Below are 285,437 nucleotides of genomic sequence, written 5' to 3'. Positions count from 1 at the left end.
TGCTTTACTTACTAGGCTATTTTATTTATTTTAATTTGGTTAAATTTCATTATGCTTAAAATGCCAATGATGGGCCGGGTGTGTGGGGATTGTGTGTACCTGTCAATAAATGGATATTTTGCGAAACATAAACAGTAAAAACAAGTACAATACAAATCCCTCACAAATAAAATACTGGTACCTTGGCTAAATTTCACGTTATTCATCATGCTTAAAAACATTGTTCAAGCTAACGGGTGTGGCTACCTGTCATGATCAGGCCAGGTGCTGGTTCAACAATAGATGTATTACATAACATTAACAACAGTAAAAACAAGTACAATACAAATCCCTCACAAATAAAATACTGGTACCTTGGCTAAATTTTACGTTATTCATCATGCTTAAAAACATTGTTCAAGCTATCGGGTGTGGCTATCTGTCATGATCAGGCCAGGTGCTGGTTCAACAATAGATGTATTACATAACATTCACAGTAAAAACAAGTGCAATACAAATCACTCACAAATAAAATACTGGTAACTGAATTTTGCCGACCAGAAACGAGAGACATTGTGTGCCCTGCGCCATTTTGAATAAAAAGCAGATAAAATAAAGTAAAAAGAGAAATAAAATTGAATAAAGTTCATTAATAAAATGTTTGCTGTTTTTTTTTAAATTTGTTCAGAACTAATAATAAGCTAAGGAAATCTTCTGAATACCTACTAGTAGGCCTACTGTATTATTCTTACACTACACTATTATAAATGAATTTGACAGAGTTTACGTAAATTAGTGGTATTTTGTAATCGTCATAATTAACTATGATAACCACCTCGGATTTTGATGAAATTTTCAGGAATATCAGAAAACACTATATTGAACAGGTGTGCCAAATTTCAGAATGATTGTTTATCAAGAAGGTAGTGTTGCTAAGGTGTTAATTGTTCAATCTGTAACAGCATGGGGCAACTTCCTGTCTGATTTGTCATTAAACTTTGACTGTTAATTACTCAGTAATTAAAAGTAAATTGTTGTATAAATGCTATATACATTTATTGCTATAACTCTGGGAATATTTGCTTGATTTAAATGATCCAAACACCATTTTGAAGGATATATTGTGAGTAATATAATTATAGTAATAACTAAAAAAAAAATATTTCACCAAGTGCCTGGTTTTGATGTGGCTGTACACATATGTGTGAAGTATTAAATAATTTATTGGTACAGTATATTTTTGTAATTGAAATACAAAGCATTATAGAGATTTACAGCATTTACTATTATCAGTGGTTTTTAAATACACTTATATAACGCCAACCAAGCTTAGATTAGAAAGAGATACAGAAAAGTGTGAGTCAACAAGGCCATATAGATGGCTGCAGTCGCGTGCTCAAGTTAGTGTTTACCGACCGACATAGTGAGCTGTAGAGTCGCGTTGCACGCGACTAAAAATAGAAGCAACTTTGATACATAAAAGTGTCGGAACTTTATCGGTGAGGTCAGAAATAGAAATAAACTACTTTCTTTTGATCCAACAAGGTATCAGTAGGGCGGCTAAGTGAGAACAGTATGTTATTCTGATATTTGACAGAAATAGTTCTTGTATAAGTTGTCGTACACCCTTCTATATCAAAAAGTATCAACTTATGGAGTATAAACGATGAATTGTTCTTCAAACTCATCAGAAGGACTTGATATATTTACTATTGTCACCGGCGCTGTTGTAAGTAGTATTGGTATCGTTGCAAACTTGTTAGTCATTTTTGTGTTTGTTTACTACAGAAGTTTTAAGAAGTCTTTTTCAATCAAGTTGTTACTTCATCAGTCTGTCATTGATCTGGTAGGTTCTATAGCGCTCACTGTTTTTATTGGTTGTAATCCTCGTTATAACTCTGAAACTGAAAGTCTATTAACAATTACATTCTGGTATATAACAGTAACATCTTCATACAATCTGGTTGTAATAACAATAGAGCGATATATTGCCGTCGTACATCCGTATGTTTATCGTCGACACAAATCATTAAAGAAAACGATGTTGTATATTTCTTTTATAATTCCATATCTACCGGGATTAATCGGTGTCATTGTGGATATTATCGAAATTGTAAAAGTCACTAAAGTGGACACATTGTCTCTTCTGATTTCATCAGTTCTCGGTTGGTTCTTACCTACCACAACTATGACATACTGTTACGGACGTATATTATGGAAGCTATTCAGAAGATCAGCAGTTGGTAGGCCATCATCACAACCACACCACAACGATGGTAGAAAAACACATCTTTTATCAACTCTTCTTGTGGTTATCGCAGTGTATTATATAACAGTTACGCCATGCTATATATGTTTTCTAATTGATCACTTGTGTTCATGTATTGATCATATTATTTCTGAAATACTGTTTCTATTATTCGCTTTGAATTTAACAATCAATCCATTTATTTACGCCATGGCTTTCAGTGAATTTCAGCAAGGATTTTTGAAGATCGTTCACTGTATTGAAACTAAACCAACCAGGTTTGAAAAAAAAAACAAGGAACCAACTGAAATTCATGAGAAAATTTAAATATTCAATCTATAATAGGAGTAAAATCAAAACATATTTTCATTTTTAAAAAGTTGTTTTTTATTCTAAAAGATGTACATTATATCTACTGTTGATTTATAACTAAATCATAAAGAAAATTAAATTAAAATTATTTTGTTTGAAATAGGTGTCATCTGAATCAATATGGCATGGGCATTAATATACATGAACCTAATGGAAACAGGCCTAAGTCTAGTTTGTAATGGGTTTCTATATTCATATAAGTATGTATTCATAACTTAAATACATAAGAATAGAAGAAATTCTACACCGCAAACTGAGATTCGAACCTGGAACAATTACAGCTGTCCACTGGGGTTTTCGTGATTTTTTATTCAAATTCGAGTGGATAGCGACTCTCGGCAGAACAACACTAAGTTCTCGATTGTACTATTGCGCAACAGAAATCAAATTAATTATCACCTTTGTATTCATATTATTATATATGTTATACTGTACCAGGTTATAAACAGTTTTGTGCTTTTTTTGTCTCATTACTTTTATTGCAAATACTTCATTTCAACATAAACAATTAAACAATTTGTACATTATTATGTTAATTTGCTTATAATCTGGTAGGCTTACCTTGATTATTATCATCATTATAAGAAAGATTTTGTGGTTGTTTTTTTATTTTTTATTCATCCAACAGCGAGTAACTCGCCAATTACAGGACGGATAAACTATTAATTATAATTTATCGTGCTTATAAACTAAGTCTCATCTGAGGCTTAGGGAGTGGAGTTGAAAGAGTCGTGCGTTACAACCTGGCACTAGGTCAGGATTGAACCCTGGACCTTGGGGTTGGAAGGCAAGCATGTTAACCACCAAGCTAAGGCTCCAGTAATTAGTATAAAATGAAGTTTAAAAGGTTATCTTAAGCTCTGTCTACACTATGAAACTAGTTTGACAAAAAAAGTGTGATGTACCCAAATATGGTGGTGATATGCCCAAATATGGTAGTGTTATGAAATCATCATGTTTATATTTGGGCACATCACATAAAGTTTGATAGTGTAGACAGAGTTTTATACAATTGTGTTGATAAAAAATGTTTTTATTTTTGTTCTCATTAATCAAGAATTTAATAAATTAAAATCAATAGTATATAATATTCTTAACGATGTTGTTGTTTAAAAATAATCGTGTTAAATTTTAGTTTTTGTCATTTTCAAGTGACAATAATGCATTTATGAAATATTATATCTTTCTTATACGAAATATAATCTTCACTTTCCATAATTGAAAAATAATTATGACTAAACTGTGCATAGTGTGTGTGCTGATTCTGACAGGCTGCAAGGACTTTTATCACTACGATATATCACATTTATAACATTTAAAAGAGATCATCTGCATGCTACACTTGGTCAGATATGCATTGCTTAACCATCTAGCTTAAACATAGCAGAATATTGGGAATACAAATGAATGCGTCTATCGTCATCGTGTATACTGAATTATAGAAATAAATTTCATCGCAACAAAACCTAAATAATAGGAAGACAATTAAACAGCATCCAAGGGTTGTGATTTAGTTTTCCAACGGTAACATTGTGTGCGTAGAATAATAACACATCGACAACAAATGATTCATTGTTCTGGCCACATCAATGTTTGTTATCAAAAACTTAAACCTAAAATACATTTCAGATATATTGATACCATTTTGTTTGGCTGTAATATCTGAGTTCACTTGATTGGCTTGTAGCCATAGCTGCTTTGTTTCATGGTATTGCAGTGCTCTGTTTTGATTGGCTGAAAGCTTCATATACGTTTGCGGCAAAGTCCTTCACGCATTCCATTAACAATAGTTCCTACAAAAATTATTTTTATAACTAAAACTATGTCCATTTATGTTGTATTATGTACATACTTGCACAAAGTGATTAGGGCTGTCCCCACAGATGAAATGGATCTGTCCATTTATGTTCCATTATGTACATACAAAGTGATTAGGGCTGTCCCTCAGATAAAATGGATCTGTCCATTTGTGTTGCATTATGGACTTACCTGCACAAAGTGATTAGGGCTGTCCCCACAAATGAAATGGATCTGTCCATTCATGATCGGTATCAATTTGGCAAGTGGTAGATTCGTATCACAAGGACTAAAATAATAATGTAGAAAACAAAAATCAGAATCAAATTTTCATATAAATTTAATCTATGACAATGATCTTTAAACTATGTAAAAGCTCTGCAGAGTCTTGTATGATGCTTATAGTGTTAATAATGTTTAGTATCATATAAATGTATATACAATCAATTTTTTTCTGCATTTCTGTCCTGCATGGCATTTGTATATTATCTTACAAACCATAACTACTTTACTTTTGCTTCACTAAAACATAAAAATAAGGTTTGAAATGATTGTAAGTATTTGAAAACTTATGAATATATTGTAACTATAATTTGACTAGTACCTTATTGATAATACGTCAAAAGGTTTTTGCTCTGGTTTAGGTTTGAAACTACAGGCAATGTTATCCATAAGACGTGTGAAAGCGATGTCCAAACATGCATTCAATACGAGGCAAAAATCAGCACTGAACACAAAGAGAAAATATAAATTAATTTTGCTATTTCATTAATTTGTTTTCTAACTGAAGAAATTACAAGTAAGATATATACATACGTACAGTAAGCATCATAAAATAATGAAAAAACACAGATACAAGAAAATATTGTAAGCAAGAACATGAAAAGAAACAACCAAACAGATAATTAATTATCATGAAACTACTTCATAGCAAGTTAAGTCCTTGATTCACTCAACATTTTGTATTTTTTGCTTTTCTAAAACCAGAAAATTTAAATTAAATATCACTAAAGCATGGTTTCCACTAGAACGCAACACAGAGGCATATCCACGCAAAGTGCTGTATTGCATAATCACAAGTGGGAACCGACGACAGAACAGTGCTTTAAACATCGCAGATTTGATTTCACGCAGATGGGGGCAAACACAATGATTGGAAGGGCATTTTCTTACGTTGCGTAGGTTGCGTTATGTTGCGTCGCTAGTGAAAACCAAACTTTAGTACTTAATGGTAACAACATGAACTACGCTGCGCATATATTTTTTGGACACAATAAATATTTTGTGACAAACTGCTTACCTTTCAATCATATCTCTTGTTTCTTGTGATAACCTGTGAAGCATGGATTCATTCTGTGGTAAACAACATGCGTCTTCTATATTCTCTATTTGGTCATCTAGTGTTACATCATCTAACTTAAGTTCATTATCTGTTAAACCATGCTCATCCTCAGGAGGAAGAAAATATTTTGTCAAACTTGTAGTACCGTTACCAAAATCTGGGAGAAAAGAACCAATTTGTGAACACCTTTAATCTTGATTAATGTCATTTAAACGAATTACAAGGCTATGATCACATACAATTAAGCTACATACCATCTGTATCCCAAATTTCAAGCTTCCTTCGAATTTTACCCACAATGCACTCAACATCCTGCAACTGTAGATTCTCTTTTAATGACATTCTGTACAAAAAAGAAAGCAATATGATTACTGAAGAACAAAGAACACACAGATTTTGAGTAAGCATACTTTTTAAATAAATTCTAAAAAAATTTAAATGTTGAATTTTTTTATTGTTTCTTTTGCAAATCTGGATATTGAGGTGTTTCTTCAACATAACAGACTAAACATTTTGGCAAATTTCAGCCTAATGCAGGTCAAATTAGCAATTGAAATGACGGGTACCTATCTCTTGTATGTTAACAACAGTGAAAACTGATGAGGTAGATTTTGCTAAGCACACTTAACGATGGCTGTACAGCGAGCGCGCGTTACGATATCGTAAATCTCGCAATTGTTCTGAAATCATATAATATCAATATACGTTGTCAAAATATGGTTCTCGGTAAAGTTGTCCTTTAAGTGTAGTAATCAACGTGTACATTTAGAGGGGCATGAACTCACTTTCTTAATTCATTGGTTTCTCATTCAATTGGTGGAAAGGGAGGACGTATAATTCTGTGAACCCCAAACACAGTAGCTTGCATAGCTTTAACTCTATTCCACCAGCGTGTTCATGTTATTACTTAATTCTAAGCTTACTTTGCAATACATTGCTCAACTGCTTGCTGAGTGGCAGCAACAATATCTTGTATACCTGAAAATGTAAAGTGTAAAGCTCTGTCCACACTATCAAACTAGTTTAACAACAAAAGTGTGCCCAAATATGGTAGTGATATGACATCATCCATATATGGGCACATAACATTTTTTTGTCACATAAAGTTTGATAGTGTAGACAGAGCTTTAGGAAGCATCAATATATATATAACAACATACAGTAAATAATTAGTTTAGCAGAGAAACCTCATTATTTATTCATAAGTTATCAATAATTTAGTTGAGGATGTCTATTAATTTTTATAATAATTTGCATTACAGACTTGTTGACTATTCTACTTACCCTTTCCCATCAAATATTGAATGGTTGCCAGGTATTGTTTTTGGATTTCAGGAGTTGCCTGTGATTGGCTCGCTGTCTGTGGTTATAAAAACAAAGATTCCCTTTTAACAATGTAATACAAAATGCATTTACATGGACTTTTTTTTCTCATTTGAGTTAATCGTGTTATCTTTAAAGATATATTTTCCACCTAAAAAACATTTTTTTTAATATGCCATTCTAATGTCAGGTAATAGTTATTCACTTTAACCAAAAACTGGATCGAAAAAAAATTTTACCTAAAAAAATGTAATTTAAAGCCAAAAATACTTAAATTGTCTGTCAGACAATGGTTTTTGGTTAAAATTAACTGTTTCTTTTGTCTTTTTATAAGTGAAATAATTTTGTTTGTTTGTTTTTTTTTCATAGAAGTGAATAACTTATAAAACTACAAAGATGACCTATTTAAATCTGACATAATTGATCTTAATTGTTCATGTTTTTGGGGGACAATACATCTTTTTAACTAATTATTTCTGGTAAATTCTTCAATTTAGACAAATAATAAATTGGAATAATAATTTTCTCTAAATGATATATCATTTTTAGGGTGACGAGAATAATAATCATATCTTAAAATTTTAGTCAAATATAATTTTATATCTCCCATTAGGACTTACAGTGCCATTGTTACCATGGAAACTATCCAAGTACATATATCCACCTAGAACATTCAATTGAACTCTTAGAAATACAATCACCATGCACAAACTATACACAGCAGCGACTGGACGACTGAAGCCTACAAAGACAAATAGGTTACAAAGTAAAATACATTTATATGTACAGTACACTGCCCTCTTTGGTATAACATAACATTCAGAAACATGTTGGATACATTTTTTATTTGAAATGGTAAATTGAAAAATCTTTTATCTCATCAATACTCAATAATACAATTTCCAACACAATCTCTCGATCTATAGGTATAATAAACAAACTCAAATTCACTTTCCCACAAAACATTTTACTTTCCCTTTATAATACCCTTATCCTGCCACATCTTAATTATTGCAACATTGCTTGGGCTGTCACACATTCTAAACACCAAACACTTTGTCCATGGACTAGCACAGAAACAACAAGACTTGACAAACTTTTTAAACTACAAAAAAAGGCGATCCGCATCTGTACCCATTCCCAACACCTCACTCATTCCAAACCCCTTTTCTACAAAGTAAAAACTCTTAACATCTTCGACATAAATAATTTACAGACTGCTTTGTTCATGCACAAATTTAGTAATCAGAAACTTCCGATCACATTTAACCGATTCTTTACAAAAAACAACGAAGTTCACAATTATAACACCCGCAACTCTAATAAATATATCCCAATCAATAACCATTCCACAGCAAGAAACTCAATTAAATCCACTGGCCCTATTTTATGGAATTCTTTTCACACCTCCCTAACTAACCGCTCTTTCGAATCCTTCAAGTTTAGCTACAAATCATCGTTGGTATCAAAGTATTCAATCGATCTCCCCTAAGAATTCAGTCGTTATCCTCTAACCCAGTTTTTTAACTCTTGTCCAGCGTCTTCGTCCCTTCTGTCCTCGTTCTGTCACGTGTTTTTGTCCTGTGTCTTGTTGTGCTTGTGTATGTAGCTTAAATTGTTTATTATTTTTTCTTTATTCTTGTTATTTATTTATTCATATTTTATTTTCATTTATTTATTTATTGACTACTTTTGAAACATTTATTATATATACTTTTTGAATTTTTTTTTTTTCTGGTGGAACTAGCCTTAAAGCCCTCCGGGCTTATTTATGTTTCTCCAGCATAAGTGCATTCTAATTATAAAAAAAAAAAAAAACACACTGTAATATTATTTCACAATGATGTATCTTATGAAAATAAATTGAATTGAATTGAATTGAATCAATCAATTTGAAATGCAAATTTATCTTTGAATCCTCGAAATACTGTTTAAATATATTCAATCTTGAAGTACAAAGTGAAAACAGTACACCCATTATCTTATCTATCAAGCCATATAGCATTTATTTTAATTTAAAGATGTATTGTCCCCCAAAATCATGAAAAATGAAGAATAATAAAATCAGACTTTGAATAGCAGCTTTAATCAAGTTAATCACTTTCATGCAAAAATAAACAGTTCAATTTAACAAAAAAACATTTCGTGCTTTAAATTATAGTTTTTTAAGGTAACATTTTGTTTGGTAAAAGTGAATAACTCTTGTGTAACATAAAAGTACATATTCAACAAAAAAATTGTTTTTTCAGGAGGACAATACATCTTTAATTATTTTAACAGTCTTATAAATCTCTTTAGACTTTTATTTTACTTACTTATTATCTTTAATTGTTCCCATATTTCAAGTTTATTAGCCGGTCTAAAAAAGAAAATATTAAAAATACAATATGGGTAGGTAATTAAAATGTTGTAAGTATCATTTAGTACATTCGATCTATTGATTCAACAAAAACATTCTCTTCTAAAAACAAACCTGTTTTTCAGTTGTTGTGTTAGATCATCTGAATCAAGCATCTTATGTAATGTTTGCCTTATTGTAGGCAGCATCGACAGAACTAAAAACGAAATATGAAAATAAATGTATTTAAAACAAAACAAATTTAGTGAAATAATGATTTGATGACGTTTTTGTCATTTTCCACAAAAAAAGTGTCCAGGAGTGTAAAAATAAATAAAATATTATTATTATGGGGCTTTTATTTATTTGAGTCAAAACAATTCTATGGGCAGGTATTTATTCGAGGGTGGGGTGGGGGGGATTTATTCAAATATATGGTATGTAGACAGTATCTTGATTAATTTAATTTTAACGATAAAAAAACGTAATACGTAATAAATACCTGTCATATTGCAGGTGCGTTGATTACTGTCAAAGTGATGTTGTCTCCTGGCAAATGCCAAACACTCTGCAGCCTCACGTTCTTGCCATTCCTTTAATCGCTGTTGACCATACTTCCACAAAAATACGGATGCTTATTTAAATAGAAAAACAAAATTAGAATAATAAATTATAAATATTATTGATGCAAAAAATGACCGGGTAATACTACTAGGCCTCTACGCCTAGTTAGGCCCACTACTGAGACCTACCTAAAAAGTAAGCCTAAAAACCACCACCACACTGACCGACTGACTCTACTACTACTACTGCATGCAGTGCATGAACTAAAAATAAGTCAGTAGGCCTAGCAGCTAGATCTCTAGTCTCTAGCCTAGAGACTAGGCCTAGCAAGCTAAATACCTGCTGACAAAACACCAACAAACACAAATTTTCGTCTGTGCCTTCTAAAGAAATCTTTTAAGTAAGTGAACATTTTGAACCATCTTTTTAAAGTTTATAATGCAAGTTATAACAGGAAATTTATAGCAAATTTGGACACATTATACACGCTGTTTTTCTTATTTGACCTTTCACCTGTCAGCAGAGAGAGGTCATTCAAGTGTCAGTCATGTGATGATTTATTTTTCACAAAAACACACACACACGTACACCAGCAGCAGCGGATTGGTTCTGTTTGTGAGACTGAGAGTAGCCTAGCATCTACCAGGTAGGGCCTAGGTACACTGAATTGATGATATAAAGTTTCGAACTAAACCGATAATTGTATAAGTTCTGTAGGTAAATATTAAGTAGGCTAGCTGTAAGCTACCACACGACCAGCCAACCTAGTGAGTAGGCCACGGCGTACTACTACTAGGCCTAGGCCTACCTATACGGGCGCCACCGCCACCACGACGGCTAGCCAAGAGGAGGCCTACTAGCCCAGGCCAGAGGTATCCTAGAGAGAGGCCTATTTACTTTATACAATCAAGTTTTTGTATATAGAATAGGCATCCGTCTATTAGTATTAGGTCTAGTTTCATTTTTTTCCCTGATGAAAATAAATAGCCTAATAGGCCCTGATTCTGCTTCCAGGTTCTCTCCGATCTCTTACGAGCATTGCATGCATTGTGGCCCGTTTAATTCCACATAATCAATTCATATTGCGCAGCAAGGTCTTATTAAACAAAAGATATAAACCTTCATGAATGATTTAAACAACTTTTCTTGCACAATATTATGTAAGGAAATTCTTCAAAATGTTGAAGTAACTTGCACAACTTCAAATCACGCAAATCTTTCAAATCTGGCCAAACACATACACCAGCCATGGAATATAAACATTTTTTTTACTGTCATGCATAAACACTTGCCTCAATCAGACTCCTACAAAGCAAAATAGTTGAATAAAAGAGAATTGTAATTTTATAGAATTATTCAAGTAAATAAATACAAAGAAAGGTAGTAAAACATTTACTAATTATATTTGGAAAAATTCATGCTTTAAGGATTTTCAGAGATTGTTTGACAGCGTAGACTGTGTAGGAGTAATATAAATGCTTCCTTTTTTCAGGAATGTCGAGGCAAGGGGATTTTGGGTATGGTGCTTTTGGGGGAAGTAGAAACCAGTTTAGTGATGATGGTATAGTACAGTTAACCTTTTTGAAATATGTACAGGATTTTGATGAATTATAATAATGAATTATATAATTATTTAATTATTATGATTGTAAATTTTTCTCTTGCCTTGAGTTGGTTTCATGTTTTAAAAAAAAGTACAATAGTACAGTAAATCAACAAAAAATAAGTTAGTCTTTTATATGTTTTTTGTTTTTGTAATGAAATTTTTACTTATTATAATTATTTAGGTGGAAGCGAATTTTCATCAATTGTAAAACAAGTCAGCGATGGGATTTTCAAAATTAATAATAGTGGTAAGTAGTTTTAAATAAAAACAATTTTAAAATATAAATAAATAATTTTTATTTTAAATATTATTTTTTCTGCTTTGCATGACATCATAGACCCAAGTCTCTAGTTATTTCGAGACTTATCAATGTTTGTCTGAAATACAAGCTCAAGTAGTATACATATGAAACGCCATATGTGCCAAGAAATTCAGGAAAATTCAGGGTCCGTTATTGGATGACAGTTGACTGTACCATACTTCTACATTTTTGCGCACAGATCGGTAATGACAGCATTCATAAAACCACTGGAGCACTGTAGTGGAATTTTACTACAACATATATTTCATGCATTAAATATATATAAAACATAAATTAGTGAAGAATATTTTCTTTTTTATTGGACACCATTCCATTTTTTATACAATTATTTATCTTACTATATAAAATCCTAAACTATATAATCGAAAACTGATTCTATTATATACAGATCTATATTATTATTATTAATATAGAAGACAAAGAATGCCACACACTGTTGGGCAATAATATTTATAGTGTAAATAATACATAGCAGACTGGTCTTTAATCTACCAGCATAGTTTAGCAAAATATGGTTTGCAACTGTACCAATGCAATATGTGCTGACAAATACTGTGTTATATTATCACTGGTATTTATCACTACACAGTGGTGAATCCAGGATTTTGAAATAGGGAGGGGGGTAAGCTAAAATGGGGAAATGAAGAGCTGAGCTTGATTTGATATCCTATCTTTTACATTACAATTTACGAAATTTTGGGGCGGGTGGCGTGTCGGCTACATAGAATTATTTAAGTTTTGAACAGGAATAAATATTTTGTTTAAACTTTAAAGTTAGTTTTGATATCATTTGATGGTTAAAATGATTTTTCATTACATTTCTTTTTGCCTCAAATACATAAAAATATAATATAATACATGAACAAGGAACAAGACAAAAATTACAAGCAGGCAGAAACAGGATGCTCAAAAAGCTAATTACTATCTAGTAGGTCTCCTATTGCACTCATTTTTAATTTCATCTTTTTTTCAGTATCACAACTTGAAAAATCAGTTCGTCAAATTGGAACTCCTGATGATTCTTTGGCAGTCAGAGATCGAATGTAAACATTTTTTTAAACTTTATATTATAATACTGACTTGTGTATGCCCACCATACACCCATTATTATTTTGAATATTTTATTTAAAGAACATCTTACATGTGGGAAAATCGCTAACATCATCTAAAGATGATTTTCCACTAGACGAATTTGTTCACGTGATTCGAAAGCGCCAGCTTATACGCTTCATGTTTCAATCTTCCAACTTCCTCTCTACACATGCATTATTATAAGCTGGCTCTTTCGATTCGTGCAAACAAATTCGCCTAGTGGAAAATCGGCTCTAGCCCACCTTTAATTAAGATGGGACCTTCAACATCTTGCATCAAAGTTATTAAACACAACACCTCCAATCCACCACCCCCTCCCCTCCTCCACCCAAGAAACTCTAACACATAATTAATTTAATTAAAGTACTTAAATTGCAATAATTATGCTTTTTAAAGAGAATACGTATGTAAACTGTCTATAATGAAAGTTGTTTATGTTTTACAGACAGAATACTCTTGTAGGGACAAAGACTGTTGTAACAAAAACAACTGTAAATCTTAGTAATCTTAAGAAAATAGCAACAGCAGCTTCAAGGGTAAGAACAATTAATGCACTACCAGATCTACCAACTCTCCCATTAAATGCAGGAATCTGCCGATATATTTTGTCAACTCCTGCCCTCTCAATAAAATACAATTTTGATAAACAAAAAGAACATCCCAATAATGTATACAAAATTTTCTACTACAACTACTAGGCTCTAAATAGAGCCTTTATTCCAATATTTTTGTTTGTTTAATAGCACCCTCTATGGTTTGATATATTTTTCAAAATGTTATAGCACCCTCTATAGTTTGGAAGTGCTTTCATACGTCCTCTCAATATTTAATTTTTCCAAGTTTGGAGGTCTGCACTACATAATTTAAATATTTCAAAACTTAAAGTATTTCAATTGATGAAAAAGAAAATAATAATGTTTGATACTTTTTTTTCTTTCAATTTACCATAAAAGGATGCGAAGGTATCATTTATAATACTTTTAAGTATTTTTTAAATGTGTTTATTGAGTGTTTCCTAAATTGAAACTAAAACTCTGTCTACACTACAAAAAAATGTGATGTTCCCAAACATGGTAGTGATATGCTCAAATATGGTAGTGATATGACATCATCATGTCCATATATGGGCACATCACATAAAGTTTGATAGTGGAGACAGAGCTATGCTGCATGTTAACAATTTCATATGCACAAAACAATATATCTCACTGGATTTACTTTCAATTGAGATGTCTTATTTTTGATTTAGTAAATTTAATTTAACCCTCCATTGTGTTTTATTTAATATATATATTTTGTTGTTTTTGACGCTAAAAACAAATAATGACTTTACCATTTCATTTAATGGTTCAAACATTATTAATTTTTATCTAATTTATATTTATCCATATATGAATTACTAATTACAGATAACAATGTCTCTGTATATGTAGTATTTAATTCAATTATTTTGTTGATTTTAATGTATTTTTCCTAGTGGTTGGTTTTAATTAATGTCAATTTACCATGTTTTAATAATTGAGTGAAATTTTCAGTAGGCAAACTTTGTTCTGTATACAGTATTTATTGCTTAGAAGCATTATAGATTTCTTACATATTTTTACAGTTTTTACACAAAGTTTTAAAAATGTACAATGATAAATAAAAAGTGCCATAATTACTTAATGTTGAAAATTAAGCATTGAAGCTTTAACTGTTACACACACTAAACTTTAACTTGGAGGAATTACATATTTTTGTTTTACTTTGCTAATTTCAGGTTGTAAAGCTTTGTCTACAATATCAAACTAGTTTGACAAAAAAAGTATGATTTGCCCAAATATGGTAGTAATATGCCCAAATATAGTAGTAATATGCCCAAATATAGTAATGATATGCCCAAATATAGTAGTGATATGACATCATCATGTCCATATATGGGCACATCACATTTTTTGTCTCATAAAGTTTGATAGTGTAGACAGAGCTTTATAGTATGGGCTTCATTCATATTATTATTATTATTATATTATTACCGGTATTATTATTTTATACTTTTTATTAACTCATCAATACAATCATCCAAGCCACTATGCCTCATTTTCAGTTGTTACAACAAGCTTTTATCGTTTCTTTCAGCCTCAACGATTACAATGTGACAGACTTGCAAATGATTTTTCCGAAACAGTTAAACGATATGGAGAAGTTCAAAAGGTTAGTACAGTAAATAGTGAATGTAAATAAATATATTCAAACAAAAAAGTAAACAAATTCTCAAAAAGAGAAAATTATTTTTGCTTAAAAATGTAGATATCAAAATATAAAAAATAACATTTATATTATCAATCAAATTATATTTTAAAAAATAAATATAATATGTGAACAGCACTGAATCTTAAAAATAAAATATGAATGTGTGATCTATTATAGATAAAATTATCTTAAATAAATAAAAAAAACTGACTAACATGCCTTAATTTGGCATATGTAGTCAGTACATTGAGAACACTTACAAATTTAATTCTCAGGTGGGACTCGAACCTACATCCTCGAGAACACTAGCCTGGTGTTCATACCACCGAGCTTGCGCTTTTAATTTGATCCCAATGCAGCCGTTTTCTACCAATGCATGATACAATGACATTTCTGCCGTGACAATTAATGAACAAAAAATAATTATACACTGGATATTAAAAACTGATTGTTAAATATGGAATTATAAGCAAGGTTATCTTTGTTTTATGATTATGGTATGACTCATTTAAAATAAATTTTCATATAAATATTCACACTTTTTTTTATTATTGTAATAATAGAGGAATTTAAAATGTGTAGTAAAAAGCTTTATTTGAAATTTAAAATGCACATAAATTTGAATACAAAAATGATCTTGAGAATGGAATATTGTTGGTGAATAGATGGAAAAGCAAGATTAAAATTGTTAGGTTTAATTGGTTCAATAAATGAAAAAGAAATTCTTAATATGATATCATAATACTATGATATGAAATTATGATATAAAATTTGAATAACCATGATAAAACTAATAGGTAAAATGGAGAACATGGTTATGATATTTATTCAACATTATAAAGCTCTGTCTACACTATCAAACTAGTTTGACAACAAAAAGTGGGATCTGCCCAAATATGGTAGTGATATGCCCAAATATGGTAGTGATATGACATCATCATGTCCATATATGGGCACATCACATTCTTTTGTCACATAAAATTTGATAGTGGAAACAGAGCTTTACACAACCAAATGTGTCCTTGCCATTTGATTGGCTGATTCCGCGTGTCATGCATTATTTTCTCCCATACAACAAAGAAGGTACTATTGTATGCTCAGTTTTTTGTAAGCAATTTGAGAATTTTGTTTGACGTGGTCGGCTGGTGAATAATGAGTGATCCAAATCCAACTTGTAGCGTGTGCCGTCTGTAACTGCTCATCAGCCAAAACTAGGCCGCATCCTTTTATCAGGCCTAGCCTTTGACATATGATTCAAGATGTAAACAGTGGGTAAATTTACTTTAGACAGTAGGTGTGTTATAAAACAAATAATGAATGTTTTGTTTTCATTCAATTGAGAAAATTAGTATTTTTTTAATATTCCTAATGAACCGACAATGTTTTAACAAATATTTTGCCCATTCCGCTCAAAAATATTCATTATTTGTGTAACTATGATACGATTGTAGGTGTTTAATTAATTATTAGTTATATAATTCATGTTTGTTTTTTTTTCTCTTCAGAAAATCATGGCCAAAATGAGGTCCTGTCCAACACTTCCTAAACCTAACATTGTAAGTCATAGAAATACTTCTTTTTTTTTCATTTAATTATTCACTATCCTTCTTAAAGCTTGAAATCCTGACAAACATTTATTAATTGATGATGATATAGTTTAAAAAAATATACACAAATTAAACTAAATGGTTGTTCTATAAAATATTTATAATTTATGCCTTAATTAATAAGCTCCAGTAACACTGTTGATTTTTTTGTACATATTTGTCAACTAACTATTAAAATAATATTGCTAATTTAAACTCTGACCTGTTCTCGGCAGGAATAAAATGGTGCCACTACCAAAAGCTCCATAGATTTAAGTATAACATTTTGGGGCATATAAAATGATAGGTTATATTAAATATGGTATTTTTATTATATATTTTTGGTATATTTATTTAGCCTGAGGAATATTCAGATGAGAATTCATCATTAATGGTCGATAACCGACGACAGGAACAACATGCACAGCTTCAACAACAAGAAGCAATCATAGATTTTGACAACGCAATAATTGAAGAAAGAGAAGAACGTATCCGCCAAATTGAGGTATGTAGCTGAGCATTTAAATTTAGGCCAATTAAATTTATATTTATATGAACTAGGTGTGAATATTCATGGTGGAAAAGTCTTCTCTAAAACTATAAATCAGAGGCCTAGTATTCAAAAAGAACACCGAAAATGATCAAAATGCATCCAAAACCCAGTAAATTGGATTAAACTTTGACCCTAATTCACAAGACCTATGGTAGTGTACAAATATTTTTCGACTGAGCGCATCAAAACATATTTATCTGCTACATAAAATCTAAAGCTCTGTCTAACTAGTTTGACAAAAACAGTGTGATATGCCCACATACAGTATGGTAGTGATATGACATCATCATGTCCATATATAGGCACATCACATTTTTTTTGACACATAAAGTTTGATAGTGTAAACAGAGCTTAGGACTTTTAAACACTTTTTAACCTTGGAAATAATCATTACATTTTTTAATTTGTTTTCCAGGGTGCAATGCTAGATGTGAATGAAATTTTCCGAGATTTAAGTGCTATTGTGTCCGAACAAGGAGAAATGATTGGTACGTACCTTTTGTAAATTTACATAAATAAATTAGGATTTATTTTAGGAATATATATATTATGTTATTCACACACAGGCCTATACACATACTTGCTAAGAATTGCACAGAGTGGTGCGACAGTGTGATATGCGTGATGTCTAAACATAACTAAGGTTCAATTAAAAGAAAAGATTTTTATAGTATTATTTTGTTTTCTACCTAGACTCCATAGAAGCAAATGTTGACCGTGCTGATACCAATGTAGAGTCTGGAAATGAACAACTAATCACTGCTAGTAAATACCAGGTATGTATAGAGTAGTTTCTTTTCATCCCTATAGGAACATACTGTAGGGCCACTGCTGTTGTTTCTGTAACAAAGTTACTCAACTGGTAAGGTGGTTTGCCCAACTCAGTGGTAAACGACAAGGGCTGAAATGCATGAGAACACTGAGGTAACCCACTACTCTTTCCAAAAGATGCACTGGGTTCCAGCCAGTTGTGTACATTAGACCTTCATTTCTTAAACGGGCTAAAGGTATAACCAGGTCAAGGTCATACAATGTCACACAGGGTCAAAAGGTCAATTTAGAATGAATGATTCTGTATTACTGTATATTGTTTCCAGCACACCATACTGTTTAATTCAAATCTCTTCTCTTTTTTTTTACAGAAAAAAGCCAGGAAGAAAATGTGTTGTATATTCATTATCTTAATCGTGGTTGCTGGTATCTTGGCGTTGATACTTTATTTAACTTTAAAATAATATTATTTGAATGTTATTTGAAGATCAAGTCCAGGTGTAAAATTGTTACTATTTAGTACAATTACGACCACATTCCTCCAATTTGTACACATTTATAAATTGAAATCTCTTAAACACTAGTTTAATTATTTAATATTATTCCGGTGTGACTGTGTTAATGATGGCCACTCTTACCAATGCCAAATATGTTTATTTTTATGAAAATTTCTCAAATTCGTATACAGTTCTAGACAAAATTATAAACATATAAATTTTATCAATACAAATCTATTGTTACGATCCATGTTCTGCTTCACTGCACATCGGATAAAAACTGTTGTGTTGTTATTAATGTGGTTAAGATTACTATATTTTATATTAACAATATTAAACCTGGAATTTCTCTTTAGTGAGAAGCTGTTAATAATAATTAATATACGAACTAAGTCAATAGGTGTATTATATATGCTTGCGGGGTTATGCAAACATGATTTGAAGAGGGCGCTTTATTACGTTTCATCACTTAGGGAGATATATTTAAGATTTTATGTTTTGTAATTTTGTATCGAGATAAATTTATTATATTAAGCAAAGTGGGATACTTTTATTAAGGATTTAGTATTAGGAAAAATAATGAATAAAAATCATTTAAATATTGATTTTTTTGTTGGTTCTTGAAGGAATCTCACATCAGGCATAATAATGATACTGTGATTGATAAAATAAATGAATTTTAAAGCACAAAACAAATTTTACATTGAAAAAAATAAAATTGCTCTGAATAGATTTAACGTCCGATTGTTTTGTTTCTCACTACAAACTATGTAGCTTTCATTTTTTCAGAGTAAAGAGATATTTTAAATATGTATCGTAGATAATTGTAATAAACCATATGTGGCAATGAAAATTGTAAAACAAATAATTGAATATTTGTGAATTTTCAGTATATGATGTACTATTCCAATTTTGATGTATTTTAACTGTACTCTAGTTGCTAACTCCCTGTTTAAATGCATTTGAATTGATTTTCCTTGGACTAATGAGGCATACAGTACAACCTGGTCAAAAGCATGGTTATTGTATATTGTCAGTATACAGTACATTAGTCTAATGTACACATTTTCAAAGTATTCATCATATTTTGGCAGTGATTGCACCCCATAGATGATCAGTATGAAACATAATATGAGGAAAAAATTGTTGTGGAAATAGAAGAAAACAAGAAAGCATCTACTGCATTGTTAATATCTACCACTCATTTTTTTTAACTGTATCAGTATGGTTTAAATTATTTAAATAATGATTTCAAACTTTACCTCAATTTTTACATTGGTCATGTGATCTTTGATGAATAACATAAACCTTGCAATAAGTGTTTTTTTGTTCAAAATGTGTTTATATAATGTGAAAACAATTAGACTGAAACAAATATTTATAAAATATTTTTCTGTTGCAAATTCAATCAGTATAATTTTATAGTATAAGAAAGTGTTTATGTGTAAATTGTGTAAAAATGTGTAATGGACAAAACTACAGTATACTACCTTAAGGCCAATTTACACAGATGAGCGGTAAAGGTAATAAAAATATAGAATCTATGTTATTCCTTATGACCATTTACACAAAGGGTGGAGCTGACAGGCAGTTTCCTCTGAGGATAGATAGAGATTCTACGTGGCTCAAGGTAGTACGTGGTTACCGCTTACCATTACGGCTCGTCTGTGTAAATTTTCCTTAACACTTTCCCCAATGTTTTAAATATATTTAATTGTATGCCTTACAATACTTTTATAATTTTAATTCTTCAAGGAATAAAATAAAGCCAACAATCATCAATTTTGTTTTTTTATTCATTAAAATAGTTCATTGTATGTTCTGACAGTACAGTATTAGGCCTAGCTACAGCTTGGACTGTACAAGATTTTCGGATTAATAAAAAAAAAACATTCGTTTTTGGTGCAATATTCTGTACTACCACGTTTATTTTTTTTTTTACAAAAGAACAGATTCGTTTGTTGAAATGGAAGAAATTAATGCATGACATGTGAAATGAAATTAACCAATCAAATGGCAATACTCTTTAGTTTCATGTACTAATGGTCCATGTTGACAGCAGCATCACAAATTAAATGAACTCTTTGTACATATTACATAATATTAGTATACAACTGTATATAAAATTATTAGAATAAAATTCATCAATTATTGTTAAAATAATAAAACACTGTATTAAAATTATTCCTGGAATATTTGAGGGAACCATCCTAGCCTACAAATCCCAGTTTGTGAATTCTTTGCATAAAAAGCACCTATAACCTGGTAAGATTAGTTTTCACTTAATAAACAGCACAAAGTATGTGTCCAGTTATATTCCAGTTCACTGCATAAAGCTCTGTCCACACTATCAAACTTGATTTGACAAAAAAACGTGATCATATATGGACATGATGTCATATCACTACCATATTTTGGCATATTACTACCATATTTGGGCAAATCACATTTTTTGTCACATAAAGTTTGATAGTGTGGACAGAGCTTAAGGCATGCTTACACAGAGCAGCGTCCAAGCCATTTACAATCTGATATTCCTATGGTTAGAACTAAACCTGATCACTTTTTATACACATCTTGCTTTTATTAACATGTCTTCTCATCACTGTGAAGTCAACATTGTGCACAGCCTAGACTGAATCGCATTCATACATACGTAAGTATGGCTGTATGGCCCTCAGCAGGTTTACCCACTCATCTATGGCCACATTTATTCTGATGCCCATCACCATCTTTGGAAATTCATCCTGTTCCGCTTCGCTTGCCTCCTCTTTTTTTCACGAGTCCGCTCGCTGACCGCCTTATTTTCCTCCTTTCAGCATGATGGGCTTCCGAATCCAGTCTATGTTGTTTATTTACCTTCTGAAAAAGTGAAAATAGAAAAATAGTGAATTTTCTGTCTACCATATCATATTTGAGATATTACCAGCTCACTTCAGAGCAAAGGCCTTCCCAAGCTGAACTCATTGCAGCTCTCAAAATCTCATGGTCTTCCTCAGTGTTGTGTGACTTTTCTTAAGCTCTGTCTACACTATCAAACTTTATGTGATGTGCCCATATATGGTCACGATGATGTCATATCACTACCATATTTGGGTAGATCACTTCGATATTTGGGCACATCACACTTTTTTTGTCAAACTAGTTTGATAGTGTAGACAGAGCTATAGAGTTTCTTGCGTGATGAGTTTGTCCCTCTGTTTATTCTGGTGCTCAGCTCATCTTCACAAATCTCACTCTCTCTCTCATAATTCTATTTATATGATCCATTTTCATTCATATATTTTACCTTTTTTAAATGAAAGGTGACCTGCTTAGTGCCTAGAGCATTGCCTGTTGAAACGACCACACCTTGTCGTTTTTCTTCTTCTATTCTCTCAGCAAGACTTGTTCTGTAGTTGACAAAATTGTACACAATTAATTTCATCAATTTTAACCATTATACCTGTCAATCTATGGTATGTAAAATAAAATGTGAACACTCTATTTACCTTTGTATATTATTCTATAGGCTAAAATAAATTTACCAACTTAAATGTTACATAATATAAAGTTTATATATATCTCTGATCCACTTTTAAAATCAGTTATGTGATGTTAAAACTGATATCGCACACATAAAGCTCTGTCTACAATATCAAACTTTATGTGACAAAAAAATGTGCTCATATATGGACATGATGATGTCATATCACTACCATGTTAGGGCATGTCACTACCATATTTGGGCACATCACACTTGTCACTAGTTTGTAGACTGAGCTTAAAAGTAAATAATATCAACATCTAATACAAACAACTTCATAATCTGACACTCATTACCATGTTTTCATTTAAATAATGTACACAATATTATACTGTTAAAATATATGCCATTGTTGAACAAATAAATGTTTTTTGAACTTGAACTTGAACGTAGAAGGAGAGGTTAACAACTTTTAAAATATCAATTTTACTTACTTTGCCTTTAGTTTTCTCTGTCTGTCCACGCCTTTTGCTTGGAATTCTTCTCCTTGTTTGATTTCATAAAATGTTGGTTCTGATTTTTCTTTGGCCGCCATTTTTCTTTCCATCTGAATTAATTTATGTTGTTTTCTGACCTCTTGTTGCCAACTGCGATCGTCGTCATCAGAACTTGAATCTTCGTAATCATCCTCCTCGTCACTGGGACGACCTTCTTGTTCCTGAAAGAAAAAACGTTTTATCTAAATTAGAATAAAAGTTTGGAATAAACAGGTTATAACAATATATATATATTGATGCAGGTTTTTCAAATTCTATCTTATCGAGTGAGTGTAGAATCTGTTTTGGCTTTAGCCTATCCTCCCTCCTGGTTATTTTTCATTGGTGATTAAATATTATTATTAATAATCAATACGTCTCACAATAAGATTTCCATCATGTTTTTTTATGAACGCGTGTTGTGTATGTAATTTTAAGTCAAAACACACTCAAATTGCCTTTTTATTGACAAGATCAATTTGAAATTATTTTTAGCAAACTTGTAAGGCAATACTTTTTGACACAGCATATCTTAAGCTCTGTCTACACTATTAAACTAAAAAAATGTGTAATGTGCCCAAATATGGTAGTGATATGTCCATATATGGGCACATAACATTTTTTTGTCACATAAAATTTGATAGTGTAGACAGAGCCTCATGATGTACTCCTAACATACCTGTGATTGTACTTCTTGAAATTGTTGTTCCAATTCCATTTTGCGAGCTTTCTTTATTCGTTGTTTATCTTGATGAGCCAGCAGCGGATTGAGAAGCCTGAATTCTTCGCTTTCTTTGTCAACTTGGAAGTTTGAATCTTTGAACATTGCGGAGAAACGATCGTCTGTTAGAAGGTTCTTCTGTGCGTCAACCTGCAAATGTAAAAAAAACATTTAATTGTAAATTTTACTTTTTTTTTCTTATTAAGGTGGCCAAACTATGTTCGAATTTTGCTCTATTTTGGTCATTCTTTCCATTTAAATTATATTTTATTATATATATATATATATTATAAAAAGAGAGATGGAAAAATAAAACTGAACAACAAATACTACAAATGATCAACCAAGACTTATTGATCGAAGGTTAATCTAAACCTATTCTTTCTTCAAATTGTTCTAACCATGAGCCATCATATTCAACACAGGTAAAACTTGCTATTAATATTATACACACATTACATTCTTAGAAACAAATAAAATACCTACCTTTGCCTTGGCTTTCTTATTATTTGGAATAATTTCTTCTTGTTCTAAAATCTTTGCTGCAAGGTCACGATTCACTTTCGGTAATTTCTGAAAATTAATGAAAATAAATCATAAAAAATTAAAAAACAAAACATTATTATTAAATTATATTAAATTAAAAAATATAACAGATTATACATTTCAACATTCAGATTAAATTCATACAGAGCTCTCCTCAGATTAGCAATTATACTATTAAATTTAGACAACTCAGAGCTCCTCTCTCGCAATGTTTATATATAGTTTTTCATTTTATGATTATTACCAAAAAATCTAGAAACTAAAAAAAACTAAACTCACATTTATTCTCACTCTGTTCTTGCGTGCCTCATCGATCTTTGCACGTATCTTGTTACGTCTATATTCCTCGTAAGCGAACGGATCAGCTATTGCACGTGCCTTGTGGTATAATCGAATATCCATAAAGTAACCGTGCATGTATGCACGTAAAAGGTTAGAACCAATGAGATGTGACAAGCCTACAACAAAGAAACAGTTATACATCTTTACATATGATGTTATCTGCTATATAAACACAATACATGCTTCATTAAAAGCAGTAATAGAGGGAAATGGCAAACAGATATGGGTAAAAAATCATAACAAAACATTGAGGGCACTATTGTCTTGCTAAATTCCCAGCATATTATAAGTTTAATTCATCAAAAAAATGTTGTTAAATATTTCAAAATTTACCCCACTTTATGACAGATTGAATTTTAGGAGTGAGGGAAACAATATTTCCCCTTTAAAATGACACCATCTTACCTAAACTCTCAAGGTCATTGCGGGTCACAAACTTGTAATCATCATAAACTGTGTTCATTGTGGTTTCTTCAAGTTCTTCCGTTAGGTTATCGAGGAAGGAACACCATCGAGGGGCTGGGCCAAGAGACTAAAGTAAGCAAAAACAAACAAAATTTGAATGCTAAAAAAACCAAATTGAAAAAAAAACAATTGGCAGGACTTTTATCAAGAAAATCATTGGTTTTGAGAATTGGTATTAATAATAGTAATTAGAAATAATTCTTACTGGTACAAAGTATGTAAGCATGGTTGGGGCCTCATTGGCCATCAAAACTAATCCAGAGTTAGGGACCAAACACATGTCATTAATGTCATTCTCTGTTTCTATAGATGTGAATGGTTTACCCTGCAACAAAACAAACAATATAGAGTTATTTATAAGTAGTAGTTTATTGTAGAAAGTGTGTTCAGTATGGTATTGGAGCATCAATGCAACATGTTTGTAAAGGTGAAAGAGCAGCATTGTGTGGTTTTTTATAGAATTTGCAATAATACTATTATTCATTCTGAAGCTCTGCCTACCTTATGTGACAAAAAAAAATTGACGTGCCCATTTATAGACATGATGATGTTGTATCAAGATTCAATAAATTTGATTGCTCCACTTTCAAATGGAAATTTGTTTTGCTTGGCATAATTAAGACAATAAAACAACAAAGAAAATACACTATATCACTAACTTATTTAGGAATATATCATTACCATATTTGGGCACATCACACTTTTTCATCATGTTTGTTTTCCTTAGGTGTTTTGTTTTGTCAATTAATACATTCTGAAAATGTCTTCTTTCCTTAGCAAGGTACGATAATTTTTAAAATTCTAAAACATGATTGTAAATGTCTGCCTGGTTTTAAATTAATAAATTAATCAAACAAATTTAAGAAATTGAACTTGAAATTATGAATTGCATTCAAATAATATATTTATCTCCAAAGACCATTACCGTGTTACGATTCCACATTTTGACGACCTTCTTATCAGCTGATAGCACCAACTCCATTGAGTCTTGGAATGTTATGGATTTGATTGGTAGCCCATATTGATGGTCCTTGATGTACAGTGGTTTAGTTGCCCTTATGTCATACATTAATACTTGCCCAGTGCTTGTACCCACTGCCATGTGCAAACCATCTTGAAACTTGAGACATGTAACTGAGGGTATCCGATGAACACTAGAAAATTAAAATGAGTATTGACCAGACATAGCATTGATCATTAAAGTAATCTGTAATCAAAACTTAAGCTCTGTCCACACTGTTAAACTTTATGTGACAAATGTGATGTGCCCACATACAGTATGGACATAATGATGTCACATCACTACCATATTTGGGCACATCACACTTTTTTTGTCAAACTAGTTTGATAGTGTAGACAGACCTTATAAATAAAATCTAAATTGAAACACCTACTCAGAATCAGATTCTGTAACACTGCTGAGGGCGCAGTCAAGAATACCAACACGACCTCTGACCCTAGGATCCCAGCATTCAACTCGTCCTTCAGCTGTACCAACTGCCAATAGATGGTGGGCTGGATTGACTTCACAAGCGTTTATCCCACTAAAATAAAATACAAGTTTTTTAATAGTGCTGGTAGGCCTTATTTTATTTGGTGTCGCTTAATGTGCAATTTATAATGACATATTCATATAGACATTGTAACTCACCTCGCTTCTGTGACCCAGGAACTTAAAAAACGGCCTTGCTCTAGGTTGATTCTGAAAATTTCTGAGCTAATCAGATAAATAAAAGAATATATATATTATATAATTATTATAAAGCATAACACATGTATATAAGATATTGCGATATGATTCCATATTTCAACATATTCAAATTCTTATTGATCCCGCATAAGGCCATTTAAAAAAGGACTGAAATAATAAATTTTTAAAAATACATAGTAATAATCCATTTAAAATACTAAAATTAAATAAAATTTAAATGTAACATCTTAAATCTACAATATCCTTATTCATCATATTTTCATTCATAATACTATACATATATTATGCTATGATCACATTTCTAAAGCTCTGTCTACACTATCAAACTTTAATATGTGACAAAAAAATGTGATGTGCCCATATATGGATATTATGATGTCATATCACTACCATATTTGGGCATATCACTACCATATTTGGGCACATCACACTATTTTGTCGGAATACATACATCTGATTAGATGAGAACATCTTATTAAAAATATTCAATGAATATTCATAAAATCTTAATGTTACCTCGCTCCAACAAGAAACAAATCACAAGACGGTTTGTGGTACACCATATCTCGTCCAAACTTTGGTATACGTAGTTGATGATATTTGCCATAACGTGCATGAAATTCTACGCAACGATTGCACTGTAGAAAAACCATCTAGTTGAAGAGAAATATTAACCAATTGGATAGGATTAACAAAAATCACAATATTATATTAAATAATCAAAAATCAATCTGGAACTAAATAAACTTGATTAAGATTTTTTTAGATTTAATAAAATATCTTTACCTTTGAGTAATCTTCAGAAAAAGTAACAAACTTGATCACTATATATTAAAAATAATAATAAATCAAATAATGTAGCAAACAAAATGATCTTTTCTAAAAATCATCAGTAAAAACAAAAAAGACTGGCAACAAATGCAAATAGGTATGACACTCCAGTTAAGCTCTGTCTACACTATCAAACTTTATGTGACAAAAAAATGTGATGTGCCCATATATAGACATGATGATGTCATATCACTACCATATTTGAGCAAATCACTACCATATTTGGGCATAAATATTTTTTATATCAAACTAGCTTGATAGTGTAGACAGAGATTTAGAACATAAAATATACAAAAATAAATTTAGAATTAGACTCTACCTTCTGCATCCATACAACGTTCAAATTTCATGGACAGTTGTGACATGTCGTAGCACCGCACACGTGGCTTATACGTTCCAGTTACAAGTACGTACTGGCCATCCGGCGTCATCTGTATACCTGTACTTACGGTAGGCATCGTAAAGTCCTGTATTAACTCAATGCGTTTTCTAATATCTAAAAATAAAATTTAATGATTAATAAAACCATTTGAATGTTCTTGTTGTGTCAATTTAAAACAATGTTAAAGAAATTCATGAATCATATCTTTAAAGCATTATTCCCACTTTGATGCAATGCAATGATCTAGATACAAAGCAAGTGAGTTGACCAATCACAAATGACAGTTTGGAAATTACACCATGTCGTGTCAAATTACTTATTTCGTACTTACGTCCTTGTGTTGCATCAAAGTGGAAAGCAAGCTTTAGGCCATATTTCATTCACATGAAAGAATTGATCGATAACCATTTTTTGTGGACAATTTTTAGTGTGTAATGGTATAGATACACAGCTTATATTATTACTATAAAAATACCACTCTTTAGATTTTGTTTTATTGTGACACAGGGGTATACATTTAATTTGAAATACTTCTTAGTTAGGGAACTTGGTGCATTTACTCACCTCCATCAGACTTCAGGAGAGCCCTTTTCTTTCTATCTGAAAGCCACTAAAAACAAATCCAAAATTACATACAATTTATAGGCCTCTCTAGACTCTAGTCTCTAGTGAGTCTAGTCATATTTATGTGTCACTTGCTTGTGACTTGGCAGTCTGAAATAATTATTTTATTTACATTATACATACATTATAGGCCTACATGATTTAGTTCCAAACTCCTTCAACAACAAAAAAAGCTGGCCCAAACCTGGGCCGAATCGTCCAGGATTCCGCTGTATGTAGTAACTAGCTAACTAGCGTACTACCACTGCCAGTACTTACTCTAGTCTAGTGTAGTAGCGGGCCTGGCCCTCAGTACTAGGCCTAGACTAGTCGATTTCTTTTGTATTAGTATTTCATTAAAATATACAGGCTTTTACATACCTCTGGTAAAGATTTACCAACACTTAGATTGTAAATTTTAACATCATTTGCATTTGAAACCTGCATTTTCAACCAAAAACACGACCGAACATGTGTGTCTTGTTTCTTGAGGTATATTCAGAGCGTCATTTCGACGATCGAGCATTCTCTACTTCTACGGAGCGCCATTTATGCCTTTATTTACTTCCGAAATAGAAATAGTACTACGGTAACTGGTTCAGTGGACCAAATTTAGCACCAGTGGAGCACAGTGATATAAAATAGAAATAAGTCACTAATTTTAATATCTTTTCGTATGTTAAAACACTGTGCTCAAGTGGACCCAATTTGGAGCCAGTGGAGCACAGTGATATATAAATAGAAACAAGTCATTGAATGTTAATATCTTTTCGTATGCTAATACACTGTGCTCAAGTGGACCCCACTTGGAGCCAGTGGAGCACAGTGATATAAAATAGAAATAAGTCACTGAAATTTAATATCTTTTCGTATTAAGCATATTTGAATACCTACCAGTATGGTACCATACATGTTCGACAATACAGTGTCACATATCTCTATTAAAAAAAAAAAACAATATTAAAAAAAAAAAAAAATATCTGTCGAGGTTCGAACCTCAGCCGATAGCACTCAAAACTGAGCATTACCCGTTACGCCACCAAGTACATGACTGAAAAGCTGATAATAGTCTATTTATACGTGTATTACGTAATTGATCATTACGTCATAAATATCCTATTAAACTTGCTAAAACCAAAATGATCAGTTAGCTCAGTCGTCTGAGCGTCGTGTTAACAACACGTATGTCGTGGGTTCGATTCCCACGCTGGTCGGTGGAATAGAGTTAAAGGCATGCGGCCACTGTGTTTGGGGTTCACAGATCATACGTCCCCCTTTCCACCACACATCATGAGGCGACAACATCAATGCATCTGGTGATGTGGTGGAAACGACCCCAAAAGGCTGTGGCAGGGCCTTAGTGCTGAGGCAGGGAGAGCACATTTACCATCTTTTTTTTTTTTGGCTCTCGCAAACTGCTTTGGTGGTTTAAATTTTATGTTTAGCGCCCTCAATTTATTTTAATATTAAAAAAAGGGAACTAATTCTCTTCGTTACGTGTTTAGACGAGAATTAATTTTATCTCATCGTAGTTTGGTATGCCGTGCGTTTGTTATGCAAATGAGTGTGCACATGTGCTGTGGGAAAGACGGTATTGTTAGTCATTCGCGATCAACACACAACACTGTTCAATTTTAATTTTGTTAATCTTTTACATTAGAATTGTAATTCTACCGTTACACATTATAGTGTAGGCCTACTTTTAAATATCCGTTTCATGCAAGATATTGTATTGTAGGCCTACTAATATGTTGTGAATAAAAGTTTATGGTAGAATAAATAAATAAATATGTTTTAAGCAAATCTTCGAAATTGAAGCATAATTATGAAGTCGAGTTTTTTAAAACCCAACCTAAAATTCGCATCTGGATAGTTGAAATTTAACATTATAATTATCAAAGATGATATGATAATTCTAATTGTTTTCTAAATTATAGAAATATTAAAATTAGTAAGTAGGTTTCTGTGTGCTAGCTCTGTTTGTATTTCATAATTTTGTTTTGTTGAATTACCGTCACGGCCGCGTGCATTGCATGTCTCACACTTGGGAAACAATCACCATTGTATGGCTGGTTCTGAAAACTTGTATATTTCGTTTCATAATTTCCGGGGACTAAGCTTTCATTCTTAGCTCTGCCCCAACCACGGTGAGCTTAACTGGAGACTTAATATTTAATTTCATATTTCAATAAATATTTTTTCAGCCCCAATCATGGTGGGGAAGTGAAGACTCTTATATATCATGTTTCAAAATACTATAGGTGTCATTTCTGGGGACCTTGTACCTATTTTAAACAGTTTGGTAAGCCCTGCGTTGTTATGCAAATGAGTTTGTGCAGGTGTAATGGGAAAGATAGTATTGTTAGTCCTACGCGGTGAACACGCCACAAAATAAAATTTAAATATTAAATTTTGATTTTGTTAAACTTTATTAGAAATTCAAATCATGTAAAGATACAATTTTCCGGGCGGGAATCTAGAAACTCCCCTCCTTTAGTTTAGTGATATAAAATAGAAATAAGTCACTGAATTTTAATATCTTTTCGTATGTTAATACACACTGTGCTCAAGTGGATTCAATTTGGAGCCAGGGGAGCACAGTGATATAAAATAGAAATAAGTCACTGAATTTTAATATCTTTTCGTATTAAGCATATTTGAATACCTACCGGTATGGTACCATACATGTTCGACAATACAGTGTCACATATCTCTATTAACAAAAAAACAATATTAAAAAAAAAAAATATCTGTCGAGGTTCGAACCTCAGCCGATAGCACTCAAAACTGAGCATTACCCGTTACACCACCAAGTACATGACTGAAAAGCTGATAATAGTCTATTTATACGTGTATTACGTAATTGATCATTACGTCATAAATATCCTATTAAACTTGCTAAAACCAAAATGATCAGTTAGCTCAGTTGTCTGAGCGTCGTGTTAACAACACGTATGTCGTGGGTTCGATTCCCACGCTGGTCGGTGGAATAGAGTTAAAGGCATGCGGCCACTGTGTTTGGGGTTCACAGATCATACGTCCCCCTTTCCACCACACATCATGAGGCGACAACATCAATGCATCTGGTGATGTGGTGGAAACGACCCCAAAAGGCTGTGGCAGGGCCTTAGTGCTGAGGCAGGGAGAGCACATTTACCATCTTTTTTTTTTTTTTTTTGGTTCTCGCAAACTGCTTTGGTGGTTTAAATTTTATGTTTAGCCCCCTCAATTTATTTTAATGTAAAAAAAAGGGAATTAATTCTCTTCCTTACGTGTTTAGAAGAGAATTAATTTTATCTCATCGTAGTTTGGTATGCCGTGCGTTTGTTATGCAAATGAGTGTGCACATGTGCTGTGGGAAAGATGGTATTGTTAGTCATTCGCGATCAACACACAACACTGTTCAATTTTTATTTTGTTAATCTTACATTAGAATTGTAATTCTACCGTTACACATTATAGTGTACTTTTAAATATCCGTTTCATGCAAGATATTGTATTGTAGGCCTACTAATATGTTGTGAATAGAAGTTTATGGTAGAATAAATAAATAAATATGTTTTAAGCAGATCTTCGAAATTGAAGCATAATAAATTATGAAGTCGAGTTTTTTAAAACCCAACCTAAACATTATAATTATCAAAGGTGATATGATAATTCTAATTGTTTTCTAAATTATAGAAATATTAAAATTAGTAAGTAGCCTTTTGGTCCTGAAGACTTTTATATTTCATTTCATAATTTCCGAGGACTAAGCTTTCATTCTTAGCTCTGCCCCAACCATGGTGAGCTTAACTGGAGACTTAATATTTTAATTTCATATTTCAATAAATGTTTTTTCAAAATTGTCTTTGCTCAGCCCCAATCATGGTGGGGTAGTGAAGACCCTTATATCATGTTTCAAAATACTATAGGTGTCATTTCTGGGGACCTTGTAGCTATTTTAAACAGTTTGGTAAGCCCTGCGTTGTTATGCAAATGAGTTTTTGAATTTTTACTCTTTTTTTTTTTGGCTTTCGCTACATGTATTTGATCTCGTAAATTTTATGTTTAGCGGCTTCAATTTTAATGTAAAAAAGGAATTAATTATCTTCGTTACGCGTTACGTGTTGAGAAGAGAATGTATCTCTCATCATAGTTTGGTATGCCGTTCGTTTTTATACAAATGAGTCTGTGCAGGTGTAATAGGAAAGATGGTATTGTTAGTCATTCGCGGTCAACGCGCCCCACCGTTAAATGTTGATTTTGTTAATCAATGTTGCAACATTGGTAGCGAAATGTCCGATTCTTCATAGTAGTTGGTGTGTATGGCCGCGCCGTCCCAGAATAAACATGTTTTAAACAGATAGTCTCCGATGGTTTTTATATGAGGTTAATGGAGAGTGAAATAAGATCAAATATAGAACATTTGCAAAGATGCCTATTTCCAGACCAATTTCGAAGCTTAGACTAATTCCGCCGCCGGGCTAGGCCATAGAAGTAGAAAACCCCACCTAAAATGCTGAAGTCGCATCTGGATATTGAAATTTTAACATTATCATAATTATCATAGGTGACTATGTATAGTAATAAGTATAAGTAAGTGCATTTCTGGTCTCTATTTTCATTGCTCTGCCTCAACTATGGATGGGCTAGTACTGGAGACTTAATATTTAATTTTATATTTCAATGAATAGGTGCACTTTACGGGGACAAGCTCATATATTGTCCTGGTGAGTCTTATATAGTTTGTTTCATTCAAATCATGTAACGCCAACGCGGGAACCTACTGTATACAGCTCTTTTTTTCAAAATTGTCTTTGCTCAGCCCCAAGCATGGTGGGGTACTGAAGATTCTTATGCTTGTTGTTTGAAAACATAATAGATGTCATTTTCGGGTATTTTAAACAGTTTGGTATGTGCGTGCGTTGTTATGCAAATGAGTCTGTGCAGGTGTATTATGGTAAATATGGTATTGTTAGTCATTCGCGGTCAACACGCCACACTGTTAAATTTTGATGCTGTTAATTATTTACATTAGAAGATGTTTCAAATCATGTAAATAAAATATTTTCCGGGCGGGAAGCTAGCAATAATCTCGAAAAGAACTCCATGTGGAAAAGAAGCCCACTCAAGAGTACTAAAAATGAAGGAGCACATGGGCTTCTTTTCGAGGTTTTATGGCAGTTTGGAAAATGGAAAATAATGCCATGCAACTTTGTTTCTGATTTAAAAAAAGTTCCACTTGACATTTACAATCCTCAAAATATCTCTCTTTCAAAATAAAAGAAAAACAATATTCATTATTTTCCATTAATGGTGCCAAATTGGGTCCACTTGAGCACAGTGTATTAACATACGAAAAGATTGAAACTTTATTTCTATTTTATATCACTGCTCCCCTGGTACCAAATTGTCTTTAAAGATAATGCGAAGTGCTCTGGAACGGAGATTATTTACAAGAAAAGAAAAAGATAAATTTGAATCAATGTGAATGCCAAGATGTTTCTGTTGATCAGTTTGTAATATGGGTATATACGAAACGATATTAAAAGTAGTGACTTTTATTTCTATTTATATCACTGTGCTACCCTGGTGCTAAATTGGGTCCACTTGAGTAGTTACCGTAGTACTATTTCTATTATTGAAGTTAATAAAGGCATAAATGGCGCTCCGTAGAGAAGTAGAGAATGCTCCAGTCGTCAGAATGACGCTCTGAATATACCTCGTTTCTTGAAACATAATACGGTAGAGGGCGCTGTGTAAGAATTTCTTGTACAAAATCAATCAGCCGTGAAAAACAGTCCTCAAAACCAATCAACCGTAGCCGTATGTCACCGGCCGCCGTCAATTTTGTAATGGTCCTGAAACACAACTTGGTCCCTTGGATTGGTTGCAATTTGGTGGTGGTACCTGGTAACAAATAATTATTCCTTAAAAATCACATTTGCTGGGGTAAAGTGTCTGAAATGCTTCAAGCTTTCTTAGATATAGCCTAGTAGGCCTCTAGGTTTCTAGCTACAGTTTAGTCGAGAAAGTTGCCTAGCCTACTAGGCTAGCCTAACTAGGCCCTAACCTCTTTTTATATAACATTAGTTAGGGCTATCCATATCGGTCGTAGGCCTAGGCTAGGCCTAAGCCTAGTTTTAGGCCAGAGAACAGGCCAGCTACACAGAGAGTACTGTAGTATTAAAGTGTGCGTGTGCGTGTATGCCAAACTAGATTTCAGTCCCTCCACCTTAGGCCTAAAGCATCATTTATTAATATTACTATTATTTTTTTTTTTAGATTTACCACTTATTACATGTTTATAAAAGATGTTACGGGTCCTAACGAAGGCTAGCAAAGCAGGTAAAATTGTTTTAAAATCTTTTTTCATAATAAAAAATAAACTCACATGTAACACTAACAGTGAGTCTTGTATATAATATTAACCTGTGTGAGATTGTATTAGTTTTTTTGTTGAGTTACAGTGTTTTATTTATTGCGTTTGAGGCCCAGGAATATTCTGGCAACAATAAAAAAAATCCCAGTGATTGGAAAACATTCCCAGAATCTAAAGATCGTAGAGTTCTTATTTTTCTATGGTGGACTGAGGGAAAGGTACTCTCATAATTATCTTTACACCAATTTTGAGATGAACGTAGATGATGCTCTGTTTCCTGTTTCGTCAAAGGGCCATAAGGTCAAGTGCATCCTGTGCAAGATACTGATGGCTTTAGGGTCAATTAACTATTTTAGCTACAATACTCTAATGCTCTGTCTACACTATAAAACTAGTTTAACAAAAAAAAACTGTGATGTGCCCAAATATGGTAGTGATATACTCAAATATGGGAGTGATATGACATCATCATATCCATATATGGGCACATCACATGTTTTGTCACATAAAGTTTGATAGTGTAGACAGAGTATTAGTGTACATTATCTTCCAGTTCAGACCTACAGTGTTATGGCGAATTCTGTAGGTCTGAAAAAAAGATTAGTGGAAGCCTCTTACAACAATACCTTTAGTTCATTTCTTTTATATTTATGCAAATTGCCAAGGATAACCATAAGCTATTAATTCACTGTCTTAAATTTGGAATCTTGTTTTAAAATATATATATATAATGAACACAAGAACTAGAAAAAGATAATGATAAAAAAGGTATAATGAGCACAAGATTTACATACTGTAAACAAAGTCTTATAGAAAGTGGAGTGGAGTTTTTTTAACACCCCGGTTAGTGACTTGTAATAAAAGCATACAGTATATCAAGTTTTTTCTAAGTGCTACTATGACACTAAGTCTGTAAATGTGAGCTTGTTTATTATCCAAACCAAAACTCTTTGATTTGCATGTCCACTATGTCGACTGTATGACATCATTTTGTTGATCACGCATCATCATCATATATAAATGTCTTGTATCAAAACATTCATCTGTGAACTGCTCAGATTCCAAATGGAAAAGTCCCTATAATCTTCAGCCAGCATAATTAAACTGTTGCAATAAAGTCTTATTTCTAGTTCATTTAATTTGATTGACTAATTTACTAAGCTATACTACTACTGTAGCACTAAACACCATATAATTTTATGTTTGGACACCGTTTCAAAAATGATGTTCAAAGAACTACAGTTAGGTACTCTATATGAACTAATTTATTGAGATATTATTTACTGTATATCATGGAGTACTCCATGCTGTATATTAAACAAATTGATTTGGTGTTTATTATAACATTTTTAATTATAGTAAATAAACTACATTTTTATATATCTCAATTAGACGTTTTTCCACTGCACAACAATTTCAAGAATAAATCAAAAATAAAAAGTTAGGCTTTTTTAAACAGAATTTTTAGTGTATTGTATTATTGTTCAGTAAGGAAGGACACCAAAAAATTGTCCTAATTATTTTATTGATTCCCTGGAAATCTATATTCCTGGGTAGGTCTAGGCCAAGCATATTTCTTACTGTACACTGTATTAAGTGCAAATTGCAAGGTGTGGCCAGCCCCATGAGTCTTGTTTGCTGATTTTAATAAAACGGATTTTGCACTAATGTCCTGATCATCATCATCATCAACAGTGACAAATGAAAAAAGTAATCTTTTATAATCTAATGTTGGCATATTGTTACTACAAGAGTGTGATTACACTTAAAATATACAATGACAATGCACATTTGTATTGATATGAATGTAACCTTTAGAAAGTTTACACTGTTTCAATGATTTCAAAATAATTGTTAAATATTAATATATTTCTGTCAAAGGTCTGAAAGCAACATGTTTACCCAGCCTAAGGTCATGTCATAGGTCAAGATGTCGTCTGCTGCTTCAACAGACTGCTATCAGATGTCTGAGTACAAGGCAGCCTAACCAAGAAAAACCCAAACTGATCATATTTGACAAGGATGGCACTCTCATCTGTTGTCACTCTATCTGGACACCGTGGGTCAAAGACACAACAGACAGGTACTGTGTGTATTTATATCTTATCTATCTTTTTTTTGCAAACAGGATACTCGGTATGGTGACTAGATCTTTCAAGTATCTTGATAGTAAGAGTTATATGTATCTGTACAAATCTATGATCAGACCTATATTGGAATATGGTGGTAGTTCGTGGACACCTCTGTATCAGAAAGATTACAATCGTTTAGAAAAAGTCCAACAGAGATCCACAAGGTTAGTGTCTGAATTGAGGAGTAAGCCATATGCAGAGAGATTGAAGTTATTGGATTTGCCTACCTTAGCCTTTAGAAAGAAAAGGATGGATTTAATTTAAACTTTTAAAATCTTTCATAAATTTGATAATATCGAGGCAGGAAAATTATTTCAAAGATCTAAATACCAGAAAACCAGGAGGAATGTTTTTAAAGTATCGAAATCCAAATATAATAAAAACATTAGAAAAGGAGCATATGCAGTTAGAGTTATAAATGATTGGAACTCGCTACCAAACCATATTGTGACGGAACCAACGATTAACAAGTTCAAAACTGGCATTGCAAAGTTATGGTCTGACCACCATCTCAAGTTTCGCCCATATGTTACTGAGGAGTTCTCATTGATGACAATGGAGGGACAAATGAGCTAAGTTCTCAAAGTCCTACGGTTCAAGGTATAATTCACCCCGCACATCCTAAACCGTATTGCCTTAATGCACCTTTAGTGCATTTTCCAATGCATACTGTACTTTATACTATAATGCTTGACTCGCAATCGCATTACATTGTGCACCCAAGACCCATATCTCTATACACTGACTAGTACATCTGACTTCAAGAGTAGTTGGGGTTTCAGTTGTAATTATATTGTAAATCTTCAGGGTTTAGAGAGGTTTCCAATGACATAAAATAAGCACTTCATTCAAAGAATCAACTGCGCTTTACAAATTCAAAAGCATTTATAACCCACCTTACTGACACAAAATTATAATTGTTTATTTATTGAGATAATGCTAATTATTATTTATTTTCATTAATATTTAATTTCTTAAAACAAACACATGTGCATTTAATAATTTCTGTATTTCTGTCAGACTGATTTTATTTAATATTCATCATCAAATATCAATATGACATTTTAATGCATAAATACAGATGTTTTGCTTTCAGATATTTTTTTGATAGTTTATTTTAGCATATTGTCTCCTATTTCAGATAATTTGAAAGAAACAAGATATTAAAGCATTTGATTTATTATTTTTTGAACTTGTTATTTTGGAGAATGAAAATTTCTTTTCTTGCACTTCCATTTTTCCTTCCTCAATTTAACTTTTATTTTAAATGTACAGTTCATATTCTAATGTTTATTTCTTGTGTTCTAGATTTATAAAGAAAACAGGCCTTAATCTGGAAGAAAAAATACATCATTTGCTAAGTTATGATCCAAAAGAGGACAGACTCCTGCCAGGTCTTTTGGCGGAATGTACGTCGCAGATCATCAAAAGACAACTCTGCCAGCTTCTCCAAGACGAAGGCATCAGCGTCGATCGTAGCTTAGAAATTGTTGAAGATTGCTACAAAGAGATGGGCACAATAGACGCAAATGTGTTAGTCTCGCACGGAGATGTAAACAAGTTAATGACCGAGATTAAGGAACAAGAGATCAAAATAGCAGTGTGTACGGCAGATACAAGAGCAGGGACCATAAACACTCTCAAAGTGATAGATGTTGAACATCTGGTTGACATGGTTGTTTGTTCAGATGATCCTGGACTGCTCCCCAAGCCTAATGCGGATGCTGCCTTTGCTATTTGTGAGAAGTTAGGCGTGGAACCAGAGAGGACCGTTATGGTTGGAGACACAATGACGGACATCAACTTTGGCATCAATGCTGGCCTCGGAAATATTGTTGGTAAGAAACAATTTTTTTTTTTTGTGAATATTTAAATTTATAAGATAAGATATAATTGACACTCTCTATACATACAGTACAAATAGATTACAAAAGGAAAAATATCTTTTAAAAAATAATATTGATAACGTCCATTTGTATAGCGCCATTCCAACGATCATTGCTCGTCACGCTGTGGAAATTTACACTCTTCAACTACATGCTTCTCCCGTCATATATGGGCCACGTCACGTTCTCTCATCTGTCCATGGTAGTGGCTGTGTGTACAATTTTTACACATGTGTAACCTTACTTGTTTTGGAAGATGTACATAGTCCGTTTTATAGTCCTTATCTGAGAAAACTTGTTCTGCACCACCAGAACCATGAGTGAGTGAGCCTTAAACCCTTGCCGATATTATAGCTATAGATTACTGTTCTTGTCTTAACCGCTCAGCCGCTCATTCATTCAATTTTTAATAATAAATTCTTCCTTTCTGTTATAGGTGTTCTGAGCGGAGTTTCAACGAAGAAAGATTTGCACGAATCGGCAGATTATGTGATTGATGATATTCAAGGTCTTACAAGCTTGTTCCTCAACCGCAGTTCTCAATTACCAAATAAGCCACAACGGCATGGCGTTTTCAATACGCCCGCTCGTTCATTTTCAACAACTTCAAGTCGTTCTCAGGAATACTCTCATGTGATTGTAGGAGCAGGGTCAGCAGGTTGTATCCTTGCGAACCGTCTAACCGAAGATCAATCTAACAATGTCATGTTGCTAGAGGCTGGGCCTAAAGACTACACTTGGAAGATTCACATGCCTGCTGCGTTAGTTTACCCTCTGTGTGATGATAAGTATAACTGGTTTTACCACACTGTCCCTCAAACACATATGAATAGTAGAAAGATGTACCAACCACGTGGTAGAGTCTGGGGTGGGTCATCGTCCCTGAATGCAATGTGTTATGTCAGAGGTCATGCTTTAGACTACGATGGCTGGGAAAAGGCCGGAGCTGAAGGTTGGTCCTACGCCGATTGTTTGCCGTACTTTAAGAAAGCTCAGTGCCATGAGTCAGGTGAAAGTGAATATCGAGGGGGAAGCGGACCGCTGAATGTGTCGCGCGGTAAAACAAATAATCCACTATTTAACGTTTTTATAGAGGCAGGGCAACAAGCAGGGTACCCTCGTACTCAGGATTATAATGGATATCAATTTGAAGGATTTGACTTTATGGATTTAACAATTCACAAAGGCATTCGTTGGAGTACAGCAAATGCGTATTTGCGACCTGCTCTTAAAAGGTCGAACTTAAAGGTCACTAGTAAAACACTTACGACAAGGGTTCTATTCGACGGAACTAAAGCTGTTGGTGTGGAGTACAAACAGGGTGGGGAGATTAAAACTGTACGAGCAGATAAAGTTATTTTAAGTTGTGGGTCGATAAACACGCCACAGCTGTTGATGTTGTCTGGAGTGGGAAATGCAGATGAATTGAAGAAACATGACATTCCAGTTGTTAACCATCTACCAGGAGTTGGACAAAACCTGCAAGACCATTTAGAAGTTTATGTTCAGATGGCTTGCTCACAGCCAGTCTCCCTTTATAAAGCACAGTGGAAATTTCCTCACAACATGATTAAGATTGGTCTCCAGTGGTTTCTCCTCCAAACTGGTTTAGGAGCGACTTCTCATCTAGAAGCGGTTGCATTCATCCGAAGCCGTGCTGGTGTAGAATATCCAGATATCCAGTTCCACTTCCTGCCATCCTCTGTCAAAGATCATGGCCGGGTAAATCCTGAACAACATTCTTTTCAAGTACACGTTGGAGCGCAAAGACCAGAAAGTCGCGGGACAATCACGCTCCAATCCAAAAACCCTGAAGACCATCCGCTAATAGATCCAAATTATCTGTCAACGGAAAATGATCGATGGGAAATGAGAGAATGTGTAAAACTTGCACGAGAAATTTTTGAACAAGATGCGTTCACAGCATATCGTGGGAAAGAGATTTTACCCGGGGTAGATATGCAATCTGATGAACAACTGGATGCGTTTGTAAGAGAACATGGAGAGACTGCATACCATCCGTCTTGCTCAGCCAAAATGGGCAGTGAAAAAGATCCAATGGCTGTTGTTAATAATAGAACTGAAGTATTTGGAATGGAGAACCTGCACATTGTAGACGCCTCAATAATGCCAAATGTCACAACTGGCAATTTGAATGCACCTGTTACCATGATGGCCGAGAAGGCAGCTGATATTATTCGTGGTCGAGAAAAACTCGCTCCATCAGATGCCCCAGTTTATAAACCATCGAGTATAGAAACGCAACGTTGATCCAAACACCATTTAAATCCGCATATCTCAGTATATTCCAATTGGACACTTGTATGTGTCTGATGCTGCAAGTTCGGGGCACTATAAAGCCCTGTCTACACTATCAAACTTTATGTGACAAAAAAATGTGATGTGCCCATTTATGGACATGATGATATCATATCACTACCATATTTGGTCTTTGGTCACTTTTTTTTTAAAGTTTTACTTGATTGATACTGATGTCATTATTTTTCTTCAATTGAAATACAGAATGTATTTATTTTTAAGTTAATTAAGTAATTGAAAAAAATAACAATGCTGTGTGTATCAGTTGATAATTTAAACATTCATTACAACTGTAAGATTATATAATATATTTTATAATAACAATATAATATTTAAGAAAGATAATATAAAGCAATATAATAGTTTGGCAAGTAAACTAATAGGTGCATGCATTTATTTTTTCTCATTAAAGATTGTCCCCCTGAAAAATATTTTTTTCAAAATTTTTGGTTGAATATGCCATTTTAATGTCACATAATAGTTATCCATTTTAACCAAAAATTGGATCAAAAAGAAATTTTTTTATCATTAAAAAACTAATTTAAAGCAAAAAAATAGTCAAATTGGCTGCCAGCCAATGGATTTTTGGTTGAATTTAACCATTTATTCTGTCATTTTACAAGTGAAAACATTATTTGTTTTCGTTTTTTTCTATGGAAGTGATTAACTTTATTAAAACTACAAAATAACATATTCAAAGTCTGATTTTATTAATCTTCATTTTTCATGTTTTTGGGGGACAATACATCTTTAAGTGAATCATTGATTTGCTTATCATAATTTTTTCGCTTTTTTTTTCTACGGAAGTGATTAACTTTATTAAAATGACAAAATAATCTATTCAAAGTCTGATTTAATTAATCTTCATTTTTCATGTTTTTGGGGGACAATACATCTTTAAGTGCATCATTGATTTGCTTATCATTAATACTTAAATCAATTAACCAACATTTTTGTTATTATTTTTTAATTCAGCAAAATTTAACAATAAAATTTATCAATTTGCCAAATAGTGTTATTTTATAGATTAAAGTACTCTGTTTGTTAATTATATTAAACTTTTCGTTTTTTTTATATTATGTACTATATTAGTACGTTATGTGATTTTGTTTATAATACAATATTATTTTAAATGAGAACTGTATAAATAAATACTGGATCACTTAATTTTTGGTTCAGTCAGTGTTTTTGTGGATTCGATCTCGTAAATTTTATGCTTAGCGCCCTCAATTTTAAGAACATGAAGACGTGTCAGCAAATTAAGGAACAAATGTAGAACATTGTAAAGATGATGCCGATGTTTAGACCAACTTCAAAGGTGGACTTCGGCATATGAGTTTTTTAAATAGGAAAAAACCCCATCAGTACTGTTGGGTGGGGTTCTTTTCCAGATGGACTTCTTTTCGAGATTATTGCAAACTAAAAGAGCGGAGCTGCAACTGTATGCATACGCCCGGAAAATTGTTTCTTACATGATTAGGATAATCTTCTAATGTCTAATGTAACGATTACCAAAATCAAATTTAAACAGTGTGGCGTGTTGACCGCGAATGACTAACATACCATCTTCCCCTTACACCTGCACAGACTGATTTGCATAACAACGTATGGCCCTATACCAAAACTGTAGTGTTTAAAATAGAGCTGCAAGATCCCCGGAAATGATACATATATTTGAGATATTGAGATAGTTCAGTTAATTTAGGAAATAGGTAAGCTATCTTTGCAATTTCTACATAGTCAATTGTCATGATGCATAATCACTATCTTTATAATAGTAATCGCTATCTATTTGTATTAATGGGGCCATAGGCATTTTACCACCCGCAGCCTGTTGCCAGCACATAAAAAATGCACATTTCAGCCCTGGTTAGCATTTTGACGTAATTTTACATTTTAACATATTTTTTAGGTTAATGCATATTTATGACGTAACGATGAATGTTTACGTAATATAATATTCATTGATTGATTGATCACTTTATTTCAGAATAAAAATTCCATCCAGTATATATATACAACAAACAAATAGAAAAAAAAATCACAAGGAAAATCACACTAAAATAGGATTTTCTCCCAATTATAAGAGATTTGAAGATGATAACAGATTGATAGTTCGTAGTACACACCTAACAAGCTCATTTTCACTATTCAAGACTCTTATTCTAAAACCATAGACGCCCTATTATCTGCTGATCAGTCATTTACTTGTGTGACTCTGTTTTGATACTCATAACTCTAGCTTAGGTTCGAATATTAGGTTCCAATATTGTTTTTTTAGAGAGTTAAGTTAATTTAGGAAATAGGTAAGATTTTGTCAAATTTTAACTTTTTCTTGAAAGAAGTTAATGCCATACAATGCACAAATTAGCCTCAAATCGTAGAAAACAAATCAAAGTAGGTTAAAATAAAAGCTTCATATTACGTAATTCTAATCGTTATTCATAAACGTTATTTTGAGGGAATAGTATAGGTCTAATGCAAATACAACTGACATTATATAATTCCTTCAATAAATATTAATAAGTGCAATTTCCCGCAACCTATATAATAGCAGCTCTAGTTAAAAGGAGGGGGAGGGAGGTTAGTTCCGCATTTACATTGTTTGCACCCACATCCCCACCCCCTCCACCCCTCGGTCTCAGACAGACCAGCCTATGTCTGGTAATATCTATACAAATCGTATTTTAATTGTTTAAATTTATATAGTATATAGTATAGTTGAACAAGGCAATTGGTTCTTTCCTAGAAAGATATACAGCGCGCTCTTGTGGAATCGAACGTGTCTCGAGTGGTCCTCGCCATGTATTGTATGATGCCCTAGTCCTCTTCTTTCTCGGAGCTTTTGATGCTGGAGGAGAGAATAAATCAAATTAAAATAATGAAATACATTAATTTATTTATATTCGTATATCGCTTAGAAATCAATATATTCAGGTCACAAACAAAAAGGTGAGAAGTACGTAACCTCTTGGGAAATTTGTCACGTAAACCGATGAGGGAGAACACTGAAAACACGTATATAGTATTACAAACAATCAAATACACTGTAAAGTGTCAAACATACTCTGTTCAAAAAACAAACCGTAAATGATGACGTGGTTCTCGCGCGTATAAGTTGATAGAGGCGCGCCTACGCACAATTATTTAGTCATGTTGTGAGTAAAAAACATTTTGAGTTCAATCGTGAAGGAATCGATTTATACCTCGATGGTGCAATGTTAAAAAGAATCGACAAAAAAACAGCCAGAGTTGGTCTTCGTTAAACCGGTGGTCCAGCGTTTGCATAAGTTGCCTATTAAAAAGGAGGGGGTATCTCCCAAGTTATGGTAGACATTGTCATCACTGATTTTGTTTGTATAATTAGTAAATTTTCAACAAAAAAACATGAAAACATATATTTTCTTGGTGTAGAAACTTGAATGATGCCTCTCTGACAAATGCGTAACACTAAACCCGTGACATCACTGCTATTGTTTCAAAGCACATCTCTCACCTTTTCCTTCAAATAGGTCCTCTAATAATAAATATAAAAACAAAGCATGTTTAAACTAGGTATGATGATGATGATGATGATAAAGTCTTTCATACAACCGTTTGTTCGGAGACCGTTGAACTGTGAAAAATTGTAGAATTCAGATTTACGACAAGTTTTTTTGATCTGTCATCCTAGATATTTGCCTCTAACCATTATTATACAAATTCCATTCCTTGTACTTTAGATTGCTGAATTTTAAAACTTCACACAATTTAATTAGGAATAACCACTCACCTTATTTTAAATGATTTAGACTAAAGTGTTGAAATAAAAAAGTGTTTCAAGTTCATTGCCTGCCGTTATATTATGCAAATACGAATCATTTTAAAATGCTCATATGTCATATTCTTAATTTTAGCATTTTATTTTGAGTATTCATGATGGCATTGACAACGTTGTTATCTGTCTGCAGGCACTACTAATCATCGCCGTTAATTTTTAATCTATTTGCACTTAAAACTCGTCATTTGTGTTAATATGGAGCTTTGTATTTCAGGACCCGCCATTCGTCTAAACGAAGCTGTTGAGTACAAACGTCATTCTGAATGACTTATTCGCGTAGACTAGTAGTTAACTGCGCGTCTCTGCCACGTCAATTCAGATCGCACACCTACTATTCTGTCACTGTGAAAGAAGAGCTGTTACACCTACTTACAAATAGCCTTGTAGTACACAGTCTAGTAAGAATCTCCAGAGATAGACACGCCCCACTCTTTCTTGTTCTGCTTCTTCAGGATTTGACAGTCCACTGCAGGACATATCCCTCCTCCAAAGCTCTCCATTTGTTTCTCTCTTTTGCTATACAGATCAACCAGTTGATTTTATATTTCCTCATGTCATCTCCCCATCTCATTCTTTGTTTGCCTCTTTTCCTTGTCCCTATTCTTGGCTGTCAACCCGTAGCCTTCTTGCCCAGCTACATCATTCTCTTGAAGTCTTGCACTCTTTTATTGCACGTAATAAAACCTCCTAACTCAAGAATTCGCACGTATAAAACTTCAATCTCAAAAGAAAATTAAAATCCCGTGACGTGAAACTAACGTTTTTATTTGGCCTAATCATCTGGGATTATGTATCTGTTTTATCCCCAACGGTTCTAGTAATATCATTTCGAAAATCCTAATTAATGACAAAGATCTCATCACGACAAAATATTCATCATAATAAGTCATAACTATCATTTAGTAACTTTATCCGTAATGTATACAATCTAATGTTAGGTGATCTGTTAAGATTAACTCTTTCGTTTCTCACGATAGGTCTATTTACTACGGACTTAACATAAATGTATAAGTAATTAATATACACGTTTGTATGTATTTGATTAAGTTCAGTTACAAGGCACAGACAAGAAGAACAGTGACGTGTCAATGAGGGGAGAAGGCAACATGTGAATAGATAGAAGGCCTACCTAAAACAGCTTCTCCCCATTCTGCTAACAGTAATATAAAGGATTGTTTAACTTTGGTTAATTTCTTTTTCTTAAATATTGTTTTACTGGGCCGCATCGAATGCTGATAGTTACAGCACAATACCTCTACAGTAAAAGGTCATGTGACCTACACAATGAACATAAAGAAAGGATGACAATTAAATTAGAAACATTATCTTCCATTCGATTACCGTCAACGACATTTTTATTTCATTTCATAACATTTATAGACCTGCTATGATCCGTTATTGAGATATGAGAGGCGAGCGAACAGGAGATCAGGGAATTAAAAATATTTACGCTTATCATCTTTTTGAGACAGGGTCTCGTTGCATCCGCTTACAGAACCAAAAGGTTAGAATAGAATAAAATCAATCAGTCTAAAACATCGAATTGTACTACTACATCTAGGAACAAATTATGCTTAATTGAATAATCTATTGAACCAATAACATAAAGAGTGAAGTCGCCTAATGCAAGTAAAACAAACATCGAGTCAGAAATCTTCACTCTTAGTCTCTACTACTAACCTACTAGATGAGTGTAATTTCCTTCGTTTGGTTGTTGTTACTTGTACAAGAATAATGTGTCTATCAGACAAACCTAAATAGGTGATGGTGTGCTACTAAAATTAGTGTGGACACTAGCCGTCATTTGTGTGTCTACTTATCAAAGCATGTCGTCGTATATCAAATACATTCTGTAAATGAATCAGACCATGATGCTGTAAAATAAGACCATAAACAACGCAATCATTTCTACCGTAAATGTCAGACGTGCGCTTGTATTTCTGTAGGTTTCTGTACGGCACTAAAGCTCTGTCTACACTATCAAACTAGTTTGACAAAAAAGTGTGATGTGCACAAATATGGTAGTGATATGACATCATCATGACCATATTTGGGCATGTTGGGCTGATGTTGTTCCTCCTAATGATTGGTCAAATGTCAATGAATGAAGCAAGTCACAAGTGTCAATTGGAGAAATACAATTTATGAACTTCTTGTGTTCTAGCCTCTTTCTTTTAGCATAATTATTTTTAAAATTTGTTTTTTTTAATCAAAAGTATATTAATAATTTATTTTAATACTTATTTGTCAAAAATATTAACGTTATATTTGAAAGAAGAAATAAATATTCCTTACTTACTTACTATATTCAGTATGTCTACACTGAGAATAATTAAAACACAATTCGTAAGTAAATCTCTCGGATGAGATTCGAACCCATGACCTCTAGATCACGGCGTTCATATGCCTATACCTCTGACCATTATCATATCATATCATATCATTTATTTCGCCAATATACAGTACAGTACAAAGTAAGACATCAAAAAAACATTACAAAAGTAAATCAATGAGGCCGGATTACCTAAAAGTTATAAATAAAAATAACCGTCGAGAGGCTCTCCACATCGAAATACTTACATAAAACGAATAACACACAAAAAAACATTAATTCCTATAAAATTGAGATAAAACTATAAATTCTGCAATTGATTTATATAAAATATTGTTAATTTAAATAGATAGAATTAAGAAAATATCCTTAAAATACACATATACATTGGTCTGATCTAATTACCTTAACACTAAACCTTCCCAGTAGTTACATTATTAACTATAAATTAGTTGTATTGTTTTTTCACATAACGAACTCCTTCATATGAAGCACCGGGCGAAGTTTCAATGTAACTAATTAATTTGCTTGCGAATATCATAATTATGACCTTGTACAAGAACGAACAGTTTTTCTGCCTCAAAAAACATTTTGAGTATGTGTGATTGATAGTCTAAAACTGAAATATTTATGATTTAAAGATGTATTATCCTCCACAAACATGAAACATGACGATTAATTAAATTAGACTTTGAATTTGAATAGGCCATTTTGTAGTTTTAACCCAGTGAATCACTTCCGTAGAAAAAACCCCGAAAAAGTAATGTTTTCACTTATAAAATGACAAAATAAACGGCTAAATTCAACCAAAAACTTTTAATTACAGTTTTTTCAGGTAAATACATTTTTTAAATCCAATTTGTGGTCAAAGTAAATAACTATTATGTGACATTCAAATGGCATATTCAAAAATATGGGGACAATATATCTTTAAATAAACAAAAGCTATAATTAATGTTTAGATTATATTTAATAATAATCTAATATACAAATAATAAATGTACTATTGACTCACAATCATCCAATCAAATGACAGGAATTTGTTTAGGTGTTATATAATATGCAATATTGAATGTTCAAAACGACAGTTTCATTTATATTTCGTATTAATAATATTTTTTTTCTTTTCTTACTTATGTAATTCTTATAGGCCTATAATTAGTTAATAGATATATTCATACTAATGCGCATCGGGCGCCAACATATTTTAACTTGAATACTTGTATGAGATACCAAAAATATTGTGTATATCTGTATAATGTATACATATAATAACAGTTTAGGTGGGGTCTATAAGTCTACCGCCTTGGAACAAACATTCTTAAAAAGCTGAGCGTTCAATTATACTACTTTCAACGTTAGATTGGGAAAAAATACCGTACGGCACTCATGACAAAACGAAATCAACTAATTTGTAAGAACACACTTTGCCTAGTATGCACAGACTAATGAATACATTTACTATAATATAATAATATAATAATAATTCTACAAACAATAAATGCAAGTTTAGGTAAACATGGGATAAAGAATATTAGAAGATACATCAATGTTTGACTATCTACTATTACTCTTAAACACTATTTCATTTAATTATCCTTTTCGTTACGAGTACTTAATACGAATAAATGAACGCTTGATTGATTCCAAATTGATTGTTAAGCTATTTACATTTGATATTGGCGAGTCTAATTGGGTTCTGCGCCGTTAAGTATTGCAGCAATCCGAGAAATTCGACACCACTTTGCAAGAAAAAGTCGTTGAAAGCTTGTAATACGCGTACAAATGACACAGTCAGGACAATCCTCATGAATAAACAACAACTTCTGTTACTGTTTTGCAACAAATTCAAAGTCAAAATGTAGAGAAACTATCGTGGGAATATTGTAAATATTTGTTAAGTGTATTGTTTTGTTAGCTATCTATTTGATAATAGGATGTTCACACTTGGTGTATTCGATTAGCACCATCGCTACAATTAAAGTAGTATTACGGTTTAATTATACAATAATAGAAAACAAAACAGCAATCTATTTAATTACACACATACATGTCAACAACGTGCTAAGAACCATTAAGGAACAAATCAACTCAAAAAATAAAAGCGAAAAAGTGTTATCATTCCAGTGAACTTTAAAAAAAAAGACATACAAAAGTTCGAAAAGCTCTCGAAAAAATCCGTAAAAGCAGCAGCTCATATAAAATACTTCAACAATTTCTTTAAAAAATGGTTTTTTTTATTCAGTTTAAATATATTTTAGCAAAATTGTTATTATTCCATTGAACTTTAAAAAAAAAAGTTGGAAAAGCTCTCGAAAAAATCCGTAAAAGCAGCAGCTCATATAAAATACTTCAAAAATTTCTAAAAAAATGTTTTTTTTTTATTCAGTTTAAATATATTTTAGCAAAATTGTTATTATTCCATTGAACTTTAACAAAAAAGTTGGAAAAGCTCTCGAAAAAATCCGTAAAAGCAGCAGCTCATATAAAACACTTCAACAATTTCTTTTAAAAAAATGGTTTTTTTATTCAGTTTAAATATATTTTAGCAAAATTGTTATTATTCCATTGAACTTTAACAAAAAAAGTTGGAAAAGCTCTCGAAAAAATCCGTAAAAGCAGCAGCTGATATAAACTACTTAAAACATTTAAAAAAAATGTTTTTTTTTTCTAGTTGAAATTTATTTTAGCATAAAATTAGTTAGATAAATAATTGTCTATTTAGAGTGTACGCCTAATAACGTAGTTTTAAAATCAAACTGAATACTCATAGGGCCTACAACTATCTAATAATGAAGGTAGCAATATTTATTATTTAGCAACATTGAGGAATTCAGAAATGTTTTTACATCCGCCAAAGATGTGAAACTTGGAATTACATTCATTTTGATTCATTTTAAGTTAATACTATTATTTATTTTTGTATGCCTTTTATGTTGTGTATTTCACACACATTTTTTTTCTTGTTGATGAGACGTTTTGATCCTGTAATTTGGCCTACATGCTCTTAATGCTAACCTACACTTTTATTTTATTATTTAAATATAAGATTACATTTATAAATGTGTAAAATAAAGGACATTCAATGGTGATATGTGATGCAAGCACTTGTAATACTATTCAATCAAACAATTTCAGCAAAAGTCAAAATTAAGCATTGAATAGACACTGTTCACACATTATAGTTATTAAAGTACAATCATCACCGCTTTTGCAGTATCGCATAAGGAAACATATATTTAAATGACAGAACATACCTCCAATCCTTATTAGCTGCGTTATTCTATTTAATTACAGATATGGTCATCGCAATGTTGCCGCTATTCGTCGTGTTCGTGCGAGTATAGCCAACCATTCCTATTCGCTGATACTTTGTACCGCCTACAAATCCATGGTACACACGCCATCACTACCCGGCGGATCATTCTTAAACTGTAAGACGGCAAAACAGACTCTTGGAGCTAGTTAACAAACAGTATTGTAATTAATGGTACTTTTAATAGGATAATTAGGCCCTATCCGAGTTCTAAACATTGATTAGAGTAAATCTAAACCTTTGGTTTTCATTTCTGGTTCAACAAAATCAAATCATGGATAGCGGTAAGTTTTATTTTTATTTTCTTTTTATATTTGAAATTTATAAGAATATATCACATTTGTGCATGTTCATAACCCGTATCGACTTGATGTCGCAGGTATCTTATTCAACTGTAACTGTTTCGTTTCACTGAAGTCCCATTTGTCATTTCATTTTTTTAAATTATTATATTGTGTCATCTGTGAATAGGATGACATTTTTATCATTGGACAAAATGTATTTACGTATAATATCAATATTATGTTACTTCAATTTTCCTAGAAGGAGTTTTATAAACCACCGTTCGAGACGATAGTGACGTGAGCATAAAGCTAACTAAAGAATAATGTATCAAAATAATTTTTAATTCTTTTTTGTTGTTTATTTTGTATATTTTTTAGGCCTATTGTTCACTTTCTCAGATTGCCTCACCTTATTTGTAGATATTCAATTAAATGGCTTGCGTTAAATGTACCTGTTTCTCCGTTCAAAGTTAAGAACCTTGCAGTTTCTGTTGGGGAAACTCTTCTCTCAAATATTGCTATTACTTTCCAGTATCGTTGGGATGTTAACAAATTAATGTCATCTCCTTTAGTTTACAATATATGTTAAAATAATATGTCTATACACTGTAAAAATAGTGTTTAGATCTTAAACATGTATTTTGTACTCACCTTTTCCACACATTTAGCCTTAAACGTGTTTAGATATGAACATGTTCAGGAATACATTAGCGTGTTTTAGTTTTTACTTTAACAAGCAAGGAATTAATGTAGGTAAATATAAACTTAGGCAGGCAATTTTTTTCAAAGCTAATTCCTTAAAGGCTGGAAATTATTCAGAAATTAATATAGGTAAATATAAAATTAGGCAATTTTTCTCAAGGCTAATTCCTCAAAGGCTGGAAATTATTCAGAAATGTTTCAAATGCAATAGGAATCAGTGTGCTATTATTACAGTATTAATTCCGTTTGTTACGATATGATAAACAAGTTGGTATTTGCATTAAATGACGTGTAATTGATCAGGAGGGTATTAACATGCTCGCCTCATCCAATCTGTCACATTTTCTATTCATGTTGGCTTTCTTATAATCCGGTTTTAGAAAACAATTTCGGTAATAGAAAACACGTTTCATTGTAATTAAACAATAATATATATATTTAATGAATATAGCAGTGGTATTGAATGAGAGGAGATTGTTATCATGACGACACAGTTTTTATAAAGATAAGAAGACGATGAATCATGCTAAAAAAGAGAAATTCAAACAATGTTTACACAAAATAGGAGTACTAAGAAAAAGACTTACTTAATTTCAACGAAAGATGTCAATGTCACTATTACGGAATGACATTCCGTGAAAGGGAACACCGAAGATGTCGACAATTGGGGAGGACGAAAGCAAAAGAAGAAGAAGAAAGGAGGAGGTGTATAATGACAACGTCGATGCTACGGGTTAGACCATATTATCAGAGGAATAATGATAAGAATAAGAAAAATGCATTGATGACGATAAATATAGTGAAAGCTTGGATGATCATCAAATAATACGAATAATGATGACGACGACACTGAGTACAAAATGATAATTACGATGCATGTCAAAAAGACAACAATATTTATTTGCTCTCAAGTGCTCAAATTAGACACACACGAACCACGGTCCCGAGCTAATAGCCAATTACTCCTTTACACAGTGAACAGTGATAGATTCTTCCCTGGTTTACCGGAGTATTCATGTTATACACTATAACTACCGAAAAAAACGACAGATTTTTCGCTGGTTTACCGGAGTATTCGTGTTATACACTATAACTACCGAAAAGACGACAGATTCTTCGCTGGTTTACCGGAGTATTCGTGTTATACACTATAACTACCGAAAAGACGACAGATTCTTCGCTGGTTTACCGGAGTATTCGTGTTATACACTATAACTACCAAAAAGACGACAGATTCTTCACTGGTTTACCGGAGTATTCGTGTTATACACTATAACTACCCAAAAGATGACAGATTCTTCGCTGGTTTACCGGATTATTCGTGTTCTACACTATAACTACCGAAAAGAGTTATCTGGCGACCATGCCGATTATCCAACACAAGTATTTTATATATACGCATTATAATTATAAACGATGTTACCAATTCCGGGTCTCATACAGAAGACAGTGCATTGATAACTTAATTTCAATTAATTATACCTAATATTCAACATTTCTTTTTACGTCATTTGTTAAAAATCACCTTGATTTTGGAGTTACACGCGCAAAAATGATAGACACGACCTTACTTACACTATACTTTCATAGTGTAAGTCGAAGCAAAATTAATCCATTTAAATAGGCATCTACGTTCGTCCATTATACAGTATTCTATAACTAAAGCTTACAATCCATCGGGTATTAATACAATAATTTATCATCATAGACAAGCACAACTTCAATACCACGTTAATATATATGTATCAAGTGTTAACAGGATTTGTCTTTATTTCAGATGCAGTTTTTTAAAATATATCAAAACGTGCTATCAGCCAAAATTGAATATTGCGCATGGGTGATATTGTATAAAATATGTTTTTGCTTCATCTTTTGTATATTATACTGGACATAATACACTCATAAATAAATATATTAAATATTAATAAACTGATTTGCTGATATAATCCATTAGAAAACTTGTTAGGCCTTACTCGATCTACACTAATCGACTTATAATATAGACAACTGCTTCTTTCTATTATAAAACATTTTGAATGTAAGCCTAGACTAATCTTCAAAACGAACTCCAAATTCTCTCTATACTAGTAATGCTATTAAATTATGTAATTAATGTTTATTCTGCTTAAAAGGCGGTTAACTCGCGTTTATTTTATATTGAAACTTACTTTCACAGTAAACATGCGGGGTCCATATATGCAAATAGTTTTTCCCTTTTTAAAAACTTCCAGCATCCACATATTAGGCCTATAACAATTTCTAGATAACGTTGTTTTTAGCTGTGTGTATGCTGCTCTTTTTATTTTAAAGAATGTATTGTCCCTAAAAACATGAAAAATGCGGATTTTAAAAATCTTGTTAAAAACTTTTAATAGGCCATTTTGGCCATCACTTGTTAATTAAATTACACGAAGATGAAAATGCTACATGTGTCGTTCATCAGTTACACAATTCAGTCCAGTAATGCATGGTTCTCCTACATTATATTACGGTTGTTTGTGGTGGTGTAGAGTATTATATTTATTTATTCGCACTAACCACTCAATTTGTTTTTATTTTACTAACAAAAGTACAATTACATAAAGGTGGTTGACAATAAAGTAAATTTGTTGTAACAGTGACCAAAAGGAAACTTCGTTTAAGTTCTTACTATGCTTTTAATTTTGCTTTAAAATTACGTTAACACAACAAAATAATGGACGCGTCACAGCTCTATGAAGACATCTAGTACACTAATTGCAAAATGTGAATAAAACTAGAAGAATAGCCTAAACTGTCCGTGTCACGTAGAGCGAAGGAGACAACTGGCTTTTTGAATCACAGTCGTAAATTGAGCCGACCATGCGTTTGGGATTGCATCTTTTACTATTAAAAATATGTCACATGGCGACATAACGCTTTTCTTATTATAGTAAAAAAAAGCAACAATTTCTATTAAATATTGATGTTTATATCAAAATGAACATTAAATGAATATAGTTGAATAATCCAAAAGGTCAAACTAGGGCTAGGGACTTATTTCACAGAATGATATTGAAATTTTATATTCAATATCCAACTAATGTTAATAATATCAATAATAATTCAACTGATTGTATTTAAAGCTCTGTGTACACTATCAAACTAGTTTGACAAAAAAAAGTGTGATATGGCCAAATATGGTAGTGATATGACATCATCATGTCCATATATGGGCACACTACATTTTTTTGTCACATAAAGTTTGATAGTGTAGACAGAGCTTTAAAGGTCAATTTAAGGATGTAGGACGTTGACACAATTAATATTAATTTAACAAGCAAGATTAAAGGAACGCCCTTTATTATTGGTGTATACTATATTGAGAAGACTTACAATAATCTTTTTTTTATTAATATATAATATATTAAATGCGAAATCAGCAATCAGTTTCCGAACATTGATTTTTTAAATTAAACTTTAAACTAGATTTTTTAAGTTTTTGTTCCTATTAATTATAGATATCAATAGTAAATCTAATCCTATAGTTCTATACATGTTTGTATTAGTGAACAAATAACAAGTCGACAGTGAAAACATTAGTATCGCGTCAGGTTTTAGACACTCACTGTTAAACGAGTCTTTTTGTAGTCTTTTAAATATCATAAACCAAGAAAGATTACAAATATTCGACTATTTTGATCATTTAAAGATAAAATAGGCCTAGTATTGCTTAATTCTCAGTGTGTGGGCTTATTTAAATCCATAGATCTTGCTTATGAGTAACTTTTGTACAATTTTGAATATAAAATAAAATATGTCAACCGGTATCATACGTCTATTAAATCGGCCTACACCAATATTTAAATTGTATACGAACTGTTAGACGAGCATGCAAGGCAGGCCTTATGTTGTGCTCCTACTGTATAGTATAAGCCCTCTCTTCTCCAGCCTATTCCCAGGCCTGATACAGGGGCTATTTTGTGAACCAATTCGTCTCAAATGATGAAATGGGTTCTTTAAAGTGCACACGGATAAACTGTGTACACTGGGCCTACTGTTTATAGTCCTTATCTGAGAAGACTTGTTGTTGATGTTATTAGATTGAATATTAATGATTCTGTATAGTCAAAAAGTTCAGGATTAATAGCAAAGTTAGCTGAAAGGAATTAGGTAAATGGGCAGTTTGCTATCTCTTAAATTCACTATAATGTAGTTAATTCTACACACCATTAACTGAATTTGAGTAAAACAAGTTTTAGCATGCTATGAATAAAGTTCACCATCAAGTCCCTGATTGCCTATCCGTGTTATCACTTGACGCGCGCGTGCAAATGCCGTGCCATTTTAAGCTTGGGACGCAACGCAGGAACATTAAACGCAATGCAAGTAATGGATTATTCGAACTGTCGCTTGTCATTGGTCAACTCGTCTTGTGTTGCGCTTACGTCCATTTGCGTTGTGTCCTGGGAACTTTTATATTGGGGAACTACATTTTTTTTTTTATTTCAACTCTAAAGTAAAATGTAATAAATAGTAATTTTTGATCTTGACATACCTTCAAAAACACTTTAGATTGTAAATTTCATTTCCTTTTAAAAGACGTATTTACGGATTAGGAATATGCATTTAAGGATCAAGGCAAAATGCTAAGACGCCTAACATGATTAACGAGTGAAATTGTGTTTAAATCAAACATTATAATGTATTCCGATCCTGTCAATCCATATTTAATTGATTAATCAAAAGGTGTAATCACCGAAATTAAGATACAAATAAAAGAAAAATGAATAGGTCCAGGTTCGCGGTATCACCTAAACAGTGTAATGAGCATGAACACGCAATGTTACGTCACCACTTAGTCATCAGTTATAATTGTATGCAAAATTAAATTCTGACTTCTGCGTCTGTAAGTGCATGCCCTGTGTGTTGATTATTGACACTGAGCAATGTGTAATAAGTATCTATACTGTACGCATGCGTATGAACCAATTGGAGTTGTGATAACTTCACTAACTAAGAAATATGTGTCGTGCAACCGATAATTATTTATTAGCAAAGACACAAGGTAGGAACCAACAATCGAACGTAGACGTTCGGAATATCCATCGCTTGTGATTGGTAAAATCACTAAGCATGGTTCCCACTAACGCAGCGCAAGACGTAAGCCGCAACGCAATCAAACTGACCAATCAAAAGCGATGAATTATTCGAACTGTCGCTTTTGATTGGTCGTTGCGTCTGATGGGACCCAATCATTACAAACTTGCCACAATCGTATCACAACCTTCATTAAGTTTCCTTAATATGCAAGAAGAAAGTATTTTTTTAATTGTCGAGACATTACACTATTAAATTCACGTTATAACAGCTGAATAGGCCTAGGACTAAGATATAACACAAGCAAGAAGTTCAAATTCAATTTTCCATGCATTTACATATTACATGGTCCTCCTGTTATTACGTAATGCCGTGCTATTGTTCGTACTGGCGTTGTTCACAGCTGGCGTTTTGGATTGAGTCGCGTGTTTGAAACTTGAACAATTCATGTTTCTCTATAAGATATAGTTGTTGTCTGGTCGTGTACACTTTATGTTGTCTCTGTCTAATACCATAATAACGTGCGTATCATAGTTTTTATTCACATTTTCCTAATCATTATTATTAGTATAATAATTATAGATAGATTTATATAGCGCAAATAAACGATGTCTCTATGCGCTCGACAATAAAGAGAAAGAGTATTGGTATATTTAAACTATTTGGGGCATTAACGGGTGTTCATTGAAATTAAAGATAAAATTAGGGAACATTTGAATTTATCATTACATTACATTAATCCAGAGGTATGAACTCTCAAAACATCATATTAGCAATAAGTAATTGACATGGCGACGATTATACAGACAGGGTTGGAATAAATTGCCAATTACACATCATGATTAATCTTTGGTGCGGGAATTAAAAAATAACATTTAAAACGTCGATTAATTCCAAATTGATTGATAAATATAAGAGTATCAATAGATTAATCTTTTTGAAATAATTTATATTTGTAATTTGTTCTGCAACAATTGGTTAATACTTGTTCTGCATCAACAGTATGATGACGTGTTACTCATCAGTCGTGCAATTTATATTATTCCCAGATCAACCTAACATTATGTTTATTATTAATCATGACGTCACGGTTGATGATGATGATGATGAGATATTAGAGGAGGATTCTAAGGTAAAAAAAATGATGGGAGGTGAAGGGAAGGGGGTTAAGAATGTGACTGAAATTCAATTAACAACGCGTCTCTTTAGAATTTGTAAATTTGACTGAAAGGTGTAATGGTCGTCAAACTTGTCATTTTAATAGAGAAAGAGAGTTATACTTTATATAAAAGTTCACAAACGTCATTAAACTCAACAATTAAACTCCAGGTTTGCATTCAGTTTTCCATTAGTGTGTCATTTTTAGAGAACATATATTTGTTTCATTAATATTCATACAGTTACAGAAACGTCACCACTAATTTAGAGTATTTTAGCATTTAGCTTTTAAAGTACGCGTGATTTATTTTGTTAGCAGGCTGGTAAACACCGTTCGAATTGACTTCATTATTTTGATGTTAAATATATTCATTCATTTAAAGATGCAAAAACTTGCAAACTGAAGTTTAATCAAATCGAACTTTGAATAGGCCATTTTATAGTTTTAATAAAGTTAATCACTTCCCATAGAAAAAAAATATGTTTTTATAAAAATAATGACAAATTAACGGTTAAATTCAACAAAACCTCATTGGCTGGCAGCCAATTCGACTATTTTTTTGCTTTCAATTACAGTTTTTTCAGGTAAATAATTTGTTTTTTTTAATCTAATTTTTGGTCAAAGTGAATAACTAATTTTGTGGCATTAAAATGGCATATTCAGCCAAAAAGTGTTTAAGAATATTTTTTTCAGGGGGACAATACATCTTTAATTTAAAAGAATATTTGCACTATAGGCTACAAATGGAATTATGTTATAATATCATTTTATAGGCCCTTTATAGCGGCAAAATATTTATACGGTCTTTAAATGTATTCTATTATGGCGCCTCAGAACATCTCTATTGTGTGAATGGGGATCAATAGTGCTATACTAAGATTGATGGCATTAAATTTACAGCAATAAACTTAACATCTGTATCCGTATCTTAGTCTGAACTATATTCATAAAGATGTTTCATTTTTGTGTGACGTCATCGGTTATTGTCTTTGCCAGACATGTCGCCAAATTTGAATGTAAAACCGAAGTTGGTATTTTAGTAACAGTAGACCATGGTATAATAAGTTCAACATTCCGTGTGTGTATTCTGTATTGTTTTCTGAAATGTTCCAGAAACAGTCTCATTATGTACCTATATTAACTTGACATAGGACTTGTGGCTACAATAGGCTAGTAATTATTGTACAGTAGGCTAGTCCATAACAATAGAAATAATAATTGTACAATAAGCTAGTCCATAACAATAGTAATTATTACTAAAAACTGCCGTAGTAGATAATAGGGAATAAAGATTTAAAAATTGTGAGATAAAAAAAAAACAATTGAAAACACAAATCACTGTGTATTTATTTACAAGAAAAACTCTAAGTCACGTAAGAATGATATTTTGAGAAAAAGTCGCCCAATTAAGATATCCGATTATCATTGATGTATCTCGTGCACATACTACAGTATTTTCCCAGTATCAAGGAATATTTGGTAATACAGCATATCATCTCTATACCGTAAATCTTCTAATAGTAACCCACACTCTAATAGTAACCCCCCTTCTAATAGTAACCCACCTTCTTAAGTCAATCTATAATAATAACCCACTACTCTAATAGTAACCCATGTGGGTTACTGTTAGAGTCACAAAAACGTATATTATGATGCAGCCGTATTTTGAAAGTACTGGAGATAATGCATGTTGATCTCGGAAGTAGGGGAGGATTGAGTGTTTTTGAGTTTATAAAATGTGTTTATTCGTACTGTTCTATTATTTTGTTATGAGTTGCTGACCGGAAAAGTTAGGGGGTGGGTTACTATTTTCATGTGCCTAATTTAAGATTAGTAATAGTAACCCACTACTCTAATAGTAACTCCACTTCTAATAGTAACCCACCCTAAAAAAATAATCAAAGAATAATAACCCAGGGTTACGATTAGAAGATTTACGATATGCCATTAACTACGTATCCGGATATTCACCCCCTGGACATTTACCCCCCGGACAACCACCACCTGGACAACTACCCCCTTAGGACAACTACCCCTTTAGGACAACTACCCCCCGGACAAATACCCCCCGGACAACTACCCCCTTAGGACAACAACCCCCTTAGGACAACTACCCCCCGGACAATTACCCCCTAGGAACAACCTGACTCTGCAACAGTGTATAATAGGTAGTTGACCGGGGGGTAGTTGTCCTAAAGGGGTAGTTGTCCGGGGGGGTTGTTATCCTAAGGGGGTAGTTGTCCTAAGGGGGTAGTTGTCCGGGGAGTAGTTGTCCGGGGGGTAGTTGTCCTAAGGGGGTAGTTGTCCGGGTGGTAAACATCCGGGGGGTAACTGTTTAGGGGGTAGGTGTCCTAGAACCCATTAACTATTATGAATTGATAACAACTGTGAGAAAAGAAAAAAAAGTAAAATAGGTATCATAGATAAACTAATAATTATTCTGCATTAAAAAATCAACAAAAGTAACAAAATGTGGAATCATGATTTATTCTCAAGGTTTTTTTTGTGCGTTATTTTGTCATTTTATAAACATAATACATCGTTAATGTAATTACTGTATTCGCTTTTAAGACGTTTGTCTTTATTATATGTCGTGTCATCTCTAAACACTTACCACTGAAGCACCGAAAGGTACATCATCACAATTAATTTAAGAAACGAATGAATGATACGTTAAGTAAAAGAAATCAACACCATTACGTTATATGATATGATTGGTGTACTTCGGCATAATGTAACAGTTCGACTTCAATTATTGAAATTATTAAGCCTAGAAGTGAAGCTACGCCTAAATGGAGTGCGTACATCACAGTTTAGTTCTGAAATTATATGGTAGGTTTACTTTAAAGTCCCATTCCCTACGTTTTTTAGATCTAATTTAAGGTCACCAACTACATTTAATGTAAAAATAAATACTATATGGTCCTATTGAGATAACTTTTTTCGTCTTTAAACGGTTAAAAAATGTGAAAAACAAGTCGATTCTAATAATTTAAGCGGCCCGCGCTATAAATCCCAACATGCATTGCGCGCGGATTGATATTTTCTTTTTTCTTCTGTAATTCACCCACGTTTCGATCGATCGTGAAGCGAAAACGGAAGACTCGGCCTAAATTTTCAGCAAAAATACAGGGTTTCTCCCAATTTGTATCAACGGATTCTGGCAAAAATAGAAAGACAACTAATGCAGCATCTACACAACGTCAGGCTAGGTATATAGCTAGTGTACGATGTTCGTACGACCGATGTTTACCAGCTAGGCCTACAAAACTAAGCCTAGCTAGGCTAGACCTAAAGACCGTCCCTGAGAGGACATTCACCGCGAGCTAATTAGGTAGGCTTGGTGCATTGTTTCTCTCTTTTTATAATAATTTATCATAAAACGCACATTTAAGACAAGAAATTACCTGGTTTAATGTTTTTAAAGTAATATATATGCATTATTTTTACAAAATTTAGGGAATGGGTTTAAATTTAGTCCTTTCAAAGTTCCTGTCGTATCAAGTTAGTTCGGAATTTGTAAACTCAAACTGGGCATGCGCAAACTCTGGAGCACGTCTGGTAGAAGAGAGTCTATGAGATGTATGCAAACAGTAGTCTGTAAGACCTGTAAAATAAACAATGTTTTCGTGTTGGCTGTCAACATAGGCCGGGTAAAATACCACAAATGTATCATTGAATAATGGTCAAAACAATCCTTCCTCTATGGCAAAAATGTTTGGCGAATGGTGTGTATAGATGAAGATGTGTTTGATTAGTGACTATAATACCTCTGTCAAAATTTAAAATTGAAGCATCATTTAATCAGGGAGTTGTACAACTCCCTGATTTAATGAAAACAGAGCAATAACTAACACTGTTACGTTGTGAGAAATAGTTTTTTAGTTTGTTATTTATTTACTTCAGTTATATTAGAAAATACCAGGTGTCTTGCAATCTCACACATTTTCATAAAAAGAATTTTTGGGAAAATGTACGCGCTCTGCACATTGACAATACTGACCCAACAGACACTCGTGACATGTCAAAGTTCACAATAAAACATTGACTTACCCAAGTAATAATATTTATAGAATAATACACAATTTCACCTTAATGTAACCTTTTCAAAGCAATAGTCAGTCTTAGTGACGTCATTGGGCCTTTTGAGATTTTCTATTGCATGCATCAATTATTAAAAACATTTCGAACTTCAACGATAATTTAAAATACGATTTGTTTTCTGACAGAAAGTAATAAAATGTTGGTTCATTTTGTTTAATGTTGAATTGGATCGATACATTATTTATTAGAAATAAATTAAAAGTTATTTTATTGTCTGCGCCATGACGTTAATATGAAAAGATTATCGTTATACAAGTGCCTTCACGACGAAGGGTTAATCTTCTAAGGTAATAAGTTACTGCAGTACTTGCTTGTAGTTAGAGTAATGATTGGCCTCATCTCCGTTAATTTTGTCGGAAATTCAATAACGTGTTTGTTTCATGATCCAAAAACAAACTTTGTAATATCTTGTTTACTCTTTAATCATATATAATAATATGAAGTAATACTTTGATTACGTCATGAGCGCAGCGTTGTATATTTGTGAAGGAACACTTTAAGTTTGATGTTATAATGATTATATTATATTGTGTGCAGCCCTTCACATTTGACTACGTCATGTACTTTCGTATTTAATTACACTTTTACCAATTAGTGGACATTCAGTTACAATTATCACATCGACATGAGTCTAGGTTAAGTCGATCTTCAATGTACTGTTTACAAAATGTAGATTTTATTGGCGGTGCTGTCCACCAAGCAATACAATAGGCCTAAGTATTAGAATAAAGTAATGAAAAACTTGGCTTCCCAACGCAACGACGTAAGCGCACTACGGCACGATAGATCACCCAAACTGTCGCGTGTGATTGGTCAACGCACTTACGTTGCGTTTATGTCGTTGCGTTGCGTTCAAGTGTGAACTACAGAAGAAATACCTATTGTAACATGCATTATTGAATTGAAAGTTTGTTTCCATCTGCATAGAATAATTATGTAACATAGCTGGTACAAAGACATTAAACATTATAATCAATATAACATTCATCTTTTTTTTTCTATTCCATATCCAATCGAAGCTTAATCGAAACATTATAAATCGTTTCAAGATTGATTTCAAGTATTTTATACAATTGCTTCTTATAGGCCTACAGTATATAATAGATAAATTATGATTGATATGATTAAAGCTCTGTTTACACTAGCAAACGTTATGTGAAAAAAAAATATTGGGCCCAAATATTGGTATTGATATGCCCAATTGTTAGTGATATGACATCATCATGTCCATATATGGGCATATCATTCATTTTTTTGTCAAACTAGTTTGAGTATAGACATGGTGTAATGTCTGATTCATTTAATTTAGTCAACGAATTGGTATTTTTGATAAATGAAACATTACCTATATTCTAGGTTCAGTGTCTAGAATTTGTAGGATAGGAAATTATGTGACGTGTATTCGGCCTGTAATGCCTGTATCAAAGCCTTTAACATACTACAGTACCATCGTATGTGGTGTATCCTATGATACTGGACATATAATGCTAAAATCTGGAGACAAATGAATTACGGAACAAGCAAGTCTTAGAATGAGTTATAACAGGGAACTCTTCCCTGGTAATAATTAGCACTTTGTTGACATTTATGGCTTAAAGCGATAAGACTTGAATTTATGGATGATAAAATGAATTTGTCATAGGCCTACTACCCTTTCACACTGTTAAATGATTATATTTATACGTAGAATGTTAATGTTTAAGTTGTATAGGCCTACTGTTATTACAAATCGAACTGCTTCTATAATCAACGGTTAGGCCACAGTCTGAAGTGGTGGATCATATTCCCACTTTTCCCCCGCCGCACACAATGATTTGGGGTCTGTGATCAACTCAAATCATTGGAACTCATCGAAGTAACCACGAACGATTAGATAATGTTTGCATCTAGTAAGGATGTTTGTTGATGAAATAGTTCACTCTGCCCTAAATTGAAAGCGTTTATTTTGACAGGAAATAAACCAAGTGATGCACACGCGTGAGTTGTCTTCTTAACGCATCTCGTATAATGTTAGCAAAACAGTAAGCAACTATCAGTCAGCAGTGTCATCTATTTAAACGTCTACACTTTTAAACACAGTCGTGTCTACTGATGGACACAGGCTGATTCTAGAAATAACGTTTATAATAACATTAAAATAATATGAACATTTCGAGGTTCTCTTTAACAAAAGGTCTCCACAGCCCTTACAATAAAAAAGAATGTTTTTAAAGCTTATTTTCCACGAATTTGTTTGCGCGAATCGAAAGCGTCAGTTTATACGCATGCGCAGAGAGAGATTTGGAAGATGGAAACGTGAATACGATTCGCGGGAACAAATTGTCTAGTAGAAAATCAGCTTTTAAACTGTTTCAACGTGACGAGTTTAACCAAGTTTAAGATCAAAATGGTTGTTACGAGTCTGTCAAGTCGAACTCGGTATTCCGACGTGTATATAAACGTACCTGTAAATAATAATTATACAACAATTAATAAAATGAAACAAAATAATGGACATTCTTTTTTCTACAGAATATTCTTATTCTTATGATAATTACTCATTGATCAGTGATGAGTACTTGGCTATCATCATGGACACTGTGAGACAGAAAGTACATCCTGGACCTTTCGAATGGATGATAATCTTCTCATACATCATCGTGTTTCTGTTTTCAATCATTGGTAACAGTTTAGTGTGCATCACCGTATTGCAAAATGAACAAATGCGTACAGTAACCAATATGTACATTGTGAACCTGAGTATTGCCGATATACTCGTTACTGTGTTATGCGTACCCTGGACAGTTACATATGAGGTTACTCATACTTGGTTCTTTGGAGCTACCGCTTGTTCGATTATATCGTATATTCAGGTGGGTGGTTGCTGATATTTAAAATAATAATATATAGGAAGAAATTTGAAATCACATCTAAAGATAGAAAACATAAAATATGTCACTCTCAACACCACCACATTGAGATCATTCACTCTCAACACCACAACATCGAGATCATTTATTCTCAACGCCACAACATTGAGATCATTCACTCTCAACACCACAAAATTGAGATCATTCACTCTCAACACCACAACATCGAGATCATTTAGTCTCAACGCCACAACATTGAGATCATTCACTCTCAACACCACAAAATTGAGATCATTCACTCTCAACACCACAACATTGAGATCATTCACTCTCAACACCACAACATTGAGATCATTCACTCCCAACGCCACAACATCAAGATCATTCACTCTCAACGCCACAACATCGAGATCATTCACTTTCAACACCAAAACATGCATGGAGATTCACCCTTACCTCTAACTCTAAATGTATTTTCAACCGCTCGGAAACATACATATAATTAGGAGCTCATGACTTAGCTTATATCAACCCCTTTCAACACCATGACATATGTAACCTTATTTATTATTAAATGTCACTATCTTTAATTATATTTACAGCTTGTTTGTGTTGGTGTGTCTATCTTTACGCTAACGTTCATCGCTCTAGACCGATATCTTGCTATCTGCTGCCCATTCAAGTACAAGATCAATCGGTCTAGGACCGTGGTCCTTATCGCTATAGCCTGGATGTTGGCAATCATTATTGCCTTGCCCGTCTACTTTGTTCATGAAATTGAAGAAGATTCTTTAAAAAGAATCCACAAGAAGGTTTGGTTGACTACTTGTGGTGAGGTAATTATATAGTTTACGATATCATCTCTATCCAAAAAATGACAACTTTGCCTCAAAATGAAATGTGGGATACACCTAAGGAGAAAAAAAAATAATGACTAGCACACCATGTTTTTATACGCCAGGCATCATACATAGTCATTCATTTTTTACTGGTCTGATATTATGCTTATTATTTACTCTTATTCTAAAAAACAATCTTACTGATTGTAAAACATTAACAATTTTTAAGAAATGTATAAAGTATTTTTATTTGTCAAATTATCATGGGTAAAGATATACATTTTCTCTGCATATATTTTTTTTTCATACTTATATAATTTGAAGTTTAGATATGGCGTTTACCTTTTTCCTTATTAAACTAATTTTAAATTTGTGTAGGGGTCTGATTGAGAAAGTTTATTACTTCTAAACCAGATCCTAACCAAAAAAATGGAAAATGTTATGTTAAATAAAATATGTACTATTTGTTGGTAGAATAAATATCACGAAACGAAACGAACTAATTTAACTAGGTGTATAACCCTTTTGTTATGGTTTCATAGAAAACAAATCTAAAAAACCTGGTACATAATTTAAACCAATGTTCATCTTTGTTTTATCTAGCAGTATTTATCAAATACAATATCTTTTAATTTATTTTATTTTATACAAATCCACCACTTACAGCTTTGTTTAACAGAAACAAAGACAATTACAACAACTTAAAAACACTTGACTGGAATTAAAAATGTCGATAAAGATAAACTTAATCTACTAATGTAACCATCTTTAAGAACATTGACTCTACTAATGGGAACACAAAGGATTTTTTTTTTCTTAAATTACAGGCGGGAACATGATCTATTATATAAAATTGTACTAATTTTATTTATTGTTTCGGCGATATAAAATTTGCCATATGCCTAATGTATACTATATCATTAATATTTATTACAGAAATGGAGTAACGAAACACTACAGAAGCTGTATCACATTGGACTAGTACTGGAATTATATATAGTTCCATTGTTTATCATCACATTAGCGTACACCAAGGTGTGTCGTACGCTGTGGTCAGGGATACCGACAGAGGAGAAAACATCCGGTAAAATGTAAGTATTGCAGTAGTATTGCAGTGCAGTACAGGTTGTAATTGTCACGATCTAATCTCTACATTTCATCAGAGTGTTTAATGCTGAGTCTGAAATTATTATTCTGAAAGTATTATTTCCTTGGGTTATCTTTTTTTTACATTTTTTTACATAACCATGACGTAAGCCCAGGGCCTGCCATGTCACCATTGAGACTGAACATGCACGTCAGTCAAACCGTAATCGATAATATATAGCATGCCTATCATGACCCCCAACCCACCCTGATCTAATGGTAGGGCTTCTGAATATCAAGAAGGAGTTAGAATCTTGGCTTGGCAGCTTTTCCTAATTTTTTTTCTGTTTAAAGATGAATTCATTAATTTTTATTGTAGAATGTTTTCTATCCCTATCAATTTCAATAAGTTTAGATATATTTTGTTCATTGTTCTTAAAACATTTGTGTTTTGTTCACTTTCTTTAACTTTACATTATTTTCTTGTAGGCCTGACAAAAAAATACGTACCTCTTCTACCAGTGCGGCCCAAACACAGACAGAGAATCGAAAGAAAGTGGCCCGGATGTTGATAGTCGTTGTTGTCCTTTTCGCATTGTGTTATTTTATGACACATGTTATGAACCTTCTTAAGTAAGTATGGATTTATATTTCCGGCGACTACAGTAACAACTACGACCATATGCATTTATTGTGTTGCGACTGGACCTAGAAGTCTAAGACTGTATCGAGGAATCGAATGAGGAAGCACATCCCGATGTTCCCGTGCGCGTGCGCACAATAAGTTAATTACCATTACCGAAATCGAAAGCTAATAATGAATCTAAATCTCATCTTTAGTGATAACAGTTATCATTGGCAATAATTTAACGGTCTAAAAAAGAAATTCTCAAAGCTAATTCACACCATACTGTAGGTCCATAATGACACTCATTCACACGTGGAGTTTTGTTATATAATTCGATTTCACTCTATATATCATTATAAACCAAACGTGGTGTAAAATAGTATTGTGATGGCGCTAGTTACAATCCGTCATGCGTGATTGATTAATGAATGACGTAATGCATAAACGGGCATAAATAGAGAAAAGCACTGTACGGGAGAATTATATTTCTTTCATCATTAAAGATGTATTGTCCCCCAAAAACATGAAAAATAAAGATGAATAAAATCAGACTTTGAATATATTATTTTGTAAGTTAATCACTTCCGTAGGAAAAAAAACCGGAAAAACTTTATGTTTTCACTTATAAAATGACAAAATAAATGGCAACCAAAAACACATTGGCTGGCAGCCAATTTGACTATTTTTTGCTTTAAATTACAGTTTTTTAGGTAAATGCATTTTTTTTAGATCAAATTTTTGGATAACTATGAGGTAACATTAAAATGGCATATTCAACAAAAAAATAACAACAATAGTTTTTTCAGGGGACAATACATCTTTAAACAGTATTATTCCTTTTCATTTTGATATTAGACTCTTTGGCGTTTTTGATGACTTTAACCTGTTCGACAAGAGTGACATCCAAGTGATGCTATTACTGAACACAGTCACCCACTGGTTTATGTATTTTAACAGTGCCGTCAACCCAATTATCTACAATTTCTTAAGCGGTAAGCAGGATCATTAATTATAATACTTGTACATATCTAATTTAGAGTCTAATTTTGTCAGTATCAACATGATGACGATATCAGCAGTTATATAGGGTATTGAAAAGAGGTTATACTGCACCAACGACTGCACAGACTATTAAGGCGCTTTAACCAATTTCTCGAAAGAAGTGCCCTTTCCCGTAGTTTGATACGCGCGCGCGTAAACCAATAAATGAAATTATTCAGATAATAGTTTACTTTTTTATTGTGTGAACACATTCTAATATTTTGTTATTGTAAACACAACAGAGAAATGAAGCAACAAATAAAATGCCAAAGTTCAAAAAGTTCATTTTTATGAAATATATGATCAATGATTATAAAAAGAAGGAATTTATGGTACAACTTTAATTGTATTGTCGATCGTTGATTTCCCTTTGAACTCTATCTAATTAATCGTATACAAATGATTCGATCTGTACACGTGTATCGGTCCACTTATTTCATCTCCGGATTAAATATTCGTCTTGCATAACCGGAAGTCATTACCTGTAACTAATGGCGAATGTAATTTTCTTTTTTTGTCAAAATAATGTTGATGTATCATATGATGTTAATTTGTGTTTAAGAAAGCAAAACAACTATCTTCCCAAAACGAATGATGAAAAAAGAAATGCACGTCAGAGTCAAATCATATTTTTGGTCAGATGTTTTGCTTACTCTGACTTTTGCTAAGTACATTCCGAGAATACTGGCGAAAAGTCTCGGGTGGGACCACCGTAGCATAAAGTACAATTACGTCATAGTAGACCAAAACATCTGACCAATAAGCTCTTATGAAGTTATTTATTTTATTAAATATTTTACAGCCAAGTTCAGGGAAGAGTTCAAAGCACTATGTTTATGCTGTTGTAGACGAAGTCAAAAGAAACGACAGGACATGTTATCTGATCCGGGCAGAACTACAGAATACATGGGTATGTCCTGCAAGAAATCTAGCGCACTTGAAAGTCGACGAACACACAATTCGTATACGGCCGTACAGACAGTTTAAATTTGTTTTTCCAAATCAAATCATGTAAACGGTTGGTATCGAACGTCCAATGCATACCAATCCATCTATTGAGGAAAACAATTATTTGATGGTTAACTGCTGGGAATATGTGAAAAAAAGTTTTTACATATTAGATTTTAGTTTACAGATAATTATGACGTGCGCGCGTATGACGTGCGCACCCGGCTACTCCTCCGTGGACAATTCCACCCGACATCACATAAAGACAGTAACATTCATGTGTTATTATTTTAGTTTAAATGACCCAAGCATTTATAATAATCTTGTAAATACGGGTAGCCATCATTCAGACTAAATTGTGAGTGTGTGTACCGGAGGGGAAATATTTGCATCAAGTTCTTAATTCCTTGTTCTATAACATTAGGAATACGCTTGACTATGACCGTTATATTTGCAATTATGCCCTGTATTTATATATGTATACCTCATTTTATAACGCTGTAGACACGAAGAATAAGAATGAAACATCATTCATATACATTTATTTGTCACAAATGTTTGTCTTTTTTAATGTGGTTTACAAAATGTCGGTCAATATTGCACAAATTCGAGAACAAGAAACAACACTTTTAAACAGTAATCAACCAATATTTTAATGTACAAACGGGGAATGCAAATTGGTTTCTTGGTATTCGATGCGGTAATCACTTTGCAGTTCAACTGACGCTTTAATACTAGATCATGGAGAATTCTCTACGCTAGGATGATCGAAGCGCCAAAGTAAACAAATTTGCAAATTAAAGGGTATCTTATTAAAAAAATGTTTATTTTAGAATAAAAACCTTTGCAACAACATTGATAATAAACCTAACAGAACACAATAATGCATGTTTGTCGGTTAAATAAGGAGACTATTAAATAGGACAGGCTTCTTTCAACGAATTAAAATATTCCCCCATTCAACAAATACAAAATCTTTAATTTTTGAATAAATTAAAAGGGTGATCTGGATAATCAAAAAAAAAAAATCCTAAAAAAATACCAAAAAAAACCAGTCATTTAATTATTAATTCTTCCAGCTCCGATTTTGGCCGCACGTTCATGGTTTTTGGACGCAGTCTCCAAACCTACCCATTTCTAAAAATCTGCAGTGCAATAGAAGTAGTAATTAGCTTATTCCGTTATTAACCAATACAACGTTTATCCCCGTGCAATAGATAACTATTATATACTGAAATTGTAATTATAAACGATGACTAAATAAATGGAAATGAATTGAATTGAATTATAAAACATACCCTATATCTATTTATCGATATTTGTTACGATTGGGATCTATATATAGTAAGCTTAATTGACGTTCATTTATACAATATCGATTCCTGCAAACGTGTCGTGTATTTACTTTTACCTCCAATTGCTTTTTAGATTTTAAATGAAAATTACAATCGAAATAAACTTAATGGCAATATATTTTTGTAAGGATTTTTTATTATTTCTTTATTAGCAAACACTGAATATGTATAACGGCAAAAACCAGTCATTTATAATAATCTCTATAGTTGTAAATAAGTTATGTAACAGTAAGTGCTATATTTATTGAAGCGTGTTTTATTTTGTAAATAACAGAAATAAAATTGTAAACGATAAATAATAAATTTTTCGTTTCTGCTAAATGTATATTGATTGTGAACATTTAATGTGTTTAAAGTGTTTTTAATCATTGAAACATTTTTATCATAAGGTGTATGTGTTGACTTTGTTGAATAAGAGCCGCGGGACGGGTATATACACATATTTACTTTCTGCAGATAAACCTCTGACAGAGATAACGTACTTAGACAAGGTTTTAATTGACTGTCAATAGTCAGTTAGAATCAATCTAATGCCAGATGCAGAATCAGGTGGGATTATTACGAGATTTAAGCTGAACAAACTTGCAATTGCAGTAGGTTGTTCAGTTATAGTGTTATGATACTAAAGCTCTGTCTACACTATCAAACTAGTTTCACAAAAATTAAAGTGTGATGTGCCCAAATATGGTAGTGATATGCCCAAATGTGCTAGTGATATGACATAAATGGGCACATCCCATTTTGTTGTCACATAAAGTTTGAAAGTGTAGACAGAGCTTTAAGTTGTTTTAAAATGGGAAAGTGGTGCGATAAGTTTGTTGAGAGTATATATATATAATTGATATTGTGTGTTTCATCATGAATTTGTATAGTTAGTGTAAAATGTTGTAATGTTATACGAATGTTTGTTATTTTGAAAATAACATGAATAAAGATGCTTTTTGCAGATAAAGTATGTTTTTTACGAATTTTGAAAAGAAACTTGTCTTTATTTTGGTATTGGTATAGTCGAAGGGTGGACTAAAACCATTCTCGTGGGCCTATATTTTATATTTAAGCAGTAAATAATTTTGATCACAGGGCCTAATGATTGATGTGGACGACGACGAGGACGGCGGCGACGTGGACGGCGGCGACGACGACGATTATGATGATGATTGATTATTATGATCACACGACCTCTTTGATTCAATTCTATTGTGATCATACATTGAACTTCGTTACACATTCTCCGCATATAAAACATTTAAGTTCAATAATAAATTTATTTTCAAATGGTAGAGTCTAGTCCTCCACTTGATAGGAAGTCTATACGTGCTATATGAGACCAATCAATGAGGTTGACCTCAACCCCACCCACTCTAAAAAAATGAATTCACTCAGCATTATCCCTGGATTCTCAAACCTTTCATCACATCATCATTTTTAACTTCTAAAGCTCTCTGGGCACATCACACTAGTTTGATAATGTAGACAGAGTATAACTCACAGTCGTTCCAGCTTGATGGTGATAATGGCAGTAAGGACTAAACTGAAGATGAAAACTTAAAAATATGATTATGATAGTCTCCGAAACAATGTATAATATAATATCTTGCAAAAGTAATGAACTACTTATATTATATTCAATACACTTTAATGTTTTTTTTTATTTATAGCACGTACAAACACAGTTGTTTTCAAACCGGATTAGATTTCAAACAGCAGATGCATTTTATCACTTGGATTGTTTATATCTTAATAAAATTGAGTTACAGATTTTAAACATTCACTAGGTGCAACAGTCGGTTTCATTTGTCTCCTAAAATGACAATATAATCTAATTTACAATCACGAATGAGCTAAGCATTATTTATATGGTAACCGGTTTTACGTCAGAGCCTAACTTTGAGGATCTACTTTGTAACAAATAAAATTATAAGATGAATGTAAATTACAGTAATCGAAATGTGTAGTAGTAAAAAAGGAACACATCATTAATAACAAGCGTTTTAACGAAGAAACTTGACAACACGACCGAACTCACACCCTTAACATTATCTAAATACATACATAGGGGGCCTACACGCTCTGTCTACACTACCAAACTAGTTTGACCAAAAAAAATGGTGATGCGCCCAAATATGGTAGTTGTATGCCCAAATATGGTAGTGATATGACATCATCATGTCCATATATATGTATTTCGTCACATAAAGTTTGATAGTGTAGACAGAGCTTAACACCGACAGCCATCAAACAATACCTTAAGAGCTTTAAAACACGTCCCAATTATCCATCCGCGAACATAGCACCGACGACAACTTCCTATATATACGTTTGCATTTTTTTTCGATATTATTCATACCTCTGTGTGAAATATACAAAATATTAATGACATCTGAATAGCGTCGTGTTTACTGCGTTCGAAAATGCAATCAACTTCTACTAATTTAATACTATTTTGTAGCTGGCTTTAATACACATGTCACTCTGTCAAATCCCATGGTATCAACATCGATATCAATGATACTTATTAGCATCTTTAATGAATTTGTCTCCAATTTTCTTTTTGAAAATCTAGCTTCGTCGTACATAGCCTACCACTAAGTATTAGCTTTGTTCCCACTAGGAGATCAGGGGCGAAATATGTCCTTAACAATGACCATCTTACGTTCCGCAAAACTGAATAAAAGGTAGCTTTAAGCTTGATTCCAACTCTAGGACGCAACGCAAGGACTAAACGCAACGCAAACTTGTTGACCAATGACAAGCGACAGTTTGAATAATCCATCGCTTGTGATTATTCAACTCACTTACGTTGCGTCTATGTCCTTGCGTTGCATCCTAGTGGTACCAAGTTTAGAATATGATCGTAATACCCGGAGCTACCCGGCTTTAACTCTAAAGGTGCGTGTAGTATGAACTCGGGTTTGTCTGTCTTGTCCATTTATGTATATTAAAAGAACTGCAATATTTTGTTGAATTTTCTGCAAGTTTTGAATGGCTGTTTTACCCTAAAACTGCAATAACTTTAAATGTGTATTTTAAACTGATCTTTCAATAGGGAGGGGACATTTGAAGGAAAATGTTGTGTCCACCACCCAGACCATGGTCCCTAATTAGAAGAAGTCTTCATGGAAGAGAAGCTAGTGGTAAAAGATAGGCGGTCACCGAAGCTGTGGTGGTACATCGGTCCTTAATTGGAGGGAATCCAACACCAATTCCAGAATTAGAAATATCATCAACTAGTGTTAACATCAGGATATTAAATATTTTTTTGGCACAAATTTATTTAATCTAAATTATTCAAATCTGAAAACGTTCAAATCCGGCTCAGAATATTTTGCCAGCGGCATTCTTTTTAAATATTTCCAAAGATTTGTTTTATTTAAATAATTGATGGCGATTTATGATGTAAGATGAAGTTTAATTTCATTCTCAAATTATTTTCAATTAATATAAATTGTAGGATTAATATTTAGTTTTGTCAAGGTGAACGTGATTTGGCTATATGGCATCACACTTCGACTGTTTTGGGGATCGAAGACGTTATATGCCTAAATAATATTAATAATACTTCGTTCTTTGCAATATTACCCAGGTCACTTTTTGGATCAAAAACGTATGGAAACATACGTACTCCCGTAACTAGTAATCAGCAGTGGAGTGAGGCAAACGTAAGTAAAGTGTCTTGCCTAAGTATAAGGATACAAGTAATGCGATAAGCATTTGGATTCGAACTCACGATTTCTCTAAACGACAGCAGGAGGTCAAAGTTTAACTTTAAGTCATGGCCACTAATTTGAAAGAGTAAAAATAAATAAAAATAAAGAAAATCAAATAATAAAGAAGGTATTAGTATGAAGTTATTGTTGAACGTGCAGCTGTACATTGAAATACTCTTTGAAAGTTAAAACACATTTTTTAAATTATCTGCGTCATCCCTTCATGTTCAAACTAAAATTGGATTTGATGACGTCACCAACAATAAACTAGCTTTGATTGCTTTATTATCATTAGTGTTTGAAATTCTGTATCACACAATAATAGTTATAAGACCGTAAACAAAGAATACGTAGGCCTACATGCTGAACTTACCGCTTAAAACAGCCAAAAAACGTTCTCGCGCGTACAATAGTCGTTTGATGTTTGCACGCGCGCGTAAACTAATCATGAAAAGCACTAATAAGAAGCTACACTATACTGTACATGAAATGCTTCCATTGAAATCTAGGCGGTTTTAACCATTTAATTATTTTTTTGATATGTTTAGTTTTCTTTTTTGCTTATGTCTTGTTTACCGTCATGTCCCTTAATAACAATAAAAATGAAGGTTTCGCCACGTGGTATCGACGACGTACTCAACAAAATACATACAACTGGGAGTGGTTATATTCAGAAATTTCGAATTTGTTAATTTGAACTAATTTGAAATTTGCTCTTTTATAAACAAAATACAATTAAGTTATTATTTTGTTTTATATAATCAATGATCAAGGATTACAACTGAAAATCTAGACCTTTTTTTTATAATGATGATGTTTGTTTTTTTATATACTTAGGAATAATTCTGACGTGTGGTAAACCTGCCAAAAAATGGTGAAGCACTTAGACATATATTTACTGCTCGCAAAAGTTTTAAATACACAGATTTATCTGCTAAGTTGACAACTCGGTTAGTTCAAATTGATAAGTATGAACTTTTATTAAATTTAGACTCATTTAAAGACATGTTATTGTATTTATGTACTATCTTGTTATGATTTCTCATATTCATCATCGTTACACTAAAGCGCGCGTTCTATTTCGCGCCATTTATTCTTGTCTGGGACGGGTGTATCTCTAGTGAGCATGTGTTGTTTACTACCGCTATAATTATTAAGATGTATTGCGTTCATTAATTGTGTGTATTTCTTTTATGATTATCTATAGGTATAGTTATTGTTATTCAATTTAACCAAAAATTGAATCGAAAAAAATCCACTTTATCTTATTTAATAAAAGTGTGATTGTATCCATTATTTTTTTTTGGCGCAATCTTTTAGAACAATGACTGTAATTAGTATTTTGTAGATATCTGAAACGTAAAGATATATGACAATCATCTCTTGAGCATTCAACAGTCGTAGTTCAGTATCAATGTAATTAAAGACTAATTAGACAGATTATTATCAAACTGAGTAGCTGTCGTGTTTGTCAGTAGTTCGGGCAAAATGTGTAAGCGTTGGTCAAAGTGTTACTTAGGAAATCACAACGGTAGCTATGTTCAAATATGTTATTAGGTCTACAGAACCTTAAAGAAATCAAGGCTTCTGAATTCATTGCAGCATGGAGGGGAGGGGAGAGTTATATAAGAATACGTAAAGCTCTGTATCAAATTTTTATGCGACAAAAAAAACGTGATGTGCCCATAAATGGACATGATGTTATATCACTACCATTATTTAAACATATCACTACCATATATGGGCACATCACATTTTTGTTGTCACATAAAGTTTGATAGTGTAAACAGAGCTTTAACGAGACTCAAATTATCAGCAGATTTCTGTCCTTTGAACAATAGTCTAGCAGTGACTATACGATTTGTATATACGTTTTTAGAACACTGATATACGCAATATTTCAATGTTCTTATTTTTGGTCAAAATTAATAATTATTATGTGACATTAAACAAATGTTTAAAAATTGTTTTGCGGACCTTTGTGGCTTATTTAAATCTCTATACATAACATTACAATGCCGATTCCATGAACATTACAGGGATATTTGTGGCTTAATTCATAAAATTACAAAGATTCCACGAACATAACAGAAAAACGCATAATTAGGCAAAAAAGAATTAAATATTGTTAAATGTCATTAAGCTCATTAGGAGGAAGAGGAGATCATCAAGAGTCAATTCAATAATGACTATGACAAATTATGTCTTATTTTAAAATATGAAGGATTCACAGTTCTTTTGTTATGTAAATGTATTATTCAAAGCCAAAGAATGTGTTAATTTTGTTTTATTTCAACGTTATTATATAAGGTAAACTTACAGCTGGACAATATGTAGACTTGTCCCAAGTCTTTTTTATGCTAACCGATTTTTGTCTGAAAATACGAGCTCAAATATGAAAAGCCATATGTGCCAAAATATGTATTTGTTTACTAATATTAAGTCAAAACTCCGTATAGAACCTAGACTAGACAAAATGATGCCAGTTGATATTCAGCGCCCTTTTACTAAAATTCCAATAAAATGAACTTTAAGAAAACTACACATGAAAACATTACATTAAAAATAGAACTGCAATTCGAATGTTTCATACATATGCCTGGTAATGTGTATGAAATTGTACACTTTAAAGCACCCATTACATCTTTCGGAAGAGTAGGGGGTTACCCCGGTGTACTGGTCAATGTAGCTCCTGCCGTGTGGTGGCGCTGGCAGAACTCGACACGAAAGGACCTTGGGGGAGTAGAAAGTTGTGGTAAGCTTCGTCCACACCTGTGCGCGATTCAGCCCAATAGGCTGCAAGTCACAGGTCATTCCATTATTTACCGCACTTACACTAATCGGTATCAATTTACATGATGATAGTAATTTACGTAATACCAAGAAGAGTGAAATTAATGTTAGAGTATGTAATTTCACTTTTTCCTGGTAAACAGATTACTTTATTAATGTACTCATCTATACGATGCTATTCTGTTCTGTTATATCTACAAAATAATAATAATTATTATAATAATAATTACTTAGTTTATATGCATGCTTACTTTTTCACCCGGTATATTTTGGTATGTTCTTTTGATAGGCATACTATTTATGCTACTGTATATTGTATTTAGAATATATTTTGTTGTTTTGGTTTATAAATAATAGCGATTGGTTTGTGCACTGGTCCAAAATAAATAAAAACTCCGAATAAGTTGTTAAATTAGTATTATATCTGAAGGTTACAAGTTTATGACTGCCTATAAACATTTCTAATCCAGATCTCATCAACAGCCTACGCAAAATAAAAACAATAAATGACAGAAAATATTATTTTCCAAGCGTGAAATGAAGCTCATAAATAATAGGGCTTATAGGTCTGGTCGTCGTATACACTTTTCTAAATATGGAATTGCATCAATAAATGCTATTACTAATTTATAATACGATTATAGAGGTAATACAAATTCTAAATAGATGTTGGTGGATTGTAATAAAAACAACTTCAGTTCGCATACTTATAAGAGCATTTGTTGGAGGAGCACATGTTGTCAGAGTCAATTTTGGTGGAGTGCTATTTTGTCTGAGCAAACTTTGTTAAAGTGTACTTTGTTGGAGCACACTCTTTGTTAGAGTGTACTTTGTTAGAGTGTACTTTGTTTGAGTGTACTTTGTTAGAGTGTACTTTGTTGGAGTGTACTTTGTTGGAGTGTACTTTGTTGGAGTGTACTTTGTTGGAGTGTACTTTGTTTGAGCACACTTTGTTGGAGTGTACTTTGTTTGAGTGTACTTTGTTGGAGTGTACTTTGTTAGAGTGTACTTTGTTTGAGTGTACTTTGTTAGAGTGTACTTTGTTGGAGTGTACTTTGTTGGAGTGTACTTTGTTGGAGTGTACTTTGTTGGAGTGTACTTTGTTGGAGCACACTTTGTTGGAGTGTACTTTGTTTGAGTGTACTTTGTTGGAGTGTACTTTGTTAGAGTGTACTTTGTTGGAGTGTACTTTGTTTGAGTGTACTTTGTTGGAGTGTACTTTGTTAGAGTGTACTTTGTTGGAATGCACATTGTTAGAGTGTACATTGTTGGAGTGTACTTTGTTAAAGTGTACTTTGTTGGAGTGTACTTTGTTGGAGTGTATTTTGTTAGAGTGTACTTTGTTTGAGTGTACTTTGTTGGAGTGTACATTGTTTGAATGCACTTTGTTAGTGTACATTGTTTGAGTGCACTTTGTTAGTGTACATTGTTGGAGTGCACTTTGTTAGTGTACTTTGTTAGAGTGTACATTGTTGGAGTGCACTTTGTTAGTGTACTTTGTTAGAGTGTACATTGTTGGAGTGTACCCTACTTGGTTGGAGTGAACTTTGTTAGAGCACACTTGTAAAAGCATGACACCTTTGTTAAGACATATTTTTAGTCGCGTGGACGCGACTCTATAGTTTACTATGTATGTCGGTCGGTCGGTCTGGTATCACTATGCGTTTTAGCACGCGACTTATGGCTGTTGGCCTTGTTTAAACCTATTTCGATAACACATGTTATACAGTATCACGGATATGTCTAGGATATGTCTATGATATACTGACATTATTGTTACGGTGGGGAATGGGTCAAGCAACTCTCCTATACATGTGAAACAAATCGACATAGATTTGCCTACATCGTACCAGGGGCGTGCCGTGGAGTGAGGACGGAGAATGGGTTATGTAACTCTCTTATAAATGTGAAACAAACTCGACATAGATTGGCCTACATCGTGTCACATTGAATATTCTTGTCGAGTGTTTAAACTTCGTTTGCAATGTAAAATATAAACTAATAAAATGCATAGATTAATTAAGTTTACCCATAATTTTCTCAACCTTCTTAAAAAAGTTACCGTATGACTTGACATACATTGTTGGTTCAATCAATCACCATCATATCGAGTAAAAAAAGAATTTTATTTCTAAGCCAACTTATCGATTGTACTTGCCGTGGGCCTGGTAGTTTTACACAACTTGGCTACGGCTTATGATGTTTTTAATATAAAAATTATTATTTTATATTCTGAACTCGAATAAATGATCATTAACGATCAAAAAAGTAGGTCAATATGTATTTACAGTTATAACAACAAATCATATATAAAAAATATACAATAATAATAAAAACTCGTATTTTCAACTCCAATTTGTATTTTTATTTGAAACCTGTCGGATAATTACAGATTAATGTATACATATATTGACTGTAAATTTATTGAAATAAACAGTTTATTGGTTCAAATATTAACTTCACAGTAATAAAACATGTGAAACAAGCATTTTATTAAGGGACAATGTCAATACAGTATTCTGCTGCAGTTACTGCAGTAATATGTTCTTTTTACAAATATTATGTAATTATTCAGTAAGCTTTTTTTCATACATCATGTAATACACACTGTTTATATACAGTGACTGCCTCATAAACCTCTATGTTGAAAAAAATAAAAGAATACATTATATCAGTAGAAAATGTGGTTACTGCAGCAACTGCAGTAGAATCATTGTTACATGATATATTACCCTTCAGTATATTTTATTTGCAACAAACACTTAAAAAGATTATCATAACTAAACTTTGAAAACATCATGTTAATTTATTGTTTAAACCACTATGTCATACAAAATAAACCAACACGGTTTTTTGTCCTTTATAAACAATACTATTTCTCGACTTCTCCAGATGTGTTCATTGTACAGGTGTCTAACAGTTGTAACATTGTTGAAATTGTATTGTTTTGTTTGTGCACAGCCCCAGGGAAGAACAACCATGTGTTGATCCGGGCCTCCATGGTTAAATAAAGTTAAATTTAATTGAATTGATAATGAAATAATCCATTGATCTGAGGTTTTTTTTAAATAGACTCATATAATAAACTCATATCTGAATTGTGACAGTCCATTTCTTTTAACTAATCTCCAAATCTGTTCAATATTGGATCAAATTAATGAATAGGAAATTGAACACTGGAACATGTAATACTTTAAACAATGCACTATGTTCCCACTAGGATTCGATGACGAACAAGCAACAATTTGACCAATCACAAGCCACAATTTGAATGACCCTTTGCTTGTGATTGGTCAAATTTTTCCTTGCACAGATAAAACAACGCTTAGTAAATTTGCAATGGATGGCAAATGTGTGAAAGATTCGCAATAGTTTTATAATCACTAAATAAAAAATGTACATTTACTACATGGGCTATAAAAATATAGATTAATAATATTTGATCAATAATACTAATAAATTATAATTATAAAATTATAAAGAAATTGCCTCTCCTTATTTAGAGTCAGTTTTATACTATGTTAAAGAAATTATTGAATTGGCCTACATATAGTATAAATAAATATATGAAACATTCTTAATAAAAAATATGTAAAAATAATTTGAATAACTATACAATTCTGTGCAATTAAAAGAGTCAGCCAATGCAATTCTGTGAAATTATTTCTTTAATGTGAATAATCTGTTGCAAATAATGTTTCAGATTTGAGAGAGTGGTTAACAAACAGTAAATGTGTGCTGGCCCCGTCGTAATTTTTGTCCAAAGACTTTCTCTAAAAATCTGATTGTAAAGATTGTATTTCCTAAATGTAGCTAAACCCTCTAAATAATCTCTGTCAACTATTAAATGTTTCGAACTGAGGGCTCCAGTGTCACAAGTACAGTATACCATTCAGCCAATACTTGCAGAAAACCTATTTGATCTGTGTCCATGTCTGCATTATGCATATACATAATGTTCTCCCGGTCCCTCTCAGATTTTTAAAGAAAGTTTTTGGGAAAATAAACCATGCGTGCTGGTCATAATACACCTTGTATCACTAGACACGTCCAATGAGAAGAACGGTTTTAGAAAGAAAATCGCATCTAAAAACAGAATTAATATTTCCTTCACTGTTTACTGTCTTTTGTTTTTGTTAATCAAGAATAAACTTTATTATCAGGCTCAATCTTCGCTGTCGCTGTCCCGATCATCGGTACTTGACTCGTCATCATCGTCTTCTACTACCACCAGTGTTTTGTTGTACACTTGTGACGTTTTATTTGCCCCATCCTTACGCGCTGGTTTTGGCATTTTGTGAGTCAGTACTAGTGGGTAAATCTCTTCAATAGCTCTCTGTATGTTGGCAACTGCTGGCGCTAAAAAGTGACGTTTTATAATAAATTAATATCAGAAAATGTATTACAAAGAGGACAGGCTTACTTTAAAAAAAATGTGATGTGCCCATATATGGACAAGATGATGTCATATCACTACCATATTTGGGCACATCACACTTGTCAAACTAGTTTGATAGTGTAGACAGAGCTTTAAAGAGTGGTATAAAAGTGGAAAATTGTATTGAAGCAGTGTAAACATTTAATTTATTTACCAGATGTCAATACTATAATTAATTTACTGTTTTGATGGTTTTTGAATAGATTAAATTGAAATAACCTAAAACTTCCACATAGGGGTGGGTCAAACTTAAAGTCTTTCTGACTTATATGACTCTCCCCCCACATGATTACTTCATTGCTTTTATTATCCTGTATGTATGTTATTATATTGTGGAAACAAAAATTAAATTGAAATATAGGTGCAAAATGTTGTCAAACATTCTTTCTAGCTTGTGTTGGCATTGTTACAAACAATGTTTCAATATCTCATGGACAAAAACAGTTTAAAATGTGGGAATATCTTCTTGTACAGACACTGTATAATGTATGTAGACAAACGAAGAAAGTATTAAATGACAAAATAATTAAACATACTTGATAGACACATGTAATAGAAATAATATAATGTTACAGTTTTCATATTGTTAGTAGCAAAATATAGGAAAACATAATTATGTCACCTACAGATAAGTATCAACAACCACGTTATTTAATTTAAACTTTTTCAAGATTATTATTCCCAAAGTGTCATCCAACTGGATATCAAAGCACATTATTGTAGATGATTTCCAGTATTAATTTTCACATTAAATGTGAATCCAAACCAAGTCTGATAGTTATTGAACATACTTAATGAAAACAGGCGCTTGAGTGTCACTACTAAAATGATTTAAAAGTAAAATGTGACTGAACTTGTCTTATTACTAGCGTAAAAAAAAACAAAGTACATTAGTACAAAAAGAATATTTATGAACTAGATTTAATTGCTTTGCCCGTAAAAACAAAAAGCAGTCACAGATTTCAGATAAAATCTGGGTGTACTTACTACTAGTAATTGACACATTTATTTAAAGAAGCTTTTTTATATTAAAATGAATGTTTTTGGCTCTGTTGTACACAGCATAAAGCGCTGTGAAAATGATTGTTTATCGGCACTATACAAAAAAGAGTTATTATTAAATAATATTATTAATTAAATTGTATTGAAAATTAAAGGATAAACTGTTTTATAGGAGAGATGATGGCCATTAAAATCAATACAATCCAATCCGGGGCTATACGGACATATATTTTTTTAATACAGAGATTACTGTATGCATTAGCAACCTATCAAAATTAAACGAGGCTAAAATTAGTAAAATAATAAATAGAACGGTATACAATTATTATTACTTAGCATCTATATATAGATTATTTTTAGAATTAAACAACTTAAACACATGGTACTATTAGAATGTTTGGAAATGATTTTGAAATTTAAACAATTTGACAAATTCACTAATATTATTATTAGCTGAAACTTTAGTATATATAAAAAGATATGAAACACAGTCTAATTATTACAAAAAAACCATGTCCAATCTAAAGCTCTGTCTACACTATCAAACTTTATGTGACAAAAAAAATGTGATGTGCCCATATAGGGACATGATATCACTACCATATTTGGGCATATCACATTTTTTTGTCACATAAAGTTTGATAGTGTAGACAGAGCTTTAAAAACTCCCTCCTAGCCTACAGTAGGCTCAAAACAATGACTAAAAAATATTATTAAATATATTCAGCATTCAGTTCGTTTTAAATTGACTGACTGAACTACATAATATATTCCATTTAAAATCTGTTTTTAAATCCGTTTTTCAAGCCAGTACGTAAAACGTCAATTCTGTGATTTATCCCATTTTTTGTTTATGCTGTGATTTATAACAGTATTAACCATATTCTTTGCTTTGATTAAAATCTATGCATCTAGTAAATGTATTGATGGAAATACCAGTATTTAAGTGTATGGCATTTTGATCTTTAGTTTTAAATCAAGATACAATAGAAGATAACATTAATGTCAGGTATAAATAATTAAGATTTTGACCTTCATGGTAAAGTGTAGTTATAAATAAAATATATAAAAAAAAACCAATAAACAAACACAAATAAAAGATGAAAATGACATACAAGCTAAAAACAAGCAAATTGAAATACTGAATGTATTTGCTCATCTAAAACTGTACAGTTGTATAAGAATTTAACATTTGTATGTAACATTTTTAATTTAAAAATGGCTGTCATGTTTTTTTTCTCAATATTAAAAAGGCTGTCTTAGCAGACATAATACAGTAGATGAACCTCTAATAGAGGGACATCTTTAGGACCCAGTGTAGTATATCCACTGAATATGTAGGAGTGTTAATTTCCCTCATTTGTTTCAAAATAGACTCAAAGTGACTTTGATAACTCCAGAGGGAGCCATATTTAGAAGGTCAATCGGGACAAAAAAGTTCCATCTAGGCGCAAGGCTAGTGCGATGGATGTAAATTTACATCATCACGCTAGCCTAGATAAAAATGTGTGTCCCGATTGACTTTTTAAATATGGCGCCCTCTGGAGTTATCGAAGTCTCTTATTATTATAGTATCTCTAAATGGGGGTGTCCCAAACAAGGAGGACACCCCCGATTGACCTTTTAAATTATTTATACCTTATCAAAATGCCAGAGGAATTATTTTATATTTCTATACTATTCAGAAACTAAAAGAAAAAAAATTAAATTAGGGTGCAAGATGATGTTTACGTGAATGAACAAGCAACAATAAAAGGCAATAAAAAAAACACAAATAGAAGTGTGTACAAGATGAACAGCAATAAACAGAATTTAATGAACATTTGAAATTCTATATTCTTAAACAATAAAACAAGCTATATTATCTTATAAACATATCACGCACATGGGTATGTGAAACATAAATAAGGTAATCAAAGATTATAAAAAAAATAAATTATTATTCATTATGATGAAACCTCAGGACAATTGACAGCAAGATATATTACAAATGACATTTCAAAACAGCACCTCCATTATAATATCTACTGGACTTTTAACTTAAGAATAAGGTTAAATCTAAATAAAAAATATATATTTAGACGTTTTAGAGTGTTCGATCATTTTATAAGAATCTGAGGATTTTAGTTTTATAAGATAAGAATCAACAATTTCTAGTACTTTAAATAATTCAGGGCAGTATTTATTTATTTATGTATTTATTCAACTTTGTTTTACAAGGCTACGGCAGTTCTGCTGACTTGAAGAGGCCCTCAGTATACTAACTGCGGAGGTACAGGTAATACCCGAGACCTGTATTTATTCTGAACGTAGGGGAATGAGCTGTTTTAGGAGCTCATTGTACTAAGCCTTGGCATTATGTGGTAGGGTAACCAGTTTCTTTCCATGCTAGAAAGTGGTGTCCCCTTAATAGCAGCTCGGGTTTGCCATAGTACAGTAGTAAATTAAAACATACATGTAATTTATTTCCTTTGTTTTGTGAGAAAGTGCCCCACCACCCCTCCTTAGTTAGGGGTGTCCTTAAATAGCAGTGTCCCGCCTTAGTTAGGGGCATCCTTGAATAGTGTTCAAAATGAGGATTTAAACAGTAACATATTTTCAATTTAATAATTTAATCTTCAAATGTAATTGGTACATTGAGTCATGTTGATTTTATTTTTAATAAAGTTATAAATTGAAAATGGATGGGAAAAGCGCTGGAGGAAAGAAATACATCCGACGCAGGAAATGTTTAACATTGAGCAGGTGGGCAGATGAAAGAAGATGGAGAAAAAGAATAATAGTGTATGGTATCAAGGAGTTATCAGCAATAACCTTTGTTTTGTCTGAAAATGTTAAGGAGAAATTAAGCATTGAAACTGACGAACCTGCGAAATATAACATATTGATAACTCATACAAAAAGTCATCTGACCAAGTAGAATCAAGCCATACAATGCTAGATGAATGTTATCAAGAGGACTGTATTGCTTGTCAGATGCTAGTCTACTCACTGTAAAAATAGTGTTTAGATCTTAAACATGTATTTTGTACCCACTTTTTCCACAAATTTAGCCTTCATGTTTAGATATGAACATGTTTAGGTTCAATACATTATAAACATGTAGTCTGTATCCAACTCAACACATCAGTGACACATTGATTGTTAAACATGTGGAGCAATATAAAGACACGTTTAGGTTTTAAACATGTTTAATTTGCCATGTGTGGAGTTTTCTTCCGCCACAGTAAAATCATATGCACGCAACGCTAAACACGTACCTAAACATGTTGACTGAACATAATAGTGACATGTTGACTGCTAAACGGGTGGAGGAAAAAGCAACATGTAGCTATAAACATGTTTAGGTTTTAAACACGTTAAACATGTAACTACATGTTTTACTCTTAAATGTTAAAGTATGAGTACAAAAAGAACAGTAAATTTATGCAAAAGAATTGAAAACAGATCATTAAAATACTTAAACTGACAGTAATTTAGCCTGGATCAGTTAGTGGGTCATTTACTATTCATGAGTGTATTTAACTACATCGATAGTGCATTGTAAGTTCATGACTTTCAAAATAAAATTCTTTTTGTACGATTACTAAACTAAATCGACAGCGCAATTTGGTTTTTGCACCAATTACAACTTGGAACAGGAACGCAAGCTATCAGAACATTAATTAAGCTAGTAAGGACGGGAGAGAATTGATTAGAAGAGAATGTGCAGATGTTTGTCGCACTCTATTGGTTACGAAGTAGTCAAGGTGTCGTGTGTACTATCAACAGTTCATAACAACAAAAAACATTAAATAAAATTACAAACAAAGCATGTGCATGTTGTCAAAATAAGTATAATATTCAATACGAATTCTGAGAAGATAATATTATTACTGTCATTGTCAATTTGTAGAAATAAACATAAAACATCTCAAACGCCACAGTCAGGTGGGCACACATGTATTTTTTGTTCACATTTTATACTGTACATGATAATTGTTATCCAATTTTATTTGTTTATATACACGGCCCCATAGGTAAAATACAAGATACATGAGTTTGTCTTGGCTTCCATGAAATTCAATTCTTTTGTAACACTGGCTAGCAAAACTCGTTTACACACTGGGGCACAAACCAAACAAAGCACGTTATGTGAGAGCTGTGTGTTTGGCTACAGTAGACAGGGGCAGTTTCAAGGGGGAGGGGGAGTAAGCCCACCCAGCCAGGGCCCCCTCTAAATTTCAAAAATTGTAATGCAAAAGATAGGTCAGCAATTTATTTCACTACTTTTAGGCCCTGCCACCACTCCTACAGTATTCCAAATCCTGGATCTGCCACTGGTTAGTGATATGAAAGGGGTATAATTTGTATTATATGAATGAAAACGCTATCTTCACTTTCCTAGTACCTTAACTTATCATTTTCTGGTGCCTATTGTAATTTGTTTTAACCATAAATTCAGCAAATGTGTTCATTACACTTACAGCAAATAACATTTTGATATACTGAAATACAAGTACTGCTCAATCAAATCCAAGTATTAAAATGTACATTTTTATAGCTTTCTCATAAAATAAATTTCTAACTAGCACATCTTGGTCGAGATTTGCGTTGATAACCCAGTTTATTACGAAGCTAAGGAATGTGTAAATGAAATTCAGTACGTACTGTACTACTTGCATACTTACTTCATTTGGTAAAAGTACACACAATATCAGTACACTAATAACCTATTATTAATACAGTTTTGTTACATTTTTATTCACGAAAGTATACTGCAGTTTAATACTCGAACAAGTGCCATTGTTATGGTTAAAATGAGTTTGTTTATTACAAACCTATTTGTGCTTATTCTATTTATTCTTTATTCCAACTGAAGTTCATTTTCCTACAATGAGATTGATTTAAAATGTATGTTACATTACATTAATAGGCACCACTAGCTCTTTTTTTTTTTTTTTTTCGTTAATCTATGGGCCCTGTTTGGTTCCTTGTTGTAATTTAGTACCCCAGTATTTTTTAGATATGTAATAGGCGAATGTTTTGAGGTTTTTTATTCATGTATGTTTTTTAATTTCATGGTACGATATTTAATTTTAATTAACTAATTTTTATATATTTGTAATACAATTCATTTCAGTCCTTGACTGTCGTTTTGTAATATATTTTTAAATACCGAATAAATAAAAAATTACCAATTTGATATAGTGCTCTGAATGAAACCATTATCAAAACTGTTGACCGTGTAAACAGAAGTGCATTACAATGTGTTTATTTTCTTTGATATTAATAGATCAATAGGAGTTTTTATCACCTCATCTCAAATGAGTATGCAAATATTCAGAGAAAATTAAGAAGCAGTTAAAACTTGTCAACGCCTATCATATTACCTGAATGATAATTCAGGTAGAAACAGTGGAAATTATATTAAAACAAGTATATTATATTTTCCTTTGGTATATTTTATTTGCAGTTAAATCAGTGTTTTAGATTGAAAACATAGTGAAAACAATTACCACAGTATTTAATTATTAGCCTAAGTTATGAACAGATTTTGGGTTAGTGATTATAAAATAATATATTCTATAAGTTTTTGTTAATTCCCAGTATTTTTACTTTATGTTATTTTTGAACAATTATGGGCATGATCACATCTCACTGATGATAGGTTTGGAAGGTGAAAAAAATAATTAAATTAAGAATTGATACCAAACTGGAAAATATACATCTTTGATCATTTTAGCAGCTAATTACTTCACAAGATAATCACCAAATTATTAAACAACCAAACTACTTTAAAATCCAAGAAAAAGTGGTTTTTATTAACTGAAAGACTTTTTTAGTGGAAGATTGCAATTTGGAGCGCAAGAAACTTTTCCCTAATACACATGGAATAGAAATCTAAAGTAAGCCATGGAGAGAGAATGAGAAAACATGACATGATTAATAGTAAAAGTAGACTATGTGCGTTTAGTACATCACAAACTAATACAAGTATATAACCAGCAAGACATCTATAAAGCCATCTAATATCTTGTGTGATTGAGAAGTAGCACTAAGATTATTTTATTTGCAATTAATCTTGTGAAATTGTAACATTACAAAAAAGGATCACAGTCCATAGTAACAAAAACCGAGTACGGATTTCACTATACCGTAACCAAGACTTAGTACGCATCGATATCACGAACGATAGCGCCGACGGACGCAAGGTGTAAAAATATATTACATTTAATACTTGTAAAATCAATAATGTATATCTTCGTTTCGCTGTACTGTTTATTTATTTATGACTATCTTGTTTGATGATTTTTCAAGTATAACTAATCTATGATTGAATTGAAAGAAAGTGAACATTTTACGGGCCGTTATCTTGCGGAAATCATTCGCATGTTGCATGACAGCCCTTACAAGTATTCAGTTTTCCAAAATTCTAGCATTAAGCTACTTATTTCTATCCAAAAATAGAATCATAAAATCTACCTTTAAATCATGTGTTAGGATTGTCAATCAACACAGAAATTTTGCAAGAGAAATTAGAAAAAAATTTGATGACTTAGGCCTACTTTCAAGTTAACTTTTCAGTTACGAAATACTTCATATTTTATTCACTACTTTCTTAAAAATTCATTTCATAATCATATAAGCCACTTGATACACTTTTCTCCGAATTGACTGATACAATAATATTTTAATTTGATATCAAAAGCTCACGAGGGCACTGTTAATTTTGTGTAGTATGTATGTGTCGCTGAACCGTCGATAAACAATGTATAAAATATTTATTGTTTAATCTTTATTCTGCTCACATTGTTTTATCTATTTACTGTATGTTCTCAAAAATAGTTCAAAATACCACTTTATAAATAACCTTTAAAATACATATGACTATTTTAATTCTTTTCCTAAATAAATTAAGAGTTTCAATTAGTCATAACCGGAACTGGTGAACATGTACTGATGAAACATTAAACAATTTTTCATATTTAAAAAGCTCTGTCTACCAAATACGGTAGTGATAAGCCCAAATATGGTAGTGATAAGCCCAAAGATGGTAGTGATATGCCCAAAGATGGTAGTGATATGACATCATCATGTTTATATATGGGCACATCACATTTTTTAGTCACATAAAGTTTGATAGTGTAGACAGAGCTTTAGATTTCTAAAATTGGCTGACACATCAATACACAAGTATTCAAATGCAATTGATATTTTAGGAAAGGATAATAAAAATTATTTGAGAGGAAAGACAGTATTGATAAAATATACATTTGTAAATAGTGAGCTTTTGATTTGCGACGATCAAAATATAAGGTACAAGTTTATAGTCATGTTAATTCATTGTAAGCATACAGGGACGCTGGGACTGGTTCCCTCTATTTACAAGTTTATAGTCATGTTAATTCATTGTAAGCATACAGGGACGCTGGGACTGGTTCACTCTATTTACAAGTTTATAGTCATGTTAATTCCTTGTAAGCATACAGGGACGCTGGGACTGGTTCACTCTATTTACAAGTTTATAGTCATGTTAATTCCTTGTAAGCATACAGGGACGCTGGGACTGGTTCACTCTATTTACAAGTTTATAGTCATGTTAATTCATTGTAAGCACAGTACAGGGACGCTGGGACTGGTTCACTCTATTTACACGTTTATAGTCATGTTAATTCATTGTAAGCATACAGGGACGCTGGGACTGGTTCACTCTATTTACAAGTTTATAGTCATGTTAATTCATTGTAATCATACAGGGACGCTGGGACTGGTTCACTCTATTTACAAGTTTATAGTCATGTTAATTCATTGTAAGCATACAGGGACGCTGGGACTGGTTCACTCTATTTACAAGTTTATAGTCATGTTAATTCTTTGTAAGCATACAGGGACGCTGGGACTGGTTCACTCTATTTACAAGTTTATAGTCATGTTAATTCCTTGTAAGCATACAGGGACGCTGGGACTGGTTCACTCTATTTACAAGTTTACAGTCATGTTAATTCATTGTAAGCATACAGGGACGCTGGGACTGGTTCACTCTATTTACAAGTTTATAGTCATGTTAATTCATTGTAAGCATACAGGGACGCTGGGACTGGTTCACTCTAAGGTACAAGTTTATAGTCATGTTAATTCATTGTAAGCATACAGGGACGCTGGGACTGGTTCACTCTATTTACAAGTTTATAGTCATGTTAATTCATTGTAAGCATACAGGGACGCTGGGACTGGTTCACTCTATTTACAAGTTTATAGTCATGTTAATTCATTGTAAGCATACAGGGACGCTGGGACTGGTTCACTCTATTTACAAGTTTATAGTCATGTTAATTCCTTGTAAGCATACAGAGACGCTGGGACTGGTTCACTCTATTTACAAGTTTATAGTCATGTTAATTCATTGTAAGCATACAGGGACGCTGGGACTGGTTCACTCTATTTACAAGTTTATAGTCATGTTAATTCATTGTAAGCATACAGGGACGCTGGGACTGGTTCACTCTATTTACAAGTTTATAGTCATGTTAATTCATTGTAAGCATACAGGGACGCTGGGACTGGTTCACTCTATTTACAAGTTTATAGTCATGTTAATTCATTGTAAGCATACAGGGACGCTGTGACTGGTTCACTCTATTTACAAGTTTATAGTCATGTTAATTCATTGTAATCATACAGGGACGCTGGGACTGGTTCACTCTATTTACAAGTTTATAGTCATGTTAATTCATTGTAAGCATACAGGGACGCTGGGACTGGTTCACTCTATTTACAAGTTTATAGTCATGTTAATTCTTTGTAAGCATACAGGGACGCTGGGACTGGTTCACTCTATTTACAAGTTTATAGTCATGTTAAATCTTTGTAAGCATACAGGGACGCTGGGACTGGTTCACTCTATTTACAAGTTTATAGTCATGTTAATTCATTGTAAGCATACAGGGACGCTGGGACTGGTTCACTCTATTTACAAGTTTATAGTCATGTTAATTCTTTGTAAGCATACAGGGACGCTGGGACTGGTTCACTCTATTTACAAGTTTATAGTCATGTTAATTCATTGTAAGCATACAGGGACGCTGGGACTGGTTCACTCTATTTACAAGTTTATAGTCATGTTAATTCCTTGTAAGCATACAGGGACGCTTGGACTGGTTCACTCTATTTACAAGTTTATAGTCATGTTAATTCTTTGTAAGCATACAGGGACGCTGGGACTGGTTCACTCTATTTACAAGTTTATAGTCATGTTAATTCTTTGTAAGCATACAGGGACGCTGGGACTGGTTCACTCTATTTACAAGTTTATAGTCATGTTAATTCTTTGTAAGCATACAGGGACGCTGGGACTGGTTCACTCTATTCCTTGCAACAGTTTTGGTGGTTCTAGGTTCAAGTGACGATAACACACCGATGCATAGACTAAACTCCACTGAAATCCACCCAATCGAATGTATTGCTTATGCTTTTTTTTCATACGGATCCAACAGCTAGCATCTCGCCAATTACAGGATGGATATACTATATTATAATTTACAATGCTTATAAACTTAAGCTCTGTCTACACTATTTAATTGTATGTGACAAAAAATGTGATGTGCCCATTAGTATATAGACAAGATGATGTCATCTCCACCATATATGAACATCACACTTTTTTTGTCTAGTTTGACATTTGAGGCTTGGAATAGAGTTGAAAGAGTCGTGAGTTACAACCATGGCACTAGGGCAGGATTGAACCCTAGACTCTGAGATTGGAAGGCAAGCATGTTAACCACCAAGCTACAGCTCCACCGTTATCGTGTAAAGAGTGGAAAATGATATATAAAAAAAGAAAACCTACCTGTTACAGTAACACTTCCTGTTGAAAATACTTTGAGTGTAGCTTTTATTGATTTAATTTTGTACGTTACTGCTGGGTGTAATTCTGGTTCATAACTATGAAATAATAGATTAGAAAAAATTATTGAAAATAATCATAAAATGAACTGTAATGCGTTGAGTTTGATTCACATTAGGATGCAGCCTATGTAGGTGCAAGAAAAGCATAATGACTGAATAATGTAATCCAATATTATACAAATAATGAATGTTTGGAATGCGATGGTACACATAATTTCATGATTTGAAAGATGAAATGTTCACCCAATCCAATATTATACAAATAATGAATGTTTAAGAGTGCGATGGTACAAATAATTTCATGTGAAAAATGAAATGTTCACCCAATCCATTATTAGACAAATAATGAATGTTTATGAGTGCGATGGTACAAATAATTTCATGATGTGAAAAATGAAATGTTCACCCAATCCATTATTATACAAATAATGAATGTTTATGAGTGCGATGGTACAAATAATGAACAATTTGACATGGCCTTAATTCTGGTTAATATAATAGCGGACTAACCTTGCTTCTTTTGGATGCGACATGGAAAATTCCGGTAGACGCACACCAAATGGCAGTATACACGTACCCAAGACATTCACTACCCTGTAATTGCATAATCGAACCTAAGGATATAGAAATATTAAAAATCAATCACTGAATGTCATAGTCAGCATAGTATAGAGAAAAAATGAAAGAGTTTAATGGGGATATTGCCACGAGTTGAATATAATAGAAGAGAAATTTTTTTTTTTTGCTGATCCAATAGATCGAACAACGTTTCGCAAACAATCAGTTGTAAGTACCATTTTTAGTACTTTTGATCTATTGGATCAACAAAAAAGATAAATTCTCTTCCATAACACAAGGATCCAAATGAAATTATTTCCTGATTTTTGTTTTATTGTAAAGTAAAGATATACAATTAATCCATTGCTTCTATATTGAAACAAATGTTGAGGGCTAGGTCATGCAAAAAGGTTAGATTGTAGAAGTGGCGCAGAGCAGTTATAGACTGTGGGTTTTCATTAATGCAATATTCAACGCATCACACAAACATTCTTAATAATCTAATAACCTTTCTTTAATCTTTCAAAGAATGAAATATTGTTACCATTCAACTAAAGCTCTGTCTTTATGTGACAAACAATTTGCCCAAATATGGTAGTGCTATGCCAAAATATAATAGTAATATGACATCATCATGTCCATATATGAGCACATCACATTTTTTTTTCACATAAAGTGTAGAGAGCTTAATACAGAACATGTATTACTTGAATGGAAACAAATATGAAATAGATTGTAAAGTTTAATTGACAGTATTCACCTTAAAACCTAACCTCTGTAATTTCCTGGCACACCTTCTTGCTGATACCTTAGCATTAGCCTCACTGAAAAAAAAAAATTTAATAATGGCAAATTTGATACTTAATACAGGATTATAACATAACATATTAAGGAGAAACTTTCATAACATAATGTCCTAAATAGGAGTCGGTCATGTAATATTTCACTCTTTCCTGGTTGAACTATCGTAGGTATCTGTACTGTACCTGTCAGAACCAGCAATGGTAACTTTACCAGATGACCAAATGGTTGCTGTAGACCGGGGCCTTCTCATTCTCATCACAACATGCTACAAATAAACAAATAATACATTTTTTCTTGATTAAACTAATCAGTTTTATTCAAAACTTTTATCTTACAAGTAAAATAATTAAGATATTCATTTTTTGTGGGTATTTTTTATGGGCTCATACCACTTTTATTTCATTTGTGGATACATTATTTTTAAATATAATTACTTTTAAAAACATAATGCTAAAGGACACATATTTTTTTATTGGTTATCCGCACTTGGCGGATAACCCCTTGTTATTGTCAGGATCTTTTTTTTTTTTTTTTTTTTTTTTTTTTTTTTCCCCCTGAATTTTGTTGGCAGCGTATCTCTAATTCTGGCCAACATAAGATTGTGTAACTTTGTCATAAGATTGACCTGTAGCTGTAGATGTGCAGGACGTTTCGTTTTTTGACTATAGAGTTGCGCCGCGTAAGTTACGCGTGATTTTGTGAATTTCGCGTATTTACCATAGATTGAAAACCAAAAAACAATTGAAATTGAAACTTGGCAAAAGTGTAATTTATATCATGCGCTAACTTTCTATGGATTAAAAATGGCACTTTTTACAGAAAGTTACGGGCGCATGCGCGTTTAAAATTTAAAAATGCGAAAAATCAATTTCTAATCAACTTTCTACGCGTTTCATGTCATTTTGAGCATTTCAAAAATTCCCACGCGTGCGCAATTTTTTACGCGCGCGTGCGCACGTAGCGCAAAAACAATTTTTTTTTTGCTTGATTTTTGTTTTTCCAGCCTTTTCTAGTAATTTTACTAATTTTTATACAATTTCGACTTAATATCACGTCATACGAGCATGTAGAATTGAACAATTTGCGCGCGTTTTTGACTAACAATTTCAAAAATTTGTCAAAATTATACCTTTTTTTAAACAGTCATAGATTTTAAACTACATGGTCAATTTTATTTTTTTTTACATATTCTGAAAGTAGATGAGTTGTAGATATAGAATCATGCATCCATTTGGCTAACCGGACATTGTGACGTCATCGTATGGCCACTCCAATATCAAATATAGGATTTTTGTCTCTTTCGTCATAGCTCATCACATTTAATAGAGCGCATCTCTACTTATCCGTATTCCATTTTCCTCAATTTTGTAATATTGTCTAGGTAAATCAATTATCTTTTACATGATTTACCATTTTTAAAATTGTGATGACGTCATCATGTTCAAAAGCGTCAATAACTTTGGTCATTTATTTTCACCTATTCTGCACTGTATGTAGTACGTATACAGTATATAGTGTATACCGTATATACTTAGACGTGAAGCAAAATAGAGGGCGCACTAACACTTTTTCAATGGCATAATCGTTTTTCTGCGCGCAATATTCTAACTTATGTCGTGCGCGTGGCTTTTGCGCTGCGGATAACCTAACTCGTCCGTAGTGACGAGTTCAAATCTAGTTATATTCTATAATTCTTTTTCTGATCTTTAATGGTATATACTATTAAAACATTAATAATATATTCAAACATCATTAGTTTGATAGTTCTATACCTAGCCGAAAACATATAATCGAATATATATCATTGACATTTTTATAATGCTGTAATCTGCAGTGTCTGGTCATATTGTATAACAGTGTGGGGCGGTAATGTCGGGGAAGGGAGATAAAAGTAGAATTGACAGAATGGGAAGGAAGGTAGAGAGGATGGTCGGTCAGGGCCGGAGGTCGGTTGATGATGTCTATCACGGCTGCGTAAATTTGTGTCTGTCACGAAGGATGAAAGTCATCCTCTTTTCGAGAGGATAAACTGTCACCTGAATGTGACAAGTGGTAGATATCGTCTGCCGGCCTCCCGTACTGAACGGTATCTTCTCTCCTTCCTTCCACAAGCCATTAAACTTTTACAAAAATTACAAACGATGAAAATTATAAGTGAAATATTCTGTAAATAGCATTAATTTATTGTTTTTATATATATATATCAAATATGTTTTATTGTTATGTAATTTCAATTGTTGTTCTGTAATTTTTAATGCAAGCAATGGAATTTCCAGAAATGGATAAGAATAAAGTTTGAATCTTTGAATCTATATAAAATACTTACACCCATCTCACGTTTATATTCTACATTTTCACCTGTAGTAGCTATTCTACGTAGATTAAGATGGCATCGTAAACCAAACGAACACACCACGTTGTTGATAGCGATCACCAAATCTTGTTGTACTCCACCAGTGTTGTCAGTCGTACCACTTGTCTTTTCTACACCGTTCTGGTGGTCATTTGATACACTACTGTCTGTCTGTCTGTCCGTCTCCTGACTGTTTGTGAGGATTACTGACATACTCCTGTTTGTTATTCAAAATTATGATCATGAAATAAATTTGATATTATAACATATATTTTTTATTACATCAAATTAATTTAATTCAATTTTGTAATAATTTCTAAGAAGCATACAGAAATAATATTAGCCGCAGCAGTACATACTATACACATACACACACAGGGAGGGCAGGTTCAACTAACTTGGCTAGGCCTAGTTAGGTCTAAAGTAATAATCCACCGTATACTAGCTTTGTAGTGACTGGCACAACTAGCTAACCTCCTAGCCTAGGCCCTATAGGCTAGCTGGATGCTAGTCAAGTCGCCCCATCGCAAAGTCGCCCCATACAAAGTCGCCCCTTACACAGTCGCCCCATCGCAAAGTCGCCCCAAAACAAAGTCGCCCCGACACAGTCGCCCCATCGCAAAGTCGCCCCATCGCAAAGTCGCCCCAACGCAAAGTCGCCCCATCGCAAAGTCGCCCCATCACAAAGTCGCCCTATCGCAAAGTCGCCCCAAAACGTTAAAAAATAGTTTACAAGTGCGTAAAATGTCGCAATGATACACAAAATAACACGGAACGTGTATGCATAAAAGGGGAAGCCCCGCCATGTAGTCTCAGGTTACACAATCGGCACGCACCCCCATCATATTATATTATCCTAAAAATGAGCTGGTATCCACGCGTAGGTTGAAGAAAGATTCGTAATAGTGGCTCTGGTAACTAATTTTAAAATCATATTAAATTAACATTTTCGAAACTATAAATCAGGGATAATCTTTTTAGAACTTTCAAACAAGGGACTATTTCTTTAATGATTTTTAAAAAGCACATCACTCCATTAAAACCTGTAAAATAAAAATTAAAACACAAATTATGTATATAATAGGATAAACATTATAATGTATATACGACATTTACTTTAGCGCGACCAAAGTAACAACGCAATCGATATCAAACGCAATCGATATCAAACGCAACCGACTACAGCGTACTACAAGCGGCGGCGCTTCATAATCATACCGAAATAAAACCGTGGGCGACTTTGCGATGGGGCGACTTTGCGTTGGGGCGACTTTGCGTTGGGGCGACTTTGTAATGGGGCGACTTTGCGATGGGGCGACTGTGCCGGGGCGACTTTGTTTTGGGGCGACTTTGCGATGGGGCGACTTTGTATTGGGCGACTTTGTATGAGGCGACTTTGCGATGGGGCGACTTGACTGGATCCCGGCTAGCTCAGCCAGACTCTCAGTAGTCAGAGAGAGAGACCCAGCAGCAGGCCTACGCTAGACTAGCTAGCTAGGTCTAGCCTATAATAGGCCTATCTCATTTTATAGCCATTTAACTAATATGAATTGTTGTATATTTACTGGGGTGATTTATATTAATGATATGCATATAATATTAGCTTTTTTACATGCTAATTACATGTTATTTACCCCGTATATTGTATGACAACAAAAGACCGTGACCAAGAATAAGATTGATCCGAAGAAGAATTGAACTTCTGCTGTGTGTGTGGTGGGTGATGAATCTTGAATCTTTCTATCAAAATAATTACCTGAATAAAATTAATAATAATTGATTAATGAAATATATATTAATTCGTCTAGTTTTATCGGAATTTTAAATCAGTTAAATTTAAATCAATGATTATAATTATATCATTTTAAAGCAAAACTGTTTTTGAATTTTGCAAAGTTCAGCAGCATAGTCTAGATCTATAGAGGGAGGTCTTCATCGTGTCGTATATCTCGTCGTCACAATTTTGCCGGGGTATTTAAATTGAATTTTTGAACAACTTCTCTCCTTCCTTGCTTCTTTTCTCACGATTTTGTTGTTCTTAAATTCAATTGATTTTCTTTAAATATTCGGCCATTACAATGGAGGCAATTCAACAAAACTCATTTTCAAAACCTCAATTCAAAGTGTTAACAAAGAATAAACTAGTAAGATGTTTTAAAACTATATATTTCTGGGTGTAAAAAATGGTCGAGAAGTTGGCTGGCTAGTAGCTAGGCGTAAGCCTCGTTAGTCTTCTATGTCTAGGTCTGCCTATTAGCCTCATCTTCAAGCGGCTAGTCTACTACATCTCGAGGGCTAGGCTAGAGCTTCTCGAACTTGGTCAAGTGGTACCATATACCAGTCGACCTAGCCATTACACGTTTTACATTTTTAATTATATTTTTTAAATACTAGGCCTATTAATATTATTTTTATGAAATGATTTGATCCTTTTTTTATATATCATTTTTTAATATTTTTTTTATAACATTTTTGTATAATACAAATAGGCCTAGGCCTAACTATTTTCTTTTCTTTAACAGATTTTCCAAAAAATGTTCAGTTTTTTTCCAACTATGGCGAAAGAAAATAATAAATAATTACACATCATACCACGCAATTGTCATATTATATTAACAACTAATGTTTTTTTTTCAATTATTCTCATCAGAAACCAGCTGGTCAAGGATTTATTTCAAACTGCATGACAACCATGAATGGTTCAAATAAGATGTTTACCCCACGACCAGAAACTGAAATAAGTAGCACTCTGCTAGACAGGAAACGAAAAACATTCAATGTAAAGTTATGCACTTGTTAATTGTATGACCCACTATATGACCCCCGGGTAAAGGTACAGTTGAAACCTAAGCCAATGCTAACGGCCGTGGTGCCCATCTGCATTTCCTTAGCGTTTGGGCCAGACTCCACTAAGTGTGCATGTTACGCCACTCCTCCCTCACAAACAAGTCTGATTTACCTTCCCAGTACTTTTTACACACCGGGAGAGGTGTGTCATTTACAAATAATTATTGACCCAGGGTGCGTCAAAAACCTAGATGGTACATCACATCAATGAACAATGGTGTGTCAATGTCCTTCACTTTATCACCCACCGTATCATAAACAACATGCTCACAGTGCATCAAAATGAGTGCGTCACCTCACCACTAAAGGAAAGTAATATTTTTTGTCATGGTATTCATAAGGTATGACACACATCAGACAAATGACGCACCTCTCCCGGGGGTTGTATAGTGGGTCAATGCAAATATCTTTCAGGTGTTTAATTACTGGTGTTTATTTATAGTTATTATTTCGAAATATCCACTTAAAATGAAAATCATTTTATTCCATTGATATCAACAATATTAAACCAATCGAGTATAAACTTATAAAATAAATAAATATAAACTGGAATTGGATGAACAAAAAACAAATGATACGAATTAACGTATTATATCAAAATTTATATTGTGATTTCTGGAATATGTTGGTTAGCACTCATGAGAACATCTATATCTTTTGTTTTTAGTCAATAGGAGAGGGTTCACCATTGCTCGTAAATAAACGTCAGTCATTGAAAGTGTTACAACCCATTGCTGGTAACCAAGATGGTCTTATTGGCAGGAGTCCGCAGAATGATCAGGTTCGTGTACATTTTATGTATGAAACCCAGGCCCTAAGTCCACATAGGATGTTGGCTTGCTTGTTAATGTCATTCAATCCATGTGTTATAAACTAACTTATACATTTGAAACGAGCTACCGTAAAGCTCTGTCTACACTATCAAACTTTATGTGACAAAAAAATGTGATGTGCCCATATATGGACATGATGATGTCATATCACTACCATATTTGGCCATATCTATACCATATTTAGGCACATCACACTTTTTTTTATCAAACTAGTTTGATAGTGTTTGTAGACAGAGCTTAATATTATATTAAGGCCTGGAATTCTGATTTTCATTTTAGGATATCAAAAATCTGAAAAACAATTTAGTTGGTAATTCTAATTTGGACAAAAATGAAAGGAAGGCAATGAAGGAACAAAAGTCTTCAAGATCATCAAAAAGCAGTAATAAGAAAACAACAAAGTCAAATAGTAAGACATCTGGCGGCATAAGTATCTTTGTTGATCCCACAAACCCTAGCAGTTCAGATGATAGCAGCAATGAAACTGAGGTCAGTCTTTATCTCGTATTTCTCTATTTTCGTTTCAGTTTTTTTGTATACCGTAATTAACTGTAAATTATACGCAACAATGTCTGTATCAGTAATGTCAAACCTTCAGTTTTAGATTTTATGCACGCATCAATCGGTTACAATATTCATATTTTTCTGTGGCTGTGGGAAGAAATTCATTATTTATTTGCTTGTTTCTTCAAATTTTATTTGTCAAAAAAAATGTGATGTGCCCAAAAATACACATATGGACATAATGATGTTATAGCACTACCATATTTGGGAATATCACTACCATATTTGGGCACATCACACTTTTTTTGTCAAACTTGTTTGATAATGATAGTGTAGATTGAGCTTTATAGATAATTTCCAACATTTGAATGTGGTAACTTAAAATAAGAAACCTCTTAATTTAATTGTGCATTTTTCTAAATATTACTATGTTGACAGTTTTTGTGTTTGTTTGATGTTTGTGATGAATGAATGAATGAATTCAAGATTTTATATTTGAATTTCTATATTTTTATCTTCATTTGCTACTAATTCATTTTTATTTTTTATAGAAAAAAACTACCACTGACAATGACGATGTCTATGCAATGATGACTAAAGGTAACCTTTTACTAGATATTGTATTGTTTAATTATAAGACATCTTTATCAATAGACTAATGCCCCATTAAAACATTGTATTCATTAATTTATAGGGAATCATTTTGAGTTAAAAGATTTGTTTCATGATGTATTTTGGTGTATATACATTTTCTGAAAATTATATTACTTTATTTGGTATATAATGTTGTGAACTCAGCTGGTCTTTTAATAGCGGCCACAAACAGCAGATAAAAATGACAACATGTTAATTCCTAATTTCTCTGCAGATGAAGCGCCAGAGAGCTATTGGAAAGAAATTGCAGAGGAGAGAAGAACAGCGCTTGCAGCCACTCTAGAAGAAAACAAAAATGTGAGGCTTTTTCCTGCCGTTGATTTTGAGTTTATTCATAAACTTTTTTACATAGTACACAGCAATGTAACCCCCTACTCTTCTGAAAGATGTACTGGGTTCTTTAAAGTGCACATGTACACCGGACCTCCAGTTTTAAGTCCTTATCCGAGAAGACTTGTTCTACCACCAGAACAATGGTTGAGGAGTGACTTGAACCTATGTTGATTGTATTAGCTATGGTTTGCGGTGAACCTGCCTTAACCAATCGGCCCTCGACTCAACAAATTTGAAAGTCTAACTTGTGGATACGACGTTTTGAATTGTTAGGCCTACTAATTTATTGGAACTGTAGCACCCAGCTTAATTAATGCCATAATACAAAATATTATTAGTTTCAGATATTTAATATATTATTTTAAATTTCAGTTACATAATGAATTGAATAATTTAAAGTGTGATTATGACCGACTGAAGAAAGTAGCCGATCAAGCTGAATACTTTGCAGGTATCATTGAGGTGAGATTAATTTATCCGTTTATCACATTTTTGTCGATTCATTTGAACACCAGGGAATAGAGACAAATGTACCTACATTCCCACAATTAATGCAGAATGGATGAGACCATTTGATGATCGAGCTTGACACAAAATAATGAAGCTCTGTCTACACTATCAAACTTTATGTGACAACAAAATGTGATGTGCCCATATATGGACATGGTGTCATATCATTACCATATTTGCACATATCACTACCATATTTGGGCACATCACACTTTTTCGTCAAACTAGTTTAATGTGCAGACAGAGCTTAATACATTTCTTTCCTGAGCATGTAACTTCTTCAGAAAAGTTCTTGGAATTCCAAATATCACAGTTTGTATATTATAAATTATAATGAATGAGATATATTATACAAATAATGAATGAGATATATTATACAAATAATGAATGAGATATATTATACAAATAATGAATGAGATATATTATACAAATAATGAATGAGATATATTATACAAATAATGAATGAGATATATTATACAAATAATGAATGAGATTAATGTATAGAATATTTTATAATTTGAATGTTAAATGTAGCAAAAATTACTTCAAAAAGTTTAATTTGAAGCAAATGTCGCCCAATTGAACAATTTTTTAACTTCAGTAATTACTGTATTTATATCTCTTTACATAATAATAACACAACATGTCTGTTCTTTCAGGATCTTCTTGGAAAAAAAGTTGATGATAGTGCCGATGACGAGTCGGAAACCAAAAGCACAGAACCAGCAAATGAAAGTCGTAAACGAAAACGAAGTGATGAGGATGATGATGAAACTGGTCTACAACATAAAGAAGCAAAGTTATACAGCTCAGATGAAGAAGAAACTGTGGAAGATGTAGATGATGAGGAGGATGAGGAAGAAAATAGTCTGTTTGGAAGTTATGTCTAAAATTCAACATCATTTATCATAATCGGTGGTTATATACAAGCCTTGCCTTCAATTGCAATATTTACCACAAAAATGAATTCCTTCATAAGATCATTGATGTGTTTTTACATTTTTTCGTTTCACAAATTGTTTACTACTAGTGTAGGTTGATTATATAAAGCTCTGTCTACACTAGCAAACTTTATGTGACAAAATAATGTGCTGTGCCCATATATGGATGATGTTGTCATATTACTACCATATTTGGGCACATCACACTTTTTTGTCAAACTATAGTTAATTGATAGTGTAGACAGAGCTTTAGACTAATTTTTGTTTGTGAAACAGTCATTCTTTTTTTTTAATGTATTAAGAAATTTTGTGTTGTTATATTTAGAAATGTTTTTTTTTATGTTTATATTTAATAATCTACAATAAATAAAATATTTATGGATCAGAACATGCTCCGATGTAAAAATATACTACGGATCACCTTTTAATAATTTTGATTTGTTCAATTTGCACTTCTTTAAAAGTAAAAGAGTAGATAACTAAAAATTCTGTAGAAAGCGTATACTATGAATTATCAGCATAATTATTACTTGAATGTTTTTGTAACTGAGCAATTTTCATCATCTGGTCTGATTTTACAAATTGTTTAATGATGTATTTTGGTGTATATACATGTACAGTAATGTTTAATAAATTGTTAATGTTTGAAATTTATTGTAGTTTTATTCTTTGTCAACCAGTCCACAAAGTTTTCTTGAACAACTTTGTTTTTGGAATGCCAAGTATTTCTTGTGAGCAACATTTCAAACTTAGGCATATCTATATTAAATTGACGAAATTATTTGTGTTGTTGTAAAAAGCCGACAATTTAGACAGTTTATTTGAAACTTAAAGATATGGAATTTTAATTTCGGTCTGCTTATAAAACCATGGAGGTAAAAAAAATAAATATTTTGTTACCTCCATGTTAAAACTGTAACTAGTGTTTGTGTGCTACTAAAATAGAGGGCGCTGGTATACTTTTTTATGGGGGTCATCGGGGACCGGAAGTCGAAAAAACGTGCATCCGAGAGTGGAGAGTGACGAGACGGTGGACGAACACCGGCGGTGTTTTTGGGGATTTCAAAGGTTTTCATTCAATAAAATTGCTTTTGGTTAAATTGTATAACCATTCTAGTCCAATAGTAAACATATTGTGAAACATCTAATCTATAAATATGTGAGTTTTCTAGCCTAGGCCTAGCTCTATAGACTATAGTCTATTCTAGGGCCTAGCTAGCTAGGTAGGCGTAAGTAAGCCAGCCAGGTAACCTGCAGCCTGACTGAGTAGAGAGAGTAGCTAATGATTATAAATTAGGCCTACCAGCACTAGCAGACCCTAAATTGGCTATGCTACTTTAATATGTCCTTAACTTAGGCGATATAAAGCCGGCCGTATATATTATCATGTAAAACGACTCGACTGTGATATTGATTAATACTATTTTGATATAATTTTATAACTCCCTGGTATAAAAATGTATTTTTATAGGAGGGCAGTCATATAAATAAATTGCTACAGAGTGTTGAATGTCCAACTGATGTCCAAAATGGATGATGAGGGTGAGCAGATCACAACCGGTATGCAACTTCATTTACTTTAATTTAATAAAATGATGATATGAAATGCAAAATGTATTATGTTATTGTATTCTGTTAAATCTAGCCTGCTGTATTTGAAAGAGCTAACAATACAGTAGTTTACTGTATATGAAAACACAGTGGTATGGTAGCTATAAGCTATTTAAAGAGTAAAGCTCTGTCTACATTATCAAACTAGTTTGACAAAAAAAGTGTGATGTGCCCAAATATGGTAGTGATATGACATCATGTCCATATATAGGCACATCACATTTTTTTGTCACATAAAGTTTGATAGTGTAGACAGATTTTAACATAAATTATTTGATATAATTTAAATAATTTGTAAAAACAAAATTTAATATATCTCAAAACAATCATAACTTTTTCTTTTTTAAATCTCAGTAATTGATGTTGCTAAATTTGCCTCAAGCCGTGCAGATGAAATAAATACTATGATGCAAGCACTAGAGGGTCGTCGCAAAGGAAAGAGGATGTTCCAGAGATTGCCACGCCATATGCGCAGGAGAGCAGTTAGTCATAACGTGAAAAGACTTCCTCGTAGTATGAGAAGTCAAGGAGAGAAAGAGGTATATTAAAGCAACATTGTTTTTAATAACTTACTTTATAACCATTGTACTATATTTAATTTTCCGAAAAACTATTTTCTCTTCATTTTAATTTAAAAGATGAAACAAAGTAAACCAACACAGAAACGTAAAGAAGGCGCTGATACCGAAGACAGTGAACCGGCCAAGAAAAGATCACGGCGTCACCGTAGAAGGCCAAGCAACTTGCGCAGTGAGTTTAATCGACGCCAGAGGAGGTTCATTTGGTTAGAAACGCATTTGTGGCATGCAAAACGGTTTAAAATGGAAGATAAGTGGGGCCACAGAATTCCACTGCATTCAAACGAGAAAGGGGTTCGAGCTGCATATAGATCAGTTATGAAACATTGCCTTATGCAGGTAATTTTGTTGGTTTTATTTTTGTTGTATAATTTTTACTTTTAATTGCTTTTTGCTACTTTTGATTTTTAAATTCTTGCAGGATGTATCATACAATGGTGTAGTGGAATTAGTTGGAAGAAAGGAGAACATTTTAAAAGTCATGAATTGTATCACTAATAAAGAAACAGGTTAGATATTTAATATCATACATGTATTGTCTACAAAGTAAAAAAAGTAATCAAAGTTGGAATACTTTTTTGTTTATTTCATACGCATCCAACAGCGAGTAACTCGCCAATTACAAGATGGATAAACTATTTTATAATTTATTGTGCTTATAAACTAAGTCTCATTTGAGGCTTAGGGAGGGAGTTGAAATTGTTGTGAGTTCCAACCCTGGCACTAGGTCAGGATTGAACCCTGGACCTTTGGTTTGGAAGGCAAGCATGTTAACCACCAAGCTACAGCTCCACAACGGATACGCCTTTGAAAGAAGAGTCTTAGATAGTTGGCATAGTTGACCATAATAACCAGGGTGTTTGGATTGATAAACCACTAAAACTAAATTACATTTACCACTAATAATATTTCTGTATTTCTATAATGTTCTTATTTGCAGGTATCAATATATCAGATGAAAGGTATTTGAATGGATCTCATCACGGCAGAACTATATTATACAAGAAAAATGCATACCCTTATAAAGCTATTGGACCTACAGACTTCATGTGGAATGCTCTTACAACAGATGGCACTACCCCCTCTGATGGTAGTACAAGACAGCTATGGTTATGGTTACATCCAGCTTGTTTTGATGAAACAATTGCAGAGATAAAGGGGATGTGTTCAGAGGGTAGCATAGATGGTAAAGTATCAAATGGAATTGTTCTTTAAGCTCTGTCTACACTATCAAACTTTATGTGACAACAAAATGTGATGTGGCCATATATGGACATGATGATGTCATATCACTACCATATTTGGGCACATCACACTTTTTTTGTCAAACTAGTTTGATATTATAGACAGAGCTTTAGATTAGCAATATATCATGTAATTAAATTCTTTTGCAGCCAGTATACCAATATTGCCATAAATAAATGTTTCTTTGTATGAAAATAAAAAAAAAATATTAATTTTCAGTTTCAATAAATGATCTTCGTGCCGATCTGGTACGATTTCATTTAGAAGGTCCCCTCTCACGTTCGGTTTTGATTGATGCTTTGAAAGTAGCCGATGTCGCATGCTCATCAGAGACAATAGAGGGCCGTCATTGGTGGGAGGAACATTATTTGGTATGTAAAATAAATTTCATTTTTTTTATAATTTTATACATATTCATTAACTTATGCCATTTTTTGAAATAGTTTTTAAATATTAAATAATACAAAAAGTATATAATTAACAGGGAAAAATTTCAAGAAAAATAGTTTTGTATTGTATTTTTTCCTACACAATTTCAGAAATGTATAGCAATAAGGTTGTTGTATAGCTTTTTGCTGCTATGCTACACTGACGAAATTATTCCCTGATTAATACATTTAATTAGACGGTAATCATAATATACATTTTTTACATTCTCAATTTTAATCTTTTAAATTTTGTTTTTGAAATTAAGAATAAAATAAATACTAATTAATTAATATTAATAATTAAATGTTAAATAAATATTAAATATTAATAATTAAATATTTAGCCCCTTCAACAGAGTATGAAGGCTGGGTTCGATTCCCAGTAAGGGGAATGATATTACACCCCTACCTGGAGGCAAATACTCTGCTGCTGTGGGATAACACTAATTTACATAAATTTACAGGTGCATGAATACAGCTATCACACCATTTATCATCCAATATATAACAGTTTACATAAAGTTAATATAGCTCCTGGACTATCAGCTTTCACTGCTTGTGATATTTTTGTTTAATTTTTAGTTAAAATTTGTAATGAATTATAATATATCACAGAACTTAAATTTCTATTGTAATTTCAACACGTTTTTTTTGTTAAATGTAAAAATAAGATATTTTTTATTAGGCTAAATTATTTGCTGCTACCCTTTAATATTCAACTTTGGAAGATGGTTTACACAATTAAAATAATTCATCAGCAGAATTTTGAGCTGATAATTGACACCATACCACTGTTTATGTTGCACCTCCCTACACCACAGTAATCAGTTAATTTGTCATAATCCTCAATAAATTTGCATATACAGGGGTGTGTTTTTAAGAGAGATACGCAGAGACTATTAATTTGGATCTAGGCCAGGGCTAGAGGCTTTTGTACCAGTCTCTACAGGCCTTTTTTATCTTGACCCAAACAAATTCCTGATGTTTAAACCTTCTAATTGGTAGTGATATTTAACCAAGTACTTGGTGGTAATTTTACATTCGTTTTTCGCTTCCAAAAAACAGGCCCAATTATACATTATCACCAACATTTATCCATAAACCTTAAAATGTTTGATTTACTGTATATTAATTTAGGATCCTGATAAATTGGCAGCTTACAAGGAACAATCCATTTTATGGGAGGGTATGTCTAATGTTGATATTGCAAGTAAATTAGAATCCAGTTGCATGATGGGATTAACTGTGAGAGATCCACGTCACTTGTTGCCAAGAAAGAGAATGCAGGCAATGATTGACTCTACAAAGATAATTGAAGGTATATTTTAATATTGTGTGGTGTTACACTTATTTGTTTATACAAATTGTGTGGTATTACACTAGTTTGTCAAAAAAAGTCTGATGTCCCAAATATAGTAGTGATATGCCCAAATATAGTAGTGATATGCCCAAATATGGTAGTGATATGCCCAAATAGAGTAGTGATATGACATCATCGTTTCCATATATGGGCACATCACATTTTTTTGTCACATAAAGTTTGATAGTGTAGACAGAGCTTTAAAATAAAACATTTATTTGTTAATAATTATGCATTATGTTTTCTCTTTATAGAATCAACAAAACAGAATCTGTTAGAGAAAGACAAACTTTTCTGGTCACCTATCTGGGATCATAATGTCAGGAAGCAGGTTAAGGACACCCAGGTTTCCCAGCATAAGATCAACCAGATGAGATCCGAGCAGTTAGTGCCTGGGACACCGTTAGATCTTGGCCGACAAGAATCAAGGATTCCTGTGCTTATTCTCCAAAATCCTGGTTCTCAGACATTGTGCAAAGACAAGCGAGGTAGTCCTACTTTTGGCACACTAGGATACGGAGCTGGCTTTGATGTTATTATTCCTAGTGGATGGGGAATGGAATTCTGGGTTGCATTCTACTTCAGAGGCGCCCGTGCTGGCGCCAGACGCGAAGCAAGCAGCTCACACCTGCATCAGGGAAGACCAGAATTTCCGCTGGATTATCCAGACACCCAAGGTGGTAAATTGTATGCTAAGAGTCTTCAGGAAGAACTGGTAACAAGCTACATGAAGAAACCTCCGGCTAAACGTCTAAATTATTCAAAGGTTGGAACAGAGAATCCATTTAGTCATCCATGGAATGAACTTGTAGTGTATTGGAGAACAAATGTAGAACAGAAAGACGCCAGTAGTGCTGAAAAGAATGAGCAGTTGATAGAGTTGAACCCAGAATCAGAAAATACCGATATATTTATTCTCAGAAGTAACCAGCATTTGTATCAACTACAAAATCAGTGTATTGGTAAATGTTTTAAGCCATCTAAAAAGTCTGTAAATGTGAAACAGCCTAAAACTGAAGATTTATATACTAAAGAAAATATTGCTTCAATTTTCACCAATGAGACATTTTTAAAGTTAAAATCTTCGCTTGTATTTGTGACAATGCGTATGTTGAATAGAGGTGCGCCCTCAATGTTTGCCATGATTTGCCTGATGAATAAAGAAGATTTGGAGGCGTTGGAATCGAACCCATCTTCTCCCGGACCAATTGAACCCAAACACACAGGATCACCAACGCCACGGGTTGGAAAGAAAAGTGAATCCGTAAAACATAAGAAAGAACTGAATGTCAAAGGTCAACAATCTGAACTTGATAAAGCTGTAAAGTTACAGACATCAACAGATGAAATATCTACAAACATTGACTGTTGTAGTCGAGCCATCATTGGTTATGTTACGAATGGAGCCCAGGCTTTCTCGGTTGGGGTCGGTTGCTCTGTTGGTCTTTGCAGCTTCGGAGGCCTAGTAAGGCTTTTGCAGCAAAAGGTACCAGGGAGAAATGCTGTTGTCTTAATTCGTGATTCTAAAAGTCTTCAATACAGATACGCATACATAAAGATCACAACCATCACATAGTGACAATTTTTACTAAAGCTCTGTCTACACTATCAAACTAGTTTGACAAAAAAAAGTGTGATGTGCCCAAATGTGGTAGTGATATGCCCAAAAATGGTAGTGATATGACATCATCATATCCATATATGGCCACATCACATTTTTTTGTCACATAAAGTTTGATAGTGTAGACAGAGCTTTATAAGTAATTTTGATGAAACTTATGACGTTTAGCATTCCACCCTTTGGTCAAAAATACGATTTATTCCAAATTTATAAATTTGAAAAAGAAGGATTTTAATTATGATTTAAATTTATTTTTGAGAGAAAAAAGAAATAAATGTTAACAGTAAAAATGAATTAAACCCAGAGGAAATTAATTAATTTATATTTTGGCTGAATGGTATCAAATTATTATTATACTTACATTTGATTAATTAAGGAATGAATTTATCTGATATGATCTGTGTTTTAAGAAATAAATGCAAAACTGAGATTTTATGATTGATAATCTTTATTAAGGAATGCTTATTCCAGATTAATACCAGTTTATCACTGATTTCCTTGACATAAATTGCAGATTCTATGTCCAGATGACCAACCAAATAATATGTACATCATACACATTCATGTAAACTACAGTACAGACGTCAAACATGATACAGTGCAGTTTTTATATGATGTATTATATTACTATATACCTATAAATTAGATACTAATTTATAGGTCCATGATATTGCAATATGATATGATTTTTCTGGCTTCTTTTGTATTCAAAACTACCTATAATTCCGTTACCTGCAGTATTTTCATAAATAATATACTTCGTTTACATTTCTCATATGTACAACACCAAATAATTATGTTAGTTTATTTACAGCATTTAATTCATCAAAAATATTTAAATCTTGAATTCGTGAATACTTTTACTAGTCGGATTTTAAATAAGTTAACAAATATGTTTATTGCAGAAATATCGGCAAATGCACCTCACGGGGCAGCTCACAACAGTTGTAATATTGCTCAACTTGATCTCACGATGGTCATGCTATTCTAAAGCCTGGTTTTACCATGGTGCTCAATCATAGCTCCATGTTCACACCCAGGACGCAACAACATGACATGCGCGTAATTTGACCAATCACGGACAAATTCGACTTGCCGCTTGTGATTGGTCAAATATCTTGTGTTGAGTCCTTGCGTTTTGTCATAGAACAAGTACTCTTTTGCACTACACAAGAAATCTAAATAAAATACGCATGATCTCCTTGAAAAGTAAATGTTTTAGCGTGAGAGATCCAGCTCTATCTGAAAATAATAATCGAGTAGTACATTTTGCCTAGTGCCAAGGCAGAACCAATCATTGTGCATGCAATGGCCATACAAAAAAGTCCATACGACATTCCAACTTTAGCAGTTGACGGAAGTAGAAAAGATGTTCCTCCGATGACTGGCATATCAAATCCCGCGGGAAACAGTACAATCGCCAAACAGAAGAGAATTCCCGCTGCAACTCCAAAATACTTGGGATACACTATCAAAGATGGCTGCTTTCGTGTTAAAACGACCAGTATTGCGCCTACCGAAACAAGCATCATGCCAGCTATAATTAGCAGAGTTGTTATAGTCCATGCAATAGGACTTTCGGTGGTTCTACATTGTTCTTCGCGTCCAAAGATCTTCTGACATTGTACAAATAGGCCTAGATTGATGTCTCCAAGATCAGTGGACACAACCCACTCTGGAATGGCCAAACTAATGACACAGAGTACGGAAGCCATTGTATAAGATATACCAGCAGCTATCAAAAACGAATCCATTTTTTCTGTCCATGTGGGGAACGATCTTTTGTAAAATCGTTGAGTCGCGGTGCACCTGGAATTTCGGATCGTTTTTCAGATTTTGCACAATATTCATAACTGTAAAGGAATTGAAAATGTGATTTAAGATTGGAAAATATGCAATGGTTAAAACATAGTTTGACAAAACAGTGTGATCTGCCAAATATGGTAGCGATATGTCCAAATGTGGTAGTGGTATGACATCATGTCCATAGGCACATCACTTTGTCACATAAAGTTTGATAGTGTAGACAGAGCTGTAGACTTAAATAATTATACTTGAATAATTAAAAGTCTTCTACTTCTAATTTCAATCCCTGAACAGTTTCATATCATGTTAATTAATTGGTAAATAATTGCTTTGTTGGACTGTTTTGAAATAAATGTAAATTTGTTTAAATCATGACATTCGGTTTCGGGTAACCAGAAGGGAAATCATCTTTCAGCGCACTACGATCATTTTGTAAAGCTCTGCTTTACACTATCAAACTTTATGGGACAAAAACAAAAGTGATGTGCCCATATATGGACATAATGATGAAATATCACTATAAGCACATCACACTTCTTGTCAAATAAAGTTTGATAGTGACAGAGCTTAATCAAAACTGTCACCCTGAAGATATCGATATTTGTGTCGGTCCTATCGAATTTAACCTTCATAAGAGGAAAAATAATATCCTAAACAGAAACCACGGAATTGTTAAAGGGAATTCTTCGGGAAATTTACATACGGCGTGATTGCGTAGTAGTGTTATCCGTCATCATTCGAGTTTTGAAATCCGTAGAACAATCGGCAGATCACTATTATGACGATTTATTGTTCCTAAAATATAATAGGTAGCCACGTATAATGATATAATATTACGCCACCGTTGATATATCAACATGTAGAGCATAACCCACGTAAGCCTAATCTGCAGCACAGTAACTATATACTATGATCTCAAAAGGAAGTACCTACTTACCATGATTTGGTCTAGTTATTGGGATCTAGCCCTTATGGCCAATGAACAAATATTATACAACATATTCTTGGATATATATATACAATAATCACACACAATGAAACAATAGAATAATGACCGTAAATATAACTAAGCTAAATGATTTTTTCCGTTTCTGACGTAATTAAAACCAATACATTCTGTGCAATACCATCGAATCATGTTGCTAGGCAACCTCCACTGATAGTTAGTTCAAGGCCAGAGGACACTAATAGAACACCGCCACCAAGGCATCATAGCATTGGACTGTATCTCTCGATTTATCATAGGCCTATAAAGTATAATATTCCATATTGTAAAAGATTTAGGAATAGATCCAGATCCAGATATAAAGTCCTATCTGTTGTGGGTAATCCGACTTATCTATATAGGCCTACTTGTTTTCAGGAATAAGAATTTATATTAAATATGGTTTATTTTCCTCTACACTTTGTCGGAAAATAAGCGACTTATTAGGGAAGATTACATTAGGAAAAGATAAGATAAGTGTTTTCAGGTAAATTATGATTTGGGACGGTGCCAAGAATGTGCTTCTACCAGCAGCAGGAGTTCAATTTCATGTGGTTTGGTTGATCCGGTAGATTATATCTCAAGTACCCACGACACAGAAGCACTACGATATTTATCTTGGAAGCTGTTGTCTTATCATGGAGTTTTATCTCACATTATGAATATAGAATTGTCTATAGAGATCCGTTTTAATATTTATAGTGTGTGCTAGTAGTATAACTACTGAATTAGTCGTAAGTATTTGATTTTCTACTTCTCTTTTCATTGGTACCAACCATGGTTGATTTCATCGGGTGTTCGTATCACACACAGTACTTTTACGTTTTGCAGTGATATCATTATTTTATTATTTAATCATAGGATGATGCTACAAACAATTTTGCTTTTAATAATGAACCCGTCTTCAATTTTTCGGATCATCATAGATATGATGGAATTTTCCAGTTGTTGTTGCCATATGAATGATATTTCAGGGAATTTTTTTAGCTGAGCTCTACCTATTATCGATTTCTATCTATAACTCTATTTTTCAAAATTGTCTTAGCTCAACCCCAACCACGGTAGAGTGTTGACAATGTACGAGCCAGCGAGGCATGCAATTCATGCATTTCATGCGGTCCATGATGACAGTAATTGAACAAAACAGGTATTATATAATCAACTGGCGAGCTAACCGGTCATGCATCTTGTTTATAGCTATAGATTAATACTAGTTTCGTTCTCAAATGACGTTCATGAATATGCAGATTATGACGTAACGATTAAAATGATGTAATGAAGCTTCGTTTTAACCTACTTTGAGTTGTTTTTTCTATGATTTGAGTCTAATTAGTGCATTTTTATGTTTTTTAACTTCTTTTTCTAGAAAATGTAAAAATATATGTCAAAATGGTAATCGAGGCTGAAATGAACCCAAACCCGATTTGAGGCTAATTTGGCAACAGGCCGGAGGTTTGCTACCCTCTAAATATCTCTCTTTCAAAATAAAAGAAAAAATAATAATATAATACAATAATTATTTTCCATTCAAAAAAGAAAAAAAAATATCCGTATAGAGGTTAGAACCCAATCTAGTGCTGAGAGCACTCAAAGCAGTGCACCAGGGCTATCCGTTACGCCACAAAGGCGTACATGACTGAACAGCTGACAATAGTATTGTACGTACTTCCTACGTATTTCATCATTACGTCATAAATATGCATATTAACCTTGTTAACAGCAAGATGACCGGTTAGCTCAGGCAACTGAGCGTCGTGTTGATACACGAATGTCGTGGGTTCGATTCCCACGCTGGTCGGTGGAATAGAGTTAAAGCTATGCTGTGTGTGGCTCGCGCTGATTGTATTTTATAATTATTTTGTTCTGTTTAAATTGAAAATAATTTTCCCAAAAGTGCGAATCAGTGTTGTACCTATTGGCGTCTTGTCAATACCCAAGGAGTGAATAGATATGGATGCCTAATAACGCCATGATTGTTAGATGTATTGGTATAGAGATTTATTAGTATAGATATATTCGTATAGAGACAAGGATGAAAGGAAATCAACCCAGGTAGCAAGTATGACGTCTCGACCTCACGTATGCATCATGAATATTCATGAAATATGCACGCCTTCTATATATAGTTTCTGCCTTAACTTAATAAATAGGGAAAAATCGAACTGTAGGCTACATCACATTTTTATAATAATATAATAATGATTTGAATTGAATTTATTTTATTTTAGATTCGGTAAACTACTCATGATTTAAGAAGAAGGAGTAAGCTGTCAAGAAAAAGAAACGTTATTAGAAATAATAAAACTGATTAACAACGGTTACCACCAGTTTTTGATATCGATGTTGTAAGACATGGTATTGTTACGTCATGGGGCTGGTGTTGCTGACTGTTGTGGGCCTTTCATACACAATTTCAATACTGACAACAATTATATCGTTGTTTGTTCCTTCCGTCTCTCACGCCTGGATCGTCAGCTCGCTGTCAAGTAAATCGACTATTTCAATTGGAATATTTCAAACCTGTGAGCAGATATTTGGTCGCAGATTCGTGTGTTCGATTCCGCAAGATCTACCCAACGAATGGCTATTCACTTTTCTGTTTGTCTTCTTCGGGTTAATCAACCAGATCGTAGTAACTGCTATAATATATTATGATATTTACAATTGGCATTGGAGACGTCATCGAACGAAAGTGGCAAGGAAGCTAGCGTTTAATTCTTGTTTATTGTACAGCCTTGCTTCCCTTTTATTCCCAATCAGTTTCGGGACACCACTTATAGGAGGAGCGGCTTTTAAGTTACCATCACATCTTCATATTGGCCCTGGCTATTACACTTTTGGTGCAGCTTGGTTTTTTCTCGTCATTGGAACAGCTTTTGCGTTTACTGGAAGACTTTTCTGGAAAGTTCTTGTAATATTATTCGGGTCGTGACATTTCGGTGAACCGTGCATAATAATAGTTCATTCTAAAGCTCTATCTACACTATCAAACTAGTTTGACAACAAAAAGTGTGATGTGCCCAAATATGGTAGTGATATGACATCATCATGTCCATATATGGGCACATCATATTTTTTTGTCACATAAAGTTTGATTAGACAAGGCTTAGTACAGTAATATTATTTAAAACTCGTTTCTTGTTTTTAAAAACGTTCGTTCGGTGGGATGTTTAGTATGTCTAAGGGTCCCCACCTGACAGTGATTTAGTTCACTCTTGGGGTGCCCTGTCTCATGTTCTGGCTGTTATTTATATATTAAGTTTGTGTATTTTATTGTTTTGTGACGAATAAATTAAATGAAATGTCGACACAATATTATATAGTGCATCTAACGGCCGGATGGACGTGTATTCGTCACGGATTTGATTAAATCGATTTAAATTAAATGACAACGCTTGCAAGTTTCAAGACAATACAATAAACGATTTTCTTTTTTTTATTAACATAATTTGGCAATACAAATTCGTTTTCTATATCATATTAAGCGAAGTACGTTTCGCGTGACAAAATCCATCAATTCGCATGTTCTTCTGCGCAGAAGTTTAGCGTGCAAATATCATACGTTACACAAAACGCCTTGAACTTAACATTGACATAGAAAAGATGTCAATACTTACTACACAAATTAAAATTTTTATTTACATATTTTATTTCAAAGACATTATTATTTTATTAATACTGATGTTACGTATATAAATCACATGTTAATATTAACACTTGGTTCCTACTAGGACGTAACGCAAGCGAGTTGACCAATGACAAAGCGACAGTTCGGATAAACCATTGCTTGTTATTGGTCAAATTACTTGCTTTGCGCTTTGCCTCTAGTGGGAACCAACCTTTAAACTGATAATAGAGATACAGTCTTTTTAACACGATTGATAGAAAGACTTTGGCGACGTATTTACTTGAAGAGAAAATTGTTTTGCTATGCAAAAAGTTAAAGCTTGGTTACCACTAAGACGCAACGCAAGGACGTAACGCAACGCAAAGTGATTTGACCAATCACAAGCGATAGATTATTCGAACAGTCGCGTGTGATTGGTCAACTCGCTTGCGTTGCGTTTACGTCCTTGCGTTGCGTCCTAGTGGCAACCAAGCTTTACTGTACGGATTACTATATTTACTTAACCTTAAAGTGTAGCTCCGGGTTTAAAATTATATATTGTTTATTATAAATATAAACCTCTGAAACAACATTAGTTATGGTTATTTGGTGTCATGGAATTATATATTGGCAAGGTGTAAACCAATCCAATGTTAGTTCACATTGTGACAGTGGTGTTGCTGTGACCTTATTAAAACAATAATGATAAAATCAACACAATTATCAGAAAAAGCATGTAACAAGATTAACCACACGATCATCGAAGTTATAATTATAGCGTTTAGATTAACATTAAGGTCTGTCTACACTATCAAACTAGTTTGACAAAAATAGTGTGATGTGCCTAAATATGGTAGTGATATGACAACAGTGTCCATATATGGAAATATATATTTTTGTCACAAAAGTTTAATAGTGTAGACAGAGCATTACAGTATTAGTATAAAAGTAGCATGCTACATATCACTACAGTGCACAAACGTCTTCGCTACACTCCACCTTGGCCTCTTTCTTTTCTGTACCACTAGTGCCTTCTGGAAAACAATCACCCCCTTCACATGCTGGCTGATCACCTCCATCTGATGGTTGCACGGGTGGCTTGCCTTTGATGTCAAGGGCATCTAGTATAACCTGAAGGGCAACATGATCTCCAGGCCCAGACTGCTTGAAGTCTAGAAGTACTTTCTCTCCCTCTGAAGAACAGATAAATAAGTATGATATTTATGATGATTTTAATGCTAAATCAACCCCATAATTTTAATTGCTTTTTATTACCTTTTTGTTGTTCCATGTATTAATGTACTGTTCAGTGAAAGTCAATAAAAAGAACTTATTATTTTGGCTATGAATTGTAAATATCTAATCATATATTTTTATATACTGACTGCAATATAAATATTATTTGATTGATTGAATGGATTATAGTTATAGAAATACAACCCCTATGGTTTATGGTGGCCATAGGGGTGAAAATATGACCCCTTACACCTCAGTATCTGAAATACTCACTTGCACTGACAATCAGTGTTCCACCAATTTGTAATTTTTCGCCTTTCACATCACCTTCAATCTTCGCTTCTTTTGCCTAGAAAAATATAATTAATTATTTTGAAAAGTCTGTCTATAAGCCATCCTTGATTAAAGTTTACCAGGTATGAATAAAATCAAACAAGGCAATCTAACAACAGGATGGTGAGCTTCGGAGATCAAAGGGTTTATCTGTGGCTGTGACACGATCAGTTCCACACCTCTTAAGAGACACTGTGCATCGCGGAGAATATGTACATAGTACAGTACTGTTTATATTTGTCGCAGCAGCCAGACATAAGATCAAAAGACTGTTTACAAGTTCCTATCTCGGCGAGCTCATTGTCCTGTTGTTAGATAGTTTTGATGTAATCAACAAGCAGAATAACAATAATATTTACTCTTTGAAGTTCCGCCCTGAGTTTACTGCTAAAGAGAGCTTTTAAGATCTTCCACCAGGAGAACCTATGGTAACCGAGTGCTTGATATGTTTCATGCTTTGCGTCTATATACAATTCTAAATAAACAATTTGAAAATATAAAAGTATGCAATTATGTGGGTTTTGTTCTGGTTTTGGTAGCTTTTTAGTGTCATGAATCAGTTTCCCAAACGGCAAACCAACACACTATTGATTGATCGATATATGTTTGGTTTCTTTTTATTTCAGTTACAGTACCTGCAAAGTTAACTTTAGCCTATAGATAACCATCATAAGTTTGTATATTACAATTTTAAAACACCTATGTATGTATTTAAAACCGCAATTAAAATTCTTAATATATTAACTGTATTTATTAATCATTTTCTAGCATTTTCAAAATATTTTTGCATAGCTTGGAAAAATAAAATATCTCAGGAGCATTTATGAAAGTGTTTTTAAACAAGTGAAGTTAAAGTATTTTTTTGCTTAAAAAAAGTCTTTTCAAAACATACCACCATCAAAGTATTTGCCTGCAACAAAATCATCTACTCCAAGCTCCTCTAGACCCACTCCAATAAGACGAACGTTGTGCTCGTCAAGCTGGGGTTTAAGAGAACTTAGTTCTCTGGCACCCAGCCTACACAAAGATCATCCAAATCTTCGCATGAAGTGAAAAATACATGGCTGTGTCTCCCACAACGATCCCATGGTCACAGTCTAAAAAAAAACATAGCGTCTATCCTTACAACGATCAATATCGTATATATATTTTTTCATACATATCTTTATTTTTTTATATATTTTTTTTTTTTTTTTTGGTCACTCCTAAGCCAGTCAGATGGCTGAACAATCAGTGCTCAGCACTTTCGTAGCGTTGGTAGTCCATTTTTATTTATTTTTTTTCATATTTTTTATTGACCATCGTCATATCTCACCACAATTTCAAATTGCGCAAGAAAATCCATATAGTTATAGGCCTAGGCTAGGCTTGTTGATAACATTTTATTATGTAAAGTTATTTATAAATAATATTTATATAAATTTATACTAGGATATTAAAATTAAAAAAAGGTTATCGATCAGGCTTTGTTTGTAACCTATTATACTAAAAATACTTTCCTGCAAAATTTGGAATTTCCTGTGCAATTTGAAATAAGTATTTTGATTCAAGGGAATACTTGCGCAATTTCAAATTGCGCAAAACATCCAATCACAGCTCGCAGGAAATCCGGTCTAGCTAGCCCAGCTGCCCTACCTAGTAGCTAGCTGGTTCTAGGAGGAAGGCCTACTCTATCTAGGCCTCTTCTCTAGCTAGGCCTAGGCCTATTTAATAGATAGCCCTTCACTGCATGCTGCTTGCAGTTAGCCAGCAGAGCAGCAATACATACCTCTTTTGTAGCTACACTTTTCAGAAGGTTACTAGCAACCTTTGAGAGATCCATTATGACCTCTAATACGTCAATATGATACACACAATTAAGTCTTATTCTCTCTTTCTGATAATAATGATGAAGGAAATTCTTCTCCAGTTACATAACCCCGTTTTGGTCATGTGCTGTAACAGAATCCGCCGCTTATCACGCATGAATGCACAATCTTGTCAACCATCGATCTAGGTCAGCAATATTGCGCCCCCTAAATATCAACTACCGAAACTCTCTTTGCTGCGCGTTTTATTTTTTTATTTTAGCAGGGGGAGAAGGCTGCGGATGCTACCCCTAAAAAGGTAAAAAAGTCCACTTTTCAAAGTATATTAAAGATATATTGTCACTCTGAATTTAACCGGTTTTTTTTTTATTTTATAAGTGAAAACATTATTTGTCATTTGTTCGGGGTTTATTTTCTTCGGAAAAATTTACTTTGTTAAAACTACAATATAGCCTATTGCAAGTCTGATTTTTTTTTACTTTCTTAGCTCAGGCGCAGCCATGGTAGAGTAGGTCCTAAAGTGCGAGGCATTCATGAATTATGACGTCAGATAGGTCTCAAAACAAAATTATAAAATATAAACAGCGTGAGCAACACACACGATTCAAAAGCCTTATTTTAATATTTTCACAATTCATAAAACAATTACAATAGTGAGAATCAGTCGAGAGCTAACAGGACATCTTGTTTATAGTTAAGTTAGATTAATAGTTTCGTTACCCTCAAAATGACGTACATTCATATGCATATTTATGAGACTATTACGCGATATGAAGCTTTCATTTTAATAATTTGATTTGCTTTTCTACGATTTAGGGCTAATTAGTCCATTTTTATGTTACTGAACTTCTATGAAGAAAATGTGTTAGGCCTATTATAATATATTACATTTATATAATATAGTGATTACTGTAAATAGATAGTGAATGAATAGGCCTATGCATCATGACAGTTGACTGTCGCATTTATGACGGTAAGAAGATAGATTACATATTTCCCTAGGTTAACTTAACCCTCTAATAATATCTCGCTTTCAAAATAAAAGAAAAACCATTCTTTTTTTTCCTATACACACAAAAAAAATATAAAAAATCGAGATTCAAACCGATATCGTACGTGCTTATTACGTAATTCATCGTTACGTCATAAATATGCATATTCATGAACGTCATCTAATGAGGGAACGAAGCTTGTGTTAACCTAATACAAGATGACCGTTAAATTTTGATTTTGTTAATACATTAGAAGATTGTTCAAATATCATGTAAAAAATAAACAATTTTAATCAGAAAATAAGGGAATTTAAATACTGTAATTCTCTTCTTTAGGTGTTTAGAAGAGAATTTATATCTCATCATCGTAGTTTGGTAAGAGGTGCGTTGTTATGCAAATGAGTTTATGCGGGTGTAGTAGGGAAGATGGTATTGTTAGTAATTCGCGGTCAAACGCCACACAGCTAAATTTTGATTTTGTTAATCTATTTATACGTGTATTACGTAATTCATCATTACGTCATAAGTATCATATTAACCTTGCTAACACCAAAATGATCAGTTAGCTCAGTCGTCTGAGCGTCGTATGTCGTGGGTTCGATTCCCATTTAATATCTTTTGTTCTTTCAACCTGTATTTTTGATGTTGTAAATTTTATGTTTAGCGCCCTCTATTTTCAGAAAATTGGGAACAAATAAAAATAATTATAGAATAGGTTTACATATGAGGAGGCCTAGCCTAGAACATTTATAAAGATGCCAATGTCTGACCAATTTCGAAATTTGACTAATTCAGCGCCTTGTTTACGTTAAATCAAAAACATGAGAAATTTTTATTTTTATTAAGAAATGACATTTCAAAACTTTCTTCCTATGTCATTCCATTCAACCGCAAGAAGAAGGAGAAGTATCACACGCTCTTTAAGCCCGTCACCTACAGACAAGAGAACACATCTCCATCCACCGGGTATCCACTGGTAAGTCTGGCTATAAATCTGCAATACGGATAGGATAGGAGGCCTAGCCGAGGCTAGGCCTATACCGTACTACCAGAGTATGGATTATTCTAGCCTAGTAGCCTGTACTATAACCATCATCACGAAGCTGCATATTAGGGTAAGATTGTTTGTAAGCATAGTTCTGTGTAACGTACAGTAGATTTTAATTAATACAAAATTAAAATGTTCTTTTTGTGTTGTTTTGTTGTGCATGAAAAATGCATAGGCCAGTTAGGCCTATAGTACAGGCCTCCTAGGCCTAGTATAGCCTAGGCATATTAGTATACAGGCCTATAATTAATAATAATAACATGTCTATATAGGCCTAGTACTAACTAGCCTATGTTTATGTACAGTAACTCCACAATGTGTGTAATTTTAATGTCTTGTTTTTCTCTTAATTCTCTTTCTCCACCTCCCCCAATACAATAAATTTAGATAACATGATTACAACAACTTTGAACACTATTTAGTTTTATTGTGTTTTTTTTTAGTTAACAACTGTAATTGTTTTATGATCTTATGATTAGGCTCTGTCTACACTATTAAACTTTATGTGACAAAAAATGTGATGTATACTGTACCCATATATGGACATGATAATGTCATCACTATCATATTTTGGGCACATCACACTTTTTTGTCAAACTAGTTTGATAGTGTAGATAGAGCTTTAAAAATTAAGTTGGTGTTTTTGTTTCACAGTTTTGTTTCTATTTTCAGAAAGAATAAACCAATTTGAAGATGGCTGATTTACAGGCCACTATTGAGTTGTCTGTGGAATTGTCCAAATTTCATAATATTGACCTGTTTCAAAGAGGGTAAGTCCCTTTTATAATTAATGTACTGTATTTTATTTATTTTAATACCATACAGAAAAACAAATACAGATAAGCAATAGAAAATAATTTGTAAGGTACCAGCGGTAGCCTTCTAAATCATATTTAATGAGGGTGATCCATCCAGCAATTGCTGATCATTAGGGACCCTCAGAGGTTCACAAGACAAACAAGATGCTCTACATAAACAAAGTCTTATTACAAGTCTTTGGGAGTGACTGACTTACATGTGACTTTTGATTGGTTAATTTCACCTGCCTTTCAGAATTACTTTATTGCGCCGTAAACCATTTTTATGGACCTTTTCATATTTTTTTTTCTAAATGATTTCTGTGCAATGTAAGGTGGGTGACATTTTGCATGTACAATATAGTCTGCACCTCTTTTGTGTCATGTTTAACTGTTTACTTTGTGGCAAATTGTTCGAGAGTAGAACAAAAGAACAGTCTAACCTTTCAACTCATAAAAATATAAATACTCATAAATAATAATATACTTATTTGAATAAATCCAAAGGCAAATTACTGAAAAAATGACAATGCTGTGGGTACCAATGGCTAGATCTCAATGGAGATAAATAAAATAAAATAAGCACTGAAAAATGACAATGATGTGGGTATCAGTGGCTGGATCTCAATAGAGATACAAATAAAATAAGCACTGAAAAAATGACAATGCTGTGGGTATATCAGTGGCTGGATCTCAATGGAGCTACAAAATAAAATAAGCAAAAAGCTAAATCAAAAATAAAGTAAAACAGCCAGAACAATTAATAGCAGAGCTTTCGGGCAACACTAGCCCTTCATCAGTGCAAGTAAGAGAATTGGATAAAATAATAATAATAATATAAATAATTATTATTGTATTCAAGCTTCCTGTTTTCTTATCATTATTGAAAGGCATTAACGTCACTTTTATCTAGCCAACTGACTGCAGTTTAGTGACATTTGGAAGAGCACCAACTTTGTAAACTGTCAAGTCTATCACATTGTATTGACAACATCAATATGTGTGGGCATAGTGAATCAGAATATTTTAATTTATTCACGCAAACACAACTATAAAATATCTACTGTATCTACTAATATTTAGTGTTGATTATTTGAATGAAAATCTTATTAAACGATATTAACCTTTGTATGTTTGTTGTTACCAATTGTTGCTAATTGTATGGCAGGCATCTATGTGTGGAGTGTCATAAATAATCGCAGTGGTTTCGGGAGAAGGTTACACTTGAAAATTTCCCCCTGGTGGGGAACGGATAATGATTTAATGTACATAAAGAATTGCAGTAAATGTTACTGTTTGTGTCATCCTCAATATAGTATGGAAGAAAAAAAAATTGACATTACAAAGAAAAACATAATAAAATTAAAAGCAAACAAAAACAACATAGATATCCATCTCCTTATAAATTAAATAAAGGTTCATAAAAATGTATTCTAATCTATAACAATTTCATGTTTGATTTATAAAAAACAAAACAATTTTTTTCTTCTTAAAAAATAATCAGTTCATTAATGACTATATTATAAAATATAAAATAAAATATGTTCTTTTATTTATAGATTTTATCATATGAGAATGTATCTGAAAGTCCCACCAAGGTCACCTTTCAAGTATGATGTTACGTTGCCACGCCAATCAGGTAGGTACTCACTACCAACAAATAATCTTAAGCTCTGTCTACACTAACTAGTTTGACAAATAAAGTGTGATGTGCCCAAATATGGTAATGATATGCCCAAATATGGTATTGATATGATATCATCATGTCCATATATGGGCACATCACATTTTGTTGTCACATAAAATTTGATAGTGTAGACAGAACTTTAGTCAGTGTGCGAGCACTTTTAGCTGTAAAATTCTTCTTTGTTTTCCATATACAAAGTCACCATCATACTAAGTAAAGTTTCAATTAGAGTTCTCTCTCCACTGCTATTATAATGGTCTTTTTGTTTTTCGTGTTTTTATTGTTCATGTTTAAATTTAAGGTTTGAGGGCCTTGTACATGTTTTGAGTCACCCTCATTAATAAACAAAGTTGAATAAAGATTTGGACAGGTTTTTATTGTCAATTTACTTATCTTGACACATTTTCCTATGTTTTACCTGTAAATTCTTAACATTTTAAAATAATTTTTTAACTAACATTAACATGAAGGTGGATAGATTTGATCATTTTCCCTTTTTATGAAATTTGTTAAGAAAAAAGTTAAATACAGTAATTAATAATTATAAAAAAAATTAGAGTCATAATCAAAATAGACTCTAAAGTAGAAGAAATTTGATTTAATGGTAAAAGAAAAGCAATTGAAAATACATTATCTTAAGAAAAACATAAAATAAAATTAATTTATTCTATTACTGTATATTCTACTCCTTGCCAAATTAAGAGTACTGTATGATGATGTAATATTTTTCATGAATAACTTTCACCTGCATGCAATTCATTTTGACACAGTTTCCTGTTTTTATACATAAATTACAAATGATTGCTTTCTTAATTACAGTCGTTTTAATTTACAGGCAATAAAACATGAATACAAGCTTAGTGATACATGGTTTTCTAACGCAGTACATTCAACTACTAATGATTATGATACAAACACATTCAACAACAATACCAAATCATTTTATTTAACCATGCATCTCATCATGTTTGTAAAACAGACAGTAGAGACACCCCACCCCCCCACCAATTGGGACGTGCCTATTATTCAAGGGGACATCCTAAGGGGACACCCTTATTCAAGGGACACCCCTATTCAAGGGACACCCCTATTCAGATGACACCCCTATTCAAGGGACACCCCTATTCAGATGACACCCCTATTCAAGGGACACCCCTATTCAGATAACACCCCTATTCAAGGGACACCCCTATTCAGATGACACCCCTATTCAAGGGACACCCCTATTCAGATGACACCCCTATTCAAGGTACACCCATATTCAGAGGACATCCCTTTTCAGAGGACACCCATATTAAGGGGACATCCATGTTCAAGGGACACCCCTATTCAGATGACACCCCTATTCAGTTGACACCCCTATTCAAGGTACACCCATATTCAGAGGACATCCATGTTCAAGGGATACCTATTAAGGGGACACCCATATTCAGGAGACACCTTTATTCAGAGGACACCCTTATTAAGGGGACATCCATGTTCAAGGGATACCTCTATTAAGGGGACACCCATATTCAGGAGACACCTTTATTCAGAGGACACCCTTATTAAGGGGACATCCATTTTCAAGGGATACCTCTATTAAGGGGACACCCATATTCAGGAGACACCTTTATTCAGAGGACACCCTTATTAAGGGGACATCCTTATTAAGGTGACACCCATATACTGTATTAAGGGGGACAACCTTACAGGGATACCTTACTAGGTCCGAAAGGTGTCCCCTTAAGGGGTTTATTTTGACTGCCTTACTTATTTACTGTAATGACATTACAAATGCTTTTGCTTTGCTTGGTATAATTTTATATAATCACTTATTTTTTAGTGAATATTTTTGTTTTTTAATATGCAGGTTGGCTATTTTAAGACCTGAATAAACATTTTTTAAATAATTACCAGGAAATTGGAAATTGATATTATAATAAAGAGTGTTTACTGTATTGATGCATACATATTGACATGATGATGGGAGGAATAGAGGTGATTTGAATTCAAATACTATAATAATTTGTTATCAATCATCTTGAAATACAGTAATTTTATTGGGATCCTAATATTATAGGAGAGAATTTTTATCTTTTTTTGATTCGATCCAATAGACCAAACATACTAAAATTGGTACTTACAATTACATAACGCAGTTTTTTTATCGTAAAATATTTTTTATTTTTATAACAATTTTTTATAGTACGTGCATATTTATGATATTTATTTAATATGTGAATGAGAAAAATGAAGGAACAAAGTACCTACAAAGAGAAGAAAAAAAGGTATTAATTTCAAGTATTGTATATCAGTGGGCGGGTCAGAGGTGTATACTGTGAATTTATATTCAGATTGATAAATGATGTGGTACAGTAGAGTGTTATTGGTCTGATGACACCAAGCTGTTGAATTTCATCATTCCATACTGTGCTTTTCAATACATTACAATATACTACTTACACTCACTAAATCATAATATTCTAGATTGAAACCTATCCTAGGTTGCCTTAGGGAATTAAAATTATGAGTGCTACTGCTAGTGAAGATTTGCAATGTAATTGGCATTTATTTGTCTGCTGACCATGTATCAAGTGTGTATTCACTGTGCTTGAGAGATAACTGAATACAAGTTATAGGATTCTTGAAGCATGTCTCTTATAATGGCTGATCTATTTGTTCATCACTTCTAAGTATGCTAGGTTGAATGGATTCATAATTAAGGACAAATAAATCCATTTCTTCCATTCTTTAGTAAATTACACAGCTTTTTTCAATGTTCAGTCATTAAATCATTTTAAATTGGAAGACAGTCCCAGCAATAATGTTGAAATAATGATTGGACTATTTGGCCGGGCTTTTAAAATTGTATAGTATTTAGTTATTTTTATGTATAGATTTTACTGAGATCTGTTTCATTAGATTGAACCACCAGTACTGGTTTTAATAAAGCTCTGTCAACACTCTCACAATACTCAGTACTCAGTACAGCTCTGTATCAAACTTGATGTGACAACAAATATGATGTGATGGACATGATGATGTCATCACTACCATATTTGAGCATATCACTACCATATTTTAGCACATTACACCTTTTTTGTCTGGACAGAACTTTAGTAAGGTAGAATACAAACACATAGACAAAGTGTATTGGTTCATTTGTCAATCTTGGTTTGCTAGACATATGAGTGTAAATTGCACATGTACAAAATGTCATTTTATAATATTAGTAGTCAATGGTTTATTCGGTCTGCTGGTCAGTGGCCATTAAAATCCCGAAGATAACCTATGAAAATTTACATTTCATAACAAAATGATGGCCAGTAAAATTGAATTAGAGCCAGATAAGATTAAAGAGGTCCCTCATCTTAAGTTTTGGTCACAATTCTTGGGGTTAGGGCTAATATTTATTATTTAATAATATTAATAATATTTGTTTATATTAATATTATATAATTTTTGTCATGATCAATATAATTTCCATTTTCTTAAATGGGCAATTCCACGGTAACGGAATTACAATTCACACAGATTTTCGGCCTTTTTTAACCAACCCACAAGATCTGGGTAAGCTTTGAATAATAAATTTGATATGTGTGTGTAGTACACATACTTACTAATCTAAAACAGTCTACTTAAAAAAAAAAAATTACAATGTCTTGATATTCTGGTAACTTTTATTTTGGTAACGGAATTACACAGAAAATTGATAATTCAATTTTTAACTTGAAACATGAAATTCCGTCTGAATACTATAAACAACTGAAGATTATGATTGGTATAACAGTGTAGACATAAGATGTGGCTAATTTATTAATACAAGTTTACTTCGGATATTTTCATAGTTTATCTGCATTTGGTTAGTTTTGTCTGGTAACGGAATTACATGACATGGTAACGGAATTACGCGTCTGATTATTGATTCGAATAGAACATCAAATAATAATTTTTTCTATGTATTTTAGTGTTCTCATGGAACTTTAACAATAATTGATGTCCATTTAAACCAGATTTTATAAAAATCATCGCATGAATTCGTTGGATCTACCTACTATAATAATAAAAAAAATGCGCCTATCTGTGGTTCACAGAGCTTAGTCAATATATGCATGATCTGTCCACTGTATTTAAGTCATCTACACTATAACTAGAAACAAAATGTTCCAAATTTAAAAATGTTAACAAATTGAATTGTGAAGCTTAATTTTCATTGTCATGTTCAAGAGCCTGGCCAAAATTTCTCTAATATTATTCTGGCCGAAGTGCCTAAAACTACTCACTTTAAGCTTAGATCGTCAGTGTTATCAGTATTGAAGTTTAACTAGCTGTTGTATACACTGTACTACAGCCATCATCAAAATAATCATTATTAAATATAAGTTTATTCACTACTGTCATCAGCTTTATGACTATCAACCTTCATCAACCTATTTTGATTCAGATAGATCCTTAAAGTGGTGCCCGTATAGGGAATGAATTTGAATGATTTTAGCATCGATCGGAAATATAGTATCTAGGCCTACCGTATACTGTACTATGACTCTATATACTATGGATTTGTTTTGGAATTGGATTCATTATTTATAATTAATTGTTGATTCGCTACATTTAGAAACAATTTATACAGTACTAAGACATATGTAGTGAATTAAGGTATATTACTTTATACATAACCCAATGTAATTCCGTTACCATGTAATACCATTAATTTATACCAAAATTTAATTATGTTACCCAGGCTTTCTAAAAAAACTAGAGGAGACATAACTGATTACTGATAATGATATTGGTTTGAGCATACCTAGTATTAGGATAATATAAAAATAATATAAGCATTGGTTAGCTCATAGTAAGTATGTTTTATAAACGTTTTAAGTGATTTTGTGCATCAATAGTAAATTTCTACTATAAGTGACTCCATGGAACTGTTTTGGCCACTAGGAATTGGATTTATTATAAATAATCAATTAATTGTTGATTCCCTTCACTTAAAAACAATTTTATGTGATTACAGAGACATTTATAGTGAATTAAGATACATTATTTTATACCTATACCCCCATGTAATTCCGTTACCAAATGTAATTCCGTTACCAAATGTAATTCCGTTACCAAGTTTTCTACAAAACTAGAGAAGACCAAACAAAATGTGTAATTGATATAGGTAAATGGACATACCTAATAAGAGAATTTAAAGTAACTCAAGTTTATAAGCATTGGTTAGCTCACAGGAAAACTTTAATCAATTTTTTGGTAACGGAATTACAAACAAATTTACTAGAAAATAAATGATTTCTTATAGAAAGTGGGAGATGCGACATGAAAATTTATATAAATATTAGTGTTCTAGAGACCATGAACTCAAATAATTAGAATAATTAAAGTCAACAAGGGTTGAGTTAAGTACATAGTTCAGGATTGTCTAATTTCAGCTATTTTTTCAGTGTCAAATTTTAAATTACACATTCGACAAGGAAAGCAATTTTTGAAGAAATGTGAATTAATAAAACAAAAATTTTAGTTGGAACTAAATTCCACACATATTAGTAAACAAAAAATAACACTTAAGTGTAGGTTCATGTAGATTTAAAAAATGATGATTTTGGTCTTCCAATGGGGAATTGCCCAAATAAGAATTGAAGAAAATAAGAACAGATTTGTAATTTTGTATCGTGTATTTTTCCAAAAATGACAAGGAAAATATCTTTCTTGTATAATTAAAAGAAAATTAAAAATAACGTAGAGCATAACTGTTGGTATAAAATCAGAGCTGGTCATTTTGCTATGTGAGTAGGCTTGCAAAAATCAATAGCAATTATTTATATAACACCTTTGGTTTTTTTAGTAACTGTGTATTCTCAATCAATCTGTGATTGTAAAGCCTTATCCGGTTTCACGCCTTTCATTCAATTCCCAGGAATTAAACTAGTAAAAGTATTTAAAGGGGATTCTGGTTTTAAAATTTCTTAAATTAAATATCGTTTATTTACTATACTACAGTACTACATAAAAACCTATTATAATAATAATATTATAAACATGTCAAAAAGATAAAGTAATAACGAGAAATAAAACAAAAATTCAGCAGCTTAGAGAAGCTCATTGGCTTTTACTCATTAATATTCATGAGATCAGACTCTTTTTATATTTTTTAATTTGATTTAAAGCCCGGAACCCTCCTTTAATGAAAGTTGTCATTGGTTTCATTAAACAGAAGAACTGCTCTCTGTTGTTTAAATTAAAGTCAGTGTTTTTAAAGAGTACATGTTTTTTAAATTTAGATTAATTAATTTATAAATAATAGATTTATTTTAATTAAATAATTTGTTATTAACAACAGTAATTGTGGTAGAATGAGGACATTGTGCACAGGACTGTTTAGTAATTACAATACCCAGCCAGGTGACTAGTAAATGGAAAACTGTATGCAGTTTATATACAATATTTTAATTTTCTTTGTCATCTACTGATGAGCAATTTCCATTTTCTTGGATATTATTAAAGGAATTTTGTATTAAGTATTAATTTGAATGTAGAAATCACTGACAAATTTTGTGGCAAATTTGTAACAGTAACATTCATGATATATGTATAAATGAAAAGGATGGTGTGCTTAGTTAACTGTAGACAAGTAATTGTTTATCTATCTCTCATCTGTTTTTACTGATAATTACACAGTAACATCTGCTCATGCTCAGTGCATTAGTAGCCAGCTGTATTCAATGGAGTCTTTTTTACAATAACATAAACCAGTCAATTAGCTATTAGAATTTATTAGCATCAGTATTATGCCTTTAGATGTGATATCATTGTGACGAGCTTATAGTTGCTATCATAATATGAAATTATTATAAGAATATTATAATAAAAAAAGATCTTGGATTTGAACCCCTGACAATTCATTGGGGGTTGGGTAGTAAAATAAATTATTTCTAAATGGTATTTTTTTTAATGGTATATTTTTTATTTTATTTAAATGTCTTGTGGCCAAGGATTACCAATAGTAAATTAATCACTGTCCTATCAGATAGGTGGTAATCCCCCTGATACAGAGGTTACAGTATTTTGTGAACCAGTTCACCAGGGCAACCTCCCTACTCGTCTCGAATGATGAACTGGGTTCTTTAAAGTGCACATGGGTTTGTGTACACTAGACCTACGGTTTATAGTCCTTATACAAGAAGACTTGTTCCACCACCAGAACTAGGAGTGAGTCGGCCTCAAACCCTTGCCGATATTGTTGGCTCTTTAGGTATGGTAAAGGCTTCCTGCCTTAACCGCTCGGCCATTTGACTAACACCCAAAATGAAGACAAAATCGTTATTATTTTGCGTTAAAGCCGATAGAGTCGTCTGAAATCTATCATATTTCAGACATCTATCTTTTCCTTTCAATCTTTTTATTGTCATATATTTGAAATAAAACTACATTGCTGTACATTATTATGTGTTTATTCTTACAGATATTGAGATGGTCACACCTCCATGCGTATATGAAAATGTTGCAGTCAGTAAAACATTTCAAATTCTCTACAAAAATGAGGAAGTGACGTTGAAAGACGTGGCTGTGTTTAAAATTTACCATTTAGTGGACAGTAACAAGGTAAAAGTTACTTCTTTAATAGTGAGCTTTTGCTATCTCAATCGGTAACAGGGAATAATTTCGCCACTGTAGCATAGCAAAAAGCTACAAAACAACCTTTTTGCTACAGATTTTTAAAATTGTGTAGCAAAAAATACAATGCAAAACTATGTTTCTCGACTCAAAAATCAGTTTTATTATTAGCAATAATGCTAAACAAAATTTTAAAATTAAATTTTCCCCCTGGGTAAACGGTACGGCAACACATTTCTTTTTCCTTTCTGTGTACACGGTTTTGTGTTTTCGATGCGACAACCATAAGAAAATGAATTACTGTAATTATGGAATAATTTTATTTGTTTTTCCATTTTATTTCAATGTAATTTTTTCAGTGAATTGCCTTTTCATTAAAAAAAATATATTGATATATAAAATATAATATGAATTATGAATACAATTTGTTTTACCACTATCAGATAAAATGTGTGATTTTCTTTCATGCAGGTGATGTATCTGAAATGATCTTACAGTACATTTACACATTAACGTGGGCATACACACCATAGCTTATTTAGATAAGAAAATATACATTTTAATAATAATATGGTAACTTATGAACACATTGTTCTGAAATTTAACACATTTTTCATTTTTTTTTAGATTGAGGAGAGCATAAATTCCACTGACATTCAACTAATTTTGGAACTTTATTTTAGCTGCTCTGATGAGGTGTAAGTTCTGACAGTTACTGTTTTTTTCTCGATCAACTTTTATTTGTAAGAAACTCTATTCATTAATCTACTTACTTGCGTGACAAGAAATTCCTCTTGCAAGATCCTCTATTAATGTTATTGTTTCATTATTATATATTACCATTTTTTTTATTATATTGTTTACCATTGATAGAAACTAATAAAGTTGAATTATACTTACAAATGGAATCTCATGACATAACAGTTTCTAAATGGATTGATTTTTAGAATAATTTTTACTTGAACAACTTTATGCCACGATTTATTTATACTATATTATTTTCACTTCCTATAATAGTCTTCACTTTAAATTGTTTAAATGTAGCATGATACAGCCCCCCCCCCCCCCTCACCAAAAGATGTAAAAAAAAAATGGGTGAACTTAATTCTTGTTGTCATTGACAAACTTTTTTAACAGGTTATTTAATAAAAAAAAGTAGAAGATTGTAAAATAGTGTTTTTTTGTTTTTAGGCCGACAAGTCCAGACAGCTTGGAATTATCAAGCACGCGTACACTAAAGTTACACATAGATGCAGCTCGTGGACTTCACTCACATGCATCTGTTCTGTTTGATTACTTTCATCTATCAGCAGCTTCCTTGACTATTCATGCGGCTCTCCTAGGTGTCAATCAGGCCATGTTCAGGTAACGATTACAAAAACAAATGATGTTTAAAATGTCAATGGTTATTAAATCTCTGTCTACACTATCAAACTAGTTTGAAAAAGAAAAAGAGTGATGTGCCCAAATATGGTAGTGATATGCCCAAAGATGGTAGTGATATGCCCAAAGATGGTAGTGATATGACATCATCATGTCCATATATGGACACATCACATTTTCTGTCACATAACATTCGATAGTGTAGACAGAGCTTAAGTATAAGTTGAATGTTTGTGACTACCCTAGTTTCATAAATTGATGTAGTTGGATTACTGTGTTGACATGCTTTGTAGATAGTCAGTAATTATGTAAGCATCCCTCAAATGACACACATTAACTAGATGTTATCACATAAATTGTTCGGTAAGTGTGACACTAAAGTTCTTTCCCCTAGAATAACTAGGTCATAATATTGTTTTATGTTAAGTACTATAGTAACTAATAGGATAAGAATTTGTGTAATGTAGAATGTAATGTATAATAATAGTGAATTTAGTGTCGAGAGTTATATTTTGTTTGGAGTGAATTTGTAGTAAGAGTATAATGTATGGAATGAATACAGGTTTGAGCAAAAATCGCTCGTCTCGAGTGATTTAATTTACAGTTTTTTACAGTTGTATGTTTGCTATGTTTTTCAACTCTATATACATCAAGATGTGGTAAAAGATTTTTTTACATAACATTTAATAAAATATTTTCTAGTATTCCCAGACCAGTTAAGAGTGGTTTCTTTGGAAAGTTTTCTAGTTCAACAAATTCACCAACAAGACAAGTACCAATACCAAGTTTAGAGACTGTATTGTTTGGCCCACGTACCAAGTCGCCAGAGAATGGGGTAAGAGAGTCTTGTTGAAATTAATATTGGGTTCTGATTCTTGGCTACCAATCCAAGGGTCCTGGGTTCGAGTCCTATTATAGTCAGGATTGTTCCTAATGACAAATTACAACTCCACTCCCAAAGACTTGTAAGACTTTGTTTATGTAGAGAATCTTGTGGATATGTTTGTCTTATGAACAGGATTGTCACCTTTAAGAAGGATAGTGAATGAATTCGCTTATGGTTATCCTTTGCAATTTGCCTAAATACATTAAAAAAAATATGATATATTAGTAAATAGTAATAAATAGGCCATAATAATAATTAAATTTCTCATCCATAGGGCCAATACATACAAAATACAGTCAACTCTTCCGATACCGGACACCCTTGGGCTGGTCTAGTTTTCTAGAAATTTTGAATGTGTTTTTAAAATGTTGAAAAAGAATTTGGGACGTTTTGTACCACAAAAAAAGTTTGGTTTTGGGATAATATTTTGGTTATAATAATTTTTTCTGGTATTGGGAGAGAATTGATTGTAAATTACAATGATTAAAAGTGTATTATTTAAAATACATGGTAAAACCTTCAAATAGATGTTTTTTTAGAATTAATTATTATACCATAGAGATATAATATCTCTAAATTATGCATCATTACAATAACATTCTAGAATTCATCAGAGTTTTAAATACAATTTTTTTCACAAAGAATCATCGTTTAATGATACTCTATGGAACTGATAGATAGCAGGAAATTATTGAGCACACTGAAAATATTGTTATGAAGGTTTTACACTGAAAATGTTATAGATAACATAATGAATTAATAAAAGTATGAACTGTAGTAGTACATTACAAATCACAAAAAAAAACACAAAATCTTGTGAAAGCTGTATCACTGTAAACACTCTACTATCACTATCGTCATTATGACATCATCAAATAAAAAATAGCGTGCAATTAAGAATATGTTAGGTAGGTACACAAAAATATCAAATATAATATTAAAATCATTTGATCATAATCATTTGATCACAATCATTTAATCATAATCATTTGATCATAATCGTTTGATTATAACCATTTGATTATAATCATTTGATCATAATCGTTCGAACATAATCATTAAATCATAATTATTTTATCATAATCATTTGATCATAATCATTAGATCATAATCGTTTGTTCATAATCATTTGATCATCTTTATCATCAATCATCACCATCAATAATGTATTTGTTATCATATTATAATAAATATGTAATATCTTTTCAATTAACTTATGATTGGTTTAATTCCCATGTGCTCCTGCGACCATGGTGTTGATTTGTTTATATCTATTTTGTTAGCATTGAATTCTATGAAAAGCAACCCAATTAATTTCCTTGACAGCCTTGAGCTAAAAACTTGATGAATACAATAATAAAGGATTTTCAGACTGACTAAGTAATGCGAAATCATATGGGATCCCTGTTTCATTATTATTCACTGTATTGTATGAAAATATTAATCATGCCTTTTCAGACCTGCTTACATTGTTTGTATTTTTAAGCATATTTTGATTTTCACATTTTTAATTAGGTTTTATACTGTATACTATATAATCTTACTTAAATTTTCTTCAATATCTAATTTAAAATCTAAATAGAAAATTTTATTTCTGAGTTCTATAGTTATATTTTAATGATCTCGTTTAATGGCGGCCATAAATATGGAACTTAAGATTTGCAACGATAGGTCAGGTCAAACGATCGTTCGTCACCTCGACCTAGAAACCATCAAACAATTCTATGTTAAAGTATGGAGTGCAGATACACGTCTCAATGTCTCGGTATGCGCACAGTGACCTAACATGGTGTTGTTTGGTTGTCGGTCGTTGCAAATCGAGAGCTTCTTTATATTACTATATACAAATGCAATAGTCATTATTAAAACATCCTGTGATATTTGTTGACCAGAAAGTCACCAGACTGTCACGGTTGACTGCACATAATTAGCATCACCAGTTCTGTCAATTGTACCAAATGTCACTTCCACTTTGGTGTTAAACCATAACATAAAATATGATGAAACTGATATTAAGAGGTTGTCTATTAATAATATTCCAAAACAATAATTTTGCTTTTACAATACTTTACGGATGTTTGTAAGCATTTTCATCATGAATGGGAAAAATATTTTATGATAAAATTGTCAACTTTATGAAAATAATTTCCCATTTATAACTCATAAACATTCACCATGTGTAATGATGTATACATTTACAACAAGTACGGTACATTATAAATGTTGTTTATAAATGTAGAAGTAAAAAAACTGTAGCATTTTTGACTACATTAATGAAATTAGTAATAACAAACACGTCTGTACCGACTAATTGATAGATGGAGGACTGTCTTTCACCTGAGGCTAAGAAACAAGCTCTGCAAGTGTATCGTAATGTAACCACCGCTCTTCTCAAATCAAAGCGCCACCTAGCCATTAGCTTCAATCAATTATCAACATACTTACCGATTGATCAACGAATTACATTAGGTATGTATTACTTTATGTCAAGTTTGAGATTGCTGCTGGCTTGAAATTTTGGTCGCGAAAAGTCGGTTGCGTTCCTACATGTCGCGAAACCGACGTCTCAACATACATTTTTATTTGTTGTTTTTTCTTAAAGCTCAGTCTACACTATCAAGCAAGTTTGACAAAAAAAGTGCAATGTGCCCAAATATGGTAGTGATATGACATCATATGGGCACATCACATTTTTTTGTCACATCAAGTTTGATAGTGTAGACAGAGCTTAGAGTTACAAAGATTATGGGAACTAATTTTGTGCAATGGTGGAAATTATTGTTTGTTTTCAAGATATAATTCTTTAAATGGATTTTTTTATTTTATACTTTTTTATATGTTCTGTCTACTTGTCTTGGAGCAAACTATAAAATATTTGAATATAACATCATTTCTATGTATATGTAAATGACAATAAATGGAAGTATTTTTTCACTGATGAATGAATGAATATATTGTATTACAGATACTAAGTAGTATAACAAAAACAGACAACACCATACTTAACTCAGGCAGTTATCCCAAAACCAGAAGTTTTTATAAATACTAACATTTTCCAAATTTATTACCACAATTTAATGTATTCAGAATAATTGGAGAAACACACTGTGCCAGTACAATTAATTTTACACATAATAGTACTGTATATTATAGATATCTTTATTGTAAAATTTAAGAGACAAATACATTTTCTCTCAGTATTAAATTAAATTAAATCGATTGTTGAAACAAATTTAATTGAAAGAAGACAACTTGATAGCCTGTAGGGCCTATAAATACTGTATTAATGTTTATATTCATATGATGTATTGTTGATCAATAACGTTATTTATTCTATTTCAAAAGATGATTCTGATTATGAAGAAAATCTAGAGAATATGTGTGAAGTTGTTGAGGTAAATTTTAATATTGTTTTTCAAATTCATGTGACAAAAAATGTGATGTGCCCATAATATGGCCATGATGATTTCATACCACTACCATATGTATGGGTGTATTACTATTATATTTGGGTATATCATTACCATATTTGGGCACGTCACACTAGTTTGATAGTGTAGACATAGCTTTAAAATGATATTGTGACTGCTGTTTTCTGTAACATTGTTTATAAGAATTCATTTTGATGCATTTTATGTTAGAGCCTTGAATGTGAGGAGGACATAGTTGAAGCTGTGTGTTCCAGCTTTGGTCAGCTATCTGGAGAGGTAACTCTGACATGGACCCAGTATCAGGAGATTATGGTTAGCCATCAACGCATAGTGGTACATCTTAGAGACAAGTACCATCAGATGAGGGTGAGTACAGCCTTGTTCACACTGAACTTGTAAATAGTAACTTTACCCAAGGTCATTGGTAAATTTGACCATTGTTCGCACTTTGATAATGCAGTTCGTTTTACCATTCTTTTGACATTTGTGACAGTTAATTTGGCCAAATTAAATCCAGTGAAATCAAGACTTATGAGGCAGGTATCCTCAAATGAGTTTTAGGATAGTGTAGAATGTAGTTGGGTAATCATAAAGCCTTGTCTACACTATCAAACTTTATTTGATAAAAAAATGTGATGTGCCCATATATGGATATGATGATATCATATCACCACTATATTTGGACATATCACTACCATATTTGGGCATATCACTACCGTATTTGGGAATATCACTACCATATTAAGTCTGTAGCATGATATTCTAGATTCGCTCCAAACTTCTTTATGTTGTGTTTATTTTAGATACAAAGATTTTCAGAATTTTTCTTTACGACATCCCGGCCAAAGCAGATGGCACTGGCCCTTGAAGAACCAGGTCATCAGAGCACTATGGCCGCGGTCAAATGTTCCGAGTACTACTGCAAACTACCCCCACTTCCAATAGAATGCGAGGAGACAGATGGTAGATATGAAAATCAGCCAATTGTGTTTGAGGAAAAGTATTTGGATTCTGTGGCATTTGGTAGAGGTAGAGAATAGTTTAAAGATCTGTCTACACTATCAAACTTTATGATGTGCCCATATATGGACATGATGATTTCATATCACTACCATATTTAAGCATATCACTACCATATTTGGGCAGATCTATATTATTAATCTTTGATTGTATTATTTCATTTCAGGTCATGTGATTTCTGCAATGGAAGTAGATGTGGACCTACATGACTATAATTCATCACCTGACAAACAAGAGCTTATTGAAAATCAACCAGTTCAACAAAAACCATCCAAAGAAAAATCAAAAAGCATCATTGGAAGTCTACGAAAATCTGTTTTTCCATTGTGTCTTGAAAATGACGTATCCAATCACTACAAAGAGAATACATCACCTGACAATCACAATGACTCTTCAATGTCCGCATCGGTGTCATTACCTAGTTTACTATTGGACGATGTGTCCACCAATCATGAAGTACAACCTGTACCATGTGACACGTGTATACCCCCTTCAAATGGTTGTAATGAACGGCGTTGTCAGTCTCCTATCAATTGCAATGGTGAACCTAAAGAACGAAAGAAAAGTGCGTTACGTAGATTTTCTTCAGGCGGAAGGCACATGTTAAAATCGGGATTTGGCTCTAAGAGAAAGGGTAAACTAAAACATGCAATCAGTCTAGACGGACTGGAACGGTTGAGCTTTTCACCGGACCGCTTTGATTCCCAAGCTTGTTTGATTTCTTCTGGACAAAAGTTTACTCCAAGCAACGATGAGATTGAAATTAGTGATGTCTTCCTGTCATTGGTGGATGATAACTGCACGAATGAAGGTGAAACTGTGAACTTTGACCTTGAAATGCCAAAGAATGACGCTCAGGAAATACAACCAATCACCTTGAAAACTCCAGAAGTAATTTCAAATGATCAAGGTGCGAAAGAATCACGGACTAACCCTTGTAAACGCAACTTCGTTGCGCAGGATTTTTCTTCCGGAGAAACATCGTGTTCTTCTTGCTTCCCTTTTATCAGCTCTCCAGATGTTAATAATTATGCGCAGCCTTGTATTGTTAAGGAAAGACATCACGGCGAGGCGGTCGTCAGCGAGTCGACGGCAGTGGCAGTTGGAGAACCGCAAAAGTTGCACCCAGATGCTAGGTTATCACTGATGAAGGAAGATAGGAGGCAGAAAGATATGTAAGTGATTACAGAAATGTACTTGATGAATAAAATGAGTCTAATATTGTAGTGTTTATAGTAGTAATAATATAGATTAGAATTAATAGTACTATGTTATTATAATCGGTGGCACTCCTTGCTTGAAACAGGTGTATTCGTTTATACAGGGTACAAACTTAATCAAACAAATTTGTTTTGTTTTTTTTGTAAATCAACTGACGGAGATAGTTGAGATGATAAACATGAAACGAAAATGACAAAATATTTAAAACGTGTTCACAATTTTAGACTTAAAAGAGATAAAAAGATAAAAAGAGATAAAAACTTGAATGCTCACACAGCGTATTATACATTATGTTAGACTTTAGACATTGACAGTATGTAAACCATGTAGTGAATTTTAGTGATGTTTTAAGGTAATAGAATACACAGTACAGTAGTACATAAATCTGTGCTACAGTAACATCCAACTGTAATTGCATTCAACCAAAATTGAATAACATTAATAACATTATTTTGATTATAAAGTTTAACATCAAATCATTTGTATGTGTTCTTTAGAAGCTTTGAATTTGCCAAAGAAGACATAAACCGTAAGATTCGAACCACTCCATTTGAGCTGTACAGCGACTTGCCACACAGAGCATCAACACTTCCATACTTTAGCATAGCCAATGAGATTGAATATGAAGATGAAGCCATAGATGTGCATTTAATTGTATGTGTGCATGGATTAGACGGCAATCGGGCTGACTTGAGGTTGATTCGCACTTACATTGAACTTGGCTTGCCCGGAGAGAAGTTTGAGTTTCTTATGTCTGAAAGCAATCAAGTAAAGAAATGAATGTGCTATTAAGCTCTGTCTACACTATCAAACTTTATGTGACAAAAAAATGTGATGTGCCCATATATAGACATGATGATGTTATATCACTACCATATATGGGTACATCACACTTTTTTGTATAACGTTTGATAGTGTAGACAGAGCTTTAGGTTATTTTTTTTATTATTAATGTTATTATATTATTACTGTTATTGTTATATTCCAAAAAAATGCGCTGAAAATTCAAAAGCAATAATTGTGAATGTATTTTTGAACAATATTTTTTTTTTCTCTAATAGGGTGATACATTTGCAGGATTTGATCAAATGACAGATCGATTAATACGGGAAATTAGAAATCACATTGATGTTTTCAGGCTGAAACCAAGTAGAATAAGGTAAGTAATGCTGATATATTGGTTAGCTTTGACCTTACTAGAACCAAGGCATTCTAACAACAGGATGTTGAGCTCCGGAGATCAAGGGGTTTATCTGTGGCACGATCATCTCCACGTCCCTTAACAGACACCATGCGCCCTGTTGTTAGATTGCGTTACTAGAACTCTGGTTTGAAAAAATATGCAAATGATTCTCACATGGGACACTTTTTACCTCCTGACAAAAGTACTTTGCAATAGTTTATTATTAATTTATAGTATATTCAACAAGTAATTAGGCTTAGTTAAAGTAAACTTTTCATGCGTTTGCCTACCAATTTTTTTATTTTCAGATATAATATCAAAGCAACAGAAGAATTAATGCTCATTTTTTATTACATTGAATTATTTTTTTCCCTGTTATAGTTTTATTGGACATTCACTCGGGACATTAATAGTGCGGTCAGCGTTGTGTAAAGCAGAATTTGAGCCATGGCTTGACAAGCTTTATACATTCTTGTCATTGTCAGGACCTCATCTTGGACAGCTGTTTAACAGCAGTACATTGGTTAATACAGGTAAATATTTATTTGGGAATATTTGATTTGATTTACTGTATTTGCATCTCATTAAAAATACATACACAGTTTATGATACAGAAAGATACAGAGATGCAGGATAGCCCATGAAAGTCCTGATGTGGGACTTATTTCCAATGGAAAGAGGATAATAACTATCCTTCTAAAAGGTGGCAATCCTGTTCACAAGACAAAAATACACAAGATGTTCTACATAAAAAAAGTCTTACTACAAGTCTTTGGGAGTGGAGTTTGTCATTAGAAAAAATGCTTGGATTGAACTTGAACCCAGGACCCTTAGGTTGGTAGCCAAGCTTCATATAACCACCAAGCCACAACTCCACTGGTACTGGATTGTAGCCGCAGATTGAACCCCAGGATATGAGAATCATGCTAACCCACGATTTAATGTTAAATTAATAATAATTAAACTTGCTTCTACAGGTATGTGGTTCATGCAGAAGTGGAAGAAATCATTTTCTTTACTGCAGATGACACTGAAGGACCATCATGACCCTAGACAAACATTCCTGTACCAGTTGAGTGAAAAACCAGGTACACTAACATATTATATACATGATACTACAGTAGCTGATATGAGCTCTGTATGTAATATGAATAGCAAAACATAGGCCAACATCAGCAGAAGGTGACCGAAAGACCTATCAGCTTTTAAGTTCTGTCTACACTATCACACTTTACATGTAACAACAAAATTTGATGTGCCCATATATGGACACGATCAAATATGATAGTGATATGACATCATCATGTCCATATATGGGCACATCACATTTTTTGTCACATAAAGTTTGATAGTGTAGACAGAGATTATAAACAAATTATTGGTAAGGTTCTAAAATTGCTGTATGATTTCCCTAAAGTTACATTGATGTGTTTTTGCATGTTTTTTATTTTCAGGGTTTGCTTTGTTTAAGAAGGTACTGCTTGTTGGTTCATCACAGGATCGCTATGTTCCACTGCATTCTGCCAGGGTAGAAAAATGCAAAGCTGCTGTCAAAGACAAGTATATATGGGGTAAGAATTTAGTGAGTGAGTGGCCGAGCGGTAAAGACAGTGGAACTGTAATCCATAGTCATAGTATCGGCAAGGGTTCAAGGCTCACTCACTCCATGGCTCTGGCGGTAGAACAAGTCTTCTCGGATAAGGAGACGAGTAGTTCACACACTGAGCCACTGTCGCGGACAGATGTAATGGTTTTAGGTGCTAATGGGTATATGCTTACCAACGATATATTTGTGATACCACAAATTCTTATTAAAATCTTGAGTTATCTCTTTATTTTGCCAATTATTTCTATTAAATCATATCTATTAAATGTGTTTCTAAATTGTATTGTACCCAAGTAATTTGTCAGATGTTTTTGCCCTACTATGACGTAGTCCTGATATTGTACCCAAGTAATTGGTCAGATGTTTGCCCTACTCTGTCGTAGTCCTAATATTGTACCTGCTTTGCATTTTAGGGACAGTGTACAACGAAATGCTAAACAACATCATGAAACCAATAATAGACAATCCAGAGGTTGAGCTTGTGCGTTATGATGTCCATCATGCCTTGCAGTCGTCAGCAAATTCACTCATTGGTCGAGCAGCTCATATAGCCTTCTTAGATTCTGACATCTTCATTGAGAAATTCATGACGGTATCTGGGTTAAACTATTTTAAATGAGCTGATTTCTCATTTTATATTCAGAATTGTGAAACCAGTGTAATATTTTAAGAAGAGAAAATAATTTTAGCTATGGTATATTATATTATAAATGCTTGTTTATACAATTTGGAACATAGCTACTGTAGAGTTTGGATTACTGATATGCGCCAACTAGTAACTGATTGCGCCATTTTGTAGCCAAAATACTACATCCGTATGCGCCATCTTGTAGCCAAGGGACAACTTCTGTATTGCTATATATGGCTTTGTCTCAATCAATATATTTTTTTAGTCTGATAGGATTATGAACTTGAAATTTGTAAATAAGTTGAAATTTGACAATACTAAAATAATGTTATTGTAATATATTATGCGTGACTTAAGGTGCTTGTATGATGTACATACCGTAGTATGGTAGAAATATGCTGTGGTGTTTAGGTTTAGAGTAACTAGAGAGTAAAGCTTGGTTCCTATGTGAATTCAACACAATGACGTAAGAGCAAGTTGACCAATCACTAGCAACAGTTGGTTGATCCAAAGCGTCATGATTGGTCAAATTTCTTGTGGTGTATTTATGTCCTTGCGTTGTGTCCAAGTGGGAACCAGTCTTAAGAATCCAAGAATTAATCTAGTTCATTTTGGTCAAGTATGTGTTACAAAAAAATCTGCCCCCAACCCTCTAAAATGATCACATTTTGATAAAAGTTGAAACCTTCACCACTCAAATTATTATTATTATTATTATTATTAACACATCTGCACAACACATGAAAGAGGCTCATAATTGATTTTGTCCTTTCCTCTATGGTTACATATCATAACTCCGGATGATGTTTTCTGTATTTCCTTTTGGAAATGCATTACTCAAACCTAACTTGACTAGTGTTCAATCGCCAAGCAAACCTTTAATACGACCTTTGACACAATTTTAAAAAGTATTATATAGTTAATTTTAAATTTGCTGAAGCTCGATGCTCATTGGCTGAACAGTTGAATAACCTTTATTGCTATTAATGCAATTTTTATCCACAAATGGGTATTTCACTTGTAGTATTATTTACATTGGCATTTCAAAACATATTTATTCATTACCATATTTATTGAGGGAGCCAATCCAGTTTCTGTGTACAGTATATGTGGCAGAGAATTACTTATTAATTTAAAACAATAATATAAAATCATTTAATTATTATATCATGGAGTAAAGAATAATAATAATAATCTTTACTCCATGGTTATATTAACTTATTGTGCTGTAAAAGATTACTGCACCAAGAACTAAAGAATGAAGGGGGAAACATTAACCAATGATTTTGATCAAGCTAGGTAGTCACTTTTACAAATTGCTGCTGGGCCCAGGTCACAGTTAGGGAGTCAATTACAGATATAATCCTATTGTAAATCTTGTACTGTATTATAATCTAAAATCATAATAAGATGTTGCTATACCATCTATGTAAAAATAATGTAAATGAGTGTAATTTAGTGTAGTATTTTGCTGAATGTGGTTACTCTGTCCATGAATAATAATAGGTTATTTTAAAATATATTTGTAAGCTTGCTATGTATTCTCTTGAATTTTCAGTGCCTTTTATATTTAAAGTTCAAATATTTTTGATGCATTTATTTCTTGATATATAATATAGTATTGGTTTCTAAATATCAAATTATATAATAATTAAAATTTGCGTAAAACCTTTGTGTTTATTATTATTATGGTGGTAAACTTGAAATATGACCTTATTTGAAGTGTACTTAAATTCCTTTTTGTTTCATGCTATTTATAATGGTGGTTGTAATTCCAATTGATTTTAATTTATAATATGAATTTCAATTGAAATATTTAATTACAGTATTGTTAGTCTTTAAGTGCAATATACGAGTGTAGTGATTGTATTTAAGTCAAAATAAATTGATAACAATTTAAGTTTAGCATTTGTGATTTTTTTTTTGCACTTTTATTCAATAACTTGGGTAATTTGTGTACAAATGTGAATGCTCATGAAGATGAGGTGTAGAAGATGTCAGTAATGTTGTAATTATATTACTGTGATGTTGAAATCAATATTTGTTGAATTGAAAAAGAAATTTTAAAAAATAAAGAACAGTTATTAACACTTTTGGCGCTCCATATGTAATGTAGTGCAGATATTATAGAGGGCGCTATTTGTTTATTAACGAACGCACATGTGAGAAGAAGAAATGGACGAAGTTTACTGCGCCTCTAAAGAATTTTGTCCACGTTGTGGTACAATTCTTCCATTTCCTATAAAAGGAAGTGTTATGATATCATGTAGAAATTGCTCTTATGAAACAGATGCAAGAGGTTTGTATAATGTTTTACCCTTGATTCTACTTGAGTCTGTGTGGTGAGTGATTCGTGAGCCTGCTCCCAGCCAGACCCGCAGACCGTCCAGCAGTGCTGATAATCGATTGGTGGTGCCAGAGTCAGAAGGTCGTTTCGCCCTAGGCGAATACCCATGTATTTAAATTAATGTAGGCCTAGTTTAAAACACTTTTACTTTGTTTACGTAAAGTATATTAAAGGCCGTGTCTTAAACGTTTTTGAAAAATATAATAAATAAAAAAATATTGAATTAAATTAATTCTAAACAATTTAATTACTGATCCACTTTTAAATTCAATACTGTGTCTGAAACTGAAAGACTAGCCTAGACAGAAATAAAAAATGATGTTTTGATTGTTTCTGCAGAAGAGTTTAAAAATGTTGTGTATCATACGCACATCCAAGTCAACACTCGCAAAAATCCAACGGCAGCAGCTGAGCCAGTAACAAAGAAAGATTATGGAACATTAGTAAGTATTAAGCTCTGTCTACACTATCAAACTTTATGTGACAAAAAAATGTGATGTGCCCATGGACATGATGATTTCATTTCATTATTTATTTGGTCTATTTAAGTATATACAAAACAAAAAAAATGAAATTGGGGAGACCAGGGTCAACCTAAGTGAACTTAATCACTGTAGCTGAGCCGGTTGACCCAACCCCAAAGTCAGTTTACACATAAAAGACAAAATACAGTTACAGCGAATCAAAATGAATATGATGTCATATCACTAACATATTTGAGTATACCACTACCATATATTGGCACATCACACTTTTTTTGTTACATAAAGTTTGATAGTGTAGACAGAGCTTTAGATCTCAAATTTATCTGAAAATATGTTTGAAAATTCACTTGATTTGAAAGTCACAATAATAATGTTTCACCTTAATTAAAAGTCACAAAATAAAGACAAAAATGTACTAATCAATAATAATTTATTATTTTTTTGCAGATTGAAAGAACTTGCGTAAAGTGTGGTCATGATAAACTTCATTTTCACACACGTCAGACGAGGTCAGCTGATGAAGGTCAGACAGTGTTTTATTACTGTCCCGAGTGCAAGTAAGTAAACAGCGGACAAACTGTCAGAACGTGTCGTGTGTACACAACCTTATTATTTATATCGATCACAATTACAATTTAACTACAGTTACAATGTCTTTATTATCATTAATGTGTTTTATCTTTTCAGACACCAGGAAATTGAATACAGTTGATGTTTTTCTACTTCATTTTCATTTTTGATTTACTGGATACATTTTGGTGAAATATAAACTTGATTGGAGACTTCATTGCCATTGAAATATTTTGAGAATTAAACATTAAAATGATGTTGAAGTCATCAAAAAACAATGTATACAGTACACACACAGAAATAAAAACGGAAAACACAGTAAATTCTCATTTGAAATTCAAGTAAATACTGTATTAGACTGTGTCTGTGGTGAAACATCCATTGTAGGGTGCTGAGGTAAATGAAGTACCATTGAGGACCACTGACCAGCCATTGGTAAATGAGGACTGTACCACTGGTCTGCCATTGGTAAATGAGAACTGTACCATGAAAGTACCACTGGTCTGCCATAGGTAAACGAGGACTGTACCATTGAAGTACCACCATTTCGGACTGCAGAACCATTTCGGTGTGCTGAGAAATTTAGCATTTGAGAACATTAGTTTTGGTAGTGCACACAAATATTTAACAATAATAAAAGTTTTGTTTATATTTTTGGTTTCATTTTTTTTTTCATTCAAATTTTCACCTTGCTTTTTCTAAAAAACTATGAGATTTGGTGTCATTAATACCGTAATATCATTCTGATCATTAAATGCCTATGAAAGTTTTATGCACTTTTAGCCTTCCATTGTCTAAGATTAAAGAACATGCTTGTATTGACTGGAGGAGTGATCTTGCATTAAAATCTTCTCTTTTAGACTATCAAATTATTAAAGAAAACCCCTGCCTAGAAAAATATTTACTTGAGCCATTAGACTTCGAAAGCGCAAGCATAAAATCTGTGGAAAGAAATGGAATGTTTCACATTAACAGACAGACAGTACATTACGCGCACACAAAAATCAATTTCTAATCAACTTTCTACGCGTTTCATTTTAAGCGTGTAAAAAATTCAACGCGAGCGCAAATTTTTACGTATGTGGTGGGCACGTAGTGCTAAAAACATCTTTTTTCGCATGAAATATGTTTTTCCAGCCTTTTAGAGTATTTTTACCAACTTTTAAACAATTTTGACTTAAAATCACGTCATACGAGCACATCGAATTTGACAATTCGTGCGCGTTTTTGATGAAAAAGTCATAGTTTCTAACTACATGGTGAAGTTTATTTTTATTACATAAGGCCAAAAGCTGCAAAATTGAACAAGTACTTTACAAATTGAAATAAGACAAATTCATTACAAATTTAAAACTCAAGTGAGACATCACTACAGTAGGAATAAAAAAAAAGGAAATTGAACAAAAAAATGAAATTGATATTATTTTAATTTGATCAATACAGTTAATCTGAGCAGTAAACAACGAGAATACTATCACAATTTATAACAATATAAGCACTTGCCAGCTCTTATACTATGACGTTATCCAATTCCTTCACTTGCACTGATGAAGGGCTAGAGTTGCCCGAAAGCTCTGCTAACTTTTCTGGCTGTTTTACCTTATCGTTTTGATTTAGCTTTTCGCTTTTTTTTTTGTATCTCCATTGAGATCCAGCCACTGATACCCACAGCATTGTCATTTTTTCAGTTATTTGCCTTTGGATTAATATAATAAATTTATATATCCATGAATAAATCTAGTACATTTTTTAATCAAAAGAATTACTAAGGAATATTAATATACTCTTATATTATTTTGTTGATTGAAAGAACTTGTATAAAGTGTGGTCATGATAAACTTCATTTTTATGTTGGAAATTAAACAAAATGATAACACAATAAAATGATTTGACAGTTTGACGCAACTTTAACATTAAGGAGTAAAAAAAAATGATTAGTGAACTTACAGAGAAATCCAATGAGATAATCATACATACAAAACTACGTACAATGTTTGATTTCCAGTTCTATTTCTGTAACATATTTATTTATATTACTCTATGGTTGGTCAAGTTATGATTGGGCCTGGGTGCTAAACTTTTCATCTCTTAATCTCAAAGTAGAGACTTCTGGGTGCTTCAAATAGAAAATAACCTATAGCTACAATACCAACTGTCAATTACCAAGCCAATTTGGTCTAAATCAAAAACCTCTACTTTCACCTATAACAAAATATCAATTATCAGGGTATATTGCCTCTACCTTTTGATTAGGTAGGCCTCTATGTCCAAACAATTTCTGCACAGAAGTATATAGAGAATTATGGAGTGGAGAAGATATCCCCACTCTTTAGACAGCGAATCTTAAAAAGGTTGTCTGTAAATTATTGAAATAAGAACCAAACAAGTCAACCACTTGGTACTTGGTTAATCATCGCTGCATTTCCCTAACAACCGCTATTTTGGTAATACTTCAAATCGGGTCTATTCTAACTTTCCCGCAGCAACTGTTATCTTATTCTCTTTCAAAGTTTTAACAAAGAACAGAGACCTATCTTCACTTAGGATGCCCCTTTCTTCAAGATCTAGTATCACAGTCCACTGGTTGTCACATTGTTTCCTAGAAACACCGTTTAGATTGATGAGCATTCTTATGTTGTCTTGGGAAAGCGTTTTGCCGAAATCTATCAGCTTCTGTCGGTACGACGTAACAGTTGTTACATGATGGTCGGATTCCTCAAACGCGTTCTTCAGATATTTGTTAGCCTCAAGAGCACCTTTGGTACCGGTGACATAGATGATATCGATGAGAACTTTAAAGTTGGTATCGGTAACATGGCCAGCCTGTTTCAATAAATTAAACAATTCCATGGTGGTGCCAGCCTTCTGTAGAGCATTGTAAGGTGTTACAAGATCTTTGCACAACACCTTCAGCATATCAAGTGAATCATGCTCATCATACCAATTCGATACTTGTACCAACATTGTCTGAATTTTGTTCTCAGGTGATGCTGTATAAAAAAAACACTTAATACATTAACATGATATATATAGTAATAGGTAAGTATAAATTGGGAAATACAATGAATGAATAAGTAACAATCTATATATTTATTTTACTTAATAAATATAAATATCATTACCCCCAAATACACTCAATGACACTGGCATTGGGGATGACACCGATTGTAGCTCTAGCTTTGGCAATGACTCTGATTCTAGATCTGACGCTGGCAATGACTCTGGCTTTGGTACTGGTTCTGTAGTAGTGCCTATATAATGTAATAACACAATACTAGGATTAGAATAGTTTTTTTATTTTGATTGATAATGATGAGTAGTGATAATTAGGATGACGTAATGGCGATGACGATAAAGAAAAGAAGTCCAACTTACTAGTTGAAAAAAAGTGTTTGATATGAGCAGTATCCATAGCATTCTTTGTTCCACATGGAACAGAATCCATTTTCAAACACTTGTCAAGATCAATTAAGTGATGCTCATATGGTTCACAAGCAATACATAACACACGTAGATTGTAGCCAATGCCCTCATATATATTGCAAACAGTTTTCAGTTGCTTCTTCAGGTAGTTTAGAACCTAAAACATGGATTGACATTTAATTTTGGTAGATTTATGTGTTACATATGAAATTTATTTTATTCATTTAAAAAAATTTAAAACATATTTATACAGGATAACATAATTCAGAAATATGGTGATTTTTAAATATGGTCCTGTTTAAAGCCATGACTAAAACAAATGTGTTATTTGTTTGTTATTTTGTTCAAAAGTAATAATCTAATTGATTACCTCTATACAGACACTAGGTTGTGGTTCAGATATCAACATTTGTTCGGTTTCATCACCCGATGTACCAACACGACGCTTGATTTTATTCCAGCGTGATATTTCAAGCTATTAAGGAAAATATTTATTTAACAAACATTAATAACAAACTCATCAGATTTAATTCCTTATAATACACAATTTAATTTATTTTGCATAGTTTGTGCATTATGATGTACTGTACGATCAAACTAAGAAAGCAAAAGTGTGAAAAACCGACAGAAAGCAAATTGCGTACACTACATTTCATTTACATTTCAACTTAAATCGCTTTTAATATTTAAATACCAATGTTGCAAATCTTAAAACTAGTAATATAATTAGTATATATAAAAATATAATAATATAAAATATAATCTTTTTTTTATCTGGTGTTGAATGCAAATTGTGACAAAAACTTTTTCTAATTTTCTTTATTATGCTTTTAATGTATTTTAATACTTTAAAAAAATTTTTTTTAATATTTTATTATTATATAATGTACATTTTAAAGTTTTTAGATCTGTAAAATTGTACTCATTTCAGCCTTTGGCTGCCTGTATGGTTTCTTTTATTGAATAAATTAAATAAATACCTTGAATAATAATAATAATAATAATTAATGAATTCTGTATTTTATTTCATACCTTTATTGCATATGGTTTTTCCTTTTCATGGTTAATTTTGACAGAACCTAAACTGACAGTGTGATCACTAAATTTGAAATCACTACGATTCCGGAACACTTCTGAATCATCACTACCCTTTTTGGTCATCAATTCCAGAAATGCAACAACCAAAGTGTTGTACACAGCATCAGGGAGAAAGTCTGTCGGAGTCAGATAAATTGATACCGTTTGTGCGTCATCTGCTGCGACTTTCAGAATGTTTTTTTTGTCAACTTTCATTCGGCAGGGAACCAAGAATACCCGGTTACCATCTTTAATTCCCTGTTAATATAAACATCACAATTACACATAAATTGGTACAAGTAAGAGCTTAATACAAAAAACTGATTAAAAGTTTATAGTATTTGCCAACCTTTGTCTTCTCAAAGAGCAAACGAAAAACTTTCATCAATTCTACAAAGACTTCAAAAAGATCTTCATCTTCGTTTCGCCACAAATAACGGAGTAACTTCTCTTCAAGGACTCCTTCATTGCTAAGCTTTTCCCATAGCTTCTGTAATTGCTTCCGATCTTCTGCTTTCTTCTGTGTACAAAAAAAAAAACATATTCTAAATGTAATAGACCGACTGATATACAAATCTAGTTATATATAATATGCATTTACTAACCATTTTAAACATTGGTGTAACTACTGTGATGACTTTTGTCAAAATTTCAATCATCCAGTGAAGATTTGTTATCACAATGTTTCTTAATTTCTCATTAGTGCCGGTGTACATGATTATTCCAGTGTCATTCAGATAACTTATGGCAGTGTCGAGTACATCTTGGAGAATTCCACATTTAGTGGAAATCTCAGAAACCTAAATGCAGAATTGACATTTTAATATAATTAATACACTAAATTCATTTGATAATTAAACAGGACAGTACTAATAGTACAATAACAGTAGCCACTACTACAGTACTACATGTGCAGTATTGGATACAGACTGCTCATGTCTGCATTACTGACAATGTTTGATTACAATTATTATACAATAAATATTCTGAGTACACATACAACATATTGAATGATAGAATTCTATAACTATACGTTGAAAAACAAATTAATTCAAACCCTTACCTCTGTCAAGGTAATGTACAATTTTGTTTTTCCAATTGTTTGCAACTTTTCCTGCAAATTAACCCACTTTACAGGAACTTTCTGTACCATTGCTTTCATGTATCTACCAACATTTTGCTTAAGTTTTTCAATACCTTCGTGTGACTTTACAGTGTTATCCACCATGTACATTTCACGATCCACATGATTGGCATACGGCATTCCTTTCATTGCATCAAACATCTGTTTGAACATCTCTCCAGCCTTAAATAATAAAATATATATTATTAAATAACTATTAACTAAAACACTACACTCAATGAGTTTTGTCAAGTGGTATTAAAATCGTATACTAAAGCTATTACCTTTATCTGTTTTTCAGATTCTGTTCCTAACAATTTGTCCATATGGGTAGCAACCAAACAGATAGGAGGTGACTCTATGCTCTTGTCATCAATGAATATGGGGTTTCCTGAACTATGCTGTAACACAGTATGTTCATAAATGGACCTTATCCAGAACAAATTCATGTCCAAATTTGTCATTTCGAGTGAACCCTGAAATCAAAATCCAATTGTAATTTAAAGTTTACTAACATTATAACTATAATCAAGTTATGTTTTAAATTAAACAATTGACTGTGAATATATTTTACTTACTATTGACGAATCTCGTGGATTAGCTAATTCATTCAAGTTGTCCGTAACACAAAATGCCACACAGTACGACACTTTATTTGTGAGGAAAAACTTTAAAAAAATATAAAAAGCTAATAATGACAATATAATTTTTCCTTGTCAGTTGGAATTCTAGATTCATTGTAGTTATCTGTGAATGTCATAACAGTAAAAATGTTACACATTGACGTATGTTTTTTTGTAGTAAGTACACCTTAAGTATTTCTTGCACATCAGCTTAATTCATTTTATATACCCATAAGAAAGAAGCAAAGATGCATATCTAGCTTTAAATATGATTTTACAACACAAATTATTCCAAAATAATGCATAAAAAAACAAACATACCCTGTGTGTTATGTAGTAGTCTAGTTGACCAGCGTAGTCCCATATACTTGTAATGTCACTCACATCTACCTTTCCTGTTGCCATTGTTAAACCTTTCCTTACAATATTCACAGCTTTATACGCCAAGTTTTTATCATTGCCTTTTTTAAACACAGAAAAAAAATCACTATGGTAATATTGCTTAAGCAACCTAAATCTGCAGATATAAAAAATGACAACATTTTAATATTTTAGTATGTGCCTACCTTCATCTAATTTCTTTTCTAACGCATGTGCACGAATTTGCTTGGATAGTTCAACACCTTTAATACAAAGCAAGAAAAATGAAACATGTATATTTATACTATAGATACACAATATTTAAAAATTAAATACATGTTTAAATACATTCTAACATTGTTCAATCATTCTGTCTTTATACTATGTATGCAATTGAACAATGCTTTTTTTCTTAAAGTTTCAAGAGTTTGTTTGATGCTGACTCACCATCTACATCTTTCACTTTCTTCCACTTTCTACAATCTTTTTTTGCTTGAAACACTGTTGTAGTAACGATACCATCTGTTGATGGCTCTCTGGAATTGAACCTATTATAGTAATGTATAGTAAAGTTAAACATAATTAAGAAATATTCAAGACTGAAACATATATTATTTACTGAAAAACAGAAATTATAAAAAATAAATTAAACAGCAATCCTAGCTAGCATAGGTTTACTTTTATACAACTATGCATTTGAGTAAAGGTATTAAAAAAATCATCTAATATTAATTTTAAAAATACAAAAATACTAATATTAAACAGGATTTTACAGTTTCTAAGTTTTCAATAATTCTGTCTGAAAATTCAATTCAATTCAACAGGGAATAATGTTTTTGAATAAACAAACAGGCTTTCTTTTCAAAGTATTATTGATACAATACTACAACAAACACTTTTTCAGGGTAAGAGTAACATTAATTTTAGTATTCCCTGGTTATTTGTTACCTTTCACCAAGCATAGCCTTTACACAACTTGTCTTGCCAGCACCTTCTTTCCCAAGAAACATACATCTTGAATTCACAACTGCAATTTCACCATTTTGAAGCTCATATTTGTATATTTTAATAGCATATTTACCCTTGGAATATATCTCTGCTGGAACTAATATTTCTAATATAAAATATTAATATATATAACATTTTTAAAATGTAAAATTTTAATTTTTTTTTCATATATAACCTCAGCTTACAAGCTAATATTAACTTCTAAATATACAGTGGTAAATAATTTAATTTTTGATAAAGATGTATTGTTCCACCAAAACATGAAAAATGAAGATTAATAAAATCAGACTGAAAATAAGCCAATATGTAGTTTGATAAAGTTATTCACTTTCGTAGAGAAAAAAAAGCAATAATATCACTTAGACAAAATGACGTCTGACAATTTGACTATTTTTTGCTTTAAAGTAAATTACAAGTTTTTTTAGTACTGTACTGTCAATCCAATTTTGGTTAAAGTGAATAACTAGATTTACCATTGGAATCTAAAAAAATATCGAAATCAAATGTAAAACAATGTCAAATTTAAAATACATTTTTATTGTTCGTAATTAACCTCTTACAAGTTAAAATATAAACTAAGGCATCACTTACTGTCAAAGAAGTTTAAAATCTTGTTCGTTTCCTTTGGGTCTGTGGATATATTATTTTCTAAAACAGCCATTGGTGTATTTCCTTCCTATAAAAAAATTAATGTTTTAGTTGATATACAGACACTACTGTACCATTAAACCTCTGGTGTTTTCATGCGATCTTAAAGTCAGATTAAATAGCTAACTCCTTTATTGTATTTATTTATTATTAGTAAAGCAATTTTTAAAATTTAACAATTCAATGATATCAAATGAAAAACAATAATTTCAAAACTCACATTGTCACTTTTTAATAAATATATTAGTATAATTGTTAAATAATAACAACATATTGGTAAGGTATGGTAGTGGACCCTTTCCAAATCTATTTGTGGTACAACCAAAATTTCCATATCTCTTCACACTACAAAGTTGCATATAATGGTGTGTGGAATTAGATAATTATACATTTCACTCTGTTATGTTAGGTTTACAATATATATTATTATTCATATTATGATATTATACCATTCTCAATGCAGAAAATAATCCTAATTACAGTATATTTTTAATGATAAATAAGACACAAAAAGTGATTAATTGATTATCATTATCATGAGTGAGAGAAAAAAATATGGTTACAGTTACTGTAACCATATTTTATAGTAAGAATTATCTTTGTAACCTTATGAAATGTTATACCTAGTCTTAAAAATAATTTCAATTTGAAATTAGTATATTACTTCTTTTTTTTGTTGATCCACTACAAAAAAACAAATATGTATGTAATAAGTATGTGTAAGTTGTGTATGTACTGTCATACAGTGTTTATTAGTGAAAAAACTACCTTATTTTGCAATGTTAATGGTGCACCTTGATTTATAAAGAATTTCACTATTTCCAAGGTACAATATCTACAACGCAGATACAAATGAAGTGGAGTGTTTCCATCCTTGATGAACAAAATCATAATCATAAGTTCAATAATATTGATAACAGCTATTTACAAATGGTAAAGTATGCTGTGTGTTCTAAAATATTTTGCAGTAAATTCATTATTAATTAAATTCAATTTACGTCATTGTCTACCTTTGTTACAGTATCTTTACATAGTAATTTTTGCAATCTTATGAATCGTTACACCTATTCTTATAATAATTTCATTTTGAAATGAGTAAATTATTTGCTTTTTGTTGATCTGTGTAATTTGTGTGTGTACTGCGAGTGGCCGGCCAAGCGGTTAAGACAGTGGAACCTTAATCCATAGCCATAACATTGGCAAGGGTTCGAGGCTCACTCGCTCCATGGTTCTGGTGGTAGAACAATTCTTCTCGGATAAGGACTATAAACCGTAGGTCCAGTGTATGCATATTGCTCGTGTGCACTTTAAAGAACCTACTACATCTTTTGAGACGAGTAGGCGATTACCCTAGTGTACTAGTTCACACACAAACTGTCGTGCACAGACGTAATGGCGCCGTAGTTGGCTGCCGATTACACGATGCGACCCTTAGTGGAGAAGAATGTTGTTGAAAAGGTGTAACATCTAAGTCCACAGCACTCTGATCTTCATGAAATAGTGCTATATAAATGTCACATAACATTACATTAAATTACTGTCATACAGTAAGTGTATAATTATGAAAAAAAAAAATATCCTATTTTGCAATGACAATGATGCCCCATGCTGTTGTATAAGGAATTTCACTATTTCCAAGTTATAATCTCCAGACAGATAACAATGAAGTGGAGTGTTTCTATCCTTGATGAACAAAATCATAATCATAATTTCAATAATATTGATAACAGCTATATAATTGATAAATGCTAAATAGACAAACAATAAATTAATTTCATTTTGAAATGAGTAAATTATTTCATTTTTTATCCAATTTAAGAAAACAAAAAAGTATTTAATAAGTATTACTAAATGTGTGTATGTACTGTCATACAGTAAGTGTATAATTGTGAAAAAAAATTACCTTATTTTGCAATGACAATGATGCCCCATGGTGTTGTATGAGGATTGCCACTACTTCTAAGGTACAATGTCCATGACGGAGATACAAATGAAGTGGGGTGTTTCCATCCTTAATGAACAAAATCATAATCATAAGTTCAATAATATTGATAACAGCTATATAAGTAATTGATAAGTGCTAAATAGACAAACAATAAATGTATAGCAAAACACATCTCATCACAAATGGTAAAGTACACTGTGTGTATTCTCTTGCAACTTAATCCTGTAGTAAATTTGTTGCAGTTAAGTTCATTATAATTTACCTTTGTTACAGTATCTTTACATTGTAATTTGTGCAATCTTATGAATCGTTACACCTAGTCTTGAAAATAATTTCTTTTTAATGATTAAATTATTTCTTTTTTGTTTATCCAATACAATAAAACAAATAAGTTTGTGTATGTCATACAGTAAGTGTATAATTGTGAAAAAAATACCTTATTTTGCAATGTTAGTGATAGACCACCATGCTGTATGAGGAATGTCACTATTTCTAAGGTAAGTTGTGGATAGGTTCTACTCACATACAAATGAAGTGGAGTGTCTCCATTCTTGATGAACAAAATCATAATCATAAGTTCAATAATATTGATAACAGATATGTAATTGATGAGTTAAGTTCTTTATAATTTACATCATTGTCTACCTTTGTTAGAGTATCTTTACATAGTAATTTATGCAATCTTATGAATCGTTACACCTAGTCGTGAAATTAATTTCATTTTGAAATGAGTAAATTATTTCTTTTTTGATCCAATTTAAGTATTTAATAAGTATTACTAAATGTGTGTATGTACTGTCATACAGTAAATGTATTATTGTAAATAAAACAATTACCTGATTTTGCAATGACAATGATTCACCATGCTGTTGTATGAGGAAGTTCATTATTTTCAAGGTACAAAATTCACGACACAGATAACAATGAAGTGGAGTGTTTCCATCCTTTATAAACAAAATAATAATTATAAGTTCAATAATATTGATAACAGCTATATAAGTATTTGATAAGTGCTAAATAGACAACCAATAAATGTATAGCAAAACACATCTCATCACAAATGGTAAAGTATACTGTGTGTATTCTCTTGCAACTTAATCCTGTAGTAAATTTATTGCAGTTAAGTGAACAGTATAATTTACATCATTGTCTACCTTTGTTACAGTATCTTTACATAGTAATTTATGCAATATTATGAATCGTTACACCTAGTCTTTAATTAATTTCATTTTGAAATGAGTAAATTATTTCTTTTGTGATCCAATTTAAGAAAACAAAAAAGTATTTAATAAGTATTACTAAATGTGTGTATGTACTGTCATACAGTAATTGTGTATTATTGTAAATAAAACAATTACCTTATTTTGCAATGACAATGATGCCCCATGCTGTTGTATGAGGAATGTCACTATTTCCAAGGTACAAGGTCCAGACAGATAACAATGAAGTGGAGTGTTTCCATCCTTGATGAACAAAATCATAATCATAAGTTCAATAATATTGATAACAGCTTTATAAGTAATTTATAAGTACTAAATAGACAAACAATAAATGTATAGCAAAACACATCTCATCACAAATGGTAAAGTATACTGTGTATATTCTCTTGCAACTTAATCCTGTAGTAAATTTGTTGCAGTTAAGTTCATTATAATTTACATCATTGTCTACCTTTGTTACAGTATCTTTACATAATAATTTATGCAATCTTATGAATCGTTACACCTAGTCTTGAAATTAATTTCATTTTGAAATGATTAAATTATTTATTTTTGATCCAATTTAAGAAAACAAAAAAGTATTTAATAAGTATTACTAAATGTGTGTATGTACTGTCATACAGTAATTGTGTATTATTGTAAATAAAACAATTACCTTATTTTGCAATGACAATGATGCCCCATGCTGTTGTATGAGGAATGTCACTATTTCCAAGGTACAATGTCCAGACAGATAACAATGAAGTGGAGTGTTTCCATCCTTGATGAACAAAATCATAATCATAAGTTCAATAATATTGATAACAGCTTTATAAGTAATTTATAAGTACTAAATAGACAAACAATAAATGTATAGCAAAACACATCTCATCACAAATGGTAAAGTATACTGTGTATATTCTCTTGCAACTTAATCCTGTAGTAAATTTGTTGCAGTTAAGTTCATTATAATTTACATCATTGTCTACCTTTGTTACAGTATCTTTACATAGTAATTTATGCAATCTTATGAATCGTTACACCTAGTCTTGAAATTAATTTCATTTTGAAATGAGTAAATTATTTCTTTTTGATCCAATTTAAGAAAACAAAAATTGTTATACCTAGTCTTGAAAATAATTTCTTTTTGAAATGAGTAAATTAGTATAATTGTTAAATAATAACAACATATTGGTAAGGTATGGTAGTGGACCCTTTCCAAATCTATTTGTGGTACAACCAAAATTTCCATATCTCTTCACACTACAAAGTTGCATATAATGGTGTGTGGAATTAGATAATTATACATTTCACTCTGTTATGTTAGGTTTACAATATATATTATTATTCATATTATGATATTATACCATTCTCAATGCAGAAAATAATCCTAATTACAGTATATTTTTAATGATAAATAAGACACAAAAAGTGATTAATTGATTATCATTATCATGAGTGAGAGAAAAAAATATGGTTACAGTTACTGTAACCATATTTTATAGTAAGAATTATCTTTGTAACCTTATGAAATGTTATACCTAGTCTTAAAAATAATTTCAATTTGAAATTAGTATATTACTTCTTTTTTTTGTTGATCCACTACAAAAAAACAAATATGTATGTAATAAGTATGTGTAAGTTGTGTATGTACTGTCATACAGTGTTTATTAGTGAAAAAACTACCTTATTTTGCAATGTTAATGGTGCACCTTGATTTATAAAGAATTTCACTATTTCCAAGGTACAATATCTACAACGCAGATACAAATGAAGTGGAGTGTTTCCATCCTTGATGAACAAAATCATAATCATAAGTTCAATAATATTGATAACAGCTATTTACAAATGGTAAAGTATGCTGTGTGTTCTAAAATATTTTGCAGTAAATTCATTATTAATTAAATTCAATTTACGTCATTGTCTACCTTTGTTACAGTATCTTTACATAGTAATTTTTGCAATCTTATGAATCGTTACACCTATTCTTATAATAATTTCATTTTGAAATGAGTAAATTATTTGCTTTTTGTTGATCTGTGTAATTTGTGTGTGTACTGCGAGTGGCCGGCCAAGCGGTTAAGACAGTGGAACCTTAATCCATAGCCATAACATTGGCAAGGGTTCGAGGCTCACTCGCTCCATGGTTCTGGTGGTAGAACAATTCTTCTCGGATAAGGACTATAAACCGTAGGTCCAGTGTATGCATATTGCTCGTGTGCACTTTAAAGAACCTACTACATCTTTTGAGACGAGTAGGCGATTACCCTAGTGTACTAGTTCACACACAAACTGTCGTGCACAGACGTAATGGCGCCGTAGTTGGCTGCCGATTACACGATGCGACCCTTAGTGGAGAAGAATGTTGTTGAAAAGGTGTAACATCTAAGTCCACAGCACTCTGATCTTCATGAAATAGTGCTATATAAATGTCACATAACATTACATTAAATTACTGTCATACAGTAAGTGTATAATTATGAAAAAAAAAATATATCCTATTTTGCAATGACAATGATGCCCCATGCTGTTGTATAAGGAATTTCACTATTTCCAAGTTATAATCTCCAGACAGATAACAATGAAGTGGAGTGTTTCTATCCTTGATGAACAAAATCATAATCATAATTTCAATAATATTGATAACAGCTATATAATTGATAAATGCTAAATAGACAAACAATAAATTAATTTCATTTTGAAATGAGTAAATTATTTCATTTTTTATCCAATTTAAGAAAACAAAAAAGTATTTAATAAGTATTACTAAATGTGTGTATGTACTGTCATACAGTAAGTGTATAATTGTGAAAAAAAATTACCTTATTTTGCAATGACAATGATGCCCCATGGTGTTGTATGAGGATTGCCACTACTTCTAAGGTACAATGTCCATAACGCAGATAAAAATGAAGTGGGGTGTTTCCATCCTTAATGAACAAAATCATAATCATAAGTTCAATAATATTGATAACAGCTATATAAGTAATTGATAAGTGCTAAATAGACAAACAATAAATGTATAGCAAAACACATCTCATCACAAATGGTAAAGTACACTGTGTGTATTCTCTTGCAACTTAATCCTGTAGTAAATTTGTTGCAGTTAAGTTCATTATAATTTACCTTTGTTACAGTATCTTTACATTGTAATTTGTGCAATCTTATGAATCGTTACACCTAGTCTTGAAAATAATTTCTTTTTAATGATTAAATTATTTCTTTTTTGTTTATCCAATACAATAAAACAAATAAGTTTGTGTATGTCATACAGTAAGTGTATAATTGTGAAAAAAATACCTTATTTTGCCATGTTAGTGATAGACCACCATGCTGTATGAGGAATGTCACTATTTCTAAGGTAGGTTGTGCATAGGTTCTACTCACATACAAATGAAGTGGAGTGTCTCCATTCTTGATGAACAAAATCATAATCATAAGTTCAATAATATTGATAACAGATATGTAATTGATGAGTGGTAAATAGACAACGAATAAATGTATAGCAAAACACATCTCATTACAAATGGTAAAGTATACTGTGTGTATTCTCTTACAACTTAATCCTGTAGTAAATTTGTTGCAGTTAAGTTCTTTATAATTTACATCATTGTCTACCTTTGTTAGAGTATCTTTACATAGTAATTTATGCAATCTTATGAATCGTTACACCTAGTCGTGAAATTAATTTCATTTTGAAATGAGTAAATTATTTCTTTTTTGATCCAATTTAAGTATTTAATAAGTATTACTAAATGTGTGTATGTACTGTCATACAGTAAATGTATTATTGTAAATAAAACAATTACCTGATTTTGCAATGACAATGATTCACCATGCTGTTGTATGAGGAAGTTCACTATTTTCAAGGTACAAAATTCACGACACAGATAACAAAGAAGTGGAGTGTTTCCATCCTTTATAAACAAAATAATAATTATAAGTTCAATAATATTGATAACAGCTATATAAGTATTTGATAAGTGCTAAATAGACAACCAATAAATGTATAGCAAAACACATCTCATCACAAATGGTAAAGTATACTGTGTGTATTCTCTTGCAACTTAATCCTGTAGTAAATTTATTGCAGTTAAGTGAACAGTATAATTTACATCATTGTCTACCTTTGTTACAGTATCTTTACATAGTAATTTATGCAATATTATGAATCGTTACACCTAGTCTTGAAATTAATTTCATTTTGAAATGAGTAAATTATTTCTTTTGTGATCCAATTTAAGAAAACAAAAAAGTATTTAATAAGTATTACTAAATGTGTGTATGTACTGTCATACAGTAATTGTGTATTATTGTAAATAAAACAATTACCTTATTTTGCAATGACAATGATGCCCCATGCTGTTGTATGAGGAATGTCACTATTTCCAAGGTACAAGGTCCAGACAGATAACAATGAAGTGGAGTGTTTCCATCCTTGATGAACAAAATCATAATCATAAGTTCAATAATATTGATAACAGCTTTATAAGTAATTTATAAGTACTAAATAGACAAACAATAAATGTATAGCAAAACACATCTCATCACAAATGGTAAAGTATACTGTGTATATTCTCTTGCAACTTAATCCTGTAGTAAATTTGTTGCAGTTAAGTTCATTATAATTTACATCATTGTCTACCTTTGTTACAGTATCTTTACATAGTAATTTATGCAATCTTATGAATCGTTACACCTAGTCTTGAAATTAATTTCATTTTGAAATGAGTAAATTATTTCTTTTTGATCCAATTTAAGAAAACAAAAATTGTTATACCTAGTCTTGAAAATAATTTCTTTTTGAAATGAGTAAATTATTTCTTTTTTGTTCATCATACAAGAAAACAAATAAGTATGTGTAAGTTTGTGTTAGAACTGTCATACAGTAAATGTATAATTGTGAAAAATAATTACCTTATTTTGACATGATAATGACGCACCGTGTTGTATGAGGAATTTCACTATTTCTAAGGTAGGTGGTGTATTATACCTGTACCAGTAGTTACGCAGATACAAATGAAGTGGAGTGTCTCCAACCTTGATGAACAAAATCATAATTATAAGTTCAATAATATTGATAACAGCTATATAAGTAATTGATAAGTGCTAAATAGACAAACAATAAATGTATAGCAAAACACATCTCATTACAAATGGTAAAGTATACTGTGTGTATTCTCTTACAACTTAATCCTGTAGTAAATTTGTTGCAGTTAAGTTCTTTATAATTTACATCATTGTCTACCTTTGTTAGAGTATCTTTACATAGTAATTTATGCAATCTTATGAATCGTTACACCTAGTCGTGAAATTAATTTCATTTTGAAATGAGTAAATTATTTCTTTTTTGATCCAATTTAAGTATTTAATAAGTATTACTAAATGTGTGTATGTACTGTCATACAGTAAATGTATTATTGTAAATAAAACAATTACCTGATTTTGCAATGACAATGATTCACCATGCTGTTGTATGAGGAATTTCACTATTTTCAAGGTACAAAATTCACGACACAGATAACAATGAAGTGGAGTGTTTCCATCCTTTATAAACAAAATAATAATTATAAGTTCAATAATATTGATAACAGCTATATAAGTATTTGATAAGTGCTAAATAGACAACCAATAAATGTATAGCAAAACACATCTCATCACAAATGGTAAAGTATACTGTGTGTATTCTCTTGCAACTTAATCCTGTAGTAAATTTATTGCAGTTAAGTGAACAGTATAATTTACATCATTGTCTACCTTTGTTACAGTATCTTTACATAGTAATTTATGCAATATTATGAATCGTTACACCTAGTCTTGAAATTAATTTCATTTTGAAATGAGTAAATTATTTCTTTTGTGATCCAATTTAAGAAAACAAAAAAGTATTTAATAAGTATTACTAAATGTGTGTATGTACTGTCATACAGTAATTGTGTATTATTGTAAATAAAACAATTACCTTATTTTGCAATGACAATGATGCCCCATGCTGTTGTATGAGGAATGTCACTATTTCCAAGGTACAAGGTCCAGACAGATAACAATGAAGTGGAGTGTTTCCATCCTTGATGAACAAAATCATAATCATAAGTTCAATAATATTGATAACAGCTATATAAGTAATTGATAAGTACTAAATAGACACACAATAAATGTATAGCAAAACACATCTCATCACAAATGGTAAAGTATACTGTGTGTATTCTCTTGCAACTTAATTTCTGTAGTAAATTTGTTGCACTTAAGTTCATTATAATTTACGTCAATGTCTACCTTTGTTACAGTATCTTTACATAGTAATTTATGCAATCTTATGAATTTTTATAACTAGTCTTGAAAATAGTTTCATTTGAAATGAGTAAATTATTTGTTTTTTGTTGATCTGTATAATTTGTTTATGTACGGTCATACAGTAAGTGAAAAAAACAATTACCTGATTTTGTAATGACAATGATGCCCCATGCTGTTGTATGAGGAATGTCACTATTTCCAAGGTACAATTTCCATAACGCACATACAAATGAAGTGGAGTGTCTCCATCCTTGATGAACAAAATCATAATCATAAGTTCAATAATATTGATAACAGCTATATAAGTAATTGATAAGTACTAAATAGACAAACAATAAATGTTTTGCATAACACATCTCATCACAAATGGTAAAGTATACTGTGTGTATTCTCTTGCAACTTAATTTCTGTAGTAAATTTGTTGCACTTAAGTTCATTATAATTTACGTCAATGTCTACCTTTGTTACAGTATCTTTACATAGTAATTTATGCAATCTTATGAATTTTTATAACTAGTCTTGAAAATAGTTTCATTTGAAATGAGTAAATTATTTGTTTTTTGTTGATCTGTGTAATTTGTGTATGTACGGTCATACAGTAAGTGAAAAAAACAATTACCTGATTTTGTAATGACAATGATGCCCCATGCTGTTGTATGAGGAATGTCACTATTTCCAAGGTACAATTTCCATAACGCACATACAAATGAAGTGGAGTGTCTCCATCCTTGATGAACAAAATCATAATCATAAGTTCAATAATATTGATAACAGCTATATAAGTAATTGATAAGTACTAAATAGACAAACAATAAATGTTTTGCATAACACATCTCATCACAAATGGTAAAGTATACTGTGTGTATTCTCTTGCAACTTAATTTCTGTAGTAAATTTGTTGCACTTAAGTTCATTATAATTTACGTCAATGTCTACCTTTGTTACAGTATCTTTACATAGTAATTTATGCAATCTTATGAATTTTTATAACTAGTCTTGAAAATAGTTTCATTTGAAATGAGTAAATTATTTGTTTTTTGTTGATCTGTGTAATTTGTGTATGTACGGTCATACAGTAAGTGAAAAAAACAATTACCTGATTTTGTAATGACAATGATGCCCCATGCTGTTGTATGAGGAATGTCACTATTTCCAAGGTACAATTTCCATAACGCACATACAAATGAAGTGGAGTGTCTCCATCCTTGATGAACAAAATCATAATCATAAGTTCAATAATATTGATAACAGCTATATAAGTAATTGATAAGTACTAAATAGACAAACAATAAATGTATTGCATAACACATCTCATCACAAATGGTAAAGTATACTGTGTGTATTCTCTTGCAACTTAATTTCTGTAGTAAATTTGTTGCACTTAAGTTCATTATAATTTACGTCAATGTCTACCTTTGTTACAGTATCTTTACATAGTAATTTATGCAATCTTATGAATTTTTATAACTAGTCTTGAAAATAGTTTCATTTAAAATGAGTAAATTATTTGTTTTTTGTTGATCTGTGTAATTTGTGTATGTACGGTCATACAGTAAGTGAAAAAAAAAATTACCTGATTTTGTAATGACAATGATGCCCCATGCTGTTGTATGAGGAATGTCACTATTTCCAAGGTACAAGGTCCAGACAGATAACAATGAAGTGGAGTGTTTCCATCCTTGATGAACACAATCATAATCATAAGTTCAATAATATTGATAACAGCTATATAAGTAATTTATAAGTACTAAATAGACAAACAATAAATGTATAGCAAAACACATCTCATCACAAATGGTAAAGTATACTGTGTGTATTCTCTTGCAACTTAATCCTGTAGTAAATTTATTGCAGTTAAGTGAACAGTATAATTTACATCATTGTCTACCTTTGTTACAGTATCTTTACATTGTAATTTATGCAATCTTATGAATCGTTACACCTAGTCTTGAAAATAATTTCATTTTGAAATGAGTAAATTATTTGATTTTTGTTGATCTGTGTAATTTGTGTATGTACGGTCATACAGTAAGTGAAAAAAATAATTACCTGATTTTGCAATGACAATGATGCCCCATGTTGTTGTATGAGGAATTTCACTATTTTCAAGGTACAATGTTTATAACGCATGTACAAATGAAGTGGAGTGTTTCCATCCTTGATGAACAAAATCATAATCATAAGTTGAATAATATTGATAACAGCTATATAAGTAATTGATAAGTGCTAAATAGACAGCCACTAAATGTATAGCAAAACACATCTCATCACAAATGGTAAAGTATACTGTGTATATTCTCTTGCAACTTAATCCTGTAGTAAATTTGTTGCAGTTAAGTGAACAGTATAATTTACATCATTGTCTACCTTTGTTACAGTATCTTTACATAGTAATTTATGCAATCTTATGAATCGTTACACCTAGTCTTGAAAATAATTTCATTTTGAGTAAATTATTTCTTTTTTGTTGATCTAATACAAGAAAACAAATAAGTAATAGGTAGTGTAAGTTTGTGTATGTACTGTCATACAGTAAGTGTATAATTGTGAACAAAAATTACCTTATTTTGCAATGATAGTGATTTACCATCCTGTATGAGGCATGTCACTATTTCTAAGTTAGGTTCTTTAACATGCAAGAACTTGCCATAACACAAATACAAATGAAGTGGAGTATTGCCATCCTTGATGAACAAAATCATAATCATAAGTTTAATATATTGATATAAAGTAATAATTGATAAGTCCTAAATAGACAACCAATAAATGTATAGCAAAACACATGTCATCACAAATGGTAAAGTATACTGTGTGTATTCTCTTAAAGATGTATTGTCCCCCTGAAAAAATAATTCTTAACAAAATTTGTTGAATATGCCATTTTACTGTAACATAATAGTTATCCACTTTGACCAAAAACTGGATCGAAAAAAAAATGTATTTACCTGAAAAAACTGTAATTTATAGCAAACAATGGTCAAATTGGCTGCCAGCCAATGGGTTTTTGGTTGAATTTAACAATTTACTTTGTCATTTTATAAGTGAAAACATTATTTGTTTTCTTTTTTTTTCTACTGAAGGGATTAACTTCATTAAAACTACAAATGAAAATAACATATTAAAAGTCTGATTTCATTAATCTTCATTTTTCATGTTTTTGGGGGACAATACATCTTTAATCCTGTAGTAAATTTGTTGCAGTTAAATTCATTATAATTTACGTCATTGTCTACCTTTGTTACAGTATCTTTACATAGTAATTTATGCGATCTTATGAATCGTTACACCTAGTCTTGAAACAATTTTATTTTGAAATGAGTAAATTATTTCTTTTTTGTTCATCAAATACAAGAAAACAAATAAGTATGTGTAAGTTTGTGTTAGAAATGTCATACAGTAAATGTATAATTGTGAAAAATAATTACCTTATTTTGACATGATAATGACGCACCGTGTTGTAGGAGGAATTTCACTATTTCTAAGGTAGGTGGTGTATCATACTTGTACCAGTAGTAATCCAGATACAAATGAAGTGGAGTGTTTCCATCCTTGATGAACAAAATCATAATCATACGTTCAATAATATTGATAACAGCTATATAAGTAATTGATAAGTGCTAAATAAACAACCAATAAATGTATAGCATAACGTCATTTCACAGTTCATTCAAGTGTGTTTGTGTAAAAAGGAAACGTTCTCTGTAAATCTATGAAAAAATTCTTGTTATATACCTCATCAATATTTTTTAATATATCTGGATGTTTCTTGCAAATTTGTTCAATTGTTCTCAAGTCCCCATTACACATAGCTTGTTTCAAATCATTCCTGTCAAAATTCAAGAAATAATGCATTACAGTATTATTACCGTAGATTTTATGAGAATAACAGTTCATGATAATAATATTTAAAATGTTTATTTTATGTTAATATTTTAAATAATTATGCATATGGTTACACTTGATTCAGCCAAGGATGTTTTTCAGGCAAACATAAAAATATAATAATTTAGATTAGTAAACTCATTTCACATTGTTTTTCAATTATTATACTTCTTTATACACGTCAACATAACATTTGAGAATGAATAAAATTTAATAAAATTAAAAAATCTATCCATTTCACTCATTCTGATTCAAATTTTAATTATTTCTATATTTTTTAATGTTAGCGTATACATAGTCTTCTTGATTTGAATTAAAAAATAAAATCAACATACCAAGTATACTCAATTGAAGACATACTGCACCTTCATTTACCATTATTCATGTGCCAATGACTTAGAAAAAAAGAAAATAGGAAAGGCAAGGTGAACATTATGTAATCTCTTCTGATAAAACTCTTTTCTTTTTCTAATTTTCTCTCTGAATAATTCTTCTCTGGGTACTTTTTAGGCATCAGTTCAGTTTTTAAGGGTTAAATTGTTTTACTTTATAATAAATTATTTTTTATGTAATTTTCATATCCATTAAATGCAAATTTTTTAGGGTTACTGATTATTAGTTTTTGCTAGATTGACCACATAAACCAATATTGTTAAAATTTGGCGTAGGCCTACCGAATCAAACCAAATAGCAATGCAAAAACTACTACTGTCTTAGTATGGTACAAAAGAGGTACTATAAACGCTTTCGCCTAAAAAATATAGAATCTATGTTATTCCTTATGACTATTTTTACAGTACACACAACACAGAGGGACGGGCGGTTTCCGCTCAGGATAGATACAGATTCTACGTGGGACAAGCTACGTGGTTTTCCACTTACCGTCACTGTTCGTCTGTGTAAATTGGCCTTAATAGTAACTAACAAGCCTGTTAGTGGCGATGATTCGCTGAACTAACTAACTAACCAGCCTGTTAATGGCGAAGATGATTCGCTGAACTAACTAACAAGCCTGTTAGTGGCGATGATTCGCTGAACTAACTAACCAGCCTGTTAGTGGCGAAGATGATTCGCTGAACTAACTAACTAACCAGCCTGTTAGTGGTGATGATTCGCTGAACTAACTAACTAACCAGCCTGTTTAGTGGCAATGATTCGCTGAACTAACTAACTAACCAGCCTGTTAGTGGTGATGATTTGCTGAACTAACTAACTAACCAGCCTGTTATTAGTGGCAATGATTCGCTGTTGGTCTGGAATGAAATTAAGAATAAAGAATACACAATACCTGTATAGGCTGAGTCAGTTATGTGGGACATGGTACACTGATTATGAACACAAAGAGTGCACAAACTCAATGTATAGGCTGAGTCAGTTATGTGGGACATTGTACACTGATTATGAACACAGAGAGTGCACAAACTCAATGAGGGTGCTATGCAAAGTACAAATAAAGCATAGATATATATAAATCCAAAGCCAAATTTGTACAGATAAAACATAGAATGGGACAAACCCAGAGGAGATGTTAAAATGGATGGATTTATTTAACATAAAATGGGTTACTAGATAATCTGTATTAAGAAATGTATACGAGTATAAATTATGTATGTAGATGATGTAAAAAAAGAACACTATGTTAATAAGGAAAATAATATGTTTGTTTTTTAATCGAAAATGAGTTAAAAAAATTATATGTATAAAAAGAGGAATGCAATATAAGTAGAATTTACAAGTTAAAGTTAAACAGATGAAAAAATAATGGAAAAAAAAAGAACAAATATGATATACAAAAAAATTGAATTAAATATACCAAAAAAAAAAAAGAATTAAAGATAATTATCATGAAGGAAAGAGTCAATAGATGATAAAAGATGAGGAAGAGATTACATTTGGGCTTGCGTTGCGTCCTAGTTGGAACCCTACTTTTACATCGCTAAAAATATTAATTTCCTCTCATAGTTAGTGCGCACGCTATACGAATAATGGGACTGTGATTTTTACATTTTACCAATGAAAGTGTGGGAGCATCAATCTTTGATCTCTAGAGAGCAAGATGACTTCTGTAGCAGCAGCAGCACGAACATCGGCTGCACAACTTTGTGTCTGCACAATGCAAAAACTTTTCTACGGATCTCCTCCATGTGGTACCTACCTTATCCTATCTGTCTCATGCAGTTCCGTAGAATTTAGATTGATGAGTAACAGTAGTTACTGTTCCATTCTATCTTATAGAAGATACCATGAAGAGTTTTAAAACGAAATTTCTGATTTCATGGGTAGATTGTTAAGCGTCGGTAGTTATTTCCGGGTGTGTTAATCCCTTTGCACCAAAGATATGCACAACACACCTACACCTTTTATTCTTTGGTCATATATATAATAAAACGTCATGCTGACGCAACTGGCATTATCGAATTATTATATACGGAGCGCCATTTATGCATTTAAACTTTTAAAATAAAAATAGTACTACAATGTAACTGCTCCAGTGGATCCAATTTGGCACAGCGGGTGCACAGTGAAAAGTCACTAAATTGTAATATCTTTTCGATGTACACTATGCTCCATTGGACTGAATTTGATCACACTATTTTACTTTCAAATCTCTTTAACTAATGATATCCTGGCATTACTCTTGACCTATTCAAAGATTATATATGTCCAATCGACTTCAATGCACATACAGTATATCAACAATGTTTGTTCTGATTTTAAAACCTATTGTTTGTGGTTTAGGCCTACTTCAATTAGGACGTTCTTTTTTTATTATTATTGTATATCAATGGTCTACCTAATGCTGACATCCTTTCTTTCTATATTTATGCTGATGACACTAACATATTTTATTCTCACACACAGATTTTGCTTTATTTTTAAAACTTTGAATAGGGAATTGAAGAACCTTAAATGATTATTTCAATGCAAACAAACTTTCTATAAATATTAATTAGCAAATGCCACTTTATGCTTTTGTTTTTCGACACTAAGACTTGAATAATGACACACATAATGTTTACCTTGCTACGCATAAAATTCCTCTTGCTAAGCATACATAATTTATTAAAGTAGAAATAGATGAAAAACCGTTAAACTTAAATACATATTAAATACATCGAAACTAAAGATATCTAGAAATATTCGAATTGTATATCGTCTCTCCTTTTACTTATCCAAACAAATCCTTTGCATTACTTATTGTTCACTTATTTTACCTTTTACTTCTTACTTCAACCTTGTCTGGTCAAACAACTATATTTCAAACCTCAACAATATGTTTATTCTCCAAAAAGAAACCATCATCATCATCATCATCATCATCATCATCATCATAATAACATTTATTTCCTTTATAATAATAATACAAAATAAAAATAAGAAAGATAGTTAAAACAATACATTTTTTTTTTCTCATCTGCTTTTCTCTGATCTTAAATCGTTAACTGAAAAACATCAATATATCCTCCAACAATGCACTCGTCTATGAACATGTCAATTGTCTACTTTCAACTAAAATTGCTCGCAGCTTCAAAACAATAACATCCATACCCATACCCATATACTTGTTTTTCTTGTAAGCTCCATACTCCACTTACCAAATTAACATTAATGCAACATACTATCCAAATTATATAGGCCTAATGATCTCCCTGACAAAATTAAATGACACCTTCAAACAAATATTTTCTTTTAAATTTAAAAAAAAGGAGTAGGCCTAAGCACATTTATTTTGGTTTTCTGTGATTCCATTGTATTAACATTGTCTTGCCATGTTGAGTGCTTTTCTTGCTTGTCCTATTTTGTTTACGAATGTTAAATTAAATATCAATATGATTTTTTTTCTTTACTGGCTACCCGTCACAAGTTCTTTTAGAGGGAGACCTTCAAATGTTGTTACTTCCTGGGTTTTGCCTCTTGATTACATTATATTTAAATTTGTATTTTAAGGAAATAAAAATGTAATTTTTTATTTGCATTTGGCGCCAATGGAGCACAGTGATATAAAATATAATTCAAGTCAGTAAACTTTGATATGTTTTCGTGTATTTATTGTTAATAGGCTACACTGTGCTCCAGTGGACCCTATTTGGCGTCAGTGGATCACAATGATATAAAATAGAAATAAATTCAATACATTTTAAGATCTTTTCGTACACACTGCGATACAGTGGACCCGATGTGGCGCCAGTATCATCTGTTCGCATGTAATACACTGTGCTCCAGTGAACCCAATTTGGTGCCAGTGGAACATAGTGAAATGGTCACATACAAATCACATCGAGAATAAATACTTTTCGAATACAAACATGTTACTAATGGTACTAATGGGTGCCTTCAGGGTTGTGTAGAATTACCATCAGCATCTTGGAAATACTACTCAAGATTAGGATCAGGGTGGATTTGAGGAAATTATTTTCTAGTCAGATTTGTAGAAATTATTTTCTAGTCAGGGCTGTGATTTTTTTAGTCAGGGTTGCGTAAATTAGGTTTACTCGCTGGCTCCTGCTGTAATCGTCGGTGGAAGATACATGGGCATATCACGGAGGAATTTAAGAGACTGCTGTCTCAGATTGACTGCAACTGCTAAATGACAAACAAACATATGCATGTCTATGACAATAAACTATTGTTACATTCAGTTTATACTCATGGTATGATATTGTAAAATTGTGTCGTACCTGCTGGTTAAGAGAGTAAACAAGGCAAATTTCGACCCTTTTAAATTCAATAAAACTCTATGGCACTATGATAAATGATAAAACAATATATTATCTGCATTTTTTACAGTTCAGTGCATAATTCTGAAATTCCATATTTGGTGATTTTTCTTAGCTCTATCTGTACCTATTAGGAATATACGATACGATAATAATATCAATTACAATTTTATTTACAATAATTATAAGTCTGACATTTCACTAGATGTTTTTTTTTTGTCTGAGATCTTTCAGATGATTCTGTACAAAGACAAAACAAGAAATGAACATTTAATAATTTTAACAAATAGTATATTATGGCACAAACAATGGAAATAAATTAATAAAAAATCGTGCCATCAGAGAAGCAGATTACGATAGCTTAGAGTGCCGATTGTTTTAGTGTTCAGAATACTGATGATGAAACAATTGAGATTTAATCAAGATGAGTCAATGGTGAAACAAACATGAACTAATTACCTGTTGCAAAAAGTGCTTGATATGAGCAGTATTCATAGCCTTCTTTCTTACACATGGAACGGAATCCTTTTGCAAAAACTTGTCAAGATCGATTAGGTGAATGATAAAGATATTCACTAAACAAACTAATCTGATTTTATTCTCTAAAACACAATTGAACATATGTGAAATTTTATAGAAATTCTGAAACAAATGAGAAAAAGTAATTCATTTCATACCTTCAATGCTCAGGCCTCTAACTTGTTTCATAACAATCGCTATGCTTGTCTGAAGTTTGAATGTACTGCTGATAAGCTTGCTAATAAACCATTGCATTCCACGCAGCGGCATTTAATTGTAATTTCAAAAATCAAAATGGATTTTTTTCCTCCCCGCAAAATGCTCTGTTGTGCCATCCACTTTTGAAAACGCGTGTGTGCGCGCGCTGCTGGATCAATTCTTGCTATAAATGTTCGTGGAAAATTGAAGTACTGTCTCGAGTGCGTACTTATAAGCACAAGCATATCCAGGTTTCTTTTGATGATTCACCTGTTTGTGTGTTATAATAATTTATAGGGAGAAATATGTGTGTACTGTCGCACTTTGTAGTAATCGTCGCACTTTGTAATACCTGTCGCACTTTGTAATACTACAAAGTACGACCATTATTACAAAGTGCGACAGTAGGCCTACCTACGTGGCCTGGTTTCTTCAAACTGGCATATTTACTCAATATAACAATTACAACATTTGAAAATTAGCATTCAGATTCTAATTTATTAAAATGTATCATTCTGTATGGACTAAACAAATAATTCACTACAGTATATTTTATATAAATTATGCATTTAAATATACATATAAACACAATCACTTTTAATTTGATGAAATCTTAAGTAGCAAACTCAAACATATAAAAGAATAATAAAAAATATAGGCATAACAAATTGGTTTTACTGTTTTATTTAAATACGTTATGATGATATGCCAGTTTTTCATAACAAATTTCTGTTAATTCTTTTGGACAAATAAAGAAACTATGACTATGAGATCCAATGAGATAATCTTAAATACAAAACTACTATGGTACAATGTTGTAATAAGGAAAAAACATAGAATCAATTGTGGCCTCATTGTTGTGATTTCCAGTTCTATTTCTGTAACATATTTATTTATATTACTCTATGGTTGGTCAAGTTATGATTGGGCCTGGGTGCTAAACTACACATGTCATCTCTTAATTTCAAAGTGGTGACTTCTGGGTGCTTTAAACAGAAAATAACCTATAGTTAAAATATTATAGTCAATTACCAAACCAATTTGGTCTAAATCAAAAACCTCTACTTTCACCTATATACAATATTTATAACAACTAAATATCAATTATCAGGGTATAATGCCTCTACCTTTTGATTACGTAGGCCTCAATGTCCAAAAACAATCTGCACAGAAGTATATAGAGAATTATGGAGTGGAGAAGATATCCCAACTCTTTAAACAGCGAACCTTCAAAAGGTTGTCTGGAAATTATTAAAATAAGAACAAAACAAGTCAACCACTTGATACTTGGTTAACCATCGCTGTATTTCCCTAAACTACCGTAATTTTGGTAATACTTCAAATCAGGTCTATTCTAACTTTTCCGCAGCAACAGTCATCTTATTCTCTTTCAAATGTTCAATAAATGACTGCAATTTATCTTCCCTTAGAATGCCACTTTCTTCAAGATATAGTATCACAGTCCACTGGTTGTCACGTTGTTTCCTAGAAACATCATTTAGATTGATGAGTGTTCTTAAATTGTCTTGGGAAACCGTTTTGCCGAAATCTATCAGCTTCTGTCGATACGTTGTAACAGTTGTTACATGATGGTCGGATTCATCAAACACGTTCTTCAGATATTTGTTAGCCTCAAGAGCACCTTTGGTACCGGTGACATTGATGATATCGAAAAGAACTTTAAAGTTGGTTACGGTAAGATGGCCAGCCTGTTTCAATAAATTAAACAACTCCATGGTGGTGTCAGCCTTCTGTAGAGCATTGTAAGGTGTTATCAGATCTTTGCACAACACCTTCAGCATATCAAGTGAATCATGCTCATCATACCAATTCGATACTTGTACCAACATTGTCTGAAGTTTTTTCTCAGGTGATTCTGTACAAAAACAATACTTAAGAGTAACAGTACTTAGCAGTATATACTGTAGTATAAATTGGTATATACAACCAACTAATAAGTAACAATCTATATAGTTATTTTACTTAATATAAATATCATTACCTCCAAATATCCTCACTGACTCTGACTCTAGTAGTGTTACTGGCTTTAGCTCTGACTTTGAGACTGACAGATCTGATGCTGACAATGACTCTGATTCTAGATCTAACGCTGGCAATGACTCTGATTCTAGATCTAACGCTGGCAATGACTCTGATTCTAGATCTAACGCTGGCAATAACTCTGATTCTAGATCTAACGCTGGCAATGACTCTGACTCTAGATCTGACGCTGGCAATGACTCTGGCTCTAGATCTGACGCTGACAATGATTCTGGCTCTTGATCTAAGGCTGGCGCTGACTCTGTCTTTGGTACTGGTTCTTTAGTAGTGCCTATATAATGTAATAACAAAATACTAGCATTAGTTTTTATTTTGATTGATAATGACTGAGATTATGATGAAGTAATGCATGACGACGATAAAGCATAACAGTCTAACAATACCTATCCATAGCTTTCTTTCTTCCCCATGGAACAGAAATAAAATATTATAATAGAAAATTAAATACTTACATAAAATATTTCTTGCTCGTATTCCAATACATGCTGCAAACGCATTTAATTTTGATGGTTCATCCTTAAGCTGTAATTCACTTTGCAAGTAAAAAACCACGTCCCACATGTTTTGAAAACCAAATCTTCGCAGGTCATAATAAGCAATGACATCTTGTAACTCATTTTGTCCAACTTCTTTCAGAGCCCTAAATAACCGTTTCCGGTAAGAGGATAACTTGTCACCAGTACCTTTGACGTTGTTATCTTTCATATACTGCTTTACCAGATCTACAGCAAGCTGCAAACGTGATAATTCGGCAACCTCAAAAAGGATGGTGACATCATTAGGTTTGATTTTGCCGTTGTCATGGAGAACATTGAACAGATCAGTTGCTTTGAAATCAGTACGTGTGAGGTCTGCTCTAGGAATAACATCAAACAAGCAACATTTTAGCCAAAGGTATCTTTCGCCATCATAGTGTTTTCCAAGATAATATTTGAGGTCGTTGAACTTGGTTTGTAAGTCTGACATTTCACTAGATGTTGGCTTGGTCTGAGATTCTTCAGACAACTCTGTACAAAGACAAAATATAAGAGAATAGTATTATTATGACACTAACACTAAAAAAATAAAATAATACAATTACAACAATATCAGGTCAATTGTAGAATTGAATTATGAATGCCAGGAACCACAGAAGATGAGAAAATAGGTGAAGGCAATTACACAGGATGAAGATTTCGTGGTATGTCTGTATATGCATTTATACTGTTAAAACCAACATATACATTAAATACAAAGTTATTATAGGTCAATGGTACAACTATGATTATATAAAAATAAACACTGTGCATAAATTGATGATGTTGAACAATAATGGTATAAGAGCAAAGGACTGGTACAAGTTCTTATCTTGGCAAGTATCTTGTTCCTAATTAACGTTGGTGCAAATTAAAACAAACGATTTTATATTTGTAAGATGAGGTTTCTATTTTAGAAATATTAATGATAACAAAGATTTAATTATAACAAAGCTGGTTAAGACAAAGATAAAGCAAAAACAATACTTAATATATTAACATGATATAGTATAAATTGGGAAATACAACGAACGAATGAGTAACAATCTATATATTTATTTTACTATATATAAGTATCGTTACCTCCAAATACCCTCAATGACACTGACTCTAGCTTTGGCGCTGACATTGGCTTTAGCTCTGCCTCAAACTTTGAGACTGACACTAGATCTGACGCTGGCAATGACTCTGGCTCTAGATCTGACGCTGGCAATGACTCTGGCTCTAGATCTGAAGCTGGCAATGACTCTGATTCTAGATCTAAGGCTGGCAATGATCCTTCCTTTGGTACTGGTTCTTTATCTATATAATGCAATAACACAATACTAGGATTAGTATAGTTTTTATTTTGATTGATAATGATGAATAGTGATGACAACGACTGAGATATAATTATAATGAAGTAATGATAATGATAAAGCATAACAGTCTAACGATACCTGTCGAAAAAAAGTGTTTGATATAAGCAGTATTCATAGCCTTCTTTCTTCCACATGGAACCAATTTATTTTTCAAACACTTGTCAAGATCAATTAAGTGATGATTACTTGGTTCACAAACAGTGCATAACACACGTAGATTGTAGCCAATGCCCTCGTAGATGGTGCAGGTAGTTTCTAGTTGCTTCTTCAAGTAACTTAGTACCTAAAACATATGGATTGAAATGTTATACAGTATTTAGACATCTATTACGTGATAATTTTATTTAAAAATGTTGATCTTATACCTCCATGCAGACACTCGGTTCTGGTTTAAATTTAAATGTTTCTTTGTCACCGCCTTCTGCAGTAGGCTGCGAGATGTCGGTCCATCGTGATATTTCAAACTGTGAAGGAAAATATTACTCATTAAAGAAAATTTTCATTTAGCCAACTTATCTGATTTTATTCCCTCATATACAAATTGAACTAAGTGTATGGTGTCAGATCAGATGAAAAAAAATGAAATTGCAGAATGTATACACTACTGTATAATTGAAGTAAATTTGTTTATGCCAAAAATGAAAAAAAAAACAATAATACCTTTAAAGCATATGGTTTTTCCTTTTTATTGCTGATTTTGACAGAGCCTAAACTGACAGTGTGGCCACTAAATTTAAAGTCACTACGATTCCGGAACACTTCTGAATCATCACTACCGTTTTCGGTCATAAATTCAAGGAATGCAACAACCAAAGTGTGGTACACAGCGTCTGGAAGAAAATCTGTCGGAGTCAGGTAAACTGACACTGTTTGCTCGTCATCTTTTGAAACTTCTAGATTCTTCTCTTCTTTGTCAACTTTCATTCGACAGGGAACCAGGAATATCCGGTTACTTTCTTCGATTCCCTGTTAATATAAACATTAGTTAATTACAATAGTTAATAAATATTAGTATATAAATATTAGTGTCTAGTATAATCATTACAGTATACGCTGTGTGCCTACCTTTGTCTTCTCAAAAAGCAAACGAAACACTTTCATCAGTTCTACAAAGACATCAAAGAGACCTTCATCTTCGTCTTGCCACAAATAACGTAGTAACTTCTCCTCAAGAACTCCTTCATTGCTCAGCTTTTCCCATAGCATCTGTAATTGCTTCCGATATTCTGCTTCATTCTGTGTACAAAAAATACAGTGAAACAGATTATAAATGTAATAGACCTACTGATGAGTTAAAGCAACCAATATAATACCAAGTTTCAAAAACTATAGAAGGCTACATTACTCAGGGTCATATTATTTTACTTATGTGAAATCTAGTATTATATATAATATGCCATGCCTATCATATATACTGTACCTACCACTGTAATAGTTGGTGTAACTACTGTGATAACTTTCGTCAAAATTTGAATCATCCAGCAAAGATTTGTTATCACAATGTCTCTTAATTTCTCATTCGTTCCGGTATACAAGATTATTCCAGTGTCATTCAGATACGTTATCACAGTGGGGAGCACATGTTTGGATATTCCATATTGAGTTGCTATCTCAGATACCTATAAAACACAAATGACATTCTATTAAAACGGTATTATACTAAATTCTTTGCCAAATAAACTTAGCATTAGTAAATACGGTAATGGCAACCATAATGTTTTTCTACAAGTCACATTGGCTTAACTAACTGGCTTACGTTAACTATGTGGAAATGTATTTATTCAATATATATTCTCCACACAATATTAAACATACATAAAAATAATAATTATATAAACACGTATGACAGTTATTTTTTAAAAAAACGTAATATGTGTGGCTCCCACAAAAAGTGAAGTACATAATGAGCTGTTTTGAATGGGTATATTATTGCTGATCTGTATTTAATTGGATTTGTGTTGTAGTAGAAAAATGTTTTTATGTTGAAAACCAAATTCAAACCTTACCTCTGCTAAGGTAATGCTTAATCTTGTTTTTCCAATTATTTGCAACCTTTCCTGCAAATTAACCCACTTTACAGGAACTCTCTTCACCATTTCCTTCATGTATCTACCAACGTTTCGCTTAAGTTTTTCAATGCCTTTATGTGACTTTACAGTGTTATCCACCATGTACATTTCACGATCTACATGCTTGGCATACGGCATCCCTTTCATTGCATCAAACATCTGCATGAACATCTCCTCAGCCTTTATTTGATGAAATTGTATAATCATTATAACTTTACTAATAATAAAATATGTTTCTTTTCTATCTTATACTACAAATATGTTGAGCATATTGCAGGTTCAGTTTTGTCAAATTGAATAGTTATATAAATGTATACTACAGTTATTACCTTCATCTGCTTTTCTAATTTTGTGCCTGGCAATTTGTCCATATGGGTAGCAACCAAACAGATAGGAGGTGACTCTATGCTCTTGTCATTAATGAATATGGGGTTTCCTGAACCATGTTGTGACACAGTATGCTCATAAATAGACCTTACCCAGAACAAATTCATGTCCAAATTAGTCATACCAAGCGATTCCTAAAATCAAATATGGATAAACAAAAAAGGATATTGAAATTGAAACTACAATTTAACACATTTGTATTAAAACAAACAAAATTGCTAAATAATACATTTTACTTACTATTGTCGAATCTCGTGGATTAGCTAGCTCATTCAAGTTGTCCTCGACATTAAATGTAACACAGTATGATACTTTATTTGTGAGGAAAAACTGAAAAAAAAAATACAAGTTAAGGGACCATTTACCTTTCTTTATCTTAATTCCTTATTGTAATTATATTTACCTGATTCGTTATAACTATCTGTGGATGTCATACTGGTAAAGATGGTTAAACATTGTTTGGTGTTTTAGTCAGTACCATGCACATATATGCAGTAATTTACAGTAATTTAATAACTGAATTTTATAATGAATTTCTAAAAATGCCCTGACATTTTTAAAAGAAATGTCACTGATATCAGATACACCGTACTAGTCTGCAATATTACATTATATCGAATAGAAAAATAGTGGTAGTACTTTACAGATTAAGTAATTACATATTCTTTAAAGCTTTCATGTACAAAACATACTTATTCAGGTGAAGGTTAGAATAATATATAAATGCATAAAGTTTGTAAAAATGGTATTTGTGTAAGAGAACACAGATTTACTCTGGTGGTCTTCCATAAATTTAGCTTATAGGCTTACATTGTTTGTTACTAACTATACTTTCTATTTAGGTCTAGAATAAATTATAATAACGGAAGTGAACAGATACAATTACTTGTATCTATATTAATACCCAAATAATAAAAATCTAGTTTTAAATTCCAAAATTTCTCTAATGAATGTAATAAAAATGCCCCAAAACAAACATACCCTGTGTGTTATGTAGTAGTCTAGTTGACCAGCATAGTCCCATATACTAGTGATGTCACTCACATTTACTTTTTCTTTTCCAATTGTTTTCATCAAAATATTCCAAAGTTGACCCCCAATTGTTGTATCATTAATTTCTAAAACAAAAATTACAATAATATTTTTCTTTAATTAAAGACTGTGTGTATATGAAATCCACAAATAGATTGATCAATCTGTTGTAAATCTGCAGATGATTTTAGAATGATTTTTTTATTCAGTATTCTGTGCCTACCTTTCCCTAATTTCTTATCCAGATTTTCTGCTAATGCATGTGCACGTATTTTCTTGGATAACTCAACACCTTTACAAAGCAAGAAATATAATAAAAACATGATTGTAGACAGAGGGGGTACGAGTTAGAGAAAGAAATACAAATAGTAGGCCCTACATATAAATAGAAATAAATAATTCATTCCTTTTAAACTTTGATGTAATAGGGTGCAAATTTATGGAATTGGTGCAATATTTCTAAAGACTACTACCACTCGAAAATATTTTAATTAAATTTAATTTAGAGCATGCACATACAAATTCTTTCTAAAATTGTTCAATCTGTCTGTCTTTATACTATGTATGTAACTGAACAATACTTTCTGAGAGTTTGTTTGGTGCTGACTCACCATCTACATCTTCCACCTTCTTCCACTCACTACAATCCTTCTTTGTTGCTTGAAACACTGTAGTTGTTACGATACCATCTGTTGATGGCTCTCTGGAATTAAACCTATTATAATAATGTATAGTAAAGTTAAACATAATTAAGAAATATTCAAGACTGAAACATATATTTACTTTTGTAGAACTATGCATTTAATAGTAAAAAAATCATCTAAAAATTCAATTTAATCTTCAATTCAACAGGGAATAATGTTTAATATTTGAATAACAAATGGGCTTTCTATCAAAGTACTATCATCACTCATAGCGGTTATTTGTTACCTTTTACCAAGCATAGCCTTTACACAACTAGTCTTGCCAGCACCTTCTTTCCCAAGAAACATACATCTTGAATTCACAACAGCAATCTCACCATATTGAAGCTCATATTTGTATATTTTAATAGCATCTTTACCCCTGGAATATACTTCTGCTGGAACTAATAATTCTAATATAAAAATATCAATATAACATTTTGAAAATTTCAAATTTGAAATTATTTTTTTTTGTTCACACATAACATCAGCTTACAAGATTGACATCTGAATCTAATCTAAATTATTTATCAATGTCTATTAATAGACATTTATAAATAATTTAATTTTTGTTAAAGATGTATTGTTCCCCAAAACATGAAAAATGAAAATTAATGACAAATTGAATAAGCCATTATGCAGTTTTAATAAAGTTATTTACTTTCGTAGAGAAAAAAAACCAAAAAAATTAATTTCACAGAACAGTCAAAATGACGTCACACAGACAATTTGACTATTTTTTGCTTTAAAGGAAATTTCAAGTAGTGTAAATCATTACGTTTTGGTCAAAGTAAATAACTAGCATATTTACCATTGGAATATACTGCTGGAATTAATAAATCTAATATCTATATCAAATTTAAAACAATGTCAAATAATTTTTGATTGTTCATAATTAACCTCTTACAACTTAAAACTAGAATTTAATTTGTCACTTTGACGAATTATAGGTGATCATTTTTATAATTTTACTGATTTAATTTTTACAAAACATGCACATACGTTATATGACCCCAAATTATTGATTATCCTATTACCTGATGCATAATATATGCTTATAGTGCTGATTGGTGCCTTTTATATGTCATAGAATAATACTCTATACGGTACAGTGTACTGTATATCTATATACAGTGTAACATAGGTGAAATTACGGGACCCACATCATGTTGTAATTTTTGGGTAGGATGACGTTATAAAAAAACTTGAAGATGACAATTTCGGAAGATAATGAGTTGAACAAAAAAATATAAGACTTAGAAGAACATTTGGCACGTAGAAGCGCGGTGCGCGCTCTTTGAAATTTGTATAACTTTGACTAAAGAAATAAAAAAACTACTTTTTAATTTCAACTGGCCATATCATAACGTCACAACATCCGATAGGCTTAATTTTTATATGAATTCATATCTACATTTCATCAGCTTTCAGAATCAATTTTAATTATCAAGGTCACCTTTTATTCTGAAGAGCTGTAAAATATTCAAATATATGCTGCAGGTGAAATTACACGACCTATGTTATTCAAGTTTTTAGGTAGATGACGTCATCAAAATGAAAATGTTGAAAACTCATGAGAAAGATAATTAATTGAGCAATCATATACTAAAATTGTAGCGAAAATCGGGCACAAAATTAACGAGATGCGCTCTGTTGAATGTGATAATCTATGATGAAAGAGAAAAAAACGTGTTTTTGCGCAGTAATTTTTTGAAACACGCAAATGGTCTATTTATTCATGCTCTAAATTGATCAAAACTTAATTTTTAGCTTTTTAAATTTTTAACACGCGATTTCACGCGCATGACCTTGAAATGCGTAAGTTTTTATTTGCTAATATTTTTACCCTTGACCTGAAGTTTACATATAGTGAATTTTATTGATATGTGATAAAGAATTATGAAGATATGATTGATAGTGTGATTTAACAAAATCGCGTATTAAAGACGTCACGGTTGAGTTATCACAATGAAAAGCTTATTAGGATTAAGTTACAGTATTTGAAAGGTATTGTAACATTTTTGTGATCATTGAAATTTAACTTTTTGAGATAATTGTTACACAAAATAGTGTACAGAAAGAAGAAGAAAAATAAAGATTTCATACAATAACAATAGGTGATCATGTTATTCTAAATGATCACCTAATTAAGGCATCACTTACTGTCAAAGTACATTAAAATCCTGTCCTTTTCACCTGAGTCAATTGTTTGCCAATTAATTTTTAAAACATTCACTGGTGTGTCTCCTTTCTATAAACAAATTAATGTTTTAGTTAGAAATAATATGAATTACTATTGGCTACTGAGTCAGAGTGGTACTATCCAGACACCAATATCAAAAAACATTATCAATATTCTATAGTAGACATGATATACGAAAAATAAACACACATTAGTAGGCCTATGCTAATAATGTGTAAAAGAGACTAGTATGCTTGATATACAGACACTACCATTAAACCACTGGTGATTTCATACTATCTCAAAGTCAGATAAAATAGCAAACTCCTTTATTGTATTTATTTATTATTAGTAAAGTAATTTTAAAAATGTAACAATTCAATGATATCAAATGAATAACAATAATTTCAAAACATATATTGTCACTTTTTGATAAATATATTGGTATCTTAATTAAATAATAAAAACATATTGTTAAGATATGGTAGTAGACCCTTTCCAAATCTATTCGTGGTACAACCAAAATGTCCATATCTCTTCACACTACAAAGTTGCATATAATGGTGTGTGTAATTTAGTTCTTTTCTATTGGAAAGGAAATCGACGAGACATTGCATGATAGAAACAATATTATAGTAAGAAGTCTATAAAAGGCAATGCAATGATCCATAAGGTCAAATGCCTTTTAGTCAAATAATCAATTTATGGTACATTTTTATATATTTTATGATGTAAATTATGTTATTTGCTTTTTTGTTGTTATTGGTTACTAATATTTTTAAATATTTAAAAACACTAAAAGTAGAACTGAAAACATCTTTATATAATTAAAATAATCATGAAGTTAAAAAAAAACTAGATAATTATACATTTCACTCTGTTATGTTAGGTTTACAATATATACTATATATTATTCATATTATGATATTATACCATTCTTAAGGCAGAAAATAATCCTAATTACAGTATTTTTAATGATAAATAAGACACAAAAAGTGATTAATTGATTATAATTATCATGAGTGAGAGAAAAAAATATGGTTACAGTTACTGTAACCATATTTTATAGTAAGAATTATCTTTGTAACCTTATGAAATGTTATACCTTGTCTTGAAAATAATTTAAATTTGAAATTAGTAAATTACTTCTTTTTTGTTGATCCAATACAAGAAAACAAATATGTATGTAATATGTATGTGTAAGTTTGTGTATGTACTGTCATACAGTGTTTATTAGTGAAAAAATTACCTTATTTTGCAATGTTAATGGTGCACCTTGCTTTATAAATAATGTCACTATTTCCAAGGTACAATTTCCATAATACACATAAAACTGAAGTGGAGTATTTCCATCCTTGATGAAAAAAATTATAATCATATGTTCAATAATATTGATGACAGCTATATAAGTAATTGATAAATAGACAACCAATAAATGTATACCAAAACACATCCCATCACAAATGGTAAAGTATCTGTGTGTATTCTCTTGCAACTTAATCCTGTAGTAAATTATTTGCTTTTTGTTGATCTGTGTATTAATTTGTGTGTGTACTGCGAGTGAGTGGCCAAGCGGTTAAGACAGTGGAACCTTAATCCATAGCCATAACATTGGCAAGGGTTCGATGCTCACTCGCTCCATGGTTCTGGTGGTAGAACAAGTCTTCTCGGATAAGGACTATAAACCGTAGGTCCAGTGTATGCATATTGCTCGTGTGCACTTTAAAGAACCTAGTACATCTTTCGAGACGAGTAGGGGGTTACCCTAGTGTACTAGTTCATACACTGTCGTGCACAGACGTAATGGCGCCGTAGTTGGCTGCCGATGACACGATGCGACCCTTAGGGGAGAAGAATGTTGTTTAAAAGGTGTAACATCTAAGTCCATAGCGCTCTGATCTTCATGAAATAGCGCTATATAAATGTCGCATAACATTACATTACATTACTGTCATACAGTAAGTGTATAATTATGAAAAAAAAAATTACCTTATTTTGACATGACAATGATGTCCTATGCTGTTGTATGAGGAATGTCACTATTTCCAAGGTACAATTTCCATAACGCACATACAAATGAAGTGGAGTGTTTCCATCCTTGATGAACAAAATCATAATCATAAGTTCAATAATATTGATAACAGCTACATAAGTAATTGATAAGTGCTAAATAGACAAACAATAAATGTATAGCAAAACACATCTCATGAATTTCACTATTTCCAAGTTACAACCTCCAGACATATAACAATGAAGTGGAGTGTTTCCATTCTTGATGAACAAAATCATAATCATAAGTTCAATAATATTGATAACATGATTGAAAATGTTCATCTAGTTTGTAGATATAAGTTATTTTTAAACAGAATAGGCCCTCTAGAGGTTAATCTGTTTGATGATAGTCATTATTTCTGAAGAAGCTGTCCGATCAGGACAACGAAACTGTCAAGAAGGTTAGTTTACTAATTGTTGGTTTGAAAAAAAGAATTTTTCCAAAATAATATTGATAACAGTTATGTAATTGATAAATGCTAAATAGACAAACAATAAATGTATAGCCAAACACATCTCATCACAAATGGTAAAGTATACTGTGTGTATTCTCTTGCAACTTAATCCTGTAGTAAATTTGTTGCAGTTAAGTTCATTATAATTTACGTCATTGTCTACCTTTGTTAGAGTATCTTTTCAAAGTAATATATGTATATAATATATGTAATCCTTTTCCTGATTTTAATTGTAAAATTGCAGATCTAAATTTTTATTTATATATATATATTTTATATTTTGCTTAATTTAACATTTCAGTTATTTTCTATTTTTCAAATTTTCTTATTATTTTTAGTCTTTTGTAATTAATTTTATTTTTTTCTTTTACTTTTCTGTTCTTGTTGTTTTTTGTATATTGTATCTGTTCTGAGGGTCCCAAATGATCAGCAAATGCTGGATGGATCACCCTCATTAAATATGGTTAAAATAAAATAAATAAATAAATAAAATGAAATCTTATGAATTGTTATAACTAGTCTTGAAAATAATTTCATTTTGAAATGAGTAAATTATTTGTTTTTTGTTGATCTGTGTAATTTGTGTATGTACGGTCATACAGTAAGTGAAAAAAATAATTACCTGATTTTGCAATGACAATGATGCCCCATGCTGTTGTATGAGGAATGTCACTATTTCCAAGGTACAATTTCCATAACGCACATACAAATGAAGTGGAGTGTTTCCATCCTTGATGAACAAAATCATAATCATAAGTTCAATAATATTGATAACAGCTACATAAGTAATTGATAAGTGCTAAATAGACAAACAATAAATGTATAGCAAAACACATCTCATCACAAATGGTAAAGTATACTGTGTATATTCTCTTGCAACTTAATCCTGTAGTAAATTTGTTGCAGTTAAGTTCATTATAATTTACATCATTGTCTACCTTTGTTACAGTATCTTTACATAGTAATTTATGCAATCTTATGAATCGTTACACCTAGTCTTGAAATTAATTTCATTTTGAAATGAGTAAATTATTTCTTTTTTGATCCAATTTAAGAAAACAAAAAAGTATGTAATAAGTATTAATAAATGTGTGTATGTTCTGTCATACAGTAATTGTGTATTATTGTAAATAAAAAAATCACCTTATCTTGCAATGATGCCCCATGCTGTTGTATGAGGACTTTCACTATTTCCAAGTTACAATATTTATAATGCATGTACAAATGAAGTGGAGTGTTTCCATCCTTGATGAACAAAATCATAATCATAAGTTCAATAATATTGATAACAGCTATATAAGTAATTTATAAGTGCTAAAGAGACAACCACTAAATGTATAGCAAAACACATCCCATCAAAAATGGTAACAAGTATATACTGTGTGTATTCTCTTACAACTTAATTTACATCATTGTCTACTGTATCTTTGCATAGTAATAATTTATACAATCTTATGAATCGTCTTACCTAGTCTTGAAAATAGTTTCATTTTGAAATGAGTAAATTATTTGTTTTTTGTTGATCTGTGTAATTAGTGTATGTACTGTCATACAGTAAATGAAAAAAAAATTACCTTATCTTGCAATGACAAAGATGCCCCATGCTGTTGTATGAGGAATTTCACTATTTCCAAGGTACGCCAGTTTGGCTGTTATGTCACGTACGGCGCTCCATATGAGCCCACTCGTTGTTGTTGTTTTACATACGAATGTTTACTGTTTGCTTTGTTAATAAAGTTACATTATTGTTATACCTCAAGTATCGGTTATTCAGTTGTATTATCTGTGTGAGTATTGTCTATATTATTACCAAGTTGGCGTGGTGGCAGCGTCAGGAGACGAAAATCCTACGCAACACATTTTACTGCCCACAAGAATATCGACTTACCGTCTACACAGGAGGCAGACCTAGGCCTAGCCTATAACTATAGTACTTATACTGCTGTTATCGCACATCCACAGGCGAGCAACTGACCGGCGCATACTGCCGTCGCTGTAATTCTCCGTTCGTCAATAGAGGAATAACGTTTTCATTCAGTACACTTTGTATAAACACCACAACAATGGCTGCATCCAATCGTGCCCCCAAGCAATGGTGCTTAGGTAAAAACGAAACAATAAACACATTTGAGAATTGGCGTCAAAACCTCATGTACACGTTAACATTAGACACTAAATTCGCCAATTTCCTGGTGGAAGGTTTCTCGTGGGGCAAGAAAACCAGAGCTTCCCCACTCCGAGGGTTCACTGATGACAATGGTTTTGAAGACAACGTAGCTAATGCTTTATCTGCACAACAGAAAGTAACCATGTTGGAACTAATGTTAGGTCAAATTGCTAACTATTGCCCTGTAATCTCAAGAAACACTATCGTAAAATCATCCACATCACTACCTTGCATCTGGCAGTGCATACGATTACATTACGGGTTCCAATCTAGTGGGGCTCATTTCTTAGAGTTTGCTAACATTAGTCTGGGCCCAGATGAACGCCCAGAGGATCTATACCAACGTTTGCTTGCTTTCATTGATGACAATCTTCTTCAAGCAGACAGTGTTATAACTCACCACAATCAACCTATTACGGAAGACGAAGAACTCACCCCTTCACTTGAAAACCTACTCACACTGACATGGCTACGCTTAGTTCACCCTTCACTTCCCCAACTCGTCAAACAGAGGTATGGCACAGAGCTTCGCTCACGTACACTAGCGTCCATCAAGCCTGAAATTTCACAAGCTATGACTTCCCTATTAGAAGAAATCAAAACTTCCGATGACACAAGAGTCATGCGTTCAGCGATTTTACCGTTTCAAAGACCAGCTTCTCTTCCTTCTCAACCACCGCGTTCCCGCTACCCACCTAAGACATTCAATACTCAGACATACAATAACAAACCAAATAAATGCTGCCCATTTTGTAAACAAGGTGGACGACCAGACCGCCACTTTCTCAGTGAGTGCAAGTTCCTTCCGGAACGCGACCGCCGCTACATGGCACGTGCCCGGGCCGCAAACATCTTCGACGATGACGACAGCTACTGCTATGAACAGGATTCCACCCATGTCGAGGATCCCAACGACCCACCATCTGGTTCATCCTCAGCTCTTCGAATACAGGTACGTCAGTCGCCATATCTCGAAGCCTTTCACGGCTATAATACCGTACATATTACTATAGACAGCGGTGCTACTGGCAACATGATCCGTGAATCAACTGCACGTTTACTTGGCATTCAGATTAAGCCCAGTAGTCAATCAGCACACCAAGCCGATGGATCTTCACAGTTACAGGTTATGGGCGAGACAAACGTCACCTTTACACGTGACAATAAAGACTTGACTTTCAATGGCCTCGTCGTTAAGGACCTCGACGTTGAGCTACTCGCTGGTACACCGTTCATGGAACAGAATGATATTTCTATCCGCCCCGCTAAGCGTCAAGTAGTTATGGCCGATGGCACAACATACATCTATGGCTCCTTGCCTACCACTTCGTCCGAACGCCACTCGATCAGACGCGCTCATGTTCTCCGTGCTCCTTCAACACGCACTGTGATATGGCCAGGTAGTTACATTGAACTTTCACTCCCAAATGACCTCACCGACATAGACACTGTTGCTATTGAACCTCGCATTGATGCACCAATCTCGAAAACATCTTTGCCATCTCATGTTTGGCCTGAACCACGTATCATATCGTGCGTTGCCGGACGAATTCGCATTCCTAACCTGTCAGACGAACCCAAAGTGCTTTCACGCCATGAACAGTTTTGCCAAGCTAGCCCTGTGTTTACACCTAACCTACCTGACCCTTCATCATCCCCGATTAAACCACCAAAGCTTAACACTACAACAGTTCACACTTGCTTCTCTGATAGCATTAAGCTGGATCCGGATAGCATTCTACCTCGCAACATACTCGAACAATTTACTAGCCTCCACAAGGAGTATGATGACATTTTCAACCCTTCCTTTAAAGGTTATAATGGTGCTGTAGGCCCGTTTGTTGCCACCGTAAATATGGGACCAGTCCAACCCCCACAACGCAAAGGTCGTCTTCCTCAGTATGCAAGAGACAAGCTCCTCGAACTACAACACAAATTCGACGAACTCGAAACACTTGGAGTTTTTGCCCGTCCAGAAGATGTTGGAGTTGCTGTAGAATATCTCAATCCGTCATTCCTCGTGAAGAAACCCAACGGCGGTTCCAGATTAGTGACATCCTTTGCCGATGTCGGCAGGTACAGCAAACCACAACCGTCACTCATGCCTGACGTCGACTCCACTCTTCTTAAAATCGGACAGTGGAAATACATTATAACAACGGATCTCACCAACGCTTTTTACCAAATTCCACTTTCAAAACCGTCCATGAAATATTGCGGAATCGTCACTCCATTTCACGGTGTCCGGGTATATACCCGTTGCGCAATGGGCATGCCGGGGTCAGAGACCGCATTGGAAGAACTTCTAAGCAGAGTAGTGGGTGATTTTTTAGAAGAAGGTTCAGCTACAAAACTCGCTGATGATCTTTACTGCGGCGGTAATACAGTTGAAGAGGTCTTGAACGTATGGAGAAGAATCCTTCATGCACTATCCAACTCAGGACTACATTTATCCGCTACCAAAACCGTTATCTGTCCTAAGACTACTAACATTCTTGGGTGGATATGGAGCCAAGGGACACTCCGAGCTAGCTCTCATCGCATTTCAACATTATCTAGCTGCCCGAGACCAGTCACCGTGACCGGATTACGATCGTTCATTGGCGCATTTAAGATGCTATCTCGCGTTCTCCCGCGATGTGCACCTATTTTGTCACCTCTTGAAGCTGCTGTCGCTGGACGACAATCCCAAGAGAAGATAGACTGGTCTGACGAATTGCTCGCTAGTTTCGCAAGTGCGCAATCTATCCTCAACTCACCGCACACGATTGCCATCCCACGAGCAAGTGACCAATTGTGGATTGTTACTGATGGTGCCGTCAAGAAATATGGCATAGCTTCCACCTTGTATGTCTCCCGTGACAGCAAACCATTACTCGCTGGTTTTTATAGCGCTAAACTACGCGGACGACAAATGACCTGGTTACCATGTGAAGTCGAAGCTCTTTCAATTGCCGCATCCACAAAACACTTTAGTCCATTTATCATACAATCCGCACATCAGGCACACATTTTGACAGACAGTAAGCCGTGTGTCCAAGCCTACGAAAAGTTGTGCAGAGGTGAATTCTCTGTGAGTCCTCGGGTTTCAACCTTCTTATCCACTGTTAGCCGCTATCACGCATCTGTTCACCACCTCGCAGGTTCCGCAAATATGCCGTCTGACTTCGGGAGCAGGAACGCACAACCTTGTGACGCTCTTTCTTGCCAAATCTGCTCTTTTGTCCAACAAACCGAAGACTCTGTTGTTTTCCAAGTGAACATTAAAGACGTTATATCTGGCTCCACAAAGCTACCTTTCACTAGTCGTCCTGCTTGGCTGGCCATCCAGTCTGAATGTTCGGTCCTACGACGCACTCACGCTCACCTTTCTCAGGGTACTCGCCCCCACAAAAAAATCACAAACATTAAAGATGTCAAGCGCCTTCTACGGTTTTCTACCATAGCCAAGGATGGTCTTTTGGTCGTTCGTAGGGATGAGCCACTCGCACCCGTACGCGAATGTATTGTTGTTCCTCGTGATGTCCTCGAGGGCCTTCTCACAGCACTTCATCTGCGTTTTGACCACCCTTCGTGCCATCAGCTTAAAACGATCGTTCGCAGATATTTCTTCGCTCTCGACATGGATGCCTCTGTGGAGCGTATCTCAGCAAGATGTCACCACTGCGCTGCCCTTCGCTCTATTCCACATACCGTTATCCCGCAGTCCACCGGAGACCCACCCGATGCAGTTGGTACCACCTTCGCTGCTGATGTAATTAAGCGTGAACGACAACTTATTCTAGTGATGCGAGAGTGTGTAACATCATTTACAGTCGCGTGCATTATCGACAGCGAACGTCACGACAGTCTACGAGACGGTTTAATCCGCCTTTGTATTGAGCTCAGGCCTCTTGACGGCCCACACGCTGTAATTCGCACCGACCCCGCTCCTGGATTTGCTTCGTTGGTCAGCGATAAGTTGTTAGCGCACCACAGAATAATGATTGAGCTAGGAAGAACCAAAAACCCAAATAAGAACCCAATCGCCGAAAAGGCCGTACGTGAAGTGGAAGACGAACTTCTTACACAAGAACCCACTGGTGGATTAGTCACCCCAACTATGCTCAAAATTACTATGGCTTGCTTAAACTCTCGACTACGCTCATGTGGTCTCTCTTCTAGAGAGATGTGGACACAACGCGACCAATTTACTAACGACCAAATTCCTCTGTCTGACAGTCAATTAATTATCTCACAGCACAAACGTCGTTTAGCCAATCATGCACATAGTGAAAGATCAAAGGCTCCAACGGGCCGTTTTCCAGCAAGCTCCGATATTGATGTTGGTGATCTTGTGTACGTCTTAGCCGATCGCAACAAGTCAAAGGCCCGTCATCGTTATCTCGTAACGTCGGTTGATAACACTTGGTGCAATATCCGCAAATTTATCGGTTCTCAGTTACGTAGTACGGCGTACAAAGTCAAGCGTACTGAATGCTACAAGGTTCCCTCGTCACCATCTCCTCGATCGCAACATTATTACCAAGAGGACTCGAACAGCGATGACGATTATCAAATTCCTGAGCCACCGCGTACAAACATACCTATTGAGCTGTCAACCCCAGCCGATCACGCTTACCAGGTTGATCCATTGCCTACCGGTACCGACTCAGAGTTCTTAACTCCTGCTGCTTCTGATGATGTCCGCCCTCTCACTGACCTTCATAAAGTCGTTATTCCACCACCAGTGATAGAACCCAGACGATCTACTCGCAGTCATCGCTTACCCACTCATTTTAACGATTTTGTACTTGACAAGTGACTTCTGATAAGTCTTGTGGGGCAGAATAATCCCCAAGCTGGAGGGCAGTCTACCCGATGAAAGCTCGTTTTTCAATTTTTTATATATGATTCACAGTTTGTCCCGATTTGCCGTTTTTGTTGTTGACTTTGTTTTTTTTGAGAAAAGGAAAAAAGGTAGTCACGCCAGTTTGGCTGTTATGTCACGTACGGCGCTCCATATGAGCCCACTCGTTGTTGTTGTTTTACATACGAATGTTTACTGTTTGCTTTGTTAATAAAGTTACATTATTGTTATACCTCAAGTATCGGTTATTCAGTTGTATTATCTGTGTGAGTATTGTCTATATTATTACCAAGTTGGCGGTACAATTTCCATAACGCAGATAAAAATGAAGTGGGGTGTTTCCATCCTTAATGAACAAAATCATAATCATATTGATAACAGCTACATAAGTAATTGATAAGTGCTAAATAGACAAACAATAAATGTATAGCAAAACACATCTCATCACAAATGGTAAAGTATACTGTGTATATTCTCTTACAACTTAATCCTATAGTAAATTTGTTGCAGTTAAGTTCATTATAATTTACATCATTGTCTACCTTTGTTAGAGTATCTTTACATAGTAATTTATGCAATCTTATGAATCGTTACACCTAGTCTTGAAATTAATTTCATTTTGAAATGAGTAAATTATTTCTTTTTTGATCCAATTTAAGAAAACAAAAAAGTATGTAATAAGTATTAATAAATGTGTGTATGTTCTGTCATACAGTAATTGTGTATTATTGTAAATAAAAAAATCACCTTATCTTGCAATGATGCCCCATGCTGTTGTATGAGGACTTTCACTATTTCCAAGTTACAAATTTTATAACGCATGTACAAATGAAGTGGAGTGTTTCCATCCTTGATGAACAAAATCATAATCATAAGTTCAATAATATTAATAACAGCTATATAAGTAATTGATGAGTGCTAAATAGACAACCAATAAATGTATAGCAAAACACATCTCATCACAAATGGTAAAGTATACTGTGTGTCTCTTGCAACTTAATCCTGTAGTCAATTTGGTGTAGTTAAGTTCATTATAATTTACGTCATTGTCTACCTTTGTTACAGTATCTTTACATAGTAATTTATGCAATCTTATGAATCGTTACACCTAGTCTTGAAATTAATTTCATTTTGAAATAAGTAAATTATTTCTTTTTTGATCCAATTTAAGAAAACAAAAAAGTATTTAATAGTTCCTCGGGTATAATCCCACCTCGAGTATAATCCCACCCCCGACTTTACGATTACCTTCGCACGCAAGCATATCCCCGGGCAAAGTCCCAGTGTATAATTTTTAATTAGGACAGAGGTAGGCCTAGCTAGCTAGGCCGACGTTGATTTTTTTCAAAGAAATTCTCACCAAAAAATAGAGTAATTTCTCTGAATTCGGCTGATTTAAAACTCATCAAACATTGGCCATCGTAAAGTTGAATACAACCTTAATATCATCGCCCCGATCTTCGCGTTCTGCACATCATGTATTCGCCGCACACTCGCTCGCCATGTACATTCTGCATGCCTTGTTTACACTACTGCATGCTTGATTACCATAAAAAAAACACCGCGTGTCACATGCAACAACATGCGATTTGCACAGAGCTCGAGCGTGGGGAATCGGGAGAGACGGAGAACTTGTATGAGTTATGTCGATATTATTTAGGAAGCCAGGCCTAGATCACATTTTAGGGTATTTTTTAAGTAGAAATCTGGGAGAAAATCTATACAGTAGGCATAGACCAATTAGGCCGCCTAGGCCTAGATGACCTGGCAGTCTAATGTCTAGGCCTACATCGGAATATAGCTTTAGATAGCCTAAATCGTAGCCAGAAGAAATATTGTCATTTTCAGTTCATGCACCAGGAAATCCCTGGGTATAGTCCCACCTCCCAAATTCGGGCAAATTTCACGTACAAGGGGGGTGGGATTATAACCGGGGATCTACGGTATTACTAAATGTGTGTATGTACTGTCATACAGTAATTGTGTATTATTGTAAATAAAACAATACCTTATTTTGCAATGACAATGATGACCCATGCTGTTGTATGAGGAATTTCACTGTTTCCAAGGTACCATGTTTATAATGCAGGTACAAATGAAGTGGAGTGTGCATAGTAATAATTTATACAATCTTATGAATCGTCTTACCTAGTCTTGAAAATAGTTTCATTTTGAAATGAGTAAATTATTTGTTTTTTGTTGATCTGTGTAATTTGTGTATGTACGGTCATACAGTAAGTGAAAAAAATAATTACCTGATTTTGCAATGACAATGATGCCCCATGCTGTTGTATGAGGAATGTCACTATTTCCAAGGTACAATATCCATAACGCACATACAAATGAAGTGGAGTGTTTCCATCCTTGATGAACAAAATCATGATCATAAGTTCAATAATATTGATAACAGCTACATAAGTAATTGCTAAGTGGTAAATAGACAACCACTAAATGTATAGCAAAACACATCTCATCACAAATGGTAAAGTATACTGTGTATATTCTCTTACAACTTAATCCTGTAGTAAATTTGATGCAGTTAAGTTCATTATAATTTACATCATTGTCTACCTTTGTTAGAGTATCTTTACATAGTAATTTATGCAATCTTATGAATTGTTATAACTAGTCTTGAAAATAATTTCATTTTGAAATGAGTAAATTATTTGTTGATCTGTGTAATTTGTGTATGTACGGTCATACAGTAAGTGAAAAAAATAATTACCTGATTTTGCAATGACAATGATGCCCCATGCTGTTGTATGAGGAATGTCACTATTTCCAAGGTACAATATCCATAACGCACATACAAATAAAGTGGAGTGTTTCCATCCTTGATGAACAAAATCATAATCATAAGTTCAATAATATTGATAACAGCTACATAAGTAATTGCTAAGTGGTAAATAGACAACCACTAAATGTATAGCAAAACACATCTCATCACAAATGGTAAAGTATACTGTGTATATTCTCTTACAACTTAATCCTGTAGTAAATTTGTTGCAGTTAAGTTCATTATAATTTACATCATTGTCTACCTTTGTTAGAGTATCTTTATATTAGTATGTAATAAGTATTAATAAATGTGTGTATGTTCTGTCATACAGTAATTGTGTATTATTGTAAATAAAACAATTACCTTATTTTGCAATGACAATGACAATGATGCCCCAAGTTCAATAATATTGATAACAGCTACATAAGTAATTGCTAAGTGCTAAATAGACAACCACTAAATGTATAGCAAAACACATCTCATCACAAATGGTAAAGTATACTGTGTATATTCTCTTACAACTTAATCCTGTAGTAAATTTGTTGCAGTTAAGTGAACAGTATAATTTACATCATTGTCTACCTTTGTTAGAGTATCTTTATATTAGTATGTAATAAGTATTAATAAATGTGTGTATGTTCTGTCATACAGTAATTGTGTATTATTGTAAATAAAACAATTACCTTATTTTGCAATGACAATGACAATGATGCCCCATGCTGTTGTATGAGGAATGTCACTATTTCCAAGGTACAATGTTCACAATACAGAAAACAATGAAGTGGAGTGTTTCCATCCTTGATGAACAAAATCATAATCATAAGTTCAATAATATTGATAACAGCTATATAAGTAATTTATAAGTGCTAAATAGACAACCACTAAATGTATAGCAAAACACATCCCATCAAAAATGGTAACAAGTATATACTGTGTGTATTCTCTTACAACTTAATTTACATCATTGTCTACTGTATCTTTGCATAGTAATAATTTATACAATCTTATGAATCGTCTTACCTAGTCTTGAAAATAGTTTCAAATTATTTCTTTTTTGTTGATCCAATACAAGAAAACAAATAAGTATGTAGTAAGTATGTGTAAGATTGTGTAAGTGTGTCATACAGTAAATGTATAATTGTGAAAAAAAAATTACCTTATTTTGCAATGTTAGTGATTCACCATCACGTTTGAGGACTTGCACTATTTCTAAGGTAGGTTGTGGATAGCCTTTACTCGCATACAAATGAAGTGGAGTGTTTCCATCCTTGATGAACAAAATCATAATCATAAGTTTAATATATTGATGCTATATAAAGTAATAATTGATAAGTCCTAAATAGACAACCAATAAATGTATAGCAAAACACATCTCATCACAAATGGTAAAGTATACTGTGTATATTCTCTTACAACTTAATCCTGTAGTAAATTTGTTGCAGTTAAGTTCATTATAATTTACATCATTGTCTACCTTTGTTACAGTATCTTTACATAGTAATTTATGCAATCTTATGAATCGTTACACCTAGTCTTGAAATTAATTTCATTTTGAAATGAGTAAATTATTTCTTTTTTGATCCAATTTAAGAAAACAAAAAAGTATTTAATAAGTATTAATAAATGTGTGTATGTTCTGTCATACAGTAATTGTGTATTATTGTAAATAAAACAATTACCTTATTTTGCAATGACAATGATGCCCCATGTTGTTGTATGAGGAATGTCACTTTTTCCAAGGTACAATACGGTTTATAATGCAGGTACAAATGAAGTGGGGTGTTTCCATCCTTGATGAACAAAATCATAATCATAAGTTCAATAATATTGATAACAGCTACATAAGTAATTTATAAGTGCTAAATAGACAAACAATAAATGTATAGCAAAACACATCTCATTACAAATGGTAAAGTATACTGTGTGTATTCTCTTGCAACTTAATCCTGTAGTAAATTTGTTGCAGTTAAGTTCATTATAATTTACATCATTGTCTACCTTTGTTAGAGTATCTTCACATAGTAATTTATGCAATCTTATGAATCGTTACACCTAGTCTTGAAATTAATTTCATTTTGAAATGAGTAAATTATTTGTTTTTTGTTGATCTGTGTAATTTGTGTATGTACGGTCATACAGTAAGTGAAAAAAATAATTACCTGATTTTGCAATGACAATGATGCCCCATGCTGTTGTATGAGGAATGTCACTATTTTCAAGGTACAATTTCCATAACGCACATACAAATGAAGTGGAGTGTTTCCATCCTTGATGAACAAAATCATAATCATAAGTTCAATAATATTGATAACAGCTACATAAGTAATTGATAAGTGCTAAATAGACAAACAATAAATGTATAGCAAAACACATCTCATCACAAATGGTAAAGTATACTGTGTATATTCTCTTGCAACTTAATCCTGTAGTAAATTTGTTGCAGTTAAGTTCATTATAATTTACATCATTGTCTACTGTATCTTTGCATAGTAATTTATACAATCTTATGAATCATTACACCTAGTCTTGAAAATAGTTTCATTTGAAATGAGTAAATTATTTGTTTTTTGTTGATCTGTGTAATTTGTGTATGTATGGTCATACAGTAAGTGAAAAAAAAAATTACCTTATCTTGCAATGACAAAGATGGCCTATGCTGTTGTATGAGAAATTTCACTATTTCCAAGGTACAAATTCCATAACGCAGATAATAATGAAGTGGGGTGTTTCCATCCTTGATGAACAAAATCATAATCATAAGTTCAATAATATTGATAACAGCTACATAAGTAATTGCTAAGTGGTAGATAGACAACCACTAAATGTATAGCAAAACACATCTCATCACAAATGGTAAAGTATACTGTGTGTATTCTGTTGCAACTTAATCCTGTAGTAAATTTGTTAAGTTAAGTTAATTATAATTTAAGTCATTGTCTACCTGTGTTACAGTATCTTTACATAATAATTTATGCTATCTTATGAATCGTTACACCTAGTCTTGAAAATAATTTCATTTTAATGATTAAATTATTTCTTTTTTGTTTATCCAATACAATAAAACAAATAAGTTTGTGTATGTCATACAGTAAGTGTATAATTGTGAAAAAAAATTACCTTATTTTGCAATGTTAGTGATAGACCACCATGCTGTATGAGGAATGTCACTATTTCTAAGGTAGGTTGTAGTAAGATTCTACTCACATACAAATGAAGTGGAGTGTCTCCATTCTTGATGAACAAAATCATAATCATAAGTTCAATAATATTGATAACAGCTACATAAGTAATTGCTAAGTGGTAGATAGACAACCACTAAATGTATAGCAAAACACATCTCATCACAAATGGTAAAGTATACTGTGTGTATTCTGTTGCAACTTAATCCTGTAGTAAATTTGTTAAGTTAAGTTAATTATAATTTAAGTCATTGTCTACCTGTGTTACAGTATCTTTACATAATAATTTATGCTATCTTATGAATCGTTACACCTAGTCTTGAAAATAATTTCATTTTAATGATTAAATTATTTCTTTTTTGTTTATCCAATACAATAAAACAAATAAGTTTGTGTATGTCATACAGTAAGTGTATAATTGTGAAAAAAAATTACCTTATTTTGCAATGTTAGTGATAGACCACCATGCTGTATGAGGAATGTCACTATTTCTAAGGTAGGTTGTAGTAAGCCTCTACTCACATACAAATGAAGTGGAGTGTCTCCATTCTTGATGAACAAAATCATAATCATAAGTTCAATAATATTGATAACAGCTATATAAGTAATTGATAAGTGATAAATAGCCAACCAATAAATCTATAGCATATAGCATCATTTCACACAATTGGGTTTTGTAAAAAGGAAACGTTCTCTGTAAATCTATGAAAAAATTCTTTTTATATACCTCATCAATATTTTTTAAAATATCTGGATGTTTCTTGCAAATTTCTTCAATTTTGTTCAAGTCCTCATTACGCATAGCTTGTGCCAAATGATTCCTGTCAAAATGCAAGAAATAATCCATTACTGTATATTACCGTAGATTTTATGAGAATAACAGTTCATGATAATAATATTTAAAATTTTTATTTTATGTTAATAATCTTTTAAATAATTATGCATGGTTACACTTGATTCAGCCAAGGATGTTTTTCAGGCACAGCCATAAATAAAAAAATATAAACACAAAAGAAAACATAAAAATATAATAATTTAGGTTAGTAAACTCATTTCACATTGTTTTTCAATCATTATACATCTTTGTACACGTCAACATAACATTTGAGAATGAATATCTAGATGGCGGATTAATAATAAAATCATTCTGATTCAAATTTTAATTATTTCTATATTTTTTAATGTTAGCGTATACATCAAGTCTTTGCTTGATTTGAATTAAAAAATAAAACAACATACCTCTTAGTGGAAGACATACTGGGTCTTCATTTACCATTATTCGTGTGCCAATGACTTAGTAAAAAAAATAGGAAAGACAAGGTGTAAATTATGTAATCTTTTCTGATAAAACTATTTTTTCTTCTCATTTTCTGAATAATTCTTCTCTGGGTACTTTTTAGGCATCAGTTTATAATCAATTATTTTTTCTGAAATTTTCATATCCATAACACTAATTGTTTAGGATTACTGATTATTTTTGCTAGATTAACCACATAAAAAAATATTGTTAACAAATAACTTTAGTCATAGGATTACTGAATCAAACCAAAAAGCAATGCAAAAACTACTACTGTCTGTAAGTAACCTTGGTACAAAAGAGGTACTATATATTCTTTCGCCTAAACAACAATTACACAGACGAGCGATAACAGTTATCAAAAAATTTAGAATCTATGTTATTTTTTGACCATTTACACACAACGCAGAGCGGACAGGGGTTTCCGCTAAGGATAGATACAGATACGTTGGATAAGTACGCAGTTTTCCGCTTACCGTCACCATTCGTCTGTGTAAATTGGCCTCAATAGTACTAGACATTCAAATAATGTAACAGACTCTTGTTAACAAACAATAGGCCTGTATTACCACCAGTGTAAAGAATGTCCTGGTATTTGAAAAAATGTACCAACAATTTAACTATGACTGTATTTTGGAAATATAAAAATGTTGTGTTAGAGACATTGTATTTTCGATCATTTTTCAACGACAATAATGTTCAAAAACAATAAATAAAAATATATAATATATATATTTATACATTATTTACTGTTTTTGAGATCTATATCAAGTCTCTACACTTTGTATACTTCCCATGGGCGGATCCAGGATTATAGACTGAGGATAGGGGGGGGGGGGGGGGGGGTGGTTGCTAAATATTTCATAAATGATAGAAACGATCCGTCAGGTTGCAGACAAACATTATTCACGATATTACCTTAAACACTCCGGTGTCAATCAAGGAAAAGCTATCGAAGAAATCGGTAAAAGCAGAGGCTGATATAAACTACTTAAAAAAGTCATTATTTTATTTTTTTTAAACAAGGTTGTTACTAACACTCCTGCTTCCATAATAGCCACGTCTGTGTAGATAATAACTTAGTAGTGCAATTGGCAGTGAGGCAAGACAAAATTTATGCAGCAATTAGACATTATTTTACATCAAAGATCAAAGAGCTTATACCAATCAAGCACCCAATAGTCATTTAATTGTTGCTAATTTGCTAATCTGTCATCGGAAGAGTGTTGGTGAGATAATTAAAAAAAGGGTATACAGATGACATATATTAATATCTGTTGAGGGTTAGGGTTATCTATTTAGATATATTATAAGTATAAATAATTGATACTATCATTGCATAGTACAGCACGCTAAGATATGCCTCGCACGTTTTGAAGTTGTAAACTATATAGTATGTCTGTGGAAAGAGGTAAACAGAATAATTAAAGCAGTAAACATACATTGTAAACTATACAGTATGTCTATGGAAAGAGGTAAACAGAATAATTAAAGCAGTAAACATACATTGTAAACTATACAGTATGTCTATGGAAAAAGGTAAACAGAATAATTAAAGCAGTAAACATACATTGTAAACTATACAGTATGTCTATGGAAAGAGATAAACAGAATAATTAAAGCAGTAAACATACATTGTAAACTATACAGTACGTCTATGGAAAGAGGTAAACAGAATAATTAAAGCAGTAAACATATATTTTCCAGTTTTTTGGAACTGACAACAATTACATCAGTAAATTATACATGTTAGAAGCATTCTGTATCTATAAGTAAAGATTATAAGTCTACTAGAAAAAGATAAAAAAAATACCTTGTTGAAAAGTGGATTTTTATTTTTTGCCTTGTAAATAGATGATTTTGAATATAACTTGTACTGTAAATGGTAATTTGTGGAAATATGTTTTGTAAATAGAATTGATGAGTAAATAAAATTTATGTTAAAGGGTGAAAAATAGTATTTTATAGAAAAGAGAGCAATGCATTGTTAAATATATGTTTGATTAAAACAAATGCAATTAGTAGAAAATATGAATTTTTTAGATATAATAACCAATGAGCAGACAGTATTGTTTGGATCTTATTATATCTCGTCAGTGCAGCTCAGGTTTTGAAATGATATGTCCTACAGTACCACAGAACTAACTAACAAGCCTGTTAGTGGCGATGATTCGCTGAACTAACTAACTAACCAGCCTGTTAGTGGCGATGATTCGCTGAACTAACTAACTAACCAGCCTGTTATTAGTGGCAATGATTCGCTGTTGGTCTGGAATGAAATAAAGAATAAGAATACACAATATCTGTATAGGCTGAGTCAGTTTTGTGGGACATGGTACACTGATTATGAACACAGAGAGTGCACAAACTCAATGAGGGTGCTATGCAAAGTACAAATAAAGCATAGATATATATAAATCCAAAGCCAAATTTGTACAGATAAAACATAGAATGGGACAAACCCAGAGGAGATGTTAAAATGGATGGATTTATTTAACATAAAATGGGTTACTAGATAATCTGTATTAAGAAATGTATACGAGTATAAATTATGTATGTAGATGATGTAAAAAAAGAACTATGTTAATAAGGAAAATAATATGTTTGTTTTTTAATCGAAAATGAGTTTAAAAAATTATATGTATAAAAAGAGGAATGCAATATAAGTAGAATTTACAAGTTAAACAGATGAAAAAATAATGAAAAGAGTGATAAATATGTAAAGAAAGGAATACAACTTTTTTTAAATTGTATGTAATGTAAACAGATTATAAAAACAAATATTGCAAATAGAATAATAGAATAATATATATAGTGTATAAAAATGAAAATGTGTTTAAGAGTAAAAATATATATGTAAAGAGAAAGGGCTAGTGTTGCCCGAAAGCTCTGCTAACTTTTCTGTCTGTTTTACTTATCGTTATTGAATTTATGTAAAGAGGAACATGTATATGGAAATAAAAGTGTGAAGAACCCACATAAAATAAAATTTACTGTAAAATGTAAAATTTTAATTTCTAAGTTTTAAAAGGGTTATGGAGATATGGCCATTTGGTCGCCATTTTGAATTTGGGGCTGTTACCATGGTTACGGGATCGTGAAAATTTGTTAGCTAGCATTTTTGGTATCCTAGCACCATAATAAAGTAAAATCAAGTGAAATCTCACTTTGGGCATTAAAATCCTACGGAAATACACGAGGACCCTGAATATTAGGACGAAACGTATGACTTAAGTACAACGCAATTTACCAATGACAAGCATTGGAGTAATCGAACTATAAATAATTTGTCATTGATGAACTCGCTTGCATTCATTTCATTTATTTATTTGACCAACAAAACATAATATACAATGTACAAAGATGAATTGGTCAGGGACTGCTAAGGTAATACTATTACTGTAACTACAAGAGTCAGCAGTCCCATGATCTTAACTAAAATAAATATATAATTTTATTAACAAATAAAGTAAAAAGCTGTGAGTATACAGAAAAAAAAAGAACAAATATGATATACAAAAAAATTGAATTAAATATACAAAAAAAAAGAATTAAAGATAATTATCATGAAGGAAAGAGCCAATAGATGATAATAAAAGATGAGGAAGAGATTCAGTAACATTTGGGCTTGCGTTGCGTCCAAGTTGGAACCCTACTTTACATCGCTAAAAATTTTCTCTCATAGTTAGTGCGCACGCTATACGAATAATGGGAGTGTGATTTTTTCATTTTACCAATGAAATCGCCTCTTTGATCTCTAGATAAAGAGCTGCAAGATGGCTTCTGTAGCAGCAGAAGCACGAACATCGGCTGCACAACTTTGTGTCTGCACAATCCAAAAACTTTTCTACTGATCTCCTCCATGTGGTACCTACCTTATCCTATCTGTCTCATATGCAGTTCCGTAGAATTTAGATTGAGTAACAGTAGTTACTGTTCCATTCTATCTTATAGAAGATAACATGAAGAGTTTTAAAACGAAATTTCTGATTTCATGGGTAGATTGTTAAGCGTCGGTAGTTATTTCCGGGTGTGTTAATCCCTTTGCACCAAAGATATGCACAACACACCTACACCTTTTATTCTTTGGTCATATATATAATAAAACGTCATGCTGACGCAACTGGCATTATCTAATTATTATATACGGAGCGCCATTTATGCATTTAAACTTTTAAAATAAAAATAGTACTACAATGTAACTGCTCCAGTGGATCCAATTTGGCACAGCGGGAGCACAGTGAAAAGTCACTAAATTGTAATATCTTTTCGATGTACACTATGCTCCATTGGACTCAATTTGATCACACTATTTTACTTTCAAATCTCTTTAACTAATGGTAACATCCTGGCATTACTCTTGACCTATTCAAAGATTATATATGTCCATCGACTTCAATGCACATACAGTATCAACAATGTTTGTTCTGATTTTAAAACCTATTGTTTGTGGTTTAGGCCTACTTCAATGGTCTGTATTAGGTCGTTCTTTTTTTATTATTATTGTATATCAATGGTTTACCTAATGCTGACATCCTTTCTTTCTATATTTATGCTGATGACACTAACATATTTTATTCTCACACACAGATTTTGCTTTATTTTTAAAACTTTGAGTAGGGAATTGAAGAACCTTAAATGATTATTTCAATGCAAACAAACTTTCCATAAATATTAATTAGCAAATGCCACTTTATGCTTTTGTTTACTGACTTGAATAATGACACATAATGTTTATCTTGCTACCCATAAAATTCCTCTTGCTAAGCATACAGAATTTATTACGAAGTACGACAGTAGGCCTACCTATGTGGCCTGGTTTACAAAGTGCGACAGTAGGCCTACCTACGTGGCCTGGTTTACAAAGTGCGACAGAGGCCTACCTACGTGGCCTGGTTTACAAAGTGTGACAGTAGGCCTACCTACGTGGCCTGGTTTCTTCAAACTGGCATATTTACTCAATATAACAATTACAACATTTGAAAATTAGCATTCAGATTCTAATTTATTAAATGTATCATTCTGTATGGACTAAACTAATAATTCACTACAGTATATTTTATATAAAATATGCATTTAAATATACATATAAACACAATAACTTTCAATTTGATGAAATCTTAAGTAGCAAACTCAAACATATGAAAGAATAATAAAAAATAAATATATAGCAATAAAAATACATACTTTAACATTAGGGAGTAAAAAAAAAAATTCATTTTTTACTGTTTTATTACATACATATGATGATATGCCAGTTTTCATACAAATTTCTGTTTATTCTTTGTAATGGACAAATAAAGATACTATGACATGACTACATAGAGATCCAATGAGATAATCGTAAATACAAAACTACTATGGTACAATGCTGTAATAAGGAAAAATCAATTATGACTGGGCCTGGGCGCTAAACTACCCTTCTCATCATCTCTTAATCTCAAAGTGGTGACTTCTGGGTGCTTTAAACAGAAAATAACCTATAGTTCAATACCAACTGTCAATTACCAAGCCAATTTGGTCTAAATTATCAGGGTGTAATGCCTCTACCTTTTGATTACGTAGGCCTCTATGTCCAAAAACAATTTCTGCACAGAAGTATATAGAGAATTATGGAGTGGAGAAGATATCTCAACTCTTTAAACAGCGAACCTTAAAAAGTTTGTCTGGAAATTATTCAAATAAGAACCAAATATTGCTGCATTTCTCTAAACTACCATTATTTTGGTAAAACTTCAAATCGGGTCTATTCTAACTTTTCCGCAGCAACTGTCATCTTATTCTCTTTCAAATGTTCAATAAATGACTGCAATTTATCTTCCCTCAGGATGCCCCTCTGTTCAAGATCTAGTATCACAGTCCACTGGTTGTCATGTTGTTTTCTAGAAACATCGTTTAGATGGATGAGCTTTGTTACATTGTCTTGGGAAAGCTTTTTTCCGAAATCAATCAGCTTCTGTCGGTACGTTGTAAAAGTTCTTACAAGATGGTCGGATTCCTCAAACATGTTCTTCAGATATTTGTTAGCCTCAAGAACACCTTTGGTACTGGTGACACTGATGATATCAATAAGAACTTTAAAGTTGGTTACGGTAAGATGGCCAGCCTGTTTCAATAAATTAAACAACTTCATGGTGGTGTCAGCCTTCTGTAGAGCATTGTAAGGCGTTATCAGATCTTTGCACAACACCTTCAGCATATCAAGTGAATCATGCTCATCATACCAATTCGATACTTGTACCAACATTGTCTGAATTTTTTTCTCAGGTGATTCTGTATAAAAACAATACTTACGATATCAACAGTATATAGTATAAATTGGTATATACAACCAACAAATAAGTAACAATCTTTTTTGTTATTTTACTATATATAAATATCGTTACCTCCAAATATCCTTAATGACACTGACTCTAGCTTTGGCGCTGACACTGGCTTTAGCTCTGACTCAAACTTTGAGACTGACTCTAGATCTGATGCTGGCAATGACTCTGACTCTAGATCTGATGCTGCCAATGACTCTGGCTTTGGAACTAACTCTTTAGTAAGACCTATGCAATAACACAATACTAGCATTTGTATAGTTTTTTATTTTGATTGATAATGATGAATAGTGATGACAACGATTGAGATATAATTATGATGAAGTAATGACGACAATAAAGCATTAAAAGCCCAACTTACCAGTTGAAAAAAAGTGCTTGATACGAGCAGTTTTCATAGCCTTCTTTCTTCCACATGGAACCAAATCATTTTGCAAACACTTGTCAAAATCAATCAAGTGATGATTACTTGGTGCACAAGCAGTGCACAACACACATAGATTGTAGCCAATGCCCTCGTAGATATTGCAAACAGTTTTCAGTTGCTCCTTCAAATAGCTTAGTACCTAAAACATGAGGTCAACGTGTTATTTATAAATTTATATTATGTGATAACTATGTTTAAAAGTAATAATCTTTTATTTATTACCTCCGTGCAAACACTTGGTTCTGGTTCAAATATCACCTCCTCTGTTTCTTTGCCATCATCAATTTCAGTCCAGCGTGATATTTCAAGCTGTGAAAATGAAAGATATTCACTTTTCACAAACTCATCTCACTATTCCCTAATACATAATTGAACATATCTATATCATAGAGGCATGGTGTATGGGGCAGACTACTGTGTAAACCGAAAATGCACAATGTTACCTATATATTTTATAGACAAGTGTACCATATTGATAGTAAAAGTAGTAATTAATTTTATACCTTTAATGCATATGGTTTTTCCTTTTCATGGTTAATTCTGACAGAGCCTAAACTGACAGTGTGATTACTAAATTTGAAATCACTACGATTCCGGAACACTTCTGAATCATCACTACCCTTTTCGGTCATCAATTCCAGGAATGCAACAACCAACGTGTTGTACACAGCGTCAGGAAGAAAGTCTGTTGGAGTCAGATAAATAGATACAGTTTGTTTGTCATCTGCTATGACTTTCAGAATGTCTTTTTTGTCAACTTTCATTCGGCAGGGAACCAGGAATTCCCGATTACCTTCTTCAATTCCCTGTTAATATAAACATCACAATTACACATAAATTGGTACAAGTGATTAGTATTAGAGCTTAATCAAAGAAACCATTATAAGTTTATAGTATGTACCAACCTTTTTCTTCTCAAAGAGCAAACGAAAAACTTTCATCAATTCTACAAAGATTTCAAAGAGATCTTCATCTTTGTTCTGCCACAAATAAAGGAGTAACTTCTCCTCAAGAACTCCTTCATTGCTAAGCTTTTCCCATAGCTTCTGTAATTGCTTCCGATCTTCTGCTTCGATCTGTGTACAAAACATTTTAGTACAAACAGATTCCAAATGCAATAGACCGACTGATATACAACTAATACCAGCTTTCAAGAAATACATTAATCAGGGTCATTATTATTTTACTTTTACTTTCAATCTAGTATATTAAAATCAAGTTATATATAATATGCATTTACTAACCTTTTCAAACGTTGGTGTAACTACTGTGATAACTTTAGTCAAAATTTCAATCATCCAGTGAAGATTTGTTATTACAATGTTTCTTAATTTCTCATTAGTGCCGGTGTACATGATTATTCCAGTGTCATTCAGATAACTTATGGCAGTGGTGAGTACATCTTGAAGAATTCCACATTGAGTTGCAATCTCAGAAACCTAATGCAGAATTGACATTTTAATATTATTATTACACTAAATTCACTCGACAAATAAATAATTAAATGGGACAGTACTAGTAGTACAATAATAGTAGCCACTACTACAGTACTACAAGTACAGTATTGGATACAGACTGCTCATTACTGTTTGATTACAATTATTATACAAGTAAATATTCTGAGTACACATACAAAATATTGAATGATAGAATTCTACAACTATATGTTGAAAACCAAATTAATTCAAACCCTTACCTCTGTCAAGGTAATGTACAATCTATCTTTTCCAATTATTTGCAGCCTTTCCTGCAAATTAACCCACTTTACAGGAACGTTCTTCACCATTGCTTTCATGTATCTACCAACATTTTGTTTAAGTTTTTCAATACCTTCATGTGACTTTACAGTGTTATCCACCATGTACATTTCACGATCTACATGCTTGGCATACGGCATTCCTTTCATTGCATCAAACATCTGCATGAACATCTCCTCTGCCTTTATTTGATGAAATTGTATAATCATAACATTACTAACTAATAAAATATGTTTCTTTTTTATCTTATACTACAAATTTGAGAATAATGCAGGTTCAGTTTTGTCAAATGTTTTGTTGAATAGTTATATAAATGTATACTACAGTTATTACCTTTATCTGTTTTTCTGTTGGTGTTCCTGACAATTTGTCCATATGTGTAGCAATCAAACAGATTGGAGGTGACTCTATGCTCTTGCCATTAATTAAAATGGGGTTTCCTGAAAGATGCTGTAACACAGTGTGTTCATAAATGGACCTTATCCAGAACAAATTCATGTCCAAATTTGTCATTCCGAGTGAATCCTGAAATCAAAATGAAAATCAAATTGTAATTTAAAGTTTACTAACATTATACAGTAGCTATAATCATGCAATAACAAGTTATGTTTTAAATTAAACAATTGACTGTGAATAAATTTTACTTACTATTGACGAATCTCGTGGATTAGCTAATTCATTCAAGTTGTCCGTAACACAAAATGCCACACAATACGACACTTTATTTGTAAGGAAAAACTAAAAAAATACAAAAAGCTAATAATGACAATATAATTTTTCCTTGTCAGTTGGAATTTTAGATTCATTGTAGTTATCTGTGAATGTCATAACGGTCAAAAGGTTATACATTGATGTGGGTTTATTAAAGTAAATCTTGCACATCAGCTTAAGCTTCGGAACACTATCCAGGAATTTAATTTAAAAACTCAATGTTCATGAATTTATGAGAATTCCCTGAATATTTTGAAAAAATGTGACTCACAGTACACTGTACTAGTCTATTACATTAATCGAAAAATTATAACCTATATAAATAAAAATGTATTAGCAATAATTATTAGATTAGTATAAATATTCATTACCACAAGGTTTCATTGTATAAAACATACTTATTCAGTGCATGTTAGAAGGAGCAACATGCAGTCATTTAAAATATTAAAACTGAATGCACAACGTTTGTCAAATTTATTTTTGTATGTTAATGGGTTAATGGAATTTAGCTTGTAGGCCTACATTACATTGTTTGTTGATAATACTTCCATATATTATTTTAACTTAAGAAGTTTTAACAAATACAATTAGTCTTACCTACAGTATACCCATAAAGGCCAACTCAGACAGCATCGTACATATATTTTTAATGTTCTCCCGACGATCTAAAAACTATGCCCGAAGCTATATCAAGACAACTCGTCGGGCCTCGTCTCGTCAGGCCTTGTCTCGTCAGGATTCAACTCAGACAGCACCAACGAGTCAAGACGTTTTGTCGGGCCATAAGAAAGAAGCAACTCTTACACTTATTTTATCTATACCCATAAGAAAAAAAATGCACATCTAGTACAACACAAATTATCTCAAAATAATGCATTAATAAACAAACATACCCTGTGTGTTATGTAGTAGTCTAGTTGACCAGCGTAGTCCCATATACTTGTAATGTCACTCACATCTACCTTTCCTGTTGCCTTTGCTAAACCTTTCCTTGCAATATTCACAACTTTAGCCCAGGTTTTATCATTGCCTATTTAAACACAATAACAAAAAATCACTATGGTAATATTGCTTGATATCTGCAAATATCAAAAATAATAACATTCTAATGTTTTAGTATATGTGCCTACCTTCATCTAATTCCTTTTCTAACGCATGTGAACGGATTTGCTTGGATAGTTCAACACCTTTACAAAGAAAAATGAAACATGTATATTTATATATCAACAATATTTAAAAATGAAATACATGTTTAAATACATTCTAACATTGTTCTATCATTCTGAACAATGCTTTGTTAGTTTGTTTGATGCTAACTCACCATCTACATCTTTCACTTTCTTCCACTTTCTACAATCCTTTTTTGCTTGAAACACTGTAGTTGTTACGATACCATCTGTTGATGGCTCTCTGGAATTAAACCTATTATAATAATGAATAGTAAAATTAAACATAATTAAAGAATATTCAAGACTGAAACATGTATTATTTACTGAAAAACAGAAATTAGAAAAAATAAATTAAACAGCAATCCTAGCTAGCATAGGTTTACTTTTATACAACTATGCATTTGAGTATTAAAAAAATCATCTAATATTAATTTTAAAAATACAAAAATACTAATATTAAACATGATTTTACAGTTTATAAGTTTTCAATAATTCTGTCTGAAAATTCAATTAAATTCAACAGGGAATAATGTTTTTGAATAAACAAACAGGCTTTCTTTTCAAAGTACTATTGATACAATACTACAACAAACACTTTTTCAGGGTAAGAGTAACACTAATTTTAGTATTCCCTGCCTATTTATTACCTTTCACCAAGCAATGCTTTTACACAACTAGTCTTGCCAGCACCTTCTTTCCCAAGAAACATACATCTTGAATTCACAACTGCAATTTCACCATTTTGAAGCTCATATTTGTATATTTTAATAGCATATTTACCCTTGGAATATATCTCTGCTGGAACTAATATTTCTAATAAAAAAATATTATTATAACACTTTCAAAATGTCAAATTTCAAATTCATTTTTTATTTGTTTTCATACATACCCTCATACAAGTTAATAATATTAACATCTAAATAGACATTGATAAATAATTGTTGCCCCCAAAACATGAAAAATGAAGACTTTGAATAAGCCATTATGCAGTTATAATAAAGTTATTCACTTTCGTGGAGATAAAAAAAAGAACAAAAATAATAATAATTTCACTTAACAGGCAAAATAATGTCTGACAGACAATTATGACTATTTTTGGCTTTCAAGTAGGCTACTGTAAATCATTATTTTTTTTTATCCAAATTTTGGTCAAAGTGAACTATCATATTTACCATTGGAATATACTGCTGGAACTAATAAATCTAATATAAAAATATCAAATTTAAAACAATGTCAAATTTCAAATCAATTTGTATTGTTCATAAATAACCCCTTACAAGTTAAATATATAAAAGTAAGGCATCACTTACTGTCAAAGTCAAATTTTAAAATCTTTTCCCTTTCAGGATATGCTGTGTTTGTATTATTTTCTAAAACAGTCATTGGTGTATTTCCTTCCTATAAACAAATTAATGTTTTAGTTAGTATTAAGAAATAATATGAACTGATAATATTGGCTAATGGTACTATCCAAACACCCTTATCAAATAAAAAACCATTATCACTATCCTATAGTAGACTATGATATCTATAACTATGAAAATAAACACACATTAGTATGCTAATAATGTGTAAAAAAGAAACTGCTAGTATGCTTCATATACAGACACTACTGTACCATTAAACCTCTGGTGTTTTCATGCGATCTGAAAGTCAGATTAAATAGCAAACTCCTTTATTGTATTTATTTATTTATTATTAGTAAAGCAATTTGTAAAATTTAACAATTCAACGATATCAAGTGAATAAAAAATAATTTAAAAACTCATATTGTCACTTTTTAATATATTGGTATCTTTGTTAAACAATAAAAACATGTTGGTAAGGTATGGTAGTGGACCCTTTCCAAATCTATTTGTGGTACAACCAAAATGTCCATATCTCTTCACACTACAAAGTTGCATATAATGGTATGTGTAATTTAGTTCTTTTCTATTGGAAAGGAAATCGGCAAGACATTGCATGATAGAACCCATTATAGTAAGAAGTCTAAAAAGGTAATGCGATGATCCAAAAGGTCAAATGCCTTTTAGTGAAATAATCAATTTATTATGGTACATTTTTATGTATTTTATGATGTAATACGTTGTTTGCTATTTTGTTGTTATTATATTTAGTAATTACAAATATTGTAAACACTAAAAAGTAGAACTGAAAAAATTATTTATATAATTATAGTAATCATGAAGTTTAAAAAAAACAATATAATTGATTTTCTGACACATCTATAATTATACATTTTACTCTGTTATGTTAGGCTTATAATACTATATTATTATTCATATTATGATATTATACCATTCCCAATGTAGTAAATAATCCTAATTATAGTAATTTGAATGATAAACAATAAACAAAAAGTGATTAATTGATTATCATTATCATGAGTGAGAGAAAAAAATATGGTTACAGTTACTGTAACCATATTTTATAGTAGGAATTATCTTTGTAACCTTATGAAATGTTATACCTAGTCTTGAAATTAATTTCAATTTGAAATTAGTATATTACTTCGTTTTTGTTGATCCACTACAAAAAAACAAATATGTATGTAATAAGTGTGTGTAAGTATGTGTATACTGTCATACAGTAAGTGTTTATTAGTGAAAAAATTTCCTTATTTTGCAATGCTAATGATGCACCTTGATTTATAAGGAATGTCACTATTTTCAAGAAACAATATCTACAACGCAGATAACAATGAAGTGGAGTGTTTCCATCCTTTATAAACAAAATCATAGTCATAAGTTCAATAATATTGATAACAGCCATATAAGTAATTGATAAGTGCTAAATAGACAACCAATAAATGTATAGCAAAACACATCTCATCACAAATGGTAAAGTATGCTGCGTGTTCTAAAATATTTTGCAGTTAAATTCATTATTAATTAAATTCAATTTACGTCATTGTCTACCTTTGTTAGAGTATCTTTACATAGTAATTTATGCAATCTTAGGAATCGTTATACCTATTCTTATAATAATTTCATTTTGAAATAAGTAAATTATTTGCTTTTTGTTGATCTGTGTAATGTGTGTATGTACTGCGAGTGAGTGGCCAAGCGGTTAAGACAGTGGAACCTTAATCCATAGCCATAACATTGGCAAGGGTTCGAGGCTCACTCGCTCCATGGTTCTGGTGGTAGAACAAGTCTTCTCGGATAAGGACTATAAACCGTAGGTCCAGTGTATGCATATTGCTCGTGTGCACTTTAAAGAACCTAGTACATCTTTCGAGACAAGTAGGGGGTTACCCTAGTGTACTAGTTCACACACACACACTGTCATGCACAGACGTAATGGCGCCGTAGTTGGCTGCCGATGACACGATGCGACCCTTAGGGGTAAAGAATGTTGTTGAAAAGGTGTAACATCTAAGTCCACAGCGCTCTGATATTCATGAAATAGCGCTATATAAATGTCGCATAACATTACTGTCATACAGTAAGTGTATAATTATGAAAAAAAAAATTACCTTATCTTGCAATGACAATGATGCCCCACGCTGTTGTACGAGGAATTTCACTATTTCCAAGGTACAAATTCCATAACGCAGATAAAAATGAAGTGGGGTGTTTCCATCCTTGATGAACAAAATCATAATCATAAGTTCAATAATATTGATAACAGCTATATAAGTAATTGATAAATGCTAAATAGACAACCAATAAATGTATAGCAAAACACATCTCATCACAAATGGTAAAGTATACTGTGTGTATTCTCTTGCAACTTAATCCTGTAGTAAATTTATTGCAGTTAAGTTCATTATAATTTATGTCATTGTCTACCTTTGTTACAGTATCTTTACATAGTAATTTATGCAATCTTATGAATCGTTACACCTAGTCTTGAAAATAATTTCATTTTGAGCAAATTATTTCTTTTTTGTTGATCTAATACAAGAAAACAAATAAGTTTGTGTATGTCATACAGTAAGTGTATAATTGTGAAAAAAAATTACCTTATTTTGCAATGTTAGTGATAGACCACCATGCTGTATGAGGAATGTCACTATTTCTAAGGTAGGTTTTCGATATCTTCTGCTCACATACAAATGAAGTGGAGTGTTTCCATACTTGATGAACAAAATCATAATCATAAGTTCAATAATATTGATAACAGCTATATAAGTATTTGATAAGTGCTAAATAGACAACCAATAAATGTATAGCAAAACACATATCATCACAAATGGTAAAGTATACTGTGTGTATTCTCTTGCAACTTAATCCTGTAGTAAATTTGTTGCAGTTAAGTTCATTATAATTTACATCATTGTCTACCTTTGTTACAGTATCTTTACATAGTAATTTATGCAATCTTATGAATCGTTACACCTAGTCTTGAAAATAATTTCATTTTAATGATTAAATTATTTCTTTTTTGTTTATCCAATACAATAAAACAAATAAGTTTGTGTATGTCATACAGTAAGTGTATAATTGTGAAAAAAAATTACCTTATTTTGCAATGTTAGTGATAGACCACCATCCTGTATGAGGCATGTCACTATTTCTAAGGTAAGTTGTGGATAGCTTCTACTCACATACAAATGAAGTGGAGTGTCTCCATTCTTGATGAACAAAATCATAATCATAAGTTCAATAATATTGGTAACAGCTATATAAGTAATTGATAAGTGCTAAATAGACAACCAAAAAATGTATAGCAAAACACATATCATCACAAATGGTAAAGTATACTGTGTGTATTCTCTTGCAACTTAATCCTGTAGTAAATTTGTTGCAGTTAAGTTCATTATAATTTACATCATTGTCTACCTTTGTTACAGTATCTTTAAATAGTAATTTATGCAATCTTATGAATCGTTACACCTAGTCTTGAAAATAATTTCATTTTAATGATTAAATTATTTCTTTTTTGTTTATCCAATACAATAAAACAAATAAGTTTGTGTATGTCATACAGTAAGTGTATAATTGTGAAAAAAAATTACCTTATTTTGCAATGTTAGTGATAGACCACCATCCTGTATGAGGCATGTCACTATTTCTAAGGTAAGTTGTGGATAGCTACTACTCACATACAAATGAAGTGGAGTGTCTCCATTCTTGATGAACAAAATCATAATCATAAGTTCAATAATATTGGTAACAGCTATATAAGTAATTGATAAGTGCTAAATAGACAACCAAAAAATGTATTGCATAACACATCTCATGACAAATGGTAAAGTATACTGTGTGTATTCTCTTGCAACTTATTCCTGTAGTACATTTGTTGCAGTTAAGTTCATTATAATTTACGTCATTGTCTACCTTTGTTACAGTATCTTTACATAGTAATTTATACAATCTTATGAATAATTGTTATACCTAGTCTTGAAAATAATTTCATTTTGAAATGAGTAAATTATTTGTTTTTTGTTCATCTGTGTAATTTGTGTATGTACTGTCATACAGTAAGTGCAAAAAGAAAATTACCTTATTTTGCAATGTTAGTGATAGACCACCATGCTGTATGAGGAATGTCACTATTTCTAAGGTAGGTTGTCGATATCTACTATTCACATACAAATGAAGTGGAGTGTTTCCATTCTTGATGAACAAAATCATAATCATAAGTTCAATAATAATATTGATAACAGCTATATAAGTATTTGATAAGTGCTAAATAGACAACCAATAAATGTATAGCAAAACACATATCATCACAAATGGTAAAGTATACTGTGTGTATTCTCTTGCAACTTAATCCTGTAGTAAATTTGTTGCAGTTAAGTTCATTATAATTTACATCATTGTCTACCTTTGTTACAGTATCTTTAAATAGTAATTTATGCAATCTTATGAATCGTTACACCTAGTCTTGAAAATAATTTCATTTTAATGATTAAATTATTTCTTTTTTGTTTATCCAATACAATAAAACAAATAAGTTTGTGTATGTCATACAGTAAGTGTATAATTGTGAAAAAAAATTACCTTATTTTGCAATTTTAATGATGTTCCTTGCTGTGTGAGGACTTTCACTACTTCTAAGGTACATTCTCTATAACGGAGGTACAAATGAAGTGGAGTGTCTCCATTCTTGATGAACAAAATCATAATCATAAGTTCAATAATATTGATAACATGATTGAAAATGTTCATCTGGTTTGTAGATATAAGTTATTTTTAAACAGAATAGGCCCTCTAGAGGTTAATCTGTTTGATGATAGTCATTATTTCTGAAGAAGCTGTCCGATCAGGACAACGAAACTGTCAAGAAGGTTAGTTTACTAATTGTTGGTTTGAAAAAAAAGAATTTTTCCAAAATAATATTGATAACAGTTATGTAATTGATAAATGCTAAATAGACAAAAAATAAATGTATAGCAAAACACATCTCATCACAAATGGTAAAGTATACTGTGTGTATTCTCTTGCAACTTAATCCTATAGTAAATTTGTTGCAGTTAAGTTCATTAGTTATCCGCTTGGTAGAGCGGATAACTCCTTGTTATTGTATGGGATCAATATTTTTTGGTTATCCGCAACTTAGTTGCAGGATAACCCATGTGATTGTAAATATCTTTTTTTTCATCTTCTTTGTTATTCTTCTTTCTTTCCCGGATTTTTGTGCGTCGCATATCCCCTATTGCTTGTGAATATATCTTTTGTATAACTTTGTCATTATATGGACATTTACCTGAAGTTGTGCACCTCCATATTTTTAATGACGTTAGAGTCGCGCAGCGTAAGTTACGCGCGATTTTATGAATTTCAATGATAGATCATAGATTATAAACCAAAAGTCATTTTGTTTTGACACTTAGTGAAAATTTAAGTCATATCAAGGGCAAACTTTCTATGGATTAAAAATGACATGTTTCACAAGAAGTTACGCGCGCACGCGCATTTAAAATTTAAAAATGCGCAAAATTAATTTCTAATCAACTTTCTACGCTGATCATGACAATTTAAACATGTCAAAAATTCCCACGCGCGCGGAAAAAATTACGCGTAAGGTGAGCACGGAGCATGAAAATCATGTGTTTTTTTCTTGAATTATGATTTTACAGCCTTTCTTAGTCATTTTAAAAAAGATTTACATCATTTCAAATTAAAATGACGTCATACGAACACGTTGATTTAGACAATTTGCGCGCGTTTTAGTTGCAAAAGTGACAACATATTGTCAAAATTAAGCCTATTTTTAATCTATTATAGCTCCTCAGGATCATCCACGACCCCCAATTTTTTTAATTTAATATGTAAGCAGATATGTTGTAGATATGAATTCATGCAGAACCTTTACCACTCGGATGTTATGACGTCATCGTATGGCCACACGAATGTAAAATATAGGATGTTTTACTCTTTCGTTATTGCTCATCATATTAAATAGAGCGCATCTCACTTTTACGTGCCCAAAATTCTTCAAATTTGATTTAATGTAATTATTTAGATAATTATCTTCTAAAATTGTTATCTTTATATGTGTTAATAATTGGATTTAAAAGATGGGTCTCATAATTTTGTCTATGCTACACTGTATATAACATATACAGTTTATTCTGTAAAATACTGTAATATGATGTATGCTACATAATAGGTACAATTCAGCACTGTAAACATATTTATTTCATGTCATAGGATGGCATAATAATTGTCGAGGTTCATATGGTTAAGTATGTGCATGTTGCGTTTGCGCGGATAACCCGAACTCGTCAAAGTGACGAGTTCAAATCTAGTTGGTTATCCGCAACTTAGAAGTTGCGGATAACCCTTGTGATTGTAAAAATCATTTTCATCTTTATTCTTCTTTCTTTCCCGGATTTTTGTGAGCAGCATATCCCCTATTTCTTGTAAATATATCTTTTGTATAACTTTGTCATTATATGGACATTTACCTGAAGTTGTGCACCTCCATATTTTGAATGACGTCAGAGTTGCGCAAAGTGACTTACGCGCGATTTTATGAATTTCAATGATTGATCATAGGATAAAAAATAAAAGTCATTTTGTATTGACACTTGGTGAAAATTTAAGTCATATCAAGGGCAAACTTTCTATGGATTAAAAATGGCATGTTTTACAAGAAGTTACGCGCGCACGCGCATTTAAAGTTTCAAAATGCGAAAAAATAATTTCTAATCAACTTTCTGCGCTGATCATGACATTTTAAGCATGTCAAAAATTCCCGCGCGCGCGAAAAATTTTACGCGTAAGGTGCGCACGGAGCATGAAAAACATGTTTTTTTCTCTTGAATTGTGATTTTCCAGCCTTTCTTAGTCATTTAAAAAAAGATTGACATCATTTCAAATTAAAATGACGTCATACGAACACGTTGATTTATAACATTTGCGCGCGTTTTAGTTAAAAAAGTTACAAAATATTGTCAAATATATGCCTATTTTAAATCTATTATAGCTCTTCAGGATCGAAGGTGACCCCCAATTTTTTTAACTTATTATGCAAGAAGATAAATTGTAGATATGAATTCATGCAGAATTTTTACCTCCCGGATGTTATGACGTCATCGTATGGCCACACGAATGTAAAATATAGGATTTTTTACTGTTTCGTTATTGCTCATCACATTAAATAGAGCGCATCTCGCTTATACGTATTCCATTTCACCCGATATTTTAATACTGTCTAGGTCAATTAACTATCTTTCGCATGAGTTAAAAATATTTTAATTTTTATGACGTCATCATGTCTAAAAATGTAAATAACGTGGGTCACCTATTTTCTTCTTTACAGTAAATTTCAATCTGTTATAGCTCGTCAGAATAAAAAGTGATAATCATAATTAAAAGGTTTTCTGGAAGCTATTGGATTGTAGATACGAATTCATGTGAACATTTTTCAAATCAGATGTTGTGACGTCATCATATAGCCAGTTGAATAAAAAAAGTCGTATTTTCATCTCTTGCGTAAAAGTTCATTGCGTTTAAACGAGAGCGCATCTCACTTTCACGTGCCCAAAATTCTTCAAATTTGTATTAATGTAATTATTTAGATAATTATCTTCTAAAATAGTTATCTTTATAAGTTTATTTGATGACGTCATCGTGTTAATAATTGGCTTTAAAAGATGGGTCTCGTAATTTCGTCTATGCTACCACTGTATATAACATATACAGTGTATTCTGTAAATACTGTAATATGCTGTATGCTACAAAATAGATACAATTCAGCACTGTAAACATATTTAATTCATGTCATAGAATGGCATAATAATTTTCGGCGTTCATATATTTTAAACGTATGTGCATGTTGCGTTTGCGCGGATAACCCGAACTCGTCAAAGTGACGAGTTCAAATCTAGTTGGTTATCCGCAACTTAGTTGCGGATAACCCATGTGATTGTAAATATCTTTTTTTTCATCTTCTTCTTTGTTAGTTATCCGCATTCAGCGGATAACTCCTTGTAACTGTCCTGTTTCATCATCTTTTTTTTTTTTTTTTTTTTTCTGTATTATTCTTTCTTTCTGTCATTTTTGTGCAGAGCGTATCTCTAAAACGTGTAAAGTTAACATTTCATAACTTTGACAACATGTGGGCATTCACGTAAAGTTGTGCACCTGCTATTGTGAATGACGTCAGAGTTGCGCAACATGACTTACGCGCGTTTTAACGAATTTCGCGTATTTAACATAGATCAAAAACCATATAACAATTTAAATTGAAACTTAACAAAAGTTTAAGTAATATCTTGCGCTAACTGACTGTGTAAAAAAAATGGCATGTTTCACACGAAGTTAAGCGCGCACGCGCGTTTAAAATTTCAAAACGCGAAAAATCAATTTCTAATCAACTTTCTACGCGTTTCATGTCATTTTGAGCAGGTAACAAATTCCCACGCGCGCGCATTTTTTTACACGCGTCGTGCGCACGTAACGTTGAAAACAATTTTTTTTTGCGTGATTTATGTTTTTCAAGCCTTTTCTAGTACTTTTACCAACTTTTAAACGATTTCGACTTAAAATTACGTCATACGGGCACGTCAAATTGGATAATTTACGTGCGTTTTTGATGAAAAATTTCAAAAATTTGTCAAAATTTGTCAAAATTATGCCTTTTTTTAAACAGTCGTAATTTCTAAACTGGACGGTCAACTTTTTGTGGATGACATATTCTTGAAGTTGATGAGTTGTAGATATAGGATCATGTATTAATATGGCTAACCGGACATTGTGACGTCATCGTATGGCCACGCGAATATAAAATTTAGGATTTTTGTACCTTTCGTAATAGCTCATCACATTTAATAGAGCGCATCTCTACTTATCCGTTTTCAATTTTCACCCCGACTTTGAAATTGTCTAGGTCAATCAACTATCTTTCGCATGAGTTAAAAATATTTTAATTTTTATAACGTCATCATGCCTAAAAATTTAAATTACGTGGGTCATTAATTTTATCTTTACAGTAAATTTTAATCTGTTATAGCTCGTAAGAATAAAATGTGATAATCACGATTAAAACGTTTTCTGGAAGCTATTGGATTGTAGATACGAATTCATGTGAACATTTTGTCAATCAGATGTAGTGACGTCATCATATGGCCAGTTGAATAAAAAAAGTCGTATTTTAATATTTTGCGTCATAGTTCATCACATTTAAAAGAGCGCGCATCTATATTTTACGTATCCAAATTTCTTCTACACGCTAATATGTTGTTGCTGAGATAATATCCTTCCGAAATTGGTATTTTAGTGTTTCATTTTGATACCGTCGCCATGTTAAAAAATGGAATAAATGGCGGGTCCCGTAATTTAACCTATTCTACACTGTATGTAATATGTATACAGATTATACTGTTTATACTGTATATACTATATGACACAAAATTGACAGAATTCAGCACTAACAACATATCATATTCTTCAGATCAGGTCATAATGCCATAATCTTTTTCTGGGTGCAAAATTTTAACGTATGACGTGCACGTGGCGTTTGTCGTGCGGATAACTAACTCGTCAAAGTGACGAGTTTCATGTCTAGTTAGTTATCCGCATTCAGCGGATAACTCCTTGGAACTGTCCTGTTTCATCTTTTTTTTTTCTGTATTCTTCTTTCTTTCCGTCATTTTTGTGCAGAGCGTATCTCTAAAACGTGTACAGTTAACATTCCATAACTTTGTCAACATATGGACATTCACGTGAAGTTGTGCACCTTTTATTGTGAATGACGTCAGAGTTGCGCAACGTGACTTACGCGCGTTTTTACGTTTTTCGCGTATTTAACATAGATCGAAAACCATATAACAATTTCAAATGAAACTTAGCAAAAGTTTAATTTATATCATGCGCTAACTTTCTGTGGACACAAAATGACATGTTTCACACGAAATTACGCGCGCACGCGCGTTTAAAATTTCAAATTGCGAAAAATCAATTACTAATCAACTTTCTACGCGTTTCATGTCATTTTAAGCATGTCAAAAATTCCCAGGCGTGCGCAATTTTTTTACGCATGCGTGCGCACGTAGCGCAAAAAAACTTTTTTTTTCGCGTGATTTATGTTTTTCCAGCCTTTTTCTAGTAATTTTACAAACTTTTAAACAATTTCGACTTAAAATCACGTCATACGGGCACGTAGAATTGGATAATTTTCGCGAGTTTTTGATGAAAAAGTTAAAAAATTCGTCAAAATTTGTCAAAATTATGCCTTTTTTTAAACAGTCGTAATTTCTAAACTGGACGGTCAACTTTTTGTGGATGACATATTCTTGAAGTTGATGAGTTGTAGATATCGGATCATGTATTAATATGGTTAACCGGACATTGTGACGTCATCGTATGGCCACGCGAATATAAAATTTAGGATTTTTGTATCTTTCTTCATAGCTCATCACATTTAATAGAGCGCATCTCTACTTATCCGTTTTCCATTTTCACCCCGATTTTGATACTGTCTAGGTCAATCAACTATCTTTCGCATGAGTTAAAAATATTTTAATTTTTATGACGTCATCATGTCTAAAAATGTAAATAACCTTGGTCACATATTTTCATCTTTACAGTAAATTTTAATCTGTTATAGCTCGTCAGAATAAAAAGTGATAATCATGATTACAACGTTTTCTGGAAGCTATTGGATTGTAGATACGAATTCATGTAAACATTTTGCCAATCGGATGTTGTGACGTCATCATATGGCCAGCTGAATAAAAAAAGTCGTATTTTCATATTTTGCGTAATAGTTCATCACATTTAAAAGAGCGCGCATCAATATTTTACGTATTTAAATTTCTTCTACACATTAATATGTGGTTGCTGATATAATTCCTTCCGAATTTGCTATCTTAGTGTTTCATTTTGATACCGTCGCCATGTTAAAAATTGAAATAAATAGCGGGTCCCGTAATTTCACCTATTCTACACTGTATGTGATATGTATACAGATTATACTGTGTATACTATATGACACAAAATATACAGCATTCAGCACTAACAACACATCATATTCTTCAGTTCAGGTAATAATGCCATAATCTTTTTCTGTGTGCAATATTCCAACGTATGACGTGCATGTGGCGTTTGTCGTGCGGATAACTAACTCGTCAAAGTGACGAGTTTCATGTCTAGTTGGTTATCCGCAACTAGTAAGTTGCGGATAACCCTTGTTATTGTAAATATCTTTTTTCTTCATCTTTATTCTTCTTTCTTTCCCGGATTTTTGTGCGTCGCATATCTCTCATCCTTGTCAACATAAGATTGTATAACTTTGTCATAAGATTGGCCTGTAGCTGTAGATGTGCAAGAAACTTCGTTATATGACTTTAGAGTCACGCAGCGTAAGTTACGCGCGATTTTATGAATTTCAATGATTGGTCATAGATTATAAACCAAAAGTCATTTTATATTGACACTTGGTGAAAATTTAAGTTAAATTAAGGGCAAACTTTCTATGGATTAAAAGTGACATGTTTCACAAGAAGTTACGCGCGCACGCGCATTTAAAAATTAAAAATGCGCAAAATTAATTTCTAATCAACTTTCTACGCTGATCATGACATTTTGAGCATGGCAAAAATTCCCACGCGCGCGAAAAAAATTACGCGTAAGGTGCGCACGGAGCATGAAAATCATGTGTTTTTCTCTTGAATTATAATTTTACATCCTTACCTAGTCATTTTAAAAAAGATTGACATCATTTCAAATTAAAATGACGTCATACGAACACGTTGATTTAGACCATTTGCGCGCATTTTAGTTGAAAAAGTGACAAAATATTGTCAAAATTATGTCTATTTTGAATCTATTATAGCTCTTCAGGATCATCCATGACCCCCAATTTTTTTAATTTAATATGTAAGCAGATATGTTGTAGATATGAATTCATGCAGTATCTTTACCCCTCGGATGTTATGACGTCATCGTATGGCCACACGAATGTAAAATATAGGATGTTTTACTCTTTCGTTATTGCTCATCATATTAAATAGAGCGCATCTCACTTTTACGTGCCCAAAATTCTTCAAATTTGATTTAATTTAATTATTTAGATAATTATCTTCTAAAATTGTTATCTTTATATGTCAATTTGATGACGTCATCGTGTTAATAATTGGATTTAAAAGATGGGTCTCATAATTTTGTCTATGCTACACTGTATATAACATATACAGTTTATTCTGTAAAATACTGTAATATGATGTATGCTACATAATAGGTACAATTCAGCACTGTAAACATATTTATTTCATGTCATAGGATGGCATAATAATTGTCGAGGTTCATATGGTTAAGTATGTGCATGTTGCGTTTGCGCGGATAACCCGAACTCGTCAAAGTGACGAGTTCAAATCTAGTTATTCTTCTTTCTTTCCCGGATTTTTGTGCGTCGCATATCCTCTATTGCTTGTGAATATATCTTTTGTATAACTTTGTCATTATATGGACATTTACCTGAAGTTGTGCACCTCCATATTTTTAATGACGTTAGAGTCGCGCAGCGTAAGTTACGCGCAATTTTATGAATTTCAATGATTGGTCATAGATTATAAACCAAAAGTCATTTTGTATTGACACTTGGTAAAAATTTAAGTCATATCAAGGGCAAACTTTCTATGGATTAAAAATGACATGTTTCACAAGAAGTTACGCGCGCACGCGCATTTAAAATTTCAAAATGCGCAAAATTAATTTCTAATCAACTTTCTACGCTGATCATGACATTTTGAGCAAGTCAAAAATTCCCACGCGCGCGAAAAAATTTACGCGTAAGGTGCGCACGGAGCATGAAAATCATGTGTTTTTTTCTTGAATTATGATTTTACAGCCTTTCTTAGTCATTTTAAAAAAGATTTACATCATTTCAAATTAAAATGACGTCATACGAACATGTTGATTTAGACCATTTGCGCGCGTTTTTGTTTAAAAAGTTACAAAATATTGTCAAAATAATGCCTATTTTGAATCTATTATAGCTCTTCAGGATCGAAGGTGACCCCCAATTTTTTTAACTTATTATGCAAGAAGATAAATTGTAGAAATGATTTCATGCAGAATTTTCACCTCTCGGATGTTATGACGTCATCGTATGGCCACACGCATGTAAAATATAGGATTTTTGTCTCTTTCGTTATTGCTCATCACATTCAACAGAGCGCATCTCGCTTATACGTATTCCATTTCCCCCGAGATTTTATTATTGTCTACGTCAATCAACTATCTTTCGCATGAGTTAAAAATATTTTAATTTTTATGACGTCATCATGTCTAAAAATGTAAATAACGTAGGGCACTTATTTTTATCATTACAGTAAATTTTAATCTGTTATAGCTCGTCAGAATAAAAAGTGATAATCATGATTAAAACGTTTTCTGGAAGCTATTGGATTTTAGTTACGAATTCATGTGAATATTTTGCCAATTAGATGTTGTGACGTCATCATATGGCCAGTTTAATTCAAAAAGTCATATTTTCATCTCTTGCGTAAAAGTTCATTGCATTTAAACGAGAGCGCATCTCACTTTTACGTGCCCAAAATTCTTCAAATTTGTATTAATGTAATTATTTAGATAATCAGCTTCTAAAATAGTTATGTTTATATGTCAATTTGATGACATCATCGTGTTAATAATTGGATTTAAAAGATGGGTCTCGTAATTTCGTCTATGCTACACTGTATAACATATACAGTGTATTCTGTAAATACTGTAATATGAAGTATGCTACAAAATAGGTACAATTCAGCACTGTAAACATATTTATTTCATGTCATAGGATGGCATAGTAATTGTCGAGGTTCATAGTTTAAAGTATCTGCATGTTGCATTTGCGCGGATAACCCGAACTCGTCAAAGTGACGAGTTCAAATCTAGTTTTCTGTATTATTCTTGTTTCCTTCCTTCCTTTTTGTGAGTCGCGTTTCTCTAAAATGTGTAAACATAACATTTCATAACTTTGACAACATATGGGCATTTACGTGAAGTTGTGCACCTCCTATTTTTGAATGACGTCATAGTTGCGCAACGTGACTTACGCGCAATTTTATGAATTTCAATGATTGATTATAGATTAAAAACCAAAAGTCATTTAGTATTGACACTTTGACAAAATTTAAGTCATATCAGGGGCAAACTTTCTACGGATTAAAAATGGCATGTTTCACAAGAAGTTACGCGCGCACGCGCATTTAAAATTTCAAAATGCGCAAAATTAATTTCTAATCAACTTTTTATGCATTTCTTGTCATTTTGAGCATGTCAAAAATTCCCACGGGCGCGCAATTTTTTACGCACGCGGTGCGCACGTAGCGTTAAAAACATATTTTTTTCTCTTGAATTATATTTTTCAAGTCTTCCCTAGTAATTTTGAAAACAATTTAGACCTTTTCCAGTTTAAATAACGCCATACGAACACGTTGAATTAGACAATTCGTGCACGTTTTTTATGAAAAAGCTTAAAAAATCGTCAAAATTATGTCTTTTTTTAAACAGTCATAGTTTCTAAAGTAAACCGTGAACCGTTTATTTTTATTACAAAATCTAGAAGTTGATGAGTTGTAGATATCGGATCATGCATCGATAAGGCTAAAAAAACATTGTGACGTCATCGTATGGCCACAGGAATGTAAAATATAGGATTTTTGTCTCTTTCGTTATTGCTCATCACATTCAATGGAGCGCATCACGCTTATCTGTATTCCTTTTTCTCCTAAATTTATATATTGTGTAGGTCAATCAACTTTCTTTAGCATGAGATAAAAATATTTTAATTTTTATGACGTCATCATGCCTAAAAATTTTAATTACGTGGGTCATTAATTTCATCTTTACAGTAAATTTTAATCTGTAATAGCTCGTAAGAATAAAATGTGATAATCACGATTAAAACGTTTTCTGGAAGCTATTGGATTGTAGAAACGAATTCATGTAAACATTTTGCCAATCGGATGTTGTGACGTCATCATATGGCCAGTTGAATAAAAAAAGTCGTATTTTCATATTTTGCGTAATAGTTCATCACATTTAAAAGGGTGCGCATCTATATTTTACGTATTCAAATTTCTTCTACGCGTTAATATGTTGTTCCTGAGATAATTTCCTTCAGAAATTGCTATTTAAGTGTTTCATTTTGATACCGTCGCCATGTTAAAAATTGGAATAAATGGCGGGTCCCGTAATTTCACCTATTCTACACTGTATGTAATATGTATACAGATTATACTGTTTGCATGTATATACTATATGACACAAATTGACAGAATTCAGCACTAACAGCATATCATATTCTTCAGTTCTTGTCATAATGCCATAATCTTTATCTGTGTGCAATATTCCAACGTATGACGTGCACGTGGCGTTTGTCGTTGTGCGGATAACTAACTCGTCAAAGTGACGAGTTTCATGTCTAGTTATAATTTACGTCATTGTCTACCTTTGTTAGAGTATCTTTTCAAAGTAATATATGAAATCTTATGAATTGTTATAACTAGTCTTGAAAATAATTTCATTTTGAAATGAGTAAATTATTTGTTTTTTGTTGATCTGTGTAATTTGTGTATGTACGGTCATACAGTAAGTGAAAAAAATAATTACCTGATTTTGCAATGACAATGATGCCCCATGTTGTTGTATGAGGAATGTCACTATTTCCAAGGTACAATGTTCATAATGCAGGTACAAATGAAGTGGAGTGTCTCCATCCTTGATGAACAAAATCATAATCATAAGTTCAATAATATTGATAACAGCTATATAAGTAATTGATAAGTCTACCTTTGTTAGAGTATCTTTACATAGTAATTTATGCAATCTTATGAATCGTTACACCTACTGTAGTCTTGAAAATAATTTCATTTTAATGATTAAATTATTTCTTTTTTGTTTATCCAATACAATAAAACAAATAAGTTTGTGTATGTCATACAGTAAGTGTATAATTGTGAAAAAAAATTACCTTATTTTGCAATTTTAATGATGTTCCTTGCTGTGTGAGGACTTTCACTACTTCTAAGGTACATTCTCTATAACGGAGGTACAAATGAAGTGGAGTGTCTCCATTCTTGATGAACAAAATCATAATCATAAGTTCAATAATATTGATAACAGCTACATAAGTAATTGATAAGTCTACTTTTGTTAGAGTATCTTTACATAGTAATTTATGCAATCTTATGAATCGTTACACCTAGTCTTGAAATTAATTTCATTTTGAAATGAGTAAATTATTTCTTTTTTGATCCAATTTAAGAAAACAAAAAAGTATTTAATAAGTATTAATAAATGTGTGTATGTTCTGTCATACAGTAATTGTGTATTATTGTAAATAAAACAATTACCTTATTTTGCAATGACAATGATGCCCCATGTTGTTGTATGAGGAATGTCACTATTTCCAAGGTACAATGTTCATAATGCAGGTACAAATGAAGTGGGGTGTTTCCATCCTTGATGAACAAAATCATAATCATAAGTTCAATAATATTGATAACAGCTACATAAGTAATTTATAAGTGCTAAATAGACAAACAATAAATGTATAGCAAAACACATCTCATCACAAATGGTAAAGTATACTGTGTGTATTCTCTTGCAACCTAATCCTGTAGTAAATTTGTTGCAGTTAAGTTCATTATAATTTACGTCATTGTCTACCTTTGTTACAGTATACCTAGTCTTGAAAATAATTTTATTTTGAAATGAGTAAATTATTTCTTTTTTGTTCATCAAATACAAGAAAACAAATAAGTATGTGTAAGTTTGTGTTCAAAAAAAAAATTCTTTTTATATACCTCATCAATATTTTTTAAAATATCTGGATATTTCTTGCAAATTTGTTCAATTGTTTTCAAGTCCCCACCATTAAGTATAGCTTGTCTCAAATCATTCCTGTCAAAATTCAAGAAATAATGCATTACTGTATTATTACCGTAGATTTTATGAGAATAACAGTTCATGATAATAATATTTAAAATTTTTATTTTATGTTAATCTTTTAAATAATTATGCATATGTTTACACTTGATTCAGCCAAGGATGTTTTTCAGGCACAGCCATAAATAAAAAATATAAACACAAAAGAAAACATAAAAATATAATAATTTAGGTTAGTAAACTCATTTCACATTGTTTTTTAATTATTATACATCTTTATACACGTCAACATAACATTTGAGAATGAATATCTAGATGGTGGATTTATAATAAAATTTAAAAATCCATCCATTTCACATTTTAATTATTTCTATATTTTTTAATGTTAGCGTATACATCAAGTCTTTGCTTGATTTGAATTAAAAAATAAAAACAACATACCACTGGAACTCAATTGAAGACATACTGGGTCTTCATTTACCATTATTCGTGCCAATGACTTAGAAAAAAAAAATAGGAAAGGCAAGGTGAACATTATGTAATCTCTTCTGATAAAACTCTTTTCTTTTTCTAATTTTCTCTCTGAATAATTCTTCTCTGAGTACTTTTTAGGCATCAGTTCAGTTTTTAAGGGTTAAATTGTTTTACTTTATAATCAATTATTTTTTCTGTAATTTTCATATCCATAACGCTAATTTTTTAGGGTTACTGATTTTCAGTTTTTGCTAGATTGACCACATATACAAATATTTATGACATACGACATTTGTTAACAAATAACTTTTGTCATAGGCCTACTGAATCAAACCAAAAAGCAATGCAAAAACTACTACTGTCTGTAAGTAACCTTTAGTATGGTACAAAAGAGGTACTATATTCTTTCACCTAAAGGCCAATTTACACAGACGAGCGGTAACGGTAATAAAAATATAGAATCTGTTATTCCTTATGACCATTTACACACAACGTGGAGCTGCGGATTATAGTACGTTGGTGGATAAGCTACGCAGTTTTCTGCTTACTGTCTGTGTAAATTGGCCTCAATAGTACTCGACATTGAAATAGTGTATCGGACTCTTGTTAACAAACAATAGACCTGTATTACCACCAGTTTAAAGATGTACTGGTATTTCAACAAATGTAAAACAAAATGTAATTACTATTCTGCAACAGAAAAACTTCAGTAAAACTGTTACTTTTAAAACTATTATTTTATACTTACATAACCTGTTCAGGTAGAAGCATTTACTTAATAGTCATGGGATTGCGACAGAACTTGTCTCCTGGCGTTACTGATGAACTTTAGACTTTACTTTGGCTACAGCATTATTACACCATGTTTACATAACTTGAGGTTATCAAAGACTGACAAGGACTTTTTTAATTAACACACATACAATTGAATGTTATCTTGCCTTTTATAAAAATCATGTGAGGGTACAGTTATAATGTGTAAACAAAACCTAGTGATAACTAAAAATCTGTTTTTGTCAAATTTGTCATTTATACCATCTTTAAACAAGACACTATTTCATTTCTTCTGCTGTAAAAAAGATTTTTATTAGCATTAAAAGTGTAAAATACAGTAAGTAAAGAAATTAAAACATTAAAATCATTACAGTATGATGGGAATTTTTTTTTAGGAGGGGATGGGGGAGATTTTTTATTTTTGAGGGAGGGGAATAGTTCTTTGAGGGGAGAATTTTTTGTTTGTTATTGTAGGCCTAATGCACACATAATAATCAATAATAATACAACACAATTAATAGAAGTGATAAAATACAGTAAAAATTGTATTGTAAAATTATAGATAATCTAGTCATTAATTTCACTGATACAAATAGAAATGTGTTTATAACAAATATATTTTGCAGAACATCGAGCTAATAAACGAATACCGTCCCATACCTGAGGAACACAATAGCAATATTAGCACATTGTAATTCAATCCTTGAAAGTCTAGAGATTGTATTATATTAATGCTACAGTTATAATAACTTTATTGAACAGACGCTTTTAGAACAGCGGCACACGTTTTATGACGGTGCGTTCATAGGTTTAAAGAAAAAAAGAAAAGGAAATGAATTATACAATAGTGAAAAAGTACAACACTTAACTTTTGATGGAGTATAGGCCTACTGTATATAAGTATATTTATTCATTATTATTATTATTTATGTTCTTGTTAATACTGTATTATTATGAACGTTAATTGTAATTTATTTACAGTGGTACTATTTTTATTATTATTTATGTTTTCCTAATTATTTTTATACTTTAGTCTTATTTTTAGTATTTTATTAACATTTTTATCTTAGAAAAATCATGATTTATGTTTTGAGAGTTAAAATGAATATAAATTTTTTAAGAAGAAACCTCCATGTAACAGTTAAGTGTTGTTTACAGTGATAAAATAATTAATAATATGAAAGGCCTAAAATAAACCAAACTTAGCATTTGTAAAAATTAACAAATTAAAGTATGAAGTTAAACATAAGAAAATAAACATTTAAAATCAACGAATACAGTAAACACAAATAGTAATTTTAAAAAGATTTACAGAGATGTACACCAGTCTTTCTCTGTAACATTAAATACAATAATAGCGAAAATTAATAAACAAATTATAAAGCAACAATGCAAATTAGCTATTTTTTAACTCGGATCTTTTTTTCCAGGCAACTTTAAGAAAATTCTTACAGTATTTGTCAAATGCTGTCAAGACAGCTTTACTAGGATCCAAGTTAATATTCCCCCCTAAAACTATAGTAGTTTTTCCATTAACATCAGCATTTATAAAATGTTCCCATGTTGCAGACTCATCCAAATTTTCAAGGTCATTATTTAGCTTCACTAATTGGATCTCCCTTATAGCATTAAAAGCTTGGCAATTAAATAAAAAGTGTTGTACATTTTCTATTTCACCACTCTGACATAAAGTGCAGTGGCCAGATATTTCTTTAGACCATTTACAGGTTCGTCCATCTAGAGGTAAAGTGTTGGATCTTAATTTAAATTTTAAGCTTGCACCTGTGAAATTGGTTTTATCAAGAAGATAACTCTCAAGGCTAGGACTTTCTTTTAGTTTGGAGTAATCTTCAAGGGATGACTTTTGGTTTATATTATTTAACCAATCCAAAGTGTATGCATCTGCAACATGATCATCTATGGTTTTAACAGAGAATGAATTAAAAGTATAATTTTCAGTATCAAAAACTTGTTCAAACATATTTAAGTCTTGGCATTTATCTAAAGTTTCTTTACATAAAGCTAAAAAATTGTATTTTAAAGAATCAAAATCACTGTTAAGTTGAAACATGCAATGGAGTGAAATATTAGGCCATCTATTTACATTCATATTTATAACACGTTTGAGGTATTTGATTTTAGTAATTTCATGTGTTTTTGATAATGGACTCCATCCTAGATCACCATATAGTGCCTGTTGCGGTGTGCATCTCGGAGCTTTTAGCAGGAATCTGGCCATTTGTAGCTGTAATTTTTCTAGGTTGTAAATATCGCTTTTTGAATTACAGTGCCATACACCACATGCATAGTTAATCAGTTGTTTTGTGTTTTCAATGTAAACTAGTACATAATACAAGTAGTCTTACCAACTTACAAAAGCCTTTTGAGTAATCAAAGTGATAATCTTTTAGTTCCAATTTCTGATTGTGTGAATAAAAATGTGTAAGGTATACAGTAACAACAGACTACAATTCCAAAACAATTTATTTATTTACAGTAATAAAAAAATCAGGTAATCTTTGTCTCCAAAAGGTCTGTTCTTATTACTTTACACCCATATTCAAGAGTACTATAATTCACCAATATTGCACTTATACTTACTCAACATTTTCTATCGTATGTGGTTCTATAAGCGTTTTTTTTGTTTAAGAAAATGTGGTTTTTTTGTTTAGATTCGGTCCCATAAAAATCTTTCTATTCTTTTGAGATGGGTTCATTGTGTAAGTTGCTTTAACAGTTTATGTTAACATGACCTATAGTTGGCACACACACATGCTTGTCTGTTTTTATTTTCTGGTAAATCATATCATAGCCTATTCAACTCCAATAAATAGATAGCCAAACACTACCATAGAATCCATTGTAATCTATTTCATAATAAGAAGTGTAAATCTATTCCTTGAGAAGCTTCTGTTTCTGTATACACTTCCACATCCATTTGTCATCAACAACTTTGGCAGATGAATCAAGTTTAATCTAAAAAGAAAAAATGAATTGTTTACATTGTGAATTTACTTGATGGGAGCTTATCACAATTTCTCCAAGTTTCTGTGTTCTGGCTTAGTTATAGGCTGTACTACAACAACATCTAGCTCAGACCTACTCACCAACGCCACAGGATATAACCTGAACAGGAGTAAAGTACTACAACATCTAGCTCAGACCTACTCACCAACACCACAGGATATAGCCTGAACAGGAGTAAAGTACTACAACATCTAGCTCAGACCTACTCACCAACACCACAGGTTATAGCCTGAACAGGAGTAACGTACTACAACATCTAGCTCAGACCTACTCACCAACGCCACAGGATATAGCCTGAACAGGAGTAAAGTACTACAACATCTGGCTCAGACCTACTCACCAACGCCACAGGATATAGCCTGAACAGGAGTAAAGTACTACAACATCTAGCTCAGACCTACTCATCAACATCACAGGATATAGCCTGAACAGGAGTAAAGTACTACAACATCTAGCTCAGACCTACTCACCAACGCCACAGGATATAGCCTGAACAGGAGTAAAGTACTACAACATCTAGCTCAGACCTACTCATCAACATCACAGGATATAGCCTGAACAGGAGTAAAGTACTACAACATCTAGCTCAGACCTACTCACCAACGCCACAGGATATAGCCTGAACAGGAGTAAAGTACTACAACATCTAGCTCAGACCTACTCACCAACGCCACAGGATATAACCTGAACAGGAGTAAGGTACTACAACATCTAGCTCAGACCTACTCACCAACGCCACAGCATATAGCCTGAACAGGAGTAAGGTACTACAACATCTAGCTCAGACCTACTCACCAACGCCACAGGATATAACCTGAACAGGAGTAAAGTACTACAACATCTAGCTCAGACCTACTCACCAATGTCACAGGATATAGCCTGAACAGGAGTAAAGTACTACAACATCTAGCTCAGACCTACTCACCAACGCCACAGGATAATACATTACAGTAGGTATGTCTCCTGATAATCAGTCGCTTATTGGTCAAACATTTTTATTTGTAAGTCACAAAAACCAAAATCGAGTCAACTACAACATCCAAAACTCAATCAACCAAATCAACAAATGAGTCAAACACAGGAACCAAAACTACAACAAATTAAATAAACATCATATTGATCATTTTATAGAAAAGTTTAGGTTTTGTAAATGCGGTAGACATACCATTTGAGGATTGTTGCCTTGTATGATGTGTGTAACTGATGGTTTAAGATCTTTTACAACATCACCATCATAAGTAAGTAGCAGTTAAGAAAATACCACAAAAAATGAATTATTAATATTTACACTGACTATTAATGTTAGAATAATAATAATAATAATCAGTGTCTTGTTTATGGACCTTTGTTTAAACACAAAAGGATATGCAATGATGTAACGTGTCAACTTCTTTTGTTGATCGCTGTCAACACCTGAGAAATAAACACAAACACCTCGTAGAAAACTAGGCAGGCTAAACTTCTTTTCATGATTCATCGCTAAGCTTGAAGTTGATGGTTTGTCAACGTCTGATTGGGTCACTATACAGCCTGTTTGACATCTGATTGGCTGACAGTCCGTTTGACTTGATTGTGTCGGCTTTTTCTTGGGTAATAATATCTGATTAATTAGTTAAGAAAACTGAACAGAAAAATGTACAGTGAATATCACCATTTTCAACTTATTTATTTGTTGGAATTCGAGATAAAACTTGATACATTTAAATATACAAATCAAGAATTAACCAACCACCTGCACTGTTTATTAAGTGATCAGAATATTATTTGTTATAATATTGTGTTAGGGTAATAATAATGTAGATGATGAGAGTGACATGGTAAGAATTACCAAGGGTTTCCTAAACATTACAGAACCCTTGAGCATTCTCTAATGTTACTAACATTCTTCTTCTAAAATCCCATTGCTATCATAAAGGATACATAAAGACAGGTATCCCTTTAGCTGCCAGATGTTTCCTTAGCAGTCGTTCTGTTCCATACCAATTAAAACCTGCTGTTGCATAGCCTATCCTTGGCAGATGAACACTCGCTACAAATTGTACCATTTCATTTTATTTCATATATTTTGTCAAAGAAGTATAAACACAAATTTCATGACAGTTTTGAGACAATTCAGGGTAACAAAGAAGAACATAAGAAAAGGGTAACATTGTCAAGATAAAATCTACGCAAATTTTAAATGCATAATCTTGGAGTTTTAGAACAATATATAATGTATTTTTGTTTGATAAAAATGTTTATTATAATTATTATTGATTAAAGATGTATTGTCCCTTGAAACACAAAAAAATGAAGGTCAAAATATTATAAATTTAAATTGGCCATATCAAAGTGATATTAAAGTTATTCACTTTAAGTCGAAAATTTGAGCCAAAAACAACAAGTTTACGTAATTAACAGGTAAATTAGTTTGATTACATTTCGTCTGGAAAATCGTCGCGAGCAAAAGTAAACAAAGATTTCAAACCATGAGTACGCATTATGCATATGCTAATTAGGATTGTTTACAACTCGTCACAGTTGAGAAGGTATTTTCACACAGATTGTGAGGAAGTTTTATGAAATATGCATACAGAGTAGCCAAACAAGTGCGTTTTATTATGGGATATGTTTTGATCGAAAACTTTGACTGGAAGTCAAAGTTATTTTTTAAACAAAAAAACGGCTGTATTTCAGTTAAATGATTTTTTTTTCTACAAATTTTTGGTGATAGTTAATAACTATTATGATACTTCAAAATGACCCACCTTTTTTCGAAATCTTTTATTTTTTATTTTTTTGGAATTAGTCAAAGGGACAATACATCTTTAAGTATAATGGATGAAAAATAAAAGCAGCAGATGTTTACCTTTCTTTTTTCTGGCAATAACATAGATCTTTTAAAGAGCTGTTTTTAATGCAGATAACTTAATACCTGATAGGTTGTTATACTTATCTCTATGCTGAGCCACTACTAATATCAGCTGCAAAATAATGATTGATTTTTATTTAATTATGTCTATTTCTTTAAGAACTTTACATCCATGTAACATGAAGCACTGTGTTGGTGAGTTATTGAGTTTGAGGTGTCTAAGTCAAGTGGTCTGTAGTCATAGTAATAGGTCATCCATGGAACTAGTAAACCTAGTTACCCAATCTTTGGTATCTTTCTGTGATTTTATATCATCTAATTTCATAAGATGTGCATCGCCAAGGTTTAAATCTAAAGAATAAAACAACGACAAAAATCTATCCTAATTATATAAATGATAATAAACACCACAAACACATTTACAGTAGTTTCACAATAGATTATGTATATAAGGTTAATGAACTCTACATATTAGTGGTTTAATATCAATTTAATCAATATAACATAAACTACAGCAAGCTATGCCAAAGTGTAATTAATGACCACAGACATTAATTGTTTGACTGTGATTATTTATCTTTATCTATACATTATTCAGGTGAACAGCATTACATACCTTTCATCTCACCAGCTAGTTCATACCTATCAGCTGGCGTTGGACTGCATGCATCAATAGCAGAGAATAAACCACCTGAACCCCAACTACCACTGTCATCTAAACAAAAAGAAAAAAAAAGATTTTACTTTTAATATGAACACTTAATTTTGTTTGCAAAAATTGAATTAATGAGGAAGTAATGATTAATGTCTAATCTCTTTGTCTTTGTTTTAATTTCTCATTCATTTCTTTTTTTGTTTTATGCTACATTTCCTTGCACATGGTTGTGGTTTTGATGATTTACAAGTGTATCAATACCATATCAATTAATTCAATACTACAATCAAGAATTGTAAGTACTGAAATCTGTTTTTAATATGAACTAAATTCTGTTTTATTCTTCATTTCTTTGCACAATCTTTCAGCACATATAGACGATTTAGTAGTGTATCATAAGTACTGAAATCCAGTATGTAGGAAGGAATGTAAATAACATTACATTTCAACGACAAATGCACAATTTACACTCTTCAAACACTCACCAACACAATGAACAATGAGGGCGTGCTTGCCATTGGTATTTATTGGATGTGTAACGTCACCACTAACATAACCAAGAGGTGTGTCATCTTGGTCATCTAATTCATCTTCATCCTCTTCATCTTCTTCAGATGGTACATTTAGAGATTCATAATCATTCTCTTTCCACATTTTCTCACTGAATAACAAAATTCAAAATAAATTTTGTCGTGAGGTGTTTTCCCGATTAATCGTACGATTAAAATGGTACTGTCACCAATGTTACAAAGTCTTTTAACAGGTGAAAGTTTACAGAAAAAAATAAATTAAAAATATAAATTATCATTGGGTAGTGCTTACAGTTTCCGTCTTCTTTCTTCTGCTCGTTTCATTTCAGCTTCCTGCTTCAGTCTAGCACGTTTGGTGGCAGCATCTTGTCGTTTCTTCTTTAATTCTTCCTGTTCCTCATCTGTAAGAATCTTCCTCTTTCTATGTGGTAAGTCTTTTAATGACAATGATGCTGTGTTAGTACTTCTCCGTGACCTTTCACCTGATGTGCTCTGTTCATTTTCTATTATCTTGGCTAGAATAAAGTAACATTTTGAATATTTTAATTAAAAAATTTTGTTTATTTCTTTAGGTACAGTCAGGGATCCTCAAGAGAGGCTGTGTACACCTATCTGTTGAAGATAGAATTGTTTTGATATACAAGTAAAACAATATTTGCACATTTTTCAAGTATGCTTCAACCCTTATATTTTCTTTAACAAGCATCATTCACAAACACTAAAATTACCTGCCAACATTTCATCAAAAGCATTGAGGGCAGCAGAGCTGGTTTCTTTTGAGTAGTCTTTACCTTCAAACATGTACATGTGACTATTTAATAAATGTAAACAACAAACAACAAATTAGTAATATAAAACTTAAGAGGCCAATAATAAATTGATTTGAATACCTTGCGTTTAGAAATCCTCACATGAGTCACTTATCAACTCAGCATCATCTTGGACAGCGTCTAAGTCCTCATTACTCATCTTCCATTCTCCATTTACACTTGGTCCCAGTATTCTCTCAAGATCAATTCCGTTTGTCTGTTCTTCTTCAAGGAATTTATCAAGTCCAAACTTACGCATTTCAGACAGCTAAAAAAAACCCGTGTTTTACATTTTTTATAAAATCATAAATTCTCACTAAAAAAAACTATAAAACAAAAAAAAATGAATTTTACATACAAATTCAATGGGCTCAGAACTACAACCACCAGGAAATAGGATTTTGGTCATAAAAATATTTTTTATATAATTAGTCATAACTAACACACCTGTTGTGGAGTTTCCGGTGTACCATTCTTGGTGCCTAAGGAGAATTGACCGCCCTCTATCACTGAATTGGTTAGCTTAAGCTTAGCATCTGCCCTTTGTAAAATCACTTCCTCAACTGAATCTTTTCCAATTTAACGAATAATCTTTACTGGCCTTAAAAAAACAAAATAAACAAGTTTTGGTTAACAATAAAAACAAAAGTTTGCAAAACTTTTTAGAATAAAGCTATTAGAAACAGTTTACAACTAACATTTTCAAGAGTGCACTGAAGACTTATCTGCTTTGGTTTTCCACAAGCGCCTTGAGCACTTTGGTGGATATGTACGCTTAACAAATCCTATTATAATTTCTATGATGTATAAAGAAAAAAAGATAACTTACCGAGATTGTCCAATTCTATGGGCACGTGCAGAAGCTTGTAGATCATTCTGTGGGTTAAAATCTGTATCCAAGAATATCACGGTGTCCGCACTAACCAAGTTTAACCCTTGACCTCCAGCTTTAGTACTTAGTAAGAATACAAACGTCTTGTCATCTCGATTAAAGCTCTTAATTGCTAAGAATCGTTCTTCACCTCTCACTGATCCGTCAAGTCTTTCGTATCAGTAGCCTAGTGAGCACAATAAAGAAACATAAAATGTTAACAATACAGTTCTGTTTTGTTATAATGTATAAACACAGTACAGTGATGTAACCACAAGAAATAAAGTGGTGAAAAGGAAACAATATCTGTGAAAATGTGGTCAGGTTCAAACTTTACCAACCTTATTAGTGGCTAAGGCCCTGCAGTAGTTTTGATAGCTTTTTTAAATGCTATATATCTATATGTATCTCCATTGAGATTGGATGATCTTTAAAGGAGGAATTAATAAATTGTACTATTAATTGAACTATTGACATTAAAAAATATTAAGTTGACAGAATGGTAAAACAATGCCCAGGTGGAACCAACATAAACATAAAAGTGGTTCAAATTATAAAGTGTATTATTCTCACAAATCATGTGCAAAAGTACATACAATACAAATATCAAAGCAATGAAATTCCTAAATAAAATTACCATCAAATAAATATGGGTGACTGACACATTTCCTGAGTTGAATCATAATGTTCATAAGTTGTGTCTTGGATGGTCCAATACAATCTTGATTAAATGCAGCTGGAAAAAGTACATACATAAACCATTATCCAGTACACTTAATTGCAAGTTCTACGTAATAACATTGAAAACTCTTGAAACAGAGGTATACAGACAATACATGAGAATTGTCACTAAAGTGTAGCTGTAGCTTGGCGGTAAACATGCTTGCTTTCCAATCCCAAGGTCTAGGGTTCAATCCTGATCTAGTGCCAAGGTTGTAACTCACGACTCGTTCAACTCCACTAGTTTATAAGCACGCTAAATTATTAAATAGTTTATCTATCCTGTAAATGGCAAGTATGAAATTTAATATAATTCCGATTGAAACTTGCTGTATTACTTTCACAAGATGGATGCACATAATTCAACTGACCATAGTCTTTAAGCAGCACAGCTTTGTATTACTTTTTCTTCAGTCTTCTTTGGTAGATCACTCAAAACTTCTGATTTAGTTCTTCTCAGTAGAAAAGGTGACAGCAAGTTGTGCAAATGGTTTTTCACTGTAGGTGTATAATATAATAATAACACAATTTATTATTTAGAAGGTTGGATTTCTATAGTTTAGGATTTTTAATACAATCGTTTAGAAATGTCAAGAATTTGTTATGATGCCTAATTTTTCAATTTCTTTGTCATGAAAAGCTGTAGAACAAATTAAGTATAGTATATTTATAGACAAAAATTAACCCAATTGTTTTTGTTTTTAAATCCAATTTAGAACTACCTGAATCGTCGTCTATATTTTCAAAATATTCTATGAAATCTTGCGAGTATTTCTGTTTGAATATCGTGGGTGCAATGAATGCTAACAGGTTATACAGTTCCTTTAAATTATTCTGTACTGGTGTTCCTGTGAGCAGAAGACGAAGTGCCACATCAAACTAGAAAAAAACAAGAGGGCGTATTTGTAGTTATAAACAGACCAAATAAGGCTGTAAGCTTGAAACAGATCATGAAACAAGAGGGAGCATTTGTAGTTATAAACAGACCTAATAAGGCTGTGAGCTTCAACAGGATCATGTAACAAGAGGGCGTATTTGTAGTTATAAACAGACCAAATAAGGCTGTGAGCTTGAACACGATCATGAAGGCAAAAAAAAATCGTTAAATACAGTAATCTAATTATGTATCATACTTTTTTTCCAACATAAAAACTCTCAGTTAAATGATATTGACTTACATTACTGAGTGCTTGATGAAGCATAGAGTTTGAGTTTTTAAGTCGGTGAGCCTCGTCAACTACCAAGGCTTCCCACGGTATGCTCTCAAGAAATGCAACATCTTTAAGCACCATCTGAAAATATATTGAGTATTAAAATACACAGTAATTAATATTGCTTCCTTCTTCTAGCATTAGTGCTGGAGTTGACTCTATGTTGCAGGTGCAAACAGTGATACTGTATATTAATATTCACATTCAATTTTGTTGTCACTATGTTTTGCAAATTTAACCTGAACAGTGATCTGTACATTACCTGTACTACTATTAGTAATATTCAATTATTTATTACAGATACCTCATAAATTGTTAGTATCACATGATATCCTTGTGATCCATTTTTAATTCTTGTTTGAATGTCAGCTCTTATCTCCTTATCACCAATGTACCGTACAATCTTTAAAGTGGAGCTACACTCAGACTTTCTCAGCTTATATTATGTTTAAGTATGTTTAATTGAAAGTGATTACATACAAAAAACAGGGAAGATATGGCAATATTTTCCAAAAACTAATTTCTAAAAAATCGGTCAGAAAATAGTGTTTTTTACTACATTACACTTTTTCAGTAACTTGGGGGTTATTAGTTTACAACACGTCGCAAAACGCGTTACACTTAGCGACTGACGCGTTTTAGTCGCCGGTGAACGCGTTGGTGAAATGTCTCCCCTTTGGTAAATTATGTGTTGGAAAATGGCGAATCAATTTTATACGGCCCCAGGGAGTTGTAAAATAATTTTTACAACTCCCTGTTTATACACACAATTAATACGATTTGTTTAGGCCCAAGTAATATTTCCGATAAAAATGTCAGCATAATTTACATGTAACATCATGATTTGCACTGTACAACAACAGCATAATAATCTTAATCAAATTGCTTATTAATTTTAAGCTAGGCCTAGCTAAATCGTCTGCTCAGCCTAGCTAGCTAGGCTTGAATTCATGTCTAGGTAGGACTGTAGTCATGGGTTCGAAAATGCTTGGTCGTTTCGTCCCATTTATCGTTCCTGGGTTTTCTCGCACATTAAGAATTGTGAAACACAAAATTCTCTACAAAACAAGACTGGTATTGCTCAGAATAGTAAAGAATAGTAACGGATGTGGAAGCTTATGTCTGACTGAAAAGCAACTATTCAGGCACCCTATCATGGCACATGGGTAAGCCGAGATTGGGTGCCAGAACAAACTTCACTGCTGTAAGGCTATCAGGCAGCCAGCTAGAGGCCAAGCAGCATCGTTACATACCTAGACGCTAGTAGGCCTAGGCCTAGCTTTATTGAATATATAGCCACGTCTTTCTCAAATCTCGTTAAATTTGACATTTTAGTAATAATCTCATAATCACTTATTACACTGTGAAACATGATAGGGTCACATCCAGAATGTTTTAATATACTTTTCGCCCGTCAAAATTAACATCGCGACAACAACAGCAGATCGCCAGCTGCAGTGTGAAAAATGTCGTGAGAAATGTCACGTGATCATACTCCCTAGCAAAGTAAAAAACCCAATTGGACCCAACGGGGGAAAGTGTCTATTTACGCGAAATTGCGCAATGTATACGCAATAACAATACCAGAAATAAAAAGATCTGGAAAAATTACATATAAAAACATTTTACATTTTTTTTTTAGTGAAGAAATTAATTTTTTAGGAATATTCAAATATACCCCCCTTTTGCATGTAAAAGAATAGGAAATTACAAGGTATCCCCCCAAAACGCAAAAAGGCGTGATTTTAAAGAAAATCATACTCATTGAAAAAATTTTCAAAAAAATATGAAGTATGAGGGATGATATTTTTAAAGAATAGTTGAAATGTATGAAAAATAGCAATTTTCTGGGTGGAGCTCCACTTTAAGCAAGGGGAAAACCTGTAATAAAACTATATTAGTCATTTTTCGTTATTAAGTTATCATAAATATACATTACGTTATAATTTTAACACACTAAATAAGCTATTTTAAAGGTATATAATACATTTTATTATTTTTATTGTGAAAATTTGGATCTATTGTCTTGTTTATATTTATTTTACTTATATATATTTTGTATGTTATTGTAATTATGTGAGCGATTTTGCCTGTCATGAATTTCCGCAAGGACCAAATAAATCTGAAACTGGATCTATGGTCTAATGTCAAATCTAAAACCCATTTAAGCGAAGCACACAATAGCCTGCGTCACTATCTTACTTTTCAAATTCATTTTTCCAATTATCCATGACCGATAGAGGGCATACCACTAAAAAGCGTTCCCTTTTGTTAACCATTGCCAGATACAACAGAACTGCAATTGTCTGCAAAAAAGTAAAAAAATAGTAATGATCAAAATTTTATGTCAGCAATGATAAAAAATGATTTATGATGATGTATAAAATGTAATGCAAAATTACTGACTGTATAGGTTTTGAAACGATACATAAATGAACGATAACAAATTGACGATGATATGTCTAGTATAATTGTTATGATATGAATGGGAAAGAAGAAATGATGTCGTACTTGACAGGTTTTCCCAGACCCATTTCATCTCCCAGGATACATCCATGTTTTTTCAAGCAGCGTGCAACCATCCATTTTACTCCTTCCACCTGATAAGGTCTTAGTGTTATCCATAATAAAGATAAAATGTCGAAATAATAACAATCAATTAATTAATAATAAATACAAAGTGACAAACGTCTGTGGATTTAAAGCCGATTAGTGTAACATCTTTGTCGATTATTATGATTGATATTGATATCAGCATAGTTTGACACCACAATCAATAGTTAATCTTGACCTGCCCTTCAAACCACAATGCAGTCTGTAGGCTAGCGTAAAATAAAAAAAAGGCCAGCTACCTAGAGGTCGAGTATAGGCCTAAAACTAGGCCACTTCATTTATTAATAAACCATCCATATATAACAATAACATATAAACATAAGCGCCTACCTTTGGCAAGAATGGTTCAATCATTAACAATTGAAACAAATTATTTTGCTTTTGTTTACAGACATCTTCATTGTCAAGTTTATAAAGGAGTTGACTTAATCGTTTAGGAATCATCGTTCTAGGCCTAGGCCTAGTGTACTGGCTTCAGTGGGAATCACACACGTCCAAACTTGTATGTCCACCGCCAGCACAATTCATGGTATGGAAATAGAGGGAGACATCAAACGTAGGCTAGGCCTTTTATTATCAGATAGTCTGTTTCTTTAGCTTAATTTATTAGGTGATCCATAACCATTTAAACGGTTTAGACTCTACTTCAGTAATGTGGAGTTTCTAAAATAATATTAACTTTTATAGAATTTTTAAGATCGAATATTTTGTTCACAGATTTTTACAACTGTGAGCAGCATGCATTACGTAACTAGTTTATGACGTAATTAGGGAAAATCCCTCTGCTGTACTTTTTGAAAAACAAACAAATATATAATAATAATAACAATTATCTCGAATCTTCCTCTTCTATTTTATTGAAAATCATCTGTAGACTGTAAAAGTATTTTATAAATCTATATTATTAATGCCATTAAAAAACATCAAGGTTCACTTTTTACACTATAAACTTATTCAATTACAATTATGCCCATCAATCTAATAATTCGTATAAATATTAGCGTTGGTACAACATTAAAAAAAAATTGTACTGTACCTATTTAATTATAGTTTTTTTTTCTAAATTAACATTTTAAATTAATAATGGGTTTTCATAATTGTACTTTAGGAAAGTTAAGTAAATAACTCTATTGTAAGACCATGATGTAGATAGGTAATGTGACACGAAAGATACAATCAGATACCACTGGATCATGCTAAGGAAACAATTTTAAAATCAGTACCAGAAGTCAGAATAGCATTATTTATTCATTTAAATATACTGAATTTACAGGCAAACAAATTCTAAACAGCCTGCTGAATACTCACAATTAATTCATTTTTAAATGGTAAAAGCAAGGAAATCTGTGAGATATAGGCCAACAAAAAGCAGCAAAATTGAACAAATATACATGCTTTACAAATTGAAATAAGACAATTTTAGTACAAATTTAAAACTCAAGAAAGACATCACTACAGTAGGAACAAACAAGAAGGAAATTGAACAAAAAAAAGAAATTGATATTATTTTAATTTGATAAATACAGTTAATCTGAACACTAAACCACAAGAATACTATCACAATTTATAACAATATAATAAATCATGGATTATTCATTAATCCATCAATAAATCTTGTACATTTTTCAATTAAAAAAATTACTAAGGAATATAAATTTACTTTTATAGGGCATTTACATTTTATCATGTGACCCACAATTGTCCAATTAAATGACGGGAATCTTGGTGTCATAATATATATTGATATTTAGTAGTCTGAAGCATCTAGCTTTAATGTAGGTACAAAATTAATTAATTAATGTGTTAATTTAGGTTCTGAATTAAAGGCACACATTCTGTTGTTGCCTGAAAAGTCTTGCTAATTATGTCCAATGTTATTTTCTTATGTACTGTATTTGAGTATCCATGAATACTCTAGTGGGAACCAAGCTTTAGGTGATAAGTGTAAACTTATTTTAGATGGTAAGAATATGATTTAACTTATGCATGATAAAAATGATAATATAAATATTCAAAGGTGAATATATAGTGGTTTGTGTACTGTATTTACACCAATTTATTGTTCTCCTTTTGTGGCAAAAAACCTCCATATAAAAATCCTGGCTATGAGCTGAGCTTGCATGTGAGCCTAGATGGTAAACAGGAATGCACTAGCAATAAATAAACCCAGTTTATGTAAATTATTTTATGAAAATACAAATAATATTCTGGACATACACATTTAATATGACAAATAATAATGTTTAACATTTTATGTTGGAAATTAAACACAATATTAGTAATACAAAATGATGACACAATGAAATGATTCAGTTTGATGCAACTTTAACATTAAGGAGTAAAAAAATGATTAGTGGACTTACATTGAAATCCAATGAGATAATCGTAAATACAAAACTAATATGGTACAATGTTGTAATAAGGAAAAACATAGAATCAATTGTGGTCTAATAGTTGTGATTTCCAGTTCTATTTCTGTAACATATTTATTTATATTACTCTATGGTTGGTCAAGTTATGATTGGGCCTGGGTGCTAAACTACACTTTTCATCTCTTAATATCAAAGTGGTGACTTCTGGGTGCTTTAAACAGAAAATAACCTATAGTTACAATACCAACTGTCAATTACCAATGCCAATTTGGTCTAAATCAAAAACCTCTACTTTCACCTACAGTATATACAATATAACAACAAAATATCAATTATCAGGGTATAATGCCTCTACCTTTTGATTATGTAGGCCTCTATGTGTACACACAATTTCAGAACAGAAGTATATAGAGAATTATGGAGTGGAGAAGTCAATCTTCAAGAGGTTGTCTAGAAATTATTATTAAAATAAGAACCAAACAAGTCAACCACATCATACTTGGTTAACCATCGCTGCATTTCCCTAAACTATGTTATTTTGGTAATACTTGAAATCGGGTCTATTCTAACTTTTCCGCAGCAACTGTCATCTTATTCTCTTTCAAATGTTCAATAAATGATTGCAACCTATCTTCCCTCAGAATGCCCCTCTGTTCAAGATCTAGTATCACAGTCCACTGGTTGTCATATTGTTTCCTGGAAACATCATTTAGATTGATGAGTGTTCTTACATGGTCTTGGGAAAGCGTTTTGCCGAAATCTATCAGCTTCTGTCGGTACAGCGCAACAGTTGTTACATGATGATCGGATTCCTGAAACGCGTTCTTCAGATATTTGTTAGCCTCAAGAGCACCTTTGGTACCGGTGACACTGATGATATCGAAAAGAACTTTAAAGTTGGTTACGGTAAGATGGCCAGCCTGTTTCAATAAATTAAACAACTCCATGGTGGTGTCAGCCTTCTGTAGAGCATTGTAAGGTGTTATCAGATCTTTGCACAACACCTTCAGCATATCAAGTGAATCATGCTCATCATACCAATTCGATACTTGTACCAACATTGTCTGAATTTTTTTCTCAGGTGATTCTGTATAAAAACAATACTTAAGAGTAACAGTACTTAACAGTATATAGTATAAATTGGTATATACAACCAACCAATAAGTAACAATCTATATAGTTATTTTACTTAATATAAATATCATTACCTCCAAATATCCTCACTGACTCTGACTCTAGTAGTGTTACTGGCTTTAGCTCTGACTTTGAGACTGACTCTAGATCTGACGCTGGCAATGACTCTGGCTCTAGATCTGACGCTGGCAATGATTCTGGCTCTTGATCTAAGGCTGGCGCCGACTCTGGCTTTGAGACCGACTCCAGATCTGACGCTGGCAACGACTCTGGCTTTGGTACTGGTTCTTTAGTAGTGCCTATATAATGTAATAACACAATACTAGCATTAGTTTTTATTTTGATTGATAATGATGAATAGTGATGACAACGACTGAGATTATGATGAAGTAATACATGATGACGATAAAACATAACAGCCTAACGATACCTATCCATAGCTTTCTTTCTTCCGCATGGAACAGAAATAAAATATTATAATAATAGAAAATTAAATACTTACATAATATATTTCTTGCTCGTATTCCAATACATACTGCAAACGCATTTAATTTTGATGGTTCATCCTCAAGCTGTAATTCACTTTCCAAGTAAAAAACCACGTCCCACATGTTTTGAAAACCAAATCTTCGTAGTCCATAATAAGCAATGACATCTTTTAACTTGTCTGGTTCAACTTCTTTCAGAGCCCTAAATAACCGTTTCCGGTAAGAGGATAACTTGTCACCAGTACCTTTGACGTTGTTATCTTTCATATACTGCTTTACCAGATCTACAGCAAGCTGCAAACCTGATACCTCAGCAACCTCAAAAAGGATGGTGACATCATCTGGTTTGATTTCACCGTTGTCATGGAGTACATTGAACAGATCAGTTGCTTTGAAATCAGGATGTGTGAGGTCTGCTCCAGGAATAACATCAAACAAGCAACATTTTAGCCAAAGGTATCTTTCGCCATCATAGTGTTTTCCAAGATCATATTTGAGGTCGTTGAACTTGGTTTGTAAGTCTGACATTTCACTAGATGTTGGCTTGGTCTGAGATTCTTCAGACAACTCTGTACAAAGACAAAATATAAGAAAATTATTTTCAACAAATAATTGTAGAATTGAATTATGAATACCAGGAACCACAAAAGATGAGAAAATAGGTGAAGGCAATTATATAGGATGAAGATTTTGTGGTATGTCTGTATATGCATTTATACTGTTAAAACCAACATATACATTTAGTACAAAGTTATTGGTACAACCATGGACCTAGTATTATAGGTCAATGGTACAACTATGATTATGTAAAAAATAACTGCATAAATTGATGGTGTTGAACAGTAATGGTATAAGAGCAAAGGACTGGTACAAGTTCTTATCTTGGCAAGTATCTTGTTCCTTAGTTAACGTTGGTGCACATTAAAACAAAAGATTGTATATTTGTAAGATGAGGTTTTTTTTTTAGCAATGAACGATAACAAAGGTTGAGATTCAATTATGACAAGGCTGTGATGACAATGATAAAGCAAAACAGAACAACTTACCAGTTGAAAAAAAGTGTTTGATATGAGCAGTATCCATAGCTTTCTTTCTTCCACATGGAACAGAATCCAATTCCAAACACTTGTCAAGATCAATTAAGTGATGCTCATATGGTTCACAAGCAGTACATAACACACGTAGATTGTAGCCAATGCCCTCGTAGATGTTGCAAACAGTTTTTAGTTGCTCCTTCATGTAACTTAGTACCTAAAACATATGAAATCGACTTGTTATTTATAGATTTATATTACAGAATAAATTTGTTTAATAGTGATGCCATGTTGATTACCTCCTTGCAGACACTTGGCGCTGGTTCAGTTTGTTTGGTTTCATCACCTGGTGTACCAACACGATGCTTGATTATATCCCAGCGTGATATTTCAAGCTGTTATGGAAAATAATCATTAAAAATATTGTTATTAATAACAAACTCATCTGATTTAATTAATAATAATACATCACTTTGCATACTTGGTGTATCATGATGTAAAATCATTAAATGATAGCAAAAGTGTGCAAAACAGACAGAAAGCAAATTGTATACCCTACATTTCAATTTAAATCGGTTAAATACTAGTTGTGTTTAAATAAATCTTGAAACTATAAGATAATGAATGGAAATTTCTTAATTTCATACCTTTAATGCATATGGTTTTTCATTTTCATGGTTAATTTTGACAGAACCTAAACTGACAGTGTGGTCACTAAATTTGAAATCACTACGATTCCGGAACACTTCTGAATCATCACTACCCTTTTCAGTCATCAATTCCAGGAATGCAACAACCAACGTGTTGTACACAGCATCAGGGAGAAAGTCAGTTGGAGTCAGGTAAATTGATACCGTTTGTGTGTCATCTGCTTTGACTTTCAGAAAGTCTTTTTTGTCAACTTTCATTCGGCAGGGAACCAGGAATACCCGATTACCTTCTTCAATTCCCTGTTAATATAAACATCACAATTACACATAAATTGGTACAACTGATTAGTAAGAGCTTAATCAAAGAAACGATTAAAAGTTTATAGTTATTTGCCAACCTTTGTCTTCTCAAAGAGCAAACGAAAAACTTTCATCAATTCTACAAAGATTTCAAAGAGATCTTCATCTTTGTTCTGACACAAATAACGGAGTAACTTCTCCTCAAGAACTCCTTCATTGCTAAGCTTTTCCCATAGCTTCTGTAATTGCTTCCGATCTTTTGCTTCGATCTGTGTACAAAAAATTATACTACAAACAGATTCCAAATGCAATAGACCGACTGATATACAATTAATACTTTCAAGAAATACATTAATCAGGGTCATTATTATTTTACTTTTACTTCCAATCTAGTATATTAAAATCTAGTTATATATAATATGCATTTACTAACCTTTTCAAACGTTGGTGTAACTACTGTGATAACTTTAGTCAAAATTTCAATCATCCAGTGAAGATTTGTTATCACAATGTCTCTTAATTTCTCATTAGTGTCGGTATACATGATTATTCCAGTGTCATTCAGATAACTTATGGCAGTGGTGAGTACATCTTGAAGAATTCCACATTGAGTTGCAATCTCAGAAACCTAATGCAGAATTGACATTTTAATATTATTATTACACTAAATTCACTCGACAAATAAATAATTAAATGGGACAGTACTAGTAGTACAATAATAGTAGCCACTACTACAGTACTACAAGTACAGTATTGGATACAGACTGCTCATTACTGTTTGATTACAATTATTATACAAGTAAATATTCTGAGAACACATACAAAATATTGAATGATAGAATTCTACAACTATATGTTGAAAACCAAATTAATTCAAACCCTTACCTCTGTCAAGGTAATGTACAATCTATCTTTTCCAATTATTTGCAGCCTTTCCTGCAAATTAACCCACTTTACAGGAACTTTCTTCACCATTGCTTTCATGTATCTACCAACATTTTGTTTAAGTTTTTCAATACCTTCATGTGACTTTACAGTGTTATCCACCATGTACATTTCACGATCTACATGCTTGGCATACGGCATTCCTTTCATTGCATCAAACATCTGCATGAACATCTCCTCTGCCTTTATTTGATGAAATTGTATAATCATAACATTACTAACTAATAAAATATGTTTCTTTTTTATCTTATACTACAAATTTGAGAATAATGCAGGTTCAGTTTTGTCAAATGTTTTGTTGAATAGTTATATAAATGTATACTACAGTTATTACCTTTATCTGTTTTTCTGTTGGTGTTCCTGACAATTTGTCCATATGTGTAGCAATCAAACAGATTGGAGGTGACTCTATGCTCTTGCCATTAATTAAAATGGGGTTTCCTGAAAGATGCTGTAACACAGTGTGTTCATAAATGGACCTTATCCAGAACAAATTCATGTCCAAATTTGTCATTCCGAGTGAATCCTGAAATCAAAATAAAAATCAAATTGTAATTTAAAGTTTACTAACATTATACAGTAGCTATAATCATGCAATAACAAGTTATGTTTTAAATTAAACAATTGACTGTGATTGTGAATAAATTTTACTTACTATTGACGAATCTCGTGGATTAGCTAATTCATTCAAGTTGTCCGTAACACAAAATGCCACACAATACGACACTTTATTTGTAAGGAAAAACTAAAAAAATACAAAAAGCTAATAATGACAATATAATTTTTCCTTGTCAGTTCGAATTTTAGATTCATTGTAGTTATCTGTGAATGTCATAACGGTCAAAAGGTTATACATTGATGTGGGTTTATTAAAGTAAATCTTGCACATCAGCTTAAGCTTCGGAACACTATCCAGGAATTTAATTTAAAAACTCAATGTTCATGAATTTATGAGAATTCCCTGAATATTTTGAAAAAATGTGACTCACAGTACACTGTACTAGTCTATTACATTAATCGAAAAATTATAACCTATATAAATAAAAATGTATTATCAATAATTATTAGATTAGTATAAATATTCATTACCACAAGGTTTCATTGTATAAAACATACTTATTCAGTGCATGTTAGAAGGAGCAACATGCAGTCATTTAAAATATTAAAACTGAATGCACAACGTTTGTCAAATTTATTTTTGTATGTTAATGGGTTAATGGAATTTAGCTTGAAGGCCTACATTACATTGTTTGTTGATAATACTTCCATATATTATTTTAACTTAAGAAGTTTTACCAAATACAATTAGTCTTACCTACAGTATACCCATAAAGGCCAACTCAGACAGCATCGTACATATATTTTTAATGTTCTCCCGACGATCTAAAAACTATGCCCGAAGCTATATCAAGACAACTCGTCGGGCCTCGTCTCGTCGGGCCTTGTCTCGTCAGGATTCAACTCAGACAGCACCAACGAGTCAAGACGTTTTGTCAGGCCATAAGAAAGAAGCAACTCTTACACTTATTTTATCTATACCCATAAGAAAAAAAATGCACATCTAGTACAACACAAATTATCTCAAAATAATGCATTAATAAACAAACATACCCTGTGTGTTATGTAGTAGTCTAGTTGACCAGCGTAGTCCCATATACTTGTAATGTCACTCACATCTACCTTTCCTGTTGCCTTTGCTAAACCTTTCCTTGCAATATTCACAACTTTAGCCCAGGTTTTATCATTGCCTATTTAAACACAATAACAAAAAATCACTATGGTAATATTGCTTGATATCTGCAAATATCAAAAATAATAACATTCTAATGTTTTAGTATATGTGCCTACCTTCATCTAATTCCTTTTCTAACGCATGTGAACGGATTTGCTTGGATAGTTCAACACCTTTACAAAGAAAAATGAAACATGTATATTTATATATCAACAATATTTAAAAATGAAATACATGTTTAAATACATTCTAACATTGTTCTATCATTCTGAACAATGCTTTGTTAGTTTGTTTGATGCTAACTCACCATCTACATCTTTCACTTTCTTCCACTTTCTACAATCCTTTTTTGCTTGAAACACTGTAGTTGTTACAATACCATCTGTTGATGGCTCTCTGGAATTAAACCTATTATAATAATGCATAGTAAAATTAAACATAATTAAAGAATATTCAAGACTGAAACATGTATTATTTACTGAAAAACAGAAATTATAAAAAATAAATTAAACAGCAATCCTAGCTAGCATAGGTTTACTTTTATACAACTATGCATTTGAGTATTAAAAAAATCATCTAATATTAATTTTAAAAATACAAAAATACTAATATTAAACAGGATTTTACAGTTTATAAGTTTTCAATAATTCTGTCTGAAAATTCAATTCAATTCAACAGGGAATAATGTTTTTGAATAAACAAACAGGCTTTCTTTTCAAAGTACTATTGATACAATACTACAACAAACACTTTTTCAGGGTAAGAGTAACACTAATTTTAGTATTCCCTGCCTATTTATTACCTTTCACCAAGCAACGCTTTTACACAACTAGTCTTGCCAGCACCTTCTTTCCCAAGAAACATACATCTTGAATTCACAACTGCAATTTCACCATTTTGAAGCTCATATTTGTATATTTTAATAGCATATTTACCCTTGGAATATATCTCTGCTGGAACTAATATTTCTAATAAAAAAATATTATTATAACACTTTCAAAATGACAAATTTCAAATTCATTTTTTATTTGTTTTCATACATACCCTCTTACAAGCTAATAATATTAACATCTAAATAGACATTGATAAATAATTTAATGTTTGTCAAAGATGTATTGTTCCCTCCAAAACAGGAAAAATGAAGACTTTGAATAAGCCATTATGCAGTTATAATAAAGTTATTCACTTTCGTGGAGATAAAAAAAAGAACAAAAATAATAATAATTTTACTTAACAGGCAAAATAATGTCTGACAGACAATTATGACTATTTTTGGCTTTTAAGTAGGCTACTGTAAATCATTATTTTTTTCGATACAAATTTTGGTCAAAGTGAACTAGCATATTTACCATTGGAATATACTGCTGGAACTAATAAATCTAATATAAAAATATCAAATTTAAAACAATGTCAAATTTCAAATAAATTTGTATTGTTCATAAATAACCCCTTACAAATTTCATATATATAAAAAAAATATATAAAAGTAAGGCATCACTTACTGTCAAAGTCAAATTTTAAAATCTTGTTCCTTTCATCTGGGTCTATGTATGGATTATTTTCTAAAACAGTCATTGGTGTATTTCCTTTCTATAAACAAATTAATGTTTTAGTTAGTACAGTATTAAGAAATAATATGAATTGATAATATTGGCTAATGGTACTATCCAAACACCCTTATCAAATAAAAAACCATTATCACTATCCTATAGTAGACTATGATATCTATAACTATGAAAATAAACACACATTTGTATGCTAATAATGTGTAAAAAAGACAAACTGCTAGTATGCTTCATATAAAGACACTACTGTACCATTAAACCTCTGGTGTTTTAATGCGATCTCAAAGTCAGATTAAATAGCAAACTCCTTTATTGTATTTATTTATTTATTATTAGTAAAGCAATTTGTAAGATTTAACAATTCAACGATATCAAGTGAATAAATAATAATTTAAAAACTCATATTGTCACTTTTTAATATATTGGTATCTTTGTTAAACAATAAAAACATGTTGATAAGGTATGGTAGTGGACCCTTTCCAAATCTATTCGTGGTACAACCAAAATGTCCATATCTCTTCACACTACAAAGTTGCATATAATGGTGTGTGTAATTTAGTTCTTTTCTATTGGAAAGGAAATCGACGAACCATTGCATGATAGACCCCATATTATAGTAAGAAGTCTATAAAGGTAATGCGATGATCCAAAAGGTCAAATGCCTTTTAGTGAAATAATCAATTTATTATGGTACATTTTTATGTATTTTATGATGTAATATGTTATTTGCTATTTTGTTGTTATTATATTTAATAATTACAAATATTGTAAACACTAAAAAGTAGAACTGAAAAAATTCTTTATATAATTATAGTAATCATGAAGTTTTAAAAAAACAATATAATTGATTTTCTGACACATCAATAATTATACATTTTACTCTGTTATGTTAGGCTTATAATACTATATTATTATTCATATTATGATATTATACCATTCCCAATGTAGTAAATAATCCTAATTATAGTAATTTGAATGATAAACAAGAAACAAAAAGTGATTTTATTTCATATACGTTCGCTGTAAACTGAGATCCCGACGCGCACGCGCACCCTCATATATCGGCGCCATCGTTTGGAGACGGCGTGCACCCGAACGATCATGGAACAAAAATCACTTGCAATACAAGAAGATGTGCTGGAGATTTCTGCTGGAAATGTAACATTTGCAGCTACAACTCCACTTGTACAGCATACGGTGGCTAAGCCCACCAAAAAGGCCAGGAAGGCGGGGTCTAGCTGTACTATTACTAGGCCTCCTAAAGAAGGTAATACGCATAGCAACAGCGATGCCGTTGCTATCGCTGGGCCATCATGCACTAACGTGCTGCTGCAGCCTAATCAACAGGTCGGAGTAGGCCTGAACTATGAGGCTAGGGTTGAAAACCTTGAGCGGTTGGTTGAGCAGCAGGTTAAAGAGACGAAGGCTGCTCAACAAATAAATGAGTCAACGCACGACCTTTTATCTCAGTTGATGACACAAATGTCATCACAATGTCACAACAATGAATATGATGACAGTAGCTCGGTGGTTAGCCTCACGAGTAACATTTACGATAGGCATCATCAGTACGAACGTGATGTGTCTGACCTGGAGGAGGGGGAAGTAACAGGTACACAACTATCCAAGAAGGATGAAAATCCTGAGCGGCCAGCCACTAATAGTAATAGTAAGGTCAAAGGCCCCCTTCCTTCGGGTTTTGCAGCAAGATTTGCTGTTTCTAACGAATTGGCACCAGCAGTCAGCCAAGAGTTGGCTGACACGCTAACATACTTATTGCACTCGCATATGAGTGAGAGTGTAATGACCGAGCTGATCAAAAGCTATCCTATACCGGAAAATCTAGAGGCCCTAATGGTGCCAAAGGTCAATCCAACTATTTGGGATTCCATTACACTAAGGGCACGGTCTAACGATCTAAAATTTCAAAAGGTACAAAAACCTTTGATAAAGGGAATTACGCCCTTGCTAAATTAGTTGATGGAAATGAGTCATCGGAGATAGCACAGGACACAATCGGCCTACTTGCCAATGCGAACTTCGAGTTACTTGCACTTCGTAAGGAGATGTTGAAACCGGAAATAAATGCCAAATATACTCATTTATGTAAACCCAGCATTAAGCCTACAGAGTATTTATTTGGTGACTTGAGTACTACAGTTACAAAACTGGATGAGGAAAGGAAGGCTACGGCAGGCTTATTTAATTTTAAGTCGTACCAACCAAAGACCAGGTCCAACAACTACAAATACCAGCCATACAATAGAAATGGCAAACCTTTTTTAGGTCAAACCCGGCGACACAAATGGTCAACAAACAACTACAACCAGACCAAATTTTATCAGGGGAAAAAGGACCTAAAACAACAGCCGAAGAGGTATGAGTCGATTGATAATATAAGTATTTCTCCTAACAATAAGGTTAACAAACATAATAACCTTGACATAGTAGGAGGTCGACTCAGGTCATATATACATAGGTGGAAAAAATATACTTCGGATCCATACATCCTAAATGCGGTTTCAGGATATAAAATAGAGTTTGATAAAGCCATACCCTACCACCTAAAAGGAAAAATACCTCATCCATACAAACTCAGCAACATGGATATGGAGGCTATTGATGATCAAATAGTTAAATTGATATCAAAAGGGGTGGTCAAACCAGCCATGTATGAACATGACCAGTTTGTATCAAATATTTTTACAAGGCCAAAGAAAGATGGAGGGTTCAGAATGATATTAGACCTCTCTAAATTAAATGAATATGTGACATACAAACATTTCAAAATGGAAATGTTTGGAAATGCATTGACACTAATTTCACCAGGTGTATATATGACGTCAGTCGACCTCAAAGATGCATATTTTACTGTACCCATAGCAGAGTCGGACACTAAATATTTAAAATTTGTTTGGAAAGACAACCTGTATAAGTTTGTCGCATTGCCTAATGGGCTTAGCTCAGGGCTTAGACTTTTCACGAAATTATTGAAGCCCCCAATTGCGTTTTTGCGCAGCAGAGGGCATATTCTGTTGGTTTACATTGATGACATTTTGTGTATAAACCAGTCAGAAGACTTGGCCGGCGGTACCGCCAGGGAAACTAGTGAACTTCTAGCCTCATTGGGTTTTATCATTAATAGAGAAAAATCAGTAATGAATCCTACGCAGATCATAACCTTCTTGGGATTTGAAATAAATTCTATAAGTATGACGGTTTCCCTTCCATATCACAAGAAGGAGGAAATTAGAGTTCAAAGTAAACACATACTTACATTAAGTCATACTACCATTAGGAAAGTTGCGCAATTTTTAGGCAAAATTATAGCAACACTACCTGCTGTAGAGTATGGAAAGCTTCATTATAGGGCACTAGAGAAGGAGAAAATACTAGCTCTAAAAATAAATAAAGGCCATTACGATAGGCCTATTAGTATTTCCGTCAATGGACGGGACGATATTCTTTGGTGGCAAAATAATGTCAAAGACGCATATAAATTGATATATCATGGGTACCCCGACCTAACAATTGAGACAGACGCTAGTGGTCTAGGCTGGGGTGCCACTGATGGACAAAGACCTAGACATTGCATATGCTACAGGGGCACTAAATATTAATTACTTAGAATTGCTGGCTGCTTTTTTCGGCCTTAAAGCATTGTCCCGTGAGAGAAAAGCTAAGCACATAAGGTTGAAGGTTGATAATACCACGGCAGTAGCTTACATAAACAACATGGGCGGCGCAAAATCAATTGCGTGCAATAAAATTTCAAAAGCCATCTGGTCTTGGTGCATTGAGAACAATTTTTGGATAAGTGCAGAATACATCCCAGGTAGAGATAATATAATAGCTGATGCAAAGTCTCGTCAGTTTAAAGATGAGACAGAATGGATGCTTAACAAAGAATTGTTTATAAAAATCACTAAAACATTCGGCGAACTGGATATAGACCTATTCGCTTCTAGGCACAATGCACAGCTTCCGAAATATATATCATGGAAACCGGACCCAGATTCAATTGGTATCGATGCATTTCTACAAAATTGGTCCTCTGCCAAGCTCTATGCTTTCCCGCCGTTCTGCCTTATAGGTAGATGTTTGCAAAAAATATTGACAGATAATGCCATAGTTATCATGGTGGTCCCAAACTGGCCAACATAGTATTGGTATCCTAAATTACTATCAATGATGGTTGGGGAACCACTGAGGTTTAAGAATACCAAACATGCCTTAACATTACATGGTTCAGATGATTGTCATCCCCTTTATAACAGACTTAACCTTTTTGCCTGCAGGCTATCAGGGCGGAACTCTACAACAAAGGAATAAGCAATACTGCAGGAGACGTCATTCTGCAATCCTGGAGACGGTCAACGTGGAAGCAATATAACTCACAGCTAACAAAATTTATAGACTTTTGTGAAATCAGAGGAATCACATGGCAACAGCTAAACACCGGTCACGTCCTCGATTTCTTGATAAAGCTGAAGGACGAGGGCTTAGGCTATAGTACTATCAGTATGGCGAAAAGCGCAATTGTAAACTTTCTCGAAATCTTAGATATAAACATGAAGGAGTCTATTGAACTGAAAAGATTTATGAAAGGGTTATTCAATTTTAACCCACCGACTCCAAAATATGCACAAATTTGGGATGTTCGCTTAGTTACAGACTATCTGAGGCGAACAATTAACGACGATACATTATCGCTTAAAGAATTTACCATAAAAGTAGCATTGTTATTAGCATTATTGTCCTCAAGTAGGCTTCAAACCTTATATAATTTCAAATTTTCAAATATGAATATCGAGAATGAAGCAATCACCTTTTACATTTGTACATTACTAAAAACTAGCAGACCAAACAATACAGGTCAACTGGTGGTTTTCCACAAAAGTGAAGACCCTGCCCTATGTCCGGTCAGAACAATTCTAAAGTACAGGGAAAAAACTAGTAATTTAAGGGAAAATAAGGACAGATTTTTTATATGTCATAAGAAACCGTATGCCGAGGCATCAAAAGACACAATTGCTCGATGGATAAGGACAGGTTTATCAGAAGCAGGAGTAGGTACAACAAAATTTAAAGCCCATTCGGTCCGAGCGGCTGCATCTTCATCAGCAAAATTAAGGAATGTCCCGGTTGACTTAATAATGAAAACAGCTGGGTGGAGAAACGAACATACACTAAACAGATATTATAATAAGCCTATAAAATTTGTAGAAAATCCGTCAATTCAACAGGCACTGTTGAGAAAAGTTGATTCATCAACTCATTAATATTGGTTGTGTTTGTTGTTGGCTACTACAAATAGCCCCTGTTTGCATTTTGAACCAGTTTAATATTGTTGTTTAGTTTTCTAATTGATGTTTTTAGGGTGAGAATCCTAAAACGTTTGACTATTGATTATAAGCAAAATAAATGCTTTATTATTAATACAACACGATAGTTGTCATATTTAAGTTGCCCGTTAGGCAAACATCCTTATGAATGAATGTAGACTTTTGGAAATAAATTTGTTTTATTGAAACTAACATTTCCGTCAATTATTTGGTTTACAGTTCAAACATGTTTCCAGAGTTGGCTTTAAACATCTCAGTTTACAGCGAACGTATATGAAATAAAATAGGAAGATTAAACGAGACTTACCTGTAAGTTGAAGTTTGATCACTATTTTATGAATATGTGAGTGAGGTGTAAACTGCCCGCCTCAACCCACCCCAAGTAAAACAATTATTATTATAGAACAATGCAGGTTATCATATATATACTTATCGCTGCAAATTATTACTCTGGACATGTTTATGATTTAAAGTATGAGGGTGCGCGTGCGCGTCGGGATCTCAGTTTACACCTCACTCACATATTCATAAAATAGTGATCAAACTTCAACTTGCAGGTAAGTCTCGTTTAATCTTCTTATTAATTGATTATCATTATCATGAGTGAGAGAAAAAAATATGGTTACAGTTACTGTAACCATATTTTATAGTAAGTATCTTTGTAACCTTATGAAATGTTATACCTAGTCTTGAAAATAATTTCAATTTGAAATTAGTAAATTACTTCTTTTTGTTGATCCACTACAAAAAAACAAATATGTATGTAATAAGTGTGTGTAAGTTTGTGTATGTACTGTCATACAGTAAGTGTTTATTAGTGAAAAAATTACCTTATTTTGCAATGTTAATGGTGCACCTTGCTTTATAAAGAATGTCACTAATTCCAAGGTACAGTTTCTTTTTTGCAGATAAGAATGAAGTGGAGTATTTCCATCCTTGATAAACAAAATCATAATCATAAGTTCAATAATATTGATAAAATCTATATAAAGTATTGATAAGTACTAAATAGACAACCAATATAGTATACTGTGTGTTCTGAAATATTTTGCAGTTGAGTTCATTATAATTTACATCATTGTCTACCTTTGTTAGAGTATATTTACATAATACTGTAATTTATGCAATCTATATGAATTGTTATACCTATTCTTGAAATAATTTCATTTTGAAATGAGTAAATTATTTGCTTTTTGTTGATCTGTGTAATTTGTGTGTGTACTGCGAGTGAGTGGCCAAGCGGTTAAGACAGTGGAACCTTAATCCATAGCCATAACATTGGCAAGGGTTCGAGGCTCACTCGCTCCATGGTTCTGGTGGTAGAACAAGTCTTCTCGGATAAGGACTATAAACCGTAGATCCAGTGTATGCATATTGCTCGTGTGCACTTTAAAGAACCTAGTACATCTTTCGAGATGAGTAGGGGGTTACCCTAGTGTACTAGTTCACACACACACACTGTCATGCACAGACGTAATGGTGCCGTAGTTGGCTGCAGATGACACGATGCGACCCTTAGGGGTGAAGAATGTTGTTGAAAAGGTGTAACATCTAAGTCCACAGCGCTCTGATATTCATGAAATAGCGCTATATAAATGTCGCATAACATTACAATACATTACTGTCATACAGTAAGTGTATAATTATGAAACAAAAAATTACCTTATTTTGCAATGACAATGATGTCCCATGCTGTTGTATGAGGAATTTCACTATTTCCAAGTTACAAGCTCCAGACAGACAATGAAGTGGCGTGTTGCCATCCTTGATGAACAAAATCATAATCATAAGTTCAATAATATTGGTAACAGCTATATAAGTATTTGATAAGTGCTAAATAGACAACCAATAAATGTATTGCATAACACATCTCATCACAAATGGTAAAGTATACTGTGTGTATTCTCTTGTAACTTAATCATGTAGTAAATTTGTTGCAGTTAAGTTGATTATAATTTACGTCATTATCTACCTTTGTTACAGTATCTTTACATAGTAATTTATGCTATCTTATGAATCGTTACACCTACCGTATATTTCGGTGTATAAGTCGCACTTTTGACACGCAAATTTGACCTCTAAATTAAGGGTGCGTCTTATACACCGAACATATGCCTCGCCACACAGATTGTACATATCGTCACCTCGTTGGCTAGGCCTGAGTAGGCTAGGCCTAGCCTAGATACAGTGTACTAACGTAACGGCAACCTGCTTCTGCCTAGTTTTCAAGGCATTTTAGCGTGATGTTATACTAAATATGATGAAAAGATTTGTTCATTATAGAGCTGTTTTAGGCGCTCCGAAATAATTTCATTTGTAAACGTTTACGATTGGAATAGGCTAGTATTTATTTATAGTTATACGCACGATCGCCGACCGCCGTACCCCCAGCGCAAGCCCTTCTTGGCGGCCACATGGTGTACGGTATTCGATTAGTATATTCTCCAGTTGATTATAGCATGGACCTAGCGTACACACTTCTCGGATACATAGATACTAATCGAATACGATTGTCCGTGAAAACGTGCGCCCTCTCGAAATGATCGAGCGAGGCTAGCCCACACACGTGCGTGTTACACACACGGTCATGCACTCGATGTTGCGGGTACGAAACTCATGAATAACAAGTTAGAAAGAACTTGTTGAGGCTGGGCGCGGCCGAGCCTAGGTAAGAAAAAAGCTAAATAAAGAACGCCGTTGTAGATTAACAAAATATATTATTACAATAAAATTGATTACAATTTAAAAAAACATTGTTTTGATGAAATATAAAGTGCGTCTTATACATCGACGATATAAATAATACCGATATTTTACTCTCAGTTAGGGGGTGCGTCTTATACACAGGTGCGACTTATACACCGAAATATACGGTAGTCTTGAAAATAATTTCATTTTAATGATTAAATTATTTCTTTTTTGTTTATCCAATACAATAAAACAAATAAGTTTGTGTATGTCATACAATAAGTGTATAATTGTGAAAAAAATTACCTTATTTTGCAATGTTAGTGATAGACCACCATGCTGTATGAGGAATGTCACTATTTCTAATCTAGGTTGTTGAAAGCTTCTACTCACATACAAATGAAGTGGTGTGTCTCCATTCTTGATGAACAAAATCATAATCATAAGTTCAATAATATTGATAACAGTTATATAAGTAATTTATAAGTACTAAGTAGACAACCAATAAATGTATAGCAAAACATATCTCATCACAAATGGTAAAGTATACTGTGTGTATTCTCTTGCAACTTAATCCTGTAGTAAATTTGTTGCAGTTAAGTTCATTATAATTTACATCATTGTCTACCTTTGTTAGAGTATCTTTACATAGAAATTTATGCAATCTATATGAATTTTTATACCTAATCTTGAAATAATTTCATTTTGAAATGAGTAAATTATTTGCTTTTTGTTGATCTGTGTAATTTGTGTGTGTACTGCGAGTGAGTGGCCAAGCGGTTAAGACAGTGGAACCTTAATCCATAGCCATAACATTGACAAGGGTTCGAGGCTCACTCGCTCCATGGTTCTGGTGGTAGAACAAGTCTTCTCGGATAAGGACTATAAACCGTAGATCCAGTGTATGCATATTGCTCGTGTGCACTTTAAAGAACCTAGTACATCTTTCGAGACAAGTAGGGGGTTACCCTAGTGGACTAGTTCACACACACACTATCGTGCACAGACGTAATGGCGCCATAGTTGGCTGCCGATGACACGATGCGACCTTTAGGGGAGAAGAATGTTGTTGAAAAGGTGTAAAATCTAAGTCCACAGCGCTCTGATCTTCATGAAATAGCACTATATAAACGTCACATACCATTACATTACATTACTGTCATACAGTAAGTGTATAATTATGAAAAAAAAAATTACCTTATTTTGCAATGACAATGATGCCCCATGGTGTTGTATGAGGATTGCCACTACTTCTAAGGTACAATATCCATAACAGAGATACAAATGAAGTGGGGTGTTTCCATCCTTGATGAACAAAATCATAATCATAAGTTCAATAATATTGATAACAGCTATATAATTATTGATAAGTGCTAAATAGACAACCAATACATCTATAGTAAAACACACCTCATCACAAATGGTAAAGTATACTGTGTGTATTCTCTTGCAACTTAATCCTGTAGTAAATTTATTGCAGTTAAATTCATTATAATTTACATCATTGTCTACCTTTGTTACAGTATCTTTATATCGTTATACCTAGTCTAAATAATTTTATTTTGAAATGAGTAAATTATTTCTTTTTTGTTCATAAAATACAAGAAAACAAATAAGTATGTGTAAGTTTGTGTTCGAACTGTCATACAGTAAATGTATAATTGTGAAAAATAATTACCTTATTTTTCCATGATAATGACGCACCGTGTTGTATGAGGAATTTCAGTAGGCCTACTTCTAAGGTACCTGGTGTATAAGGCCAGTACCTGTCATCACGCAGATACAAATGAAGTGGAGTGTTTCCATTCTTGATGAACAAAATCATAATCATAAGTTCAATAATATTGATAACAGCTATATAAGTAATTGATAAAATAGCCAACCAATAAATCTATAGCATATAGCATCATTTCACACAAGTGTGTTTTGTGTAAAGGAAACGTTCTCTGTAAATCTATAAAAAAATTCCTTTTATATACCTCATTATAATTTTTTAAAATATCTGGATGTTCCTTGCAAAGTTGTTCAATTTTTTTCAAGTCCCTATTATGCATAGCTTGTTGCAAATGATTCCTGTCAAAATTCAAGAAATAATGCATTACTGTATTATTACCGTAGATTTTATGAGAATAACAGTTCATGATAATAATATTTAAAATTTTTATTTTATGTTAATCTTTTAAATAATTATGCATGGTTACACTTGATTCAGCCAAGGATGTTTTTCAGGCACAAAATATAAACACAAGAAAACATAAAAGTATAATAATTTAGGTTAGTAAACTCATTTCATTGTTTTTCAATTATTATACATCTTTATACACGTCAACATAACATTTGAGAATGAATATCTAGATGGTGGATTTATAATAAAATTAAAAAATCCATGCATTTCACTCATTCTGATTCAAATTTTAATTATTTCTATATTTTTTAATGTTAGCTTATACATCAAGTCTTTGCTTGATTTGAATTAAAAAATAAAACAACATACCACTGGAACTCAATTGAAGACATACTGGGTCTTCATTTACCATTATTCGTGTGCCAATGACTTAGTAAAAAAAAATAGGAAAGACAAGGTGTAAATTATGTAATCTTTTCTGATAAAACTATTTTTTCTTCTCATTTTCTGAATAATTCTTCTCTGGCACTTTTTAGGCATCAGTTTATAATCAATTATTTTTTCTGAAATTTTCATATCCATAACACTAATTGTTAAGGGTTACTGATTATTTTTACTAGATTAACCACATAAAAAAATATTGTTAACAAATAACTTTTGTCATAGGCCTACTGAATCAAACCAAAAACCAATACAAAAACTACTACTGTCTGTAAGTAACCTTAGTATGGTACAAAAGAGGTACTATATATTCTTTCGCCTAAAGGACAATTACACAGACGAGCGGTGATGGTAATAAAAATATAGAATCTATATTATTCCTTGACCATTTACACACAACACAGAGCGGACGGGGGGTTTCCGCTAAGGATAGATACAGATATGGTGGATAAGTACGCAGTTTTCCACTTACCGTCACCGTTTGTCTGTGTAAATTGGCCTTAATAGTACTCGACATTGAAATAATAATAATAATAACAGACTCTTGTTAACAAACAATAGGCCTGTATTACCACCAGTGTAAAGAATGTACTGGTATTTGAAAAAATGTACCAACAATTTAGCTATGACTGTAGTTTTGGAAAAATAAAAATGTTGTGTTAGAGACATTGTATTTTCTATCATTTTTCAACGACAATAATGTTCAAAAACAATAAATATTTATACATTATTTACTGTTTTTGAGATCTATATCAAGTCTCTACACTTTGTACACTTCCCATGGGCGGATCCAGGATTATAGACTGAGGGGGTGGGGGGCTGGGTTGCTAAATAATTCATAAATGATAGAAACGATCCGTCAGGTTGCAGACAAATATAAATACTGTAGTCATTATTTGCTGTTGGAAGTTCGGCAACATTATTCACGATAAAAAGATGAAAATATAATTTTTAACGAAATTGTTTTTGAATATGCCATATTAATGTAACATAATAGTTATCCACTTTGACCAAAAATTGGATCGAAAAAAAATGTATTTATCTGAAAAAAATGTAATTTAAAGCAAAAAAATGGCCAATCTTGGCTGCCAGCCAGTGGGTTTTTGGTTGAATTTAACCATTTATTTAGTCAATTTATAGGTGAAAACATTATTTTTTTTCATTTTTTTTTCTATGGAAATGATTAACTTTATTAAAACTACAAAATAACATATTCAAAGTCTGATTTAATTAATCTTCATTTTTCATGTTTTTGGGGGACAATACATCTTTAAACACTTCGGTGTCAATCAAGAAAAAGCTATCAAAAAAATCCGTAAAAGCAAAGGCTGATATAAACTACTTAAAAAAGTCATTATTTTATTTTTTTTAAACAAGGTTGTTACTAACACGCCTGCTTCCATAATAGCCACGTCTGTGTAGATAATAACTTAGTAGTGCAATTGGCAGTGAGGCAGGTGAGGCAAGACAAAATTTATGCAGCAATTAGACATTATTTTACATCCAAGATCAAAGAGCTTATACCAATCAAGTACCGAATAGTCATTTAATTATTGCTAATTTGCAACTGTCATCGGAAGAGTGTTGGTGAGATAATACAAAAAGGGTATACAGATGACATATATTAATATCTGTTGAGGGTTAGGGTTATCTATTTAGATATATTATAAAAGTATAAATAATTGATTGATACTATCATTGCATAGTACAGCACGCTAAGATATGCCTCGCACGTTTTGAAATTGTAAACTATACAGTATGTCTATGGAAAGAGGTAAACAGAATAATTAAAGCAGTAAACATACATTGTAAACTATACAGTACATCTATGGAAAGAGATAAACAGAATAATTAAAGCAGTAAACATACATTGTAAACTATACAGTATGTCTATAGAAAGAGGTAAAAAGAATAATTAAAGCAGTAAACATACATTGTAAACTATACAGTATGTCTATGGAAAGAGGTAAACAGAATAATTAAAGCAGTAAACATACATTGTAAACTATACAGTATGTCTATGGAAAGAGATAAACAGAATAATTAAAGCAGTAAACATACATTGTACACTATACAGTATGTCTATGGAAAGAGGTAAACAGAATAATTAAAGCAGTAAACATACATTGTAAACTATACAGTATGTCTATGGAAAGAGATAAACAGAATAATTAAAGCAGTAAACATACATTTTCCAGTTTTTTGGAACTGACAACAATTACATCAGTAAATTATACACGTTAGAAGCATTCTGTATCTATAAGTAAAGATTATAAGTCTACTAGAAAAAGATAAAAAAAATACCTTGTTGAAAAGTGGATTTTTATTTTTTGCCTTGTAAATAGATGATTTTGAATATAACTTGTACTGTAAATGGAGATATATGCTTTGTAATTGTTTATTAAAAAATTGTTAAATGAAAATACGTTTTGTAAATAGACGCTTTGAAAAAAAAGGTAATTTGTGGAAATATGTTTTGTAAATAGAATTGATGAGTAAATAAAATTTATGTTAAAGGGTGAAAAATAGTATTTTATAGAAAAGAGAGCAATGCATTGTTAAATATATGTTTGATTAAAATAAATGCAATTAGTAGAAAATATGAATTTTTTAGATATAATAACCAATGAGCAGACAGTATTGTTTGGATCTTATTATATCTCGTCAGTGCAGCTCAGGTTTTGAAATGATATGTACAGTACCACAGAACTAACTAACTAACAAGCCTGTTAGTGGCGATGATTCGCTGAACTAACTAACTAACCAGCCTGTTAGTGGTGATGATTCGCTGAACTAACTAACTAACCAGCCTGTTATTAGTGGCAATGATTCGCTGTTGGTCTGGAATGAAATAAAGAATAAAGAATACACAATATCTGTATAGGCTGAGTCAGTTATGTGGGACATAAATTGGTACACTGATTATGAACACAAAGAGTGCACAAACTCAATGTATAGGCTGAGTCAGTTATGTGGGACATGGTACACTGATTATGAACACAGAGAGTGCACAAACTCAATGAGGGTGCTATGCAAAGTACAAATAAAGCATAGATATATATAAATCCAAAGCCAAATTTGTACAGATAAAACATAGAATGGGACAAACCCAGAGGAGGATGTAAAATGGATGGATTTATTTAACATAAAATGGGTTACTAGATAATCTGTATTAAGAAATGTATACGAGTATCAATTATGTATGTAGATGATGTAAAAAAGAACTATGTTAATAAGGAAAATAATATGTTTGTTTTTTAATCGAAAATGAGTTAAAAAAATTATATGTATAAAAAGAGAGGAACGCAATATAAGTAGAATTTACAAGTTAAACAGATGAAAAAATAATGGAAAGAGTGATAAATATGTAAAGGAAGGAATACAAGTTTTTTTTAAATTGTATGTAATGTAAACAGATTATAAAAACAAATATTGCAAATAGAATAATAGAATAATATATATAGTGTATAGAAATGAAAATGTGTTTAAGAGTAAAAATATATATGTAAAGAGGAAGGGCTAATGTTGCCCGAAAGCTCTGCTAACTTTTCTGGCTGTTTTACTTATCGTTATTGAATTTATGTAAAGAGGAACATGTATATGGAAATAAAAGTGGGAAGAACCCACATAAAATAAAATTTGCTGTAAAATGTAAAATTTTAATATCTAAGTTTTAAAAGGGAAATGGAGATATGGCCATTTGGTCACCATTTGAACTTGGGGCTGTTACCATGGTTACGGGATCGTGAAAATTTGTTACCTAGCATTTTTGGTATCCTAGCACCATAATAAAGTGAAATCAAGTGAAATCTCACTTTGGGCATTAAAATCCTACGGAAATACATGCGTGTGATATACCAAATAAAGAAACAGTATTCAAACAATCCAGTCAAGTGCTTTTATTTGTATCCTCACATTCATATCCTGAATATTAAGATAAAATGTACGACATAAGCACAACGCAATTGACCAATGACAAGCATTTCATTTCATTTATTTATTTGACCAACAAAACATAATATACAATGTACAAAGATGAATTGGTCAGGGACTGCTAAAGTAATACTAATTACTGTAACTACAAGAGTCAGCAGTCCCATGATCTTAACTAAAATAAATATATAATTTTATAAACAAATAAAGTAAAAAGCTGTGAGTATACAGAAAAAAAAAAGAACAAATATGATATACAAAAAAATTGAATTAAATATACAAAAAAAAAAAGAATTAAAGATAATTATCATGAGGAAGAGATTCAGTAACATTTGGGCTTGCGTTGCGTCCTAGTTGGAACCCTACTTTACATCGCTAAAAATATTAATTTCCTCTCATAGTTAGTGCGCACGCTATACGAATAATGGGAGTGTGATTTTTACATTTTACCAATGAAAGTGTGGGGGCATTAATCGCCTCTTTGATCTCTAGAGAGCTGCAAGATGGCTTCTGTAGCAGCAGCAGCACGAACATCGGCTGCACAACTTTGTGTCTGCACAATGCAAAAACTTTTCTACTGATCTCCTCCATGTGGTACCTACCTTATCCTATCTGTCTCTCATGCAGTTCCACGGAATTTAGATTGAGTAACAGTAGTTACTGTTCCATTCTATCTTATAGAAGATACCATGAAGAGCTTTAACACGAAATTTCTGATTTCATGAGTAGATTGTTAAGCGTCGGTAGTTATTTTCGGGTGTGTTAATCCCTTTGCACCAAAGATATACACAACACACCTACACCTTTTATTCTTTGGGTAAATAAAACGTCATGCTGACGCAACTGGCATTCTCTACTTATTATATACGGAGCGCCATTTATGCATATTTTAATATGCATAAATGGCAACTTCTAAAATAAATATAGTACTACAGTGTAACTGCTCCAGTGGAACCAATTTGGCACAGCGGGAGCACAGTGAAAAGTCACTAAACTGTAATATCTTTTCGATGTACACTATGCTCCATTGGACTCAATTTGAACACACTATTTTACTTTCAAATCTCTTTAACTAATGTTATCCTGGCATTACTCTTGACTTGAATTACTTGACCTATTCAAAGATTGTATATGTCCAATCGACTTCAATGCACATACAGTATATCAACAATGTTTGTTCTGAGTTTAAAACCTATTGTTTGTGGTGTCGACCTACTTCAAGGGTCTCTATTAGGTCATTCTTTTATGGTTTACCTAATGCTGACATCCTTTCTTTTTATATTTTTGCTGATGACACAACCATATTTTATTCTCACACACAGATTTTGATTTTATTTTTAAAACTTTGAATAGGGAATTGAAGAACGTTAATTATTACTTCAATGCAAACAAACTTTCCATAAATATTAGCAAATGCCATTTCATGCTTTTGTTTTTCGACTCCAAGACTTGAATAATGACACACATAATGTTTACTTTGCTACCCATAAAATTCCTCTTGCTAAGCATACAACATTATTAGAGTAGAAATAAATGAAAAACTTAAAAAAACATATTAAAGACATCGAAACTAAAGATATCTAAAAATATTCAAATTGTATATCATCTCTCTTTTTACTTATCCAAACAAATCCTTTGCATTATTTATTTGTTCACTTATTTTACCTTTTATTCTTACTGCAATCTTGTCTGGGTAAACAACTATATTTCAAACCTCAACAATTATGTTTATTCTCCAAAAAGGAACCATTCGCCTCATCTCTGGTGCATCACGCCTAGATCACACTAGTGTGCTTTTCTCTGATCTATCGTTAACTGAAAAACATCAATATATCCTCCAACAATGCACTCGTCTATGAACATGTCAATTGTCTACTTTCAACTAAAATTGCTCGCAGCTTCAAAACAATAACATTCATACCCATACCCATATACTTGTTTTTCTTGTAAGCTCCATACTCCACTTACCAAATTAACATAAATGCAACATACTATCCAAATTATATAGGCCTAATGATCTCCCTGACAAAATTAAATGACACCTTCAAACAAATATTTTCTTTTAAATTTAAAAAAAAAGAGTAGGCCTAAACACATTTATTTTGGTTTTCTGTGATTCCATAATATTAACATTGTCTTGCCATGTTGAGTGCTTTTCTTGCTTGTCCTATTTTGTTTAAGAATGTTAAATTAAATATCAATATGATTTTTTTTCTTAACTGGCTATACCCGTCACAAGTTCTTTTAGAGGGAGACCTTCAAATGTTGTTACTTCCTGGGTTTTGCCTCTTGATTACATTATATTTAAATTTGTATTTTAAGGAAATAAAAATGTAATTTTTTATTTGCATTTGGCGCCAGTGGAGCACAGTGATATAAAATATAATTCAAGTCAGTAAACTTTGATATGTTTTCGTGTATTTATTGTTAATACACTGTGCTAGTGGACCCTATTTGGCGTCAGTGGATCACAATGATATAAAATATAAATAAATTCAATACATTTTAAGATCTTTTCGTACACACTGCGATACAGTGGACCCGATGTGGCGCCAGTATCATCTGTTGTTCGCATGTAATACACTGTGCTCCAGTGAACCCAATTTGGTGCCAGTGGAACATAGTGAAACGGTCACATACAAATCACATCGAGAATAAATACTTTTCGAATACAAACATGTTACTAATGGTACTAATGGGTGCCTTCAGGGTTGTGTATAATTACCATCAGCATCTTGGAAATACTACTCAAGATTAGGATCAGGGTGGATTTGAGGAAATTATTTTCTAGTCAGATTTGTAGAAATTATTTTCTAGTCAGGGCTGTGATTTTTTTAGTCAGGGTTGCGTAAATTAGGTTTACTCGCTGGCTCCTGCTGTAATCGTCGGTGGAAGATACATGGGCATATCACGGAGGAATTGAAGAGACTGCTGTCGCATATTTATATTGCTGAGTGCAACCGAAGAATGACGTAAACAAACATATGCATGTCTATGACAATAAACTATTGTTACATTCAGTTTATACTCATGGTATGATATTGTTAACTTGTGTTGTACCTGGCTAAGAGAGTAAACAAGGCAAATTTCGACCCTTTGAAATTCAATAAAACTCTATGGCACTATGATGATGATGATAAAACAATATATCTGCATTTTAACAGTTCAGTGCATAATTCTGAATTCCATATTTGGTGATTTTTCTTAGCTCTATCTGTACCTATTAGGAATATACGATACAATAATAATACATCTGAATATATCAATTACAATTTTATTTACAATAATTATAAGTCTGACATTTCACTAGATGTTTTTTTTTGTCTGAGATCTTTCAGATGATTCTGTACAAAGACAAAACAAGAAATGAACATTTAATAATTTTAACAAATAGTATATTATGGCACAAACAATGGAAATAAATTAATAAAAAATCGTGCCATCAGAGAAGCAGATTACGGTAGCTTAGAGTGCCGATTGTTTTAGTGTTCAGAATACTGATGATGAAACAATTGAGATTTAATCAAGATGAGTCAATGGTGAAACAAACATGAACTAATTACCTGTTGCAAAAAGTGCTTGATATGAGCAGTATTCATAGCCTTCTTTCTTACACATGGAACGGAATCCTTTTGCAAAAACTTGTCAAGATCGATTAGGTGAATGATAAAGATATTCACTAAACAAACTAATCTGATTTTATTCTCTAAAACACAATTGAACATATGTGCATAAGTAGAAAATGAAGAATGTTATCTATACATAAAAACTATGCTTTTCCTTTAAAGTGAAATTTTATAGAAATTCTGAAACAAATGAGAAAAAGTAATTCATTTCATACCTTTAATGCTCAGGCCTCTAACTTGTTTCATAACAATCGCTATGCTTGTCTGAAGTTTGAATGTACTGCTGATAAACTTGCTAATAAACCATTGCATTCCACGCAGCGGCATTTAATTGTAATTTCAAAAATCAAAATGGATTTTTTTCCTCCCCGCAAAATGCTCTGTTGTGCCATCCACTTTTGAAAACGCGTGTGTGCGCGCGCTGCTGGATCAATTCTTGCTATAAATGTTCGTGGAAAATTGAAGTACTGTCTCGAGTGCGTACTTATAAGCACAAGCATATCCAGGTTTCTTTTGATGATTCACCTGTTTGTGTGTTATAATATTATAGGGAGAAATATGTGTGTACTGTCGCACTTTGTAGTAACCGTTGCACTTTGTAATACCTGTCGCACTTTGTAGTAATCGTCGCACTTTGTAGTAATCGTCGCACTTTGTAATACCTGTCGCACTTTGTAATAATACAAAGTACGACCATAATTACAAAGTGCGACAGTAGGCCTACCTACGTGGCCTGGTTTCTTCAAACTGGCATATTTACTCAATATAACAATTACAACATTTGAAAATTAGCATTCAGATTCTAATTTATTAAAATGTTTCATTCTGTATGGACTAAACAAATAATTCACTACAGTATATTTTATATAAAATATGCATTTAAATATACATATAAACACAATCACTTTTAATTTGATGAAATCTTAAGTAGCAAACTCAAACATATAAAAGAATAATAAAAAATATAGGCATAACAAATTGGTTTTACTGTTTTATTTAAATACGTTATGATGATATGCCAGTTTTTCATAACAAATTTCTGTTAATTCTTTTGGACAAATAAAGAAACTATGACTATGAGATCCAATGAGATAATCTTAAATACAAAACTACTATGGTACAATGTTGTAATAAGGAAAAAACATAGAATCAATTGTGGCCTCGTTGTTGTGATTTCCAGTTCTATTTCTGTAACATATTTATTTATATTACTCTATGGTTGGTCAAGTTATGATTGGGCCTGGGTGCTAAACTACACATGTCATCTCTTAATTTCAAAGTGGTGACTTCTGGGTGCTTTAAACAGAAAATAACCTATAGTTAAAATATTATAGTCAATTACCAAACCAATTTGGTCTAAATCAAAAACCTCTACTTTCACCTATATACAATATTTATAACAACTAAATATCAATTATCATGGTATAATGCCTCTACCTTTTGATTACGTAGGCCTCAATGTCCAAAAACAATCTGCACAGAAGTATATAGAGAATTATGGAGTGGAGAAGATATCCCAACTCTTTAAACAGCGAACCTTCAAAAGGTTGTCTGGAAATTATTAAAATAAGAACAAAACAAGTCAACCACTTGATACTTGGTTAACCATCGCTGTATTTCCCTAAACTACCGTAATTTTGGTAATACTTCAAATCAGGTCTATTCTAACGTTTCCGCAGCAACAGTCATCTTATTCTCTTTCAAATGTTCAATAAATGATTGCAATTTATCTTCCCTTAGAATGCCACTTTCTTCAAGATATAGTATCACAGTCCACTGGTTGTCACGTTGTTTCCTAGAAACATCATTTAGATTGATGAGTGTTCTTAAATGGTCTTGGGAAACCGTTTTGCCGAAATCTATCAGCTTCTGTCGATACGTTGTAACAGTTGTTACATGATGGTCGGATTCATCAAACACGTTCTTCAGATATTTGTTAGCCTCAAGAGCACCTTTGGTACCGGTGACATTGATGATATCGAAAAGAACTTTAAAGTTGGTTACGGTAAGATGGCCAGCCTGTTTCAATAAATTAAACAACTCCATGGTGGTGTCAGCCTTCTGTAGAGCATTGTAAGGTGTTGATCTTTGCACAACACCTTCAGCATATCAAGTGAATCATGCTCATCATACCAATTCGATACTTGTACCAACATTGTCTGAATTTTTTTCTCAGGTGATTCTGTACAAAAACAATACTTAAGAGTAACAGTACTTAGCAGTATATACTGTAGTATAAATTGGTATATACAACCAACTAATAAGTAACAATCTATATAGTTATTTTACTTAATATAAATATCCTTACCTCCAAATATCCTCACTGACTCTAGTAGTGTTACTGGCTTTAGCTCTGACTTTGAGACTGACTCTAGATCTGACGCTGGCAATGACTCTGGCTCTAGATCTGACGCTGGCAATGATTCTGGCTATTGATCTAAGGCTGGCGCCGACTCTGGCTTTGAGACCGACTCTAGATCTGACGCTGGCAACGACTCTGGCTCTAGATCTGACGCTGGCAATGATTCTGGCTCTTGATCTAAGGCTGGCGCCGACTCTGGCTTTGAGACCGACTCTAGATCAGACGCTGGCAACGACTCTGGCTTTGGTACTGGTTCTTTAGTAGTGCCTATACAATAATAACACAATACTAGCATTAGTTTTTATTTTGATTGATAATGATGAATAGTGATGACAACGACTGAGATTATGATGAAGTAATGCATGATGACGATAAAGCATAACAGTCTAACAATACCTATCCATAGCTTTCTTTCTTCCCCATGGAACAGAAATAAAATATTATAATAGAAAATTAAATACTTACATAAAATATTTCTTGCTCGTATTCCAATACATGCTGCAAACGCATTTAATTTTGATGGTTCATCCTTAAGCTGTAATTCACTTTCCAAGTAAAAAACCACGTCCCACATGTTTTGAAAACCAAATCTTCGTAGTCCATAATAAGCAATGACATCTTGTAACTCATTTTGTCCCACTTCGTTCAATGCCGTAATCAATCGCTTCCGGTAAGAGGATAACTTATCACCAGTACTTTTGACGTTGTTATCTTTCATATACTGCTTTACCCGATCTACAGCAAGCTGCAAACCTGATAATTCGGCAACCTCAAAAAGGATGGTGACGTCATCAGGTTTGATTTTACCGTTGTCATGGAGTACATTGAACAGATCAGTTGCTTTGAAATCAGGATGTGTGAGGTATGCCCTAGGAATAACATCAAACAAGCAACATTTTAGCCAAAGGTATCTTTCGCCATCATAGTGTTTTCCAAGATCATATTTGAGGTCGTTGAACTTGGTTTGTAAGTCTGACATTTCACTAGATGTTGGCTTGGTCTGAGATTCTTCAGACAACCCTGTACAAAGACAAAATATAAGAAAATTATTTTCAACAAATAATTGTAGAATTGAATTATGAATACCAGGAACCACAAAAGATGAGAAAATAGGTGAAGGCAATTACACAGGATGAAGATTTTGTGGTAAGTCTGTATATGTATTTATACTATTAAAACCAACATATACATTTAATACAAAGTTATTGGTACAACCATGGACCTAGTATTATAGGTCAATGGTACAACTATGATTATGTAAAAAATAACTGCATAAATTGATGGTGTTGAACAGTAATGGTATAGGAGCAAAGTTACAAGTTATTATCTTGGCAAGTATCTTGTTCCTTAGTACGTTGGTGCAAATTAAAACAAAAGATTGTATATTTGTAAGATGAGGTTTCTTTTTTAGCAATATTAATGATAACAAAGATTTAATTATAACAAAGCTGATTAAGACAATGATAAAGCAAAAACAGAACAACTTACCAGTTGAAAAAAAGTGTTTGATATGAGCAGTATCCATAGCATTCTTTGTTCCACATGGAACCAAATCATTTTGCAAACACTTGTCAAGATCAATTAAGTGATGATCATCTGGATCACAAGCAGTACATAACACACGTAGATTGTAGCCAATGCCCTCGTAGATATTGCAAACAGTTTTCAGTTGCTCCTTCAGGTAGTTTAGAACCTAAACATGGATTGACATTTAATTTTGGGAGATTTATGTGTTGCATATGAAATTTATTTTTATTCATTTTTTTTTATTTAAAACATATTTATACAGGATAACATAATTCAGAAATATGGTGATCTTTAAATATGGTCCTGTTTAAAGCCATGACTAAAACAAATGTGTTATTTGTTTGTTATTTTGTTTAAATGTAATAATCTAATTGATTACCTCTATACAGACACTAGGTTGTGGTTCAGATATCAACATTTGTTCGGTCTCATCACCCGATGTACCAACACGACGCTTGATTTTATTCCAGCGTGATATTTCAAGCTATTAAGGAAAATAAAACTAAGAAAGCAAAAGTGTGAAAAACAGACAGAAAGCAAATTGCGTACACTACATTTCATTTACATTTCAACTTAAATCGCTTTTAATATTTAAATACCAATGTTGCAAATCTCAAAACTAGTAATATAATTAGTATATATAAAAATATAATAATATAAAATATAATCTTTTTTTTATCTGGTGTTGAATGCAAATTGTGACAAAAACTTTTTCTAATTTTCTTTATTATGCTTTTAATGTATTTTAATACTTTAAAAAAACTTTTTTTAATATTTTATTATTATATAATGTACATTTTAAAGTTTTTAGATCTGTAAAATTGTACTCATTTCAGCCTTTGGCTGCCTGTATGGTTTCTTTTATTGAATAAATTAAATAAATACCTTGAATAATAATAATAATTAATGAATTCTGTATTTTATTTCATACCTTTATTGCATATGGTTTTTCCTTTTCATGGTTAATTTTGACAGAACCTAAACTGACAGTGTGATCACTAAATTTGAAATCACTACGATTCCGGAACACTTCTGAATCATCACTACCCTTTTTGGTCATCAATTCCAGAAATGCAACAACCAAAGTGTTGTACACAGCATCAGGGAGAAAGTCTGTCGGAGTCAGATAAATTGATACCGTTTGTGCGTCATCTGCTGCGACTTTCAGAATGTTTTTTTTGTCAACTTTCATTCGGCAGGGAACCAAGAATACCCGGTTACCATCTTTAATTCCCTGTTAATATAAACATCACAATTACACATAAATTGGTACAAGTAAGAGCTTAATACAAAAAACTGATTAAAAGTTTATAGTATTTGCCAACCTTTGTCTTCTCAAAGAGCAAACGAAAAACTTTCATCAATTCTACAAAGACTTCAAAAAGATCTTCATCTTCGTTTCGCCACAAATAACGGAGTAACTTCTCTTCAAGGACTCCTTCATTGCTAAGCTTTTCCCATAACTTCTGTAATTGCTTCCGATCTTCTACTTTCTTCTGTGTACAAAAAAAAAACATATTCTAAATGTAATAGACCGACTGATATACAAATCTAGTTATATATAATATGCATTTACTAACCATTTTAAACATTGGTGTAACTACTGTGATGACTTTTGTCAAAATTTCAATCATCCAGTGAAGATTTGTTATCACAATGTTTCTTAATTTCTCATTAGTGCCGGTGTACATGATTATTCCAGTGTCATTCAGATAACTTATGGCAGTGGTGAGTACATCTTGAAGAATTCCACATTTAGTGGAAATCTCAGAAACCTAAATGCAGAATTGACATTTTAATATAATTAATACACTAAATTCATTTGATAATTAAACAGGACAGTACTAGTAGTACAATAATAGTAGCCACTACTACAGTACTACAAGTACAGTATTGGATACAGACTGCTCACTACTGTTTGATTACAATTATTATACAAGTAAATATTCTTAGTACACATACAACATATTGAATGATAGAATTCTATAACTATACGTTGAAAAACAAATTAATTCAAACCCTTACCTCTGTCAAGGTAATGTACAATCTTGTTTTTCCAATTGTTTGCAACTTTTCCTGCAAATTAACCCACTTTACAGGAACTTCCTGTACCATTGCTTTCATGTATCTACCAACGTTTCGCTTAAGTTTTTTAATACCTTTGTGTGACTTTACAGTGTTATCCACCATGTACATTTCACGATCCACATGATTGGCATACGGCATTCCTTTCATTGCATCAAACATCTGTTTGAACATCTCTCCAGCCTTAAATAATAAAATATATATTATTAAATAACTAATAACTAAAACAATACACTCAATGAGTTTTGTCAAGTGGTATTAAAATCGTATACTAAAGCTATTACCTTTATCTGTTTTTCAGATTCTGTTCCTAACAATTTGTCAATATGGGTAGCAACCAAACAGATAGGAGGTGACTCTATGCTCTTGTCATCAATGAATATGGGGTTTCCTGAACTATGCTGTAACACAGTATGTTCATAAATGGACCTTATCCAGAACAAATTCATGTCCAAATTTGTCATTTCGAGTGAACCCTGAAATCAAAATCCAATTGTAATTTAAAGTTTACTAACATTATAACTATAATCAAGTTATGTTTTAAATTAAACAATTGACTGTGAATATATTTTACTTACTATTGACGAATCTCGTGGATTAGCTAATTCATTCAAGTTGTCCGTAACACAAAATGCCACACAGTACGACACTTTATTTGTGAGGAAAAACTTTAAAAAAATATAAAAAGCTAATAATGACAATATAATTTTTCCTTGTCAGTTGGAATTCTAGATTCATTGTAGTTATCTGTGAATGTCATAACAGTAAAAATGTTACACATTGACGTATGTTTTTTTGTAGTAAGTACACCTTAAGTAAATCTTGCACATCAGCCTAATTCATTTTATATACCCATAAGAAAGAAGCAAAGATACATATCTAGCTTTAAATATGATTTTACAACACAAATTATTCCAAAATAATGCATAAAAACAAACATACCCTGTGTGTTATGTAGTAGTCTAGTTGACCAGCATAGTCCCATATACTTGTAATGTCACTCACATCTACCTTTCCTGTTGCCATTGTTAAACCTTTCCTTACAATATTCACAGCTTTATAAGCCAAGTTTTTATCATTGCCTTTTAAACACAGAAAAAACATCACTATGGTAATATTGCTTGATATACCTAAATATGCAGATTAAAAAATAACATTTGAATGTTTTAGTATGTGCTTACCTTCATCTAATTTCTTTTCTAACGCATGTGCACGAATTTGCTTGGATACTTCAGCACCTTTACAAAGCAAGAAAAATGAAACATGTATATTTATAGATCAACAATATTTAAAAATTAAATACATGTTTAAATACTTTCTAACATTGTTCAATCATTCTGTCTTTATACTATGTATGCAATTGAACAATGCTTTTTTTGTTAAAGTTTCAAGAGTTTGTTTGATGCTGACTCACCATCTACATCTTTCACTTTCTTCCACTTTCTACAATCTTTTTTTGCTTGAAACACTGTAGTGGTAACGATACCATCAGTTGATGGCTCTTTGGAATTGAACCTATTATAGTAATGTATAGTAAAGTTAAACATAATTAAGAAATATTCAAGACTGAAACATATATTATTTACTGAAAACAGAATTATAAAAAAATTAAAAAGGCAATCCTACCTAGCATAGGTTTACTTTTATACAACTACGCATTTGAGTAAAGGTAATAAAAAATTATCTAATATTAATTTGAAAAATACAAAAATACTAATATTAAACAGGATTTTACAGTTTCTAAGTTTTCAATAATTCTGTCTGAAAATTCAATTCAATTCAACAGGGAATAATGTTTTTGAATAAACAAACAGTACTATTGATACATTACTACAACAAACAGGGAAAATTAGGTTATTGGTTATTTGTTACCTTTCACCAAGCATAGCCTTTACACAGCTAGTCTTGCCAGCACCTTCTTTCCCAAGAAACATACATCTTGAATTCACAACTGCAATTTCACCATTTTGAAGCTCATATTTGTATATTTTAATAGCATATTTACCCTTGGAATATATCTCTGCTGGAACTAATATTTCTAATATAAAATATTAATAATTATATATATAACATTTTTAAAATGTAAAATTTTAATTTTTTTTTCATATATAACCTCAGCTTACAAGCTAATATTAACTTCTAAATATACAGTGGTAAATATTTAATTTTTGATAAAACATGAAAAATGAAGATTAATAAAATCAGACTGAAAATAAGCCAATATGTAGTTTGATAAAGTTATTCACTTTCGTAGAGAAAAAAAAAACAATAATATCACTTAGACAAAATGACGTCTGACAATTTGATTATATTTTGCTTTAAAGTAAATTACAAGTTTTTTTAGTACTGTACTGTCAATCCAATTTTGGTTAAAGTGAATAACTAGATTTACCATTGGAATCTAAAAAAATATCGAAATCAAATTTAAAACAATGTCAAATTTAAAATACATTTTTATTGTTCATAATTAACCTCTTACAAGTTAAAAATATAAAATTAAGGTATCACTTACTGTCAAAGAAATTTAAAATCTTGTCCTTTTCATTTTTGTTTTTCTGCATTTTATTATTTTCTAAAATATTCACTGGTGTGTTTCCTTCCTATAAACAAATTAATGTTTTAGTTAGTATTAAGAAATAATATGAATTGATTAATATTTGCTACTGAGCGGTACTATCCAGACACCCTTATCAAAAAAAAAACCATTATCACTATCCTATAGTAGACTATGATATCTCTAAATATGAAAAAAAAACACACATTAGTATATCCTAATAATGTGTAAAAGAGACAAACTGCTAGTATGCTTGATATACAGACACTACTGTACCATTAAACTGCTGGTGATTTCATGCTATCTCAAAGTCAGATTAAATAACAAACTCCTTTATTGTATTTATTTATTATTAGTAAAGCAATTTTTAAAATTTAACAATTCAATGATATCAAATGAATAACAATAATTTCAAAACTCACATTGTCACTTTTTAATAAATATCTTAGTATAATTGTTAAATAATAACAACATATTGGTAAGGTATGGTAGTGGACCCTTTCCAAATCTATTTGTGGTACAACCAAAATTTCCATATCTCTTCACACTACAAAGTTGCATATAATGGTGTGTGGAATTCAGTTCTTTTCTATTGGAAAGGAAATTGGCGAGCCATTGCATGATAGACCCCATAATCATGAAGTTAAAAAAAAAACTAGATAATTATACATTTCACTCTGTTATGTTAGGTTTACAATATATATTATTATGATATTATACCATTCTCAATGCAGAAAATAATCCTAATTACAGTATATTTTTAATGATAAATAAGACACAAAAGGTGATTAATTGATTATCATTATCATGAGTGAGAGAAAAAAATATGGTTACAGTTACTGTAACCATATTTTATAGTAAGAATTATCTTTGTAACCATATGAAATGTTATACCTAGTCTTAAAAATAATTTCAATTTGAAATTAGTATATTACTTCTTTTTTTTGTTGATCCACTACAAAAAAACAAATATGTATGTAATAAGTATGTGTAAGTTTGTGTATGTACTGTCATACAGTGTTTATTAGTGAAAAAACTACCATATTTTGCAATGTTAATGGTGCACCTTGATTTATAAAGAATTTCACTATTTCCAAGGTACAAATTCCATAACGCAGATACAAATGAAGTGGAGTGTTTCCATCCTTGATGAACAAAATCATAATCATAAGTTCAATAATATTGATAACAGCTATTTAATAATTGATAAGTGCTAAATAGACAAACAATAAATGTATAGCATAACACATCTCATCACAAATGGTAAAGTATGCTGTGTGTTCTAAAATATTTTGCAGTAAATTCATTATTAATTAAATTCAATTTACGTCATTGTCTACCTTTGTTACAGTATCTTTACTTAGTAATTTTTGCAATCTTATGAATCGTTACACCTATTCTTATAATAATTTCATTTTGAAATGAGTAAATTATTTGCTTTTTGTTGATCTGTGTAATTTGTGTGTGTACTGCGAGTGAGTGGCCAAGCGGTTAAGACAGTGGAACCTTAATCCATAGCCATAACATTGGCAAGGGTTCGAGGCTCACTCGCTCCATGGTTCTGGTGGTAGAACAATTCTTCTCGGATAAGGACTATAAACCATAGGTCCAGTGTATGCATATTGCTCGTGTGCACTTTAAAGAACCTAGTACATCTTTCGAGACGAGTAGGGGGTTACCCTAGTGTACTAGTTCACACACACACACACACACTGTCATGCACAGACGTAATGGTGCCGTAGCTGGCTGCCGATGACACGATGCAACCCTTAGGGGTGAAGAATGTTGTTGAAAAGGTGTAACATCTATGTACAAATTCCATAACGCAGATAAAAATGAAGTGGGGTGTCTCCATTCTTGATGAACAAAATCATAATCATAAGTTCAATAATATTGATAACAGTTATGTAATTGATAAGTGCAATATAGACAACCAATAAATGTATAGCAAAACACATCACATTACAAATGGTAAAGTATACTGTGTGTATTCTCTTGCAACTTAATCCTGTAGTAAATTTGTTGCAGTTAAGTTCATTATAATTTACATCATTGTCTACCTTTGTTACAATATCTTTACATAGTAATTTATGCAATCTTATGAATCGTTACACCTAGTCTTGAAATTAATTTCATTTTGAAATGAGTAAATTATTTCTTTTTTGATCCAATTTAAGAAAACAAAAAAGTATTTAATAAGTATTACTAAATGTGTGTATGTACTGTCATACAGTAATTGTGTATTATTGTAAATAAAACAATTACCTGATTTTGTAATGACAATGATGCCCCATGCTGTTGTATGAGGAATGTCACTATTTCCAAGGTACAATTTCCATAACGCAGATAAAAATGAAGTGGGGTGTCTCCATCCTTGATGAACAAAATCATAATCATAAGTTAAATAATATTGATAACAGCTATATAAGTAATTTATAAGTACTAAATAGACAAACAATATATGTATAGCAAAACACATCTCATTACAAATGGTAAAGTATACTGTGTGTATTCTCTTGCAACTTAATCCTATAGTAAATTTTTTGCAGTTAAGTTCATTATAATTTACATCATTGTCTACCTTTGTTAGAGTATCTTTACATAGTAATTTATGCAATCTTATGAATCGTTACACCTAGTCTTGAAATTAATTTCATTTTGAAATGAGTAAATTATTTCTTTTTTGATCCAATTTAAGAAAACAAAAAAGTATGTAATAAGTATTAATAAATGTGTGTATGTTCTGTCATACAGTAATTGTGTATTATTGTAAATAAAACAATTACCTTATTTTGCAATGACAATGATGCCCCATGCTGTTGTATGAGGAATGTCACTATTTCCAAGGTACAATGTTTATAACACAGATACAAATGAAGTGGAGTGTTTCCATCCTTGATGAACAAAATCATAATCATAAGTTCAATAATATTGATAGCAGCTACATAAGTAATTGCTAAGTGGTAAATAGACAACCACTAAATGTATAGCAAAACACATCTCATCACAAATGGTAAAGTATATTGTGTGTATTCTCTTGCAACTTAATCCTATAGTAAATTTGTTGCACTTAAGTTCATTATAATTTACATCATTGTCTACCTTTGTTACAATATCTTTACATAGTAATTTATGCAATCTTATGAATCGTTACACCTAGTCTTGAAATTAATTTCATTTTGAAATGAGTAAATTATTTCTTTTTTGATCCAATTTAAGAAAACAAAAAAGTATTTAATAAGTATTACTAAATGTGTGTATGTACTGTCATACAGTAATTGTGTATTATTGTAAATAAAACAATTACCTGATTTTGTAATGACAATGATGCCCCATGCTGTTGTATGAGGAATGTCACTATTTCCAAGGTACAAATTCCATAACGCAGATAAAAATGAAGTGGGGTGTCTCCATTCTTGATGAACAAAATCATAATCATAAGTTCAATAATATTGATAACAGTTATGTAATTGATAAGTGCAATATAGACAACCAATAAATGTATAGCAAAACACATCACATTACAAATGGTAAAGTATACTGTGTGTATTCTCTTGCAACTTAATCCTGTAGTAAATTTGTTGCAGTTAAGTTCATTATAATTTACATCATTGTCTACCTTTGTTACAATATCTTTACATAGTAATTTATGCAATCTTATGAATCGTTACACCTAGTCTTGAAATTAATTTCATTTTGAAATGAGTAAATTATTTCTTTTTTGATCCAATTTAAGAAAACAAAAAAGTATTTAATAAGTATTACTAAATGTGTGTATGTACTGTCATACAGTAATTGTGTATTATTGTAAATAAAACAATTACCTGATTTTGTAATGACAATGATGCCCCATGCGGTTGTATGAGGAATGTCACTATTTCCAAGGTACAATTTCCATAACGCACATACAAATGAAGTGGAGTGTTTCCATCCTTGATGAACAAAATCATAATCATAAGTTCAATAATATTGATAACAGCTATATAAGTAATTTATAAGTACTAAATAGACAAACAATATATGTATAGCAAAACACATCTCATTACAAATGGTAAAGTATACTGTGTGTATTCTCTTGCAACTTAATCCTGTAGTAAATTTTTTGCAGTTAAGTTCATTATAATTTACATCATTGTCTACCTTTGTTAGAGTATCTTTACATAGTAATTTATGCAATCTTAGGAATCGTTATTCTTCGCTATTCTTTAAATAATTTCATTTTGAAATGAGTAAATTATTTGCTTTTTGTTGATCTGTGTTTTTTGTGTGTGTACTGTGAGTGAGTGGCCAAGCGGTTAAGACAGTGGAACCTTAATCCATAGCCATAACATTGGCAAGGGTTCGAGGCTCACTCGCTCCATGGTTCTGGTGGTAGAAAAAGTCTTCTCGGATGAAAGACTATAAGGTGTATGCATATTGCTCATGTGCACTTTAAAGAACCTAGTACATCTTTCGAGACAAGTAGGGGGTTACCCTAGTGTACTAGTTCACACAGACACACTGTCGTGCACAGACGTAATGGCGCCGTAGTTGGCTGCAGATGACACGATGCGACCCTTGGGGGAGAAGAATGTTGTTGAAAAGGTGTAACATCTAAGTCCACAGCGCTCTGATCTTCATGAAATAGCGCTATATAAATGTCGCATAACATTACATTACATTACTGTCATACAGTAAGTGTATATTTATGAAAAAAAAATTACCTTATTTTGCAATGACAATGATGTCCCATGTTGTTGTATGAGGAATTTCACTATTTCCAAGTTATAATATCTACACAGATAACAATGAAGTGGAGTGTTTCCATCCTTGATGAACAAAATCATAATCATAAGTTCAATAATATTGTTAACAGCTATATAAGTATTTGATAAGTGCTAAATAGACAACCAATAAAGGTATAGCAAAATGTATTGCATAACATATCTCATCACAAATGGTAAAGTATACCGTGTGTATTCTCTTGCAACTTAATCCTGTAGTAAATTTTTTGCAGTTAAGTTCATTATAATTTACATCATTGTCTACCTTTGTTAGAGTATCTTTACATAGTAATTTATGCAATCTTATGAATCGTTACACCTAGTCTTGAAATTAATTTCATTTTGAAATGAGTAAATT

At 32.3% G+C, this 285,437-nt stretch overlaps 16 protein-coding genes and 1 pseudogene across 22 annotated transcripts; 7 read left to right on the top strand and 10 right to left on the bottom strand.

The window, feature by feature from the left end:
* Positions 1 to 2,626: 2,626 nt before the first annotated feature.
* LOC144854820 (peroxisomal biogenesis factor 3-like) lies at positions 2,627 to 10,471 on the bottom strand. The gene is made up of 12 exons (XM_078712809.1): positions 10,303 to 10,471; positions 9,902 to 10,033; positions 9,535 to 9,616; positions 9,377 to 9,420; positions 7,682 to 7,803; positions 7,023 to 7,098; positions 6,662 to 6,716; positions 5,993 to 6,081; positions 5,697 to 5,895; positions 5,001 to 5,123; positions 4,589 to 4,685; positions 2,627 to 4,392 (listed from the first exon to the last, which is right to left on the bottom strand). Exons 1-12 carry the CDS (start codon positions 10,373 to 10,375, stop codon positions 4,303 to 4,305), a joined length of 1,182 nt encoding a protein of 393 aa, XP_078568935.1. The 5' UTR covers positions 10,376 to 10,471; the 3' UTR covers positions 2,627 to 4,302.
* Positions 10,472 to 10,524: 53 nt separating this feature from the next.
* LOC144854827 (syntaxin-12-like) lies at positions 10,525 to 20,404 on the top strand. Of its 2 annotated transcripts, none has more exons than XM_078712817.1 (11): positions 10,525 to 10,609; positions 11,456 to 11,524; positions 11,751 to 11,816; positions 12,865 to 12,934; positions 13,429 to 13,519; positions 15,102 to 15,176; positions 16,721 to 16,771; positions 17,160 to 17,306; positions 17,770 to 17,842; positions 18,048 to 18,130; positions 18,497 to 20,404. In XM_078712817.1, the coding sequence occupies exons 2-11, from the start codon at positions 11,458 to 11,460 to the stop codon at positions 18,587 to 18,589; spliced, it is 816 nt and encodes a 271-aa protein (XP_078568943.1). In that variant the 5' UTR covers positions 10,525 to 10,609; positions 11,456 to 11,457; the 3' UTR covers positions 18,590 to 20,404. The 2 variants fall into 2 exon arrangements, with proteins under 2 accessions (XP_078568943.1, XP_078568944.1); XM_078712818.1 differs by having other exon boundaries at positions 10,564 to 10,620.
* LOC144854810 (nucleolar protein 10-like) lies at positions 20,401 to 28,722 on the bottom strand. The gene is made up of 16 exons (XM_078712800.1): positions 28,607 to 28,722; positions 28,187 to 28,232; positions 27,560 to 27,736; positions 27,196 to 27,233; positions 26,926 to 27,062; positions 26,350 to 26,415; positions 26,093 to 26,242; positions 25,624 to 25,852; positions 24,904 to 25,023; positions 24,639 to 24,765; positions 24,171 to 24,349; positions 23,832 to 23,918; positions 23,304 to 23,495; positions 22,583 to 22,806; positions 21,912 to 22,014; positions 20,401 to 21,484 (listed from the first exon to the last, which is right to left on the bottom strand). Exons 1-16 carry the CDS (start codon positions 28,670 to 28,672, stop codon positions 21,365 to 21,367), a joined length of 2,061 nt encoding a protein of 686 aa, XP_078568926.1. The 5' UTR covers positions 28,673 to 28,722; the 3' UTR covers positions 20,401 to 21,364.
* Positions 28,723 to 34,492: 5,770 nt separating this feature from the next.
* LOC144854808 (choline dehydrogenase, mitochondrial-like) lies at positions 34,493 to 41,919 on the top strand. Its single transcript, XM_078712797.1, has 4 exons — positions 34,493 to 34,555; positions 36,471 to 36,672; positions 38,030 to 38,559; positions 39,044 to 41,919. The coding sequence occupies exons 1-4, from the start codon at positions 34,522 to 34,524 to the stop codon at positions 40,876 to 40,878; spliced, it is 2,601 nt and encodes an 866-aa protein (XP_078568923.1). The 5' UTR covers positions 34,493 to 34,521; the 3' UTR covers positions 40,879 to 41,919.
* An 8,483-nt stretch (positions 41,920 to 50,402) lies between these two features.
* Positions 50,403 to 71,389, top strand: LOC144854818 (orexin receptor type 2-like). Of its 2 annotated transcripts, none has more exons than XM_078712807.1 (7): positions 50,403 to 50,678; positions 64,213 to 64,553; positions 65,153 to 65,386; positions 66,326 to 66,480; positions 66,965 to 67,108; positions 67,959 to 68,095; positions 68,947 to 71,389. In XM_078712807.1, the coding sequence occupies exons 1-7, from the start codon at positions 50,669 to 50,671 to the stop codon at positions 69,129 to 69,131; spliced, it is 1,206 nt and encodes a 401-aa protein (XP_078568933.1). In that variant the 5' UTR covers positions 50,403 to 50,668; the 3' UTR covers positions 69,132 to 71,389. The 2 variants fall into 2 exon arrangements, with proteins under 2 accessions (XP_078568933.1, XP_078568934.1); XM_078712808.1 differs by lacking the exon at positions 50,403 to 50,678 and adding an exon at positions 56,804 to 56,959.
* A 7,900-nt stretch (positions 71,390 to 79,289) lies between these two features.
* LOC144854828 (TATA box-binding protein-like 1) lies at positions 79,290 to 97,689 on the bottom strand. Its single transcript, XM_078712819.1, has 7 exons — positions 97,625 to 97,689; positions 95,964 to 96,207; positions 93,820 to 93,902; positions 93,594 to 93,657; positions 92,786 to 92,889; positions 92,217 to 92,311; positions 79,290 to 81,306 (listed from the first exon to the last, which is right to left on the bottom strand). The coding sequence occupies exons 2-7, from the start codon at positions 96,201 to 96,203 to the stop codon at positions 81,113 to 81,115; spliced, it is 780 nt and encodes a 259-aa protein (XP_078568945.1). The 5' UTR covers positions 96,204 to 96,207; positions 97,625 to 97,689; the 3' UTR covers positions 79,290 to 81,112.
* Positions 97,690 to 97,932: 243 nt separating this feature from the next.
* LOC144854052 (uncharacterized) lies at positions 97,933 to 103,262 on the top strand. Its single transcript, XM_078711935.1, has 8 exons — positions 97,933 to 98,134; positions 98,641 to 98,769; positions 99,505 to 99,618; positions 99,950 to 100,159; positions 100,726 to 100,774; positions 101,043 to 101,125; positions 101,534 to 101,623; positions 102,331 to 103,262. Exons 1-8 carry the CDS (start codon positions 98,069 to 98,071, stop codon positions 102,559 to 102,561), a joined length of 972 nt encoding a protein of 323 aa, XP_078568061.1. The 5' UTR covers positions 97,933 to 98,068; the 3' UTR covers positions 102,562 to 103,262.
* A 371-nt stretch (positions 103,263 to 103,633) lies between these two features.
* On the top strand, positions 103,634 to 109,790 carry LOC144854809 (ribonucleases P/MRP protein subunit POP1-like). Of its 2 annotated transcripts, none has more exons than XM_078712799.1 (9): positions 103,634 to 103,680; positions 104,084 to 104,172; positions 104,578 to 104,762; positions 104,862 to 105,140; positions 105,223 to 105,310; positions 105,742 to 105,987; positions 106,266 to 106,417; positions 107,612 to 107,792; positions 108,089 to 109,790. In XM_078712799.1, exons 2-9 carry the CDS (start codon positions 104,133 to 104,135, stop codon positions 109,408 to 109,410), a joined length of 2,493 nt encoding a protein of 830 aa, XP_078568925.1. In that variant the 5' UTR covers positions 103,634 to 103,680; positions 104,084 to 104,132; the 3' UTR covers positions 109,411 to 109,790. The 2 variants fall into 2 exon arrangements, with proteins under 2 accessions (XP_078568925.1, XP_078568924.1); XM_078712798.1 differs by having other exon boundaries at positions 103,643 to 103,771.
* A 180-nt stretch (positions 109,791 to 109,970) lies between these two features.
* On the bottom strand, positions 109,971 to 112,374 carry LOC144854833 (uncharacterized protein C16orf52 homolog B-like). Its single transcript, XM_078712823.1, has 2 exons — positions 112,199 to 112,374; positions 109,971 to 111,308 (listed from the first exon to the last, which is right to left on the bottom strand). The coding sequence occupies exon 2, from the start codon at positions 111,207 to 111,209 to the stop codon at positions 110,694 to 110,696; it is 516 nt and encodes a 171-aa protein (XP_078568949.1). The 5' UTR covers positions 111,210 to 111,308; positions 112,199 to 112,374; the 3' UTR covers positions 109,971 to 110,693.
* Positions 112,375 to 115,664: 3,290 nt separating this feature from the next.
* LOC144854830 (prostamide/prostaglandin F synthase-like) lies at positions 115,665 to 119,371 on the bottom strand. The gene is made up of 5 exons (XM_078712822.1): positions 119,191 to 119,371; positions 118,315 to 118,519; positions 117,782 to 117,897; positions 117,363 to 117,438; positions 115,665 to 117,046 (listed from the first exon to the last, which is right to left on the bottom strand). The coding sequence occupies exons 1-5, from the start codon at positions 119,242 to 119,244 to the stop codon at positions 116,820 to 116,822; spliced, it is 678 nt and encodes a 225-aa protein (XP_078568948.1). The 5' UTR covers positions 119,245 to 119,371; the 3' UTR covers positions 115,665 to 116,819.
* A 1,605-nt stretch (positions 119,372 to 120,976) lies between these two features.
* LOC144854804 (protein FAM135A-like) lies at positions 120,977 to 144,498 on the top strand. Its single transcript, XM_078712792.1, has 18 exons — positions 120,977 to 121,198; positions 121,943 to 122,040; positions 123,627 to 123,706; positions 131,202 to 131,341; positions 131,981 to 132,051; positions 132,545 to 132,718; positions 133,439 to 133,571; positions 135,941 to 136,091; positions 136,968 to 137,017; positions 137,264 to 137,419; positions 137,857 to 138,082; positions 138,240 to 139,248; positions 139,792 to 140,062; positions 140,356 to 140,453; positions 140,859 to 141,010; positions 141,455 to 141,565; positions 141,932 to 142,048; positions 142,497 to 144,498. Exons 2-18 carry the CDS (start codon positions 121,964 to 121,966, stop codon positions 142,700 to 142,702), a joined length of 3,222 nt encoding a protein of 1,073 aa, XP_078568918.1. The 5' UTR covers positions 120,977 to 121,198; positions 121,943 to 121,963; the 3' UTR covers positions 142,703 to 144,498.
* A 358-nt stretch (positions 144,499 to 144,856) lies between these two features.
* LOC144854835 (DNA-directed RNA polymerase I subunit RPA12-like) lies at positions 144,857 to 245,441 on the top strand. 3 transcript variants are annotated; one of them, XM_078712826.1, is made up of 5 exons: positions 144,857 to 145,010; positions 145,398 to 145,501; positions 145,991 to 146,100; positions 146,231 to 146,301; positions 245,079 to 245,441. In XM_078712826.1, the coding sequence occupies exons 1-4, from the start codon at positions 144,887 to 144,889 to the stop codon at positions 146,253 to 146,255; spliced, it is 363 nt and encodes a 120-aa protein (XP_078568952.1). In that variant the 5' UTR covers positions 144,857 to 144,886; the 3' UTR covers positions 146,256 to 146,301; positions 245,079 to 245,441. The 3 variants fall into 3 exon arrangements, with proteins under 3 accessions (XP_078568952.1, XP_078568953.1, XP_078568951.1); XM_078712827.1 differs by lacking the exon at positions 245,079 to 245,441 and adding an exon at positions 175,912 to 176,049; XM_078712825.1 differs by lacking the exon at positions 245,079 to 245,441 and having other exon boundaries at positions 146,231 to 146,764.
* Positions 148,323 to 173,202, bottom strand: LOC144854555 (uncharacterized). Its single transcript, XM_078712500.1, has 37 exons — positions 173,091 to 173,202; positions 172,189 to 172,279; positions 167,546 to 167,639; positions 167,239 to 167,361; positions 166,375 to 166,497; positions 165,863 to 165,970; positions 165,387 to 165,491; positions 164,910 to 165,017; positions 164,433 to 164,540; positions 163,956 to 164,063; positions 163,482 to 163,586; positions 162,959 to 163,066; positions 162,437 to 162,559; positions 161,852 to 161,956; positions 161,329 to 161,436; positions 160,820 to 160,933; positions 160,342 to 160,449; positions 158,196 to 158,300; positions 157,679 to 157,783; positions 157,157 to 157,264; positions 156,757 to 156,870; positions 156,279 to 156,455; positions 154,319 to 154,403; positions 153,668 to 153,833; positions 153,167 to 153,267; positions 152,926 to 152,982; positions 152,681 to 152,820; positions 152,315 to 152,404; positions 152,021 to 152,212; positions 151,677 to 151,919; positions 151,219 to 151,413; positions 150,963 to 151,133; positions 150,569 to 150,871; positions 149,907 to 150,011; positions 149,489 to 149,693; positions 149,236 to 149,364; positions 148,323 to 149,103 (listed from the first exon to the last, which is right to left on the bottom strand). The coding sequence occupies exons 1-37, from the start codon at positions 173,200 to 173,202 to the stop codon at positions 148,577 to 148,579; spliced, it is 5,169 nt and encodes a 1,722-aa protein (XP_078568626.1). The 3' UTR covers positions 148,323 to 148,576.
* LOC144854554 (uncharacterized) lies at positions 173,566 to 264,180 on the bottom strand. The gene is made up of 25 exons (XM_078712499.1): positions 264,158 to 264,180; positions 263,643 to 263,736; positions 263,342 to 263,470; positions 262,861 to 262,968; positions 261,970 to 262,083; positions 260,638 to 260,739; positions 259,806 to 259,910; positions 253,568 to 253,655; positions 252,868 to 253,033; positions 252,373 to 252,473; positions 252,182 to 252,238; positions 251,945 to 252,081; positions 250,989 to 251,078; positions 250,668 to 250,859; positions 250,274 to 250,516; positions 249,822 to 250,016; positions 249,487 to 249,657; positions 249,086 to 249,388; positions 248,738 to 248,833; positions 248,451 to 248,655; positions 247,419 to 247,973; positions 206,585 to 206,749; positions 175,644 to 176,198; positions 175,133 to 175,462; positions 173,566 to 175,006 (listed from the first exon to the last, which is right to left on the bottom strand). Exons 1-25 carry the CDS (start codon positions 264,178 to 264,180, stop codon positions 174,480 to 174,482), a joined length of 4,851 nt encoding a protein of 1,616 aa, XP_078568625.1. The 3' UTR covers positions 173,566 to 174,479.
* Positions 232,590 to 243,854, bottom strand: LOC144854475 (chromodomain-helicase-DNA-binding protein 1-like; annotated as a pseudogene). The gene is made up of 21 exons (XR_013614616.1): positions 243,741 to 243,854; positions 243,314 to 243,418; positions 243,000 to 243,103; positions 241,102 to 241,228; positions 240,765 to 240,878; positions 240,309 to 240,465; positions 239,958 to 240,084; positions 239,510 to 239,602; positions 238,825 to 239,053; positions 238,443 to 238,596; positions 238,088 to 238,263; positions 237,915 to 237,997; positions 237,479 to 237,701; positions 237,142 to 237,317; positions 236,618 to 236,716; positions 236,282 to 236,352; positions 235,999 to 236,113; positions 235,071 to 235,179; positions 234,517 to 234,750; positions 234,316 to 234,387; positions 232,590 to 233,099 (listed from the first exon to the last, which is right to left on the bottom strand). The product of XR_013614616.1 is annotated as a chromodomain-helicase-DNA-binding protein 1-like (transcript).
* Positions 246,255 to 247,354, bottom strand: LOC144854474 (uncharacterized). The gene is made up of 3 exons (XM_078712433.1): positions 247,342 to 247,354; positions 246,991 to 247,215; positions 246,255 to 246,869 (listed from the first exon to the last, which is right to left on the bottom strand). The coding sequence occupies exons 1-3, from the start codon at positions 247,352 to 247,354 to the stop codon at positions 246,343 to 246,345; spliced, it is 765 nt and encodes a 254-aa protein (XP_078568559.1). The 3' UTR covers positions 246,255 to 246,342.
* Positions 264,181 to 277,968: 13,788 nt separating the features above from the next.
* Positions 277,969 to 278,837, bottom strand: LOC144854834 (putative serine/threonine-protein kinase roco6). The gene is made up of 3 exons (XM_078712824.1): positions 278,705 to 278,837; positions 278,341 to 278,430; positions 277,969 to 278,238 (listed from the first exon to the last, which is right to left on the bottom strand). The coding sequence occupies exons 1-3, from the start codon at positions 278,786 to 278,788 to the stop codon at positions 278,011 to 278,013; spliced, it is 402 nt and encodes a 133-aa protein (XP_078568950.1). The 5' UTR covers positions 278,789 to 278,837; the 3' UTR covers positions 277,969 to 278,010.
* Between the last annotated feature and the right edge of the window lie 6,600 nt (positions 278,838 to 285,437).

The sequence above is a fragment of the Antedon bifida genome, chromosome 10 (genome assembly GCF_963402885.1).
Source record: "Antedon bifida chromosome 10, ecAntBifi1.1, whole genome shotgun sequence".
Classification (NCBI taxonomy): Eukaryota; Metazoa; Echinodermata; class Crinoidea; order Comatulida; family Antedonidae; genus Antedon; species Antedon bifida.
This window is presented reverse-complemented; position numbering and strand designations above follow the sequence as displayed.

What these genes read in the sequence shown, in the direction of transcription:
- LOC144854555 (XM_078712500.1), bottom strand. Translation starts at nt 173,202, where the DNA reads ATGCCGCTGCGTGGAATGCAATGGTTTATTAGCAAGCTTATCAGCAGT. An exon ending in TATTAAAAAATATTGATGAG is followed by an intron (nt 167,362 to 167,545) that starts GTATATAACAAG and finishes TTGTTCATCAAG; the next exon opens with GATGGAAACACTCCACTTCA. An exon ending in AACCTAGTGTCTGTATAGAG is followed by an intron (nt 149,694 to 149,906) that starts GTAATCAATTAG and finishes TCCATGTTTTAG; the next exon opens with GTTCTAAACTACCTGAAGAA.
- LOC144854810 (XM_078712800.1), bottom strand. Translation starts at nt 28,672, where the DNA reads ATGCAGGTTTCAAATGCAAATGATGTTAAAATTTACAATCTAAGTGTT. An exon ending in TTTCTGAAGATTACTCAAAG is followed by an intron (nt 27,063 to 27,195) that starts GTAAAGATATTT and finishes CTCTTCAACTAG; the next exon opens with ATGGTTTTTCTACAGTGCAA. An exon ending in AAATGTGGAATCGTAACACG is followed by an intron (nt 25,024 to 25,623) that starts GTAATGGTCTTT and finishes GTTTTGTTGCAG; the next exon opens with GGTAAACCATTCACATCTAT.
- LOC144854052 (XM_078711935.1), top strand. Translation starts at nt 98,069, where the DNA reads ATGGAGGCAATTCAACAAAACTCATTTTCAAAACCTCAATTCAAAGTG. An exon ending in GGAGTCCGCAGAATGATCAG is followed by an intron (nt 99,619 to 99,949) that starts GTTCGTGTACAT and finishes TTTTCATTTTAG; the next exon opens with GATATCAAAAATCTGAAAAA. An exon ending in ATAGCAGCAATGAAACTGAG is followed by an intron (nt 100,160 to 100,725) that starts GTCAGTCTTTAT and finishes TATTTTTTATAG; the next exon opens with AAAAAAACTACCACTGACAA.
- LOC144854828 (XM_078712819.1), bottom strand. Translation starts at nt 96,203, where the DNA reads ATGTCAGTAATCCTCACAAACAGTCAGGAGACGGACAGACAGACAGAC. An exon ending in ACCATTGCTGGTTCTGACAG is followed by an intron (nt 93,658 to 93,819) that starts GTACAGTACAGA and finishes TTTTTTTTTCAG; the next exon opens with TGAGGCTAATGCTAAGGTAT. An exon ending in AGGAAGTGTTACTGTAACAG is followed by an intron (nt 81,307 to 92,216) that starts GTAGGTTTTCTT and finishes GTCACTTTTTAG; the next exon opens with CGCCAGCAGTTGCCAACATA.
- LOC144854835 (XM_078712826.1), top strand. Translation starts at nt 144,887, where the DNA reads ATGGACGAAGTTTACTGCGCCTCTAAAGAATTTTGTCCACGTTGTGGT. An exon ending in TTATGAAACAGATGCAAGAG is followed by an intron (nt 145,011 to 145,397) that starts GTTTGTATAATG and finishes TTGTTTCTGCAG; the next exon opens with AAGAGTTTAAAAATGTTGTG. An exon ending in TATTACTGTCCCGAGTGCAA is followed by an intron (nt 146,101 to 146,230) that starts GTAAGTAAACAG and finishes TTATCTTTTCAG; the next exon opens with ACACCAGGAAATTGAATACA.
- LOC144854808 (XM_078712797.1), top strand. Translation starts at nt 34,522, where the DNA reads ATGTTACGGGTCCTAACGAAGGCTAGCAAAGCAG. An exon ending in AACGAAGGCTAGCAAAGCAG is followed by an intron (nt 34,556 to 36,470) that starts GTAAAATTGTTT and finishes TTTCTGTCAAAG; the next exon opens with GTCTGAAAGCAACATGTTTA. An exon ending in GTCAAAGACACAACAGACAG is followed by an intron (nt 36,673 to 38,029) that starts GTACTGTGTGTA and finishes CTTGTGTTCTAG; the next exon opens with ATTTATAAAGAAAACAGGCC.
- LOC144854834 (XM_078712824.1), bottom strand. Translation starts at nt 278,788, where the DNA reads ATGGCAACAGGAAAGGTAGATGTGAGTGACATTACAAGTATATGGGAC. An exon ending in ACTACTACATAACACACAGG is followed by an intron (nt 278,431 to 278,704) that starts GTATGTTTGTTT and finishes ATTTTTTTAAAG; the next exon opens with TTTTTCCTCACAAATAAAGT. An exon ending in ATCCACGAGATTCGTCAATA is followed by an intron (nt 278,239 to 278,340) that starts GTAAGTAAAATA and finishes TTTTGATTTCAG; the next exon opens with GGTTCACTCGAAATGACAAA.
- LOC144854554 (XM_078712499.1), bottom strand. Translation starts at nt 264,180, where the DNA reads ATGTCTTCAATTGAGTTCCAGTG. An exon ending in GAAAGTGAAAGATGTAGATG is followed by an intron (nt 252,239 to 252,372) that starts GTGAGTTAGCAT and finishes TTCTTTGTAAAG; the next exon opens with GTGTTGAACTATCCAAGCAA. An exon ending in AAAAACCATATGCATTAAAG is followed by an intron (nt 248,834 to 249,085) that starts GTATGAAATTAA and finishes TTTCCATAACAG; the next exon opens with CTTGAAATATCACGCTGGGA.
- LOC144854804 (XM_078712792.1), top strand. Translation starts at nt 121,964, where the DNA reads ATGGCTGATTTACAGGCCACTATTGAGTTGTCTGTGGAATTGTCCAAA. An exon ending in ACAAGTACCATCAGATGAGG is followed by an intron (nt 137,420 to 137,856) that starts GTGAGTACAGCC and finishes TGTTTATTTTAG; the next exon opens with ATACAAAGATTTTCAGAATT. An exon ending in CAGTACATTGGTTAATACAG is followed by an intron (nt 141,011 to 141,454) that starts GTAAATATTTAT and finishes TTGCTTCTACAG; the next exon opens with GTATGTGGTTCATGCAGAAG.
- LOC144854474 (XM_078712433.1), bottom strand. An exon ending in GTCAGTGAGGATATTTGGAG is followed by an intron (nt 246,870 to 246,990) that starts GTAATGATATTT and finishes GTTTTTATACAG; the next exon opens with AATCACCTGAGAAAAAAATT.
- LOC144854833 (XM_078712823.1), bottom strand. Translation starts at nt 111,209, where the DNA reads ATGGATTCGTTTTTGATAGCTGCTGGTATATCTTATACAATGGCTTCC.
- LOC144854818 (XM_078712807.1), top strand. An exon ending in CATGTTATGAACCTTCTTAA is followed by an intron (nt 67,109 to 67,958) that starts GTAAGTATGGAT and finishes TTTTGATATTAG; the next exon opens with ACTCTTTGGCGTTTTTGATG. An exon ending in TATCTACAATTTCTTAAGCG is followed by an intron (nt 68,096 to 68,946) that starts GTAAGCAGGATC and finishes AATATTTTACAG; the next exon opens with CCAAGTTCAGGGAAGAGTTC.
- LOC144854827 (XM_078712817.1), top strand. Translation starts at nt 11,458, where the DNA reads ATGTCGAGGCAAGGGGATTTTGGGTATGGTGCTTTTGGGGGAAGTAGA. An exon ending in TTGGCAGTCAGAGATCGAAT is followed by an intron (nt 12,935 to 13,428) that starts GTAAACATTTTT and finishes TATGTTTTACAG; the next exon opens with ACAGAATACTCTTGTAGGGA. An exon ending in CGAACAAGGAGAAATGATTG is followed by an intron (nt 17,843 to 18,047) that starts GTACGTACCTTT and finishes TTTTCTACCTAG; the next exon opens with ACTCCATAGAAGCAAATGTT.
- LOC144854820 (XM_078712809.1), bottom strand. Translation starts at nt 10,375, where the DNA reads ATGTTCACTTACTTAAAAGATTTCTTTAGAAGGCACAGACGAAAATTT. An exon ending in TCCATGGTAACAATGGCACT is followed by an intron (nt 7,099 to 7,681) that starts GTAAGTCCTAAT and finishes TTATAACCACAG; the next exon opens with ACAGCGAGCCAATCACAGGC. An exon ending in GCCCTAATCACTTTGTGCAG is followed by an intron (nt 4,393 to 4,588) that starts GTAAGTCCATAA and finishes TAATTTTTGTAG; the next exon opens with GAACTATTGTTAATGGAATG.
- LOC144854809 (XM_078712799.1), top strand. Translation starts at nt 104,133, where the DNA reads ATGTCCAAAATGGATGATGAGGGTGAGCAGATCACAACCG. An exon ending in TTCAGAGGGTAGCATAGATG is followed by an intron (nt 105,988 to 106,265) that starts GTAAAGTATCAA and finishes ATTAATTTTCAG; the next exon opens with TTTCAATAAATGATCTTCGT. An exon ending in CTCTACAAAGATAATTGAAG is followed by an intron (nt 107,793 to 108,088) that starts GTATATTTTAAT and finishes TTCTCTTTATAG; the next exon opens with AATCAACAAAACAGAATCTG.